The sequence below is a fragment of the Colletotrichum orchidophilum genome (genome assembly GCF_001831195.1).
Source record: "Colletotrichum orchidophilum strain IMI 309357 chromosome Unknown Scaffold_7.1, whole genome shotgun sequence".
NCBI classification, from domain to species: domain Eukaryota; kingdom Fungi; phylum Ascomycota; class Sordariomycetes; order Glomerellales; family Glomerellaceae; genus Colletotrichum; species Colletotrichum orchidophilum.
Window position 1 is genome coordinate 237418 of NW_019172963.1, and position 284441 is coordinate 521858.

The 284441-nt window shown below is 42.4% G+C and overlaps 52 protein-coding genes across 52 annotated transcripts, besides 1 other annotated feature; 29 read left to right on the forward strand and 23 right to left on the reverse strand.

Moving 5' to 3' along the window:
* Positions 1 to 245: 245 nt before the first annotated feature.
* Positions 246 to 1521, reverse strand: CORC01_01373 (uncharacterized protein; the record flags this gene model as incomplete). Its single annotated transcript, XM_022613029.1, has 2 exons — positions 246 to 944; positions 1009 to 1521. The coding sequence occupies 2 exons, from the start codon at positions 1519 to 1521 to the stop codon at positions 246 to 248; spliced, it is 1212 nt and encodes a 403-aa protein (XP_022480457.1).
* Positions 1522 to 11220: 9699 nt separating this feature from the next.
* On the reverse strand, positions 11221 to 11523 carry CORC01_01374 (uncharacterized protein; the record flags this gene model as incomplete). The annotated part of the gene is made up of 1 exon (XM_022613030.1): positions 11221 to 11523. One exon carries the CDS (start codon positions 11521 to 11523, stop codon positions 11221 to 11223), a length of 303 nt encoding a protein of 100 aa, XP_022480458.1.
* Positions 11524 to 20266: 8743 nt separating this feature from the next.
* CORC01_01375 (uncharacterized protein) lies at positions 20267 to 20491 on the reverse strand (the record flags this gene model as incomplete). The annotated part of the gene is made up of 1 exon (XM_022613031.1): positions 20267 to 20491. The coding sequence occupies one exon, from the start codon at positions 20489 to 20491 to the stop codon at positions 20267 to 20269; it is 225 nt and encodes a 74-aa protein (XP_022480459.1).
* Positions 20492 to 20898: 407 nt separating this feature from the next.
* Positions 20899 to 21225, reverse strand: CORC01_01376 (uncharacterized protein; the record flags this gene model as incomplete). Its single annotated transcript, XM_022613032.1, has 1 exon — positions 20899 to 21225. The coding sequence occupies one exon, from the start codon at positions 21223 to 21225 to the stop codon at positions 20899 to 20901; it is 327 nt and encodes a 108-aa protein (XP_022480460.1).
* A 2875-nt stretch (positions 21226 to 24100) lies between these two features.
* Positions 24101 to 26713, forward strand: CORC01_01377 (methyltransferase domain-containing protein; the record flags this gene model as incomplete). Its single annotated transcript, XM_022613033.1, has 4 exons — positions 24101 to 24144; positions 24529 to 24751; positions 25188 to 25274; positions 26192 to 26713. 4 exons carry the CDS (start codon positions 24101 to 24103, stop codon positions 26711 to 26713), a joined length of 876 nt encoding a protein of 291 aa, XP_022480461.1.
* A 138-nt stretch (positions 26714 to 26851) lies between these two features.
* CORC01_01378 (phosphoglycerate mutase) lies at positions 26852 to 28032 on the reverse strand (the record flags this gene model as incomplete). The annotated part of the gene is made up of 4 exons (XM_022613034.1): positions 26852 to 26930; positions 26982 to 27200; positions 27426 to 27689; positions 27854 to 28032. The coding sequence occupies 4 exons, from the start codon at positions 28030 to 28032 to the stop codon at positions 26852 to 26854; spliced, it is 741 nt and encodes a 246-aa protein (XP_022480462.1).
* Positions 28033 to 29467: 1435 nt separating this feature from the next.
* CORC01_01379 (uncharacterized protein) lies at positions 29468 to 30462 on the forward strand (the record flags this gene model as incomplete). The annotated part of the gene is made up of 3 exons (XM_022613035.1): positions 29468 to 29999; positions 30159 to 30235; positions 30304 to 30462. The coding sequence occupies 3 exons, from the start codon at positions 29468 to 29470 to the stop codon at positions 30460 to 30462; spliced, it is 768 nt and encodes a 255-aa protein (XP_022480463.1).
* Positions 30463 to 30904: 442 nt separating this feature from the next.
* Positions 30905 to 32658, reverse strand: CORC01_01380 (ubiquitin carboxyl-terminal hydrolase; the record flags this gene model as incomplete). The annotated part of the gene is made up of 2 exons (XM_022613036.1): positions 30905 to 32589; positions 32643 to 32658. 2 exons carry the CDS (start codon positions 32656 to 32658, stop codon positions 30905 to 30907), a joined length of 1701 nt encoding a protein of 566 aa, XP_022480464.1.
* A 762-nt stretch (positions 32659 to 33420) lies between these two features.
* CORC01_01381 (ARP2/3 complex 20 kDa subunit) lies at positions 33421 to 34197 on the forward strand (the record flags this gene model as incomplete). Its single annotated transcript, XM_022613037.1, has 5 exons — positions 33421 to 33423; positions 33480 to 33806; positions 33911 to 34036; positions 34089 to 34133; positions 34189 to 34197. The coding sequence occupies 5 exons, from the start codon at positions 33421 to 33423 to the stop codon at positions 34195 to 34197; spliced, it is 510 nt and encodes a 169-aa protein (XP_022480465.1).
* Positions 34198 to 36307: 2110 nt separating this feature from the next.
* Positions 36308 to 39006, forward strand: CORC01_01382 (uncharacterized protein; the record flags this gene model as incomplete). Its single annotated transcript, XM_022613038.1, has 5 exons — positions 36308 to 36604; positions 36670 to 37758; positions 37814 to 38230; positions 38285 to 38671; positions 38761 to 39006. 5 exons carry the CDS (start codon positions 36308 to 36310, stop codon positions 39004 to 39006), a joined length of 2436 nt encoding a protein of 811 aa, XP_022480466.1.
* A 2746-nt stretch (positions 39007 to 41752) lies between these two features.
* On the forward strand, positions 41753 to 43162 carry CORC01_01383 (phosphatidylinositol transfer protein sfh5; the record flags this gene model as incomplete). The annotated part of the gene is made up of 2 exons (XM_022613039.1): positions 41753 to 42348; positions 42421 to 43162. The coding sequence occupies 2 exons, from the start codon at positions 41753 to 41755 to the stop codon at positions 43160 to 43162; spliced, it is 1338 nt and encodes a 445-aa protein (XP_022480467.1).
* Positions 43163 to 47161: 3999 nt separating this feature from the next.
* Positions 47162 to 49756, forward strand: CORC01_01384 (SET domain-containing protein; the record flags this gene model as incomplete). The annotated part of the gene is made up of 3 exons (XM_022613040.1): positions 47162 to 48338; positions 48389 to 48768; positions 48824 to 49756. The coding sequence occupies 3 exons, from the start codon at positions 47162 to 47164 to the stop codon at positions 49754 to 49756; spliced, it is 2490 nt and encodes an 829-aa protein (XP_022480468.1).
* A 2778-nt stretch (positions 49757 to 52534) lies between these two features.
* CORC01_01385 (uncharacterized protein) lies at positions 52535 to 52752 on the reverse strand (the record flags this gene model as incomplete). The annotated part of the gene is made up of 2 exons (XM_022613041.1): positions 52535 to 52651; positions 52711 to 52752. The coding sequence occupies 2 exons, from the start codon at positions 52750 to 52752 to the stop codon at positions 52535 to 52537; spliced, it is 159 nt and encodes a 52-aa protein (XP_022480469.1).
* A 1044-nt stretch (positions 52753 to 53796) lies between these two features.
* CORC01_01386 (uncharacterized protein) lies at positions 53797 to 54116 on the reverse strand (the record flags this gene model as incomplete). Its single annotated transcript, XM_022613042.1, has 2 exons — positions 53797 to 53919; positions 53991 to 54116. The coding sequence occupies 2 exons, from the start codon at positions 54114 to 54116 to the stop codon at positions 53797 to 53799; spliced, it is 249 nt and encodes an 82-aa protein (XP_022480470.1).
* Positions 54117 to 56513: 2397 nt separating this feature from the next.
* Positions 56514 to 56597: a sequence feature (Short protein (CORC01_01387, OHF03334.1) was converted to a misc_feature.).
* A 3926-nt stretch (positions 56598 to 60523) lies between these two features.
* CORC01_01388 (DHHC zinc finger protein) lies at positions 60524 to 62060 on the forward strand (the record flags this gene model as incomplete). Its single annotated transcript, XM_022613043.1, has 3 exons — positions 60524 to 60857; positions 60910 to 61350; positions 61405 to 62060. Coding segments are annotated over 3 exons (1431 nt in total), but the record flags the coding sequence as incomplete, so codon positions are not given.
* Positions 62061 to 62775: 715 nt separating this feature from the next.
* Positions 62776 to 62919, reverse strand: CORC01_01389 (uncharacterized protein; the record flags this gene model as incomplete). The annotated part of the gene is made up of 1 exon (XM_022613044.1): positions 62776 to 62919. The coding sequence occupies one exon, from the start codon at positions 62917 to 62919 to the stop codon at positions 62776 to 62778; it is 144 nt and encodes a 47-aa protein (XP_022480472.1).
* A 3442-nt stretch (positions 62920 to 66361) lies between these two features.
* CORC01_01390 (impB/mucB/samB family protein) lies at positions 66362 to 68379 on the forward strand (the record flags this gene model as incomplete). The annotated part of the gene is made up of 2 exons (XM_022613045.1): positions 66362 to 66579; positions 66627 to 68379. 2 exons carry the CDS (start codon positions 66362 to 66364, stop codon positions 68377 to 68379), a joined length of 1971 nt encoding a protein of 656 aa, XP_022480473.1.
* An 822-nt stretch (positions 68380 to 69201) lies between these two features.
* On the forward strand, positions 69202 to 69870 carry CORC01_01391 (uncharacterized protein; the record flags this gene model as incomplete). Its single annotated transcript, XM_022613046.1, has 1 exon — positions 69202 to 69870. The coding sequence occupies one exon, from the start codon at positions 69202 to 69204 to the stop codon at positions 69868 to 69870; it is 669 nt and encodes a 222-aa protein (XP_022480474.1).
* A 2653-nt stretch (positions 69871 to 72523) lies between these two features.
* CORC01_01392 (transcription factor RfeG) lies at positions 72524 to 73762 on the forward strand (the record flags this gene model as incomplete). The annotated part of the gene is made up of 4 exons (XM_022613047.1): positions 72524 to 72754; positions 72820 to 72901; positions 72965 to 73498; positions 73566 to 73762. 4 exons carry the CDS (start codon positions 72524 to 72526, stop codon positions 73760 to 73762), a joined length of 1044 nt encoding a protein of 347 aa, XP_022480475.1.
* A 5933-nt stretch (positions 73763 to 79695) lies between these two features.
* CORC01_01393 (importin-beta domain-containing protein) lies at positions 79696 to 83986 on the forward strand (the record flags this gene model as incomplete). The annotated part of the gene is made up of 7 exons (XM_022613048.1): positions 79696 to 79778; positions 80036 to 80318; positions 80649 to 80727; positions 80823 to 81289; positions 81349 to 81533; positions 81591 to 83761; positions 83814 to 83986. The coding sequence occupies 7 exons, from the start codon at positions 79696 to 79698 to the stop codon at positions 83984 to 83986; spliced, it is 3441 nt and encodes a 1146-aa protein (XP_022480476.1).
* A 3335-nt stretch (positions 83987 to 87321) lies between these two features.
* Positions 87322 to 87948, forward strand: CORC01_01394 (uncharacterized protein; the record flags this gene model as incomplete). The annotated part of the gene is made up of 1 exon (XM_022613049.1): positions 87322 to 87948. The coding sequence occupies one exon, from the start codon at positions 87322 to 87324 to the stop codon at positions 87946 to 87948; it is 627 nt and encodes a 208-aa protein (XP_022480477.1).
* A 36-nt stretch (positions 87949 to 87984) lies between these two features.
* On the forward strand, positions 87985 to 88200 carry CORC01_01395 (uncharacterized protein; the record flags this gene model as incomplete). Its single annotated transcript, XM_022613050.1, has 1 exon — positions 87985 to 88200. The coding sequence occupies one exon, from the start codon at positions 87985 to 87987 to the stop codon at positions 88198 to 88200; it is 216 nt and encodes a 71-aa protein (XP_022480478.1).
* A 1052-nt stretch (positions 88201 to 89252) lies between these two features.
* CORC01_01396 (uncharacterized protein) lies at positions 89253 to 92027 on the reverse strand (the record flags this gene model as incomplete). Its single annotated transcript, XM_022613051.1, has 1 exon — positions 89253 to 92027. The coding sequence occupies one exon, from the start codon at positions 92025 to 92027 to the stop codon at positions 89253 to 89255; it is 2775 nt and encodes a 924-aa protein (XP_022480479.1).
* A 2557-nt stretch (positions 92028 to 94584) lies between these two features.
* On the reverse strand, positions 94585 to 96694 carry CORC01_01397 (sulfate adenylyltransferase; the record flags this gene model as incomplete). Its single annotated transcript, XM_022613052.1, has 5 exons — positions 94585 to 95780; positions 95859 to 96007; positions 96068 to 96250; positions 96315 to 96342; positions 96526 to 96694. 5 exons carry the CDS (start codon positions 96692 to 96694, stop codon positions 94585 to 94587), a joined length of 1725 nt encoding a protein of 574 aa, XP_022480480.1.
* A 6172-nt stretch (positions 96695 to 102866) lies between these two features.
* On the forward strand, positions 102867 to 105877 carry CORC01_01398 (transient receptor potential ion channel; the record flags this gene model as incomplete). The annotated part of the gene is made up of 4 exons (XM_022613053.1): positions 102867 to 103167; positions 103218 to 103238; positions 103304 to 103358; positions 103408 to 105877. The coding sequence occupies 4 exons, from the start codon at positions 102867 to 102869 to the stop codon at positions 105875 to 105877; spliced, it is 2847 nt and encodes a 948-aa protein (XP_022480481.1).
* A 1822-nt stretch (positions 105878 to 107699) lies between these two features.
* CORC01_01399 (uncharacterized protein) lies at positions 107700 to 108215 on the forward strand (the record flags this gene model as incomplete). Its single annotated transcript, XM_022613054.1, has 1 exon — positions 107700 to 108215. The coding sequence occupies one exon, from the start codon at positions 107700 to 107702 to the stop codon at positions 108213 to 108215; it is 516 nt and encodes a 171-aa protein (XP_022480482.1).
* Positions 108216 to 108544: 329 nt separating this feature from the next.
* Positions 108545 to 118144, reverse strand: CORC01_01400 (uncharacterized protein; the record flags this gene model as incomplete). The annotated part of the gene is made up of 3 exons (XM_022613055.1): positions 108545 to 114319; positions 114669 to 117978; positions 118089 to 118144. 3 exons carry the CDS (start codon positions 118142 to 118144, stop codon positions 108545 to 108547), a joined length of 9141 nt encoding a protein of 3046 aa, XP_022480483.1.
* A 2097-nt stretch (positions 118145 to 120241) lies between these two features.
* Positions 120242 to 121606, forward strand: CORC01_01401 (SNARE domain-containing protein; the record flags this gene model as incomplete). The annotated part of the gene is made up of 7 exons (XM_022613056.1): positions 120242 to 120479; positions 120550 to 120824; positions 120887 to 121120; positions 121179 to 121284; positions 121353 to 121402; positions 121491 to 121522; positions 121582 to 121606. 7 exons carry the CDS (start codon positions 120242 to 120244, stop codon positions 121604 to 121606), a joined length of 960 nt encoding a protein of 319 aa, XP_022480484.1.
* A 1187-nt stretch (positions 121607 to 122793) lies between these two features.
* Positions 122794 to 123995, forward strand: CORC01_01402 (aldo/keto reductase; the record flags this gene model as incomplete). Its single annotated transcript, XM_022613057.1, has 3 exons — positions 122794 to 122983; positions 123051 to 123325; positions 123390 to 123995. The coding sequence occupies 3 exons, from the start codon at positions 122794 to 122796 to the stop codon at positions 123993 to 123995; spliced, it is 1071 nt and encodes a 356-aa protein (XP_022480485.1).
* Positions 123996 to 124302: 307 nt separating this feature from the next.
* CORC01_01403 (alcohol dehydrogenase GroES-like domain-containing protein) lies at positions 124303 to 125642 on the reverse strand (the record flags this gene model as incomplete). Its single annotated transcript, XM_022613058.1, has 4 exons — positions 124303 to 124605; positions 124672 to 125077; positions 125153 to 125523; positions 125586 to 125642. The coding sequence occupies 4 exons, from the start codon at positions 125640 to 125642 to the stop codon at positions 124303 to 124305; spliced, it is 1137 nt and encodes a 378-aa protein (XP_022480486.1).
* Positions 125643 to 127909: 2267 nt separating this feature from the next.
* CORC01_01404 (2-deoxy-D-gluconate 3-dehydrogenase) lies at positions 127910 to 128776 on the forward strand (the record flags this gene model as incomplete). The annotated part of the gene is made up of 2 exons (XM_022613059.1): positions 127910 to 128245; positions 128330 to 128776. 2 exons carry the CDS (start codon positions 127910 to 127912, stop codon positions 128774 to 128776), a joined length of 783 nt encoding a protein of 260 aa, XP_022480487.1.
* Positions 128777 to 128965: 189 nt separating this feature from the next.
* CORC01_01405 (uncharacterized protein) lies at positions 128966 to 130440 on the reverse strand (the record flags this gene model as incomplete). The annotated part of the gene is made up of 5 exons (XM_022613060.1): positions 128966 to 129130; positions 129186 to 129318; positions 129374 to 130122; positions 130176 to 130250; positions 130312 to 130440. The coding sequence occupies 5 exons, from the start codon at positions 130438 to 130440 to the stop codon at positions 128966 to 128968; spliced, it is 1251 nt and encodes a 416-aa protein (XP_022480488.1).
* An 11-nt stretch (positions 130441 to 130451) lies between these two features.
* On the reverse strand, positions 130452 to 130768 carry CORC01_01406 (uncharacterized protein; the record flags this gene model as incomplete). The annotated part of the gene is made up of 2 exons (XM_022613061.1): positions 130452 to 130581; positions 130710 to 130768. 2 exons carry the CDS (start codon positions 130766 to 130768, stop codon positions 130452 to 130454), a joined length of 189 nt encoding a protein of 62 aa, XP_022480489.1.
* A 1442-nt stretch (positions 130769 to 132210) lies between these two features.
* CORC01_01407 (acetyltransferase) lies at positions 132211 to 132950 on the reverse strand (the record flags this gene model as incomplete). Its single annotated transcript, XM_022613062.1, has 2 exons — positions 132211 to 132454; positions 132526 to 132950. Coding segments are annotated over 2 exons (669 nt in total), but the record flags the coding sequence as incomplete, so codon positions are not given.
* Positions 132951 to 136266: 3316 nt separating this feature from the next.
* Positions 136267 to 139746, forward strand: CORC01_01408 (lipase; the record flags this gene model as incomplete). Its single annotated transcript, XM_022613063.1, has 1 exon — positions 136267 to 139746. One exon carries the CDS (start codon positions 136267 to 136269, stop codon positions 139744 to 139746), a length of 3480 nt encoding a protein of 1159 aa, XP_022480491.1.
* A 404-nt stretch (positions 139747 to 140150) lies between these two features.
* Positions 140151 to 141134, reverse strand: CORC01_01409 (glycosyl hydrolase family 43; the record flags this gene model as incomplete). The annotated part of the gene is made up of 1 exon (XM_022613064.1): positions 140151 to 141134. One exon carries the CDS (start codon positions 141132 to 141134, stop codon positions 140151 to 140153), a length of 984 nt encoding a protein of 327 aa, XP_022480492.1.
* Positions 141135 to 141794: 660 nt separating this feature from the next.
* Positions 141795 to 142527, reverse strand: CORC01_01410 (coiled-coil domain-containing protein; the record flags this gene model as incomplete). Its single annotated transcript, XM_022613065.1, has 2 exons — positions 141795 to 142237; positions 142353 to 142527. 2 exons carry the CDS (start codon positions 142525 to 142527, stop codon positions 141795 to 141797), a joined length of 618 nt encoding a protein of 205 aa, XP_022480493.1.
* Positions 142528 to 144415: 1888 nt separating this feature from the next.
* Positions 144416 to 147279, forward strand: CORC01_01411 (response regulator receiver domain-containing protein; the record flags this gene model as incomplete). The annotated part of the gene is made up of 2 exons (XM_022613066.1): positions 144416 to 147028; positions 147088 to 147279. 2 exons carry the CDS (start codon positions 144416 to 144418, stop codon positions 147277 to 147279), a joined length of 2805 nt encoding a protein of 934 aa, XP_022480494.1.
* Positions 147280 to 148088: 809 nt separating this feature from the next.
* CORC01_01412 (uncharacterized protein) lies at positions 148089 to 149291 on the forward strand (the record flags this gene model as incomplete). Its single annotated transcript, XM_022613067.1, has 2 exons — positions 148089 to 148529; positions 148716 to 149291. The coding sequence occupies 2 exons, from the start codon at positions 148089 to 148091 to the stop codon at positions 149289 to 149291; spliced, it is 1017 nt and encodes a 338-aa protein (XP_022480495.1).
* Positions 149292 to 149574: 283 nt separating this feature from the next.
* Positions 149575 to 150676, reverse strand: CORC01_01413 (tyrosine phosphatase; the record flags this gene model as incomplete). Its single annotated transcript, XM_022613068.1, has 3 exons — positions 149575 to 149761; positions 149836 to 150164; positions 150290 to 150676. The coding sequence occupies 3 exons, from the start codon at positions 150674 to 150676 to the stop codon at positions 149575 to 149577; spliced, it is 903 nt and encodes a 300-aa protein (XP_022480496.1).
* A 2101-nt stretch (positions 150677 to 152777) lies between these two features.
* Positions 152778 to 153407, forward strand: CORC01_01414 (uncharacterized protein; the record flags this gene model as incomplete). Its single annotated transcript, XM_022613069.1, has 3 exons — positions 152778 to 152924; positions 153002 to 153145; positions 153234 to 153407. 3 exons carry the CDS (start codon positions 152778 to 152780, stop codon positions 153405 to 153407), a joined length of 465 nt encoding a protein of 154 aa, XP_022480497.1.
* A 4352-nt stretch (positions 153408 to 157759) lies between these two features.
* CORC01_01415 (uncharacterized protein) lies at positions 157760 to 158209 on the forward strand (the record flags this gene model as incomplete). The annotated part of the gene is made up of 2 exons (XM_022613070.1): positions 157760 to 157934; positions 158064 to 158209. 2 exons carry the CDS (start codon positions 157760 to 157762, stop codon positions 158207 to 158209), a joined length of 321 nt encoding a protein of 106 aa, XP_022480498.1.
* Positions 158210 to 159500: 1291 nt separating this feature from the next.
* CORC01_01416 (uncharacterized protein) lies at positions 159501 to 160485 on the forward strand (the record flags this gene model as incomplete). The annotated part of the gene is made up of 2 exons (XM_022613071.1): positions 159501 to 159568; positions 159687 to 160485. Coding segments are annotated over 2 exons (867 nt in total), but the record flags the coding sequence as incomplete, so codon positions are not given.
* A 624-nt stretch (positions 160486 to 161109) lies between these two features.
* Positions 161110 to 162683, reverse strand: CORC01_01417 (SH3 domain-containing protein; the record flags this gene model as incomplete). Its single annotated transcript, XM_022613072.1, has 3 exons — positions 161110 to 161988; positions 162045 to 162476; positions 162570 to 162683. 3 exons carry the CDS (start codon positions 162681 to 162683, stop codon positions 161110 to 161112), a joined length of 1425 nt encoding a protein of 474 aa, XP_022480500.1.
* A 2310-nt stretch (positions 162684 to 164993) lies between these two features.
* CORC01_01418 (uncharacterized protein) lies at positions 164994 to 167255 on the forward strand (the record flags this gene model as incomplete). Its single annotated transcript, XM_022613073.1, has 1 exon — positions 164994 to 167255. The coding sequence occupies one exon, from the start codon at positions 164994 to 164996 to the stop codon at positions 167253 to 167255; it is 2262 nt and encodes a 753-aa protein (XP_022480501.1).
* A 3785-nt stretch (positions 167256 to 171040) lies between these two features.
* CORC01_01419 (uncharacterized protein) lies at positions 171041 to 173392 on the forward strand (the record flags this gene model as incomplete). The annotated part of the gene is made up of 2 exons (XM_022613074.1): positions 171041 to 172468; positions 172529 to 173392. The coding sequence occupies 2 exons, from the start codon at positions 171041 to 171043 to the stop codon at positions 173390 to 173392; spliced, it is 2292 nt and encodes a 763-aa protein (XP_022480502.1).
* Positions 173393 to 174880: 1488 nt separating this feature from the next.
* Positions 174881 to 176473, forward strand: CORC01_01420 (tRNA-specific adenosine deaminase subunit TAD2; the record flags this gene model as incomplete). The annotated part of the gene is made up of 3 exons (XM_022613075.1): positions 174881 to 175438; positions 175504 to 176230; positions 176289 to 176473. The coding sequence occupies 3 exons, from the start codon at positions 174881 to 174883 to the stop codon at positions 176471 to 176473; spliced, it is 1470 nt and encodes a 489-aa protein (XP_022480503.1).
* A 265-nt stretch (positions 176474 to 176738) lies between these two features.
* CORC01_01421 (permease) lies at positions 176739 to 178598 on the reverse strand (the record flags this gene model as incomplete). Its single annotated transcript, XM_022613076.1, has 2 exons — positions 176739 to 178394; positions 178518 to 178598. The coding sequence occupies 2 exons, from the start codon at positions 178596 to 178598 to the stop codon at positions 176739 to 176741; spliced, it is 1737 nt and encodes a 578-aa protein (XP_022480504.1).
* Positions 178599 to 184624: 6026 nt separating this feature from the next.
* On the forward strand, positions 184625 to 185133 carry CORC01_01422 (uncharacterized protein; the record flags this gene model as incomplete). Its single annotated transcript, XM_022613077.1, has 2 exons — positions 184625 to 184785; positions 185085 to 185133. The coding sequence occupies 2 exons, from the start codon at positions 184625 to 184627 to the stop codon at positions 185131 to 185133; spliced, it is 210 nt and encodes a 69-aa protein (XP_022480505.1).
* A 1959-nt stretch (positions 185134 to 187092) lies between these two features.
* CORC01_01423 (uncharacterized protein) lies at positions 187093 to 188352 on the forward strand (the record flags this gene model as incomplete). The annotated part of the gene is made up of 1 exon (XM_022613078.1): positions 187093 to 188352. The coding sequence occupies one exon, from the start codon at positions 187093 to 187095 to the stop codon at positions 188350 to 188352; it is 1260 nt and encodes a 419-aa protein (XP_022480506.1).
* Positions 188353 to 189028: 676 nt separating this feature from the next.
* CORC01_01424 (sodium/hydrogen exchanger family protein) lies at positions 189029 to 191915 on the reverse strand (the record flags this gene model as incomplete). Its single annotated transcript, XM_022613079.1, has 4 exons — positions 189029 to 191037; positions 191093 to 191192; positions 191263 to 191679; positions 191757 to 191915. The coding sequence occupies 4 exons, from the start codon at positions 191913 to 191915 to the stop codon at positions 189029 to 189031; spliced, it is 2685 nt and encodes an 894-aa protein (XP_022480507.1).
* Positions 191916 to 218789: 26874 nt separating this feature from the next.
* Positions 218790 to 218957, reverse strand: CORC01_01425 (transposase; the record flags this gene model as incomplete). Its single annotated transcript, XM_022613080.1, has 1 exon — positions 218790 to 218957. A coding segment is annotated over one exon (168 nt), but the record flags the coding sequence as incomplete, so codon positions are not given.
* Positions 218958 to 284441: the final 65484 nt, after the last annotated feature.

Genomic DNA, 284441 nt, shown 5'->3' on the forward strand with positions numbered 1-284441 from the left:
CAGCCCGAATCAAATCATATTTATTCCTTGCCGCTGCTGCCTGCGAAAGCGGCAGCGCTCGCAATGATCGAGGTAAAAGCGCAGTTTCCGAGGTGGTTGTCAAGAGAATTTCCAAGGCGAAGAGAGTACCTGGCCAGCAGATCCATTCCTATTTGCGCCGGACTGAGGCGGTCGATATCCGTGGAAAAAATTAGGGTCCTCCAGAGCAAATGACGACGCTCTTTCCCTTCCATGCGTCACTTCTTTTACTTCCTCACCGGTGGACGATTCAATCTTCCCAGCATGTTCCTATCGATGTCGTTGGGAGTCGTATCCACCAAGTTGTTCAGGCTCATTACCGAGCTTGAAGATGCTGCCGGGGTGGAGGAATTGCTTTGCCGCTGGGTCGCTGCCGCGGCTCGCTCGTCTCCCGTCTGCGGGTGAGGTACCGCCGCCGGCTGTCCAGGACTATGTCTGGCCGGGGGCGCTCTTGGGTCATATCCGGGGTGACCACCTTGCGGGTAGCCCATGTAACCTCCCGGACTGCTGTGGTTCGAGCTCGAGGCTGGTGAACGACGTCGAGGATCATCTGCAGAGTTCGGATCAGGAGGCGGAGGCCGAAGCTCGTCCACTTCATCGTCCCTCGGTCGCCGCCTTCCACGCTGCGCATCGTATGGCGAGTAGCCGCCAGTCGGGGACGGGAGAGGCTGTTGGTAGTAACCGCCGTTGCCAGGCTGAGGTGGGTAACCCTGGGGCGGTGGCGCAGGCAGCGAGCCTGGGGGGAGAGGCTGCCCATAAGCTCCATAGAGCGGCGTTCCCGGTGGAACTCCTCCCTGGATGGCCGAAACGGGTACGAACGCAGTTGAGCTAGATGACGAGACGGGCTGGAATATACATTCCTGATTCATTCTGCTGCAGTTCACGCATTTGCCGCCAGGGGCACTTTGATAGCCGCTGCATCGAATCTGAAGCGTTCCAAATTAGTCTCAAAAGCACCTTTGTCGAATCGCTTCTCGATAGGCGACCTACCTTTCTCTTTCTACAGTATCTGCAAGCAATGGAGGTCCGCTGTCTCGGGGCGGCTTGCTGCATGGGAGGGCCTCCTTGACCGTAGTCGTATCTCGGTGGTGCGCCTGGTGGGTAGTCATATCGTGGGCCGCCCGGGCCGGGAGGAGGGTAATCCGGGTAGCGGCCCGGGGGGGGCGGGCCTTGACGGTTGTGATAGTCCTGGTAGTAAGGGTCGCCATACTGCTGCTGAGGCTGGCGGTTTCTGTAGTAATCGTCCCTCGCATCTGGCGGAGGAGGATAAGTGGGAGATCTTGGGTCTCCTGGAGGTTGCAACGGTGGCAGTTGCGGCGGGTGGCCACCCGGTTGCGGTGGCGGGTAGCCGTTCACGGAATTCGGGGAGGCGCTGTAGTTACTGGCGCGCGGATCGGCGCGCGGGTCACCTCGTGGATCACCAGGGTATGACCTCGCGTAGGCGGGTTGGCCATAGGCGCCGTGGGGATCCTGGATGGATGGAAGGGTGACTGGTGCGGCCATGTTGGATCTATGATGTCTTTCTTCGTGGTATCTTTGGTCTTCGGGTGCTCCCACGGGGGGAAGTTGGTGACGAGCTTCGTCTTCTCGGTGGTGGATGGACAGGTCTTCTCTATGTATAGAAGGCGGCCCTCGTCCTTGCTCCTCTGCCATGCTCTGGTTGCGGCGAGTCCACCCGGATGCCGCGACTGAACCTGCACTCTCGTCGCCGCGCGATACTATCGTGTTGGCGAGCAGCTGGTGTCGTGGTGCGGTGTTTGTAGTTGTCGGTGTAGTTGAAAGGGGCCCTTGGGGCGAGATGCGATGATGCCCTGCGTCTAAAGTAGGCTATCCGTCGAACCCTGATAACGAAAAATTCCGGCCAGGCACGGGAAGGGCAAGAATCATGACCAAGTGGGCTGTGGCGGAGAGAGGCGGGTGCGGTCAGCCAAGTCGGTTGACACTGAGGTGAGAAACGCAGGCGCGCACAGCGTGTGGTGGTGGTGGTGGTGGTGGGAGGGGTTTAGAGTTGAATAGTGGGTGTCGTATAAGCCGTCGGAGAGCGCGGGCGCAAGAGTAAGCAGCGACAGTACGGCGCGCAAAACGCAGTGCGGTGAAATTCGACAACGGGTGGTACGGATGGGAGGACCGCGTGGCTGGAATGATTAATTTTAAAAGTGGCGGATTTGGCAATGATCCGACTCCCGCAATGATGACAGCCTAGCAAACGTGGGTGAATGCGTCCTTTCGCGATGTCGCTGCTGTCGAGGAATGGAAGTGAGATCAGGTCGGGATCACCAAACCGAGTAAGTACGGTAGGAGGTCAACCCGGTGTGTCGGGAACGTGTTCTGACCCGATCAAAGACAGCGGCAGCAGTTGTTCGTACAGGGCCTAAGATGATGGTGTTGATGGTGACGAGGATGATGTTGTGATCCTTTATTTCCCTCTCGTTTTTATGGCTTCTTTCTTCCTGTTCCGTTCAGTTCCACCCTTCCTTGCGACGGCATCAAACCCCGAGCGGGAGGGGGTTGCGATGCTGGATGCGAAGGAAGTACGAGGTTTGTGCGCGAGGCCGATCGGCAGGTGGGAAAAGCAGAGCCAAGGCAGGGCAAAGAGCGACGCGCGCAGCTCGAGGTGAAGGATTGTGAAGGAAAGAGAGGTAGAAGAGGTAAGGCAGGCGAGGCAGAGCAGGCGCAAGGCGGGTAAAGTAATGTAAAAAGGGTAGGTATGCCCAGGTTTAGCAGTGGAGTAGCAGGCGAGGGATTGTGCCAAAGATGTAAGAAACCAAGAGAAGAACGAGGCGCTACTGCGCGAGGTAGAAGTATCCGTAGACGAGTGCCCCGTACCTACCTCTCTACCTTGGGACCAGCATCCGTACTTTGGGACCTTGGGACTTGGGGACTTGGATGGGCATGGAGCGGTGCGGTGCGGTCGGTACGGGGGGTCAGGGTAGGGAAGGGAAGGGAAGGGAAGGGAGGGAAAAGGGACTAGGTATGGGAGGTACCGCAGTACGGTGCCCTTATCCACTTTCTGGGACGAAAATGCCAGGGAAGGTGCGGTACAGGTACCCATGTCCATGTCCCAAGGATCTCAAGGATCCCAAGGTCCCAAGGTCCCAAGGTCGCAAGCCAGGGAAAAAGGCGTGCGCTGAAGTGTGGGAACTAGAGGCAACGGAGGTACGTACTGTGTACATGGGTCGCCAGCCTCGAGTATCCCCAGATACGTACCGAAGGTACTCTCACCTTTGCGTCTGAGGTGTGGCTCTCTTCCCCTTCCCCCTTCCCCCTCCTCCTCACCCCCCGGCCCAGGGGTGTGTGGTGGGCCATGGATGGATGAAGAGCATGGGAACAGGATGGCGGGAGGGCATCCAACAGCAGCAACAGAGGCAGAAACACAAGCAGGGCAGATATGCGGACACTCACACACAAACTCACACTGTCACTCTGTCTCTTTCTCTCTCGCTCCCTCTTTCTCCATCACACACACACTCTCTCACCCCGTCTCTCTGCTTACTCTTCTCACTCGCTCTCACACACATACATTTCACACCTCATAATCACTTACTCTTAAGTTAGAGTGAAGCCAGTTACGCCAGGTAGCATGGCAAAATATATACAAAAAACAGGCACGCATTCATTTCAAAAGCCTACACGCCAGATGCGCCATAGGGCCCTGGCGGGTGATGAAGTGTGATGAGGCAGAGGCAGTGTGAGGTAAGGAAGCGTGTCGTACCGTAACGTCCTCGACAGTCCCGTTGCCGCTGTGCAAGAGATGGCCAATCCCGGAGGGGCGTGTAATAATAATATTATTTTTGAACCCTTATTTCCTTTAACCAAAGATATTGCCAGTTAATTAGGCTGCTGATTGATCATGAAGGGGAACGGCTGCGCGCACTCGACTCGTTTTCTGTTGTGACTGATATGCTACCCAGTACCTTACCTTGGGTAACCTGAATAGTAAGTAGGGGGAAGGCGGAGAGGGAAGGACGGAGGACTGACCGCCAAGGGCCCCGTACAAGGTTGCAGCCTTGTCGCCGGTCGCTTGTTGTCTATTCTAGATTTAGTTGCTGTGTCCCTTGCCCTGTTCTCGTGTCTCGATACGATGTGCAAGCTTTTATATATACATATATATATAAGGGACGGGCGGGTTGTATGCGGGATGGAGGTAAAAGAGCAGCCGTTCCTTAATGATCGTGCTGAGTGCTACATTGGCCACCCGACCTGGAGAATTTGCCTTTACATAGTAATGTCGGCGCGCTGCAGGAGATGGGATGAGATGATATTGGTAGGGAATAAATAGTACGGCTGAGTGACGGCAAAAAGTTGGAGAAGGAGGAATCCCGAGGCGACCTATCTCAAACAACAGGCGCGCGCTGCCTGAGCAGGGCACTGTGCGCGCAGGGTAGAAGATGTAGGTCCGGGTCCGGGTCCGGGCCCTACAGGTAAGAGGCAAACAGGGTGCCAAACCTCGGGTACCTTGGAAGACGGCAGGGTGTGGTGCGGGTGCGGATAGTTGGTTGGATGATGGGATCTGGATAGAAGGGAAGGGTTGGTAACGGGCATGGGGTAGACAAAGTCTGAAGAACACCCGATGATGATGATGATGATGATGATGATGATGGTGCCGATGATACCTAGTCCTGCTGATGATGGGGGAGGGGGAGGAAGACAACAGCCAAAAAAAAAAAGAAAAAAGAGAGGGAGGGGGCAAGTGGGGGCAGCGCGGGGGGGGGGGGGGGGGGAGGGAACGGGGGAGGGCGGTGGGGGGGACGAGCAATACGAGGCGTGGTGAGGGGGGGGGGGGGGGAGGAAAAAAAAAAAAAAAAAAAAAAAAAAAAAAAAAAGGTATTGGCCTACCGGGAATTAATCCAAGAGTGAGCGTCTGCGGCAAAACAGACAGCGCGCGACAGGTGGTCACCATTCCTTGCCCATTGGCACGAGGGAAATGCAATGCACGAAACGATCGAGGACAAACTCACAACTAACACGACAGCCTCCAGTTGCTTCTTACCTATGTGCCTCTCCTGCCTTCTTTCTGCTGGTCCTACCCTACGACTACAGCACCTGCACCAGATGGGAATGGGATGGGAATCTGCTTTCCATCTTACCACACACCCCACAGACAGACACTTACGCCCCTCCCCCTTGGCATTCGCTCTCTGTCTCTCTTTCTCTCTCATCATCTCTCTGCCCCCGCCCCCCTCCTCCTCCTCCTCCCCCTTTCACCCATAGCCTCTTGCTCGCTGCGTGAGCTCCAAGTCCTGGTACACACCCCCTCCTCCCACCACCTTCTCGCATCAGAGGGTGGATGGCGCAAAGTGGAGCCGAGCGGGAATGGCAGAGCGGACGGATCATGTCGTACCGCCCAATGGGTGACTTTATCGTGGGCGGGAGTATCCCCTCCCTTCCCCCTAGGTCCCCTTGGTCTACCTAGGGGCCGTGGTCTTGCTCCAACACCGGCGCCTCCTCCAGCTGGGAACTGCCTGCCTTTAGCTCCCCGTTGCCAGGTACGTACTGCGTAGTATCGACAGTAAAGTGGTCGACTTGGTAGACCACCTCATACTGAGTATACGTAGGTACGGATACCCTACCATCATCCACCGCCTTGGAGGGCCCACACCATGCCGTACGTCTGCAGAGAATAATAAAGAGAGAAAGAAAGAGAGAGGAGGGAGAGCGAGAAGGATGGAAAAGCACGCAAAGGCCCGAGGACAACTGGAGGGTAAAACTGAGCTGCTGGACCACCTCCCCCCTCTTCTCCCAAAGTCAAAAAGTCAAGACACCAAAAGCCAAGACAAGACGACAGGTACCGCCGGCGGGGTGGAAAGGAAACGGCCGGGCATTAGGCCCTTTTTTCCTCCCTTCTCGCCTGCCGACAACAAGCCAGCCCATCGAGGTAACGTCAGCTACACAACGTCGTCTTGACTCGACACTAGTGCGCCCAGCTAAGTATCTAGACTTGGACCAGTCCAGCTGCCCCCTTCGGAGTTGCCCAACCAAATCAAGATTTCGATACTCGGCTCCTGTACTTCATTCTGCGCTCTTTGCTCGCTTCTCCTGCATACGTTTCAGCATCTCTTCCGCCCAAGGAAAAAAAACAACCACTTTCCCAGATGTACGACGGCACGTTGCGACGCGGGAGGCAAACAAAACGGCCCGAGAAGAGAATTTCTTGGTTCCTTCTGAACCCGGCTGCAGTGTCCCAAGGGATGGATGCCCTGGCCCAAACACAACACCTCAGCGTTAGGTACCATGTCACCCCAGATCGACAATGCCCATGCAAAGCCAACAAAAAACCTCCAAAGCCGTGCAATGGCAAACACCGAGGCGAGTCCTGCAACAGGCACGTATCCGATTCTGGGTGGCTCCCCATCCTGACAGCTTACCTGTCTTCGTCCTTCTCCTTTGTGGTATGCTACCATGTTAGTCCTCTTCGGCCTTGCCTCACAAGTTGTCGTATCCTTAGAGATGCAGAATCGGCTAAACTGCCCGGTAAACCAAGCACTAGCATAACCACACGAAGACCTCGACAATTGCGTACGGGGTCAAGAAGGGCATGGATTGTTTGAACAGAGAGATACGGTGAGACGAAGAGGAAATACCAGAAGAGAAGCGGTAAGAAGGCAGAGACAAACAAGACCGAGTGATACAAGTTCGTGACTGCGCGTCTTGACATGACGTTGACAAAACTTGTTGGTTCTGGTCGACGGAGGCTCTCATTTACCCCACTTGCTTCTGTTGTTGAGTTATTCAGCTTGCTTCCTTTTTGCAGCTCTCATGACGTGCGAAAGACACTCACAGCTCTCATTTGTCTTTCCCAGTGCATGGTCACTGTGTTTGCCTGCTGGTGGTAGGAACTGTGGCTTTGATTGCGTTTGGTGCGGGTCCTCGCCGCCGTCGGTGCTGTCACTTGAGCACCCGAGGGAACAACGGATGGCGCTCCGCCCCCCGCCCCCGCCCCTCTTCTCCCTACTTCGTCATAGCATGTCTCCGGCTCGCGCCGGCTCGTTGGATTCGGAAGGCCTTGTGACAAAGAAGAACCGCAATCTGGGGTTACGGCAGCAGCGTAGGAATAGAAACAGAACAAAGAATCGCTTCGTACCGTACCTGCGGCCGGCGGCTGGTACTAGTTGCAGGCCCAGGTCCTTCGTGGCTTGGAAGATTAGCACAAGATTGGCATCGGCAAGTCGAATTGACCGCTGGTTAGTGATGCAAACTCGGCGCCGTGAGTCTGTCATGACTGCGTTCCAAGGTAATGCTCCGTCGCCCAGGCTTCGAAGGAGCGAAAGAGACCGAAATATTCGGGTCTTGTCCGAGTTAGACCGTGTGCACCAAAGGGATGGGTATACAATGAGAGGGTGATTAGAATGGGTAAGTCTTCTAGTGAGGATTGAAGAAAATGAAAGGTGAGCATGCAAGCGTGCAGCGTTGAACTCCGGCTGAGTAGATGAAATGGTAAATCGCTGATAAATTGTCGCATGCTCGGGTTCTACCGTGTTGCTTGAGGCCTCTCCCGGTGGCTAGTAGTGGTACAACAAGCTGTGCCTCGTCTTGGCCACTGTTGGTGCACACTGCGGGGTGGAAACGGTTTTCGTCATATCGCGACCAAGAAACCATAGCCCTCGATGACACCGATCAAACGGTGCGGTTGCCGTGAGCGTACCAGGTGTCTTCTCCTTGAGAACAACACATGGAGCGACCATATTCAAGTGTCGCGACTCCATTCGTTCATTCGTCTGCCCCTTACTTCCTCTAGCTCAACTGTGGTTCGACTCATACGGCCCTCCTCCCTGGATAGCCCACCCCCCTGGTTCTGGTTCTGCCCTATTGGCGGCTGGCAGGACAGGGTATCTTAGGTACGGGCCTCGCCGGTGTTGTCTGTGGGCGGGCGACGTGGAAGAAAGTGGTGGAAGATGTGGAGTGCCGCACCAAACAGGAAAAACGTGCGCCTTGGCTGGACTGGCCGCGCCTGATCCCGTGTCTGAACCCACCAGCCCGGGCGGCGGTCGCAGACCTGGCCGCAGGCAAGGCGAGCAGTGTGTGTGTGTACATACGTATGCGTGCGTTGGCTTGCTGTTAGGAGAGCAGCCACTACGCACGGCACAGCAGCACGTCGGATACCGAACCTGGCCGACGAAGCTACCACAAATGAGTTGAGCTGCTGTTCGCCGTTGTCTGACACCTGTTGTGTCTCCGCCACCCCTAACCTGCTTGAACCTGGGAGTCAGCGTCGTCCGAGAGTGCCTCATTCGTACCTCTATCTTGCTTCAGATGAAATGCGAATGCTGTGTTTCACGCCATCAAATTCGAGCAAAAGGGCGTACATGCAGTGCGAAGCTGTGTTGTCTCATTCGACATAACATGATGCGACGAAAACTTCTGTGTGACAATTGATCCAGGTTGTTGTTCTGCGGAGATGGCACAAGTGCTGGAATGCCAGTCAACGTATCCGATCTGTCGCCTTGATGAAGTCTCTTCTCCTACCTTGCAAATTAGATCCCGGTGTCTTGTATTCCATGGCGGTGTCTCAGCGCGGGACGCCCCTTTCGCCTCGTCCTAGTCCTTGTGATGCTCGATCTCTGTGCGCCATGCAGTACAGACGTCTGATACAACAGTCTGGACCTGGCTGATGGTTTATTTTCGCCTGCTGGTTTACTGCCTGTAGACGCTACATGAATCCCTCGCTTGGGCTCGATACTAGGCCATAATGGCCAGGTAATCTGCTCTGTCGTGGACCGAAGGCACAGCAAGCGAGACGGGTCCGAGCTAGAGCATTCGGATAGCCGTCGCCAGGGGCTGAGCCGGCCAGGCCAAGTGGAAAAGTCAGGCTAAATCAGTCCGGACACAAAGCAGAACAGCTGCCCAACTGTCATGGGATTCGCGGGAAGACCGCGGCTCACGCGCGGGCGGGCAAACCTTAGGACGCCCGCGTTTCTCCGTGCTACGGTTCTTGCCGTGGAACGCCGACGGAGACGAGCTTCTGGGTGCCGTCAGGGTGCCGTAGCCGGCGTCTCGTTGGCTCAAAGGCCGTGAACTCCGTCGCCGTTCACAGAAGAGGGGATGGGTAGCGGCGATGCGGAGGTAGAGCCATAAGGACCCAGAGGAGCACATATTTTGTGCAATCAAAGAAGAACCCCAGTCCATTGCCAACAACTCGACTGGGAAGCCTGACTTCGGATACGAACGCGTTGAGTCGTGTCTCAGGGCACGGCCCAGCTAATAATGAAAGACCATCTAGTGGGATAAGCATCGAGGGCGTGGGTCGCGACAAGGCAGTCGGGGGACCGGATGGCAACGATAATAGAGGTTGGTTGAGATGTGAACATGCAGACGTGACGGCCATAAGAACTGTGCACTTGCACTATCCGCGGCTGATCGGGGTCGGTACGTATCGACATGAGTCTCACAGCCTGCCACGCCGAGTACTGAGTACCATCGCAGCAGCAGCAAACCCCTGCCTTGCTCCCAGTTGCGTCACAGCGCTCCGTGGTCCTGTGATGTCTTCTCCCTGCGCCTCGCCGCTCCTCGCTTGTTTGCGGGCAGTAACAGAATAGATCAACCAACGGGTCTCGATCGGAACAAGCCCCCGTCCACTCAGGTGGGCTGAGACGTTGAGGAATCCATGTGTAAGGTAGAATGGTGCGCGTCTTGGGCTTCTCCTGCCAAACGAATGACAGCAGGTGCTCTGCGACAGCGACCATGATGAAATGCCAGGCCCCCGAAACCCCAAAGCCGCTCGATTCATCAAGCCCTGGTTGGCGTCATCAACTCCACAGCATCCCGGGCGGGAATCTGCGATGATCGGGTTTCAGAAAGTCCAGACGGTGTATTTTGTCGACTCCTTTGACGATGACTGGAAATTGAACCAGCCTACCAGGAGGGTTTCGATTTTGTGCGACGAGGCTGGTCGGGATCCCAGGATGACCCCACGGTGCCCAAAGTCCTAACGTTCTCATGTGGCTGGGCAGTAGTGTATGAATAGTCGAGCCCAGGGGCTGAACTCTCTGTGTCAATTTGCATTGTCACACCGGCAACTGGCTGAGGCCTACCTCATCTCCCAGCAGGTCGCGCGCGATGGGCCACGTTCGGCCGTAGGAGCCAAACGGAAACCGTTGCATTCGATCCGTTCCTTTCCCGTACTCTTTTGTATGGCTCCTCATGAACAGAGAAAAAAAAAAAAAAAAAAAAGAAGCAAGCTTCAATTGGCCCAGGTGTGGTGTCTGACTTAATGCACGAGGTCCCCAAGCCGAGCCGAAACAAGAAATTTCTGGCAAAAGACGCCAGGGCAGGAACGAGAATAGCCGGACCTCGATATTGTTCAGAGGGAGGAATATGTAAAATATCGCGCCATTGAAGGCTCTCTAGTCATTGCTTAGAGTCAGCCGACACAGCGAGGATGCGAATCTCTAATGTCCCTGAGTCTGGTCCGAGATAGCCAATTTGCGACTGTTGTAAGATTCTCTAAAGGTGTGGGCCTCAATTTGCGTGCGCCTGTTGGCGCTTAATCCAAGGCGTAAGCTTGATTATTGTGCAACTTGTCATAGTTGAGAAGGAAGCTGCCCACTCGAATGCAATCGAATGTCGTATTTAAAGTGGTGCTGTGTTTTCGGTCTCAAGAAGACGCCTTTTTTTTTTTTTTTTTTTTTTTTTTTTTTTTTTTTTTACTTTTTCTTCTTTTTGTTTTTTTTTTTTTTTTGTTTGTTTTTGGGGGTTGGTTGTGGTTTTTTTGTTTTTTTTTGGCTTCTGCCTCCGTCGCTTATTTGTATGATGGGGATACTGATAGAGCCATCGGGTGTTAGAAATTGCTGCTGAGAACTGTTCGTGAGAGGAGTGGTGAACATGGGTGGCCCCCCTCTTCCCATCGCGCGAGCTGTTGGCTAGCTTCAACTCGCCTTCAGCGGGTCCTGTTCGCAGCAGCAGATCAAGTCCCTAGGAGGATCCTCTTCGGCATTTTCTCTTCGTTGGCCGACACTGTCATTGTGATGCGCGTTTGCCATTGACCCTGTCCTCAGCTCTCGGCTGTCTCTTTTTCTTTGGTCTGATCATGCCCGTTTGGCCCACTACTCTGCACGCTTCCGGCGAATATCATGGCAAAGGATGATTGATGGGCCGGTCAGCAGGCTCGCTCTTCAGTAAGCCCAGGGGGGTAATCGGCCAGGGCTTCATTCCTGTGCCACTAAGATGCGTGGATGCCACTCGGGTACCCTCTCCTGGGTCTTGACCTCATGTCTGGGCCCACGTTGCTTCCAGGCCGCGTGCGGATGGAGCCATGTCCCCCCATGATGCCTGCCTCCCCCCCTCCCCCCGACTCCGCCTACCCTGACTGGTTTGCCCGCACTCGTGGTTGCTCTTCAGGCGTGGTCGGTGACCCAGAACTGGGACAGGAACTGACGGTAATCTGACAGTGACAAGTAAAGCCGCTCCTCCCCCGAAGCTCCTGTGGGGCAGCAATAGAGTGGGTGGAGCCGTGCGGCCGACGTGGAATGGCCCGAAGGCTACCAGGATAACGGGCTCTTGGAAACACATGCGCCACTGGAATGGGACTGACTTCCAAGTCGTCTCCGTACCCGTAGTACCTCAATTGTTGTCCAGTTGTGTTGAAGTTTGGTTGGTGCATGGCTCGCAGTCGCTGCCGTTGGGCGACAATGATTGCTGCGCTGTCCAATACAGTATCACAGTATGTCAGTAAAATTATTTCATGCGCAGGGCCTCGGCTTGATGGTAGATGGACCTACGGCGATGAGATGCCCGTTTCCGTCCATAAATGAAGCGTCTGGTTGAGGAGGAAACTCAAAACAAGGGTGTCGCCATGAACGCCGGGCGGTCTCGTCACAGTTCTCGACTCTGGGCTCACCGACTGAGGTAGATGTCTTGCTCGCCCGAGATTTCCAGTTGGCCTTGGGTCCTGCCGAAAACGAGCAAATGATGGGCGTTACCAGGATGGAAACAGGCTAAATCTAGAGCATGTGCACGCCGCGGAAAGGTCGAATGTGGCCCTGGCGCTCGCCGACTGCATCATCCCGCTGCTGTTCACCACCTGATTTTCCCAAGCGTCGAGAAATAGCAGTCCCATCTGCGTATCATTCTACACATGGCTAAGATGTCCGTTCGAGTGACTGAAGCCTGAGTTGGTCCGATAAATAGGTACTGGATCGGAGAGGGACAGCATCCCGTCTGGCGGAACTATTGGGTAGGGCGTTGCGACGAAGGTCCTTTGAAAGTGGTTTTTTTATCTCCTGCTCACCTGTTCTGTTGTGCTTGACGGCAAGTCGCGAGATACATAGCAAAGGTGGATATGTCGAGCGCGGACAAGGTTGAAGAAGACGGCGATTCGCGATAGCTATGGCTCGATGTTCCCCGAAGGTATAATGCCGCGCCTCGTTGCTGCGTATAGTAGGATTGGATGTTTGGGGGCTAGCGAGCAAGTCCGACAGTGTCCCGTCCCATCACATCCGAGCCAACCCACAGGAGATCCCCTGCTGTTCCGTCACAGTCGGTGTGGTCGCCGAGGTGAAGTCGACGGCGGTCGGGATACCCTGTCTGTCTGACCATGTGTCTAAACAGATGAAATCGATGCGACGCTAAAGTGTGTAAAGTGTGTGACGGTGTGCCCTGGTGCATGATACACAGCGGGGTTGAAGCCTTGAAGGGGCAATACGTGAAGCAGATGGGACGGGCGGGAGCTCCCACAGCAATGCCATGTGCTTGTGGTCAGCCATACACCATGTCGGCCGAGAGCGCGTTAACGGTTTTAGCACTTGGCTTTCGAATGCAAGGATATGCCTGGTCCATCGGGCCCTGCTGACTTGCGAGGTTTTGACGATATCGCGGCTATGGTGGAGGGTGGGGCCTGTTGCCAGTGCGCGAGCGGATTTGCTTCCTTGCCAAGCAGTGAGGCAAGAGGCAACTCGACAGTACTGAAGTGAAAGGAATGTTTGTGATCGGATCTCGACCTTGTAGGAGAATAGCATATATTGACAGAGGAAAATTAAAGCGAGGCAAGTGTTCTGTTAATGAAAAAGATTACGTTAGACGTGAGAGCACGTCGGTCGGTGCGTTGTTCCTTCCCAGGCAGATTCGTTGCCAGAAAATGAGCGTGGCAGACACGGCCTTGCCTTGAGAGAAAGTAACAGAAAAACCTCGGAAGGTGCTTGCTTGCCTTGCTCGAAGGTAGAGACCGACAGCAACCTGAGAGCTGCCTTCGTATCTGCTTACCCAGGTAGGTAAGTACTTTGCGTGCCTGCCTTCGAGATCTCACATACGTCGGGAAGGGACCACGCGAGTTAGTGCATGCCCAAGGTGCCTCTTGCCTGCCTGTAGACAAACACCTCCGGAACTCGCTGCCTTCAAGTTCGGGTCATCCTGGGAAAAGATTAAGATACTTCATCATCAAGTCAATCAGCGCGGGCGCAAGGCCAGTCGGGGGGGGGGAGTTCCGTGCCTGAATACTTTATGGCAAGATGACTTAAATGGCAATTACCTCAAGGCAAGGTACATGCATCTTTGGCGCGAGGCTCGCGATTGTCTACCTTACGTTACACAGCACCCGCGTCGTGAGTCTAGCCAGTCAATCATTCATTCATTGCACGACGGGAGGTAAAGGTAAGGTAGGTAGGCACGTAGGGTACCTTCCCACGGGACTGGATGAAGACGGGACTGTCGCGTCGATCGGTCCTTCTGTCCGTCTTCTTCGGAGCTGGCCCCGTCTTACCAGCGAATTAGGTAGGCGACTGGGCAGTGGTGGGCTCTGCCTAAGGTAAGGTACGGATCCTGGTTTCCCAGGTAGGTTTCTTTTTTCCCCCTCCACGCTTGGTGAGAATCCTTTCTCCTCAACCTCCTCCACATCGCAATGCTTTAACTTTCTCAGCTTCTCCTCCAGCCCTCCCATCCTCATCGCCGCCCGTTGTCTCCGGTCCCTGTCTCAAGCGTTGTTCCAGCCATCCGGGGAATCCCCCTGTGTTGCATCTGGGTCGTTGGGCATCGGGCTTCTTTTTCCCCTCTACCATCTCTTTGGCACACAGCTGCACCATCCCTCCGATCCCCTCCACACTTAGGACAACCTCATGGCCAGCCAGACGACGCTTCTTCACGCCCCTCATTTCCTCTCTCACTCCGCCCCTCTGCCCCTCCAACAAACGCAAAACTACCACGCGGCTGCGATGCCCCAATTCTGGGCCGGCCGAAGCAGCCACGGTACTGCCGATGATTGGGTCTTGTCATGTTACCCTGTCTGGAGCTCGGCTGCGACCCATCGACGAGTTATTTGAATGCGAAGCCGACATCCTGATCCTACACGACTGCCACAGGGCCTGCACCCTCACTTCCGCGGGCTTGCGGGACCAAATCGGCGCACGTTCTTCCAATCCTCACTCACCGTCCATCTCTGTCCTGTCACCTCGACCTGCCCGCAGTACCAGCCGCATCAGAAATGACCTCGTGCTCCGTACTGGCGGCAATACTCAGCCAGTGCGTGCGCACCATTCGCTGATCATTCGACACTCCCGTCTACCGACCCTGCCATGCCAGGCCAATGCCATGTCTTGCACTCATTCCGCCGCCATGATTGTGGCGCAACTGTTCGAACTATCGCCTCCGGCCTCATTCTCTTGACGCGAACCGAGCTGATGGAACGCCGACTATCCGTCCGCCAACTACCGGCTAGCTAGTAGACCCGCCAAATACGGTCTGATGTTGAAAAGCCTTCACTGGCATGACGGGCGAGCGAGACGATGCCATTCAGCGGACCGAAGCTGCAGCCCCACACACTGCCTCGCCTACGTATTCATCCCATCTGCACGCAACCAAGCACACTCCTAGACAAACACCAGCAGGCACTAAGCCGGGTGTCTTCTACCAACCTAGGTACCAACAGATTTACGATGATCAGACGCGGACAAAGTACTGGTCGATGGGTTTAAGCATACCCTGCAGCGCGCCAGTGCGAAACCCGCCCGTGCCGGTCCTCTCCCCCTCACGATGAGAGGCTTTCACAGATGACGATGACGGAATCGAAGCCGCGGCGCCATCTCCTTGCAGTGGAAACATCGTTGCCGTCCATCTCTACCAGTATGCGACGTGAGAATGGTGCGACTGCGTTTCCAGTGCCGCTACAAGGAAGCGACGCACCGCGTCAATTCGACAAATATTGGTGAAGAGCCTGCCTTTGTTCTCCCGCTACCCACCCACACCTACGGGTGATCACTTGACTGATCAACTTGTCCGATGTGCGCCCTGTCGGCTGCCCCAGAGACACAAGGCGATAACGCGACGCCCGCCAAGAAGGGGGGGAAAAAAACCCCCATCCCCACCGGTAGCATGATGGATTCGGTCCAGTCCCAGAGGCTTGTGCTGACAGCGCCGTCGTCGGGCCATGGGCGACTAAGGCAGACCCAATCGCCTGTCAGACTTTCTTTTTCCGTTCTTAGCGGTCCATTCTGGCGGGAGGGGCTACCCCCTACCCCCTCACCCCCTCCCCCTACCCCTACCCCCTACCCCCAGTTCCACCGGGCTCATGGATTCTTCTTGGGGGTTTGCCGGTTCCCATAATTTTCGTGTACCCGGTACATCTAGATACTTCGTACCGACTTCATGGGTCGGGCAGAGACAGCCCCGCCCCCCTTTGTCTTGCGCAGCTCTCGACGCACCTTAGATCAAGTAGCGTTGATGAATCGCGCCCGTCAGATCTTTCTACCCGTTGCATCGAGTACTCCGGTTTCGAATCTTTTCCCGAAGGACGGACAGGCTGGAGGGACGGTTCCGACGACGTGACGGCAGGGAATCCTCAAGGTCAACGAGTGGACGAGATTGGGGTTCACTTGGTCCTACCCCTAGTCACGCTAAGGCAAAGGGAACCGGGGGCTTGCGCAAGGACCGGGGGCTGCCGACCATGCAACGCCGCGCCGCCCGCTTCCTAAAGGATACTCCCGTTTCTGCCGTTTCGTCGTACATATCCCGCATATCCATCACTTTTGCCAATACGGATGGCCCTACAGCAATCTATCTCACCGCGAGACCAACACCTTCATGTCTGTGCACAACTTTTGGGGCAGAGCCACGATGGGAGGTCTGCTCGATGCAGTAGTACGTCTTTTGTTGTGATGCACTTGCATCTACTCCTAACCCAGTTCGATATCAGCTGCAGCGTTATATCATTTCAATGTGGTACGAGACCAGGTATCTCCCCAACGCGCATGATACAATCCTCAGCTTGCCTGTTCAGCCAGGTAGCCCGCTTACTACCGATATTCCATGAATCTATTCTGCGTTGCTCGACTTTTGCTTCCAGCGCGTGGCAATATGACAGCGCTTTCGGCCTGCCAGGTCTGATGACTGTTGTGAGCGTCACCGTTGTACAGGATGGCAGGGGTCTTGCGTCGCCACACGCATTGTGCATCCCAGTGAGTCCCAACAAAGGCGATCCAATCACCAGCCCGCGACGAAGGTGTGCCGCTGTATTTTCTAGTCACCAGATTTTAGGGCAAGATGAATGGCTTGCTCGAGGACAATTGAGGATAACCTGCTTACCGCTTCCTTCAATTGGAGGGTTGCGGGCGAAAAGCCACGTCTAGACATCTCCGCAGACCAGGATTGGTCAGGCTCCACTCAGTACACTGTATCACATCAACATTCCTCAGCCTACTTCACGCCTGTAAACCTTATTACTGTCACAACAATGTAAAAAAAGGGTCACAGAAAAGGTGTTGCAAGGAGAGTCTGGGCAGCGCTGAAATCACTGACTTCCTTCGCCAGTGGCAAGCACTCTTTTTACTCCATGGCCTTCATGATAAGCTCGCTCGAATTGAATAGCGTGGCGTTTGGTCGAACCCGGCATGAAAACGGAGAGACAAGCTCGAGGCAAAGCTACATTCCACACTGTCGCCGCTTTGGTATAAAATCCGCAAAGACTCGAGACCCAATTTAACAAGGAGAACGCAACACGGCGTGGTGACATCGTTCATGTTACACAAACAAGAGCAATATCATCAAGGGGATTGGTAGTACCTGGAACTGAACAAATGTAATCGATCAACTACTCGGATTATTGCATACCAGTGCGTTGGAGTCTCTCTATCACTGGTGAATGCGCTGCTTCCAACCAAGTCTGCTTTCTTCCTCGTAGGTATCCCGGCCATGGCAGGGAATGAGTGTTGCTTGCTCACCCGGTCAACGGCCCCAGTGGTGGAAATTTTGACGGTGTGAGCCAAATGTTGGACGGCGACAGGGGCGTGCCGCCCAGATTTCGCCAGCCATGTTGACGATCAAAGACAGAGCTCTACACGGTCAAAGGTAGCAAGACTTGGCTTCCCTTTCTCAAGACTGCGACCTCATCCGAGCTCCTGGTAGAGGAACGATGCTAGATGCTTTTCCGGGTCTGATGTTTCTCTCTCTTATCTGTGCTTGTAGTTCATTTTTGGCTTATCTAGGTAAGTCCCCAAACATTCTTTTACGGCCCCCTCACGTCCGACCAAAGTTTCGATCATTTCTCGCATCCGACTATTGCAAGGAGCAATGATACTTTTGAGAACGGCCTTGTCGTCGCTCTTTCTTCGGCTTTTCTCGGTCTCACAGAGCGAGGCAATGCTCGGGCGGCAAGGAAACAACTTTGACTGGTTGGCCTTACTTTTTGGTTACATGAAGAATTGAAGGCAAACTGTTGAAAATCTGCGCCGGCAATCTAGCAGTCTCAAACGCTTCTGCTTGGTCCCCAAGGAACAAAATCATGACAATAGAAAAGAAGTGATGATGAGGTATTATCTCCAGACACCGGCATATTTTACGACCGACTATCGCTGTGCAGTTTCTGCCGCAGAAACAGCAGTCGTGACTGGTGACCTGGGTCCCATCCCAGCAACGAACGGGTTTTGATAGCTCATTGTGGTAGAGCCAGTCCGCGCCATGGTGAAGCATTCGAGTGGGACGAAAAGCACCATTTTGAGAGGCGGGCCGGGCCTCGTGGAGCCGTGTCACCGAACTAACAGTGATGGGGAAGATGATGGCAGCTCGAAGATAGCGGAGCAGTCTGCACGCCCTGAGGTTCGCACAAAAGCAACAGTGCGGCAAAAGATATCGGGATAGGAAGCCATGTTACAATGGTACGTGATCAGCCACCAGCCACCAGCCACCAGCCGACTTCGTCGACGTTGGTACCAGACAAGGTGAGGGAGGCGTGCTGCTAGTTTGCCAGTCCGGTCGTCTCGACAGCCTGCTACATTGGACTAGGTAGCCCATACGTCCTGCATGTCAGCCATCTGCACGCTTGCCGCCGGCTGGTCCGCGCTCACTGAATGAGTCTATTTCTTTCCACTGGGTCGGGCGGCTTGCCTTCGTGGTTGGCTGGGTTTACAGGAAGTGATGTTCACGATACGTGCCTGCAACCTTGTCCTGGCTGGGGCCAGCTGGAGGCATCGGGCGAAAAGAGTTCGTGCACAATCCGGCAGTACTCTGTCCATTCCAATATTCAAAGCCTATTGAGGGTTGTCACAGCCTGACGATGAATAAAATGACACGGCACATTTTGCCAACGGACCAAAGGACCAACCGGGCCAGTTAGGTAACCAACCAATCAACCGGAGCACCGACCTTGCGAACCTCTGGGCTCTCACGTTCTCTGTACCCTGCCGTGCCTGCCTACCTACCTGGCTTCTGGTACCGGTACTTAATTGGCGAGGAGCGCATCCAAGCGACTGGGCCGCTATCAACAAGCAATCGTCCTGTGGTAGCGCTGGGGTGTTCTCTGATTGTCAAAGGCCATTGGACAGATCGGGGGACATTGGGTTTAGGGACATCACGTGATCGAACGCGCATGCATGCAGCCGTCGTTCCCGCGAGGTTCCCCATTTTTTACCTTCGATTCCCTTGCTCTCCACGGCCCGCCACGACAACCACTTCCCACTCGCGCACTCTTCAAGACCTGACCAAACCTCACCTCACCTCCCCCTCTGCCACTGCCTCTGCCTCTCCTCTTCATTACGTGTGGAACTTCCACCCCTATGGCGCACTCTCAACTATTTCGATACACGCACACAAAGCCCTGTCTCTTCACTATTCCTACGACCTTGACCTACCCCTTCATTCCGTCTGAAAAGAAAACTTTAGACACGCCCGCCTAGCCAATCGAGCCTTGCCACTTACTCTGGCATCACGGACCTCTTCGGTACATGCAAACTTGCCATCCTGGTCCGCCTGACCTCCTGGACCTTGACAGCGTCTCTGAGTACCCGGTCCCTGCCCCCGCTTGCCCAGCTTGACTTTGGGCACATCAACGATTATTAGCTGCGCAACAACGGGGGCCATTGTGACCACCTTTTACCCCCCTCTCTCTCTCCGTTGTTTCCAGCAAATGCCGAGTCTTGGACCCTCCTCGGAGGGTGTGGTGGCAAGTTACCAAGTCGAAGACCAAGGGTGGGATTTGAAGCAAGGGATTTCTGTCCCTGTGCTCTGTCCGCCCCAAGATTATTCCAAGACATTTCCCATCAAGCGGCAAAAGCATATCAGACACTCAAACTAGTGCCCACGATTGACGCGGCGACAACGACAACAAGGACGATGACGTGTCATTTCCTCCTACCTCAGCATTTGAGTGAATTTTGATGGCGTGCGGGGCACAACCCGATCAGCTCTTCTACCGAGACAAGCCGCCCGTTCTTGTTCACGTCCAGTGGAGATGGGCGACCAGGAACAATAGCACCAAGACCATGTACAATTTTCGCTTTGCACTGGGAGACCAATCTGAGAGAAGAAGTGACTTCTATACACAGTGCGTGCAAATACTGCTGCACACGCTGTGACGCTACCGCAATCTGCCAGCCGGGCAAACCTGGCAAACCACGCCAAATCGAATAAGCAGGGAGATTTGACCTAGTCGATTCAAGGCCAAGGGTGGAAATTGGACTGTTGCAAAGAGCATGGCTCCAATCGATGAATATCAGACGAAAGACGAGGGAAGAGCCATGGGTGAGGGCTGAACGGCAGAATGCGGTGGAAGCTTCATGATCGAGACACGTCGACGACGAATGAGCCTGAGTATTGAGCAGGGCTGTCGCTGGCAGGATTCTTGCATTTAACTCGCCGCCGTCGGAAGCTTTCCGTGGCGACTTACCTCGCCGGAGCGCTTCCCCCTGAGTGCCGCCGGTGCTCGTCGCACGGTTTGCCATATTGCCAGTTCAAACGGCCACACGAGAGACGTGCCAGTGACGCCACTGATGGATGGATGTCTCAGGGTCAGTCTACTTGGGCCGACAGGAGCTGCGACGTCCAGAATTACTTACCATCAAGCCATGCAGATAGATGCATGGCTTGCTGGTTTCGGGTTCCTAGCCACATCAACTGTCTCCCACGGGACATCGGCCACATGCAGGCTGAACGGGCGGACGGTGGAGAGGGAGACACCCGCCACAAGGACCAGGAGACAAGGCAGCCGAAAGACGAGACCACAGGCTAGGATCCATGCCGGATGGACGATTGACGGTTGCTCAACAGACTTCCCGCTGCGCATGTAGTCTGTCCCCAACCCTTCCTTGTACCGTCGTTCGGTACGTAGGCGAATTTGGCAGAATGGGCCAGCTCCACGTCCAACGGCGATTGGCAATTACTATGTATGCTGCGGCACACCATGGCTGAGGTACAGGACGCGCCGCACTAAGGTAGTGCAAAACTGCAAGCCGGCCAGCCCAGCAGCGGGACGTGTGTCGAATGGACTGCAATCAGCTTCGGCCCTCCAACGATCCGAATGAATGCCTTCTTAATCTTCCCCAGGGTATGATCCTTCCCTGGTTCCATGCCATTTTGTCAGATTGAACAAATTGGCAGGTAACAAGGTCTGTTTGAGAGAGTCGAATCCTTCCGATGGTGGATTGAATATACTGAAGGTTGGGCACTTGGTCAAGAGATGCGGCAGCTTCTCTAGCACGCTACTGCACAAGACTCTCTTTGCCCACTGAGGGGTTCCCTTGAGCGTGCTGAGTGAGCGGCACTCCTGGCACATGAGATGGTGGGGAGCGAGGTATGGGGTCCTCGAGCACGCGCGAAGGCAACGAGGATGGGCTGGCTCGTAGGAGACGGCATGGGATGGATGGTTGGGGCAGCAGAGGCACACTGCACGACGGCGGCAAAGCAGCGGTGAGCAGAATATCTGACGTCCTCGTCCTGGTTTTGGCACCGAGTACTGGGCAGCTCGGGTCCGTTCATCCCGTACTCGACACGGCCGTTGTCTTTCGCCATCACGTCCATGTGTCGATATTCAGCCGAGTTTCGGATCGGAGAAAAACGAGAGTATTGGCTTTGCCCCTCTCACCTGACCTTTTTCCTCGATGGAATGAATTCCACTCGACGACGAGGTGCAGCTCATGGGCTCAGGCGACGATTCTGTCATGCGATACAATGGCTGTTGTTGGTCGACAAACGAAGCGGAGATGACCTGTCAGATCTGACAGCTGTGTCGTCGCAAGCCACGCGGCGGCAGCGGCGACGGCCGGTGGTACAATTGACTACGGATGCTATGGGAAGAGGAGCACGTTTTAACCAACAACCCATGCGGATACCGAGCACGATACCAGGATGCACACATTTTGGGGCCTTGGGCGGCTTCTTTCTAGGGGTCCCTGACTCTTCAAGGTGCGCAATCCATCTCAGCAAGGCAGCCGAAACGGTAAAAAGAAAGCGCTGGACGAGGAGATTTGAGGATTTCTTTCGTTGTCTGAGTGCCTGATTGGAGTCGCTGTGAGGGGTTGCTTCTTTTTGGGCCCCTTTTTCCCTTTTTCCCTTTTTTTGTTTCCCTTCTTTCCTTTTTTTCCCTCTCCCCGTTTCATTCCCTACTATGTATACCTACCTACCGACTCCTCAACCACCATCTCGTCCGCCGTCTCCCCGCTTGCCTACCAACCATCGCCGAAGAAATCTGTCCCCCCCTCTACCCCCGCTTCGCGTCCGTGGCTGCCGATACCTTGCAGCAAATTTGCAGACCAACAAGAAAACTACACCCCATCCCATCTGCGTTAGCAGTCTATTGGCGATGCATCATGTACAGTACTTTGGTTCGTTTTGGGCTCCCCTCGTCACCCATCGGCGCCCACCCCCAGGCAGCCGGGCATGCACCCGTCGTCCACGTCGTCCACGCCTTCTAAGACTGGGACGCTCAACTTCTGAAGACGGACTGTGGCTCCTAATTGCGCTCTTTCGGGCCAGCTGCATGACAAGTAGCATCCAAGGGGGTGGGCTCGAACCACTAAGACGGCTTCCGAAGCTATTCGTGCGACCTTTGCTGCTGCTGCTGCTGCTGCTGCATGGCCGCTTGGGCCCGTCACCGCCCGCATGGTGCTGCAGTCACAAGCTGCGGACCGATGCGGCCTGCAGCAGGATCGGCGTCGATCCGCTTGTTTTTTCACCACCAGAAATCCTGTCCGCGGCACCTGTGTTGCCTTACGCCCGGCGGTCCTCCCCCGTCAGCCCCGGTCGGTCACACACCGTCAAGTCAACCCCGTGTTGTCCTCCCCCGGTATTTGTCTCTCGGGCTTCATTCAGACTTTGTCTTTGCTTTTTCTATCCTTGCTCGGTGGCTGGAAACCTTTGGCGCTGCTGTATGTACTGTGGTATGGCAGCTCCTCAGTGCAAGGGAACACAGACCTCGTCAGGCATGCTTACGGCCGATTCTGGCTTGTCAACGCGACTGCGTTGCTCGCAGTGCCGCCATGTAGGTACCTGCTTGTATGACTCGACGGCGGCGGGTAACGCCGCCCGGTGAAGCGATGTGTGTGTGTGTGTGTGTGTGTGTGTGCGTACGGAGTACAGAAGAGGCAAATGCTTCCAGGTTCTGTCGTCCAACCTGTCACGCTTGCAGTGGGTATTTCGGACGGGCATCCCATCCCAGCCCCTCCCTTCCTTGCCGGGCCCGCGGCTGTAACCTGATTTGGGGCCCGAGTGCGTCTTCGCATCCCGCCCGAGGTCGCTTCGGTGGGCTACGAAAGCGCGCCGCAAAACGTCGGCCCCAGGGTTCGGCCAAAATCTTTGGTGGATGGATGCTCATGGCTGCGAGCGCTGGGAAGGGGAAAAAAAAAAGGAGGCAGCCGCAGGATGACGGGCTCTTACTCTTCTAACTCCTCTACCTCCTCAACTCAGGTATTTGTATGGGAGGCCAAATGGAAGAAGGCCAACAACCAACCCCCCTCCCGTGCCCCCAAAGAATTGGGCAGGCGACTTTTACGAGAAGCGGTGCAGCATCAGGTACTGTTCAGTTGGCTAGGAAGGCAAGGCCGGGTCGGGGTGGGAGGGGGGAAACGGGACAGATCTCTAGTTCGCCGTTTCCCCCTTCCGCCTTGGATTCAGGCACTTCGACTGAACTCCTGCCAGAACCGGACGGGAGAATCCACAATACTGATCGTGCCCCGGAAGTCCTTGCCCCGTGCCATCCCAGTCTCATACACGTCAAGTCACGTGATACGGCAAGTGCTGCTTAGTTGTTGTATGAAGACGCTTCAGGTGTTACTTTCCCTCGCTACCCGCCCGTGTCCCGTCTCTCGAGTCTCTTGCCAACGGTGCCTCCACAGTTTTTTCGTTCCCCGCTCCGGTACTCTTTTCGTTCCCCCATTATTCCAGTCGGGAACCACCTCCGGGAGGGTCCATTGGGTTTATGCGGACTGGAGACTTTTTTTTCCACTCGCCGAGTTTCCAAACCTATCAACCCCCCCCCCCCTCCCCGGCCGGATCTTTTCCGCGGACCTTACCGGACACTATGAAGTGACCGAAAACTCTCCGCGCAAAAAGGAATAAAAGCAACGTCATTTGGTGGTTGGGCACGCATCGGTCATTAGGCCGTTGAAGATCAACAACTCTGACATATTGGTTCTTTTTTCTTCTGGCATCTGAGTACCTGGAGACGGGAATCCTTGCCCAGCGAGCCGGGGTGGTTTTTTTTTCCTTTTGGACCTTTCTTCTTCTTTTTTTATCCTCCAATCAGAAGACGGATAACATTGAGGAGGGGAAAAGAAACGAATTCCCGAACCAGATTTCGATAACCCTGGATAGACGGACGGACAGGCCGGAACACAGGAATCTTTGCCGGAAAAACAAGCGCCCACTTCTAGTTACCGAATATCTCCCCATCGACATTATGGCTGAGAATGACACTGCCAGCGCCAATAAGGCTTACTTCAAGTGCGTATACAAAACCTACAAATACACACAAATACACATACACACAGACCCCCCTCCCGGTCTCTTTGTCGTCGTCCTTTCAGGGCGATGGAGGAAGGGACGGGGCCAGGACAGGATAACTCGAGTAACATCCGATTTGTCCGCATTCACTTCCCCGGGTCCCTGCAGATATGCAACACGACACAACACCCTGCCTCTCATTTTAACTCGCAATATACGACTGCTTTAAACCCCCATTTCTAGGAAATGTTCAATGTGTATGAAAAAAGTTGTTCAAATGCCTTTTCCTTGCTTGGACATTGTGTCCCCCCCCTCCCACCATTTCCCAGCAAATGAGAAAGATCGAAAGCACCCAAATTGGCTAACACCACCGACCGTGAGTAGTAAGCTAGCAGCAGAGTACGACGCAAAGTACGAAAAGACCATTTTGCAGCTCGAAAAGGAGGTCCGCATACGCAAGGACTTTATTGGTGCGGATTGGGTTAGTGAAGATGATGATGATGACGAGGAGGACGATGATGAGGGCGCTGTAACACAGCCCACGGCGGCAAACAGCCGGCCGGTGAGACTTCTCGACTACGCTTGTGGAACGGGTTTGATATCGAGGGTGAGTCCTTTGTTTTCTAATTTTCTTTGGGGGGGGGGGGGTGGAGGGCGCGCTGCCAGCGGGCGCCGTGGCGCGGGCGAGCGTGGGGTGGGGTGGTGTCGCTCTCGTTGTTGGTCGGGTGGGGTGCGGGGGGGCTGTTTTTTGGTTTGTTTGTGTCGGTGGGGGGGGGGGGGGGGGGGTAACAGTTATTTCCTGTAACCTTTACTACTGTTTGTGAGTGGGAGTTCATTCTCTCGAATACTCCCCGATTTGTGTTCTGTTCGTAACGCAATTTTGTCTGCTCTGTTTCAAATGTTGTGTATTTCTTATCGTGTAACATGCCACCCGTTTTATATATGATGCTTCTTTTTCTTATTCTCAAGTGTACAGCATACTTTGCGTGCAGAAACGATGTTTGAGTGTAGTTGGACTTGTCGCTAATTTGAAATGACGGCAGGCCCTCGCGAGGTTCACGACGCATTGTGTCGGCATAGATATTTCCGAAAACATGGTGGCAGCTTACAACACCCGGGCCGAGAACCAGGTAAGTTGAAGTTGATATGAGTTGAACAAGGCGAGAGAGAGAGAGAGAGAGAGAGAGCCAAAATGGCTCGATTTTCCATTTCCAGTCATTGTCTCTGCGTATACATCACCACCCTCCCCCCTTTCCCCCCTTCTATCGTTCTATGTATTTCAATCTGCCCACGATCAGTGTCTGTCAAGGTGGAGAGGGAGAGGGAGAGGTAGCGGTTTGAAAAAGGTCTACACCAGACCAAAAAGACCAGACCATGGGGCCGCAAAAGACACAGAGAACAGACCGGATCGTTCGCCTCACACGGATACTCACGGACTCGTTTCGGCAAAAAGCACAGACAATCTTCTGGGGAATTGAGAAATGGCTGTGTGTTGTGTGCGGCGAAGGAAAAGTCAAACCCCCCCGTCTGAGCGCCGTGCCGTCGTCCATGATGATGAAGGTGGTGACCCCGTCCGTCCTCCTTTTCTCACACCTCATGTTGGTCTCATCTAAGCCCTGCTGACCACGAACCCCGCCATGACATGACGCGGACACCACGAAATCTCACTTTCTTTTGGTTTCTCATTCTGAACGCCCCCTCCCCCCCGACCTCTGTCTCTCACCCTACCCACCCCCCTCCCCTCCCTAAATCTCCCTAAATCTCATCTCATCCCATCTTTTCGACAGAGTTGCCGTCTCGGGCGAAGCTCCCGGCATACATACCCCTTCCTTACCCCCTCTCCTCTCTCAAATTCAGCCGTGGACCGAACAAGCCTGTGCGGTTGTGCGGGCGGCGGCGCACGGGAGATATTGCGTGACCAACCCTGCGCAAGTGCTGCAAAAAGTATACGAGACTTGGAGAAAACAGAGAGAAAGAAGAAAGGGAAAAAAAAGTGAAAAAAGCTCAGCTGACTAGATGACTGACATGTACTCCCCGCGACTAACAGGGTCTGAGCATCGACGAAATGCACGCCTATCAAGGCAACCTCACGGACCCGTCCGATCCGTCCCCGACAGCATTTGCCGACGAAGACGGTGACGGCGGCAACGGCGGCCGATTCCGCGACTTTGACGTCGCCGGCGTCGGCCTCGGCTTCCACCACTTTGTGGACCCGGAGCTTTCAGCCCGCCGCCTCGTCGAGAGGCTGCGGCCCGGCGGCGTCTTTCTCATTCTCGATTTTTTGCCGCATGGGGAGATTGACACGGCGCTGCCGGCCGCGCAAACCGTTATGCATCACGGCTTCTCGGAGGAGAGGATGCGGTTCATTTTTGAGCAAGCTGGTGCGGGTAAAGATTTTGCAATGGAGGAGCTTGGGAGAGGTGTCGTTTTTGGAGGGCATGGACACGGGCATGGACATGATCATGGACATGGACATAGCCACGGGGAGGAAAAGGGGCATGATCATGGCCACAGTTCAGGGCAGGGGATGAAGAGACGGGTGTTTCTGGCGCGGGGAACCAAGGCTTAGATGTTGATGGGCTCACGTGGTCATGAATTTCAAAAGTGAACTTTGGCTTGTACCACTACTCCAGACGCAGCCGACCGGGACCACACTTGTGAATGTCGTGCCGCCCACTGTGTTCAACAGCTATATGGCCTATGCCTGCTACTCTTTATCACTGACATCAACAGCAAAGGCACCTCCAAGCAGAATAGCAGGCTCTTCAATGCTGTGATGCTCGTAGCTGTTTCCTGATCAGTCTGGCTCACGTCAACCAAGATGCTTCGCGACTCACCTCAAAGTACCGACACCGCCGGCCTCGAGCAAGAACGCCGGTCCGTCCTGCAGCGTCTTGCCGGCCCAGCGCATGGCAAAGGCACGGAGGATGTGGCCGTGGGCAATGATGAGCACGTCTCCGTTGGCTGCGTTCTTGTTGCCAATGACGGGACTATGCCACCTGTCGCGAATGTCCTTGATCAGGCGGTCCAGACGTTCCGTCACATCCTGAGGGCTCCTGCGGGGTGTTAGCGAGGCAACCCAAGGTTGAAATCCCCGTTGGCCGTACACGGGACTTCTCATCACGTGGATGATCCAGATGTAAAGTTTTGAAGCAGCACTCAAGTCGACAATTTTTCCCCACTTTGATGGCTAGCTAATTGACGACGCCGTCTCGGGGAAACACCACGAGCTAACCGGTATGGATGGAGAGAGCACATCAGGGGAAGGAGAAGAGACTTACTCGCCGCCCGGGCAGCCATCGCGCCAGATGTCCCAGGTCTCAGACAGACCCTGCTCCTTTCGGATGCGGCGGATCTCCGGCGACGTGATACCCTCGTAGTCGCCGTAGTCCCATTCGCGAATGTCCTCGGTGACCTCGACGCAAGCATTGCAGTGCGGGCCGTTGCCCTCGACCTCCCCGTGGTTCTTCCAGGGGAGGCTGTCGTCGATGCCAAGATTCAGGAGCTCAAAGGTGCGTTGGGCGCGCTTGCGAGGGGAGACGTAGCTGACTTGGAGTTTAGCAGGAGCTCATACTGAAATGGAATGATGCTGAGGTTGATCGGGAGTGCAAGGTGACGTCACTTGATGTAGACCGCCAGACATGTGTTTGAGTAGGACTCCAGGCCAAAGAAGTGAGTGTGCTCTTGGTGAGGCTCATTGGATACATACATGTGAGAGATCCTTTTGGGCACGATGAGGCGGTCACTCCCCACCAGGGCGCGGCCGGTGGCTCGCACACGCTTCTCACCGTTGGCAGTGAGTGGGATGTCGGTGCTACCGGTATGCCGGCCGTTGAGAGACCACTCCGTCTCGCCGTGACGGATGACGAAGGCGCGGGGAGTTGTCATGGCGGCGGTGCAACAAAATTTTCGCAAAGCCGAATCAACAGCGGGTGTAAGTAACCTCGAATGGGTGAGTGGGAATATTATGCGATCTCTACCGATGCCAAAGTTTTTCGGAGTCTAGTGGATGACGGCGCAGGGACGCCCAAGTCAGCATGGTCCTGTCGCAGCAGCGAGATCTTTACGTGTGTATGTGTATGTGCTTGTGACGTTTTACGCATGAAAAAAAAGGCCCAGAATCTGAAATGGAATGGTGGGTTGTGGATGAGAGCAAGTTGAGACGGACGGGCTCGACATAACGTTTCTGCTTTTGCAGATTTTGGCTCAGCCGTTCCGCCCTTCCCGCCTTCGCACCCCATCTCAGCTCAGTTCAGAGCATTTCTGAGACTTCACGGAAGCAGAGAGGACGTTGGCCATGGCACACCTCATCGGGGGGTTGTTTCCTGCAAGTGCCAACTCTGGCGGATAAGTCCATGGTCCATGGCCAATATCCAACAATATCAGCCAACTTGGGCTCAGGCCATGCGGGGGTGGCAGTGATGGATCCCTTCTCAACCGCTTTTTCGTGTCGCGTGTCTGATGTTTCTTCTCGTGTCTCCGATCCTGACAACTGAGAAGACGAGTCTTTCCCAACCCTCTTACTGGCCCTTGTAACATCTCTCCATGCTCCAGCATCGATACGGTGGCAGTCCGCGCTTCTCGCGTGCACTTGCCGCAGAATGCGTCCCATCTCCCCGTCGTCATCCGGCTTTGTGACATGTGTCTGGTTTTATGCAGCCCAGGGTAGGTCGGGATGGCCATGGGGGGGAAATGTGAGAGTGCCTTTTGGGCTTGTAGCAAACGGAGATCCTCTGTAGTTTCAGCAAGGGCTGTAACGAGCAGGGGTCGCACCAGAACCCCACACGGAAGAGAAGTACCTGGACGTAATCACTGCTCCAAGGGAAAGATGCGACGACTTGTCTTTGCTTGACGGAAGGAAATAGACGAGAAAGACCTGGGGGATGATGATGGTATGGCGAATGTGAGATTTGAAGACTCAAGGAAGGGAAGATGGACGCTGCAAGGGCGTAGGGATGAATGGTGAGAGGGAAGGAATAAGGAGGGAGAGGAGATGCTCTCACGAAGTTTGTTTCAACGCACCAGCAAGAAGTGGGAATGAATAAGCCCGTTTGAGGATGCCCTGGGCAGCGAAAAAAAACGCGGATGGGGTCCTGACGGTGGTTCTTACTCGGCTTCTCTTATCTCTAAATCCTTTCGCTCGCTTCAGGGTCGTAATGGCGCAATCGACAAAAAGCTCAAGGTCTCCCACACTCTCTAGTTGTTCGACAGTGTTTTTTTCCCCGGGTGTATTGTAGCTCCTTCGTCCAGGACGTTGCACGGGATCACTTCTTATGAGCCTTTTCCCCCCCCCCTCTCAACTAGATTATCCGCAACATCAGTAATGACCCGAAGCGACGACGTCACGCCAACCCCGGCACTGACAGGACGATTACTAAGAGCGCTGGGGCTCCCTTCGTCTTCTCTCTCTCGGCGCCAACGTCTGCAGCGGGGCCTCTGCCACGGCGTTTCTACCACCGTCTGGGCTGCGACCGAGACTACCTGGACTACCGACACAACAGACGCGAACGCGCTGGAGCTCATTGCTTGGCCGTACTCTACGCCCGCCCCCGCTACAGACCCGTCGACGCCGACTTGGACGACGACGACCGATTGCTGTTCCCCTAGCCGCGATTGCGCACACGACCCACTTGAAACAACGACCCGACGGCGGCATTCTCAACAACCACTCGACAGACCGCAGGGCCACAGGCGAGCTAATTCTCTCGATTCGACGACTACCGATCTTTCGACCGATTCTTCCTCTTCAACATCTTCGTCAGTCTCCTCACGATCTCGTTGGAACTTGTTCTCTTCAGCGACCAACGAATTGACGGCCTCAAACCGACGGTCCAACGGCGTGGATGACACGAGGAGTAAAAAATCGAGAGAAGTCTGGAGAGATTACTGGTAAAGCACCGACGCAAATCGAGAAGCAAAAAACCCAGCTTGAGAAGCCGAGAGGGGGGAGAGCTTCAAGCATAAAGACTGTGAAGATATGAGCGGCTTCACAAAATTTCGCGCTGGTCTCACAGCCGCCGGCTGCGCCGCCATCATCTTCACAGGTGCCACCTATGGCGCTGGCTTGAAGACGCAGAAGGAATGGAAAGAGGTGAGCGGAATAAAAGACTTTCTTTTGCGCAATAGCACCGTATGTACTAATGGACTCTTCCTCGTTAGGAACGGCAAAGCTTCTGGGGGTCTCCGTACGATGAGCAGATCTCCCTCCTGCAGGGCCAGCGTGGCCGGCTAGTCTCGGAGCGCCGGAATTGGGAGAGAAAGCTCGAGTATCTGGATGAGAGGATAAAAGAAAGAGAGGAGAAGAAGCCAGAAAGTTGACTGTCACCGACGTCGTAAAAAGTCTGATTTAGGGATATTCTGCAAAAGCCGACGAGATTTCGGCCTCGAGCAGTGACCACATTCACCGGGGATGGAATAGGTGTTGCTTCAACAGGACGCGCGCATATTGAGGCACAAGACGACGATCAGAGCCTGCGCAGAAGCGACCAGCCCACGCTCAGGGCCTTGGCGGGCGCCAAGGTAATTTTGTATAATCAGGTCCACCGACCATCCGCAAGCTGCACACAGGAGTAAAACATAATTGTAGCGATCACCATCTGTGTAATGAACAGCATCCATTACATTTATCCATCCGTCTGTCTATGCCCTAGAAGTGCTTTATCCCTTTGTCACCGGCTCGTTTTGCATGCCTCCCATATCCTCGTTATCGCTCGAAAACGCCAAGTTGATGCCCCCAAGAGCTCTGAGCAGCTGAATGTTCCTACTCGGTCTTGCCTTCATTGTCAATCGTCGGAAGAGGGATGGCCCGGTAGAGGCAGATGAGAGCAGAGTGTGACTCGCCACCACCCGCCAAGGCATCGATTTTGTCAGGCGTCACCTCAGACACCTTGTCGTCGTTGAACCACCACCAGTTTCCATCCTCCTCACCCTTCTTACCGGTCTTGGGATCGACAGGAGCAGTCTTCTTCACATAGGCGGTATAATGACCGCTGTCGGCACTCGCCCCCTGGTGAGTGACAACGCCGCGCAGCTCGTAGATTCCGGACTGGTTGGCGCCTTCATCCTTGGCCAGATCCTGGTTGACCAGAGCATAGAGCTCCTTCTTGGCAACAGTGAGAGCCGCGTCCTTCTCGGCTTCGACCTCAGCGTCGGTCTTGAAAGTCTCAGCCATTTCTGTGTCGCCATCAGAAGTGGTAGCAACGGGCTTTCCGGCTCTCTCGGCCTTCTTATCATTGGCCTTTTCCAGAGCCGTCTTGCCGTCGGGACCACCAGAAGCCCCGGCAACGTCGCCTCTGTCAGTAGGGTTGATCTTGCGTCTCTTGCGAGCCCGTTCAATGTCCTCTTCGTCCTTGCGAATCTCGCGAACCTTGTCGCGCACAGGAATGAGAGCCTTCTTCAGCTCATCGGTGCAGAACTCAACAACGTCAAGTTCGTGGGGGAAGGTGACCTTGCGCATGATCTTGGCTTTCTTCTGGACTTCCCGCTTCCAGAAGAATCGCACAAAGTGTACCGTGAGATACTTGGGCAGCCGTGAGATCTGCGACTTCTTGGTGTAAGTCGTGTCTCGATCCAGCACCGAAGACTTCTTCTCCAACTTCTCGGTCAAAGCAGCCATGATACCGTCGCGAAGGTGGTTGACAGTGGCGTCAATGTGGCAGTTGAGCTTGAGGAAAGATTCGGTTGACCTGACAGGCTCCTCTCCACCATCTCTGGCAGCCTGCTCGTCGACCTCGAGGGTTGACTGGAGTTCTCCAGCCATATAGCTGTCGATAAACGAGGAACCCTCAGACTCTGAGAGCTTCTGCTTCAATTGGGAAATGATCTGGGACCAGGCCTCCTCGGCATCCTGCTGAGCATAACCAGCTCCGGTCTTGGACTTCTCCGCGAACTGAGGGTATACCATGCGAAGTGTACTCAGGAAAGTCAACGGGGGAATCGCACCCTGTGTTTCCGACATGTTCTTATAGAGATCGGTAAGCTGAGTGGCGATGTCGGTCGAAGTTAGGCCAAAGCTACTGCTGGCACCACCGCTACCCGACTTGTGCGTGGTCAGGGCCGTCTGGAGCTCGGGGATCGATCGGAGGGTCTGGAGAGTTGAGTTGAGGTAGCAGGTGTTGCCCAGGTTGGTAAGGCCGGCGGGGGTCGCTCCTTCCTGTTGAGCTGCTTCGGCTTCGGTCATGTCCTCGACAAACTTGACTGCTTCCTTGGGTCGAGCGAGATCTGCGTTCTCTCCGGATGGCTTACCCATCATCATCAGTGTAGCGCCGGCCTTAAGGCCAAACTTGGCCATATCATCATCGTCCTTGACCTGCTTGCCCTTGACGAGAATCTTTTGTCGCTCGGGCTCAACGCCGGTCAGGCTGTAGAGCTGGTACTTGAAGGTTTCGCCATTGGAGGAGGTGTCGATCTCGACCTGGTACTTGGTGCCTTGGTGGCTAACAGTGACTGTTTGGAAAGTTAAACACCAGCGGATGCATTGTTGGAGCGATGGTGCTTACCAGGTATTGATGCCATCGTTTCCTTGTGATTCAGGTCGGCCTTGCTGCAAAGTTGAGGAATAGCTTTTGCAGTGTGTTGGGGGCAGAACCTCTTTGCTAAATGTGTTGCCGAAGGACAAGTTGGTTGAAGGCACCAGGTGGGTTGCGTCAACACCTACCAAGAATGGAACCTTGAGGTGGGCGAGCTTAAGGGAGGCAAGGTAGTACAAAGGACCACACGACAAGATAGCGGGGAAGCGGTGTACCTGCAGGGTCCGTTTCAGCTGCCGATTCGTTTATGTTAATATGCCCTTGCACCTGTCTCCTCTGTATGCGTTCGACGGTCTTCCAGCATCTTCGGGAGCAAGTACTCTTTGGAGGGTCTTTGAACTCCATGGCAAAGTATGCTTCTACTTCAATGAGAATATAATATGTGTAAATTACTCAAGTCTATCATGGAGCACAAGGCGTAACTAATGCAGTCCGTATTGCTCCTAGAAATTGAGCTTCCATTTCTGAATGCTTAAGTGTATATGCGGTATTATGCATGTAAAAGCCACAAGCGGGGGATCGCCACTACCTAACAAAGGAGCTTGATGATCACGTGAATCAGCCTTTGGCTGAATCAGCGAAGTGCGGTGACAGCTATGCGTAATGTGGAGCTAAGGTACGGCGATGCTACCAGCCCCACTACGAAACGTCAGGCTTCCGGCTGAGCCAACCTCACGAGCCCCGCGGTCAACATATAACTCCAACCTCTCCCATCACCAAAGGTTGGACGCGGCCACGTCTCGTCATCATGGTTAGTTGACGCTTGCAATTGGATGAGCATGACCTGTACTAACAGTTCTGCCATAGTCTCAATCCCTGCGACCCTACCTCCAGGCCGTCAGGAGCAGTCTGACGGCCGCCCTGACGCTCTCCAACTTCGCTTCCCAAACCGCCGAACGTCACAATGTCCCGGAGATCGAGGCTCAAACGTCTCCTGAAGTCCTTCTGACGCCTTTAACGATTGCTCGAAACGAAAACGAGCGAGTTCTGATCGAGCCGAGTATCAACTCTGTGCGGATATCCATCAAGATCAAGCAGGCAGACGAGATCGAGCATATCCTCGTCCACAAGTTCACTCGCTTCCTGACACAGAGAGCCGAGTCATTTTTCATACTGAGAAGGAAGCCCATTAAGGTACGAGGCACATTATGAAAGCGGCTAGCGGAGCTCCTCGGAGAGTCAATGCTACGTGGCTAGCAACATCCATTTGAAAAGATCGCACTGACATGATGTACTAGGGATACGATATTTCATTCCTGATTACGAATTTCCACACCGAGGAGATGCTGAAGCACAAGCTGGTCGACTTTATTATCCAATTCATGGAGGAGGTTGATAAGGAGATTTCGGAAATGAAGCTCTTCGTACGTTTCTTCAACCAATTCTTACACTATGGCAGTTTCTGACATTATACAGTTGAATGCGAGAGCCAGATTCGTTGCCGAATCTTTCCTGACTCCCGTAAGTCATTTTCAACGTTACAGCATTATCATGACACAACTGACAGTCTCCTTAGTTCGATTAAAATACCCTACATCACGCGTTGTACATGCCAGAAGGTCGAATTCAAACCTTGAGAGGCCAGCATCGTATCAATCAAACGAAAATCTCGGCCATGCTGCAGTCATGGACCGGAACTATGAGTTGGAGTTGGATGTTGGCTCGAGCGCTCCCGGAATGCCGGGATCCACAATGGTTCCAACCTTGATTTTGGTCCGCAAATCCGGGGCCGAGTGGGAATAGCGACATGGGACCTCTATTTTGATACACAATTACAATTATGACCACAACCCTCTCCGGACCAATCAATGCATTTATCAGTGCTGCGTGTTCTGATGTATTTCGTTTGGCTTGCTCATGAACACAATCGAGGAAGTCTGAATGTCCATGGGGGGTATTACGGGATGTGATCTCAAATGTTCGGAAACGACAACTACATAATTGGACTCAAAGCGGCCAAGCTAACCTCTTCTTGAAGCGACAAGACATTTTCCAATTGAACCTCATCTTTGAATAGTATCTTGCCGTCACGAAGGAGATGACTTCACACAGACTCATCAAAGTGTCATGTCGATGGCTTGCCCGACGTTAAGGCCCCAATGTAATTGAGGAGCTACAGGTTGCTATGTGCAGATGGAATTGGCCTTTCTCTTCCCCAGGAGGACGGTATGGCGCCCAATCCCTTTACTGGGTAACAATTGTGCGCCTTTGTTCAACCCAATCCTGCCACTGTTGTCGTCTATCCTCGTCGTCTTGTCCCGTCCTGCAACCACTGTCTATATATTCACCTCGAGCCCACAAGATGGGCTATGACGGAATACGCAATCACTGATCCAGCTGCTGCATTGATTTACTTCTAGTCCCCAAATCAGAAGCCTCTCTTTCCTTCACATCTCTTCCCTCTACTCCCACTCTTTTCCCCTTCACCACCCCACCTCAACCTTCTTCCCACTTCTCCTTCCCATCTCACACAATAAATCAGCAATTCCCTTTTGCGTCATCAAAACAATCAACGATCAGGTCTTAGGTACAATCCTGTACTCAAAGCATCAATTCCACAGCCTTCGGGGCCTACTGATCTTACTGGCCATCGTAGCCTACACAACTGAAAATATCCTCAGTGTTCGCCTCTGCCTCGTTCCGCTTGCTTGCTTCTCACGAGCCGGTTCAGCCGTTGGTAAGCTTTTTATCAATTTATTTTTCACCATAAACTTCTACGGTCTCTGTTTTAGGAAGCAGCAATCGGTTGGCATCAAGCTCCTTTCACCCTGCTTTCCCTGTTCATCGTCCCACCTTCCCCTCTCCTTCCTTCCTTCCTTTCCTCCAAGCTTTACTTGATGGTGAGCTTGTGCACTCTTTTTCCGCCCCCACCACTCCGTCATAATTTTATCCCTTTTGCCTTTCTACATCTTTCTTTCTCATACCTTTCCATCAGCGGGTTTTTGCGAGAGCATCCTCCGATCACTGTAGGGTGATTTCTACGTGCTTTCTTGGGCTAGCCTGCTGTTCCAGCAGCGAGAGTGAGTTGAGACCTTCACTACACATCCACCTTGTTCTATCATCCGACAAATCTTCATCGCACCTCTTGCTTAGCGATGAGAATCTTCCCTGCTTCTTCCGTCTGTTCCCTCGTTATCAATTGACCACAGAGAAGCGACGAAAGCTTCCTTGGACGAAACAGAATCACGCTACCTGAGCAATCTCTGCGAGGAGTTGGTGAAGGCGACCGCTGTGGAGAGTCACTCAACTGGCCCCCTCCATTTTTTGTTCAGACTACCAAATTCACCAAATTTCGTCTTTCCTGCGTGTGTCACCTTGGGTTCGTCACCTCGAGCTCTTCGCCTTGCGTGCTCCCGCTTGTTCTGGCATTTTCTGCTCCCGCCTCTTCACTCCCTTTGCTCTCGCATTGTCCTTGTCCCTCGAGGGGCACCCTCACCCCTTTTTCAAACTTACTCTTGCCCAGCATTGGTTTTCAAAATTCTTCACCTTGGCTGCTTAATCACTAACCTCATACTCCTAGAGCACTTACTGTCACCACACACATCCATCACATCTACTGCCACAAGCATAGCTTATCAACATCATTCTTGTTCTCCTTGTTCAAGAACCAGGATTACGCCTGAGTATTGCTCATCATGGTCTACTCTAAGGTATCTGGCATGAACCAGAAGATGGATCACCAGCAGATGCGGCAGCAATTGCGCAACCATGTCCGTCAGCATGGAATGAAGCCTAGCGACCTGCCGGAGTTTGTCATTGAGAATGGAGACTACGACAGTGAGCCTGGCGGCGCTCGCCTCGATGTTGACCCTTTCGGTCATAACCTGAACAATCACCAGGCTCAGAATTATATCTTGGCCAGCTCCAACCTGAACCCCTCGTCCTCGCCTTGGATGCCCAATACTTCTCCAGCTCAACAGACCATCAGCAAGGTAGATATTCCCAACATCTCGATACTCTCTTCTCAGCAACATTCCACCCTAACACCCACCTTCAGATTGATCAGCCCGAGATTGCTGAGCTTGACGGTACTCCTAAGTATCCCAGCACCAACGGCAAATTTCAGAGCCGTCCATCGATTCCCACTCAGACCTTCGGATCTGGCTCGAACGGTGCTGCCTCCTACTTTGGCGGACCAGTTGGAAACGGTTACCGCGTTGCTCTTCCCAAGATGACCAGCTCCCACTTCGACTCTAACGCCCCCGGCCAGGCAAACTATGGCCAGCTCACCGGCAGCGCCTCCATGGGAAATTTGGGTATTCAGACCCCTGTCCGCCAGAACGACGGTGGCTTTCTCTACAGCCAGGGCGGCATAGAAGCCACTGATCACACTGCTGATGTTGTCAGTCCCGGCAGCGACACCCCCAAGGCTGTTGGCAACAGTGGTCTCATGACGGAGCCGCGCAACTTCGCTCCGCGAACCATGAGCCACCTTGGAGCGCCTCCCAAGTTCAACTTGAACAAGGGAAGTAATGGTGTCAACACTCCTGCTTCGGACACGCAAGATCCCTTCGTGTCTTCCGCTTCGCAGAGTAGCGCTGCTCAGCCGCCGGTGTTTGGATCGCAGATCGACACCACCCACTTGCTCGCAACTGGCCAGCTTCCTTTCCCTGCCGCTACAGGCGATACTTTGCACTTTGACAGTCTTCCTCGCGATGACTCTGAGGCATCCGCCCCGAACAGCACTACCACTCAGGTCCACCAGCTCAACTCCGAAAATGGAGGACGTGCTATCGACGTCCAGAACATGCCTGCCCAGCAGTTGGGATCTTACCAGGCCCAGCTCCAGACTCTGCCTCTTGCTGGAAACAATGTGGCAATCGTTCCTTACCACGTCCCTTACCAGGTCCCTTACCAGTCATCTTACCACGGCGGCTACCAGCTCCAGAATGATGCTGCGAACTACGATGCCACGGTCCCCGACTACATCCGCGCTCAGAGATCGATGCAGCTGAACCGCCTCACCGCTGGTCCTACCGGCCGACCTAGCGCTAACGAGGCCATGCATCAAATGAACTTCCCGTTCGTTGAGCCTATCAACCGCGCAACCAACTTCCTGGTCCGTGGAGTCATCAAGATTGGAAACGTTTGTTCCCCTGGGGCCTTACTTGTCGTTATCATAGACACTAACACGTGACTAGATTCCTTTCGTTACCAACCGCTCCGAGATCATTGCAATCCTGGGTCGTAACTCTCGTATGCTCAATGACAGTGATGAGCCGGTCCACATCATTATGGAACGTGTCACTGGCAAAACCACTGACGCATACGTCGAGTTCCACACCCTTGAGGATGCTTCGAAGGCCGTTGAGAAGCATCATCAGAACCTCAACCGTGGCCGAGTCACTCGAATCGGCCAGCGTCCTGTTGAGATCGAGCTCTCCAGCCAGGCTGCCCTCATGAAGGATCTGTTCCCCTCCGCCAAGGGTGTGTTCTGGGCTGGTCTTAACCCTCACATCCTTCCCAACAATGACGAGGAGCCTTGGGACAACTTCAAGGGTTTCGTGTCCAATGAGGAGATGACGATGCTCGTGAAGCACGTCGAGGTCCCCCACCGTGTAAGTTTCTCCAGCTTGGGAGCTTATGAGCCAATGACTGATCTCATTTTGTAGTCTCCCTTTTCGAAGGAGTGCCCTCAACGTCCTTTCGAGTGCCTCATCAGCACCCTTACCAAGTTCCCTTGGCAGATGAAGTCGAACGTCACTGTTCAGCAGCGTCACGCCATCCATAAGGCTACCTGCGATCTTCTGCGCATTCTCGTGGGTGGTATTCGCGATAAGCGTGATGAGGTCAACCTTACTCATCGTCTGTGTAAGCGAGTCGTGTCCGCGGCGATGCGCTGCGAGGGCTTCTCGGTGACCCAGAAGGACGGCATTGCGTACATTGTCGACATGAGTGAGATGGAGCAGCGTTCCTATGGCCAGCCGCGGTTCGCGGAGAGTTGGCGTCACCTCTACGTGCTGGTCCCCAAGACCGGTATTCCCTTGGATGTCATCGAGGTAAGTCATGCTCGAATCAGCTCGTCCTTCAATTTGGTATGATGGGATGTGGAAATCAAGAGTTTGAGTTAACCAGTCGTCTTTCGCAGTGGTACATTGCCGTCATCCGCGAGGAGACCACTCGTTTCCTGGAGATGCAGTCGTTCCAGGAGAAGTGCCAGACGTGCACCATCGGCGACACCACCGACGGTTACCTTGGCTTCTTTTGGCGCGAGCTGAACCACCGTGTGGGACCTGAGTTCGACCGCATGACTCTTGCGCAGCTTGCAATGCACGAGTACCAGACGATCGAGACGATTATCCGTCGCGCACTGGCTCCTGCCATCGGCCACTAATGTCGATTACAACAAACCTGGAAACAACACAAAGCAGACTAGGTGCTGAGATGGCTTTGCCTAATGAAGATTGCACACTGCTTCGAATTCTCCCTTGGCTCTGCTTATCTGCAAATCTGCTTTTGTGGCACTTAGCTTGGGGGTGGGCACTTCTCGTGATTTTGCACCGTAAGGTTGGTTGTTTCTTGAGCTCTATCTTTGGGGGTTGAAGGAGTCAAGGACTGGATTGAGGACTCGGAATCAGGATGGAATGAGTTGATTTGTCGCATGCTGGCATCTGGAAACGTGGAGGTTTCTGGGTTTCTTTCACAGGTGGGGGATGGGCTTCTGAGATTACCTTAATGAGATAGGGGTTCGAGTGGTTAGTTCTCTATACCCGATCAATAAGACCTCTAGAGCAGTTCTCTACATCTTCTGGTACCGACCGTTGCCCCCTGATTTCTTTGTTCTGGACGGGTTGAAACATTTCCGACAACGGTCGTTGGCAGCGCATGTCAGGTAGGCTGGCGCAGCTTTTGCGTGGCGTAAAGCCGGCGTTGAAGGGCTGACCGGGTGATGAGTGGGTTCGATTCCTAACGGCGTCACAAAAAGTAGGCCGTTTGACTAAAACACCAGTTGACGCCGATAGGGATCGAACCCAACTTACCTACCGTACTCAAGTTACCTCCGCTTTTCTAATGGAAACATCCCATCATGCGGTTGAGGTTGAAGTTGGCGAGTAGAATGCCTTAGTCAGCTGACACTAGACGCGGGACTCTCAGCTGGTGGACCAGTCAGAATGCCGCGAAGGAGTGGAGAAGGAGTACTAAAAGCTGCAGGTACCGCCTCGACCTGGAGCGGCATCGCCCGGTATAGTGCGGCAGCTGGTCCATTGGTCCTGCAAGCGGCAGGCGCAACCTGCCCTAGGAGTCGGTAGGACGACCCTCAGTGGGCATCTGGCAGCGGGCTTGCTGGGCGCTCTGCCGACCCGCTGCAATGGTCTCCCTGTTGTTGGCGGGAAGCACCTACCTCTGGCACGGGCCAACGGGGCGGGGCCCTTCCCCCTCGCCCTCCCCCTTCCTCGACTTCTTTTCTTAGATAGTACCTAATTAAGGAGTAAAGTATGAAAGGGTCGCTTGGGAGATCGCCGGGCTCGGAGGTGTAGGTATTCGTACTCTCTGGCACGACGCTTGTACTCACCTGGAAGTCGAGTCAATAGTCTGTGGCAGGAACAAGAAGGAAAAAGCCCCTGAAACATTTGATGGCGTGGATGGACGACTTGCTAGCGGCATTCGGCGGCGACTGCTGATTATGGCGGGGCCCATTGGCACTGCACATCCGGAAGTTGGAAGATCGGGGGCTGGGACTTCGAAGGGCTTGATGAGATTTCTGTTCTGCTGGAGAGTTGATCACTGGTGCTGCCTTAACTCACCATTTTGTGGTCCAGGTATTGCGCTCCCTCTGCCGTATACATCATACTGAACCACCACACACTGTGAGATTACATCGACCATCGACCGCTGATTAATCGAGTGACTCGAATAACTTGCGGTAAGGCTCAGTAGGGATGAAGGCTTATCAAGGCAATGGTCCTTGCTTGATTTTCCAATCCGACGAAGAAAATCGGTAACAAATAACAAAATCAACAAGTGGCCTTAATTTATGAAGCATGTTGGACGAGACAAGGAAAAAAGTAGGAAACAACTAATAGGAACAAGGAAGTCCTGGACAAGGAGTTACATGTCAGGACTGTGACTCCATCGAAGCTCTGTCGAAACAGAAGGCGCAAATCATCTGGAAAAAGAGGGTCCATCTCCACTCCACTCTCCCGTCTGCACAGGCCAGGATGAAGCCCAAGGCAGCCCAGCTGAGATTGCTTTTTAGAATTGGATGCGAGATGGATATGGTAGGTCGTGCAGTGGCAGCAGCAGCAGCAGCATCAATAATATTACGGACTGGATGATTTCATACCTCAAGTTTCCCCGAAAGTAATGCACGGAGGGGAGCACTCGAGACGGGAGCAAGGCAACGACCTGGAATCATGACAGGTACTTTACCTTACTTTGAGGTACCTTGGGTGCTTGGCTAAGGTACTTATGAGAGTATGGATAGCCTAATGATGAGAATAAGGGTGAAGAAAGTAAGGTAGGAAGGTAGGTACCTACCTCCCTTGGGATAGGACCCTTGGACTGGGTGACTAGGTTCAGTTTTGGGTTCCATTGCTCTTTCCCGTTGCTGTTGCTGCCACAACTCCTCGTTGCCGCTCTTGTGGTCTGTTTGTTGCTGCCACTTTCCGTCTCCCATCAGATCCAAATACTTTAGTACACCAGCGTACCTCGTACCTTTGGAAATTCCGACCTTTTCAACTCCCATCCTCTCTCACTCATTGTATCTTACTGGCCTGCCTGCCTCCTCGCCCAACACGCTCACTACTTTGAAAAGAATAATAATAAGTCACCCCAATAGACCAGGACAGATACCACACACGCACACACTCGCACGCTACCTTACACACACTCACACACACCTGAGGCAACTGGACGCGACTTTGCAGCAAGAGGGGCTGGGGCACAAAAACCAGCCTGAACTTTTTTTTTCTTATCATCTTATTTTTCCGAACGAAAAGACGCAGAAGCTGTCACTCAGAAATTCCAACCTCAGTTTCCCGCACTCATTCCTTGAGACACACACACACACACACACACACACTCTCTCTCTCTCTCACTCACCAAGACTCATCTCACTCACGGATTTTTCTGATTCCATCATGTCAGCTCAGACCACCGACACGCCCGTCGCGGCACCTGCGCCAGCTGTTGCTGCTGAGTCTCAGCCCACCGCCGCCGCACTTGCCGCTGAGCCGACTTCGGCTGACGCTCCCGCGGCCGCCGCAATTGCTGCCCCTGAGGCCCAGCAGGAGCAGAAGACTGAGCAGCCCGCCCCTGCTGCTCAGAAGCCAGAGGAGAAAGCCGATGAGAAGGCTGATGAGAAGGCCCAGACTCCCCTGTCTTCGCTCTTTGAGAAGCTGCCCACAATCTTGGGCGAGGCCAAGCACAACGAGATGTGGAGTGTGCAGCTCTCCGACGACACCCACGTTCCCACCACCGTTGTCCTGCAGAAGTTCCTCCGCGCCAACGACGACGATGTCTCCAAGGCTGCTGACCAGCTTCAGAAGGCTCTGATCTGGCGCCGTGACACCAACCCCCGCAAGCTTCTTGATGAGGTCTCGTTCGATGGAAAGAAATTTGGCGATCTCGGCTATATCACCACCCACAAGGACGCCCAGGGTAAGGAGATGGTTATCACCTGGAATATCTACGGAGCCGTCAAGGATAAGAAGGCCACCTTTGGCAACGTCGACGAGTGAGTAACAACCCAAGAGGATGGGGAATCTCGGCCTCGCATAAATGGCATCCGACTTACACATCTGAATAGGTTCATCAAGTGGCGCGCTGCCCTTATGGAGCTCAGCGTCCGAAAGCTGAACCTTGACAAGGTCCAGACCCCCATCCCCGATGGCGGCGAGGACCCCTACCAGATGATCCAGGTCCACGACTACCTCAACGTCAGCTTCCTCCGCATGGATCCCGCCGTTAAGGCCGCCTCCTCGGAGACGATCAGAGTCTTCGCCATGGCCTACCCGGAGCTCCTCGTTCACAAGTACTTCGTCAACATCCCCGCTCTCATGGGCTGGGTCTTCAAGGCGATGAAGGTCTTCCTCGCCCCCAAGACCGTCGCCAAGTTCCACCCGCTCGGCTATGGTAGCGAGTTGGGCGGAGAGCTCCCGGCCTACAAGGACTCGCTCCCCAAGGAGTACGGCGGAAACGGCGAGAGCATCGAGACCACTGGCCAGACCGTCAAGCTCACGGGGGCTGCGGCTCCTGTCGAGAAGCCCGCGGCTGATGTCGCGGCTGATGCTACCCCTGTCGCCGCCGCGCCTGCGGTGACTGAGACCCAGCCTGCCGCTGAGACTCCCACGGCTGCTGCCACCGAGACCAAGACCGCTGAGACTGCCAACCCCGCGGCTGTTGTCGGCGAGCCCGTCGTCGTTTCTGAGCCCGAGAAGGCTGCCCCTGCGGCCGCTGAAACTGAGAAGACCGAGGTTCCGTCCGTCGCCGACTTGAGCATCAATGACAAGATCGAGGCCAAGGAGGAGGCCAAGCCCACTGCCGCATAAAGTTTGACTTCACAGCTTGCGAGGTTTGTTTTTCTACTCAAAGCTTTTCTATTTGTCCCTTGACTTTGACACTGTGGGGGTGGACTTGGGTGACTTTCGCGGAAACATGGAGAGGGAATGAAGTTGTCGCAGAGAACTGAGTCCATCGGTTTTCCAAACATTCGGGATTCAGTTCGCCCGTTCTTGAAAGACAGAGTGAAAGAGAGGGGTGTGGCGGGATTTGGACTTGTTTGCCCACTGTGTTTTCTCCTTGCGTTCATGCCATAATACCCTTCTTGTGTGTGTTTGTGGCGTTGTTAATTCGAATCCAAATTGTCGATCGAAGTCAGAGAGGAAAGAACGATCAGAACAGAGAGACTGGCAAGAAAGTATGGGAAAGTCTCCTTTTTAATACCTAGGTTAGGAAGAAAATAAAAACAAATTTGACAATTCAAAACCGCTGGAAGCTTTGTGAGTCTCTCATAATGTGTGAATGTCGGCGACTGACTCGATGAGATGAGCGCCCTATCCAGAGTGAAACCACATAGCCTTTCCCCGGTTTCTTCTTGCTCTTCTTCGACCATATTTGGCGGTCTGCCGGCCGAGTGTGCATGAACACCCTCGAAGGGAGAAGCAGAGGTGCGATGCGTGGTGACTGCGCTGCCGGTTGGTTTGCGCACCCACCCACCCACCTGCCTTGTTCGACCCGCATCCCGGGGTAAGCAGCACCAGCCCACTCATATATTTCCGCGATCGAGCATCACGAAGAACTACGGTCCCTCCGCGTCGTTGTGCGCTGTCGTTGTTAATGCCACGATTTTGAGACATTGCGCAGTCCAATGGGATTTTCATCTTTCTCCAGGACAGTGGATGCTGAGTTGCACCCAGTTCATCACCGCAACGATTGCTTTCATTTCGATCGAGATAACTGAAAGCTGGACAACTCGCCCAATGCTGCTCTCTGATGCATCGGGAAGGTCGTGATCGAGCTCAAAAAGTTCACCATGATTCAGAATATGATTTTACAACTGCTCATGTCTGTATATTGTTAACGTTGTTATACATTTATGTGTTTCAACATTTGGCGCATTTGCGGTGAGGTAATGGCCACAACTCGCTATCCTGAAGGAAATGTCAGAGGCTTTAATGAGGAGAAGCATGATGAATGCTTCTTTTGCCAGTGGTTATCACAGATGGCCGGCTGCGATGAACAGCTGCATAGTCACGCAAAATAATATCTCTAATTCTGTCACTGTAGACCGCTCGCATGTGCAATAGTGTCCTCTCTGGCCAGGTTCGTTTTATGGTTTAGCATCGTCGTCGCAGGCATAGTTATCTCCATGCATGTTTCTAGTAGGCTGTCGATGAGCGCAACACCGCCAGGCTGAGTCTCACATCGGAGCGAAGCAAGTAAGCCACTTTCCCGACAGACCAGTATACCATGCCTGGGTCTCATCTTTCTCGCTGTCAGTGAGCGATATCAATTCAGATGTCGTTTTCTCGTGGACCAAGCGCGGATATTTCGAGGCTCATCAGCGCCTCGACGTTGGAATGACGGAAGAACTTACCTTCTTTGAAGAAACGGCAACCGAGGAGTATGCGATCACTCGATATTCCTCTCCTTGGTCGTCTGGATAGCTCTCGATTCGATTTGGGCAATGATCACAGACAGATCAGTCCCAGGTGCGACATGATTCGGGAATCCCATCGTACCTACCTCACCATAAGAGCTTGCCACTCATATTCCAGGGTGAACTTCAACCGAATGCCAGGCAAACTCATAGCCTCATCCTTGAAACTTGCCATGAATGGAAACCGCAACCCAGAAGGATATTTTGTCAGTAAGTTAGATGACACCTCCCTGGATAACTAGAGCCGGAGATGGTACTGGGAGCTGTTTGCTTGCGGATCTCAACCATGTCGAATCCACACGGATTACCCAACATGGCGAGTGGTCGAGACGAAGCAAAATGATGCAGGTAAGGAGTGGTGTTGCTGCTCATCATGCCTGTATCGGGGCGAGGCTCAGCGCAGCAGTACGGCGGTGGCGCCGGCGGTTGAGGCAAAAAGCAGGAGGTGTTCCGAGAAGATACAAGCAACGCAACCAGATGACACTTGGACCTTAGATTTTCAACGACACAAGGGTCTTCAGGGACCTGAAGTCTGTAAAAGCATAAATCGATAGACTGGTCGCGAGAGGCCGTAGGATTGCGATGAAGCTGATTTTGGTCTTTCGGCTTATCCGACCATGTAGTTGGCTAGGGCGGAAGTCAGCAGGATAAAGGATCCAATGTTCAAGGAGTATGTACAAGTGGAGGAGAGGCAAAAGACGAGAGAGAAAAGGACGGGATAGATGGAGGAGAAGAGAGGACACACACAGTCCCGCGTACGCATACGCAACACAACACGGACCAGGGTTCTGTTTACCTTTGGAGGTTCCCAGCCGAAAACGAAGACCCGAAGAGAGGCCAGGCCACATTCAACCACGTCCAAGGTCCGAATCTCCATGTTCTCTCTCTCTTTCTCATCCCCCCTCGTCGAACTCAACTCTCTCCCTCATTCCCTCGGTGTGTGTGTGTATGTGCACGTGTCCCTGACGCACTCTCCGATATTCCCATTTACAAACCCACGCAAGTCCCAGCGCCAGGCGAGACCGGCCAAAGTCAGACAAGGACACTTAACCTAAGCAAAAGTGAAGAGCGCGGCGTACGCTGGCCCAAAACACCAGGCAAGCCTTCCCGCCCTGGTTCTTTCACAAGGGGGGGGTACAAAGGTCAGCAAGGCCCGTTCCTCACCTCAGCATTCTCATTTACCCAGAAGCACCTCTCTTGCGTCTGGCTCCCATCTTTTCCGTCTCTATCTTCTTCTCTCTTGTCTCCTCTTGCGTGCTTAGACGCTCAACCGCGTCTTTTCCGACTCCTCGCCTGGAACATCCGGCTCGAGTGCTTTTTCTTTCCTGGGTTGACTCTTGCAGTTCAGTCCTATTGCCTTCTGTCTCCGCAAACGGGTGCAGAGGAGAGCAGTCAAAGCCGAAACCTAACGGACCTACTCAAGGTAGGTGGGCAAGGCAAGGCAAGTCAAGCAAAAGTCAGCAGCCAGACCGATAGAGCAAGCAGCAAATCCATCAATCAACGACCACGGTCAAACACCTCGATCCATCCTTCAAATCCATCAAATTCAGTCGCGTCCCCACTCCCCGCGTTCTGTCCTCAACACGACACTGGGTAACCTGACGGAACGGAACCTCCCTCATAGCCATCTTTCCCAACTCATCCCATCCCGCCATCCGCACCAGTCCCTCTTCTTGCCTACCTACCCAAGGCACCCTACCTTAGACTCCGTGTCTCTGTCTCATCCCTCCATCTTACCCTAACTCAGCTCACCTCACTTCACTCCACTAAACCTCTCACTCTCGGGCTTATCACGACTCAACCTTTAACGCTACCAGTTATCACGCGCACTAGGTATTACCAGAAATTGAGCTGCGCTTGTTCACAGCAACACCAAAATCACGGATTTTTCAGCAAACCACAGTCGGCCAGTTGTCCATTGCGGATTTCGAACCCAGGGTCAATATTTTTGACTTTACAATTTTCCTTGGTTTCCCTTGTTTCCTCCTCATCTTCCCCCTTTTCAAACTCCCTCGGCCTGCTACTAAGCTGGGGCGCTTTGGTTTGCTGCAGCACAGAGTACCTCGTCTGCCAAATACACTCGGAGACTACCTTTACCTTATTGCCACTCAATGCCCGGCCGGTAAGGTGAGCTAAGAGGCAGCGAACGAGCCAATTCTGCGTGCCTGGGGGACGGTTTCCGTGCACACCCCGGTCTAATCCCTCTCCTGGCCTTTTTCGTGTCTGGAACTTCTCTGGACCTCCCACGCCCCCCAACTTTCTTTCCACCTCGCAACACACGCACACTCTATTTTGGATCGCGTCGCATCTCGCCTCTGCCGACCTCCAAACACGAAATAAACGACGCAAAAGCTCAAAATCGCGTCGAGACTGGGTATATTCGCCCAATATGTCTCTCCTAACTAGCGAAAGCGGCTTGCTGTCCGCTCTCGCTACTGATTCCTCCTCCAACATCGCGTCTTCGAGCTCCACGCCTCCCACCAGTATATCCGACGTTGCCAGCCAGGCCTCCGACGGCCCCAAACTAGACGACATCCCCGTCATCCTCGAAACCGAAACCCTCATCGAGACCGAAATCGAGGCTCAGATCGAAATCCCCGCGGCCACAATTCCAGCTGCCGATCCTGCACCCGAAACACCCTCGGAACCCCAGTCCGCAGCGCGCCCACGTCGGTCTTGCTCCGGAAAAGGCGTATACAATCTCTCAAAACTCAGCGGCACGGCGAACCGCGGTCACCGCCGCGCCAAAGGCGACATCGTCGCCGCTGACCGACGCAGGACCATTTCTAGCGACACACTTGTCGATGGCGAAGCCAATGTGGATGAAGTGGCGCGTGTCGCTGGCAATCTTGTCCGTGACGGCATTGACGCGTTGAACCTCCAATGGTCTGTCGGAGCTCTCAAGACACCACGTGTGAAGAAGATCACTGCGGAAAAGGCAAAGACGTCGCGAATTACCCGCCATACGGCGCGTCTTATCGGCACCCCTGTCGAAACTCTTGCGACCAAGGTCTCCAACCTCGGCAAACGGAGTCGCAAAACCTTTGAGAAGAACATGTCTAAAATCCCCCGCGAATTGCGCCGCCTTCAGGACACCAAAGAATTCTCCGGTATCGACGAGAAGCCCGTCATCAGAACGGTCTGGTCCAACGGAAAGCTCGTTATCTTGGACGAAAATGGCAACATTCCCGCACCCCCGGCCAAGAGGGCCAAGTCGGAGCCGCTCGAGACCAAGAAGGAAGAGGCAGAAGAGAAAACCGAGAAGGCCGACGAAGCCCAATTTAAGAAAACTAAGCGGTACAAGAAATATCTCGATCGCGGACTGTATGCTGGTCAATCGACTTTGTCTGATCTGACCAAGGGCTTGTCGATAGCCGAGCAAAGGAAGCTTGCGCAAACTCAAGAGCTCAAGGACTATGGCCGCCCCAACAAGGCTCTTCCATTGCCCATGTTTAATGGACTGCGCCTGCTGCTCAGCGGTCGCGATTTTAAGCTCCCCTTTGACGTCTGCAACCCTCTGCCGCCTGGCCAGCCGAAGCCCGACGATTTCCGCAAGATGACAAAGAGTTAGATTCCCATCGTTGCTCGTTGCTTCCCCTCGCTGACCTTGTTACAGATCGATTTGTTGGTGATTCTCTGAGTCTATGGAAGAAGACACCGCACTTCATCGACCAATCCAAGTGCGTCTGCAAACCTGAAGATGGATGCAGTGAGGACTGCCAGAACCGAATCATGCTGTACGAGTGCGACGACAAGAACTGCAACGTCGGCAGGGAATATTGTACAAACCGCGCCTTTGCCGACCTTCAAGAGAGAAAAGCAGGTGGCGGCAAGTATCGCGTCGGTGTCGAGGTCATCAAGACGTCTGACCGTGGCTATGGCATCCGCGCGAACAGATGCTTCGAGCCGAACCAGATTGTCATGGAGTACACCGGCGAGATCATCACCGACGAGGAATGCAACAATCGCATGGAAACCAAGTATAAGGATAATAAGGTGTGTGAAGACCTCGCCAACTGTACCGCCCAGCAAAGCTAACGCGCGTCGCCAGTGTTACTATCTCATGAGCTTTGACCAGAACATGATTATTGACGCCACGACTGGTAGCATCGCTCGTTTCGTCAACCACTCGTGTGCTCCCAACTGCCGCATGATCAAGTGGATTGTGTCTGGCCAACCTAGAATGGCATTATTCGCGGGGGACAAGCCCATCATGACGGGCGAGGAACTCACCTATGACTACAACTTCAGTCCGTTCAGCGACGAGAACGTTCAGAAATGTCTATGTGGCGCGGCGAACTGTCGAGGGATCTTAGGGCCTAAGCCTCAGGAAGTCAAACAGCCCAAGCCTCCCAAGTCGACTATCAAGGCCGTCGTCAAGAGCGCCGTCAAGGCGAGCAAGAGGAAACTCGAGACGATGATCGGCGACGAGGAAGATGGCGGCTCCGCTAAGAAGCGCAAGATCAAGGCCACGAAAGGCGTGAGACGATCGCTATCTTCGAGCGGCCTGTTGACCAAGGCTGCGTCCAAGGGCGCGGCCACGGTGAAGAGGCGTGTCTCGGCCATGGCAATTCTCGGCAGCACCAGCAAGACGAGCACCCCGGCAAAGACGGCCAAGGCCGCAAAGTCGACCCTGGCGAAGATGACCGTCAAAAAGGCAACTCCGAAGAAGTACACGGCTCCCAACCCCGCACGCAAAGCTACCGCAGTCCGTAAGTCGGGCTCCGGGAAGATGCTCAAGACGTATGGAAAGGTTTCGCCTAAGAAGCTGAGCAGCCGTGCGCCAAGCATGACGATTGTGGCCGCGGGAGCGGAGAACGAAGAGGAACTCACACCGGAGAAGAGCAAAGCCCCGAAGCTTCACCGAAGTCTTAGCAAGGCTTCTCGGAACGCGCTGGAAGAGCTGTCACGTGGTTCCACCATCCGTCTTGTGAGTCCCGACCTTGTGAGCCCGGGAGCCACGATCACGGCCCGGCAAGATTAGGGGTCGGAGGAGAGTTCTGGACCATTACTGCATGAGGCATTGATCGTGCCTAATTCATATTGAATCTTGACGTCGACAAACGAGGGCGGTCCGGGTGAGTTTGGCGTTGGCAGGGTGTTTTCGGTCATTCAACAGGCGAAACGGAGGCTAGGCATTGTACATTACGGGAATCGAGGGAAGGAAGACATCGTACCGGGGAGAGACGAACGAAGAAGTGACAAGGGGGGGAGGCAATGAGAGACGAGACGAGACGTCAAAGCTGTCTTGGACGGACGTCAATTCTCTCCTGGAAAGTTGGGCATTCTCTTCTGCAAAAATCTGGCTGCATACGTTTATCGGAACTGGGGGACTTATTGCCAGTTGCAGGGAGGGTCTAATCATTTTTTTCGCTTTTTTCTTTCACTTCTTCTTTTTCGAAACGACGGTCGGCAGCAGCAGCTCGAGGCATATTTTAGTTCAAGTGGCATGTTCCAAAGTTTCCGATAGTGGCAGGGTCTGTCTTGCCATCGCTCCGAATACAAGAAAGACGCATGTTTAATGATGACGTGCGGTGTTTCTGTTAAGGACAACCACAGGTTTCCTTCCCTCCAGTCATTTTGTGCCTAGCGTGAGGTTGATTACGTTCACCGACCTTTAGTTCGTCAGGCGGCACGCGCTGGATGAGGTCAGAGGGAGGTGACGGACGAGAGGCGAGCGAGCAGTCCATCCAGGTTTGAACTCCAAGTGCGGTGCGGTGAGGCGGTGGTTTGGGCGCTGTTGAGGATGCCCTGGTGGCCAATGGGCAGACCGAGTTGGCTCGAAGGCCTCTCCAATCATGCATGGACCTTTTACACACCCAGTGTCCACCGCCCTCCGCTCTTCCTTCGCCTCAGGCCCTATCCGTGTGTCTGTCCATGTGCCTACGCCATTGACAAAGAATCATGGCTTTTCTTGCAGAGATTCTAGAAGCCTGCCAAGGGTGAATGAAGATGCAAGCTCGGGCGTATGGCGTGGCGTAAGGCGCAGAAACCCGTTTGATGCGGTTGCGGTAACGCGGGTTGCGGTTGGTGCTCCAATTTCGCGACGAGGTGTTCCAGGATACAGTTTCCTACTTTTCTTTCTTTTTTCACGTCGTTAGTCTCTTCTCTTCAGCTGGGGGATGATGAACACAGCCCTAGGGGAGCCTAGCAAAGTGGAAGATTAGTCGAGGGAGTTTTTTTTTTTTTTTTTTTCCCTTTCCTTTTTTTTTGTGCCTTGTCGGGCAGCCAGCCAGCGCCTCCTGGATGCGAAACCTGTCTCTCTTGGTTTGTGTTTCTCTTGTTCTCTAGAAAGTCAAGCTGGCCAAGGTTACACTATTGGCAGGCAGGCGTGGCAGGGCTGTCGCTCATTGCGCGACAAAAGCGTGGCGGAAAACCCTACGGATCTCACTCCGACGGCAACGGGGCCTGAACACTTAACTGTGGCTGGTGTACATAGTAAAGGTGAGAGAGGCAGCTGGGGGGCCCCCTAAAGGTATGACGGGAGAGACTGAGACTGAGACTTTAGGACGTGTATCGGGCGAGGTGGATTTCGTCCATCAAGCCTCATGGGGTGGGCCCCGGGAGGATACCTGAATGCCGGTGAGGGATGCTGATGACTGACTTTAACCGTTCTTTGCGAACTTCTTCCCACCCCACCTAAACAGCATAGGTACTACGGATACGCACGCTCCCCATACCATCCCTAGCTGTTGGCCACTGATTCGCCGTAAAATTGCAAGAGCCTCAACTCTTCAAATTGAGGGGTGTAACGCGTGCTGCCATTATTATCCAATGAAACCAAACATGTAGGTATAGGCCTCGCCGGTCTTACGGATAGGAACCTACCTAATGCACAGCCACCTTGAGTCCCGTGAGCTATGAATGCGAAGTACGTAACTTTTTGAGCCGCAACTAACGTCCCCTCCTCACGTCTGTCTCAATCGCCTACCCACCTTAGGCAGACTTCGTCTTTTTCCACAACGGGGAGCCCACGCTACGTTTGGCGGGATCGACTTCGCGCCTGCGTAATTTCGAATGTGCGCAGCGGCGCGAAGAGTACCTTTTAGTACCCGCTAACAACCTAAGGCAACAGCTCACCGGTGACCGAGGAGCGAGGTCGCTCTATCCAAGTGGAGCCGCCATCATCCCGTCGAGCTTCACCTCCCGTCTCCCGCCCCCGGCCAAAAACATACCGCAACTCAGATCACGAAAGACGAGGCGACCCGCGCTAGATGGCACTAGCCACTACCGTTGCTCACTTTTCTGTCTTCCTCACTGGACGACATGGTTTACACTTCCAAGTTGTCACAAAAGCTAAAAGAAAAAATCTGATCTATTCCCTACGCCTGAGTGCTGGCCCTGAGGCTAAGTCTATCTATCCTATCCTACACTGTCCCGATGCCGGAGGGGAAGGGGGTGTTTCTTGTGTGCTTCGTTTACGTTGCTGGGTATTGACTGGTGTTCATGATCCGTGGCTGAGCCCGCCGGCGGCTGCCTTCGTCCCTCTCCTTCCACTTTTGTTCATCCTTGTGGCTGTCCCCCCGTTCCCTTCTGTCGTTTGGATGCTGTTGGCAGTCGAGGCCCAGGACGCCAGTGCGACTGGTGATGGCGGCAAAGTTGGAAGGACGAGATGTCCCGGGCGCCACCTATGGGTGCGACCCTCCATGTCAGGCAGGCCATAACATGGCGGGTGCTATCAAGGAATGCGTTCGTCATCTACGATATCACCGGTTAGTCTCGAGCAACCTCTTGGAGCTAAACTTTTCATGTTGGGACTCACTCATCGACCAGCCCGGGTTGTGATCTGCTTGATCGTGCAGCTGTGGCATCTCTGATGGTAACAGTATGCACAGTATGCGTCAATTGTGTAGTTGAGCGGTCCCTTGGCGCAGTTGTGCTGAAGGAGCTGGTTAGCCAAGGGCATCGGAGGAATGGAAGATGTGTTGCTGGACTCACGCAGTACCACACGTTGGTCCTGACGGTAGTGGGCTGGGGCATGATGGGCTTGGGAAAGCTAAGAAAGTTTTCAACCTTTCTCGAAGTTGTCTGCTGCGATGTGTGGAAGAGGGCGTTGATGCTGATGCCGGTGCGGCTGCGGTTGCGTCTGACCTGATGAGGTTCTTCTATTCTCTTCAAAGGTAAAGGAATCGGGTTGATTTTATAATTCTTTCATGTGGAATTGGAACGCCCAACGGCGAGCAGATGCGCGAGTGCGCAGTGTTTCGTTCATGGTTAGCAAACTCGGTGAAGGTCAAGCATGTCTTTGGTTTGTACGCTTCCTCGTAGAAAGTTTCTATGGAGCTGGCTTGGGGCTGTGATCTTTCGGCATCGCCTCCCCCGTCTGCTCGGTGACAATTTCACTTCACCTTCCACTCCACTCTACTCCAATCATCTCTCAAGCCGGCCTCATTACTGGAGGGGGAAAACGCCCATCTTGTTTTCCCTTCGGTCAAGTTGCTAGGTGCGCGCTGCCTTTTTCCATTACACTACATTACACTACATTACACTCTACTGCGCCACCGAGTCTGGTCTCGTCGGTATGGGAACTTGACCGAACTTCGGTTGTCTACGAATGCTACCCACTCGAGCTACGCAGACTCGAACAACCCTGTCTAACAGACTTGGGACTATCATTCCTGATGGGTCCCTCGGCGCCTCGTTTTGGGATGTTATCGAGCGCCCATGACTGGTTATGGAGAACACACAACCAGGTGAAATCGGCACGTCATACTCGCAGCATCGCCCGGTCAAGCGCAGAGTGCTGCGCAAGGAATGTTTTAGTTTATGACGTCAAATTTCTACACGAGGTGGCGGCTGGTCTGGCACATCACCGCAAGCCACGCTACAATCGCAAAGATTTCGTCTTCAAAAGTCCGTTTACAAATTCATTGCTGGGCCGGTCACAGCTTCAGCTGTGATCGTTCTAATTCTAACTGTCTCGAGGATATCACATTGTTCCCCCATTCTAGCCTCTCGCTCTGTGTCTTCTGCAGTTGGGGGATACCGATGCAGGCTTTCTTATCCAAACCCAATCACACCCGCTCAGTGATCGGCGCGCTGGGTGACCACGGAGGTCTGGCAAGTGTGGCAGCGCCGGTGTCCACAGTTGTAGTTGGTGCAGTGTGTGTCAGTTTGAGTGTTCAATGGTCCATTGTGACAGAAGTCCTAGAAGCAAAGCATGTTAGTCGGAGGATGCTATGGAAACCTAAGACGAGCTGGGATGGGCCGTCACTGACACAGTACCAGACCTCGAAAGAAACATATTGCTTCTTGCCGCCAGAACTGCCACCAGAACTGCCACCGTGGGACTTTCCATGAGAGCTCCCGTGGCCCTTGGAGCTCGAGCTCTTGTGGTGGGCCATTGCTTGTATTGATGTGTATTGTGTAGTCGATACAGGTGGGTTAAAGTCTGTAGCGGGATAAGAGTGTTGCGTGCGCTGTTCTCTCAAGTGAGTAACTGTACTGGCCGTTTCTGATGTCGAGTTCTGGCTTCTCCTTTCTCTCAAGTGAGAGCAGGCCAGCTGCTTTTTAAATTATTGAATTCATCCTCCGTCTCTGCGACTTTTACAATCTCTTGCGCAGCTGCGCAGTTTCCTCTTGAAATCCCTTGGTCTGGAGTCCTAGTCGCAAGCGAGCAAGTGCTCAATTTCGATGATTCTTGTGGGGCTTGGCCGTGCATCGCCACTTTCTCCGGTAACAATTACATGTTTTTCCTCTTCTTCAATACCAATCGTTAAGAGAGGAGCTTCACCACTAGAGCGCCTGACGGTTCCCTCACAAGTTTCTCATTTTCTCGGTGTTTAATTTGCGTTTGCCAACACCGAGTCCTCGCAAGACATTTGGCCTCAAGTTTCATGAAAGAAAATAAGCAGTATGCAGTTGGTACTGCTGGTCTTATGGCACTTAGTAACGGGGCGTACGGGACGGGCTCGGCCGCCCGTGGCGTTGCTGCCGCCTCTTTCGCCCTTCCCGAGCTCCCGGTCACCGGACAATTTTCATCCCTGGAGTGGTTGTAGCATAAGTATGTTGTGCATGATGGTCTGCAAGCGGACCGCACCACAACAACTCCCGAGGCCGCGGGAGGGGAGGCCGTGCAAGCGCGAGGCATGCGGTCGCCACGAGGCACCTGGCGCTGAGCGAACGTGGCAGCTTATCCCCATGGAGGGACTTTTTGCCTATTGATGAGAGCCTAACTCAGATCGCACCCCATTCCATCGTCAGCCGTGCGCGCACCTCACACGAGGCAGGCCGCTGCCGAGGCCACGGCCGCATCTGCCCACCACCTTATTCCGCTTTCCATCCCCCCCTCTATCTTCCCATAAAGCCGGTAGCCCCGGAGTTGTGTGAACCAATGATTGGTACGGGGCTTTCATGGGTCTTCCTGGCCGCATGCAGGTCATTCATGTGATTAAAGTGCAATACTATGAGGTTGATATGACGACCTGCCTCGACAAGACCTCATCTCCTTCATCGACCGAAGACGAATCATGTCGTTAGGGTCTTGAGCTTTCCGGACATTGGCTGATTTATAAGAGTGCCTTGAGGTTGACCTTGAGGGTTGTGGTGGCTCATCGGATGCTGGGATTGGTATTTGCTAGGAAGCCATGAGGCATGCATACATCCCAATGACCGAGGGAGACGAAAGCATTTGGTATTGTACTTCCATTGGCTCAGTGAATAGACCGGTGGCAATCATTCTTTCTCCCCAGGAAGCCTTGAGTGGCTTTCCAGTCTCTAGGACAAATCAGGTCAGTTTGTAACTGTAGCACTTGGGGTGTGCAGTAGACTAGATGATATATAATTCCAGCAATCAAAATGGCTTGTCTGTTGTAGGCAACTCATGTGGGATTTGAAAGTTTTATGCGCAGCTCCAGAAGAGACTGGCTTTTAGTGAAGAGCAACATTGCTCAATGGTCAGAATGGCTCTGCGTGGACTGCGTCGCCTCACAACCTGGTCTCATCCGTGAGTGTGTGTCATTTGGAGTGCCTGAAATGCTAAGGGTATAGGTGCCAAAGTCATTTTGCCTTGTAATTACCTGAGGTCTTGCAGGTTTGCTCTTGTCTGCGACTCGTAACTGTGATGAAGTTGTGTGGAGTCGGGCTTCGCCATACACCCCACCCGGGAAGGTGTACTTCTTGTCTGGCAACTCAATTCCATAAGGTCTTCAGAAAGTTGAGTCAGAGTAATGTTGCCAACGAAAACAAGGTGAGTCCATTGAGGAGATGTCATGAAACTTCTAGTCTATCTAGCAAATGACCTGTAGTCATGGCCCCTCTAATGCACAGGAAACAACCCAATTAAAGATAGTGGTGAGTGAGAAAAAGAAACTCGTGGCCACTGAGGATCTCCAGACTCTTCAAACAAGGAAAAGAAACCAAAGAGAGAAGCTCCAATCATGTACCCAACCCCCTGGCTCCTAGTCGGAGTTGCATGCGTGCCAGGTGACTCAGGTAGGAGACCAAAAAGGACCGAGCAGTAAATCTAGCCAATCAGAGAGAACAAATGAAAATCAAGCAAGTAAGATCAAATCGAAACCTCCAAGCCAACTTCTTACACCCTAAACACAACTCTGCATGGCGGAACTGTATACCACCCGGGGGAAATCCTTGTCGCTACCCGTATCGTGCCGTGTGCTTGGCTTGGGGGTGTTGTAACCGAAGTACTTTCGAAAGACCGAATGCGCTCTATGCAGGATCTTGGATGGTCGCTGCGGTCGTTTCGATGGTACAGAACAACGATGAGACATCGTCCATGGCGGCTATCGCACTCTGGTGGTCTTAACGGGACATTGACTGCAACGTCTATATCCGCAACTAGGGCAGCCATCAATTCTCGTGGTCATTCCCGAGTCACCACACTGGCACTGTTGAATGTTAAACATTACTCTCGAGTACTAGTGAGGAATCAATATTAACTTACACATGTCCAAGTGGTTACAAGGGTCTTCGATGACTTAGATGATCCCATTTTGACGGATTCGGCGTTCTTTGAAAAGATGACAGGAAAGAGTAGTAGATTCTTGGATGAATATATCTATCAGATGCTCGAAAGGAGGCTGGAGACGTTGATGAGGCAAAATGAGAAGAGAGGTGATCCTCAGGAGTCCATCTTATATATGTGAAGTCTTCAAGACCAAGTTCCAAGTCCTTTTGGGCGAATCGTCCGTATCGTCCCACTGTCATTACAGCCGACGGCAATGTCCTAAAAGCCTGGTGAGGCAACAGAAATGTTGACCAACGAGATTCCAAGCCACGAAACAATAGTCACTAGACATTTGTTCACAGGAAGCCTAAGACGGGGATACCGACGACGTGATTGAGTCCTCTTGTGGGGTCTCCCACTGTCCACCCGGTGCGCATCGTGGCTGTTCCAGAAGGCATCCCGCTTGCCTCGGTGGAAGTTGGCGCAGTAACAATTCCACCGTCCATATCGCAACGTCAAACAATACTACTGCGCCTTCCGGATCAGGCGCCTCAGGGCCGATCATTGGTATGTGACGTCTGCCCTAGTCGGTCCCCTCCACGCGGTTCGAGATCCGGAGCTGTGGTGCGCGCGATTTTACGGTATGTTCAGGCAGATATGAGTATGGCGGGTGGTCTGGGACAAGTTAGCCCAGACATCTCTCAAGCGAATATCCACCAGCGGTGAGGGGAAGAGGAGGATATGACTCCTTGTCTCGCGCCGAAAGTACGGAGAAGGTCGGCAGAGGAATGCCATGGGTCAGAAAACGATATGGCAAGTCACCTGGATCACAAAAACGAAGCTGGCGTGCGGCTCTGCTGTGACAGGGAGGGATGGTGATCCGAGGAGGCTCTGCGGCTCTGCGGCTTCCACCGGTACTGCTTATGGACTTAGTTGACTGGGATGGACCCGAAGACTGCTCTAAGCATGTGTGTTCCACAGAGGACAAGGGGACGCCCTGATACTTGCCATTCTCACCGAATAATCAGGCAACCACCGCCCCCGCCTGAAACTCGATGCAGGCTAGAGGGCAGATTCAGAGCGAGCAGAGCCGCATGAGTCCAAGATGGGCCCTGGGTTCGATTCGTCCAGCTTCGATTTGGCCTCGAAGTTGCTCGTTTTCGAGTCATACAGTCGTTCCTGTTGTAGGTATACTCTCCATTGACCCAAGTAATGGACGCAGGCTTGGCCCCCGCAGGTGCACATTTGCGGTGTGTATGCGGCCAAGATGAAAGTAAGAAGCAATGCGTGGACACATCAAGGGAGACCTGTCCGTCGGGCTTGGAATGGAGTGGCGGCCGGCTCCGAAGTAGGGTGCGGACCGCTCGCAGGCAGCAATCCGTGTTGAAAGAGAATTAGGAAAACGCATCAGTTTGGATCCTAAAGTGAGGTGGACAAAGTGAGGGGAGCAACGGCAGGTCTCATGCATACCTAGGTAATTGCGTAAGCATGCGGGAGTCTTATGGACATGCAGGCTCGATCGAGACAGAACGTGTCACGTGATTCTTTGGATGTCTGCCGTTGGTCGAAACCATCTGAGAGAAGAATGAGTGCAGGTTGAGGAGCAATTGAAGATGGATTCAGAATACCTGGTCATAACATATTGCTGTCGAGAATCTAACTCCAAGTCAACCCCTTCACTAGGGCTACGTTGGCGGTACTGGAAGGGAGAGAAGAAAGCCAGGAACAATTGGTCGTACAGCAGCGGCTTGTGTCTACTGTTGTCGAATGATAGGCATAATACAGGTGTAGGAAAGCTCCGACCTATCAGCTGAGTGTACTACACTCTAGGAATCTCTTTTTGCTTAGTTGCATTATAGATAGCGTCGGTGGTCAAGATGTAGTCTCCTTTCCATGCCTTTCATTCGCCAAAGACACTCGTTTTTCCTCTGACTGGTGCGATCGAATCGCGGGGACCGAAGTAGCGGAGACGTCTTCAAATCGAATCGTGCCAATGGGGATCTTTACACGGGTGGTGTATGTGGCGGTTCGTGCAGCGGTTGTCGCCGCGGCTCTCAAGAGACCCATTAGGTTGGGAAAGACGGAGGACAGAGGTGAATGAAGGGCGGGGAAAGTCGAAGCTCTTATGTACTCATAGCCATGCGGCTCTTCTGGCCTGCTGACCACGTGAGTGATACATTTCCAGATCCTCAGGCTGGTATTGCGGGTATCTTGACAGTCGAAGCCCGGGCAGAGTCACAACCTTCTAATCCTCTTGGATAGGGCATCCGTCTGTGAGTAGCTGTCAATGCATGTGCCGCACAGCCTTGAGAATCTGACCATCTGAATGAAAGTAGAGAAAAGAGATGCATGGATGTCGAGGCAGGTATCGATGTGGCTAGCTGTTAGACCAAGGTAGGAATAGTCTGGTGGGTTCCGAGGTTGATGTCGATGTCGATGGGGGCGATGTGTGAGAGAGGCTGAGTGAATAAGAAGGTCTCGAGCATAGTCATAACTAATATGCGTTGAGACTTGATGTAAGATATGTACCAAGCAGCAACAAGGCCGATTCCTCCGAGACTGATTCCCATAGCAACGCTATAGAGGGATATTCTCGGGACAGTCGCAAGGTCTTCACAGCCTGCTCGTCTAGGATGTCGATCACCGTGAGTCGGAGAGTAGTTGACACTGGGCTGTCGTATTGAAAGTGCGAGAGCCTGCTTTCTTCCGTGTTACTTGTGGAGAGAAGTATTTTGTAATTATCCTCAGGAAGAAACTCGCCCGCGCCGGTGTGGGTTACGTGCAGTTTGCCTCGCATTTGGTGGTTGGTGGTGGCTTTGGAGCTTGCGGACTGAACTCGCATCTCTGGCACTTGGGAGCCAACTGATCATGAGCTAAATCACTTCGACTTTGGCGAGTTGATATCGATTCTCGAAGTTTCTCGTTATCGGGCGTAGCAGCCTAGCATGTCGGGCGTAAGGGGCTAGCGTTTTCCCCTCCACGCTTGGCTGAAGATCTGATCCATTGGATCCATGGTTATGAAAAGGCTCACAAGAGAAGAGAGAAAAGCACAAAAATGGTTTGAAACGCAAAAGAGGTCTCTTTGTGTCGCCGCAGCTGTGACATGTAGTTCTTGATGGCTGCCAACGAATCGTTAGCTGATGGAACGAGTCGCGCCACCAGCTGAACACCTGAAGGCCAAAAAGCCACGTTACCGCGTAATGACGAATCAAGCAGAGGCCGTTGACGGTTCCTGATACGCGGTGAAGTTGATGAACACAGGTCTCACGTCGCTTCATCGGGGTTTACCGTTTGGCAGATGTGGTCTCACAGGCAAAACCAGCATGCCCACACACACGTCTGGGGGGTTCATCATGTTCATCGAACCGGAATGAAACAAGATGAAGGCGCAGTAGAGAACGGAGACGGACGAACGGACGAACCAAGGACCGCGGTTTACTTTGCATGAGCTTTCCGCGGGAAACTAGATGCATGCAGTGCCTCGCCTCGCAGCTGAGAGGGCATCCATTGGATGCCAACGAAGTGTAGGAGGTTCCAAAATTGCAGTGAAGAAAGAATACGGCGAAGGGGAACCCGCAACGAGTGGAATCCAACACTGGGCTGGGGCAAGGAACCTAGGTGCCAATGCTGTAGGGCTGAAGGCCACTGTTCCCGTTACCTTATTGATCCACTTCACCCGGCAGCACAATGCACTCTATTGTTGTTCTGCGCATGTTCTGCAGCGCGTCTCTCCCGCCCCTGTCTCCCCTGTACCCGCTTTTACTCGGCCCTGTGTAAATTATCTACGCAGTAGGTACCTAAGGTAAGGTAAGGTGGACCGTGACATTTGATTGCAGGTATCCCAGGCACGCACCTCCGAGGCGCCTAGAACTCGCCCGTCGTCCCGGCACCAATTTCCGGAAAGGACGACGACTATTTCCAATCCTACGCATCTACACATCGTCGCATGGTTTGACGCGGCTCTACAGCCCGTCGCTCGCATTTTCTGCGCTCTCCTTTGGACGCCAGCTTATTTCATTTGTCCAGTTCCTTTTTCCATGTGCCGGAAATGACTGCGCCGTTGCCATGTCGCAAGCCACCAGCACGAAATGTGCCTCGCGATGGGTGACGCGCATCATCCCCATCATCATCACTGGCACAAGCGGCTATGCAACCTACGTGATCGTGGCCTACCTAGGTGGTGAGTAGCCTTGTCCGTATGAACACTTTCAACGGCTGATCTTTGACCGCAGTCGACTACCTATATAGAACCAGGGGTGAGGTAGGCGCCGCAATTTCGACAATCACCATCTACCTCTTCTTCTACCTCCTCACGATCGCCGCCTACCTGCGAACATTCCTCAAGATCAAAACGGACCCAGGCTTGGTACCGCTCGGCCCGCAGGCTCAGCATCCATCTAGAGAGTCGAATAAGAAGAGCAGGCGGAGAAAAGTGGGAGACTTGGAAAGCCAGCCATACTTCACCGGCCCCGACCAGGACCCGGACAGCCCCGGCTTAGAGGGGTTCTACAGCAAGGACGTATTCGTTTGCGAAAGTGACGGACGTCCTAAATGGTGCTCCGAGTGCCGCAATTGGAAACCTGATCGGGCCCATCACTCGAGTGAGGTTGGAAGATGCGTGCGAAAGATGGACCATTATTGCCCCTGGGTTGGCGGCATGGTGTCAGAGACCTGTGAGTTGACGCAATCTGCGGCATAGGCTCAAAAACTATACTAACAAAACGTAGCCTTCAAGTTTTTTGCCCAATTCACTTTCTATTGCACCTTATACTGCACGGTTGCACTGGGCCAGGCAGCCTACTGTCTGGCTTTACAGGTGCGCGATGGGACCGTCGACGGGAGAACGATCTCCGGCGTTGCCATCGCCGGTTTTTTTGGACTCTTCACTTTTCTTATGACCGCAACTTCTTGGCGGTTTATTTTACTCAATATAACTAACATTGATGCCCTTCGCAAGTCATGGGTCCATCAGCTAGCAATCAGGGTGCCCAACGGCACCCGTCCTGGAAATAATTACGGCACGATCACCTATCCTTTACCAAAGTACCCCCAAGGGATACATGCTTCCTCAGACGCCACTGTCGACAGCGAGACCCCTCGCGACCGACTGGCTACACGCACGTTTGCTATTATCAGGACTGAGTCAGACGAAAACCCGTGGGATCTCGGGTATGCCGGAAACTGGACGTCCATTATGGGACACTCCCTGATCGACTGGCTTTTGCCTATACGCGGGTCACCATGCGCCAATCACGATAGCATGGAAAGTGACTACGAAATGGGCGCGTTGATACAGACACTCAGAGAACGACATGGTCTACCTGACCCCAACCATTCATCCGGCGGAGTGGAGATGCGGGAGCTGAGAAACCGTGATCGTTGACCGAGGCCCAAAGACAGCCAATGTCCTTGCATATTTAGGCGTTCATAGGGGCCAAGCAACTCAAGGGGCCCAGCGATTGATTTTGGTTTATATGCAAATATGCACGCGCACGCGCACACACATACACGTACCTAGTGTTAAGCCTTCTTATGTAGTAATTAATTCAGTATATGGAAAGGCGGCCAGATCAGCTCATTCGCATTATTGGAAAGTATCTAACAGGTCATTTTGGTTAGCTCAAGTGCAAGGCAGGTTCAGTAGGGGCATCCAGACGCCTAATTTTGCAGCATCTAGGGTATCTGATTCCGGGTGAGGGTGTCAATCACTCGCACCGACCGACCTAGAAGATCCACCGGGCCGAAGGCATGTCCTCCGAACGGCGGCGGAAGCAGTGGTGGGATGTGCTCGATGTCTGGTGGGTCCCCTATGCATTCCTGGCCGGATTGCTGAAAGCTGGAGGGACATACAATTGGGAATAGGGAGCAATAGTCAAGGAGTCATTCGCTATCTTGGATGGCTTTCGTTGGTGAAGAGTGATGAAAGTGAACTAGCTCTGGTTCGTTTGATATGGCATGTCCGCTCCACACTATGTAGACCCAATGCTATAGGCTGCCTGCCAATCGCGAAAGCTTCTATGCTGTTGCAGTTACTGTTTTCCTACACCAGCTCGGGAGTCAGATCACCGTATCCTTGGCCCGATATGCGAGGTCAGGATTCAATCTGGCTCTGTGCAGTCGTCGCACTTTGTGTGACTACAGGGCGCCACGCTACACTTCATGTTGTCGTTCTCGTCCGTCCCGCACAACTCGCTGTTGTTGTTCTCGCTGCACTCACAGCACTTCCAAGACCCCTCGGGCATCGACTTGGTACTGTTGGGAGGTAGCTCGGAAGTGTCGGATTCGTTGCCGTCGTCTGACCTAGGAAAAGTTGATGAGTGGACGAGCGAAAAGTAGAACTAATTCGCCGACTTACATGTTGTATAAGTCAAGATCTGAAGGATCTGAAAGCCCAAAAACACTTGAAAATGTATAGAGAATTCCGGATACAGCCCAACTGAAGTACGGAACGCTGAATTACTGTGTATCGCCGGATACAACTTGATATGGAGGGATGATGTAAGTGTTTAGGGGCAAAGAGGGTGGGAGAAGTATGACGGGCATAGACGATGATTTGTTTTGGTAGCTTCTTCGGTCCATGATAATAGACCTTCAGACTTATATGAGTTTCCCTCTACCATATCCAGAGAGCATTGTAGGCGGACATTTGCCTTCCGCATCTTCGGGACGAGTACTCCAGTTTCAGATCAGAGTATCGGTTTAAATCGCTTTGTGCAGGTCTACCCATGACCAAGCTCCTCGGACATGGCTCGAATTGGTAATGATACATGTTTCCCTCATACAAACGTTTCTGGAAGAAGCGTCTTGGCCCGGCTCGTATTCCAGCGTCCCATGGGTGTGCTGGATCTTGCGTCAGTCGTCTCGACTAGTACAGCATGGCTCCGAGACTCAGCCACCCAACCCGCAAAGCCAGGAGAAGCCATCTAAGCCCCGAGAGGTTTCCAATAGGACCTATCAAAGGGTGGTTCCTGACTGGTCGTACGAGGTAAACATGGACAACATTGCTGGGCTGACGCCGGTGATGCGGTACGCCCCCTACTCGCCGAATATCTGGAGCCGCAGCGGGATGACCGAGCTCTTGGAACTAGTAGATGGGGGCCGATCCTGCGGCGGCGGGATAGAAAGTTTGTGCAAGGTGATTTCGAATTCCTTGCCGTTAGTTTCGAACCAGTCAGCTATGCCGTGATACCGCAGGCAGGGGACGAGATCGGGAGCCGACCCCAAAGATGACGGACAAGGCAACTTGGACGAGGCAACGCTAAGAGGCAGCCTTATGGCTCACCTCGAAGTTAGAGCTCAACGGGTAAGTCCTGCTGTTCTGTTTGGTTGAGTACCGAAGACACCTCGGCCTGCTTCCGGGCAGCTTTTGATGACTTCCACTGCTCCCCTCACCAAGAGCGAATGAGGTGGGTTCTTGTGTTTGTCGCGCTTGACCCGGTTGTCTGTCATGATCGAGATTGGGGACAGCCATCTCGTAAACATAGGGCCAAGGCGGGGTTGATTGTGAATTGGCAAGACCGATTGTTGGCAACGATGACTCGTTCTGAGACCCCCTTGGTCCAAATTGACTAGTGTTGCGAAAGACGTAAGTACTGCTCGAACCCCAGAAAAGCCACTCCGTGAATTTTGCAGTGAACGGGGACTCCAACATTCCAACCGACTGGTGGACCGCAGAAGGTGAGTTTCAGGTTGACTGGTTGCCTGACGGTACCAGCAAGGCTCGCCGGAAGAGGGCCTGGTATCATATCGAGGGTTCCTGTGCAATCAACATCCTTCAAACTGCAGTGGCCAATGGACTTACGGGAATATAAGCTACGAGGAACCTCCGATTGGAACTGATAGATAAATAGAAACCTAGCTGATTCGTACGGAGGGTGGTAACCGTCATAGCATTACGTAGAGCGTGGGGTTGCATTAGAAATCGAGTTTGTGTCTTATCCTCTGCTAGTCGTCGTGCCCCATGGCCAGCAACAACGAGACTCCACGACCGGCACAGTGTGATAATTGGAGTCAAATTCATGCGCGAGGAAATCTGCAGCCTGCTCTTCCTCTTCCCATCGGATTGGTCGATTAAACGCTAGGGCAGCAAACGCGGCATGCAGTCTGCGAATCGGAGTACAAGTCTCTGAGTCCTGGAGTCTGCTAGGTCAGCGAGAAGAGATGACGTCTTAAGGAGAGAGAGGCATGGCGTGAAGCTTAATGCAAGGAAAAGCGAAGCGGGGAAAGAAGATTGGACATCCCCAAATTTGGCTGGACCGACCCTTGTGTTCCGTACCACCTGCTTCTTTGGAGACCAAAGTGCGAAATACAAGTCGTAGCCTGCTGCCGATAACATTGGGGGTGGTAAGAGAGCCATGTAAGGTAGACGCGGCAGGCTCGTTGAAGTCCGCAGCTCAAGGGCTTTTGGCGACCGTAAAACAGGAACGGAATCTTGCCGGCTCGGGAGAATGAGACGGTATATCAAGGTACAAGAGAATACGATTCACTCAGTAATTCAGCCGGAGGATAAATGAGATAGTTCGAAGCTAGGTGCTCACTTCGTGATCCTGATGTCTCATATCGCCTTGACGACTGTTGCCTGGTGGGTGCCTTTCTCATAAACTTATGAGGCGCTGAAAAGGTGGGCAAGATAGGTTAGAGATGTCTTGTAATGCATCTTAATTCTTGGCAAGGTCGAGGCTGCGTCTATCAAGAGCTGACATACGACACACCATAATGATGGTTGCAGTCGTGTAACCAGACCACTGGGAATCGGCCTAAATGCTGGAAGAGGACGAAGATGATGTTCACATGTGAAGATTTGATTCGGTAAGTCCGGGACTATAGGCGACATACATTGCGTCTTCGAAGAAGGATTCAGAGACGATTCTTATAGGAAACCAACAAGTCGTGGACTCCTCGGCCGTTTATCCGAGGGCTTGAGCCTGATAATCATGGCCAACGGGCATATAAGAACTGACGGATGACGCAGTATGGCGGCGTAGCAGGTTCGTCGATGGGGCGAGGGAGAAAGAGGGATGTTGCAAGAGGCACCCGGTACACTTGCGCAGGTTGAGCGGTTGTTCTCAAAGAATCAGCGACGAAGAGAATGTGATGTTAAATATTGATGGATTCAGATTAAATTATAGCCTGAGAGTCCTTGGCCGAGAAAATCAAGATACGATAAGGCCTTCCCTCACTGAACGAAGACAATACTTGCCATTATGAATGCGCGACCTGAGCGTGCCAAGAAGGCAAGCCAACCGACGACGTCTGCGGGTCATTGTTGGCTAAAAAGTGGATCCGGAAAGCGGTACCAACCACTTAGGTTCGCGGCAAATCCTTGCCGCTGTTTCTTCGGTAGAACACTCAATGGCAGGCGCGTTCCGAGGCGCGTTTGCCTCAACTACCTACGTAACTGCTGACCTTTGCAAGCGTGAGGTATAATAATTATCCATGGAGCAACACAGTAACCATCTCCTCCAGACATACTCCGTACGACTACACCAAACTTGGCTTATATAACGATCTGAGAAGAAAACCACACTAGACAAAAAGAGTAATAAATTCTTTTCATCGGCCTTGCAGTCAAAAATTCCATGTCGATCCAAAGAATACGCCGTTGAGATTCCGCTGAGCGAGCAGGGGGGCCTCACGACGCCGCCACGACGCCGACCGGCACTTCGGCGCAACTCAACCGAAACCATGTCATCCTCTCAGCCCTTCCGGGACTCCTCCCCTATAGCCGGCATTGATAGACGCAAATCTCAGTTCACCTTCAAGCATTTGTCCCAGCTAGCGACTTACAATACATCGTGCCCCTTGCGAGTCATAGCTCACATTGACCTAGATGCCTTCTATGCACAATGTGAGATGGTTCGTTTGGGCGTGCCCAAGGACCAGCCTCTGGCCGTCCAGCAATGGTACGTGGTCTTTCCGTTTCATCGTGTCGTCAACTAACGCTCCCAAGGCAAGGACTGATTGCTGTCAACTACCCAGCACGTGAGCACGGCATTGGTCGTCATTGCACTTTGACGGATGCGAAGAAGCTGTGTCCTACCCTGGTCGCTCAGCATGTAGCCACTTGGCGAGAAGGTGACGACAAATGGGCTTATCGCGATGATGCTGCTGCCAACATCCAGAGCGACAAAGTCTCGCTCGACCCGTACCGTCTTCAATGCAGAAAGATTCTGGCAGTCATCAAGGAAAGCTTGCCTATGGGTCAGCAAAAGGTTGAAAAGGCTAGCATCGATGAGGTTTTCCTTGATCTCTCCGCACAGGTCCATGCCGTTCTCCTGGAACGCTTCCCCGAGCTGAGAAACCCACCACCTTACGACGATCCGACGGAGAATCTTCCCGCCCCATCCGTAGCAGCTCTGGACTGGCAAGCGGATGCACTCGTCGATTTGAATGAGGAGGAGGAATCCGTGGATCCAGACTGGGACGACGTGGCGATCCTCATTGGTTCTGAGATTGTCCGCGATGTCCGAAGACAGATCCTGGAGAAGTTACACTACACATGCTCCGGAGGTATTGCCAAAAATAAGTTGTTGAGCAAGTTGGGCTCCGGCCACAAGAAGCCCAACCAACAGACCGTCATTCGAAACCGAGCAGTCGCCCAATTCCTGTCAGGCTTCAAGTTCACCAAGATACGCAATCTCGGGGGGAAGCTTGGCGAAAACGTGGTCTCAACTTTCAACACTGAGGTCGTTGACGAGCTTTTAGCTATTTCTCTAGACCAGATGAAAGCGAAGCTAGGCCATGACACCGGAACCTGGGTTTTCAATACTATTCGTGGCATCGACACTAGTGATGTCAACTCCCGCACGCAAATCAAGTCGATGCTATCTGCGAAATCGTTTCGGCCTTACATCACCACCCCGGAACAGGCCCATCGGTGGCTGAGGATCTTCACTGCCGACATCTTCGCCCGCTTGGTTGAAGAGGGGGTTTTGGAGAACAGGCGCAGACCGAGAACAATTAACTTGCACCACCGGCATGGCGGTCAGATGAAATCACGCCAAGGTCCAATTCCCCAAGGCAAGACACTAGATGAGCAAGCGTTGTTCGAGCTTGCAAAGAACCTCTTGAACCAAATAATAGGGGAAGGCAACGTTTGGCCCTGCGCCACCCTCAGCTTGAGTGTGGGTGGCTTCGAAGACGGCGTCACAGGCAACATGGGCATCGGCGCTTTCTTGCTGAAAGGAGAAGAAGCTCAGGCACTAAGGCAGGGCGGCCGCGAGGCAAATGATTTGTCCAATCCTGAAGAACAGCCGCCAAAGAAACGTCGGACGGACGGAGGGGCGATACATCGCTTCTTCACACGCAACGTTTCCGCAGGCGAAGAACTGCCGTTCGACGGTACATTTGTGAAGAACGATGTCAAGCCCCGAGACCAGACTTCGTCAGGTGAGCCATCCACAGCTGCTCCAGGTATGAGTATGGCGCACGAGGACGGCAACGGCGGCTTCCACCAGGTGCCAATCACGGCCTTCGTGTGCTCACGGTGCAACACAAGGTTTGAAACGCCAGAAGAGCACCAAAGCCATGAGGATTGGCACTTTGCCAAAGATCTACAAGACGAAGAACGTGGCAAGCCCATACTTGCCCAACACTCGTCTGCCACCCGCGGCTCCGGCCCAAAGACTTCAGGTGCATCGGCCAAGCGGGGCGGCCGCGGCGGCAAGCTAGAGCAGGGACAGAGTAGATTGAAGTTTGGATGATATGCCCGTTGTTACCAGCATCACGCCAAAAGTTTGTGGAGCGGGTCCTGCCGCCTGATACGCGACGAGACTTGGAAGTTGGTAAACTTTCACGCCCGGAGACCAGGTCCAAGGGTCGCCACAGAACAGCAGATTGACGGCGAAGCCCCCGACGAACCTGAGGAATGATCAATGATGATCGCTCCTTTTCCGAATTCCCAGCTTTACCGAGCGAAATATGAGGCGGATCCTACACAAGGGTATCCACAGAGCAAGGAGGACATGACTTCAGGGCCTGGTCTGGCTGTCTGTTGTCGCCAAGTTGGGCATTCGGTAGAGGAACTTGGAAGGCAATCCTGTTTGACAGTGCTCTGTAGACACAGTCGCTGACCTGGAAGGTGCTTCCGGCCTTGCGCCGGGTTGCAGTCTATCGGAGGACGTGGTTATATGAGACAGGACGGATCAACTTGGCGAACCACAACGGCCTGACGGGACAGGGACAGACATGCGGTTGAGCGTCTCCGCAGGCGCAAGCGACGAGTTGGATGGCTACATGTGGATCGAAACTACCCGCAAGTGTCGTCATCTCAATTCCAGCCTGCAGCATTCCGCGACACCTCCGAATCCTCACGGCCCATGGGTTGGATCAATATTGTGAGCGTCAGGGGCAACGATGCCGGCGAGTAAGGTTTCGGACACACGATTCACGATTCACGAACAAGAATATGGCCTCTTGAATAAGAAAGCGAGATTCAGTACGGCTGTGCCCTGGCATCCTGGATGGTAGAGACCGGTGCACGATTTATCCCTGGTTGAGGCCGGTTCCGTGATACTGTTGGATGGATGTTCACGCGTCGTTTTGGTTGCGTCTGGATCGCAATGCGGATGACGTCTGCAAGTGATTGGTTGCTAATAATTAGGCATCTTTGGGCCAAGGCGGGTTGGGCCACATTTTTGGCGCGAGGCATTGATACCCAACGTTGCCAACCACCACCTGGCACCGACGCACCGATACCAAATTCCCGACTAATAACCAGTAACCACACAAATCAGCGTTCGCAAAAGAAAAAAAAAAGCGCACGCACAACCTCGCCTTGTCTTGTGCGGTGGCCCCATCACAGACAGATGGGAGACTGGGAGAAGGAAGAGACGGGGCATTCCCGGCAGTCGGAAGCGACAGGTCACCGTTCACAGAGACGCAAAGGGAGCCACATCGCCGACCCCGAGTGGGTTCTAAGCAGCGGCGAAGTCAATTCTTGCCAAGGGCACCGCCAGCAACCGCCGGACGATCAACAGACAGGGCTAGCAAACGGGGAGCTGCGCTGTCAAGTTGCGAAATGGCCGGCAGTGGAGGGCAAGGGTCCCAGGAACGAACTTCCGTCGTTCCACGCTCCACAACCACGGGGATTTGATAGAAGACAGCCGGGGAGCGGATGTAAGGACGTGCGTGCTTCGAATGGTTTTTGCGCCCTCAAAAGCCCGCCGGATGGGCGCCGTTCGAGGCTGGGATAACCCCTCCTAGTAGGGTACCAACAGCTCGGTCAGCCAGGCTTGATAAAATTAGAAGGGCGAGAGAGAAAGTAAAAGACCTAGTTTGGCATCATGTCACCATCTCACCTCTAGCAAACCGACAAAGGTAAAAAAGGTCACCAGAGGCTGGCGGTTGGCAAATGAAGTCAGCAAGGAAATGCAACTTTCGGCGGCTGCTCACACGCTTCGGAGTCAGGCGCGAAGACCATCCATGAACTTCGTGACATGCATATGTCGTTTTTTCTTTCCAGAAGGATTAAGCTTCTTCGGTCTATTTACTCAACTTATCTGACGGGAAAAGAAAAGAATTACGAAGTCCAAATCGCCTCCCTCAGCATCCTATCCGGCTTTCCAAACTTGTACAGAGAGACGTGGGTGGGTGTACGGATACATAGGTAATAGTATGTAGTCCTCCATTAGCCTCGGCAATCATCAGACTGCCGCTCCAGCCATTAGCCTAGCGGGTGTTGAAAAACGCCACTACGCCAAAGTAGTCGAACGTCTTCTCGACACGTCCTTGACACGGACGGCCCAAAACGCCATGGAACGACGGTCTAGAAGGGACTACTCACGAGCCACTTCTCCAAACTACTTCGTCCCAATCCGATGAATGCACTTCAGCCTCAGCTACTTTCTCAAACAAGAGCACTTGGAGAGGAAAGTCTGGATCCTTTTCGAACGCCCTTTTGAGGTATGCAACACCACCGGACTTGACGATACCCGGTCCAGGAAGAGACGTTGGATTCAATCGCGGACAACGGTGCCCCCCCCGTGCGACAGGATTCGAGCCTGTTGTAACATGGAGGAAAAACCTTCGCATTGGATCACACTATAGCTCGCTATCAAGCCGTCTGTCTCATCCCTACCCTTTTGGAGTTTGGCACAACATTGGGCCACGTAATTATATCGAGCGTTTGGCTGCTGCATCTTTCTGGCTGGGTACCTTGAATCAATTACTGATCAGCTCGAGAGCACGCACCGAGCTGGCCCGCCTGGGTTGCCTTTGGTTCGCCTTACGTGCGCTTAGGTATTTGTAGGGATACAGCAACGTCAACAGATGCAGGCCTCAGGTATTCCAACAAGTATCCGTACTCTGTCTATGGATGAATATGTGAGTGCGTGTGTGCGCCAACAGCCCTCTCATGTTTACTTCTTCTGTCCGCGCACGTCACCGTGGATGTCGGCTCGACGCTGTCCTGGTCATCGGAGCCACCCAAGTGGTGGTCGTGCTGCGCGCTACGCACTAAAATGGAGCATCGAAAGCCCCGGACAGGACGACGTTTCCAGAGGCTTCCTGAGCCCTGACGCCCGTGAGTGAGATTTTGTTGTTACATAGTATTAGTGCGCGCACGACGCAGGGAAATTCCCTCGGTATCCCTTTTGGGCTGCGTGACAGGTCAACCCAACCTCCCAACCTCTCAAGCTGCACCTCATCCCGTCTTCATCCACTCAGAGCGGCCGCCACCCATTCTTCCCTGCTGCCGCCCAACCGTGGTCGCAGCACCTGTACGGACCTAACCAGGTTTCTACTTCTTGCTTCCGTCCCGCCAAGTGGCTTTTACCGCATCTGCTGGATGATTAGGATTTCGCTGCGTATCCGTATCTTGACAGGGCATGGGAGGTACACCTTGGGATGTACAACTGGACACCTCTCTTCGTCCCGCCGTCCGTCCTCCTCTCGGGGGCTAGGCGCAAGCTGGGCTTACCACGCACGGCAGGCTCTCATCGCTTGGCTAGGCTCGCTCGACTTGGGCCACACCAGCGACGCAACACAATCCACCCCCTAGCCCCCCTTCCTCGCGTACGCTAAGGGGATCCAGTGGCATATTGGCTGGGTTGCCAGGGTTTGCTTAGAGCGCGAGGGACAATCCGCACGGGACTGTCAGCCAACAATGTGGTACCAGCAAGCCCTGTTGTTTCCTGGTCTGGTCGGTCCCGAGGCGCCTTGACTAGAAGGACGGAGGAGACTGAGAAGGCCTCCATCCTCCCTCATCGTCCCACGGGGGTGCAGGCAGAGAGGAGGAGAGACAGAGAGAGAGAGAGCCACGGAGACAGAGGGTGTGTGGGTGTCGTGTGAGTGCAGCCCATAAGGTAAGGTAGGCTTACTCGAATCACCTACCTGAGGCTACCTCCGGGTTGCTGCCACTTACAGTACAAGGGCAGTCAGTACCGAGTACACACCTCAACCGTTCGGAATCGCAGTAAAAAAGTGCGGACGAGGGGTGTTGGTGACCAGTCAGAGGCTGGCCTTACTGGCCACACTGGTCACTGGACGTAGAGCCCAGTGGTTGACTGGTCCACGTTGGTGACTTCACTTACCGCTGCCCGCTGGGTCCCGGTTTTTCCTACCAAAGCCCCACCCCAAGAGAAGAGCCAGACTCTGGCCTGTTCCTTTTCTTTGCCCACCACCCACTCCCTGCCCGCTTTTGCCTTCCCATTCTTCCTCTTTTTCTTCCCGCCATCTCGACAATCCCATTTCTTGCTCACCTTCCCCTACTCTCCCTTCTTCTCTTTCCTCCCTCTTCCTATTTTCTCATCTCACGTCGCCTCGCCTCGCTTCGACCTCTCTCTCTCTCTCTCGACCATTACCCTCTCCCTCCTCCTACTCAAACCACCCCCGCTTCTAACCTTCAACATGTCGAGATCCTCCCGCGGTCCCCCTCCGTCGGCCTCGGCTGTACCTCAGAGCGGCCGCTCTAACGAGTACTTCGTCCCGAGAGATGGAATTGATCGCGAGGTCATCACCGCCGATATCTGCCGCTACCTCGGCAACGATGCCCTTGTGCGACCGGGCCACTACGAGAACCCTCAGACCGGACAAGTCTCCCAGGGCTACTACATCACCGCTTATCGAAACCTAACAACAGTGAGTCGCTCGGTTCGCTGTAGCGATGTCTCGACGACCTTCATACTGATGCAACGCGTCCGTAGGCCATGATCGACGACTTGAAGGCCGATTCTGCGCGATGGGAGAACGAGAGGCGGCAGCAGGCCGCCCGGAACAGTTCAGGAGGTACATTTGCCTCGAGAGACGCGGCGACGACTCTTTTGTCGAGACGTTCTAACTCCCCTACAGCAGGGTACCGCCAGTCGGAGACTCACTCCGCCCGCCAACACTATGGTCCCACGGATTCCACTGGCTACCCGGACGTAGGACGTGATTCCTATGAAAGCGCACCTAGGTATCCCGGATCTCAAGCCCCAGGATACTCGGGGAACTCTTCTCAGGGATACTCGGGATCTACCCCTTCCTATCAGCCGCAGCCTTCTTCTTCTTACTCAAGTGGTGGGTATCCGTACTCTGGCCAGCCAGACACAAGAGCAGACCCCAGATACACAGGATCGAGTCAAATGGGACAAGGAGGTTACGGTGAATCCCCCTACATTGCCACTGCCGCGAACTTGGCGGCTCGAAGCAACTACCCCGCCGATGCCTACGGCGCAGGACAGCCCTCTCGGACTCCTACATCGATGGCACCCCCGCAAGGAGGACAGGCTTACCCTCCCGGATCACAGGTCCCGGCAGGATATCCCTCAGGCTACTACCCGCCTTCGACATCGGCCTCGTACGGCTCCACGCCGGTGGCTTCCGATCCGTTGTACGGACGCGGTGCGTATACAACTTTGTACCCCACCCCCAACCTTTTCGACATGATCTAATTATGTAGCGTCCCCAGCAGGTGGTGTTGCTCACCCGTCTCTCTCTGCCCAAGGAGGATCACAGTATGATAAGCCCCCTGCACCCCGTGGTTCTGCTCCTCCTTCGAGTTCCAAAGCTCAGACGACAAGTAGTGGACCATCACACTCCCGCCGCAGCGAAAGGGATTCCGACAGGCATCACCAATCCGACCGCCATCGCCCCCCGCGTCGCTAATACGTTACCTTGACTGGAATTTACTGTAGCCACTCTGACTGCACAGGACACCCGTCCTGTGAGTCGCTGTCATGAACTTGATCCTAATGATTTCGGGTCTTGGACCCGTTTCCGGCGTCGGCTTCCTTATCATCTGTTTCTCCCGAATAGACCCTCTTCCTGAGACTCGAGGTGTGGAATCCACCTCGTGCGTTGCAAGTATGCATCTCACTCCGTTATCTGGCTTTGCTGGCGTTTTGGCTCTGCACGGCCCCGGAGCTCCCCTGGCTCTACATACACCCCTGGACGGTTACGTCTCAAGTTCTCTAACATCTTGCCCGGATCTCACCTGGACTTGCCTTGGATTTCACTAAGAATGGATTCTGCCGCGCATTCCTCTGGACGTTTTACGACTGCATATATGGATGGGGTTTACGATTTTTACTGTTCGATCAACCTTTTCTTTTCAGCAAGTATGACTTGCTACCACGTGTTTATGGCCCGGAACCAAGGAACGGAAAAGGACGCACTTTCTTGAACCGAGTCGACTTTGACGACTCACATGGACCGGACCACCTTGCTGTCTGGAACCGTCTCGGCGGTGGATGTAATGTCATTTTACTCTCTTCTCCTGGTCCGGGTTTCATTCTTCCTACCTGGGCTTTCGGGTTCTGGGTCATGGTGTTTCCCTGTAGAATGGGGGACGACGACACCAGGACAGCAAGGTGAGTTGGCGGACTGGCCGCATATTTGAAAATATCGAAAGGATACTCTTGCGACTATGTCCCTCATGAGGATTTGGGATGTTCATGTTCGAGGACTCTCTGATTTACATAACGTCAGTCATCTAACCGGACTTGTTGCAACGGAAATCTCCGACCGGAAAATATCCCTGGCCTCCTGGAAACTCGGACTTGCTCCTAAGCCCTCGCACCGCATCAAGGACTTCATTTATACTCTTTGGAGACTGCTTAAAAGCTGCATGGACCAACCCGTGGCAGTACCACCCATCAGACAGCGGCCGTGGACAAGAGAGGCTTTGATCCCTACAGCTGAGACTCTCAAACCCTTTTGGATCTCAAGTCGGCTCATTGAGCTCAAACAAGAAATTACCTTGGGAGGAGACTAGTCTCCAACGTGGGTGAGTTGTTCATGGCCTGGCCTCCCAACCATCTCAACACAATGGTCAAGACGTTCCATCGACCATGAAAGGCCTTTACCGGTCAACACATATCTGGACACCAGACAACATCCGTTGTTGATTGGATGCCTGTTGCGATCATCAATTCAGCCTGCCATGGGACACAAGTCTGGCGGTTGTCATGGTACCCTACCTGCCATGACCTGAAAACGAGGCATGGCTGAGGTCTACTAGCGCCAGGCTAGGCAAATGATTCAACCAACCCAAACCCTACTCTCCTGGACTTCCTTCCCTGGACTACGGCTGTCCAGCCTTGCGGAACATTTTCATGGATCTCGTGGAGCCTTCCTGGCAGCTCTTCCGGAATAGCTCGTTAGTCACCACTGTTTCTATTCTGTGTTTTCTTCGCATCGTGGAACCTTTCCTACCCGAGCCGGGAGATCGAACGCGGGAACTAACACGCTCGTTGCAGGCCATGTCACAGGGAATAACTTCATAGAGGAAAGGCTGAGAGGGGTTAGTGGCCCAAAGGAGCTGACTTGATTACATTGCATATGCTGGCGAGAGGTTATGTGTATGGACCCGGACTTTTGGAGAGTTTTGGAGTTGAGGTGGCATCTGTCGGGTTTATCTTATGCTTTTCATTGATGTATTTGGCGTTTGGGCGTACGATAACCAGCGGTTATTGGCTACTGGACGATGACTAAGCTTCTGTAATGAATTGAACGTTTCTGGTTTTTCTCTTGCATGTCATCGATCTCCCTGCGCCACCTTGATCGTTCCTTATTCCCATTGTTTGTCACCTCGTCGACGCGTCTTGAGACTTTGCAGGTCGCATCTGGCCTACCTGGCCTAGCATCACCCCAGTCATATATATGTGATGTCACCCTGACCTCCCTTTCAGCGATGGAAGGTTCAGTGTCACTGATTATGAGGTGTGCTGCTCGTGCCATATGCGTGTCTGAAGCTTATGTGTCAGGCAACGGCCCTATTGGGACCGATCTCTCTTCACGTCGGGACAAAAGGGACTGGCCAGAAGTATGACGCTCTGCTGATATAGTTTCGGCCGCGGATGGGGTGACCCAGGGAGATGGGTGGATATGTGTACGCTGACGGGAGGGTCCCAACACGTAGTAGGTAACCATTCAATGAGGTAGGGGTAATGGCCTGGGAAGTGACCCGGGGGCTGCTTTATGGACACCTGGCGGTTATTTTTGTATTTCTATCGCTACCTTCAAAGTCAAGGTACTCCATGGTAGATGCTGTAACCGTATCATCGATGGACATGCAATATTCGAGCATTTGGCCCTCTGCAATAGCCGAATGTTGGACCAGAGACACGGAAAGGGTGGTTCGTATGATGTGAGTGATGTAGGTATATATTGGGTATCGAAAACGAAGGCAAAAGCAGATGCATTATCTGTCCCCAGGAATTTTGGACGTGGGAGGATCCGTTTCATTGTCCTACTTAGCCCAATCGGATCGAACTTGATATTTTTGCCACGCCCTTCCACATTCATTGTTGAATTTTGTACGCTTTCAAAGTTTAGTTTTTTTTTTTTTTTGCTCTGGGGTGTATTTCTTCATGCTGTTTGCCACGACGTAGCATTTCCCCATACCGCTTTCCCGAGGATGGTTGTGGCGGAGGTTACCCCTTTCTCAATGGGTGTTTGATGGGAGCGTAGCATGGGATGAATGCACGGATAAATTAGGGACGACAGATAGTAGCCAGGATTTGGGGTCATGATTTGGGATTCACATGGAGTGTACGTCGACCTGTACATCAACCCCAGGGATCTACTGAGATGCTGCTGGTAACGTCATCTAGGATGCGGCAAGGAGAAGGCAAATCGGTGACCGATTCATGCTTATTGGCGAGTTGGAGGCTCTGGAGTCTTGAATTTTTGGGAACACTACGATGAACCTTGTTTCTGGCCGCTCAGAAGAAAGGGGGGGGACTCGTGAACGCTTTCAACCTCTCAGGACGACGAGCCAAAGATACAGGGAAGCTCATATCCACACCTTGTGATTCTCATGGTAGAATTCAGACCATGAACCCATGGACCAGTGCATGGGAACTTTTTGGATACAGGAGTAAAGGACCATTATGGTAAAGAAATCTCGGCGCGAGAGCGCAGCGAGGGACGGAGGACGGAGTGACCGGAGCTGCAGTTGCTCCAGATGCAACGGAGGAGACCAATGCAGTTATCGGCGTCAATTATGGTCCTGGATCCTCATCTGAAGAAGCCCCTGAATGTGGCAAGGACGTCCAAAAAGTCCCAATGATCGTCAAGCCTGTCCCTTTGACAACCGGGCAACGTACAGCTGCCTAGGTTGCGCATCAGCAGTGCGTCAATGCGTTGGAGCGTGTAGTCTACGGGAAGAAGAAGAAGAAGAAGAAGACTTGGACACTGTTCGATCGGATTCTCGAGAGATAGCCTGATGAGGGCATCGATCCGTCAGTTGACCTTCGCGATCTTGTGCGACGTTGCAACCAATGGAGCGTTACTAGAGGGAAGAGTCAGTCGAGGTATCTAAACTTGCGGACCAGCACCCCGAGACTCCGGAGTTTTGCGGGGCGCCTGCCAAAAAGACGGGTCGGGGCCTTTTATCTCTACGAGATGCGGTTGACGCGGATAAGCCGTGTCTTTTCAGCAATTCTTGCCTGTGCTCACGGTCAGCATCAAATGGACAAGAAAAAATACTGACCATGAAGGATTCTTACCAGCAGTGGACAGTAGATAGGGGCTCGCTGGGCCCCTGAACACGGAACGGACTCCAGCGATCATGGCAGTGGCGACGTGTGAGTCCCGTACGTTGATACGGAGCTCCCGGCGAATGGCCTCCGGTGGGTGGGACTCGACCCACCCCGAGGACGGGGGTGACCAGGCCAGTTGACACGGTGACGATATGGAGGGGTCAAAAAGCCCCCCCCCCCCCCGGGGAAAATTTTCTGTCAATCGAAGCTCAAAATTTGGAGATGAAGGGGTACATGGGGGCATTAAGAACCTAAGCCTGAATATGTGAGGCATGTTAGACAGCGCTTGACACTTTTCGAGATGCCAACTGATAGGTGTGACGAATTGAATTTGGGTTGGCGGGAGTGATGCTGAGCTGGCAGGCTGCCCTGGGATGGGATGGACAAATGGAGGGGGAGGGGGAGGGGCCCGGGGGACGGCGAGGGGTCTGGAAGGCGCCGACCTACCTTGCCTTACCTACCTTAGCCTCTGGGTGACAGGCACTGGGACGGGCGGTGAAGAGAAAACCAGAGGACGGGTCCCGATATTGGCCGGGCGAAGATGACCAATGAGAATGTCGCATTGACGCCTCGGGCTGCCCTGATGCCATACCGCTTTCAGGGCGAGTGGAGGCGGTGGGCGGCGCACTTTTGCGTTTGCTGCCTTTGGCTGCCTTTTCTGCCGACAAAAAATAAACATCTGCGGACCTTGTCGGTCGTACATTGGGTAATTACGTTAAGTTGAGTAGCTCGAGGGCGACGGAACGCACTCCTTGACTGCTGCGTCTCTGCTCTCGTGGGGACTCCGTGGTACCTGGTAATATCCAGCTGCGACAACCAGGAACGAAGCAAACATTATCTAGCGAGGCATTGATGTAGGTGTATTTGTTTGTGCCTTGGCTAGTGTAAAGATACGAATAAGGTGGCAAGGTGGGTGGGAGGAGGGCAGTGTAGCATCGACCAATTCCGTGGATTTCGTGTTAGCAGCCAGTCCCCTGCTTGCTTGGACTTGCAAAGACGGTATTCCCACACAGACACACACCTTTCTGCCGCTCCCTATTTCCCTGAGACGCGGTTGCATCCGCGAATCTGTCCAAAGAGGAAATGGGCAACCAAAACAAGCACAGCACGTATCGTGACACACACAAAAGGTAACCTTTATTCGTCTTGGGATGATGGGCATCGTCTCATCCAACCCCGAAGTCTCTCGTCGTGATAAGAAGATACCAGGTGGCATGGTCTTGCGAATACGCACAACACAACAGTCGGTTGAGCTAGTCGTTCATGACTCTTCCAGCAGACTCCAAAACGGATATTGTGATACAACGTCGAGTGCCTCTGCGACCGCTATAGAGACGAGAGGAGCGCATTGCGCACTCGGCGGCCTGAGACTGAATCCCGAATCCGTCGCAACCATGAAAATAAATGTCCACGGTCCACGGTCCACGGTCCACGGTCCACGGTCCGCCGCATTCCAGCCCAGCCACGACTGTCATTGCCGTCTGCCACCCGTCTGCGAGAGGCGACAGAAAGTAAGGGTCGGAATTGCTTTTTGGAAATAGCATAGTAGACGATAAAATGAACAGGCAGGAAACCTGGCATGTCTAACAAGCTATCCACTTCTCGCTCTCACTCTTTTCCTCTCGTCTCCTTTTTTGAAGTTCTCAACGATTTTAGCATTACAGAGTTGGAGACACTATAGCAAGGAGGCATTGTTCATTGTTGTCATCTTTCAGAGCTGGAGAAACCCGCTGGCCACCAATCATCTGCAGCGTTTACACCACCTTGGATGTGCCTTCGAAGCCGCGCCGTCTCATCATACACGTACATCAGACACACACGCACACACACACAGACATTTCTTTCTTCCCAAGACAGACAGACAGACAGACAGACAGACAGGAAGGCAGAGACAGCCACCAGCTAGGTACCGCTGCCTACAACCTCCCTAAATACGGTTCCCTTTCCTCTGCCGGCCTTACGTTAGTGAAGCAAGGTAGCCCGCCGCCCAAGGCCACCCGACGCCTCGCATCAACAACCAGCTACACGTCAGGCCTGAACAGGTAAGCTCATTCAATGCCTTGGCAACTTGGAAGCATCCAGCAGTACCTGGCCTTGCCGCGGAATCCCGGTGCGACACGGGGTACCCTGCCTAGCCGGTAACTCTGGTTCCTGTCCCCTTCCTTTCCCTTTTCTTAGGTACTAGACCCTTCATACCCGCCCCTCCCCCCTACTACCTACACCTTTCAGCCAACTTTCCTTACCATCCAGTCAGTCAGTCATTCAGCAGTCAGTCGACCCTTGCTTTTGGCTTCCGTAGTTCCTTGACCTGACAGGGCCTTCATTCACAGCACCAGCACCAGCACCAGCCCAGCAACAACAGAAGCCCAGCGCATACGCAGCACACAGCACGTAGCACGCCCACACCCGCACACACGCACGCACACTTACGCCCACACACACACACCGTACCGCCGTGGCATGCCCCGCCATTTCGAGGCAACACAGTCGACCCGCCCAAAATTTTGTCTTCACCACCCGCACCGCTTTCCTTCCTCTCAACTCCTATCCCGCCTTCGCCTCGACATCACCCCGTCAATTCACCCAAGATGGACACCACGGCGATTCGAGGCCTGCTCGCGGCCAGTTTGGACCCCGATGCCGACACGAGACGGCGGGCTGAGATTCAGCTGAAGCAGGTATGAACAGTCATTTCTCTTTTGCCTTTCCCCCTCCTCCTTTCCCGCTCGCTTGCTGCTGCCCCCTTCTCGTCTTGAGATCCCACCCCCTCCCCCACGAATGGCCCCTCCATTACTGCGCCAGGGACGATCCGCACTACATCGCACCGCACGCACATATACAGACGTATACAACACGGACGAGATGCATACCTATTTGCAACACGTCTTGCACCGATACGAGCCCCGTTGCCCGCTTCAGATGGCCGGCCCCGGGTCGTACGGAGGATAGGCACGGAGTGGCCGTTAGTGTTGGATCTGCTGGCTGACCCATTTCCTCATGGCATGTAGATCGAAGAGCACCCGGGGTTTATGGACGTTCTCCTCGAGGTCCTTCAGAACGAGCAAGACAACAGTGTGCGACTATCAAGTACGTGGACGACCCTCGAAACCCGTCCCCCCCTACCTTGCTCTCGTATTGCTTCGCCCAGCCAAGCAGACATACTAAACGGACCCTCCTCCTAGCCGTTATTTATATCAAGAACCGCGTAAATCGCGGATGGGAAAAGTCGGACCACAACCCGAACGACACACAAATCGCCGAAGATGAGAAGGCGCGCTTCCGCGACCGCCTGCTGCCCATCATGGCCGCCTCTCAGGGGCTGGTCCGGCAACAGCTGATCCCCGTCCTCCAGCGCATCCTGCACTTCGATTTCCCCGAGAAATGGCCCAATTTTATGGATTACACCATGCAGCTCCTGAACACGAACGATGCCGCCTCCGTTCTGGCTGGTCTGCAATGTCTTCTCGCCATCTGCCGCGCCTACCGATTCAAGTCGTCAGACGGCGACAACAGAGTCCATTTTGACAAGATTATCGAGGCCAGCTTCCCCAGACTGCTAGCTATTTGCAACGAGCTCATCGCGCAAGAGAGCGATGAGGCCGGCGAGATGCTTCACTTGGCACTCAAGGCTTACAAGCACGCGACCTGGGTATATACAAAGCCTCTTCCTGTGCCTGGCTTGGTATTGTTTAGCTGACACTGTCCTAGCTCGAGCTCTCCGCTTTCCTTCGCGCCCAGCAAACCAACTTTGGCTGGTGCACTGTCTTCCTCCAGACCGTTTCCAAGACTATTCCCGCCAGTGCCATGGCCGATGATTCATACGAGCGTGAAAAGCACCACTGGTGGAAGGCCAAGAAGTGGGCATACTTCAACTTGAACAGACTGTTCATCAGGTAAAACTAGGACAAGAATCATTTGGCGCTTTTGTGGGCTGGCTAACGCTGTATCAGACACGGCAACCCCCAATCTGTCACCAACACAAAGGACGAAGACGCTGCTCGTTTCGCCAAGGAGTTTTCAGCTACGATTGCGCCTGAGATTCTCAAGCACTACCTGGCCGAGATCGAGAAATGGGTTGCGAAGACGGCCTGGCTCAGCAGACCCTGTCTATCATACACCCTGGTTTTCCTCGACGAGTCGGTACGCCCCAAGGAGATGTGGAACCACCTGAAGCCTCACCTCCAGAACCTGGTGATGCACTTCGTGTTCCCCGTCCTTTGCCTGTCCGAGGAGGATATTGAAAAATTCGAGGATGAGCCGGATGAATACCTACACAGGAAGCTCAACTTTTACGAAGAGGCCTCGGCTCCTGATGTTGCGGCCACCAACTTCCTCGTCGGCCTGACGAAGAACCGAAGAAAGCAGACCTTTGAGATCCTCAAGTTTGTCAACGCGGTGGTCAACGAGTACGAGCAGGCGCCGGAGGACAAGAAGAACCACATCGCCAAGGAGGGTGCTCTGAGAATGATTGGCACGTTGGCGCCGGTTATCCTGGGCAAGAAGAGTCCCATCGCCGACCAGGTCGAATACTTCCTCGTCCGTTACGTTTTCCCCGAATTCACGAGCCAGCAGGGGTACCTCCGCGCGCGGGCTTGCGACACCATCGAGAAGTTCGAGCAGCTCAACTTCCAGGACCAGAACAACCTCCTTACCATCTACCGTCACATCCTCGACTGCATGGCAGACGTTGCGCTGCCTGTGCGTGTCACTGCCGCCCTTGCCCTGCAGCCTCTCATCAGACATGACATCATTCGCACCAGCATGCAACAGAGCATCCCTACCATTATGCAGCAGCTGCTTAAGCTTGCCAACGAGGCCGATATTGATGCTCTCGCCAACGTTATGGAGGATTTCGTTGAGGTCTTCGCCACCGAGCTGACGCCATTCGCGGTCGCTCTCAGCGAGCAGCTGAGAGACACCTACCTCCGCATTGTCCGCGAAGTTCTGGACAAGAACAAGGATAATGGCGAGGATGAGTTTGGCGACTACCTTGATGAGAAGAGCATCACTGCTCTCGGTGTTCTTCAAACCATTGGAACTCTCATCCTCACCCTTGAGAGCACTCCCGATGTCTTGCTTCACATCGAGGCTGTTCTCATGCCTGTTATCCAGGTGACTCTTGAGAACAAGCTGTACGACTTGTATAATGAAGTCTTCGAAATCATTGACAGCTGCACATTTGCTGCCAAGGGCATCTCTCCCACCATGTGGCAGGCTTTCGAGCTCATTCACGCCACCTTCAAGGCTGGTGCCGAGCTCTACCTGGAGGACATGCTCCCCGCCCTGGACAACTTTGTCCAGTACGGAGCTGGTCAGCTGGTGCAGAAGCCCGAGTACATCGAGGCTCTCTTCTCCATGATCTCCGATATGTTCAACGACAACAAGGTTGGAGGCGTTGATAGAATCTGCGCTTGCAAGTTGGCTGAGGCTATGATGTTGAACCTTCGCGGCAACATTGACAACTATGTTTTGCGCTTCATCGAGTTCGCCATGACCGTCCTCACTGCCCAGGATGTGAAGGTCAAGGCTTACAAGATCCACCTCATGGAGCTAGTCATTAACTCTATCCATTACAACCCTATTCTTACTCTCCACATTCTCGAGACAAAGGGCTGGACTAACCGGTTCTTCAGCTTGTGGTTCGGTAGCATGTCCAACTTCACCAGAGTGCACGACAAGAAGCTATGCATCGTCGCCATCGCGGCTCTGCTCAGCCTTAAGGCGGACCAGGTTCCTCAGAGCATTGCCGTCGGATGGCCTCGCTTGCTGCAGGGTGTTACTGAGTTGTTCAAGACGTTGCCTGCTGCTATGAAGAACCGCGAGGAGGCACTTCGGGATGATTACCACCTCGACGCTGGCACCTACGACTATGGTGAAGAGGACGAGTGGGCTGAAGACGAAGCCAACTGGAACGTCGAGGACGAGCCCGAGGAGGAGGAGACCAACGAAGGTCGTGATGAGAGCACTGCGTACCTGGAGTTTTTGAACGAGGAGGCCCAAAAGTTCAGCCGGGGTGTTGATGACATTGAGTCCGAGGACGACCTTGGAGAGGATAGCGTTCTGCTTGAGTCTCCTCTGGACAAGGTGGACCCCTACCAACTTTTCAGTGCGACTTTGATGAGTAAGTTCCAGGCAGTACTGGCTTGTATGAATAGAGGCTAATTCCTGAGCAGAGATGGAAGAGGAGCAACCTCAATTCTACCAGTCTCTGGCGTCACACCTCACCGCCGAGGACCAGGCTGCCCTGCAGGGCGTCATGCAGAAGGCAACCGAGAATGCCCAGGCTGCCCAACTGGCTCTTGCTCAGCAACAAGGTGCCGCCCCTGTCAACGGTGGTGCTAGCTAAGAGCCCTACCGGAGATTTCATCGATGACCGAGCCGGGCCTCTCATCCCGCTGTGAGGATCGTGTCAAGACTTTAGTGTTTTCTGACCGCCCCAGCTCAGAACTTATGAGGGAGACGCGAGATGATCCGAAGAGCCACTGCCGCAATGCAAAGCCGGCGGACAAGGCTCAAAGCTGCCAACTGTCGATGTGGACGAGCGGCTGCAGGAAAGACTGACGAGGCAAAGATTTACGATTACCCCATTCCTAAAAGATTACAAGAGGTCCAAAAGGAAGAAGATCTTCAAGAGCATTAGAGCGTGCAAACGATGGCCGGAAGCCAGCTGGATATGGGAGCAGATGTATGGAAAGACTGAGTGGTCCCCAAAAAGAAAATACAGCCTCCCCTGTCGTCGGCAGTTGTAGAGGGGAGCAGGCGGGGGGGGAGATGGGACTTGTTGTTGTTCTTGCTCGGATTTTCCATGGGCGCCACAGAGGATGTTCCGATTGTCGTCGTCATAGCCGTCTTTTTTTTTTACCGGCGGCAGGCATAGCATCGTACGGGAGGCCCGCGTGTTGTGTGGATGTATAGCTCATGATGCGCCCAAGGTCGTAAGCAGTTAAAATTCCCCCAAATCCTCGAACAATTCAAAAATCATTTCAACGGACCTTGGTCTCGTTGTCCTTTACATGTTGAGGGGATCCTTTGAAGGGATATGGATGTACAAACGATCACACAACCAGCGTTCCAATTCCTTTCTTTCAATGCGGTTCCATTCCATCAAGGGTATGGTCCGGTGGTGATAATATCGTATGAGGTGTTCATAACTTTAGAAGGGGCCATAATAAGGCGATGGGATGATTGCTTACTCACTCGTCATGACCGACACGTATTGTGCCTTCGCGTTAAGGTTGAATATATGACTACTTTTACACCTCGTCTCTATGCAAACATTGCTTGGTATACAAGGTAGTCTAGACGCTGCCGTATGCACGAACATCGTATGATTACCAAAAAGGGTAGTCAGAGGAGGGTGGAGGAGGTGATACGCGAATAGACAGACCATCCGCGCACTTTGGACTGTAGAGAAAACAACACAGACACAGACATCATCCAGGCAAGCAAGGTTGTGCAAAATGTGCAAAAAGGATACATGCAACACCAGGCATTCGCCAGTCGTCACCGACCTGACTACTACTCTGGCCCTCACTGGCTTGTCTATGGGAGAGCGGACGGGATCCCGAATTTTCCAGTGGGTGTGGTCGCATGTGTTGGAGATAGTGGTTGGGGACGCTGATGATGGGAGAGATGCGCGTGAGGGAGCGGCTTGGGAACGTTCTTACACCAACTATGGATACCTATCTTTGTCGTTGGTTTCGTAGCAGACCATATGTCGGGATTCTCGAGGAAGGAAATGGATTCCAGGCTGGTGAGTGATTGACTGACCTCGGGGACGATCGGCGAAGGCGCGAATGCTCAGACATTCGATGTTGTCTAGCTATTCAAATAGCCCGAGCAGAAACCGGACTCGCATGACTACCGGGTACGTAAAAACCACGGCATTGATACAGATGTGTCCCAGTTTCACGTTCCATGAGTTAGGTAAGGTAGGAAGCGCATAATGGCTTTGGATACAACTTTGCAAAGCAACTGGATGTTAAGCGAAGCCTATTCAAGTCACCAGGCTGGGGTGTTCATGAATGTAACACAGCTTTTGAGATGGACAACACAGACTGTGATGGTACTTACAATGTTCCGCAGGCCTTCTAGTTCTACTTCATGAAAAGATGAGAGGCATGTGAAGCGACTGCTTGGGGTAGAAAACATCTGAGGTCTGACGGACTCACCTTTCGTTCATCAAGTTCCAATAGGCCAACTTGCTCGTATACCTCTATGCGTCCTGGATATACCTCGCTCCTCGCTCAAATATATAGCAACGCCATCATATTAAGCCCATTCCCTCCGTCTTTTTTCTCTTGTGAACATCGCCTTCGATCTCTTGAGTCATTATCTTTTAAGGAGACAAAATCCGACACAAGTCGACGAAAGGGAAGGGACCTTTTCAGGAAACACGACAGAATCGGCCACCTTCCCTCAAAAGACTCCTCTCGCGGAAGGTATGGGCAAAACTGGAAATAAATCTCGGATCATTCTCACCCACTGAACACACCTGCTCCCTTCCACACCAATAAATGCGACAGAGCTTGGGCATCTACCTGGCCATTCCTCGTGCATCTTTCGCTCTTGATTGTCCCACAGGACAAGAAGAATAGTCTCTAGCGCAAAAAGAACAAGATTCACCACTTGGCTATCCGCGGCTCACTCGTCCCCGGTCAGACTCCGTTCCTGTGTCATCAGAAATCCTGCGAAATGTCTACAGGCTGAAGCTTCCTCCGGAGCCTACCAAAATTCTTGCAGTCCCGAGAAAGGAAGCTTCAAAATGCTATGATTCCGAGCCGGTTTTACCAAAGAGGCTGCAGAAGGCAGGCTCAGCTGGAAACCGTTCCTTCTTTCTCGGGCCCTGGCTCTCTTCCTTCTGCCTTTTCCCAAGCTCCCACCTTTCCATCTTCATTTCTCGGACGTAGTCCGCTTCAAGCAATCTCGTCATTGGAGCCCGCTAGACAGGAACTGCCGCAGTCGATTGTACTTTCCCAATCCGCTTCTGTTGGCCAAATGACAGCCAAACCAAAACCAACTTCCTCCAACAGGCTCATCACCACCGACTCGCCACGGACAACGACAGCCTCACTTCAGCATCGTACGACACAGTTTTCTGCTCAGAAAGAAGTGGCCTCTCCGTCAAAGTCCGCCCTGATGCCGGCGAGCGTGATCCGCAGGCCATATAGCGGTCGAAAACTCAATGGCTGTGAGAGATGGGCCAAGCGCCACAAGGATCCCATTTGCAGCAGCTGCCCAGCCTGAAATAAGGCTATCAAGAATGAACTTGCCGCCTTCCTGTGGGATTAGGTTCAGAAGAAGCCAATCGCCCTCAATGGGCAGTAGATTTATCATCATTTCATGGAATACCTTACTGGGAGACACCCAAGAATGGGCAACGGGCTCATCCAGCGCCAATGATAGAGTTGATCCGACGCTCTAATGGTCTCACTCTGCCGCAGGAGATCGTCACCGAGCTAGAAACGGCAGGTTGGGACGCGGAAAAGTGCTGTAATCCAACATTGCCACCCCATAAGAAGAAGTTTACCAGAGTATCACCTAAGCTGAAGCGTGACTCTGGGGACCTGGAATCCGAGTCAGAAGACAACTTGGAAGAGATTCTGGCTCAAGGACAGAAGCAACAGAGGGCAACGACTATCAGCAACGCAATTCCGTTGATTAAAGATCCAGCAGACAAGGATGTCCAGCCTTCCGGCCAACCTTGTCGGCAGGCTTCACCTTCTGCGGAAGCTGGAACAACCAGAGTGGAGGGAGGGGACGTCATTGCCGTCACTCAATTCTCAGTCCATAAAGCTCCCCATGACGACTGGCAGTCAGGAGGGCGAGTCGGAAGCTGAGGCATCAGCCAGTCAATATCACCGAGCCATGCCCGATGCTGGAGTTGAACGCTCTCCGAGTACCGATGCCGTCGTCACGTCTATAGAACAATCGGAAGATGACCCTAGGTCACCCATATTGATCCAACACAACGTGCCCTCCTTGCCCAACAGTCCCCAGGGTAATAACTCATCCTCCTCGAAGAAAAAGGAGCGAATTTCCACGGAGGAGCTCAAGCGAGCCCTGCGCAAGGGCAAGAAGCTGGCTACTCTCTCAGGTAATTCCACTTCTCAACTCCAAGACCAAGGTGGTCGGCTTCTCGACCACACACAGAGACTCGGCAAGCTCATGAGCTTCGTTGATGAACTGGCCGAAGAGATATCTGCACACACCATCGAACTAGAGGCGCATTCCTCTCTACTTGAGAAACAAAGCCTCGCCCTGGCCCAGCTCCGCAACGACAACCAGACCCTTCGAGCGCGCCTCTAGGACGTGATTCTCCCCCTCGACCAGGCCTTCAATGCTATGCACAAGTCGAGCAAGGCCGACAAGAGAGCCCTCAAGTCGAACGCCAAGAGGGTCAGAAAGGAGCTGAAGGCGTTTGAGTCTGCAGGCAAGAACGCCAAGGCTCTGAAGCGAGGCACGCGTCATATCGGCCAGATCTTCACGGCTTCCATAGGCGACAGATTGGACCGAGGTGGCTACGAGCTTGGAGAAACTGGGGGAAGTAGATTCGTGTGAAGGGAAAGAGATTTGCGCTGAGCCATGGTTCATGTCATCAGCGTAAAGAAGAAAAGCACAGAGCCAATTTGGAGAGTGCCTACTACGCACGGCGATCTATCGATGTCATCGCTTTGGTCCATCAACAGGATCTGACTGAAAGCAACTTCAGGTGACAGTGGTTGAGCGTAAACCACGAGATAGATAGGTAGACAGACACGGGTGCATAAACTTTTTCGTTAATTCAAATACGGCGATTTCATACCTCATATCCTCGCCTGTTTCCTTGGGATAATAAGTCGATAGAGTGACCAAGAAGGACGACGGCGAGGACGAGGATCGGTCCATCTCGGCGGGGGTAAACCTGCTTCACAAGTGTCACACAGAGATGAGAGCATCTGCCTCACGAGATGCATTAACCGCGAACGAGCAGAGTCAAACACGTCAACAAGACAAAAACCATGGCCTAGAAACGTTTGAATTTGAGTAAGAAAGTGACATCATCGCCCCATGACGGGATGAAATACCCAAGACTCCATGACAATGCAACCGAAAAAGATTCGAGTCAAGCTTTAAAAGAGGGCAAAGGAGCGCATGACAATCTTGCAATGGGCAGCTTGTGAGCCTCCCATGACCAAATGAGAAGGATCACGACTTTCAGCAGACCTCTGACGCTCACGAGGATGATCTTGCGTCGACGTCCTGCCCGTACCTTGATCCATCCGTTGAAATAAGCAACAACCTTCCCTCCGTACACTTTCCACTCCTCAGACGACTGCATCAAGGCGTTACGATCCAAGTTTCTCCAGCTGGCCCCTGTTTGCCAAGCTCTCACGAACCATTGGCCATCGCATCAACATCCATCCCAACCTTCAGTGACAGCGAACAGGAAGCTTTCATCGCATAATTCCACTTTGGTATTCCAAACAACCAAAACTTTCGTGACTCTGACATCATTTCGTTTCATCTTTTAGACCCCTTTCGTAAACAGCTTTGCTCACTCTTACAGAGAGAGTCTTCATAGAGCAAAAGAATCAAAAACGCATTTCATTATTTTTCCTTTATCGTAGAGTTCAGTTTTCCTCGTCATCTTCCTCAATGGGCGCCGGTGTCCGTCGCTCTGTACGTCTCTTGGGTCGTCGGTGGCGGGAACTGCTAATGTTACTCGCCGAATCATCGGGGGCCAGCTCGAAGTCGTCGCCTCCCCACTCGCTGTCGCTGTTGGCGTCGTAATCGCCTTGAGCCCAGCTGGGCCGCTCGTAGCCTGATGACTGCGAGTTGCCGGAGCCCGGATTAGGCAGGACATCAATCCGCCGCCGGCTTTGAAGGCTGTGCATCAATCCTGCTCCGCGGTTGCGCAACCCCGTCCGGACGACTTCGGCCCTGAGGTGAAGGGCTTCAAATGCGTCCTCCAACGCCTCCATGCCCTGGTAGATTTCTCGCTCTACTTCTGCCAAGACGGCCATCTCCATCTCCTCGTCTCGGGATACTGCTTGCTTGTTGGCCGCCGCGGATGATGCATTACTCACAAATGACGCAGGGGTAGCGCCGCGAGAGTAGGCGGAGAATGGTGTAGTGTTGCGAGATGCTGAGAAGCCTGGCGTTCCTCGCACACTGGGGCTCATGGTCCCCGGCCGAGAGGGGTAATAATTGCTCGCAGGGGTGGCGCCGCGCGAATCGGCTGTGGGCGTATCATCGCCATCAGCTCCAGACCAGAGGAAGCCATCGAATCTGCCCGAAGTCAAAATCTCCCACTCTTGCGTGTTGATATCGGACATAGTGACAAGGAGGTCGTGGGTGTGGGGGTTCTTGACGAGGTACATGGCAACCTCTGCATCTCGGGGTACTTGTTGCAATCGATAAAGACGTTGCAGGGCCAAGCCAGCTCTGACAAGAAGATCCGGGCGGGGACGGTGTAATGGTGTAGGAGCTCTTGTTGCCGGCTTAGGGTGGTTGGAGCCAGCCAAGATTGCGTTAAAATACGGCTGGTCTTCAGGATCCATGTTCGTGAGAATTGCAAATGTGAGCGTCTCGTCGTCTACATCTTGGGGTGGGGGCGCGGTGGTCTCTCCGCAGGTGTTGAGCCACTTGTCCACGGCTCCCCTGACTTTCTTCGACTGTCTGAGGTAGTGCTCACGGAACTCTTCGGCAATATCAGGATCGATCTTGACTGGTGAATCGGGCCGCGGTGGCAGCTCTGCCGATACTTCGGCGGCATTGGATCCCAAGCTTGCCAGGTCAAACGGCGGCCACTGCGGAAGATCGATGCGGCCACTAACCCATTCAAGAACTTCGCCCCAGCCCAGGCCGCGATGCTGAATGTCAGGGCCCCTCTCGCAAACTACACAAGTGCATCCATGCTCAGGAAGCTCTCTGGAAAAGACGTTTTCAAGGCGGTCTAGAAGACGACGAGCTACTGATCGATGACCAGTGGCAACTGCTACTGAGCCGTTACGGCCGAGAACCGAGTTATATTGGTCCAGTAGGTTGAAAAAAGGGGCGAATAAAGTTTGCGGGCCGACAAGGGGTGGGTTCGATGGCCGGGCGCCATTCTGGCGAGGCAGAACAGAAAGAAAGGTTTTGGGGATTGGTTGAATAAGTCCGCCATTCTGTAAAAGGTAGTCGACCCGTGGCGCTTCCTGTACATCCAGCGCCGGAGGTGGTGGTGGCGGAGGAGGGGGTCCCGTAGGAGGAGGCATATCAGTCATTGGAGTGGCCGATGGTGTAATGTCGTTTTCGGGATAAACCTGAGGAGGGGGCCCTAGAGGCTTGTCACTCATAGCGAAGGGTGGCGGGAACGGCGGCGCTTGTGTAGGGGTCCTGGGAGACGAGTCCTGCAGACTCTCGGGGGATGAATCACCATCGTGATACTCTGACCGCCGACTTTTCTTGCTCGACGAGCTCCGCTTTGAGGACGACCTGGAAGTGCTCGGCTTGATGTTCAGGCTTTCTTGAACACCAGGTGGGAATGCTGGCGACTTTACGTACGTCGCCTGACTGCTAGTCTTTGACTTGAAGCTCACTCGGGACTTGTCGTCGGCTCTAGAGCCAGATCTCGAGAGACCACTGAGACGCGAGCTCGGCCTGTCGTCCCGATCTCTCTTGGATGTCTCACCACTGAGTCTCGAGCTCGAGCGCTCCTCGCGCATCTTCTTTGACGACTCCTCAGGGGTGGCCGATCGTCTCTTGCCCGACAGGTCGGTCTCGGGCGGACTAGGCGGCCTCGACTCCTTCTTGGACGAACTTGTGCGCTGCTTCTCGGAGTGATCGACGCTCTGGGATCGCTTGAGCTCGCTATCACCCAGATCCGTGGCCTCGGGAGTGAATGGATCGGCCCTCCTCGTGACACCTACGCCGGATCCTGACACATCCTCGCGACTATTGCGGACGGCTTCTTTGCTGTGTGCCTTGCTGAAGGACGGGTAGGGAAGCGAGATACGGTCAGTCGAAGCCGGACCAGTCAATGAGGTCCGAGACATTTCGGGAATCAGGTCGGTCATGGACGAGGAGCGATCGTGAGCGCGATCTCTCTCTCGGTCGCGGTCTCGTTCTTCACGGGTGCGGTGACGGCGGTGGGAGTAGGAATGCGTATCACTGCCGAGGCCGCTGCCGTCTGCTATTTTCGATTTGGAGGAGCGGGAGCTCACGCGGTGGGGTCTGTGTTCCCTATCTCCCTTCTCTCTGTCGGTCCTGCTGCTGCGCTCTGATTTGCTTCGGGAGGCCTTCTTCTCGCTCTTGTCACTCTTCTGGGCCTCCTTGCGCGGGCGCATGTCCCCAAAGTCGGGGAGGGGGATTACTCGGCCATCAGCGTCGACATCGACCTCGATGTCACGATCTTGGGAGGACATGGCGGAGCATGGATGCGTAGCCCGAAAGCTAGCCGAATGCTGTGGGGTTTCGAGTCGGAGCAAGAGGTTGATGGGGTCGAAATACTGTCGGCACACCGAGTTAAAGGTAAGAAACGACCGACAGTGAGTTGCGAACGAGGGTGGGTAAGAAAGTTATGGGAGCCAAATGCAAAGCGGACCGTCGTTCGAGTTTAGGGTTGGATGGTTCAAGTGTTTGGGTGTCGAGAAAGCTGCGGAAAGGAAAAGGAAGCAGGCAGGACCTGGTCCGGGGTTTTGCTCACCGACCCAAAGTCGTCGAAAGCAAGCCGGGAGTTGTCACAAAACTGGGGAATTTCTGGAAAAATGCGCACCCCTGACTTGGACCGAACGGTAGGTGGCGGGGGAAGAATCCGTTTGGCCCGTCGTTTGCTGCGTCTTATGTTTGAGCGTTAGGAATGCGGTTAAACTTTCAAGGTCGTCGTCGGGTCGTGGTAATGGAAATGATGCATGAAGCAAAAGAAGGACGAGACGGGATATGCCCCAACCGAGCAACTGAATGAGTGCGAAGTCATGGGCAGACCAGGCGGAAGGGAGAGAGTGGGAGGTGGAAAGACGGGCGGTTGCACGCAGTTGACGAGCAACGCAGCCGAATGTGATTCGATCAGAGGAGCCCCCCCGTCGGACGTTGGAGGGAGCTGGGCGGGTTGGTTGGTACTTCGGGTACAGGTAGGCTGGGCGGGTCCACAGTTGAGAGTTGAGAGGCAGGTCCCTTACCTGGAGGTACTCTAGGTAAGGTTAGGTACCTAGGTACTACGTACTTTTCCTTGCGTGCCTCACAGAGGAGCAAGAGCGAAGGGGGTGGAGAAGAATAACGGGGAGATGGATGTCAAGGGAAGGCAGGTGAAGAGAGATTTAGAGCAGGCGGTGACACATGTCCCCTCTGCTGCACACTCAGTACTTTGGTGCCAGTAAGTGAGTGATTTGGTGAGAGGGAAGGAGGTACCGATAGACCTGAGGCCAGAACCTGACGTGGCACCGGGCTGAGTTGCGCCTGGATGCAATAGGACTGTGGGAGGTCCCTTGGGATCCACAACGGGCACTGCCAGAAGCTCGGGCCACGAAGATTCCATCACCCAGTGTCCCGCCATCAAACATGGTCTCTGCACACGGCTCACAGCTAGCTGGCGATGCGGTAGGAGGACCGTGCCGAAATTGTTGAAAGCTCGATATCGTACGGTGTGACATCTTCACAACCACCAGCTCCCAATGATTTAAACATTAGACACGCTCTGTCTATGTAGACTAACGTGTTCCTTGAGGAGTTGGCGCCGCACTTGACGGCGACGTGCAACCAAGCCATTCGACTTGATGAGACTTGTATCCAAACATGTGACTTTTGCACCTAAAGCGCTAAAGTAAGATAAGCACATAAGGTACCTGAGCTGGACCTGGTCCGAAGGCGGTTGCACTGTCTCGGGCCAAGCAATGCTTGAATGGTCCAACCACTGGTTGATTCCTTCTACCTATGCACCAAGAAAAGGTAAATAATTATGAGTCTCGGATATCACAAAGCCATAATGCTCAAAACGGGAAACAACCGAGTGTTCGAGGCAATTCTCTATGCATTCGTCGTACCTCGTACTCTTATCCGTACTGTCTCTCATTTCGAAAGCAAACGAACAAGACCATAAAAAAATACTGGTCACAGTGTTCTGTAACGAGACATTGCTGCCTCATGTTAAAATGCACATGTCTCACGTACCTGACTAAGGTACTGTAGACTCGCTGGCTGCATGTACCTACTTCCCATCGCCTCCAAGAACATCCTTCCTTCCTGTAATCGAACACTTACAATAAGGTACCCAGTATCCGTAAGGTATGCTTCCCAAAATAACCATCCTGGCCCAACCTACCCCTCCTCCCATCCCCATCCCCATCCCCGAACCCCGACCTTCCAATCCACGTCGACCTGTGTCGATACCCCCTTCCCTCCTGCAAAGAATGCGCGTGAACCCGTCCATCGGGCACCAACAACGAGCGTCTCGCCCAATCACCCGCTCTGAGCTAAGCGCCCGAGTTCGTCCCAGCGCTGCATCTCTTACTTCTTTCGCACCACCACCATCATCTCAATCCGCTCGCCTCCGCATTTATGCCATTAAGTGAAAGTGTCTGAGGTAGCTACTTGATCTCGACGACTTCAGTGACTGTTGGCATGTCCTTTCCGTTGCCGTCACGTTGGTTGCTTGTTTAATTCATCAACTCATCGCCACATCATTCAGTTCCGACCAGTTATCAGCATGTCAATCAAATGTAGTTCCATTCCAATATCCAGCCATGCGGGGGAAAAGTGCTTTCCAAAACATCATTCCCCAACCCTAGCGACTATATGATGCTTTATACCATCTGTGTAAATAAATACTCATAAAAATCATCAACAACTTTTGTTGTCCCAGTTTGTCTTCAAGTCTCAACTCCGATATAATATATCCAACCATTTTGCGCTTGAGAGTCTACGCGCATCGCTCTACGCCGTAAAAATCACACACTTTGTCGTTCTTTGCCGCTCTCTGAACAACATTTACAAACGGTCCAGGAGGCCCTGGCTCTCGAGAAGCAGGACAATCTGGTGGACAATGGAGCGGACGGTCTGCTGCTCGAGGTTGACGACGAGGTCAGCCTTGGCGGGCGCCTCGTAGGGGTCGTCGACGCCGGTGAAGCCCTTGATATCGCCGTTGCGGGCCTTCTTGTAGATGCCGCGCTTGTCCGTCTTCTCAGCGTACTCGAGAGGGGTGGCGACGTGGACGAGGAAGAAGGGGCCGGCCTTCTCGATCAAATCGCGGGCCTTTTGGCGGGCGTCGTCAAACGGCGCGATCGGGGCGGCGATGACGGCGGCGCCGGCGCGGGTGAGCTCCGAGGCGACAAAGGCGATGCGGCCGACGTTCTTGTCGCGGTCCTCGCGGCTGAAGCCGAGCTCGGAGGACAGCTCGTGGCGGACCGTCTCGCCGAGGAGGAGCGAGACGGAGCGTCCGCCGCCCTGGTTGAGGGTGACCTGGAGGGCCTTTGCGATCTGGTCCTTTCCGCTGTTGAGCAGGCCGGTGAGGAAGATGGTGAAGCCCTTCTGGGCGGGGAGGGGGTTCTGCTCGCGCAGGACCTTGACGACCTCGGGGTAGGAGAACCAGGCGGGGATCTCCTTGCCGGTCTTGAGGCGGTTGCGGAGCTCGGTGCCCGAGATGTTGGCGGTGTGGGTGCCGGGAGCGATCTCGTTAGCGGGCTGGTACTCGTCGCGGTCGGGGATGTAGATCATCTCCTGGAACTCGACCATGGTGATGCCGAGCTCGTCAGAGTACTTCTGGACGGCGACCTGAGCGTCGTAGGGACCGTAGTGGTCCTTGCCGTTCTTGTTCTTGCCGGGGCCGGCGTGGTCGCGACCGACGATGAAGTGCGTGGCGCCGTGGTTCTTGCGAATGATGGCGTGCCAGATGGCCTCGCGGGGACCACCCATACGCATGGCCAGGGGTAGCAGAGCCAGGGCGGCCATGCCGTTGGGGTATCTGGGGAGAAGGGCCTTGTAGACACGGACGCGGGTGAAGTGGTCAATATCACCAGGCTTCGTCATGCCGACGACGGGATGGATGAGGACGTTAGCTTGTTGCGAACGGGCGGCGCGGACAGTGAGCTCTCTGTGGGCGCGGTGCATGGGGTTGCGAGTCTGGAAAGCGACGACCTTGTTCCAGCCGAGCTTCTCAAAGTGCTGCCTCAACTCCGCGGGAGTGACTAAATATTTTTTACACCCATCAGCCTCGATGTTCCGGCGGGACACGTTGGTGTGGTTGGAGATCGGGGTAAACTTACATCTAAGGTCGAGGAAGTCGTAGTGAGCAAGACGCTGGATAGCCTCGAGCTTACCACCGACGTAGAAGTCGTTGGTGTTAGTGAAAAGGTGCTTCACACCGGGGTGGGTGTCGTCGTCGCTGCCGAAGACCTCAATGGCCTCGACGGTTCTAGAGGGACATGTCAGCCAGAGCCAATCAATGCCTCCCAAAACAGATTGATAGACCTACCTGTCCGGCTTGTAGACATCCTCAACAGTGAGGATGGCCAGGTTGCGGTCGTCTCTGAGGTCGCGAAGGGTGATGCGCGCACCAGGCTTGATGGAGAGGGTGTCGATTTGCTGCTGGGAAACATCGAGGGTGATGGGCATGGAGAAGAGGTTGCCATCAGCGAGACGGTTATCCTTGACAACGCTGCACCAAGCATGTCAGTAATCAAAATCTCCATGGGGATATTTTGTTCGTGTCTTTAACGTACCCGTTGTAGTCCTTCTCGGTCATGAAACCTACAGAGATGCACCACAGTCAGTCCCGCTGTTCTTGGGCAAGCAACGTAATCGTGGGGATTTTTGCCCCTCCAAAAAAATCATGGCGGGGTCGCTTCCGCATCGCAACCCCACCACCGTCGTCGCGCAACGACGCAAAGGGGGGCCCTAGCAGCAGCAGCCCGAGCAGTAAACACGACGTACCTTCAAGGGGAGAGAAACCACCGTTGAGGATGAGCTCGAGATCACAGAGGTGGCGCTCGGTCAACAGGAGGGAAGGGAGCTTGTCAGCCTCGGCAAGCAATTCAGACTGGCGCGGCGCATCGCGGGCGAAAAGATCCTTGAGGACACCGCCGTGGGGAGAGTTGGCCATTGTGTGTATTGGAGGACGCGCGCAGCTTTAGAACAGGGCGCAGGTATTTGGGATCGTCGAGAGACACGCTCCAAACAATGTTCAGAGGGGAGAGAGAAAACACACAACGAATTGAGCCTGTAGCTTCTCGTCTTTGGGGAATATGGGTATAAAAAGGTAGGTGGGAGGGGATTCACGAATGGGTAGAAGAAACAGAAGGGCAAGCGGAGGAGGGAATCTGGCTAGGAGACGGGCGAGGGCAAAGGTGTCTTTTATTTTCCTCAGACAATGCGCAGATGCGGGCTCGGGCTCGACACGGAGAGAGACAAAGTCAGAAAGTGAGAGAATTGTCGCTCGTTTCCGGCGTCAAATCGGCCTTGCGTTGTCGCTGCTGGTGTACGGATACCCCGTTGCGCAAGGTAAAAATTGGAGGCTGTTTAGTTCAAATGACGTGATCGCTACCTTGCACATGTACCCTCCTTGGCGGCATGCCATGTACTCTTAATTACCAATGTTGGCTCTTTGTAGCCTTCGACCAGCCACGACTAAGTCATGTTCGCCACGATAAGTTACCGTAAGGCCCATCCCATCCCATCCCAATGGAGACTTGGTCGCGGTGCGTAGCCGCGGAAAAAGTCTGCTTTCTCCATGCTGTTGCATGTCTGACCCGGAGACTGACCCATGGGAGATCCATGAAGCCGTGGGGTCGCTGGATTGCAACGTCGCGGCTCGGTCTTCCGGCATCTTTTTGCGTCGGGACGGGTATTGGTAATAGTGTGATAGAACGCCAACATCCAGCCTGACCACTACAGCGTTGCGTCAGGGAGGAAGCAGAATCTCCATGAAACAGCGCGAGAACCCGCGATATCAGCATAACAAGCTCCTCACCAAGGCTCCTGGTCGATGGTTTGGCGGAACGAGGAATGCTACTACAAAATACCCCGCCAAATGTGGCTTGATAACCCCGATATCAACCATGAAGGAACCTGCGCCACGTTCTACCCTCATCCCAACTCCCGAGAACGCGCCATTGCAGGACAAATCGTGCCAGAAGCTGCAGAAACGTTGTCAAAGTTGCAATTCCGGCCTCATCTGGCGTGCTGGCGCCCAGACTCTTGGCTGCGAGCTAGATAACCATAACCTCAACTTGGAGAGCTCACCCAAGGGGTAGCTGAAAATACCAAGCGGATTCCGCCCTTGGCCGCCCTTGGCGCTCTGGTCATATCCAAAAATCATAGGATACCTGTAATTTATATCCTGAGAGACCGTGATGACATCTTGCGCGCCAACCCGGTGGTCCACGACAGCGATATGCCGTTCCTCGCTGAACTTCCAGTGTATAACTTGGGGCAGATCGTCTTAGACCTGAGGTCATTGCACGTGTTACAGAGTGTAACATTGACCAGTTCAACGTGGACCCGGTCCTTTGGATAGGCTTTTGACAGCAGCCTATCTAAAAGCTTGCGGATCGCGTCCACGAATCTCGTGTCTTGAGTCTGGCCATTTCTATCTCGTTGCTACGAAGTGGAATCGGTCAGCTCGGTGAGGGTGGTGGGGTCGCCCCGACGTCCGCGTCGATCGGCTGCGCGGTTGTCGGTAATCGGCCGCCGGCTGCCGGCTGCCGGCTGCGGGGTTAGCCCGATGTCGCTTGACACACCGAGATCCCTCGCTCCAGTTCTTTTCTCTATGCCGTGAACATTGATGACATTCCGTGTCCACTACTTGGCCACCGTTCTCCACCACCAGCCAAGTTCCCGAAGATCTTTAGCTGCGTAACTTTATTGGCCATTCGCTGCAGATGGTACTCTTCTTCGCGGGATCTTGTCCCCATGGATTTTCCCCCATCCGATTCCACACAAATGGGTATGGATCATCGAGAAGTGAAAATTTGGATGCCCTACACGCCAGACGCAAAGACCAAGACTGGATTCTCATAGCAGGGCTGCACTTTTTCGCGGTCTGGATTCGTGCGCGGTCTTGTGTTACTCTCTTACAATTCTGTGTTTGGGGGTGACTTTGCTCAAACTTATTTTCGTGAAAGTTGCCCGACGGGGATCTTTGGTTGTCGAACAACCGAGATAACAAGGAATCGTGCCGTTTGCTATTCCTTGACCTACATAGGTGTCTGTACTAAGAAAATTGGCATCCTGGTTTGCATTTGTATGCGTTGCCGTGTTCTTGAAACCGAGCAACGCACTCGCGTCCAAAGACAGCCAGGTATTGCAGCTTCAGTGAAATTCGACAATTTCCGAGCTCGTGAGCTTCTTCCGATTTCCAGGTTTCGCCGCCCGCCTTTTCATGAAGCCCTAGTCCATTCTACGATTCATCGACCAGATAGCGCCAGGTCATGTCTCATAGCACGCGGGCTCCTGACGGCAGTCAGCCGCATCTTGGAAGCGGTTCCCCCTTCACTTACGCGAAAATATCTGCCATCGAAGCGAGGGGAGCAAGGCAACTAGGCAACTAGCCACGTTCGCGGCTCTGCCTGATTCCACTTGAAGAATATTGATAGGGCCGCTGGATCCAACGAGTTCTACCCGTGCTAGTGATGGACGCAATATGGCCGTAGAACAAGATCTCTTTCTCGTTCAGATTCACAAGCCGTAAAGCTGCAAACTTGGCTTGAGCCAGCGATTGCAGGAAGGAAAAATAGGCCGTACCCCGTCCTATTCCTGTGAGTGGGAAAGAGAAAGAGAAGCATTGCGCAGAAGAACAAACGCTGGGCGACTCGATCATGTAGTGATATTCGACGCTCGCCCAAGCACTCTACAGCCATATTTGACAGCCGGCTTAGCGAATAATCATTTTCTTTATGTGGCATGCATGCTGTTGCAAAGTGGTGATGTCAGAGTTCCGCGCCTTCTCTACGCGGAGTCGGGGTGCCTGTGTGTTGAAGCCAACGCCAGACTAACGGAAAGTTGCTAAGCAAGGGTCTTGGGGACGGAAAACTCAGCTGGTGCCAGCATATCTTAACCGCAAATCTCTAGGCCACGTTCTTTGCCATCGACAGAGTTCGTGGCAGAAACGGTGAATCGGCTGGAACTGTCCAATTTTTGTTTTCAGCGACTATCGTCGCTGCCCCTCTGCCCCTGCTCCTGAGGGCCAACTACTCCATATTGCGTCTCCTAAAAGCTAGTACATAATTTTGAGTATCTTGCCTCGATTTGAGGCGGCTCTAGGGCACGCCGCCCCGAAACTTTACATCTCCCAGGCGCTCCAGAATGTAGCCAGACCTCGTGGCAGAAGTGCTTCTGGCCAATGGTGATGGACTAAGAGGGAGAGGGAGTCGAGTTGCAGACCACTGGACGGGAGATGGACACGCAGATCTGCGGTGAGTGGTAGCTTAAAACGTTTGGCCGCAGGGGGAATAGGGTACCCCGGCTCGTTTGGGAGAGGAAAGGATTGGATTGGGTGCGCATCGCTGGCAGGCTTTCCTGGTGGCTGGGGATGGACCTCGAGTGGAATGGGTTTCCCGCCGTGGTGGAGCAAGATTGGGGTTTGTTTCTCGAATGGCGAACGCAACGGTTGAGGAGGATTCGGGAGACGCTGCTCCCGCCCAATGGTACTGGTGTCTATCTCTTCGAGCGGTCGACGACTCGGAACGGATGTTAGGACGCAACGGAGCGGGCAACTGTGAGTAATGCTCAAGACGGCGTGCCTAATGTGCACGTGTAACGCCTGGCACTCCGGGAGAAGGCGGCAATACGGGTATGGGTTGTCTTGGGCGCCGAGACTTTTGGCGCCGCAAGCTGCATCTAAACTGGTAGCGTTCTGGCTCGGCGGCGATCAGTAGCTCGCCATTGACGATCCGGGTGGCTGGTTTCAGCCCGGCTAAAGCCTAAGAGTGCTTGGGACAAAGTTGGACTATTTGCATATATATCCAAATAGGTAAGTGACGGATTAACTCCGATGTGCCCGAGTTGATGATGGATGCATTTTGACAAAGTCAGCTCAGGGCCAACTAGAGTTTCTGAGTAGGAATGAAGGATTAGGATATTGGCGACCCAGAGAGAGACGGTAAGTTATGAGCAGGGCGGACGGGAGGAGTCCTCTCAAACGAGGAGAAATACGGAGCAAGAAGAGAGTTCGATACAGGCTCGGCCATTCGATGATTGATGGCTAGACGAGGGAGGCGAGACAAGATCGCGGTGCCGCCGAAGCCTGGGCCAACGGCCAGGTAAGAGCTCTTCCCTTTACGGCAGCCCGGTACGTGCATCGCCCAGAACAGCAAGCTGCCTTATCCGCAACCTACCTCTCTATCTTAGGTAAGCTTAAAGTGGACAAGCTAGGATAGAGTTGGTTAGCGAGTGGTAGTAATTAATGGAAATCCCATTGGATCGATTCTTTTTTGCGGTCCGACTGATCCGAAGACACTTTACCACAGGGCACACATTCCGACTTTCCAAGAATTGTTCTCAATAAGCCTGAACGTGAGGGTTGCACCAGGTATTCTGGCCTGATCATCACGCCCAAACGTCTACCCACCCAAAACAAGGGCGACCTAGTCACACCTGATCTCCGATGGCGCTGGTGAATAGGAATCGTGGAGGGGTGCAGCAAGGCATGTAGATAACACGCAGCCACCTGGTGGGAATTGGTATGTGGTTGCAGGTTGTTCCGTTGTTTGTGCGTAGAGTGACATGTGTCACTAGGGAATTGTGCTTTCAAGCTTGTTTTTCTGTCCGAGTGCTGCAGCAACTAAGTACGGATATTGCCGCCGTCGTCTCCTCGGGTCCGTTTTACTTGCACACGTTTTCTTTGTGTGCCCGACTAGTAAGGTAGCTTGAGATGGTTGGCTTGAAATGCCTTACAGGTCCCAATCGTTCGCAACTCTTCAGAGTGGTGAGAAGAGGCATTCGTACAGCTAAGCAGCAGTGAGCGCGGTGCTAATGCCATCCCAGCGCGATAACCCCTGCCCCCCCGTATCCCGGTTTCGACCAGTTTCGGGCAGGTCGACCTGCCAAGGAAACGCACTCGCACTCCAGCTGCCCATGTCCGTCGACGGTTTGCCGGTTCCAGGCCAGGGCCCACGACATGGCATTCCAAACCAGACATCTCAGGGTAGTCATCCGTAGCTAAGGTGGGTAAGGTGGTAAGGTACTCCGTATTCGTAGGTACATACCTCTGTTGCCGCCCGCCAGACAGGTACCACCACTGTAGAATCGTCATATGAATACGAGATAACCCTTCCTCAGAATTCTCCCCATCCACACTCGTCCATCCATTCATCCATGTTTACGGCCTGCCTGTGCCTCTCCTGTTCACTCCCCTCCTCTATCCTCTGCTCCTGCTTCTGCCTCTCCTCCTCTCCCTTCCAGCTCGCCTGCCAGCTTCTTCCCCAGACTATTCGTCTCTGATTCAGGACCCTGACCTGATCCCGCCTGGTCCGTCTGCGCAGCACCCGACCCGCCGTCTGCAACTGTCCGCTGTCCCGCCAGATTCACCGCTGCAGAGTGCAGAGTGCCAACAGACTGCAGCTTGCTCCCCTGTCTGAGAATCCAGAATCACGCCAGCGCCCTGCCAGTCCGGCCATCCTTACCGTCGGTTCTGTCGCCGGTTTGGGGACAATCTTGAATATCAAAGACAAAACCCCTGCAAGTCGAGTATTATCTTGCACCTGCCTCCCGCCGCTACGGACCCTTTTCGCCCCTACCTTACGGATACCTTGCCTCTCTTCTTCTGAGGCTTTTTCCAACGTGCGCCGTCAAACTACAATATTCCAACAACAACTACTTCTCCGCCAATCTTCACGACGACTTGGCTCGATTACCCATTGTGCCGTTCGTCGCCCCGGCAGAATATTGCTTCGACCTCGCGCAGAAACGTACTAGTCGCTCAAGATCCCAGTCGAGGCAACTCAAACAGCTCCATCTCGTCTCGGATAGGACCCTGAGCTCTCCACCATTCATCAAGGCACTTTCCGCTGCTTCGGGAAGCCCACCTACGATCTTCCGTGTCCTCCGAACCACGACCAAACTTCGCCCCAGCCAAGGCATGCGACAGCGTTGAATACCTACATGTCTCTTGCCATTGCTACCCGGCACTTCGTTCGATTCTCTCCAGACATCACCGCTCCAGCCACAACATAACCTGCCTTCGCTGTCTCGGTCTGCACACCCCTCAGCGTCCTTCGGGCATATTGGCCCAGGAGTTCTCGAATCGCCTGGTCGCTCCTTTGCGCCAACCGCCCACAATGGCCCGATTCGAAGGCTCGGCCTCACTCGCCACGGCCCTGCTCGTCCTATTCAGTTTCCTCGCTACGGCTTTGGCGGCCACAGAGACTGTCTATATCACTGGCTCAGACAAAGATGGCAATACCAAACAGCTCGCGGTCAATCGCAATCCCGGCCTCTACACTGGCGACTTTGGCGACTGTCTTGGAGGACAAAGTTTGTTCAATATCACAAAATTCGATGCCTCATACTACGCCGACAACATGACCGTACAGTTCCATCTGGACGGTACCACCAATATCAAGAACGAATCATTGATGAGTATGTTCAACCGGATCTGAACTGCCACACATGTACTAATTGTGCTGCAGTGCATATCAACGTCGAAGCTTGTAAGCTGAATCCAAAACTAGGGACGAACCTATACGCAAAGATGGGGTATGCTGACTTGAGGTAGACGGCGAGACAAGATTCGATATGAGCTTTGACCCCTGCATGACCAACATCGCTAGGTGCGTCCGAGTCTCTCCGGCTTTCAATGCGGTTTGCTAACCGTACCAGTCTATGCCCTCTGAACGCCAGCGTACCCATCGCTGCATTTGCAAGTTTCAGACTTACGCCCGCGCAGATTGACGGCATTCCATCGATCGCCCTCGATATTCCCGATTTCGAAGGTACCGCACGCATTCAGATCTTCGCAAACTCGAGTCGAACCCAGATAGGATGTTTCCAAGCCGTCATGCGGAACGGCAACAGCTTCTCCCATCCGGCAGCAATATCGTCGATACTGGGTGTCTTCACACTCGCCGCTATCCTGGCTTCTGCGGCGACCGCGATGTATGGTGTCAGCATACCTCATGTTAGGACACACTACGCTCATTCCCTTTCAGTCCTGGTGATCTTTGAGACCTACCAGACCGTCTTCTTCTCGGGCGCCTTGTCCGTCGACTGGCCCAGTGTCCTACCCGCTTGGTGGAGCAACTTCGGATGGGCTGCCGGCATGATATATAGCGAGAAAGTAATCAATTCGATCGACGGTTTCGCAGGCGTGACTGGTAATGCCAGCCAAGTAGGCGGTGCAGGATCGACTGTCATCAACACTGGCGGTGGCCTCATCCAGCAAATCTACGGGCGCTCGCTTGAGACTCTTTCTACCTCTTCTAGCAATGGCGCGTCCGTTCCGAATCTCGTGCAACGAGCAGCTAGGGTTTACAACACGAGCAATCCATACGAATACTACTGGGCAGGCGATCCCGTCGCTCCGGGCATGCCTACGCCTGGCAAATGGATTGGGTTCGCCGGAGACCTATCTGCCCTCGGCATCCCGGCCGCCGATGCTTTCACCCTTGGACTGATCTGGTGGTTGGTAGCCATTGGACTGGTTGCCGTCTCCATCATTGCGTTCAAGTTCATGCTCGACATGCTTGTTCAAGTAAAGCTGATCAACCAGGATCGATTCTTGTACTTCCGCAATCATCTGGGCGGATACCTTGCAGTCGGAGTTTTGCGCACCCTGCTCGTTTCGTTCTTTTCGTTGATGACACTGGCGCTGCTTCAGTTCAATATTCGCGCGCCAGCCGGGCCGACAGCTGTCGCGGCTATCATATTTATCTTCTTGCTCATCGGCGTTGGTGGCCTTGTAGCCTACGCTTGTTTTTTCCGCCTCCGGCTTGGCAAGTATGAAATGGGCCCCGACACAATCATATTTGAACAGGGCAAGCTCTTTGGCTCGATACCAGCGGTTGCAACAACGCGTGCCAGCGACATTGGCGAAAAGGAAACTACTGCAAAACGCTATGGATCGATACCTTTCTTCAAGATCCGATTCATTGACGACGACCCAAATCGGACGACGGTGCACCAAGACGAGGTTTACATCAAGCGGTTTGGCTGGCTCTCGGCTCGTTATCGTCGGACCAGGTGGTGGTTCTTCGCCTGTTGGCTAACTTACCAATTTATTCGGGCCTGCTTCATTGGCGGGGGAGCGCGAAGCCCCCTTGCTCAAGTATACGGATTATTCGTTTTTGAGATCATCGCATTCGTCGTTTTTGTTAAACTAAACCCTTTCGAGAGCCAGAGGAACACGTCGTTGGCGATCTGGATGCTGGGCATTACGAAAATCGTCACCGCAGGTTTCTCCATTGCCTTCTTACCCGCATTCGCTATTGGAGGCATACTCTCGACGGTTTTCGGCATCATCATCATCGTCGTCCAAGGGTTCCTTGTTGTTGCGGTCCTGATTCTCGTGATCCTGTGTGTTGTATCATCATGGATGTCACTTTATCGAAATCGCGAACAGTTTCCAGAAGCATTGGATGGGGTTCGCATCAAGTACTACGAACACATTCAAGCCAGAGCTACCGACCTCCCGCCACCACCGAAGCCAGAGCCGACGATACAAGAGCCTCAAGAGCCACCACAGCCATATTTTTCTGTCAATAGCGTTCGCCGGAATCGCAAGATTGAAGATGATGACGAGGGAGACCAGATTGGAGACATCATTCGGCCGCACAATGCTTCAGTAGTTCAGTTTGCGCCAGGGACTACCACCCGACGAATCCGGACAAACAGTGTCAGCTCGCGCTACTCAGTTGGTAGCTTGCCGCGCCGCGCAAGACCCCATCGCACCTCGTGGAGCTCAGCTGATTTTGCTGAATGGGATGCCAACAATAATACGGATCGGCCCGCATCGTCGCTTGCACACCGTAGCAGTTTCGGTCATCAGCGTAATGGCTCATTGAGACAGATGTCACACTCTGAGTCGCAGCCTGATCTTGCACGCTCAATCAACAACTCGCCGGCGCCTGCAAGATCCGTATCGATGTCGAACAACGAGCTACGTCGTCTCATGACTCCAACCGAAGAGGTTCCAGAGGAGAATGTGATGACGCCCGGACACATGGCTGAGCCTGAGAAACCAAGCGCCGCTAAATCTAATGATACCGCCATCTCTCCTATTCACGAGAGGGACGAGCATGAGACCAAGGAGGGAGATGCCTCTCCTTTTGAGGAAAACTCCCCAAAGGCTTGAGCTGCCATCACGAACATCAAAAACGAAATGGTTCCATAACCATACTGCATCAGAACTCGACACTACAAGCGTCTCCATTTCGATACCACGTCGATATTGGTTTTATTATTCTGGCATTACACTGCATAGATGGTCAAGATATTTGGCCTTTACGAACTTTCATGAGAAATGATTACCGGGCGTTGGCGGGAATGCTCATTTGAAAAAAGGACCCATCTTTATAATGGCACTAATGTGTGGAGTACAGGCCAGCCGGCTGTTACTCACATTTGGAACGTGCACATATTTGTGCGGCCTCTGTATGAGCCGCAGTACATGGATACACAGTTCAGCATAGAAATTGAGTTGAAAGATAGATATAGAAAACAGTATAAAGTCTTCACTTGCCTTCAAGCATATTTCTTGATCAAGGCACAAGCTGCTGATTAGATATGGGCACAAAGGCACACGCTCAATCTTCTGACTACACAGACAAGTTAAGAATTCGCTTGTGTCACCCACTCTCAGCCACAAATGTAAAAGCTCCCGAGAGATCCCAGCCGAAAAGTAGTGCAAGAAAGCAAGAGACTGTATAGAGAGCACCGCCACTTGTCCTAGCTCGGCTCCGCCACAAGAAGAGGCCGGGCACTCAGGGTGGCAAGCAATTAAGCAACTGCGGCGATGAAAAAAGCTTCGCTCATGCTCTGCGATGTCATGCAAACATGGGACGGGTGTTATAGAGTTGCAATGGTAGCAAATGATTCGCGCTGGTGATGTGGCTGATATTTGCGGGTTAGATACTGGGAATCAGATGAATTGCAACTCTTTCCATTTGGACTGGGGGGGGGCATCAACCGAGAAAACTAGGCGCAGTTTCCTGCGCGTGCCCTTGCTAGGAAAGGCCATTACTTCGGCTATCTCTCATGTAGATGCCGCGCTCCCCAATCCGGAGGCGATGGGCGGAACGCACTTCTCTCCAGCAACACTTGTTTTCTTGAAGCGTCAACAGCGGAGGCTTTGACGATTCGGTTTGGACCCGGGCGACTGGTGCCAAACCTAGGGATGGGCTTTTCGGGGCCATATTGATGCTCCACTTTCACCCGTCATCGAGTGCGGAGGAGCAACCCCGAGCATGTGCCCCCGACGGCAACAGTGCCGGGACCATACCCCATTCGGACCATAGAAGCGACTACCTGATTAGGCGGAAGCGAGTGCGAGCTAGGATGGGGGCACCCTGGACGTCAGCAACGCCGCCACTTACACTCTGGCCGTTCTTGCCGCCGGGCAGGATGAGGCACTATGAAGACGACGCGGGCGTTGAGACGCAGTATTCAATCACAAGAAACCGAATGGTATGGACGAGGAGAAACCCGTCGTCATCCAGACGAATGGGGGCGGGGTGAAAATCTGTCCGACACTTACGCGGTCACAGAAACATCCTACAGAGGAGGCTTTCGCAGCCACGCTTTCGTCTGAAGTTGTCCGTCGGACACCCGACGCGCACTGCCATTGCCGTATTCGCTAGATTCCCTTCACGGCTGCCAACTCCCAGGGTCATTGCTCATGTCATTCAGTCCGCTCCCCCCAACCCCCAACCCCCAACCCCCAACCCGACTCGGCCCCTCTCTGAGAACAGTTGACAGGTTTATATTAAGCTTGTCTGCCCTGCTCCCTCATCTCGTGTAAGGTCTCATCAAAGCATAGACTTGCGCAAGGCAGCTTCTTACCAAGCATCATCAGCCAGACCCTCAGCACGACAACAAGAGAAATTATCTTTCCCACTCCATTGGCAACCGTAATTCACACCAAACTATAACTCCCACCCTTCTAGACAGAACCAATCATGTGCTGCCGAAGACGCCGTGCAGCCCGACAAGCCTGGCTCGAACAGCGGGCGCTAGGAGGACGCGGCTGCGGCAGCCGCCACAATGGACCCGGCCCCGGAGGCCCGCCCTTCCGTCCCCCTTGGGCAGGAGGCGGTGGTGGCCCCCGCTTCGGCCGATGGCGAGACGCCCCCCAAGACCCGTTCCAAGATCGACAAGTTACCACTCCTCCTCCTCCTCGCAATGAACCAGCCACCAGAGACATTGAGAAAGGTGCCGTCGAGCCGACATTCAAAGACGTCGAAAAGGGTACGCCTTCCGCTCCCGCTCCCGCTCCCGAGCCCGAATCCAAGAGGGTGTCGTTCATGTCTGGCCCTTTTGGACGTTGGAGAGATTCTGTGAGGAGGTCCTCTTCGAACGCCACGTTGCCCCCTAGGTACACGTCTGGGGTCACCGAGGCTCCATACTGGGACACTGAGCAGGCGGGGCACAGGCAGTCGATGCCGCCGAATTACGATGTGGCTATCAAGAATTGAAGGAGCTGTGTCACGCGAGATATTGAGTCGGTACATCAGGGCAGTGGGTTATCTTAGTCTGCAGATGGTACAGGTAGCAAGTCTGAACTGATTGGAAAGGGTGTGTACTTTTTATTACAAAATTATAGAGAATTATGCGGATTACGTTATTTACCGTTCAACTATGCGCACCGGGTATTTTGAGGTATGAATCCAAACAAAACCAGAAAGCAATACATCCAACTCCCTGCAACATCGCTCGAAATAGGAACAGTCAACTGTACCATATACCATGTGTGGCGAAGCTCAACAACGGTTCTACGGGTGCTCTTCCACACCGATCGCTCGGCTTATTCCCAGTCCTCATAACCCCCCGCTCCGTAGGGGTTCCATTCCTGGCCAGGATAGCTCGTCGCGCTCATCTGAGGCACATCCGCCGGCTCCTCTTCTTTCCTATACTTGACTCCTCCAGACTGCAACTCCTCGTAAGGGTCGACCAAGATCTTCTCCTCCTGGGCTTCACGTCGCATGGTCCTCTGACGTTCATCTTCCGTGTCCTCTAGCTCGGCTCTCGTGCTCTTGCCTCTCGCTAGTGTGGTTGAGGCCCCTTGGTTGGCATTGCCATTTGCGTGGCTGGCATTTCGAGGAGCTTCGTCGGCAGAGCTGTCGCTGACCATGCTGTGGCCTGTATTCGCAGCGATTATAAGCTGTGCCGACGGCTGGGACGGTTCAGACGGCAGTCGTGGTGTAGATTCGTAGATGTCGTTATCCTTGGGTTCCTGATTTACTTGCTGCACGTTGACGCTGAGGCGAGGTGCCGGAGGTGCCGTAGGTGCTGGCGCTGGCGGCTCAGACGACATGATACTCTCTACCACTCCTTGCGCGCCGTCTGAAACGCTGCGTGAGCTGTCTCCCGTCATACTTCCTGCATCGATCGCGAGCCCTTGTGTCGGCTTGGCGTGCTGGTGCTGGTGGGGAGATGAATGCATGTCAGGTGCGTTTCGGGCCACATTGTTGGCGAACGATTGCGCCTCAGGAAAGCTGTTCTCTGGCTCTCCCTGAATCGCTCCCTGAACTTCTCTGCTATGGCCTTGTTGTATCTGGGGAGGTGCTCCACCTAGTGCCGCCGTATCGACAAGGGAGAATGGTTGCTGTTGAGGCTGCTGCGTTGGCGGCAAAGTCTGCTGACCGAACTGCGGGCCCGAAGCCGCGACCTGGCTGTCATCATGACTCACTGACCGTATTCCTCTCGAGTCCTGTTGTGTCTGACGTTGCTGATTGGAAATTGGCATACCGCCTTGGGGGCCGGCGGGTGCCGCATGTGTGCTGTGGCTGGTGTGCGAGATATTGGACTGATGAGATGCCATGCTCACACGGCGGTCACCCTCAGGCCATGCAGCTGCCTGTGGGTGGCCCTGGAGCAGCTGCTGTCCTGGTGGCATGGGAGGGCTTGGGTGACTGTACAAAGAGATCTCAGAAGGATGTCTCTGGTAAACAGCAGGCTGGTCCCAATGTGGAACCTGCGGTGAATGGTAGGCGGGGTACCGCACCGGTGGCGATGTACGTGAGAGGCCGTACGGGGATGGGACTACACCCCCTTCGCCGTGGACGGCAGCATATCCTTGAGGAATAGGGACTTGATCGTACTGAGGCTCAACGTAGGGTTGGGCATTGGAGAAACTTCCAGTCGGCCCAGGCCTGTTGGGAACAGCTCGAGTCATGACAGGATCGAATGGCCGCTCTTCTTGGTTTGGAAATCTTGCATTGTTCTGCACCAGCTCGGAGCCCCTGCCAGCCAGATCGCGTTGTAGAGGATTCCTTTGGTCAAAGGGGCCCACAGATGAGGGGAAATGAGGCTGTCCTTGATACATGTGAGGGGGTCCTTGTGTTGGCAGGTGATTTCGCAGTGATAGCGGGACAGCTGGTGGCATTCTTTGCTGACCCTGGCTCTTTTGAGACTGCTGCGACTGCGGCTGTTCGTGTTGAACCTGGCTGAGGTGTGGCATCTGCTGTTGTGGTCGAGGTTCTGGTTGCTTGGATGATCGCTTGAACGCGCTGAAAATGGACTTGGTCGTCGACTCTTTTGAGGAGCCTTGATGAGGCCGAGGCTGTGGTTGTGTTGAGGTTCTGTTCTTGAACCACTTGGACACGGGATTTTGTTGACTCTCGACACTGAATTCCTGACCGCCAGACTGCAGGTCATGGTCTTGGGGGAAAGGTAACGAAGAACGTTGATTTGGTGGCGGAAGCGCTTGAGAGAATTGAGTTGGTCTGTTCTCAGCATCAAAAACCTGACGCTGATGCTGATGCTGCTGATGCTGCTGATGCTGCTGGTGCTGCTGGTGCTGCTGCTGAGGGTGTCCTGGAGAAGCGATTCCCGCCATTGGCTGACCCATTCGGTCAAGTTGCTGCATGTTAGCAGGCACACCGGGTTGTGGCCGCCCCTGGAACACGTCCTGTGGAGACATTTGACCTTCAGAGGCCAGAGGTGCATTCGGAGCCGGTATTTGAACGACGGCGGATGGTTTAGGAGAATTTGATATCGAGGAGCTTTGCGACATATCGGACCCGCCGATGACCCCATTTGGAAATGATGCCCTGACATTAGAGGGGGAAAGCAGCGACGCAGACTGCTCTGAAATTCGTCTAGCATGGCCAGACTTGTGGACGCCGAGGGCTTGGTTATTAACACCTTGCTCCTGGCCAGGAGGCGGTGTTTGGGGGCCCGGCGAGTTGTCACGTCCATAGCTGTGTCTTATCGAAGGTTCCGGTGTCGGCTCAGCTGAAAATCCTGGAGGAACCCAGTGGCTTTCAGTTTGATCGTCTGGTTGCTCAGGGTGCGAGAGTTGCTCCTCTGCCCGTAGGAATGAAAGAGAAGGCTGTCTTTGATCAGTGAGACGACGGCGTCCCGGTGGGTTATGTTCCGTCTGTGTCGGTGATGTTGGAGCGTCAAAAGCTTGCGGAGGGTGTGAATCGCCATGCAACAGCTGATAGGACTTTCTTCGCGAGATATTCTCATTGAGCAACTCGTGACTGGGCACGATAGGAGCTTCACGGCGTTCTTCCTGCGACTCAGACATCGGCTGTGCTCGCTGTTCTTCCAACGCGGGACTCTTTTGCTTGTCCGTCGCCACAGCGATTTGCTGTGATGGTTGAGGAGAAGGCAAGAAAGACCCACTAGACTTTCTCTGATGAAGATGAGGCCCCTGAGGCTGATGCTGAGACTGAAATCGTGCACCAGCTCCCGGATGCATAGAGAAGTCTTGGAAGCGAGATGACTCCTGCTGTTGCTGCTGCCCGAAACCCTGAGGCAGGCTTCGCGTGGGTCGCTGTCCTGCATCCTCGCGCCCTGATCCAAGGTTTGACGGCGGCATTTGATGACCGGAATGCTGCACTCTGAATTGTGCCGGAACACTTTCATTCTGGTCCTGTGCTTGAGAGAATGAATGCTGGGTCTCTGTCGTCTTATTGGCCGCGCGTTTGCCGAGAAGCCCAGAGAGAAATCCGCTTGCTGAACTTCTTCTCCCACGTTCGTCGCCTTCGACGTGACCCAAAGACTTGTTCACCAGTGTTTCCTGTGCAAAGAGTTGACTCGTGCCAGTGGTATTGCTCCTTTCCCTCCCATGAACAGCGAGGGGGCTAGGTTTGCCAGGTTGATTTCCTGGCGTGCTCGGAGGGCGACCAAGGGTGGCCGAAGTCGCAGAATGAGACGTGCCGGGCTTCTGTTGCACCTGCAAATCTTGCTGACTCGAACTACGAGGGAACACCTTGCTCGTAAAGCCAGAAAAGCGCTTCTTGGGAGGGCCCATTGCTCCGCCTGCTACTTCATATCCAGCAGTCGACGTTGACGAACGAGACAGATTGGGCATTGGGAGAATCGCCGATTGATCGGCACCTGGACCGAAGAATGAACGTTTTCTCTCCGCGGGCCCTGCCGGTTGCTGTACCTGGGAAGGGCCGCCCGGGTTCGGGCTCGCCTTTGATGACGATGTAATCACTTCACCATCGCGGCCTTGGGGTGCTCCAGCATCAGAAGGTTTGGAACCCCGCAAGTTGAGAAAGAAGCTTGACCGTCGTCTCTGGCGGTCTTGCAGTTCTCCAGTGGCAACACTCGCCTCAGATACTGTGTCACCTCGCACGTCTGGACCGGCCATAAAACTCGGCGCTCCACTCCCGGCCTTGGACGCTGGCCGTTCACGGGAAGTATGACGCGAGATGCGACCACCAATCTCTTTGAAGAAGCCAGAGCTTCGCCTACGGCCACGGTCTTCATCTATTGACGGATCGAAACCGCTAACTTCCGAATCACCCGTCTGTGTCCTGTACAGCGATGCAGAATCGCGGTTGTAGAAATGCTGACCCAGATCTTGGGAGTTCGTCGGTCCTGTGGGAGAGCCAGGGTTCGGATATCCCCCTTGCGAAGTAAATAGACCAGGATAACGTTGTGCTGATGATGGAGGCACTTCAGAGAACTTCTGCCGAGGGGGCAACTGCGTCTCGGGTCGTTGTGCCGCCGTTGAGGGCACGCCGGTCTCCTTATCAATCCCATAGGAGGTTTGCAGTTGGGGTGACAGAGATCCGCCCGACTGGCGACTTCTGCTGGTTGCCAGCGGCTCAGATAAGTGCGACTCCTCAAGCTTCCACGGGCCTTGCGGAGGAAGGTGATGGATTGGGTTGCCTCCGAAAGTCGGGGACATTATCCCTTGATGAGGGGGTCTGCCTGTACCATAGGGAGGACCGCTCGTACGTCCTTCACTCTGTTGCATCGCTGCTCTTGTGTCAATGGGCCCTGGTACACGGCCGGCACCCTTCATTGCTACTCCCGGCCCAAGAGGTCTCTTTTCATCGTCAATTCTCAGATCCTGACCAGTCATCCCACTGCTCTCGGTCGCCAGCGTGGCCGCTTGAGTTGAAGTCGCCGAGAGAACGTTGTGTGACATACTGCTGTCTTTGCGGAAACGCGGAGGCCCGGTATCGACTCGAATGGGTTGCGCAGACTGTGCAGACCAGCCAGGTTCCCCTTGCTGGAAGCGGGATGAAGAACTGCCATCATTGCCATACTGGTCAGCTGTCGCTGTAACCGGAGAGGCAACGAGGTCGATATCATCGCCCTCGTCCAAGGGGAAGCGTTTCTTCGCCCTCTTGGTCAGATTGATACCGAATGTAGAACTTCGCCTGATTGGTGGGAGGCCTACAAAGGATGATTGGCGTTGAGGAGAAGTCTGCTGTGATGGGAGTTGGGTAATAGTTTGTTGTTGTTGCTGCTGCTGGTGGATGGGCTGCTGAACCGGCTGCGACTGCTGGATCGACTGTATGTTGGGAAGAACCGTTGAACTGGCACCATGATTTACATCATGCTCCTCCTCGAGAATCTCCCTGCTTGATTCCGTAGGCTCGAATGACCGCGGCGCCTGTGGTGGTGACTGAGGGGACACCACGTGAATCTGGCCAGAAGGAGGCGACTGCGGCGACACAACGACCCAATCATCATATTGATCGTCGGCCGTGTTTCTTCTCGATACCGCGGCGGCGATGGTTTGTGTGACTTGAGGAACAGCATGCTCTACGTGAGGCGCAGGGGGGCTCGGATCCGTGGCCTGTCCCATCTCAAAACCCTCCTCCTCAACCAAGGGCGTGCCTGTGAAAGGGTCCCATGACGGCTGAGTTTTACTGATGGGTCTGGGGATCTGGAGGTCACCTCCAACGGGGAACTCGCCGGGCGTATCCTTCGCCGGGAATCGAGGAGTCGTCGCTATGGAGTGAGTATCCGAGACTGGGGACACGGGCTCCGAGTCGCTGTCCCCGGGAGATCCGGTGGACTGCTGAGGCGGCGTATGGGGCCGTGGTGGGGCCCAAGCCGAAGCTTGATCATCACTAGCCTGAGTCAAGGTATCAAATGAGGATATACGTGAGGTCTGGGGTAGTTGAGGCGGTGGAGTCGGAGAAGCCGGATGTTCCGGGATGGTCTGTGGAGTTGGGCCTGACACGGATCCCGAATGCGACCGTGAGTGGGCATGGCCGTAGCTTTCGGCACGAGACGACGACCGCGATCCGAGGCTTATGCCCCATGAAGTACGCCGCTCAGCTCTGGTCTTAGGTTGAGCCGGCGGGGGAGATGAGTCGCTCTGTCGAAGAAGACGCAATTAGAGATGATTCACCATATAAGATGCCATGTGGGACTTAAGAGTGTCCGAGATCACCACAGGGGTTACATGACGGTGCAGTAGTAGAAAAAAAAGTTTCGTATCATTCCTTAATCATACAGTCCCGTCATTCTGGCCAGAAAGGGAGACACATAACTCATAAGTGATTACCAAAGGGGAAGTGGGGAAGAAAAGTAAAGGGAAAAAAGATTGAAAAACGGGGTTGCTTGGGACAGATCAGACTGTCGATCCCTCCCAACAACCAGACTAGAAAAAATGCATGCCCTGTGTGATGTGATGATCCCAGTTGAGAGGAATGTTAAAGAAATACCTTGTCCCCAGTGCCACGGAGTTTGTTCTTTCCCTTGCTCAATAGACCTTTACCCGCCTTGCCAGCCGCAAGCAATAGTCCCTTGCCCTTCGCCCCAACTTGACCGCTCGAATGCTTAAAATCACTTGAAGGCGAATGAGACGAACCTGTGGGCGCACTTCCCGCGAGAGGCCGGCCTGAAGCTCCCGCCGCGAGGTTAGGGTTGCTTGCGTTGAGGTACTGCTGGTAATAAGGCTGCTGAGAAGCCGGCTGAGAGGTTGTCGGCGACGGCTGCGATTGACTAGGGCCAGCAGCGCCAATCCGAAATGATGCAGTTGCGTTGGCGTGCTCAGGATGCTGAGCCTTCAATGTTTCCAACCAATTGTTAAGTCCCGAATCCATCGACGCGAATTGTGAGCGCGTCTCATTGTACTTTTGAATCCTGTCTTTCGCATTGGAAAGATCCATGATATCTTTGAACGTTGTAATCTTGACAGGCTGCGTTGGCTGCTGTTGCTGAGCCGCTGGAGATGCAAGCAGCTGGCCGACCTCGGACGACTCGGCCTCTGGCTCTGGCTCAGGCTCAGGCTCAGGCTGAACCTGGGTCAGGGCAGGATGATCGCCGGGCGGAGGGCTGGGGGAGACGGGGTTTGACGAGACCCGAGCCATTGACTTTTCTTCCGCGAGCGACAACCGGCGGGTGGGTGCAGCCGATGCAGTGTTCTTAACGGCCGTGGCTGACACGGGTGACGGCGGTTCGATCACTTCGGAGTCCATGCGACCTCTCGGCGCCGAACTAACCTGCGACACTTGATGAGACATCGCGCCCGCGTCTTGCTGCACGCTAATATGCCCATCGTCCAACCCAGTAGCCGGCGGCGTACGTTCGGAGTCGCTGGCTACCTCTGATTGTGCAGCCTGCAGCTCGCGATGACTTTGTTTGGTATGCACGCTCTCTTCATCCGCATCCCCAGGTTGAGGATGAGGCTCGGCGAGGGGGTCTTTTTGAGCATCTGAGGCCTTTGGCGTAACCTGCTCCATTCCTGCTTCCCAAGAGAACCGCCGACCAAGCGCGGGAGGCTGGTCCATTGCGTCTTTGCGAGGGCTCAAAGGAGGAACGTCAGAAATGTCTCTGTTGGGGGAGAGCGCCGTCTCTTGCTCTGGCTGCTGTAACGGCAAGCCAGGCACATCAGGCTTTTCGTCGCCGGGAGTCCAGTAGTCGTCGTAGACGCCGTGTAGGTAGGTGCTTTCACGGGTACCACTGTCATCAACGGCCGGGCTCAGCGACTGGTGGTTACTGAAGTTGTTCAGATCATGACTTGTAGGGCGGACAGGACTCAGGCTGCGCATGATCTCTTCTCTCAACTTATCACTCTCCTTGACAGGGGATGGGTCGGCAATGGTGCTCATGGTGGACTCGCGCTGCAGCCTCTCTGGCGCCGCAAAATCCGATGACGAGCTACCTGATTCGCGAGGGTTCAAAGGAGCCGAAATCTCCAAGCCGGCACCCTGGTCGACACGGCCCTCCATCTGAGCGGCCCGTTCCGAAGTCTCCGGGATGGAAACAGGTATGGATACCGTATCCTTCACGGTAGCTACGCCGCTGTCGCCGAACTTGTCGCCTTCGTTGTCAGTGATGGGAGAAACTTCACCCTGATCCAAGCTGAGGATGGGCTTTCGGTCTGCGGTAGCGGCGGGTGTCGCAACAGCGGAAGCAGTCTGAGAATCGGCGATGGAGCGCGTTTCAGTGACCCAGCCTCCAGGAATAGACGGTCGGGAAGTTTGCGAAGGCAGGCGAGATCTGCTCGACTTCTCAATGGTTGGTGGTGTTTGGGATGGTGAACGCGACCTTTCCCTGCTAACTGGTTGAGATGCAGGCAATGATGAGTTGGTTGGCTGCGGAGTTGTGTTGAAGATGGGAATGGGAGTCGTCACATCACCGGGTGTCGCAGCAGCAGGAAATTTATCCACAGCAAGCGCATTCTCTGCCGTAGAAGCGGCTTCAGAATGTTGCTTCTTGGATGGCAAACTCGGCATCGGGGGCGCTTCGTGAGCGTATTTGTCTTGGTTAGAGAAGAAGTCGTCTCCGAAAAGTGACATGCGAGCCAGGTCGGGCAGTCGAGGGCTCGTAGAGTAACGGCGGTTCTGGTCAGATTCTTCTGCCGTAGGGCGCTGCAACTGCGGTTCCGGCACACCCAAGTTGCTTTCCTGCATGCCTCCTGGGGGGCTCAGTCGGCCTCGGTCTGCGCCTTGGGCCTGAGGTTGTGCAAGAAGACCATCGAATCCGTACTCGCTCCTTCTCTCTGCGACCGGTGCCAAAATAGGTTGCCGTGTGGCATTATCAACTGCGCCCGATGCTTGGCTTTTGTCCAAAGTTCCGCGCATCGCCTGCTGCTCACCAGCCTCGACCGCCGGAATCGTCGGGTTGGCGGCTAACACCGACGGGTCATTTCTAGAGCCAGAAGCACTGTCCATGCTTGGCTTTCCTGACTCCGACAAGCCCACCTCCTTTTCGTTATTGTCGTCCATCCGGCGATAAATATCCGACGGTCGAATCAAGTGCGCTGCTGTGGTATTGGATGGTGTGCCCGGCGATTTGACGTTGGAAGGGGACGCTGATCGTTGCTCTATCCACGGACGTTGCGTGGAGCTCGACCGAGAACCGGAAGTCTGGTGATCACGGTCTTGCTGTCCCATGCTGCTCTTACGAGGAGGAAAGCAGGCAGCTTGAGTTTGCGCCGGGGCCGGTGAAGTCCGTTGGCTTCCTACGGGAGGAGATGGGGTACCCTTGGGATATTCTGGGCGGCCAGCGAACGGTGTTGGGACCGGTGCTGGAACCGTCCGTGAAGGCAGGCCAGCGCTGGCGGGTTGCGGTGATACGAGCTGCTCATTGGGGCCCGTTTCCGGAGCCGTATCCAATGAGGCTGGCCCTAACACAGTCGGGGGCGATTTTACGTCGTCAAGAACAGGCTGCTGGGCGACGGGAGGCGTAGGTTTCGCCGAGTTCTGAATCTGCAGAGGCGGGAGTCCGGCAGTAGGCCGATGGCTAGAGGTCGGCCTGGCTTCATTACCCATCGGCTGCGACGGTCGTATTGAAGGCACAGATTCGGCCGGGTGGTGCGACGGTAGAGCTGCATTGGTTGACTGGCCAGCTTGACGGAAACCCGTCGGCTTCAGCGGCGGCACGGGAACGGGGTCATCGGCCTCGTCTTCAAAGTCGTTACCCCAGTCATCGCCGTCGTAGTTCTGAGTCTTGGCCTCGACCCATTTCTTGGTCTTCGTTCTCTTTACATTGGTCTTATAGGAGGCACTCGTCGGGGTATCTGGGCTTCTACAAGCAGAAGAATGCGGTCAGTACCATTCTACAGAGGAAGAAGGCCGAGTTGTGAGGTGTGTGGATGTAGAAGCTAGTTGAAGCTGACGACTAGAAAAACCACTTACAACGGCGAGTTTGTATGAGGGGCCCTGAAGCCGTAGTTATACGACGAGCCGTCCATAGCGTCGTCCAAGTGATGAGTTTAGGGCTCGACTCGTCTACTGCTTCATTGCTTGTATTCCCTGACTACGATTGAGGACGGTCCAAGCTTCACCGGCAACTTGGAACTGGGTATCGCGAGGCGCGCGGGTTGCGGTTGGTTCCCGATGGATCGGGTGGGCTGGCAAGAAACACTGCGACGCTGGCTCGAATCGCGGACTTTCGGATGGATATAACGAGCACGAGCGTACATTCCAAGTCGATAAAGACGACAGAGTGGAAGGGATACAGGCGCTTCCCAAAGGCCGAGGATTCCTAATGGTCTGGCACGGCACAGAGACAGGAACTGGGCTGATAATGATGAAGGTCGCCAGTCTGACCAGGGCCGACTCTTGCTGGAGACGGGGACGGGGAACCCAAAAGAAAGACGGGATGATAATTTGGGGGCTTGGGAACTCGGGGGACGTGGCTTGAGGCGACCACGCAAGGCCAGGTACATGTGTTGTGGTGGCGAGGAAGGCGAGGGCCGATGTACCTTGGCTGTGATGAGGTAGCAGCGCGAACTCAGCCCAGCCCGCGCGATGAGGAGCCATGGTGCCTGCCTCTGTTTTTTGTTTCTGCCTCCTGCCTTCTGTCTGCCTCTCACTTGTCCTCCACTTTCCACAGCTGCTGCGCGGCGGTGCGGGAACATCTCATCAGGTGGGCTGCACAGCTCGTGCCGGGCTATCCCAGCGCTGTTGCATTGGAATGTCAATCAACAGCAGAGCGAAGGCGGGCGACTACTTGACCACCTGTGCCACCCATGAGGGATAGACCCGTTGGACGTGCTGAAAAAGAGGGGAACGAGCTGGGGGTTTTTTCCAATGGAAGCTCGAGGATGTCGCCGGCTGGATCACGGAAGAACAGGGATGTTTCGTAAACGGCCGCCCAGTGTGGCTTGAAAGTCTGGCTTGTTTCTGTATGAAGTACCGTCCGACACTGTGTGTGTGCTGCATGCGTGGGAGATGGTCTCCTGCGTCTTGGATGTACTCGCATGCCTTGTGAGAGGGCAGGTTGTGCATGCAAGAGACTCGGGTTTCGACGCAAGGCAAGGTTTCCTCAACGTGACCTTTGTAAAATTGACGCGAGTGTTACGGATACAATTGCCTCAGTTGAAGGTGGCTGGTTCATTAAGTTACCTACCTTGGCGCACTCTTTTCTCTGTACATAGTAAGTTTACGGATACGGGCAAGGAGAAGACCCAGTTTGGTCAACCACAACCCTGCGTCTCGAGGAACGTGGAATTACCTGGGGTGCATCATACAGCAGCTGAAAGGCACACCGATATGATGAGAGTTTGCAATCTTCACATCATATATTCAGCAGGATGAGAACTCACAAAGGTACAGATACAACTGAGGTATATTCTGTGCGTCGAGGTATCTGGAATAAGGTACGGGCTTCCGATTCCTGTAAGGACACTAAAATGATGGAGGTAGGTACTTCAAGAAACCTCGCAGTGTTTGAGTAAGGTACCTTATCCGTATCCTGTGGCGGTGCATGCATTTTTCTACACCTGGCCACAAGCCACATTTTCACAACGAAGGCGCTTGCACAACGGTACAGTCCAGTGATCAAAGGGATGGGCGGAGGACAGGTTGAAGTCGCTTTGGTCAACGTATCGGACACCCTGGCCCCGTTACTCCGGCAGAGCCAGTGACTGCACCCATTGATCTGGACTTGGACTTGGACGCCCCGAGTTGGAACTCGGCCACGACGCTCGTTTGCCTCAACTAGAAACAATACAGCTCGACTTTTACATTACTCAATCATTTGCCATATTGAAGACATCAGCACCTGGACGCATCGATCGACTCCTCTCCCTGTCTCTACCCAACGATCGCGCGCATTGTATAGCAATATCCTTTCTCCTAAGCCGCAGTCACTGCCGCGCTCCCAAACGTACCGTCAATTTGACACAGCTCATTTCCCATCCCTGACCATCCACCTCTGCTGCCAAAACCAGCTCGACGACAACTCTACCGCCTTCGCAGAACCCCTCAACAGTCCCGAACGCGCTGGCCGCCAAGCCTCGATATCTACATTGCCAGGTCGCACCCAGCTTATACGCTCTTCCACGATGGCGGTCGCATCGATACAGGACCGAACCGCCGAGTTCAAATCGGTTCTCGCTCAAGCGCAACGTCGCCAGGCTTCCAGCAAGGTCGGCGCTCAACGACGATCACTCCTTACAGATTCCCAGAAAGCCGCCAGCGATGGCGACTCGCGACCGCGGCGTTCCGAGTTTGCGCGCCAGGCAGCGCAAATTGGGAGAGGAATCTCGGGCACAATGGCCAAGTTGGAAAAGTTGGCAACATGTATGCGTTTGGATGCTGAAGGATGCCCTACAATGAACACGGCCTGGCGCTGACCAGACTCTCTACACAGTGGCGCGGCGCAGAACCCTGTTTGACGATCGGCCCGTCGAAATCAACGAGCTCACATACATCATCAAGCAAGATTTGAGCGCACTGAACCAGCAGATTGGAGGCCTGCAGGTCCTAACAAAGCAGCAGCATCCAAAGGCCGATCAAGAGGGAGAACATAACAAGAATGTTGTCTTCATGCTGCAAGGCAAGCTGACCGACGTGTCAGCCAACTTTAAGGATGTCCTGGAGGAGAGAACTAAGAATATCCAAGCCTCAAGGTCTAGGACAGATAACGTTCGCTCCAGTCCTGATACCCGACCAAATGTACATATGCTGATATGGATATGTGTTTGCAGTTCATCTCCAGTGTTTCTCAACACACGCAACCGCCACTTCAACAATCAGCATCGCCGCTGTACGGAACACCCCAACGAGGGACGCCGTCACCAGGCGCAGATCTTCTGTCGCTAAACCCGCCAGGAGACCAGCAGCTTCTCATGATGGAAGAGGCGCAACCGCAAAACACGTATATTCAGGAAAGAGGTGCGGCTATCGAAAGCATCGAGTCAACCATTGCGGAACTGGGATCTGTTAGTTTTTTTGGTATGATCGTGTTTTGGGATGGCCTGGGCTCACAGGAGGGAACAGATCTTTGGTCAGCTGGCAACTATGGTTTCGGAACAGAGCGAAATGATCCAGCGCATCGACGCAAACACGGAAGACGTTGTCGACAACGTGCAAGGAGCGCAAAGAGGTGAGTTCCAAAGGCTGCGTGCTATAGTGACACAGGCGACCGCATGGTTTCTAACTCTCTGGTCGCAGAACTGCTCAAGTACTGGGGCCGCGTCTCCAGCAACAGATGGCTCATCGCTGTATGTTGTACCCCTCGTCGTCGCTCATGGACGCTCCCCAATGATCGTGCCGACAAAAGAGGCTCACGTTTACTGACAAAATGGATAGAAAATGTTCGGTGTTCTCATGATTTTCTTTCTGTACGTCATATGGCACCCTCGCCCCAAGATCGGGAATTCGTTACTGACTAATTTTGCAGACTTTGGGTTCTCATTGCCGGTTAGCAGTGTGCGATGATGACGAGGATGAGGAACGGCGGTTTGGAGAGTCGGGACGGAACTCAAACTGTGCATTCAAAAGGAGATGGATGGCGTTGAGTTGTGTAACATCAGTACCCTTCAGTTGTACCATGACATTAACGCTGGGACGCGGACGCGGACGCAGACGTTGCGAAGTTTAAGAGCTTCTTCCTTGCATACATCTAAATTTATTAATCACAAAATAGGTTAACTTCGGTGAAGTATTTGCGGCCAGGTCCCACGAAGTTGGTTTGGTTAAGCTGCCTAAGTAATAGCGTGTGGATGAACGTAGGGGTTAGATTTCCGTTGGAGGAGGAGCAAGCAGAAGTACAGCATACCAAGGAATAGGTTGGCTTGATTATATGCCAACTAACGAATGTTAGGCAGGAACCCTGGCTTGAAGTACCTCAGTATTGGGGGAGGACGGGTCAGAGCAATGCGGCCAAGCGCGCGGACCTCGGGCTTGGTTCCGGGAATTTTGCCCGTGTTGGAACCGTCCACCCCCCCCCAGGCAATCTCAGGTCCCGCCGCAAACCGGCCGCCTTCAAAGTAGGACCGTAAAAACAACTCCCCACGCTTCTCACTAACACGGGCCAAACTGCTCGAGCACTGTTGATGGCTCGGCCCAACAAAACCCGAGAGCTGCTCCGATGGCCCAGAGAATTATCCATAATTGGTTACACAAGGCCCACCAATGGGAGAGGGTCCGTACCATCCTCTACCCCGTATCGTACTTCACAGGGTTTCTAGCAGTGACTTGACAAACCGGGGAAATCCACACGAAAGAGTCCCTAGCCGGACAAGCTTGCGTGGGGAGCTGAGGCCGAAGACGAAGCTTTACAGGTGACAGGGAAATCGAGATCCACCCGATATCGTTAGTTTGGTATCTTTCCTGGCCTGGCTGGCTGGTGAAAGAGGAGGTGGAGGATTGGAAAGTGTGCAAAGTGGCATGGATTCGCGACCATTGTCGAGCATTTACCCGGCCATTGATCGCTACACATCACCCTGGCAGCCTTTTTCCCCCCCCTTCTACTTCCTTGGCTGGGTCTTCTGTCGTCGATATATATACCGAGATTACACACCACCTTCTTCCGTCCCTTTCTTATCCCGTGTGATAGTCCCCTTTTTATTCCATTGATCTTTTTTTGTTTCTGCTCCTGAGTAAGAGTTGTATGCTTGCTCTACTCTCCAGGACACCTTCCCACTTCAAATTACCCCGCCCCCGCATTCCAATCCAGGAGGCCTCGCAAAGATATCGCCAACCCCTCACCGCGTGTCACATTCACTCCAAAACTAGTTTCAAGATGGCTTCACAGACTTTCAAGTTGAACTCGGGATACGAGATCCCCGCCGTCGCCCTCGGTGTGTAGCTGTTCAACACAACGTAGGCATCTACCATGAACCTCCAACTAACATCATTATCCACCAGGCACCTGGCAGTCCGCCCCGGGTGAAGTCACCAAGGCCGTCTCCTATTCCCTCTCAGTCGGCTACAAGGCCATCGACGGCGCCTACTGCTACGCCAACGAGGATGAGGTTGGCGCCGGCCTCAAGGAGGCTTTTGCCAACGGCATCAAGCGCGAGGACATCTTTGTTGTTACGAAGCTGTGGGCCACCTACACCATTGGCGACGACAAGGTCAAGGAGGGCCTGGAGAAGAGCCTGAAGAGCCTGGGCCTCGACTACGTCGACCTGTTCCTCGTCGTACGTTTCCTAGGACCCCAACTTCGCAATCGTCGTGACCAGCAGAAAGCTTACAATCTAACAGCACTGGCCCGTCGCCATGAACCCCAACGGCAACCACGATAGGTTCCCCACCAAGCCCGACGGAAGCCGCGACATAATCCACAGCCACTCCCACGTCGACACCTGGAAGTCGGTCGAGAAGCTCCTCGACACGGGCAAGGTCCGCTCCCTCGGCGTCTGCAACTACAGCGTCAAATACCTCGAGGAGCTCCTCCCCCAAGCAAAGGTCGTGCCCGCCGTCAACCAGATCGAGAACCACCCTAGCCTGCCCCAGCAGGAAATCGTCGACTACTGCAAGGAAAAGGGCATCCACATCATGGCCTACAGCCCCCTCGGTTCCACGGGCGGTCCCCTCCTGACCGCGGCGCCGGTGATCAAGATTGCAGAAAAGCGCGGCGTCAGCGCCGGCACCGTCCTGCTGAGCTACCACGTCGCCCGCGGCAGCACCGTCATTGCCAAGTCCGTTACCGAGTCGCGCATCAAGTCCAACCTGGAAATTGTCAAGCTCGACGACGAGGACCTCAAGGAGCTCCGCGCCTACTCGGATGACCTGACGGCCAAGAAGGAGCTGAAGCGCTACGTTTACCCGCCGTTTGGTATTGACTTTGGTTTCCCGGACAAGTCGTAGGGTTTAGTCGTTTGTGTGCCATATAAATAGAGCGAAGAAATAGATGATTTGAAGCGCATTCGGTTCCTCAAGAGAGCGCGGCAATTGACCATTGTGCAAGGAGTTAAAAGGTTCGAATGCTTGCGTTGTACTGCACATCTTTGAGCCATATACAGCAGTTTTCACCCCCAGGCCGTTCTGTACGTTCCAGCTACGTAGTTAGAATTGTACAAAGGTTCTTGGTGCAAAGCAGCAGTCATCATTGAGGATGAGGACAGGACCCTGCCAAATTGCTCTAAAATCACATCTTTACTTTTGGACCGCTTTTCTAATTCGATGTATCTACAAGAACCTTCAATACCAAATTCCCGCTCTCGTCCTTCACCTTGGCGGCCATGTCAAACGCGTCCTTGATCGTGCTCAACCCCTTGTACCGGTGCGTAAACAGCTTCTCGAGCGCCGGCAGGCCCTTCGGCTTGGTGGCGATCAGGTTGATGGCTTTGGGGTATGTGTTTGCGTATCGGAAGACGCCGATAAAGTCGACTTCGCGTAGTGCCGCGGCGGAGATGGGGAGCGTTTGGATCGGGGTGCCCATGCCGATAATGAGGATTTTGCCGCCTGGGCGGGTAGACTGTACGAAATGTAGTGAGTACGTGTTTTCCACTCTGTTGGGTAAGTGTCTCTGGGACAAACTTACAAAGATGGCCGTTTGCATGCAAGTCTCGACACCGGTGCACTCATACGTCGCATTCACCTCGCCAACCTCCTCGCCTCCAATCTTAGCCTGCTTCACCAGCTCCGCGACATCCTTTGCGTACGCCAGCTTATCCTCAATCGTCTGCGGGCGCTGCGCGGGGACAATGACGCCGGCGTCGGCGAAACCGTTCTCGAGGGCGAATTTAACCCGGTCCTCCTGGATGTCGGCGATGACGACCCGCTGCTGGTCGGCCTTACTGACGGCGGCGCACAGCAGGCCCACGGCGCCGGCGCCGAAAACGAGGACGGTCGAGCTGCTGGGCAAGTTGCCTCGGTCTCTGGCGTGCATGGCGACTGAGAGGGGTTCGGCAAGGGCGCCGAACTCGAGGGAGACGGCCTCGGGAAGCCTTGGTTTTGGATGTCAGTGTCAGTACACCTTGCACAAATCAGGTTGGAAGCTTTGGGAGCTTGCGCGAGCTTACTTGTGACACCACTTGGCTGGGTGGTTTACCAGCTCCTGGAGAGTGCCCTGCGCATGGGGGAAGGCCTTTGCCGAGCTGCGGAACTTCATGTCTTTGCAGATGTTGTAGCGGCCCACGGCGCAAAGCTCGCAAGCCTCGCACGGCTGGCCGACCTCGAGGGCGACGTGGTCCCCGACGGCGAGGTCAGAGACATCAGAGGCGACGGCGGTGACGACGCCACTGGACTCATGGCCCAGGGTGAGGGGCTCCCTCACCAAGATGTCGCCGTTGCGGAAGTGGTTGTAGTAGTGCAGATCGGAGCCGCAGAGACCGGTGGCCTTGACTGCGACTTGGACTTCGCCCGGCGCGAGCGCGGGGAGCTGTCTTTGTTCCTGCGCTTGTTAGATATTTTCATGTTCTCCATTTGGAGCTTCTGAGAATGGCGGAGCCTAACGATCTTGAGGTCCCTCGCGCCATGGAGGACGGAGGTCTGGACTTGAACACCTGACATGTTGGCTATGAACTCGTTTACCGGGCACGGTCCAGAGGTGCTTCGGGGAGAAAGAAGAGTTGCGAAGATGTTATGAAGGGGTATGTAAGTTACGAGAGTGGTTCCAATTGTGAAGAAGATACGAGGAAGTGGGCAGCCAATTCAGGTGTGATTATCCTAACTTTCTTGGTCAAGAGCAGGTACGTAAGGCTAAATACAAGTCCGATATCGACACATCGGGAAACGCGAAGGAAGTCGAGCTACTGGGGTCAGTTGGAGCGAAGACGCGAATCGGCGGAGTGGGTGATGCAAAACGGAAATGCGGGCTATGAGAGACTGGTCGGTGGGGGGAACGCAGGACCGACAAGCTGCTAATTGTAGCCAAGTACGGAATTCTCAAACCGACTCGAGTACAAGTACGCCGAAAAGTCCATCTCAGCCCCGAACTCAGCTAGCTTCAAGGTTGACAAGACGGGTTGGCAGCAAGTGGGAGAAGCTACGGAACCTAAAGAATAGCCCACGAGGTTCCAGGCACTGGCGGTGGCAGTCAGTCAACTCAGTATATCGGGTACCTCGTACGAGATGAGATGACGATACTTGCGACAGCTGGACAGTGCTGAAAAGAGCGGGGAGACTCAGGAGAGAAAGAAAAGTTGGACATGGTTCGTGTGGAGTTGTGGAGATTGGACAACATGACTAGGTAACTTGCACGATTAGGTTGAGACGGACGCGGCATTCTTTCCGAGCAAGTAAAAGACGAGGCGCATCGTAGATTGATGCAATGGTGGGTGTTGCGGGATGAGTTTGATGGTGGATGAGGGGCCGGGTGGAAAGAGGGGGAGGGGTATCCAAGTCATGTCCAGCCTCTCTTCCTATGATATTCGCCGGTTAGTAACCGGCGGTTACTGACCAGACTGACCCCCATCGAATCCAGGTAATACCCGCCACAAGTCAGGTCGCGATTGGAGAAAACGGCCGTGGAGGCTAAATACGGCAATGCCTATGTAAGGCGAGGACCTGGCTTGGCGGGGTACGCTACGTATAGGATGTTCCAGTCTCAACGTAAAGCCAAGAAAAGAGACAAACACTTGGGCAATATCCCGTCGAGTAAGGCAGCCCGAGAGCAATCAAGAATTGACAATTACAGCTTCGGTGATTCTCAGAAGACTCGGGTTCTCCTGTTCGTATACATCAATTCGGACGAAAGGTTTCTCGTCTCTTTCTCTTCCTCATTCTCTTCTTCTCTTCCCCACCTAACATGACTTTTCTCGTTGTTCTCCGATGTGCGGGGGGGAGATCAGCTACTAACCCCACCTTACCGTCACCTGGCGGTTCTTACGTGGGGGCACCGGCCCGAGTCTGTTGCTAGGCACGCTGGTCCTCTACACTTTCGCCCCCAAGTTATTCTTATCTATCAGACGCTCTGCAATCTTTTCAATTTCATAGAAATCCCATGAAGTACTGCCAGATCTTAGTTTCCCCTGTGGCATTGACAAGGTTGAGGAAGAAAGGAACGTTGAGAAAAGAGAGAAAAGATACGCAGAATTCAATGTCCCAGGCACAAAAACGACGTCAGAAGGTCACGGTTAGAGATGCCCTGAATAAACCCTTACAATGAGGGGTAAAAAAGTCAGGTACCTAAGGTAGAAAGTGTATCAGGTACCAAGGTACAACGAGGAAATGCCCCGCACCTCTTTCAGCTTAGGTTGATTCGTGAGACTCCGCCGCGAATTGCCCCGCGTTGTTGACCTCTCTCTTTTTTTTTTTTTTTCTTCACTCATTACCCGTCTCGTGTCCATGCGTTACTTGGGTGGGTAATGCTGTGTCCTAGATCAGGTTCAAGCAGTATTATGCTGTCACACAAAGTCATTGGCTCGGGGAGAGTCGGCGGCCAAATCGGCGGCGGTTTCGAACCAGGGATGATGCGGTGACTGGAGAACGAGGTAGCTTGCGCCTGTAATACCTGGGTATTCTAAAGCTTGTCCGTTTCGCCGGCAGAAGAGGACCTTACCTTCACAAGCATGAGGATGTTTTATCCGTTGGTTCACTAGTTGCTGAATGCAAGTCGACTTTGCTCCGAGGTCGCCCAATCAAGTCCCACGCGAAACTGCTCTCCTCTATATTCATATAGACAGACCATCTCCTCCAAATTTCCTCTGTCGCGATTCCCCCTTATACCTAATGATAACCCCCCCTCCCCCCCCCCCGAACTCACCACCTCATACTCACATTCATACTCACACTTTCACACTCATACACACACACACTCTCTCTCTCTCTTTCCCAAAATGGCCTCACAATTCTTCTCCCTCGAGGGCCAAACCGCCCTCGTAACAGGCTCCACGCGCGGCATCGGCGCCGCCGTAGCCGTAGGCCTCGCCGAGGCCGGCGCCGACATCCTCCTTGTCCAACGCGACGAGTCCAACACATCCACGAAGCAGGCCATTGAGAAGCTCGGCCGCAAGGCCCAGATTTACACGGCCGATCTCAGTTCCCAGGAGAGCGTCGCCGGACTCGTGCCAAAGGTGCTCAACGACGGTCACGAGATCCGCATTCTCGTCAACTGCGCCGGCGTCCAGAAGCGGCACCCCTGCGAGAAGTTTCCCGACGAGGATTTCGCTGCTGTAAGTTGCTGATCCCACAACTGCATAGCGTCTAATTTGAGATTGGATATGGTGAATCGGTCACTGCTGATATCTTGCAAACAGGTCATGCAAGTCAACCTCAACTCCGTCTTCACCATAACCCGCGACGTAGGAGCCCACATGCTCGCCCTATCCCCACACCCCGTAACAGGCCGCAAGGGAAGCGTGATAAACTACGCCTCCCTCCTCACTTTCCAAGGAGGCTTCACTGTCCCGGCCTACGCGGCCTCCAAGGGTGCCGTAGGCCAGCTGACAAAGTCGTTTGCAAACGAGTGGACCTCAAGAGGCATCACCGTCAACGCCATCGCGCCGGGCTACATCGAGACCGAGATGAATACGGCGTTGCTCAATGACAAGGATCGCCTCGCGAGCATCAGCGCAAGGATCCCCGCGGGTCGATGGGGTACCCCCGAAGACTTCAAGGGAACGTCTGTTTATTTAGCGAGCAAGGCGAGTGGGTATGTGAGCGGGCACGTTTTGGTTGTTGATGGTGGTTGGATGGGTCGGTAAGGAATTCTGGGAGACACCCAGGAATCAGATGCTTCACCGTCATAAGGCCAAAATGAAAATAACGAAGAACCATTACCATTCAAGGCGGCTTCCACGGACATTACCACACATGCCAAACTTTCCAAGCCTCATGGTCGATCCTGCGCATTACCGCAGCTAACACAGAGCTTCTAATTACATTTAGTAGGCCTAGATCTTGCTAGACATAACGCTCTCCATCCAAGGGTAAACCGACCCGTTGGCCATGGGGTATCCCATATGCAACGCTCCCGAGAAAAACCTGGCCTCTTTGGGCGTACCGTACTCGAACAGCATCATGGAGTCTTCTATAGGCATCAATCCATCTAGGGTACCCTGGATCGGCGTCAGCCATGTAGCATTCCACGAGAGAAAGGGTGCTTGGACTTACGTTGATCAATAGCAGACGCGTCGAGGGCTGTTCAATGACGCCAGTCTCCAGCAAGGAAAACTTCTTTTGCACGCCCGACTTATATTCTTCCACGGACTGGTATCCATGCTTCATGGCCATCGCCGGCGTCAAACTAAGCATCCGTCAGCGACCCAATCCGGAACTCATCTCCACCAGGCTTCACTTACAGGAACGGATACTCGTGACCGTCGGCTTTCTCCAGCCACTCAGGGTCAAAGAAGTAATGGCATCCAGCGCCCTGCGCAATCGACCCGATCAGACGATCGCGGTGGGTGTGCGCGATGCGGATGGCATAGTATCCTCCCGAGCTGAGACCCCAAACCATGACCTTGTTCGAGTCAAACCGGCCATCGGCGGCAATCCAGTCGAGCACACTGCTCCACAGCCGGTCAGGGCTCTCCGGATCGGCCGAATCGGCGGGGCAGTCGGCGGTTCCGGGAATCTCGACGATGACGCTTCCCCATCCGCGCTCCAGAAACTCGTCAGAGCGAACGGTGTTGTCGGGGCGGTATCCGTCGAGGCCCGTCATGAGGATAACTACCGGACTGGGGTTGCTTTCGGATGCCCCATGCGGCGCTCTCACGTATGCCGGGATGGATTTCCAGTCCCCGCCCTTGGCATGGATATGCGGGATGTCGATCTCGTCGATGGGACAGTCCCAGGATTGAGCCGCCTTCATGTACGCACGTTTCTGGGCTTCCCACGCCTTCCACTTAACCTGGCAACTGATCTCGGGGTATGCCGTGATGTAGGGGAATCGGGCAATCCGATACACTGTGCAGGCTCTGAGGTACAAGTCGCTCGCTTCCTTCTTGTTACCCGTCATAATCGCCTCATCGCCCTTGGAGGTCAGGGACTCGGCAATGGGGAAGAAGGCCTCCGTGTAAGCAGTGGAGTTTCCGTCATTGATGTTGTTCTTGCAAGTTGTTAGTCACATTATCCACCAACAATGCCTCATAAACAGCTTACCTTGATCAAGTGTTCGAAAATGGGCTCAAAGTCTTCATGTTGCCCATCGTGAAAAGGATAAACGCTCTTGGTGCACTATACCGGGCCGGTTAGCATGTGGTTCCCGTCCGTAACTGTTTGATTCCGGGCCGCATACCGGAAATTTCCACTTGGTCTCCCAAAGAGCCTTGATACCCTGGTGATGAGGCATGGTCCTCTCAAAGGCCTCGGTTCCCATCACCCACTGCCGCTTGCCATCCTGCTCCGGGAGCTTGTGTGGCGACATGATGTAGACGGTCAGGAAACAACGCGAACAGTTCTCTGCTTCGTGAACAGTGGCAATCGGCCCTTGGCTACGTGAATCGGCTTCACTTTGCTGCTGCTTCGGCGACGAACAACCTCTCGGCTAGAGGTTTTACTAAGGACTCTGGGGGTAAGGATCAGTACATTGTCACTCAGCAAACCAATTCGACGCAAGAAAAGCGAAATATTCTTGCAACCCAGTTCCAACTGGAGCACGATCGTGAAATGGTGGTATTGTGAATCGTGACTTACTCTGACTGAAGTGAAGCGATTCGCACGCGAACAATGGCAGAATGCAAGTCCTCTATCATGGTGGGAGACAGAGTGTAACGGTGCAGAAGCTAATTTATATATAAAGAAGTACCTTGGATCTGCAGACGCCGAATGGATCCAATGACGATGCGCGCTCGGAGTTTTAAGGGATGGACTTGCAGACTTATGATATAGTGCCGTAGTGCTTTTTTCGGACTCTGACAGTTGGGGATATCCGTTGTCCGATCGTGAGACGCTTGCGACTGCAAGCGAGAAAAAGGGGAACATGGTGGCCGGCCGTCTTATACGACAGCGCCATGGTCAGCTCCGGTCAGCCATTTGCGACGAGAGAGGCGCTTTGGCCACGCATGTGAAGGATCTGTGAGGCACCCAAAGCCCTGACTCTGACGTTTGCCCGAGCTGCCTCACATTGCGGATTGGGGGAAGCTCCGAAGAAGAGCGGAAGAGGCGAGGCAGGCCTCCGTGTGTGCGGTCTCGCCGCAACGATGACGGAGATGACCGGAGGTTGTACGGCGTGGTTCCTTCCTCGATCCGGTCTCAGTCTTTTCAATTCCCATAATCCTTTGTCAACTTCCGCGCCACTGCAGACTAAACAAAGCACCCGTGGTAGGAGCAGCAACAAAAGCAGGTTCAACAGCCACGCTGTCACGTACTGTTTGAGATTGAAAATGCGAGTGATAAGGCATCGGAGAAACCAAGCCGATCCAGCCAAAGCATGTGAAACGCGGGGGACAGCTTCTCGACGAACCGCGACTCATTGGCGGACGATCCGACAGGCCTGCCGCGGGCAAGACGGCTAGACCCTTTCAATGCCGTAAGCTTCTTGCGCAGCGGACAGGCCCCCCCTTCCCCCTTTGGTAGCGCCATGGGAAAGGCCAAAGTATGCTACGGGTGCCAGCTACTCGGATGCGCTTACAGGTCAGCAATGATCCGAATGTGGCCAGAGTCGACGACGCAGCGGTGCAGTGCAACCTTCTTTGCAGGACCAGAAATTGTTGGCCAGACGACGGAACACCGGAGAAATAGCTCCAAGCCAAAGAAGTGACTGCGGCGTGTGCGAGAAGCGAACGGACAGCCGTCCAAATTTGAGACACGGATCGGGATTGGCTGACGTGGCCGCAAATGTCGAATTTCGAGGTTGGTCAAACAGTACTAGACAAGCTTTAAATGGCTAGAAATGCCTTAAGTAAAAGGTCTGGTATGAAATAAGGATGCAGATGTTTGATGGGTTTCTATTCTTCATTATGTCGTTCATCTTGTTTCTTCGGAAGCGAGCTTGGCGCTCGTCTGAGCCAGCATCTGATATCTAAGGTAGCATCTAGAGCTTCAGTCCTAGTACTCAACATCAGCAGCTCACTGATGCAATTCGAGCCTGTGGTACGAAAACGAACGTTGTCAAACCCGGACCCGGACAGACGTGACCGCCTGATATGGCACGGGATGACAGCTGTGGGACAGTCTTGAGGCGGAAAACAAAAGGCTACTGGGCCTTACTCTTGTCTCCCTCATAGTAGTGGGCCATCTCGAGGCCGGCTCTCCTGAAGCCGCACTTGACGTAGAAGCCCTCGTTGGCTTCGCTACAGTCAAGAATGCTCTTGTAACAGCCGACCTTGGCGGCGATGAAGTCTAGGGCCTGAATGATGCGCAAGCCGAGCTTCTTGCCCTGCTGGTCCTTTGCGACGGCAATGTCTTCGATGTGGCCGACGAGACCAAGGTTGTGAATACTGCCCAGAGGAGCAAAGGTCAGCAGGGCTAGGTGGGAGGAGATATGCGATTAGGAGGGGCAAAGACTGACAATTTGCGCTCGACTATCAAGGCACCGGTTCCGACTATGGTCTTGGTACTTGTGTCCTCAACGACGAGGACAAAGTATCCGTCACTTCTGGAAAGCCAGTGGTAGCGTTCTGCGAATTGAGCCTCGCTAATCTCACCAACAGTGGTCAAAACACGCAGGCAGTCGAGGAAACCGGTGTTGTAGTCGGATTGGCGAAGGGCACGCACGATATAGCCCTCGGGGAGAGCAGCGGCGACGGTGGGGGACACGAGGTCGTCGGTGAAGAGGCCTGCTTCAGCCATTGCGACTGCGACTAGGATGCGATTGCAATCACGATATTGGAGCTTTTCGGTCGGGATGGAGCTATGGGAGCCTCTTAGCCGACGGAGGAGCGACCGAGATTGGGTCGAATGGTTGGGCAAGGGTCGAATTGACCTGTCCTGTGGCTACGAAGGAACGGGAGACAAAGTTGCTCGAGTCGATTGGCTGGCGAAGCTTTCGTTGGGGGAAAGCTGCAGAGGATGCGATGCGTTGAGTTGGCGAAATGGACGGCGAAGCGGTGAAGATGATGGAGGAGGGAGGGGGGCGATGGAGAAAAGAGAGACAGCGTCAGCGGCAGAGAGCAAGAGACACCGAGCAAGGTGGCGGAGGCGACCTTATTGTTGATGTTGCCCTGGGCGGTATTAATGGACGCGGCGATGTTTGCAGAGTCGCCCTTCCTTATCCGTCGGGTTGGAGTGGGCAACGTGCTGCAAGTCAACACCCTACGTCGCCTAGGTAGGTAAGGTACGCCGCAGTGAGGGAACACGACTGCGTCAACCAGGGCAGGGTGTCAGGGTGACAGGATGCCAGGATGCCAGGGTGCCAGGGTGCCAGGGCAGTGAGGTGGTAGCAAGGCATCGCAGATCTCCATCGTTCTGATGGATACCCATCATAGGGGGCCCTCATGCCTGTACGGATACGGATACAGAGAGCCCAGGTGAGGTAGACTCCAGAGATGGTGTCCACTCTCAGCCGCTTCCCGGCATCAAAATGACCCTGTTCTCGCTCTTCAACGGCAATGCGGCTTGCCCGCCGTCTTCAGGATGGAGGATGCTCTGAAAGCAGCCCGGATCTGGCAGCCAATTCCATCAAAATATGCCAATTCATTGGTCCTTGGGGAAGAAAAGAGCTGGTCCAAGGTAATCAAGGTAAGGTACTCCGTAAGCTGGCGCACGTGCGGTTCCCAGACCCGTATCCGCCTACACGGGTCCATCTGGAGGCTTTTCTGCGCGTAGCTATTCATAGTGCACCCGCCGCCGCCTTCGTGCCGTGGACCGTCTGTTGGTGCAGAGAAGTCCTGGAAGACAAATCTTTGAGAACCTCGAGGCCACCATAACCCGACTCGTCCGGGATACCTACATGTCATCACCGCACATCTTCCCGCCCACGGGCCTGTCGATCGCCGAAGCAGCAAGGTACTTGGCGCATGTCCATCCCAAGCATGAGGGCCGGCCGAGGAGGAACGAGGTCAAGCTGCACTCTGCGGCTCTGCATCTTCCATGAATAGCACATATGCCGCACGGTAGAAGGAAGTGATAAAGGGGCAAGCCACCGAGATACATGTTGTGCAATGAAATGGCAAGGTTTCTAGAATAGCAAAAGGGGGGAGGCCGTTCGCACTGGCGATAATTGAAAGGATGCGCCTCAACCGCCTCGCAGGGAAACGGAGGCAACATTGACCCTCTTACATAAGGTAAGGCGAGGGGGTACCTACGTGATACACCGTCACCTCAGCATTCCTTCCGTCCTTCCGTGCTTCAGTGCTCCGGTATGGAATGCCATAGTCTCAGCTGGTATCCGTACGGATACGCAGTACCTTATTCTACATGGCAACTGCATGTGCAAATTTGGCAGTACCCCAAGACAGGGCATTCTGGACCACTCACGCCAGGTTGGAGTTGGATGACGGGCAACTTCGCATCTGTAGGCTTATCGGTTGGATGCCAAGCGAGAGTGAGACGCTAAGGCACCTTGCAGGTGAGACGTGCGCCTGCTGATAACGAACCTGGTGGCAGCCTTTACCTTGAAGAAGATGCTTACTACCTAGGTACGGATGCCTAGCTTACCTTACCTTACGGATACTCGCCATTCATTCGACGTGAAAAACACCAAATACAGGACGGATAGACTGTTGTTGATCTGTCGTATAATTGTGCTAGAGGGTGATGAGACACGAGCTGGAGGTACGCTTCAGTACGTAGCCTGGAAGCAATGAATCCATACACGCGATGTCTATGAGAAACACTTTTTGATATTTACTTGTTCAATTAGTTACTCACTCTTGTCTTCACGTCCAAAATAAACACACCAGTGGGTTGTTTCCAGCTATGTAACTTATTATAGCCATGAGTACACATCGAGGCAGTCTGAAGCACCCATCGGCATGCTAAGTTGGTAGGCATGACCGATTCGAATCACCATGCACGCTACCCTCTTAGCTGTGTGTAGCCCCGAACACTAAGGTAGCCTTGTCTCTCATCGGGTCGGGCAAATCCCCCATTTTCATCTCCATCCCCATCATCTCATCTCACCCCGTCTTGCCCGTCGCCCGTCTCATCCCATCCCACCCCAGACGCTACCGAGTAGCGCCATACCAGTCAACCACACACGATGGTATGTTTTTCCTTCACACAAGCACTTTTGCCTCCTCTACCCGAGAGGCACACGCGCCGGCGAGTCTGGAGTCTGGAGTCTGGAGTCTGGAGACACACACCCACAGAAACCAGGGCCTCGCCATGCCATCCCGTCCCATCCTACCTGACGCCGTCGCCGTCGCCGTCGCGCGCATGAACATCCCCCACAAATTGCTACGGAATCACATGCTGCCCTGCCGCCATGCCTCATGCTCAACGTCCCACTTACTCTCCTATTGGAGCCCTGGCACAGCGGCTCAACACGTCAACCCGGTCACCTTTGCCTGAGCTTTACATTGGGCTAGAGCACCCCAACTGATTTCATTCCACCGCGCACCCCAAAAACCACCTTACGCGGTACCCCCTCGTATTAGTACTCCGTAGCAAACAAAGTGCCTCCTAGAAACGCGGATTCTTGCCTCTCTCCAGAGTTCCCTTCTCACGAACCTCGTCCAAGACCCCGTCATCAGCACAACACAATAAAACACAGCATCGCCACTCCCGCTGCATCCGGGACGGGCCCATCGAAATATGATAGATGTTGGCAGGCCAGCCTGAATCACTACCTACACTGAAGCTTGTCGTCTGCCAGATTTACTCTGTTCCGGTCGTTCCACAACTCTACACGTCTCTCTGTACCTCTACGCTGCCCTGATCTTCCTCTGGCTGAAGGTGCTTGAATGTTGCCACCACTGGTAGCCCGCCTATTCGCCCCCTTTTCTTCACCACCTCATCTCATTCCGCTCTTTTACCATTGCTACTAGTTGTGCTTCTTCTCTTCTCCTGTCTTCTACGCAAGCTTGCGCCTTCTCTACATCTCTGGACGCCGCATTATTTGCCTTCGTTTCTCTTCCCCAGTCCCCAGTCCCCCTGACCGTGTGCTCGACATTCCCTGTCTGAACCAAGCTCGGTCAAGGTCTCGAGTATAACATGGTCTCTGTACATCCCGCATCACAGCAAGTCTAACGTTCGGAACCTTATCCCAACTCCACGTTGTCTGTCACTCGATGACCCGTGCCTCCTGCGTATGCGAGCGCCCACTTCCCGACCCTCACTGGCATCTGCCCCGGCACACGCATCAGAGACCATGGATACCGACGACGAGTGGGACGGGGACGGAGACGAACACTCCCAAGATTTGATCCATGTCCCTCTTGACTCTCACCAAGGACGAACTGTGCTACCGAGCCCCATAGCAAAGGCCGTCAGTCTTGCCACTCGCTCAACATGTCTAGCAATTCGCGTTGGTACCCTCATCAGCTCTTACGGCTTTGATGCTGCCAAGTTCACCACTCTTTCCAGTCTGGAGCTGAGCAGGGGTATACTCGAGGGGATCCTAAGCAGATCCGGGAGAGATATGCTCGTACGCTCCAACAGTGATCTGGGTAGAGAAGACGCCGAGACTGTCCTGGAGAGGAGTCTGGAGCACCTACATAGTGCCATGTCCCAAATCGTTTTTTGGACTACAACCGGCTTCCAGATGACGAGTACAACCATCTCCGTCGCTTCAGAAATATCTCAGCTTCTTCTCTCGTCTCTCGACCAGTTCTTCGGCTCAACCGACTCTTCACGGGCCATCGCGAGCATCATTACCCTAATTCGCCGCGAGTTCCAGAATCCTGCCACTGGTGTAGAGGGCGAGCGCGTGGGTGTTGTGGATCTGGTCATGGGCTTGTGCGCATTGGCCTACCTGCAGCGCAAATGTCGACGCTTCCTCGACGAAGAGACAAGACGACTTGGCCACGATGAGATCGTTTGGGACGTTGTCGTTCTTAACGACGGGGAGCGGGTCGATATCCACGAGAACAGCCTCTACGGGGTACACAAAGGCCGTTACAAGAGCAAGGGTCCTGATATTTTGGTTTCTATCCCAGGAGACCAACCTAGTCCTGGTATACTAGCCACCATCGAACGGCATGGTGAGCGAGAAACCAGTGAAGACGAAGACGACAACGACCTGCCAGAAATTCGCCTCAAAAATCAAATTATGCGGTCCATGCCCGCAGACACGAGCGTCTCCATCTCGACAACGACCTTGACGAGGAAGATGATAACGGTAGACTTTACTGGACCTGAACCCCCGACTTTGACACCGCCTCCAGGCGTCGAAGTTGTCGAACGGGAAGTTTTGCCGTCGACAGAGGGTCCGAAGGAGCAATTGGTGCGGCATCAGGCCGTTGCTGATGTCCCGACCTATCGGGTCGTTTACAGAGTCGACAAGAGCAAACATCGGAACACAACAATCCAGGGCTTCGAGGAGGCGAAAGAGAACTCTCGAAAGGTGGAATCACTGGACGATACCGAAGATTCGGATGGTTATGGTCGAAATGATGAAAAGGACGAGCCGCCACCCGTTCCCCCAAAGAAGGCGCTGACCTCGGCCCCAGCCAGTATTTTGAGGCCAGATGTGACCTCTAACCCGACCCCTCGCCGAACAAAGGTTGGCCCTAGTTTTCCCTCAAGTTCACCCAGCAACCGAATCTCTCAAATCCCGACACCCAAACAGAGTCCTGAGAACGCGCCGAACCAAAAGCGACAGCGCGCGCCCCTAGGGCCCTTGCCAGTGCGGGCACGCCAGGAGAGTGCAGTCCCGCCCTCGCACCCCGAAGTCAACAAGCCCAAGAGAAATAAGGGCGAGCCCCTTTCCAGTGGCAAACCGTCAGAGAAGCCCACCACTGAGAAGAAGGGAGGTATCAGACAAGCTTTGAAAAGGGGCACCAGCTCAACCAGCTCAAATATTTCCAACCTTTTCCACCGAGACGGAAGCGGCACGGGCAGTTCGCAAACCACGGGGAAACCGAAGCAGGCGGCCAAGCCTGGCCCAACGCGTACCTCTGCCCAGCCGGGGCGTCCGTCTCAGACTCGGGCCATGGGCCCGACTGCTGCCTCTAGCTCGCGGGGCCGCAGCTACGAGAACCCCTCGCCCGTCCCTCGCAGCTCTTCACGAGCCAGTTACATATCCGTACATGAGCGACGCCGAGACTCCATTGTGTCACAGACGGAAACCTACTCCTTCCACGCCGTTGACGGATATCGACCCCAGTCTCCCGGGTATGCCCGCCGTGACGGCGTAGGCCAGCCCAGTATTCCCAAGTCGCGGTCAGAGAAGGACATGAATGACCAGAAACCATCATCGCCGATGAAGTCCAGAAGGGCACGTTCCCACGTCAACACGCCAAGCCTCTACAGTATTGCCAATACTGGTTCTCAGACATCTCTGGTCCTATCATCGTACTATCAGAAGAGTGCATACACAGACTCGGAGGCGATCGACACCTTGAGGCGGGCAGGCACAGTGGACGGGGTTTTCCCGGCATTTCATCTCCTCCGGAACATCACTCGATATATGAGATTCTCTTCGGCGTCATATGGTTCCAACTTTCTCAAGTTCATGGGTATATCAAAGGAAATGCCCCTGATTAAAGCACTGGACGACACGCACCACGAGATCAGATCCTTTGCACACCACACAGAATCCGAATCCACCAGCATCCTCCTTGCTTCTTTCGTCGACGCTCAGGGAGGATCCGACACCACCGGCTCAACAGGCACCGGAGTCCCCTTGGTCCACTACATCTCCCTAGACCACGAATCAAAGGCCGTCGTCCTCGCGTGCCGCGGCACACTCGGCTTCGAGGACGTCTTGGCCGACATGGCCTGCGACTACGACAACCTGTACTGGCGAGGCAAATCCTACAAGGTTCACAAGGGCATCCACGCGTCCGCCCGTCGCCTGCTCTACGGCGGCGACGGACGTGTTCTGTACACGCTCAAAGAGGCTCTGGATGAATTCAGCGACTACGGACTCGTCTTGTGCGGCCACTCGCTCGGCGGCGGGGTCACGGCACTGTTGGGCACAATGCTGGCCGAGCCCTCGTCTTCGGGGACGGGATTCGTGACGACTTCAGACCCACATCGCCGACTCCTCGGGGACGGGCGCCTACTGGATGCCGATACAACGCACGTGTGTCTCCCCTCAGGTCGACCCATCCACGTCTACGCGTACGGACCGCCTGGGACAATGTCTCCAGCCCTCCGTAAAGCCACGCGAGGTCTCGTAACCAGCGTCGTCCACGGCTGCGATCTGGTCCCCTTCCTGTCTCTGGGTGTTCTGCACGATTTCCAAGCCGTGGCCCTCGCCTTCAAGAGCGACAACCACGAAGCGAAAGTCGAGGTCAGACAAAGGATATGGCAGGCCTTCCAGTCCGGCCTGGCGGAGAAGTGGTACACAAACAGCAGTAGCAGCCGCTCGATGGCCGCCGACGAGGATAAGTGGAGCATCTCGGCGTTGACGACGCTGCGGTCCAGCATGATGAGCCTCAAGCTACTGCCGCCCGGCGAGGTGTTTATTGTAGAGAGCCAGCGGGTCCTGAGGCGCGACGCGTTCCTCGTGTCAGACGAGGAGTCCATCGGCCGACCTGCGCAGCGGATCGTGCTCAAATATGTCAGGGACGTTGAGTCACGGTTCAGAGAGGTCCGGTTCGGCACCAGCATGTTGATTGATCACAGCCCGGCCAAGTATGAAGAGGCGTTGAACAAACTGCGTTTCGGAGTTGTCGAAAGTTGAGGCAGAATTACAGAATTACAGTCTGGCTGGAGAAATTACAACACAAACACCCTTTTTATTTTCCTTTGTTATTGCGGACGCAAGTTCCGATCTATCACCATATACCCCCCCCCCCGCCCCCACTCCCGAGTGCGAAATAATTCTATGCACTATTCAACGTTGAGTTACAACTTTTAGCCTGGTCATGTAAGGACATTATATAAGTTTGGGACGGGAAGTTCTGGGTAATCAGGGAAGAACCCTAGATTGCAAAGAGATGAGTTGCATGTAGACGTGAAATCAACTAGGAATTTCCTACGCGTGCCATGCTTAATTGTTGGCGTTGCAAGAAAGTCTCTGAAGTAAACCAGTTAAAGGTATCCCCGAAAGCTTTCTTCACTATTCTTATAATTTTACTCTACCACCTACAGTGGCTTTTCCGTCACAATCTTACCGACGTTATCATAAAAGATTTCCTTCACCTTGACGGACCGAAGGTGATCCACGCCTTTGCTCAGCTCGCAATCGTGGTGAAACAGCCACCACTGGCCCTTAAACTCGACAATGGAATGGTGCGTCGTCCAACCCAGGACCGGCTCGAGGATTCGTCCCCCATATGTAAACGGGCCCAGCGGGCTCTCGCTGGTGGCGTAGCAAAGGTAGTGGGTGTCGCCGGTCGAGTAAGAGAAGTAGTACAGGCCGTCCCTCTTGTGCAGCCAGGCGGCCTCGAAGAAACGGCGGTCGTGGTCGTCGGCCAGGATAGGCTTGTTGGTTTCTGGGTCGAGAATCTGTACCTCCTCGATCTCGCCGTCGAATTGGTGCATGTCGCCCGTCAGCTTGGCTACACGAGGGCCGAGTGCGTAGACGCCCTCGCCGCTGGGTTCCTGGGGGCCCAACCACTGCTTCTCAAACACGTCGTTGCCCTCCTGGTAGCACTGTAGCTGTCCGCCCCATAGACCTCCGAAGTAGAGGTAGCCCTGCCCGTCATCGTCGACGAAGCTGGCCGGGTCGATGCTGTAGCTGCCCTTGATGGGTTCCGGGTCCGGGGTGAAGGGACCCTCGGGCTTGTCGGAGACGGCAACGCCGATGCGGAAAATGTCCTCCTTGTCGCGGGCAGGGAAGTAAAGGTAGTACTTCCCGTTCTTGTAAGCGGCGTCGGGAGCCCAGAGCTGCTTCGAGACCCAGGGTACATCCTCAGTCTTCAGGACAACGCCGTGGTCGACGACGGGCTCGAGAGGGTCGAGCGATGATGTGCTGAAGACATGGTAGTCGGCCATGTCATATTGGTCGCCATTGTCGTTGAATTTGATGTCGGTCTCGCGGTCATGGGATGGGTATATGTAGACTTTGCCATTGAAGACGTGGGCCGATGGGTCGGCCGTGTAGAGGTGATTGATGAGGGGCGCCATTGTAGCAGACGAACTGTGCGCGGGATGGGGGAGAGACTGGGAGTGCGGGGGAGAGAATGCGGGGGTGAAGTGTAAGTCGTAGAATTGGGGTCAAATGGGGAAATCCAGCGTACCACCTTGGGTATGCTGGGGGAAGATGAACCTGCTAAAAATGCCGATTTGCAACGAGAAAAGATGGCCAAAGATATCATGCAAAGGTCGATGGGCTCGAAGGAAGCCTTGGGAAGCCATCGCTTATATGCCCAAAAGTCACAACCAGGAATTCTCCACCACCAAAAGGGTTCAGGCGTGTGGATGAATATGAATGTGGTGATGTTGGCCCGGAAGAGTGGAACACGGGACGACTAGCCAGCGGCCTTTGAATTTACCCAGCGCATTTTCCCGGTTTACCCCATCCTGGGCACACCCCCACCCACGCGCACGACGAGTTGGAGGGCGGAACCTAGACGGTGTTGCAAAGGGGCAGGATGCCAGGGTGGTCCAACGTAGACTTCTTGGGGTCCAGCCCGTCGAAGAAGGCGTACAAAAGCAGAGTTGCCAAAGATGAACGTGCGCATTGGCTCGCCATCCAAAGTTCTAATTCTCTCATAGCCCCTTCGTTGATACGCAGGCAGTTGGTGGCACCGATCGGGTTTTGCTAGCCTTGCTGTATGTAGCTGGTCAAAAGTCCTGAATGCCGGTTTGCCCCCGTGTGGTTTCGACTCCCTCATTCGCATCACTGGCCCATCCGGGGTCTTCTTGATCGAACCACGCTTCCTCGGCATCACGTCTCTCCATGACATCGTACTCTTCGTTGTGGTCGATCAGACTGTAATCAAAATCCTCATCATGGCCACGGACAAAACGTTCTGTGAGAAACTCGTGCCATCTCTTGAGGCCTTCTTCCTTGGTCTTCGTCTTTGAAAGATCGGCCTCGGTGGTGAAATCTCTAGCGGGCTCCGGCGATACATTGTCGTCGGTTGATGACTTCAAGTCAGCAAGACGAGCCTCGCCTCTAAGCAGAGAGCTTTCTAAAACCCCCGAGTAGCCCTTGGCCTTGCCTTCGACCTCACGCTCGGCTGGTGTCTGAAACTTGCGAACCAAGCTGTCGTAGAGTAGAGGGTCTGCAAGAAATCTTAGCATTTGGATTGAAGAATAAATGGCTCTGAATCTAGAAAAGAGCATTCGGCACTGGGCCGCTTCAATATAATAGGGAGAAGGGGACGCGAAGAGACGGACCGGCGAGCTCGTGTTCAGCGTCATCAAAGTATTTGGGATTTCTCTCGAGGTATTCTCGGCGACGGTTGCAAGACCGAATGTTGTTCGCTATGGTTGGCGACTTGGGCGGACGTGGTGTCGGTTTCTCAAAGCGCATACTCTGCGGCTGAGCCTCGAATCCGGTGAGGGAGGGCATCTTGAAGCGGTCGGTACCAGACCAGACCGCGTCAGGTCGAGGGCTTTCAAGTGTTGAAACACTCGTTTGCCGATGATATCACAGCCGTGGTATGAGAAACTCTGCCGCTAGTTGTTAGACGAGGTCCGTGTAAGAAGGCATCGGAGAGTGGGTTGGATGGGATTGGAGGTGTTCATGTCTTGGTAGGTACGGTCCGTACGGATAGGTAGGTAAGCAATTAAAAGATGTCACTGTTTAAAATGTGGGTCGGCACCAAGTGTCCAAGTACCTATACTAGGTAAAGTACTAAAAGTCCCTGAGGTACCTTATGCAGAGTTGCAGACACGAGAGCCTCCAGTGTATCCGTATTTTTCGGCTCTTACCTACATGACTGACAAGCTGAAGAACCCCACGAGACTCTCCACAACTTGCAGAGTACCTTAACATGCCGGGGATCGGCATTTTGCCTCTCAGCGGGCCAGCCAATTGATCCTTGGTTTCGGGCCAGACGGGTGCAAGATCTCGATGAAAGGGCACGGCAGGGAGCCGAGTCCGTGGCTGATGAACGTAGGAACCCTTGGGCTCTGGTCCTTGCACGACAAGGCGTGCTAGATTGCTAGGTAATTTCTTGAGGTGCCTTACGGAATCGTCCGCTTCTTCAGATGTACCGGGCTATTTCTAGACGGGAGAGTCGGGTTACCATGAACAAACCTATTGGTTGGTTATTGGGGAGGTGGGGCGGAAGCACATCGACGTGGCCCGGCAAGGAGGGCAACACGGCCAATTAATAGGGGGGAAAATGAGAAAAGCCGTTGGATGTCAACGGGAAATGAGATAGAGAGGAGAAGGACAAGCAGGATTTGGACCGGACATTGAGGCCGGTTAGGTAACCGTACCTTGGAGGCTTCCTATGTAGGGACGGTCCACGGATCCATTCGCGTGGGTTTGCACTTTGCAAGGCATGGCAGCCGCATGGGTATCCCACGCGTCGTTTGCTTCTCTCTCTCTTTCTCTACGAATACCTCGGCGAATTGGTGCTGGGCTTTCGAGGCATCTTGAAGTTCAGTTAGGTTGTCAGCAATTCTGTACCTCTCCCTCCACAAGTTCCAAACCAGCGCAACCTTGGAGTACCTTACTATGACAGCCAGCCCATCGGATCGGCGCTTGACTGGACTTGACGTGGTGGTTTACATCCATCTCGTCTAGCAGTATCTCGACTTACTGGACGGGAAAGCGAGGCATCTTGTACCATTTCTATTTGGCCTCTCTTGCTTCTTCTTTTCTTTTACCGTCTGGTCTCTGCTTCTTGTCTCTGAGCAGGGTATATCAAGTTCTCAACTCTATTACCCTCTCATTCCTCTCTTTCTGGTACCTCTCCTGGTGGTCCTTGGATTTCCTAGGGCCCAACTCACTCATTCGTCACATTTTCTCTCTTGTCCTGCCTTTCCTCTCTCAACTCCCCAGGTGCCCGTCATCCCCCTTTAATACTTCTGTACTCGCACTTACACATTCCACTTTTGTCAACTCGCCTCACCGTATCATACCGTATTTCACCGTGTCCCATCTACTTTGGAAGCATCGCCCTTTCCCCTCCTCCTTTCCCTCCTCCTCCTCCTCGTCGCCGTAGCCAGGGAGGCACCTGATACCACTTATTCATCCACCTCTCATGCCGCCCGTCCCATCCGTTCCTCTTACTCTCGGCGTGTCTCAGCCTCTGTCCACTTGACCCAAAGAGACGACCCGCCAGAACCAAATTCATCAGCAGACGGCCGCGATCACGACCACGCCAACGGCGGCGAAGACGCGACAGGACGCGCACGATACGATACCACGCCGAACTTCAGTTACTCATACCATCCGAGAGTCGCCCTCACTCGCGCGCTGAATGTGACCCCCTCCCCCCATCTCCATGGGTACTGCTGGGGATATCAGAGCCCGTCTTCGGGCAAAGTTCTCACGGAGGAATTCGGCTGCCCCGTCTCTGGCTTCCAACAAGAGCACCGGCGATGCTCACAACTCTCAGGCAACTGATGGGACGAGTCTCACGCGGCAATCCTCGGCCGCTGCATCCGCTTCGGTTCCCAGGTCCAGAGCAAGCTCACAGCACCCGGAGCACACGCCAGTCTCGCCCTTGCCCTCGCGCTCGCCGACTCCACACCAGCCACACCACCAGCTGGAGATGCACCTGCAGGCACAGCCACAGCCCACCACAGTACAACCCCCCAGCAGCGCAGGCGACCACTTGGTGCAGCCGAGATTGAAGGCAATTACGGCTGGGGCTGCCGCTGCTGGGGCGGCTGCAGAGGCACAGGGTGAAGCAGATAGCGAGGACGGGCAGCTGCCGCCACAATCGTCGTCGCCGTCCAGGTCCCCCCATTCAATGGACCACCAACAAAGACAACAACACCATGAGCACCAGATTAAACGTGACAGTAATGGTGATGATGAAAATAAAGGTCATGATGCCTCTCACAACAGCGGCCAGATTTTGGTAGTACAACACCACACCATTGCCACGACTAATATTGCCGACCCAACGCCCGACAACCAACAAAGACCCGCCAGCAGCGCCAGCAATAAGGTCGGAGACGCTTCGACTGGGTACGAGGAGGACGCTCACAAGCCACACCCCGATATCGACTCGCTGGCTCCAATGCCGCGCGCCGCGTCTGAAGGACGCTTGGCTAGTGAACCGACAGCCAGCAGCGATCTGCGCCCGTCCGCAACAACCACAACCACTGCTTCTGGCGCTACCCTCACTGCCATCAGCAGTCTCCCAAGCATTCACGAGGATCAAACCCCACCCGGATTCGACGACAAAAAGCAGACACTCCATCTGCCGCAGTCGTACCAGCCATTGCCGCCAAAACTAGGCGCGGCTCCCACCGTCACCCTCAAAGCGGTCTCTGCTGAGGACCTCAACGACGATCAACACGATCCCCTCAGCCATGCCCTCGGTACCCCGACGCCTCTTGCAACCGCCATCCTACCGAACTCGCCCTTGTCATCCCGCCCAGAAGCGCCTCCCCGCCGACAGAGCCTTCTACCCAATCGGCAAACCACTTTGATTCGAAACCTGCTCGAAGGACGTGCCGAAAACGAAGCTGGACCAGCCAGCGCCGATTCTTTGATCCCCAACATTGCAAACATGGTCACCCGCAAGGTCTGGGTTAGGCGTCCCGGTGCTTCTGCCACACTCATCACCGTCAACGAGGACGACCTGGTCGATGACGTGCGCGACATGATTCTGAGAAAGTACGCCAACTCGTTGGGCAGGCATTTCGATTCTCCCGACCTCACTCTACGGATATGCCCACGGGAACAGAGACAGGATCGTCTACTGGGGCCGGAAGAGCCCGTGGGCCGTACCCTCGATGCCTACTTCCCCGGTGGCCAGAACGTCGACGAAGCCCTCGTTATCGATATTCCAGCCCGGCGTACGCCTAGACCATCACCGCGCGCTCCGACGCATGCTACAACCATCTACTATAATGACGAAGGCCGGCCTTCCGAGGCAGGCGAGGGGTATTTCCCGCCCGTTGCAAACGCTGCTGCTGCTCTTCCGTCGCCAAACCTTCCCATCCCCGTCGTCGCTCCAGTCACTGTCCCTGCAACGCATCCTGCACATCCTGCCCATCCAGTTCACCCGGCTCATCCCCTTACTGCACACACTCAACACTCGATTGCAATCCTCGGAACGGGTCAAGTGCCGCCGATACCCTCACCCGGGGGCACAAGGTCTCGTGCCTACAGGGAACGCCCGGAACGTCCTCGCCTTGGGAGAACCCATACCTCCTCACCTACGATACTGAATCAAGTAAATACTCAATCCATGGCGGCCGCAGCAGTCACTGCTGCACATCCCACCCACTCGTTCCACCCACGCCTCCCACCTTCCAGAACGCAGTCGAACACATCGGAGCAATCCAACGCCCAGCCGGCTGCCCCGCCGCTTCCAACATCACCCGCTCCGGAGGTACAGCCTGCAAGAGTTGCTACCCCGCCACCGAGGATTGCTTCTCCTCGCCCAGCAAGTTCTCGGCCTAAAAAGAAGAAAACAGTAGACCATCCAACTTTGCCGGCTGGCATATTGAATGGCGGCGTGCCACCTATCAACGTGTTGATCGTAGAGGACAACCCGATCAACCTCAAGCTGCTCGAGGCTTTCGTCAAACGTCTAAAGGTGAGGTGGAAAACGGCAGTCAATGGCCGAGATGCTGTCACCATGTGGAGGACCGGCGGTTTCCATCTCGTTCTGATGGACATCCAACTTCCCATCATGAGCGGACTGGAAGCGACCCGAGAGATCCGTAGATTGGAGAGAGTCAATTCGATCGGCGTCTTCTCTTCGTCGGCAGGAAGCGCGCCTGAAGCCCCCAATGGCGAGCCAGAGGAAAAGGACAAGTTGACCAACATGGAGCTCTTCAAAAGCCCAGTGATTATCGTGGCCCTAACTGCCAGCTCCCTCCAGAGCGATAGGCACGAGGCCTTGGCGGCCGGTTGCAACGATTTCCTTACAAAGGTTGGTACTCACCTACCTTCTATACCGACTGATCCACTGTGCTAACATGACAATTTCAGCCTGTAAACTTTGTCTGGCTAGAGAGGAAGGTTATGGAATGGGGATGCATGCAAGCGCTCATTGACTTTGATGGCTGGAGGAGATGGAAGGACTTCTCTCAGCAGAATGACGAAGCCGAAGCAAAGAAGTCGGCCGCGTTGAAGACGAAGGCAAAGAAAAATCGCTTGTCGATGACTTCGGTGCCAGCTTAAAACCACAACAACGCCGACAAGCATGAGCAAAGGAATTATGGCCATGCGACATTGGCGTTCGTTACGTTTGGGCAGAAGGCTACAGCATTGCTAGTGCCGCAAACCTTCGGCAGGGCGGAGTCCTTTCTTGCAGCGGTCCTTATGGGACTTTGCTTTACCAGCATACGAGAGCAAAATACTCACACTCTTCTAAGCAATGATTGGGCAGGCATGGTGCTCATCCCTATTGCAAAGGACCGGTATTTTGTTTATGGCTACTCATCATTTGGTTGCATGGATACATCGGTTCGGATCAAAGGAATGTCTCGCATGGAATATACGAATAGGGATGCGCAGAATGATACCATACAGCGTGTATGCACGAGATATTAATCATAATAGATTCAGCAACACATCCCACAGATCTTTCGCCGAGACAAAACACCTTGTCCCGTGACTGAGTGCATTGCCAATTTTGTGTACATTATTTACGTACCTCAGTTGCAAATCTAGGAATTCGTTTGCGCGGTAGCTTGACGAGATGAGGCCCCGGAAGAGTGATGCAGAAGCGGCCGGGTGGTGGAGACCGGACCTTGGGAAAGAAAGGTGTCACAGTTTTGACCTCAGGCACTTGGCCAATTGACTGAGGCAATTTATCTGTGGGGTGGTCCGTGCACCAGCTCCTAAGAAAACGAAGAAAAAATTAGTAGCTGATGGGGACTTCCCTTCTTCACAACACCACATCACGTTTTACCCAAGCTCCCAATGGTCGCTTAGCCGTAATTCGGTGAACTCAGGCGCGATTCTGCGTCCAGACAACACTGATCGCAATGTCGTCGCGAGCGGGCTCGTCATTGTCGCCATTGGTTCTCGGGGCCAAATTGTGCGATGCTTACGCTGGTAAGGCATCGCGGTCTCGGCCGGCCGCAAAGATTGCTTGCGCCTTTTCAACAACGCCCCTCCAGTCCAGAAGGACCAAGGACCAGCATGAGATGCACGACTGGCTCAGGTTTGGCAAGGGTTCCCAATTCCGGGATGCTCCTAGGCAGGGCCCAATGTACTTGACCTTGAACGAGGATCAGCCGTTCCCGATGAACCCGTTCTTCAGGAGTCAACCCGTGCTGAGCGAAGAGTTGAGGGAAGAAGTCTTCACAAGGGTCAAAAACAAGAAGGAGTCGCTGAAGCTTGTTTCGGCTGAGCTTGGTATCGATGTTCGCCGCGTCGCTGCCGTAGTGCGGATGAAGGAGATCGAAAAGCAGTGGGAAGCCGAGGTAAGCCTGCATCGTTTTCCTTTTATCTCATTTCCTCGATTCCCCCAGCATCATGATGATCAACTTTCCAAAATTCGATTAGTCTTGAAGACGCAACATATGGTTACACCTTGGCACTGCGAGCCTCTCTGATTTGCATCTCTACAATTTTTTTTATATCACATCGCACATCATTTTAGACTACAGTCTGCTGACTTGAGCATAATTCCTCAGCGCAAACCATTTGCTCGACCTTACGCAAAAGCCATCATGGCCATGCTTCCCCAGACTCATTTGTCGAAGGATCCGCGAGGCATTCAGAAGCCTCACGAGCCTGTAAATGAGATCCATGTCCACAAGCTTACGATGCAACAACTTTTCGTACCCGTGTCAGAGTCTCGACAATTCAATAGAGAAGATGCTGCAAAGGCCTTCCATAGAAACATGCTTTCGATTGACGAACGCTCACCACACAAGGAGCTCATTAACATGCGAAAGGCAGCTGCCAATGGCGGCGACAGAGCAGAGCTGACCAAGAAGTTCCGCGCAGAGACTAGGGCGCAAGAGGACAGGCTGATTGAGAGAGAGCGCAAGCGCCTGGAAAAGGCCGAAGAGGAGACGACACGTGTTGATACCGGTCGTTTCGAGTTCAGATTCAAAGAGATGAATGTGGAAAGCGTCGGCAAAGACGGCCGTAGCAGGAGGGGAGTCGGCTGGAGATACGGCGTCCCCTTCTATGATCGTAGGAAGGGCGAGACGAAGATTCCCACGGTGGTACCTTGAACGTGTCCCCACATCATCTTGTCCATTGCCGAGTACATCACGCATAACGACGGCCAACTTGAGGAGGGACCCACGACAGCCACCTAATCCAATCGAAAGACGAAACTGATGTCACGTTGGCTCAGTTTTCGTGTGGGCGTTTATCCTCGTGCAGGATAAGCGCCTGTGTCTACCAAGTGTAACTATATACATGTAACCTATATGACGACGGACTCAGCGGAGGGACGCTTCAGGAAAGAAGCACAAGCCCAGCAAGAAATTATTTATTCTTCCAAGGAAGCCTTTAGAGCAAATATTTTGTGTTTGAGACCCAGTCAACTACTTGACGTCCATTGTCAACATCGACTACTAGGTTTGACCGGATACGGCTGATGTCTTCTGAGGACAGACGACATCTATTCTGCACGTAAGCCTCAACTGACCCGTACTCCTCGCGGAGCTTGTCCAGGGTCGCAAGCATGTTTTCTTTCCTGAGCATGACGCGGCCGGGTTAGCGCAGTGACAATGGCATGTACCTAGTAAGAGTGAGAAGTTGAGCACGTACCGTGAACCAACCATGCGCCTGGCGCCCTCCGGATTTCCCTTCATCGCCTCGGTGGCTAGGAGATGTTTGATAATCTCTTCCCTCCGATCTTGGAGACCAATGTCCGTCAGGCTGTACTCATGGGCCACGATCTCGTCCGAGACGCCGCACAGGCTAAGGATGAGAGCACAGATGATACCGGTCCTGTCCTTGCCGGCGGTGCAGTGGATGAGCAGCGGCGTCGGGGGTTCGGGAGAGGCCAGGTGAGAGAGGATGGTGTGGAAGGGGTCGTTGGGATGATCCGCCTCCGAGGCGGCGCGGAGGATATCGGTGTAGGCCTTGGTGAAGCCCTACGGAAAAACCATTCAGAATTTCAACATGACAATACCGGGAAGAGGGCGGGGTAAGTGAGATGATGAGAGTTTTACGAGGCGGTCCTGGTCACCAAGCGGGAAAGGGGGCAGCAGAAACTCACCTCAGCCCCGTTACTGGAGTAGTTGCTGTACCGCAGAGCAATGGCCTCGGGGCCGTAGTCCTGGTCCCGGAAGACGGGGACGAAGATGCGGGTGGCGCCGGGCCACTCGCGGACGTCGCAGCTCGTGCCGGCTTGGGCGAGGCGCTCGAGCTCGATGGTGGAGCGGAGGTCGTAGACGTGGGTGATGCCCAGGTTCTGAAGGCGGGCGACGCCGACGTCGGTGAGGCGGGAGGGCTCCGCGGAGCGAAAGAGGATGCCCGGCTTGAGGATGCGGCCGGGTTGGGCGTCGATGGGATAACCACCGGCATCGCGGAAGTTAGGGAGGCCCGGGATGAGGTGAAAGGGCGGCTTGGGTAGCTCGACCTTAGGGCGTGGCTGTTCCGTCATTATTGTTTTCCCTTGCGATACGAGTGTTTTGCGTAGCTGTCTCGCGTAGCTCTATGAGTCGAAGAGCAATAGACGCGCGGAGGTCCATGTATCAGTTGTAGAAAGTGCTTGTGGTTTTGGTGGGGTGTAGATGCGCGCACAGCGGCAGTGGGCATCGTCGGATGTGGCTTTTGCGGGGGGGGGTTTGCGGCATCCGAGGCATGTCGTTGGATAAGGTAGGCTCGGCCCTGCCCCCCTTGGGCGAACATGCGCCTTCGGGCGCAGATGGAAGCAGCATCAATCAAGTCAAGGTCACTAATAGGGGGGCTCCTTCACCGAGAACTGACTAACACTTGTGTCCTTAGGTAAGGTAGTGGGTAGATATGGTAGACCGAAGCAAGAAGATGAAAATAAAACAGTAGAAAAGCGCCTCCAGGGTGGATTATTGAGATGGCGGGTCTGCTTCTCGATTACCATGTCTGAGCGAACAATGTGCGACTCGCTCGAATCTAGGGACCGGACCCATCGAAACAATTCAGCCAGTCTTGCGCGCGGTCTTCACCAGCACGTCGGAGACTGAATCAAAGTCAGCATCATGATGAACGTGAAAGATGATAGATGCCAGCGTGGGGCACAGGTGCCGTCCGAGGTTTGTTTCCACCACTGCCAGCTTCGGCCCGTCTACATTCAATGAGAAGGACGACAGCGGGAAAGGGTCAAGGTAGCGCAAGGACGTGCTTGTGTTCCAGCTCGATTTCGAGTTATGACACATCATCCGTGCTTGCAGTCAATCAGTGTTAGGGAAGCGCCATTCTACACCTCCACCGGGGTTTCATACGTTAGCGCAGTGAATTGACAGGGAGGTTCCACTATAAGTACTAATTCTATCTTCTTCGCCTAATTTCTATGGCCAATCCAGAAATAGTACTTCCGATTCTAAAAGCTGATATTTTTTTCCGATCACCGAACCTTTTACTCACGTATATTTCACTATTTTCCCCGCTAGCTTTATAATAATTAGAATAAGTGAAATATTATTATAAAGTAAAAGAAGGTATCGATCCTTATTTTACTACATATTTTATATATAAGTATAAGTATCGTGACTTTGCAGGGCTGCTACCGATTTTGGTAAAGTCTGCTGGTAAGTATTGCGCTAACGTATGAAACCCCGGTGGAGGTGTACCACGACCAACTGGCTGGCTGGCCCGCTGGACTAGTTGAAGTGAGACCTGGCAATTTGCTCAGGTGCTGCTGCTGCTGCAGCAGATGACGACGATGATGATGATGTTGTTCTTGAGTGCTGTCCGGCTCTGTTAACCCGAGTCACCTTGTGGTTGAGTAGCATGAGTAGTAAGCGGTAATGAAAGACTGATTCACTTGAGCCCTGCAACGTGATCCGAGTTCATCCTTCTCGGTGAGGTACTCGTACCTGGTCTGACGTCCTCGATGCGCCTTCCCCGGACGCATGCCAGCAGCAATGTGCAGATTTTCCAAGCCGCAGCACCCTGACTGGCAACTGCCCGTCCAGAGCCATACACCTTGAGAAGCGGATGACAGCAATGACAGCAACCCCTGTTCCAGCTACGCGAACCCCCTAGCCTCGTTTTTGTTTGGCTCGTCGTTCACGCTAGCGCTTTCGTGCTGCGTCATAGGGGACCAACTACTTCAGAATGTGGACATCTGCCCATTTTCCCTGGTTTTTTTGGTTTTTTTAAAGGAGAGAATCGGCCGGAGTGAGACAACAAGATGGCGATCAACCTGTTTATCTTTCCCCTAGCGCCCTCGTGTTGTGATTAGATCACTGCACTGCTACCCTTCTACCTAAGGTACCTTGGTCTGGCTCGTCGCTACCTTACCTTAGCTTGCTTCACCACCACCACCTCTACCACCTTTTCCAACTTCGTTCACAGCTTCAATAGAAAAACCCCTCAGCCTCCGTTCCCCTGTGACCCAACTGCCGTTCCTCCCATCTTCTCCTGACCATCGTCAACGACAGCTATAATTCACCAAACAGGCAAAGTCCAACAGAGTCCAGACCTTCAATAGTGGTCCATCTGCGTCTTTTGCCAACTTACCAGCTTTCCAGGTCCAGCTCAGCCCACCCGGAAACGTAGTCGAGATGGGCCTCTTTGGCATGGCAGCGAGTTACCTCGCCTTCTCCGTCTTGCACTTCTTCCAGTTGGTCCTGGCCGTCACCGTATGCGGCCTCTACGCCGTCGACCTCAACCGTGCTAGAAGCGAAGGGAGCTACACCGACGGGAAATGGGTGAGTTTATTCTGATCGACGACTTAGAGTTGACATTCGGGGGCACGGTTTCAGACGAAACTAACAATCAGCAACAGGTCTTTGCCGTCGTGGTCGGCGCACTCTCCGCCGTAACGGCTCTGCTCTACTTTATCCCCTTCATCTTGCGGTTTGCCATCGTCTGGATCTGGGATGTCATTCTCTTCATCCTTTGGATCGCCCTTTTCGGACTCTTTGGTAATGTACGTACCAACCTTTCCTGCCCCATCCCAGATACCGCCACATACGATCGCATCGTGTTAGAACCACCCTTATTGACTCCATTGCCAGATGTACATCAAGGAGAACGCAGAGGGCGACAGCGGTATTCAGCGTATGAAGAATGCCGTCTGGGTCGACTTGGCCAACGCTCTTCTCTGGCTAATCAGCGCATTGGCTACCGCCGGCTACTGGTGGAGACATCGCGAACGCCGCACTCGCTTCACTGGCCGTGGAAAAGTCTAAACGTATCATCCAAAGGTGGTGATGCAAGACCAAGAGACGGATAGAGCTCGACTGCTGGCAAGTCTGGAGTGGCTGCGTGTGCTCATACACACGTATACCACAGATTGGGGGTGAACGCTCCGTGTTCTGTGATGATGCTGTTACGAGGCCGGTGTTTGGGAGTCTTCATTCTGCCGCAAATACGATACCAAAACCCCGGCGAGGTTTATTATGTATTTTTGCTTTCTCTCTGATTTTACCCTACGAGAGACCCTAGAGCGAGTCGTCGTCTTCGGGCAATGCGGCTTCCGAATCGACTGTGATATTATTTCGCAAAATGCCCTTTGGCTACCCCTGGCTGCTTACCTATCCAGTGGAGGCATTACAATGTCATCACGTCCCTTGCAACTATGTTCCAGACTTATCCATGTGAGATACTAAGAAGATCACATCGGCGACTAGACACACATTCAGGGATTCAAGTTGCGAATAGATTAGTCACAAAAAAACTCAACTTAAAACCCGTCCGTCTAGGCCGGGCCCGGTACCGGCACAGGGACCGTGGGTATCCCGAGGCCCTGAAGACTGGATTATACCTGCCGCGCCGTCATCGGCGCCGGTGCTGCTGTCGTTGCCGGAGGTGAGCGGCCCCGCGTTTCTGCATTTCTTAGAGTTTCGGAGGTGCCTCCAAGATTGTCTGTCTCCTGGGGTAATCTGGAAGACGGCTGCGCCTCCACCCCATTCATCCATCCTATCATGGACGACCCCATAAACTCTCGGGGAACCCTTGAGCTGAGTGCCATACCGTGCGGCGGGTGCATGAAAACGCTCTCCCCATATCGCAATGCACAGCCCGGAGGTGTTCCTCCTGAATCTATTAGAGCCGCTCTGCCGCTCGTCAGGCCAAGTGTGTTCATTGCACTGTTTGACTGCGTGGCTGCCAGGCCTGGCACCTTTGAAGTCCTAAACAGGGAAAGCAAGGGGTCCAGGGTCATGTTTTCCCCGCAGACACCAAGAACGTCGTGTCTCCCCTGCGCTGTGACGTAGTGTCTGTGGCGACCCTGACTGTCCGCTCTTCGCTGATTATTTCTTCGAAATATTGACGAGGGTGGCGCGCTTCAAAGAAATTCGAACAAACACTTCTGGGCATCCCGGTACCCCTTAGAGATCTTCACGTCTCTTCGCTTCAAAACATGGACACTCGGGCCGTGAATGCTAGCAGAATGAATCCGTGTCTCGTTGTTGGATTGAGAACCAACTTGGCTTGGCGTCTGTTGGCGGAAATCATCGAGGTGCCATATTCATCCCACCTTCAGAGAGCCGCAAACGGGATGTGAGCAACGGAAGAACCGGGAGTCGGGGCGCTCTGACATTCCCTATTATAAACTCAGACCGAGCGACGACAGTGAAGGTGTTAGTCAGCAGAGTGAGACTTTGGTATTGAACAAAGGCGGGAAACCAAGTGCATGGAGTAAACCGACAGGAATCGCCGTTTCGCGGCGTCCAGCGTCCGTTGTATCCGTCTACGTCTTCGTTGGGCAAAAGTCGACCCATAAAAACGCACCTGCGGCTGTTGAAAATTGAGAGGACAAGGGCGATCGGCGGCAAGATCAGCAATGTCTTTTCTGCTTCCGATTCAAAGCCCCAAAGGTCAAGCCCCTGGCTTGCATTGGGTGATTGGATCATGGATAAATCCAGTGGGCATCCCAAGACCCTCTTCCAATAGCGTCATGTACTCTACCACGAGAGCCTCCGCTCTCTGCCTGTCTCAACATGGGCCCTTGCCTGTCGTACCGGCGGTACAGAGTACGTAAAGAGTCATTAACACCCGACGATGCGGAGGTTTCATCGGCTGGGACCGAAAGCCTGACGGCGGGTGAGGTATTCGGAAGGACAGGTAGCTCGGGAAGTGGAGGAGAAAAGCATGAGGGGTAAAAGAGACAACTGCTAAACGCTCTGGACGACGGTCGTCCCTGTCCCGCATACTCGAGCTAGCCAGTCCAGGAGTGTTGAACCGAACGTCAAACGTCTCTCCGTCACGGCGTGGTTTAGCGCTAGAGGTGCCTCAAGTGGCACAGTCGAATCCTGTCCGAGGAAGTTTCTTGCGCCAGAGAAGTACTTTGAAGATATGGAACGTGTTGGTGATAGCGATCGTTTCTCAGATACTGTAGCACGTGCGTAGGTAGCCAAGGACAAATGGTAGATGGGAACAGTATGAATCAGCAGTCACCGTAACAGCAAAACAAGACAATACTCTCACCCCTATGGCAAACAAGCATGATATTGCCGCTCGCCGCACAGCCACGAGCCGCAAGCCATGGAAATTGGCAACGATAAGAACGACCTTTGTCTTCTCCCCCTTGTATAATCTGTGGGTCGACGTCAGCGGTTGGTGCCCCATGGCTGTGTCGTTGATGTGACGGTATTCACAGGCGAATAGAAGAGTCTCAAAGTGCAGCTGAGCAATACGTTGCGCGAACATCTGGATCGAACATTGTTGGCCACGGATTGACCGGCATAGGACAGACAGGGTGGCAGTCTAAGCTGGCCGTGCGTATGCCTGATGGCCTATTTGACTGGCTGTCCAGTGTCCAGGTGGTTCTGATGGGCACATGGTGTGCTTGTCGGGCGTGGACAACCACCGCTGATCGACATGAAAGATAGACGACAGCAGTTCTATATTGATGCTTTGGCTCTTGCAATAAGTGAGGATGGCGTATATAGATGTTGATAAGGGTCAAGTTCTCATGAAGTTGGCGGCTCAGCTTGGGCGTTTGCCGACACATTGCGAATCCGCCTTCTGGAGTCTGGATAGAACGTCACAAGCCTAGTTCGTGTCTTCGCAGTACTGCTGTGGGAAACGCGAGACCGTTAATTGCAGGTAGAAATTAACGTCATGTACACACTTGTGATAACTTCTCCATGGAAGGAGCCACCACATGAATCTTATCCGTTGCATCGTTGTTGCCAAGCAAGAACAATCCCGCACAGATAGTGACCTAAGGTTCCTAAGGTAATACGCACCGTGACAGGCGGTAATGTCGCTCTGCCTTATCTATTAACCGAGAGCTATGTGCGAAGACGGTGCCTGCCTGACTTTGGACAGAAGGAGAGAGCTACACAGGATTTCGTATAGGTACACTTGAGGTACCTTAGCTAATCCGCTATGGCCAAGGCACCTTGGCAGGTACGTACAGGTTTTGCGGCACTAGGATCGGAAGGTACTGGGCCCCTGGGTCCAATACGGTCAACGGCCAGGGCAAGATAAAGTGCCTGGATCAACGGCCAACGGCCAACGACCTCAATAAGCTAGCTACGGAAGACCTTTGAAACCGTTTTGCCCATGCCTCCTCGTTCCGTTTGGTCGGTCTCCGCCTCCCGCACCATCCCACCCACCATTCTGAATAATGGTGAGATGCACATGCACCCAGACATCCTTCTTCGTTGATCCTCGATACCATCCGTTTCTCCTGACCCTTTGCAGAAAGATCATCTTTCCTGTATTCAAATACAAAGGACCCTGCAGTCTTCCCTACCCGAGTCCCAGCCGGGTTCTGAAAGTCCGCCCCGAAGGAGCAAAGCATTGCACTCTACTAGTAGCGGCTGCCTTTGAATCCGTTGCAGCCTTCGCGCCATTAGTAACACCACCGCAACTACTGCTGCGCCGACTGACCCAGACCACTTACATGCGAAACGACTCAAGACCAGCTACGGCCACCGCCCTTTACCCGTCGATTACAATCGCGGGTAAAAAAGAGCCACCAGAGGCATAAGACCAGGCACAGTCATTTGTTACGCTACCGCCAGAGGGCCCCTGTCTGGTCCAAGTCCGTCACCTGCAACACAGGGAGGGAGGGGACGAGAGCCTACAGTCTCCCTCACCGCACACATATGCCCTTGCTCTTACATGATATCCACCTCCACGCAGGCTTCACATACCCACCAAATTACCGGCTTTCTCTGGTCTGATCCTGCACCCGTCTGGCGACGTGCAGTTAAAGAGAGAGCCTTGGAAGCCCGGAAATCTGCCAGCAAAGAATCCCAACTGAGGAAGACGGGCTAAGAAAACAACCGCACGTATATCCCATCCTGGACGAAAGACGAAGACGAGGACGTCGGCACCCTCAAGAACCACAGATTTGTCTACTCAGGCCTTGCCAAGCTCCCATTTCCCTTCCACATTTCGTTATCAACAGTATCTGCCACAAGTACCTTCCTCACACGGCAAGTGATACGACACGGCACATGGCATCAACAACAATTGTCACAGGCACCAAGAATCACCAGGCATTGTGAAGGAGGAATCGACCATGGCGAGCTTAGGTCGTTCGTTTAAACCACCAGCGTACTTGCGTGCGCGATCCCGACCTGCGATGACTGGAAGAACCTTGTCCAACTCTTCCGACATCTCGGTGGTCTCGACAGGATCTCGCTCCGACGCCGACGACCTGCTCATGTCCGGGCTCAACACACCAGCGTACGAAAAGCCGAAGCCAGGACCGGATGGGTTCAAGATGTCAACGGCCCCCGAGTTGTGCTCTCCCAAAGGTATGTACTAACTGTTTCGTTGTAGGTCGGGTTTTTGTTCTCTTTGGCCCTTTCCCCGCATATTCCATGCTCTTTCGGTTTACAATCGCAGACTTGCGCTCTGTTTCTGTTGTTTCTCTGCCTTTTGAGGGTCGCACCTGGGACTGCGCTTCATTGTGGTCAATCCATGCGTCGTCAATCTCGTTTGTGCCATCGACCTCTGTTTTCCGTCATGCACTCCGGTGCCCGCACCCGGCTGTCTATGCCACCGCAACGTCGGCGCCGACAAGGACTGACGTTGGCGCCCATTGCCCAATGCTTCAGAGAGCTGAACCAGTAATGAGGTTCCCAGACTTGCGAGAGCGAGTCAGGCGGGCTAAGGATCAGGTGATGAAGGTGTAGTGCACCATGGCTCGCAGCTGGTTCTTGAGACTTCTCTTATGTTTCCTAAATGTTCTATCGTCCTGGAGTTGCCGCAGCTGCCGAGAAGATGGAGGCAGCCTCGAACACTTGGCCAGAGTCAAAAGCCAAATTTACCCTGGGCATGTCCAGAGAAAGACAGAGAATAGCATAAGGCCTCTCGAATGCGCGGGCGGGATGGACTCCGATGAGCATTGAGTGGCCAATGCCCCTCATCTGCGCCCTCAGCGAGCGTCGCACACCACAGCCAAAGACCGCTCACCACTCACTGTAGTGTGACTAGAGCCTGCATCTTTTTACCCAGCAGCTGTTACTGGATCACCACCTCACAAGTTACCTGATCCAGCACGAGCCAATCCGTCTGGGAGACCAGAAGCACGCTGAGGTTCCACTGCCCGCATCACAAGGTCCGAAGACTATGGCATTGTGTGCAAAGACCCCAGGCCTTCCGTGCCTGACGTTTCCATACCTTGGGTTTTGCACTGCTGGAATCAGGTGATGTTCTTGGGGCATTGGGGGGGTGGAGGTGGCACGCCACCGCGCTGTCTCCTGGACGCACCAAACGCTCCGTCGGTGTCAGCACGAGGTCCCTTCACTGCGTTCGGTCTGGTCCGCGCTTCTTCCGATGGGAGCGAGACTGACGCGGTGAAGTAATGGGGTCCTTCCAGGCTGAGGTGGTGTGGAGGGGCTGAGTTGCCGTTTGGGGACTGGACTGGCAGGCGGAGGCCTTGGTTGACTCGGCCGGGACGGACCCTGCCCGCCAGATGGCAGACCATCGTCATAATTCACTCCTATTCTGCCAACGACGGGGTCACCCCCGGCCCTAAGCCCTTTTCTTACCTCTCCCAGAGAGTTCGCTCCTGTCTCGCATGGCCACCAAAGACCCTTACCATACCGTTGCGTCATGCCCATGGTGTATATCCGTTACTCTTTCTTTTTCTTTTTCCCTTTCCTTTTCTTTACAGAAGACTTTTAATCGGAACTTCACACATCCATGTTCCTTGCCTTCTCATGAGGAGACCTCGAGACTAATCTGCCCTTGGGTTCTTCTTAATAGGCGAATCATCCGCACCATGCCTTCTCGACCTATCTTCTCTTCAATCCGCCCGCTACAATCGAACTCGCTCAATTCCCACTGACCTGTCTCCCACAACTACTCTTCGAAAGATAAACTCGGCTCCTGCCTGCACGCCTACGCCTCCGGATCCTTCGTCAGCCCGTGGTGACACCCTTTGGTATGTGATGGGTTTCCTTCCTCCCGCCGCCACCAACCCCCACCCAACATCGTTCTCACAACGAGCCAAGATTTTGGTTGTGGGAATTTCAGAGTAATGTGCTGACATTGACTCACAGTGGTTACTTTCCATTCCACGAAGATTCCAAGGGTTCTGTCCATCGTTCCCAACCAAACAAAGCCGAAAGCGGTCTGCCTAATCACAAAACCGCTTCTCTCGCCATCGACTCCTCCTTTCAAGCGGACTCCCGCGGCGCTTCTCGGTCTGCAGCCATGGCACCATCAATCCACCTCTCCCCCGCGAGCGCTGTCGATCCTGCGGGACAATCCAGCGTCAATACGCCTGTAACGTCTTACCTGCCTAGCGGCGTTCACGATACGTCATTACCCATGGGCAAATACTATCCTTCGAACTACGAGCGAAATAGCAGTCAAGATGGTCGCATAGGGTCTTCCGGGCCCCCGAGCCGTGTATCTTCGACGAGGTCAGAGGGGCATGTTTCAACGCGTGAGGCTTTCAGGTCATCCGCACGACAAGACTCGGAAGTTCGTCGCAAATTACAACAATACCAACGAGACATGATTGCTCAGGCGAGACTGGCGGCTAGCGAAGTGCTCGGTAGTTCACCCAGTCAGGTTGCTGCGGTTCCTAGCTCCACAATTGCCTTGAATGGGGTACCCTTGACGAGCCTACACCATATCGGAAGCACCGGCGTGCACAAACCCATCTCACCAAGACTTTTGCCACTGGGAAGTCCAGGGCCCGTGACGCCGATGGATCTGGAAGGAGGGCAGGGCGGATACCTTGATCGGGGTCGCAATGATGAGATTGCCCGAGTATTACGGGCCGAGGAAGACCGCATCCGCCGGGAAGGGGCAACTTCGCCGGCGGTTGAAACGGGTCCGCAAGTTTTCTAAGTTATAGGTGCCAATGGTGTCGACGATCGAGACAGCGGTGGCCCAGAGCCACATCATCTCAATATGACGACAGTAGGGGCGGGAAAAAAGACAAAAGAAAGGCAATAGAGTCGGCAAGGTCAAGACGATCGTTTATGGTTATGATACCCTCTGGTTGTTGCGGCGGTACTTGATTTTTTAGGATGGGAAAAACACAGTTTGGTCTACGGTTGATGACATTTCTGAAGCAGAATCAACCATCTGTGACGCATGGTTTGCGGCGTTATCACACTCATGTCACATTCGTTGAGTTAGCAGATTTGAGCGACCTATCTTCGCATCGGCGTTGTTCTCTTTACTCTCTTTCTGCTTCCACCCTTGAAAATTGTCGGAAGTACGGCGGTTGGAAACTAGGAGGGAGAGGCAAACTAAACAAGATATTACTCCCACTTTGATGCTGTCCTGACCCCACTCCTGTCACGAAACCTTCTATGACGGTCCAGTATGTGAACATTTGAGTTCGCTCAAGTTACGTGGCAAACAAGCACGAACGAGTCGCCAACGATCCTGATGCTAGGAGCGCGAAAGGCTCTCTGGTTATAGTGTTTGAACTCGACGTTGCCGATCCTCACCCCACCTTGAGCCTTAAGCTGCTTTGCAATAGTTAGCAGGAAAACTGCCCTGTACGCCGCCTAATTCTCCTACCCACCAATCCTGATCCGTATCCGTCTTTTTTACAATTTTTATCATATCTCCCTCATTGAAGCTCAGATCCCCATCACCCCCTGAAAAGTCATACTGAGCGATAACAAATTCTTCAGGCACTTTGAAGCGCTTGGCTGGCGGCGGCGGTGGTGGTTTCTTCTTTGCTGCCAGATTCCCCTGCCCCGAGACAAGCCCAGATTGGTGACCAAAATATTCGGATTGGGATCGTGTGTAGGACGGCGATATGTTGGGGGAACCCTTGGTCTGCCCAAGAGATGTGGCCGTGGTGAAGTCGGTCGGTAATCCGAGCTGAGACCGCGAGACGCTCGTACTACTTGATTGCGGGCTGGGATGAGGTGAAGGGTCCCGAGCCACAGATGGTCGGCTGGCCGCGTTGGTTGAGGGTATTCGCATGGCCCGGGGGGTCGTTGCTGTGCCTTCGTTCATGCCAGAAGGGGTCCGCGTGAAGCCATTGCGTGACGACGCTGATGGTACCGATGATTTTCGACCCTGCCCGTCGTCACCTACCCTGACAGGTTGCCTCCAATTCTTGCCATGCGCTATGCAGCTAATAGCCTCAACCTCTTTTTGAATCGGTACAAACGATGCTGCCCAAGTTGATATTACGTTTTCCATAGGAGGTGGAGGAGAAGGGAAGTCGTGGTCTTCACAATAGTTGTGAAGTACGGTATAATACAGCCCGAGAAGTCTGTTCTGGATAGTCACATGAGAGGCTAGAATATGAGGAATCAATGTGAAGATAGCCTCGATGATCGGAGGCAGAGCTTCCCTGATGTGACCGTCGGCAACTTGGAACTCCTACGACCAAAGTTCGTCAAATGCAGGAACATAGACCCCGTCCAAGAAGTACTCACCTCAGATGCGCAAGTCATTTCGAACTCGGCCTTTGACAGCGCAGCATCTTCCTTGGGGGTCTTGCCGGTCTTCTTCTGGAGTTTCTTGACCTTTTCTTGGGCCTTTTCAAAGTCCAATCTTTTGTTCTCGCGCTGCTTGATAGTCTTGCGAAGGGGTTGGATATATTCATGGGCCTCGGTGGCAGGGCGAATGACCCGCTTGTCAATGGCCGTCACTTCTTCGGTCAGCTCGTCCTTGAGGTCGGAGTAGGCGCCGCTAAGCTTGAAGGTGCGATCAAGCTGCAGCTGGGGAGTTGTAACGCCTGGGCGGCCATGTCCCTCTGAAGCACCAACAATTGGATCGTACAAGCCCTCGTACTCCTTCACCATAGACCACTGGCTAGTTGCCATGGTGACCCATGCCTCACGGAGAGTCTTGGTATTCTCGATAATCTAGCACCGCGAAGCCAATGAGTTAAAATTCACACATTCAAAGACCTGGTTTGGTTGAGGGTGGGTGGGGGGGGGGGTGGTATGGCAGGCTACCTTGACCAACAGTTTGTCTGCATCTTCGTAGTCGTGTAAGACGGCAGCAATTTTGGCATTATCACCAGGGCCCTTATTCATGAGCTTGCCGAATTGTCTCTGCATAGACTGCATCTTGAGGATGGGCAGCTCGCAGGCAGCAACTATCCTGGTCTCGGGGATAAGTGACAGTGCGGTGCTACACTCAGCGAGTCGCAAGTGAAGCGACGGGCAGGCGGATGTTACGTTCGTAGACCAAGTGAAGAATGGCAATGAGGGATTGGCCGGGGCCTGGTGGTGTTGTTTGACGAGGGTATGTCGTAGTGCTGGTCGGAAAATGGAGGAGGGGTGAAAATGTTGAGGCGAGTGAAGCAGGAGAGCGGCGGTGGGCAGAAGACCAGCGACGGCTCAAGCCTGCCGACTAGCCGTGTTTACGGGATGTTCCTGCCTACCTATGCGAGGTAGGTAAGTAGGTAGGTATTCAGGTGAAGAACGTCGAAGAAGGCCACGTCTGGGTACCTAATGAGGTAAGCTAAGGTAGCGGTTGTGTGAAGGCGGGAGGTGGAGGGTTACCTTTGGGACATGGCGCTGTACAGGCAAGACCTGACGTTGGACGGGAGGGCGAAGAAGCGGAGACGGGTACGAATATACGAAAGAATAGTTTTCGTTACTTTGAGGAGGGGGAACCGAGCAATTTGGGGGACTGAATTATTACGACACCAATCTTTTTGGGACAAACGGGCAGCCCAGCCAACCGGGTCAGCATCTGGAAGAGCCCTGGATGCACAAGACGCAACTCGGTCATTGTGGAGTGGACAGATAATTATCATGCTGCTGTTCGTATCCATGGATTCTTTACCTTCGCTATGTGTCATTGCCGGGTACTCTGTACAGCACTCACTGCTGCCTTACCGCAAAATCAGCCTCCTGTCCGGGGACTGAAACAAGCAACAAGACTGAAGACCTGACAGAGCACGCCGAGCCGAATAACATCAAGTCACTGCCAACCCGGCTGGGGTTGGCTGAGGTTGATTGTGGCGTGCCTTGCCGCGATTGCCTTGGAAGAGATTAGAAGTCTCTCATCCTTTTGGTTGATTGAACAAACCACAGGTAGAGATGGCCTGGCCTCTGCACCGTGGAACATGCTGCTGGGGCAGATGAGAATAGACACCGAGGTCCACCACACGCACGCACGCAGGAGAGGCATTGGATGTAAACTCGGGCGGTCATGATGTATCCATGGCTCGAGGCAGCAGGCAACCAACCCCTAGGCGGTGAGTAAGGTATTTGAAGGTCGGTGCTCTGTGCCTTGAGGTGGCCAAGGTACATCAAGGTACTGAAGCTATGACCGGCTGCCGGCACTGGTCCAGCCCACTTGGATTCTACACAACGAGACAGCCAAGCTCACGTCTAAGTCACCCTGACCGCTTGGCGTTCAGACGGGACTTGACGGTACCTACTTGATCTGCCCCGCCATTGAGAGAGTGGCTACCTGGCTAGGTAAGGTAGGTTTCTCACGTCATACCTACTTCAAAGGTAGACGACAGGAGGAATGCACAAGGCAAGGACCTCAGTACCCGATCAAGAGGGGAATTATACATGTGAATTCTCGTGGCTTGGTTTTCCTGTCCGGTAGACTTGCAGAAGTTTTCGGCCAAAATTCTCACTCCATGCGGCTAGCGATGACGTCGGGAAATGTGCCGCGTCGGGTGAATTGTCTTGGCCCTTCATTCAATGTTCACGCGTGCTGAACGCGTCGCTAGCATCCTCGTAAACTGTCCTCACTTCTCAGTAGCTCTGCCAGGAAGATCCCACTAAAAGTACCCCGAAAACTGAATAGGGAAGCCGCGGGCACCGTCTGAACCTACCACGCCCGCACACCGAGTCCCTGTTAACAAACACACAGTTCATTTTTATTCGAGGCCTCTTTCTGCCACACAACTTTTGCTCCCAACACCTTCTTCATACCTTGTTTGCGGTATCGGGTGGGCTCCATCACGCACTTCTTACCCGGTACCTGGGGTACCTTAGGAACTCAGAATGCCACCGCAACTCCACCTCACGCTGCACCGTATGCTTTAAGGCACCTACTTCAGCAACTCAGCAACTCAGATACCTGGAAGGTCTAGAAGGATGGTACCTTACCTCGCCTTGGTGTTGGTGCCTCCTACCTTAGATGCAATTAGGCCCTGATGCAATAGGGCGGGGTGGCTGGACCAAAATGGAGGGGAACCATCATGTGACCTGGCGTCCCACCCCGGTCCCTCAGGCGCGCCCAACTTGGTCGCGTCCGCCGGGCTTCACCTCTGCCTACCTACCTGCCTACCTAAGGGGTACGACATTAGAGGCATGAGGGCACATCGTCAACTTACAGTTTCCAATTTGCCGTTCCAATAGGCAGCATGCGGCTCGTCACCTTTGGCCACGGCTATCGTCTTGACCACAATGCCTCTCGCCAGCCGTAACAGCAACCACAACAGCCAGGCGGGTTGTGGTCTGCCGATTGCCGCTCCCGTCTTGGAACACCTGTGCCTTTTCACTCACGATTTAAAACGAAAACAGAAGCGATGGCAAGATGGCCGCCTCAGATTCCATACATTCAACAAACGCATCATGGTCTATGATGAGAGGGGAAATTTCATCGGCGATATGCACTGGCGCGAGGACTTTGACTTCGGTGAGGGCGAAGAATTTAGCTTGGAGCGTGGAGCCGTCATAGTTCAAGTCGCCGAGTGTATCGGTAGCAAAGACCAAGACTTGACCGAGCTCCTCGATAAGAGAGCCAAAGAGGTTGAACAGAGATATTCTCGCTCTGCTGCCACCGCTGCAAACCAACCACATCCACCAAACCGGCCTTCAGTCCAGAACCCTCAAGCCCAATACCGGCAACGCCATCTGTCTGAAGTCTTCACTACTCCTCGCGGGCCACAGGGAAGGGCTGTCATACCGACAACGTCACCATATGAAGATCGACTCACAGCTCAACAGCCCTCGAGTCCCCATGACGAAGCTCAAAGGCCAGCTAAGAGGAGGAAGAGAGATGTGTCGCCGCCCAGCAAATCAGGCTATGCTCAGAATCTTTTTGGAGCAACCCTGAATCTATCATCTTGGTCGGCCAGCACCCCAGTACGAAGTCAGACTACACAAACACCCAAGAGCATTGCTCCCTCTGGAGAGGCATCGCATCGCCCGGTCGCTCTAAGCAGAAGTACCAACCCCTGTCGGCCAAAGTCTTCTACACTTGTTGATCTGACGGAAGATGCCGGAGTACCGGTGAGCAATACCACAGCCTCGGAAACATGTGGGTGGGAAATTCTGGCCACGAGTAAAACTAGTGCGCCAGCCAAGCAAGTCTCGTTAGGTCAAAGGCCCTTCAAGAGACCAGGCACGCATGTCCACAGAGACAAATCAGTCAAGAGGGACGTCGAAATCATTGCAGGGCCTACCGAGAAGCCGAGCCCTAGCTGTCGCCGATCTGATAATCACCTCGAAGCCTCAAAGCAAGTGGATGGAAGAAAAGGCACCAAGAGGTCGCAGGATGTCATACGAAAAGTAGCCACTCAGAAAATAGATCCTCGATCTAATGACGATGCGCTGCGCAAAGCTGCGCGATCCCACGCTCCAACCTCGGCAAAGAGGAAGGTGTCAGGAATCTACGGACACCACCCAGAGAATGAGAGTAGCTCAGCAGTGCCAGCAGTGCCTGTTACGGAGGGGCCTTCGGTACGAAATGAAGAGGCTGTAAATGCAGAAGAACCGAAGACCAGACTCCGCATCAAGACCAGAGAAAAGCGCGGTCTGATGGTGGCGAAGAACGTCACCGCGAAGAATAAAGAAAGACAACCGGATTCACTTACAGCTGGGCCGACCCGGTCGAAAGGACAGCTCAGGACGGATGTCATTATTTCGGAGACTAGTCTTGCCACATTACCTGTGTTGCCCGTCGAAAATTCACGAGGGCTTCTGACGGATGGCAGTTGCATGGAGCCCATGCCAGAGTCTAAACCGGCAGAGATTGGTGTTGATATAGCGAAAGGCCACGGTCGACCCGGCCAATTAGCCGATAGTCTCGTCCAGCTGGAGACTCTCGACAAGGAAGCTTATCAGTCATCCGGAGAGTCTTTGCAGCCAGTGCGGACAATGCGGACACGAAACTCTCGACTCCGCTCAGAACCGCAACACGACATGGAAGAGAAGGACACCAACCCTGGCCCACGGTTGGCGTCTCTTGGTCGAAGGACTGTGAAAAGTAAGGAAATCATTGGCTCTTTTGATAGAAGACATCTTCGCCCAACCCTCGAAATCTCAGTCGAGACTGTAGATCCCCAGAGAGAACCCCCGGATCCTGCTGGTAGTCGTTTTGAAGCCAACTCATCGCCTTGCGAAACGTCCGACGGTGTTCGGCAAGCCAGCTTAGGGCCTGCCAGGGCGAGTCGACTGGAGAACCCGGCGACGAGGGGGCGGAAAGCGGCACAGAAGTCAGATGCTAGTGGTGCTGCCCCGCAACCTGTCTTGCCAGCTGATCTAGATTCCTCTTATGGTAGGAACTTTAGCAGAAGGAGCAACAGATCAGAAGCCAGGCTTGGCGCTGAAACTGACGTGGCGTCGGGTGAAGTTGAAAAGAAGCTTCCGGGTTTTCAGAGGGCAAACGGAGGTCCCTGGAGCAAAGAGGCGTATGATTTGATGGGATGCACAAGGCCGGGGTGACATGGCCTTCCACATGGCATGACGTGCCACTCCTACAAGCACAAAGGCAAGCAGGCGACACCACGGAACCCGATCCAAGTCCTTGGGGTGTACTTTAGACTTCGCATTCCGAGGAGGCGGGTCTCGAATATCTCACACTCGCCGAGCTCCTCGTACCTAAAATGAGGATGTCATTTGGGTTGGCGCATTGCCAACAGTTGACCGTAGAGTGCTGCGCAAATACAGCACGGTCGAATGCCACACATTTTACATTGGTCCGAAATATTGCAGAACACTTCGAACTAACTATTTACGGTGTCAGTTCTCGGGGTTCACATCGACGGAACCCGCACCTCGTGGCTGCTGCCTCGTTTGACACCTTAGATGGCGATGAGGTAGATGCGCATCAGAAACTCTTGGGATCCGGGACTTGAACCGGAGCAGAGTCGAGCAGGTACTTCTCCCTTCGGGAACTCAGATGAACGGCTGCACACATAGTCAAACAGAGTGTAGCTTGGGCAGATCCTTTGATTTGAACGGAAGGGAATTCTATCACCCGCCACCAAGGTCTAATCCACTCACTGGTTATCACAGTAGATCCCTTCGTCTCTACTATTTATTGGCCTTGCGCGGCGTACGTTTTCTCATGAACAGCAGAAGCCATGTTGACTTTCCAGTGCCACTCGAATTCAAGAGCGAACCGTCGTTGATTTGCCTCATCGAGTGGCGCAAGACACCTGTTACTACCTCCCTATAACTTCGAACCCTGGCCACTGATGCAATGACCGCCTCTCGGACCAGCCTACATGCCGAGTCCAGCGGCCGAGCTCCCAACATCATCATTGAGCCGTACCATCGTCAGCTAATGAAGCTCGCAGATGTCTTAGTACACAAGGACCTATGAACAGCTTCATAGAAACCAGGACCCCTCCTATAAGGAATCTTAAGTCGTCCATGAACTTTTGCAACATAAAGGTGACAATTTGCAAAACCTCAACCTCTTTTGTAATGACGAGATACTGCCTCTTATTGACCATACCGGACCCCTCCGTAGACATCACAGCACCGGCCCTTTTGATTCGGATTGCAAAAGCCAACTATGGTAAAGAGACGTCCAGCAATGACCAAGTTCGCTCAAATTTCCGCCGCTCCTCTCCACTCCATCTCTTGCCGGTAGTATCGTCGTCACAACGACCAGCTCGGAAATGCTTCAGCTGTGGCAACGCGGGCAGGTCGGACGGTTCCGAAATATGGCTTTAATATCTGTTACCATGACAGCATCTAGGAGAGCCAATTTTATGCCAAGCCTCCCCTCTCCAGAGGATATGGTTCGCCATCATAAACCATCACAAACCAATCAGCCAGTGGCCAGGGACGGAAGCATTATGCCAGCACGCTCGCCTGTGCGTCAGGCTTCCACTGGAACGGCGGCAATGGTGAAGGCCATTTCTGCTCCATATCCATTTCATGAACAATGATGATGGTACGAGGCATACACTTTCCGATCAGAAGGTCGAAGCACGAAATATATGTTGCGCATGAATAGTTTTGAACTGTGCAAGCTGAAGCTCGAGGAGCTGTCTTTCGGACGGTGTCCGCCCTTTTCGAGTATTAGGTCGAGGGTGGTTTGGACAAGAACCAGCTTGTTGTGCACAACCGGCTTGGGCACGCAGCTGGTTAAGCCCTGAGAGATCTGCTTGCCAGGGAAAGTGGTAACTCCGGCTGGTTCGGCGAGTTCTTAAGCCTTTGGCATGTTAGGACACCTTTAGGCCATTCACAGAATAAGAATACGACGGTGCTGATACAGCATCTGTATGCAAACAGAAGCGACGATTGAGAGCAGACGCGCAGGCTTAGGCAGAAGAATGCGAAGCCTCCGCAATCGCTTCCATCCTGACTAGCCGGCATTGGGCGAAGCTCGGGATCGAGTTCTGTCTGAGACTCTACCCAGATGAATATTCAGCACCGGTAAGAAAGAAAGTAGAGACAAGTGACGAGAGGTGTATGTCGTCAATTATATCTTTACTACCTGTACCTCGTTCCTTTCCACTTGACAAAACTGGTAGACTAGTTGGGTATTGAATGCCTTTACAAGCTGGACGGCTCAAGCCCGAGGGAGCGGAAGGATTCCCCTGAATCCGAAGAAGCAGACTAGCGTCAAAACGGCATGCCCATAATGCGACAAAAGTACCATGCTTGGTCCATTTGCATATGACTGACCGTTGTGTTCGTACCTGGACTTGATGACACCCTGGTTGACTTGCACCAGTACGGCCGGGTCAGCCACGCACTCGTGTGCCACCCGGCAGGTCCTGCTGTCTGCGTGGTGGCATTGACAGGTCAGAGAGGAAACGGGGATGTGCATAGCCTCGCGAGGTGCCTAAGTAGCTAGACACCGACGAGCTTAACCCAGAGAATTTCCGGCACGATGCGGAACTTGGAAGGCCAAATAAAACTTATGCACTGTACCTTGGTCTTCTCCAGTCTGACCGTCCTAAACTTCACGTACCCGTCGTAACTTGGTACTCTTGGCTCTTGTCAGTCCAAGCTGACTAATCCCCTGCATGTGGGGCTCGTCGCCCCGCGTACAAGTAAGGTACCTTGGGCAGTGTGACATCGATTGATATCCTCCCGCCCTCCCAACTGAAGACACTACGTTGTGCTGCGTCTGGGGGACCTTTGGCATCATCTCTACGCCTTCCGCCGGGGTCATGGTGCATAAAACAGGTGTGTATCGGATACCTCTCGGTACCTCGTTGCCTGCGACGAGAGCTTGTGGGTGAAGGTACAGCGAAACTCCAGGCGGGTTGTGACTGGTTATCTGAAGCCTCGAGCGGCCGCCATTGGGTACAGGTTGACTCACTTGAGCCACGTGACCTTGGCTTCGCAGTTCGCATCCAATCAGAGACAAGAATGCTCGCCGAAAACCCAGCGTCCGGCTCGCAGTTTGTGGGGCTTCTACGCCAATAAGATACTTCCAAGTGGGCCCTCAACCCCTCATATGCACCCTTGATTGGCCTCGTCCCCAGACACCGTCAGCGCCGCGCTAAGCCGTATTCATCTCGCCGACGAGCTCAATCAAAACCACCGGCTGCGCCTTGCTGGGGTACCGATGTGCTCCCAGCCGCGGCCTCAGCACTGAAATACCATCCATGACTCCGGCCTGACCAGCTCATTTATTTCTCTCTCGTTTCTCTCTTTTCAATCTTTCAAACTGAAAAGCCAGAAACGTCGATTAGTAGACTCGAGTGAAGCCACTCCGAAGCTGGAGAACATTCCTTGTCCCGTCTCTTATCCGCAATTTTTCTACCCATCAATACTCCATCAGTCAACAGGAATCCAAGTTGCTGACAAACTGTCTGCCCTCTGCAAGCTTCGCCCTCAGAGAGACAACTCCCCATCGGAATCGATCGCCTCGAAAGAGAGCTTCCTGTCAAGGTGAGCTTCATTCCTATCTGATTTAGAATCCCCACCGGTATACCCAAGGCAGTATGTAGTGTCTCAGTAGAGGCCTGAGGAGTTAGACACTTCACCCGCACGATGTACCTTGTACCACTCTCATGTAAACGCAATGAAACCTCCCTCCCTCTCTCCCTTCGCCTTACCTTTGCTCGATGTACAAAATATTCAGGCAGCTTAACACATCCTATTGCGCCGGTCCAAACAGTTACTTATCCACCTTCACTAGTAAGCAATCAACCAACGTCGGAAACCATTCAGTCTTCGCTACTGTAGGGATCCAATCCCCCCTCACTATATCTTCCACATTTCGCCGCATACCTTCAGTTGCCAACACTATCAACGCAATGTCCGGCGTGATACGAAATCATTCGACCGTTACCTTCCAAGGGTTTTCCATCTCACAGCCTTTCCTCGGCGCGTCTTTGCAGTTCTACCCTGAGATGGGTACTCAGGAACTTGACGACCTCATCAACGCCTACCTCCCCGGCTCTGTCTCCATCCAAGAGAAGCGTGCTACCGTCTCCATGGACTTCTTCGCATTCTCTCAGCTTACCGGAGAGACATTCAAGTACTATTCTGTTGTCAGCGAATCCTGCAGCTCCGCGACCTCATCTGCTGGATCTAGCCCCAAGCAAAACTCTAGCAGCAGCTCCAACTTCGTCTCCCCGGTCATTTCCGACTGGGCCTGGTCTCAGTCTACGCCTAGCTCAGCCTCAGTATCTACTCCCTCGTCCGCCACCCAGGAAATTATATCCTCCAAGACATCCAAGAGGACGACACCGTCGGCAACAAAGTCCCAGGCCAACGACTTTTCCCACCTCCCTGGAATGAAGATCATGACAAAAGATGGTCGCGACGTCACAAACTCTGCTTCCCGCGGATGCAAAACCAAGGAACAGCGTGATCATGCGCATCTGATGCGCATCATTAAGGCATGCGATGCCTGCAAGAAGAAGAAGGTTAGGTGCGACCCCAGCCACAAGAAGCGCACCACCACACAGGCTCAGGGCACCACTGCCACCCCAGCGCGGTTGGCAAAGAAGGCCAAGACGTCCAACACGAATTCGCGTGCGGCTATTGAAAGATCACCACAACCGAGTAGCACATCATCTCCATCACCAGCGTTGTTTACAGAACCATCATACACGGGTCTCGAGATTCTCGATATGCCAGCCAGCCTCTCACAATCCTGGGAGTCATTTTTCCAGTTTGACGATGAGCCCGCCAATGTCACTCCTTTCGAATACGACTTCTTCTTCGACCCGGCGGGCCACCTCACCCCTGAGTCTAGCCAGTCTCCCACTACTCCCTCGATGGTATTCAGCCAGCCGCGGGACAGCTGCGACGGCCTGCAAAATACGGTCGCCAGCAAGCCATTCCCCGATGAGCTCGACGCTCGGCCTCCGACCCTTCCGTACTTGGACTCTTCCCCGCGTGCCAGCAACTACGTCGACTTCAACCTATACTCGCCCGAGCCGAGCTTCTTGGATGACGATGTTGCACTGCTCAATGACATTGGCACTACCACTACTAGGGACCAGAACACACTTGCTCAACGCCGCGGCTCGTCTCAAAGCGGCCAGTCGTCGATTCGGCAACAAGTGCACCTTGGTCGTTCCCCAACGGCGTCAGACGACTATTTGGCAGACGATAGCATAGTAGCGTCATTCTGGGCTACACTGGGAGGATCCAGCATCGTAGATCGCCGTCACCGTCGCCGTCCATCATCAGTGACAGCACGTTCTGGAGTATCACAGCCGGGCGTTTCAATGGTGCGTTTTCATTACACGGTACAGCCTACCCTTGTTCTGACTATTCTGACAATCAAGCAGAGTGAGCCTACGTCTCAATCGTGCCTCTCCGACGTCATTTCTCGCACTGTGAGCTCACAGCAATTGGCGGACGCCCTGCCAACCAGCTCGCCACAGCTACTACCACAGCCACATGCTTCATCACGCTCTGCCGACGGTCTTTCTGGACTATCTGCTACTCCACTTGTCGGGGTAGGGGTACTGCAGGTAGTAGGCGGCCAAGCGCAAACTTCTGCAACCAGTGTTTCTTCACGCTCACAAGCCATGATTGAGGAGGCCCCGTACTCCATGCACACCACGAGGGCAACTAATGGCCCCAATTATCACGGAGCATCCGACAGCAGAGTTTACAGCAACTCTTCGAATGCCCAACTCCAGGTCACCAGGCTCAATTCGTCAGAAAGTCGTCACATCACCGCACAACACGTTCCCCAGTCCTCCACCGGCGTCTTTGGACTAAGCGGAGCACACTCCCTGATGGCGGCGGTGGCGGGTGGCAGTCTGACATCCAAGCGTCGCTCCCTTGTCGACTGGTTATCCATCTCGCAGTGTCTAACCTACATAGCACTGCTTGCGACGGTGTTCAGCGCGATCGCGGAAGTACTCCAGGCACAGGCGTTTGTCAGCCGACTCACTCAACTCGCTGTTGGCCTAGCGATATATAAGGTCTACCACTCTTACTCAAGTCTCTATGACTCGAGACCGGAACAGAGCCATCTTAGTACCTCTACGCCAAAGCCGCAGGGCTTGAGCGACGGCGCGAGGCTTCTCTCCTGTGTCAGCACGAGACTACGACGTTCCTGTCGACAGAACCAAAACGCACGATCCCCGATCAAACGAGCGGGGATAGCTTGGGTTCTGGGCCTCGCGCAAGAGTTCTCATGAATTATTGCGTCGATCTGCGGCTTGGGCTAATGGTCCTAGCTTGCGTGGATAGGAATAGTTATCGTAGTGTTTTTGTTGCTGGCTACTGGGAGCGTTGGTTTCTGAGATACCCCTCTGTTTTTTTGATGAGACGCGCATTCCCTGACGATGGGATGCGTGTCAGCTATATCATCGGGCAAGGTGGGGTTGTATTGTAACAAGCTGGAACCAGTATACTGGACACTCGGCAGCTGCATACGAACTGCTTCATAGTCTAGTCGGATTTGGTCGTAGCGTTGTGCGATACAATATAACCGCCTTGCTCACAACTGTGCGTCTTCACTTTGGCTCAACATGTGCCTGTAGATGGACTCGGCCAAAGCAAGTGTATAGAATGTCGCACCAGGGACGTGTTTAGTCAAGCTGAATGCTTGCGACGTTCGGTACCTTACTTCAACGGGGCCAGTGGTCAGTGCCACCGTTAGACAGTGGCGTCACGTGATTTTAAGTGTTCCCACCTAATGCAAACTTCATCAGTCATGTTAGATAGGGTAGAGAGGTATTGCTATGGCTGATTCAACCATCGCTCCTTAGAAGTTGGCAGGAGAAACGTGACTTACAACCTAACCTCCCATCACAGTGAGTAGCAGACCACCAAATATGTCTACTGACTCTGACTTTCTAGAGTGACGTGTGCTGACCACGGGTAGACTGAGTCATCCTTGTTTGTAGGTTCAGCCACTGTCACTCCACCTGCCATTTACCACAAAAAGGGCCTTAGCCAGGTCATTTCCCAATACAGGTACCAATAATTGTATACGGATTCATTTCAAGCGTTCGTTCCGCCTTGACATCAAATTGCAACAGAGAACGTTTGGCTAGAACGTCTTGCCCTGGGCTTCTACTGCAGCTGTGGAAAGAGGCCGCAGAGTCAGACAAGGAAACCGATGGCATCAGAGTTCTGTGACACTTTTCTGAAAACTTGGTTCTTTGCTTCCTTGGAACTTCCCCATTCAAGAGCCAAACAGCAGCCCTTGGCAATTTTGGTTCTTGCTTAATAGGAAGAACGTCAACAAAGAAACCTCTGGCAAGAGACGCAACCTCATCACAGTCTTAACCTACCTTGCCTCGGGTGTCTGTCTACCTGACCTGACAGGCTCTAGGCAATCCGGCACGTCTTCGCACACGAGAGCTTGTATCAATCTACCTTGTTCGGTCTCATAATACGCTATATCCTGCGTTGTGCCTGAACCTCTCGATTTCTTGCCACTTGCTGAGACCACTGTGCCTTAGTTCGTTGCTACAAACTTGGACGGCACCGGATTACCTAGGTACACAAAGCAGGTAGCCTCCATCCTCAACTCTCCGAGAAGGTGACCAAAGTCTGCATTACAGGAGTCATCTGGTGTTTCTTGCACCCTGGTGCTCATTGTACTTGGTGGATTGAACTTGTGAGGGTATAAGTTAGAAAGGCAGGCACCGAGGTAGTTCCTTCCCAAACCGACCAACATGAACGCTCCTACCGCCTCAGACGCATCCTCGGGCGGGTCTGGTTCTGGGCCTGAATCTGGTTCAGGAACTCAGGACAGAGATAAAGGCAAGCGCGCTTCATCGACAAGCAAGTTTCTGCAAAACATCCTCTGCCGCCTCAAAACCTCGCTTACCCCCAACCCCAAGTCACCGTCCCCGTTTCCTTCCTCGCCCACTTTATCCCCCTCCTCCAAGCTACCATCAACGATCACCGCCCAAATACAGTCAAGCCGGGCAGAGCAAACGTCAATGGAAGAAGACTCAAGGATGGCTGGCGTCATTACTCAACACAGTCGGCCGACTGTACCAGTGCTGCCTCTGCATTCCTCCAGCAAGGCTTCGATTCCCGCTTCGGATCATGACAAGGAGAACCGCCCCAGCGCTCCAGTGGTCCCCATCCCAGCTGCGGCCCTGAGCCGCCTCAGTCTTGAATCCATCGGTCGGCCGCGATCATCAGCCTCCATTCCTCAGAGTACGCTCACGCCTCCCGGCGAGAGACCTATGCACCAGATGCTCATGGACCAGGCATTGGATATGGTAAGAGGCTATAATGACCAGCAAGCCCCTACATCTCAATAAATTATTTCTAACTTGGTAATCAGGCTCGACTAGCACTGAGAACAAATGAGACACCCGTTGGCTGTGTCCTCGTCCACAACGGATCGGTCATTGCGAGAGGCATGAATGCCACGAACGTGACTCGGAATGGTACCCGCCATGCTGAGTTCATGGCATTGTCTGCACTGCTGTCCTACCGACCCAACAATAGTGAAGAAGCCGTCGATGCTCAGCTTCGCCAACAAGCTAGCGAACGTTCCAAAGCGGATGTTCCTGACGATGAATCGGACTTGTTTCCTGATGACGACGAGTATGTCAGGAAAGGCCACCTTTACCCATACGGCCAGAAGCTTCATCCCGCTCCTCGGGTCGACCGTTCCATCGTTAGGGAGTGCACTCTTTACGTCACAGTCGAACCCTGTGTCATGTGTGCCGGTCTACTGAGACAACTTGGTATCAATGAAGTCTACTTCGGCGCTGTCAACGACAAGTTTGGCGGAACCGGTGGCGTCTTCAGCATCCACAAGAACTCTACAGATACTCGCAAAGACCCTAACCCAGTCACCGTTCTCAGACCGCTCCAGATTAACGCCTCCAACGTGCCAAGGCCGGTCAGTTCTGCCTCTGGAACGAGTCTGAACATTAATCGTCCAGCGAGTCGGGGCGGTGATGGCGGAAATGTTGAGCCGGGCTTTGAGGCAGAAGGCGGCTGGGGCCGCGACGAAGCTGTCGGTCTTTTGCGGAGATTCTACGTGCAAGAGAATGGCAGAGGTAAGCTACTACTGGGGGGACATTACCATTGAGAAGTTGTAAGCTAAGACTTCTCTAGCACCGGTGCCGCGCAAGAAGGAAGGTCGCGCCGCTAGGCTGGCGGCCATGGAGCAAGCTGGAGGAGAAGCCGGAACACCTGTGCCATCCGAGGCTTTCGATGGCGCTGCCGGCGAAGACCAAGATGTCGCTGATAATGATACTGTTGCTGTCTCTAGCGGAAGTGATGACACGGACGAAGCTTGAGTGTGCGGTTGAGCAATCTCGACGGGACAGACGTATCACATACCACGGGACTTGATCATTAGATGGGGTTATCAACAATGGCAGGAATATCCACCATTCATCTTACATTGCCTCTATTGTATTTTTAACGAAGGGCAATGACTGGTGGACGAAAACGTATCAACGTTCGGGTATCCGATCCAACCCCCTATTATGGTACTTAGATGACTGAAATTCTGCGAAACTCCTTGAAAATGATTCATTTTACTCCGACCTTGAGGATCTGTCACCGTGGGGTGGTGATGGTCTCTCCGATTTCCTTGTTTTTGCCGGTGACAGAGCCGCCCTGCTCGGAGCTGATAGTCTTCTCCAAGGCCTGAGGCTCGGCAGCAGCAGTCTTGTGCTCGTCAGAGCGCCAGAAGTCCTTCTTTCCCTTGAAGACGCGGCGGACCCAAGGGGGCAGGATGCCGCCAGGAATGCGCCAGGTCCAGGGGTCTTTCTCGTGCTTGTTGTGGGGAACAATGCGGCCGCCGGATGCCTTCTCGATGACCCAGACAAGGGAGTTGATGATGATGTAACTGCAGACGCCGCCGATCAGGCCGTCAGCAATGGAGTATGTGAAGGGCATGAGGGCGAGAGTAATGAAGGCGGGAACCGCATCGCCCATGTATCTCCAATTGATCTCAGTGACGGCCCGGACCATCATGGACCCCACAAGGATCAACACGCAACCAGTGGCCCACGAGGGAATGGAAGCAAAGATGGGAGCAAAGAAGATGGAAATGAAAAAGCAGAGACCCGTGACAATGGCAGTCAAACCAGTCTTGCCTCCCTCGGAAATACCTGCACCGGACTCAACAAAGGCCGTTACAGGAGGAGTACCGAGGACGGCACCCACGGAGATGCTCAGCGCATCAACCATGTAGGCCACGGACGAGCCCTCAAAATCCTGGGTCTCCTCATCAATGAGGTTGGCAAAGCGAGCCATGGAGTAGAGGGTACCGGTGCAGTCGAGAATATCGACGTACAAGAAGGTGATGAGTGCGAGACCAAAGGCACCGCTGTATCCTACGACATTCCACTCTTGGACATGGAGGGTCCTCTGGATCGGGTGGAAGTCGACAACCTTTTTGAAGAAGTCAAAGTTGGAATCACCAACGGCGGTGTCAGGGAAGTAGGTGACAGCGGTTCCGCGGGGCCAGGAGATGATGCTGACAAGTATAATTCCAGCGAGGATGGCGCCCTTGAAGCGATACATCATGAGCATGACGGTGAAGATACCACCACAGAAGATGCCGATCCACATGGAAGGGTTGCGCATCTTGGTAGAGGAGGGGCAGAGGCCATCACGCTGCTCACTCTGAATGCAACCGGCCAACTCGAGGGGGGTGGAGGTCGCGCCGACAATCAGACCAATGCCCTCGCTGTAGGTGAGACCGATGAGGGTGAGGAAAAGACCGATACCAACACCGGTGGCGAGCTTGATGGAACGCGGGATGGCGCGAGCGAGCCATTGGCGCAAACCGAGCAGGGCGAGGCCGAAGAAGATGAAGCCCTCGATGAAGATGGCGGTAAGGGCGACCTGGTAGGGAACGGCACCAGTTCCGTGGTAACCGACGACGGAGTAGGCGAAGTAGGCGTTCAAACCCATACCCGGGGCACAACCAACGGGCATGTTGGCGAGAAGACCCATGAAGAAGGTGGCCAGGGACGAGATGGCAGCTGTGGCGGTGACGATATCGCGCTTGACCTCTGCCACACATAGCATGTAGTCCTGGTCCTTGTCGCAAGTAAAATCAGCCTCGGTACGTGGGCAGACGCAGGTACCGCCGGAATCGGCGACGATGGATGAGTTGACGGCGATGATGTAGGCCATGGCGAAGAAGGCGACGAGGCCGGCACGCATCTCGGTGAAGAAGAGTGATCCCTTGCGCTCACGGGGCTTTTGAGGTTGAATGTCATGTCAGCGTGTTGTTGCACATTGTTGCATGGAACGTACACCTGGCGCGCTTTGCGCGAGGTCGCGTGAGGCTATCTGGAGAGAGAGACGGGAATTGGGACTTACATGACCGGAGCCCTCGAGCTGGAACCACCGACCGACCGGGCCGGCGGCGATCTTGGCGTTCCACGTTTGGACGAACCCCATTTTGGCACACGAAATTTTCAGTCCTTTCTTTGTTTCCCGATCCCTTTGGGCTGGTACTGGAATGGCGATAAGGAATGTGTCGTAGTCTTCCCAAAAATATGAAACACTATCGGCAAGTAATAGATAAAAGAAATGTGCCCCGAGATCTGCTCAATGCTGGCAAGTCAGAGTGAGATTGTGGTGGCACTGTCAAATGGCAGGAAAGATGCCCAAGATCGAGCTGCAAAATAAAGCAAGACAAGCCGAAGCCGGTCTACTACTAGTTTTTCTTGACAAATGCGGGAGAGCAGATGACCCAATGGGATGAGATGAGATGTGCCTCCGATGGGAAAGCTGGCGGCGACGGGGGGGTGGGAGACAAGCCTTGAAAGATACAACATCAACAACCAAGAGGGCGGAACGGTCGATGGTTTTATCAATGGCCAGGACTGGCACGGGCAGTACTCATATCAGGATAGAGGCAACGTACCGCAGCCCTCCCCTCGTGGACGAACGACAACGGCCAGTCGCGTTATCAAAGAAAATCTCGAGCCATTATTTATTAGTGTGAAGGATTATCATTTGCTGCATCACCGGAGGGGTGGGTGGGCAGCATGGCAAGGGCCCAGGCGTGGTGGATCAAAAAAATTGTGTACTTTGTCCGGATAGCTGAGGTCGCCAAGACCAAGATGGCAACTAATTAGGAGCTGGGAGGGGCATGGGAAAGAGTGAGATGGAAGACTGACTGGGGGTTTGTTGAGACTTGAGAGTCACTGTGGTATCCGTACGGATAGAGTGATGCGATGGACGAAGGCGAGGCCAAGCCAAGAGTCGAGGCCACCCCCCCCCCTCCCCTCAAAGGACTAGCGCAACGCCTTTATCCTTGTCCCGATTCTTTTTTTTTTTTTTGCATGCAATCGCATGAAGTCTCATCGAGCTCACCGAGTTCTTGTCTCAGTATCCCCGCCGCGCAAAAGCTGCATACACAGCATCATGGCGCGGCGTAGCATACCGGGGCGGACCGGCCTCGAAGCGCGAAGCCGTGTGCCGAGAGAAGACCAACTCAGCAACCTAGACTGAGCCAATTTTGGGCACAGCCTTCTTGCTGCTTGTCTCCTTTGGAATGGGGTCTGAATACTTAATGTGAGCTTGTCCATGTGGGTGTGTAACGTGGAAATGTGGATGCGCCGAGAAGACACATGCGCGGGATGGCGGCGGCGCGGCATGTCATCCAATGGCACAGGCAAAGCCGCAATAGAGAGGTATCGGGCCAGAGCGATGAGAAAAATGACAGGCCAAAAGCAGCGTCCCAGCTATCTGGGCCGTGGACAGGCTGTCTATCGCATCCTCCCATTCCGTAGCCACCAAGCTATCCAAAGAGTCCCGTAAAGTAGAGTCGTCTCAGAAGCTCAGACACAACGATGACCATGTGGTAAGTTGCGACTTCCTAACCCCAGATGGCATCAGGTGAGGGAAATAATGGAGGAGACGCTTCGGACCGTCGGCTTGGTGGCTTCTTTGGTGATTGGAACCGTCTGTTCGTTATGGTCCTCACGCCTGAGAGGCCGCTATGCTTTGCCAAGCCGCATCGATAATGCGCCGTGTCAGACGCCATGGAGAGGGCATGCAAGGACAGCAGCATGGCATGTTGTTGTGAGATTGTGGAGTACAAAGAGATGGCGCTTAAGCAAGATGTAGGTATGTAGGCAGCGGGGCCGACAGACGCGTCAAGGTAGCTGAGGGCGAGGCAAGCCAGTTCAGGCTGCAGATACTCCGTTCTGCATGGGGAGATGGCCGGCTGGTTCGAAATCTGGATGGATTCCATTCGCAATCAATTTGTAGTCGTAGTGTATTCGTAGTGGTTGCCCAGAGTGAGATGCTGGGCAAGCATGGTTCATGATGCGTCAGTGACAAGCGGAAGTGGAAAATCCGATCACGTATAAATCGAGTGCGGGGCCGAAAATGAGCATCGCAACAAAAGTGCGTGCAGCTCGGGTGAGAGACGGGTCCCCCTACCCTAAGATCCCCAGAGGAAAGAGTTGCGCAACGCGACCGGGCCAATCACCAACAAGAAGGGTCGGACAGGATTCAGGAGAAAGAGCATAAAGAGACGGCAGTGCTGCGCTACCTTACCTCAGAAGAGGCTAAGGCCGTGTAAGTGTACCATAGTAAGTGAATTGCGGATACACTCCGCCTGCTTCAACAGGAGGAAACTGCGGAGCTAAGGCAAGGAATTGGGTATCGCAAGCCTGTATTTTTTTGGTCGGTGAGCCGCCCTCCAGTGCCTCCACTGGATCCCACCGGTTGTGGAACCTGCTCGTGCCTACCTACCTACCTATCTTATTGAAGGTATGTGTACACTGCAGTACCTTAAACTGTGACAAGTTGCAAGTCGCAAGTCGCAACAGGATCAACATGGAAGGAACTCAATGGAACCAGGAAACTCGCGCCTTACCCATCCTTGCCTCAGCTAGCTGGCTTAGGTCCCGACTGCATATCCGAGCAGCGTGTTTCGGTGCTACTGCACCCAGGCATGGGCGGAAGCCGCTCAACGTTACAGGTTCCTTTCTTATTCAATCTCAGCTAGCTGCCTTGGTACCTGCTCTGTGCTGTAGGTACCTTGCCACGCTTGCCTTACCTTAACTTGTGTGCTGTGTGTGTCCAATACTGTCGCCGCTGCCATCCTTCGCCCGTTCCCTTCCCGCTGTTCCTTCCTTCCTTATTTCTCCTTTTTCTATCCTTTGTGCAGAGAAACGCGGGATCGGGCGCCTCGATCACGACGTACAGGAGGTCCCATTGTTTCCCCGGCAAGTGCCGGGTGCCTATGATCGAATACTTCGTACATGCTCTGCTCCTTTGCTCTTCTTCTGCAGCACAAGATTGCCTTGGGTTTCCTCCATCATCTTGGCGATACTCCAACATGGCGTTTACGGAGGCCTAGAAGGCAGAAAAACCATTAAAAATCATTAAAAAAAAAAAAAAAAAGGTCCGTCTCTCACTCAATTCGACCAGATTGCCCAAACCGGCTCTCTGACTGTCAGTTTCGGAAGCGGTTCTCTTGCTGGATCCGAGGCCATTGGCCGTGGCGGCACCCCACATCCGAAGCTAGTCCCTTCTAGGACCGAGCGGCCATACCTCAGCCGAGCGGGACCGTATCTAACTTCTCCGATAATGATGCTGACCCTCTTGAGCCAGGCTGGTCGGGTCGGGTCGTCTCTGGCATTTGTCAAGTTGTCAACTGGCCTCTGAGTTCTAATTAAGCTCTGGCAGCCTTATCAGCTCCACGGACACTAAATTCGAAGCTAGTTCCTCGTTTCCGATGCCCCAGACGCAATATTTCTTGGACTGTCGATGGCCTGCATCTGCTGCGTATTGAGCTATTGCCACGTGCAACTGCTCACCACGAGCGCGACTTTACAAAGTTCACGTCTTTGCTCGACTTTACTGATAAGAATCTTAGACATTATGCCACGGCCGAATCCTGCCCAGCCAGCTCTCGCCTTTACCGTATTATCTTGAATGTCTCGCTTTAGGTATTTCCGATCCCTACCCCCATGTTGAATGTACTTGTCTTGCCCAAGCAACCAATGTCAGCTGTAAGCCGTCATGTGATCTTCAATCTGTGGTTTGCGCAACCGGCCGCCGCCCAGTTCGGAAAGCGGCGCATCTGCCCACCAATACCAGGTTTCTCAAGCCCGAGCATTCCACACGGTACACTATTGACCCGATAACTCAAATACAACTACACGTTGTGGCGGTCTACTCCATTGATCGGTCAGATACGTGCACTCAGCTCCAACGGACAGCCCATCTGGCGTCTCCCATTCGTCTGAGCCGCTGGGCGATAGGAAACCCCCGGCTCCTGTTTCCCCGGTCTTTCACCGAATAATACGACTCGTCTACTTCTGTGAGTCCTATCAACACTGCCCGCCCAATCCGCTCTGGCCCACCCCCACGGATCGAGACAGGGACAACAATGGCACTAGTGCACCACCGCCATCTGACAGACTGACGAAACCCTCCTGTCCAGCATCTCCACAAAAAGGCGGAATGCCAAAGATGGCATTTTGACTCGCGTTACTTCAAAGACTGGCAATTGGCTCTCATTGGCTCCCAGCTCGCCTCTGTCCATACTACGTACATGGCTGGCCGCTGGGCTCGAGGGTTTAGAAGCTGTGGCGGTAGTGTTCAACCCAGCAAAGCCAAAAGCAACGTCTTACAGCTCGACCACGACCACCTACGCAGCATTTGTCCATATTAATCGCGCGTCTATCAAACCATCTACGCCGTGTCGTACGAGTCTACTATCAGGGCAACCATCGAGCTCGGAGGTCGGTCGTCTGATTTGGAAATAGTATAGCAGAGCACAGGTGCGTTGCTGCCTTGAGCTTGTGGTCACAAGCTCTCAAATGGGGGAATCATCTCAGCTCCCGACAGTCCTGGTGACTTCTGCACCGCTGTGTGCCATGTCCGCACGGCCCCTTGTAACCCAAGGGAAATCATCGTCGAGCAGTATTTTCAGAGAAAAGTGCTATCTTGGAACGACGTTGACGCATCGCAACCTCTCTGCCATCTTTCGTGCGCCTCGTAGTCGGGCGGTGGCTGCTATCCACAACTCCGCGTCACCCTAAGCCAAGCAGATGGGTCAATCGAAGAATAGACGCGACATCGCACCCGGAGAGCTGGGCGAACACGATGGGGCAAAATGAATGGATATGAGGCACACTACCCATGTCCCAGGGGGACTTTTTCTTATCTGCCAGGCCCAGTTTTCATGTACGGAGATTGCTGAAGATACTACACTAGGTACCGCAATCAGTTACAACTTCCCGCCATGGTCGGGTGGGTTTCTCTCCACCTTTCTTTCCAAGGCCGAATGCCGGGTATTCGAGATCATGGATACAATCCGAAACCGCGGTTTTGACGACCCTATCAAGCCCAGGAATTAAGCAGTAAGGCATGAGGCGAATTCTTTGGTATGGCAAGCCACCCGGGTATACTGATCCAGGCGTGCTTCTGACTGTGCCTTGTCTCCCTGACGCACACAGGTACAACACCGGTGTAGCTTTATACAAGGGGCCTCCTGCCCGTCCACGGTCCAAGCTGTCTTCTCACAATCACTGGCACCACCTTCATCATCTACTTCCTCCGACGAGTTGTGGCGACTCACTGCTTCTGCTTCCATGGCTCCGTGACGACGGAGGCAATTGCGGCAGCTTGATTTTTGAGTCAATCCCGGGACGTTGGTACAGGTACCACGTTATGAGCTACCGATCGCGGGAGAAGTGGAGTTCCCCTCTGCTCTCAGCCTCTCTCGAAGCCGGGTGGGGCCGGGCCGACAACGTGCCGACGATGGGGCAACCCCGCATCTCGCCGGGCGGGCCTTGATGAGTGGTCTGGCGGCTGAGATGGAGTTGGTGGCGAGTGAAAGCAAGTCCACGGGCGCTAGAGCCCTCGTTGAGGCAAGGTTCGGGGTAGATGGGACGTCTTGTCACCTAGGCTCGCGCCTAGTGCTGCTTGGTAGTGCTGCGTGAGGCAATCAGTCGACAGGGTGCCAACGTACCTGAGGACCAAGGATGCGCGACACCCTGCCACTTAGTATCGGCCGTGTCGAGATATAGCCGGCAGACCCATGCGAGCAGTTGCCAGGAACGCAAGCAATGTGCCTGATGCTTCCTCCTGGTTGGGTAAAGCATCTATGTCTGCGATTGACACGAGGCAACAACGCACCCACAAACTCGTCGGACGGCATCCGACCTCCGCAATCCCTGGTAACAGCACCAGGACCGGTGTGGGGAAACGACAGAACTTTAATCTTGTCTCTGACTCTCGTCAACCCCGAGCGAGACCAACGTGATTCTGAGCAGCCAGGGTGACCGACGTCGCGGCTCGTCAGACTTTGGCCTCCTTTCGCAGGACACAAAGGGAATTGGCTCTCTCGCTGAGGGTCATCGAGACGGGCAAGACAATCCACATTTAGGGAGCGGTGCTGGTGCCGTGCGGTCGCTGGGTCACATTCGATTCGCATCGCGACGTCACCGATCACTATGTGCCTCAATGAAAACCCAATCCCGCGCCGACACGGAGACAGCAACAAGGTTAGGGAGCATATCATGCATCGCAGACTCCTCTCCTCTTTTCGCGGGCTGGGTCACAGCGCTGACCACCAAGATCTGCTCTCAACAACTCAAACGCCCCTCTGTGATTTGTGAGCGTAAGCCGACGGCGGTCAAGCCATGTACTGCAGCGCCAGCGAGTAGGCAATGAGGTGAGCTACTCAACGGTCAACCGTCCTGCCATGAGTCGATGTGACGATATTCTCACGATGTAACGGCGAAAGCGCCACCCGCCGGAGAATTTGGCACCCTGCCGCGTCTTCTCGTCGATCTTTAGGGATGTTGGGTCATGAAAATCGTGACGGGTGGCCTCCTCATTCTACAGCCTGCTTCGCCTCGACCCAACACTCTGTGCGCTAACCACAGAGAGTTTTGTGTTTTTTTTAGGCAAGGATCATGGCGCAACTAGAGCGTTAGAAGGATGGCAAGGCGAACAGTAGCGCCATGACGACAATATCCGTGCAAACCCGACGTCAGCCGGCAGGGTGTTTGTCCTGGACCGGGCTACCGCCCGATGATACTCAAGCTGGTTCAAGGGGAGAAGCGCCAGACAGTGTTCCCCTCAGTTGGTTCAGATATAGTGACAAGTTGACCTTGGTGACAGTACTGTTGCAACCCGGCTGCTGTCGTCTGGAGGCTTCTCCAAACCTTTGTCAAGTGAGCATCAGCGTCTTACACACTCACCTGATGATGCGGCCAAGGTGCGTACATCATCGGTCAAGCAGGCGTTGGTGGCACCAGTCCCAGTGCCGGAACAAGCTGGGGTTGGAAAGCCCGACCAATTGGAAGTGGTAAAGCACCTCGAGGTGGAATGGCCGTGGAAGATTCAAGTCGTTAGGGATGATTTCGGACAGGGGCGAGGCGGCCAACGACATGGCAATGCCATAGGGACAATGGAGCCATGTCGTGACTGTACCTAGTCTGCTGCATGCAAGGTGCGTTGCGAATCAGCTCTGCGATGCAGCACTGCCGGGTGCGCTGCTGCTGGTGATTGTTGCACAGGGTTACGGACGCAGTGGCTTCGGAGGGCAAAGCGAGGAAGCGAGGTAACGAGGACGGGGATTCGTTTGCAAGACGTAAGAGTCGGTCGTGGACTCGTGCTGCAGGTTGACCTCATCTGACGTCACCGGGGCTGGACCCTGCATATCGCCCCAAGGTGTGAAGCGACAAGTGCAAGGTTTGTCATTGGCCGCTTAGATGACTCTCCACTGCACCGCCGGCAGCGCTCTTCTCCGCTGAGGTGCGCTGCAGTCCCCCGTCCTCGCCTGGGAGCGGTATGTGAGGTGCCCGCCCGGTGCAGTCCGCTTCGCATCCCGGGCCGGGTGAATTCTTCAACACAAGACAAGGTCCCCTTCTCTTCCTTAGCACCGTTGTATACCTCAGCTGCTAAGGTAAATCTATTTCATCGTACCCGTATAATACCAAGACAGTGGATAATTCCCGCGGTGTGTGGCAGATCCGTTCAACGGTCGACTGACTGGTCCAGCCCAGGGCAGGGGTTCATTGCATTTCTTCCATTGTCATTTCCTGCAACAAGGGCAATGTTGGTTCGCCGTTAGATTGTTAGTCATGGCCAAACCGCCATCCCCATGCACTATTTCGACTCGAGTCCTCATGCGCTCCTCAAGCCACCCTATCTGTATTCTACCCACCTAAGGACTCCCTTACTCGGGCTGTTCGTGCCACGTACTTAACCTGCCTACCTTGCCTTACCTCACTGTCCACCTCCGCGTGCTCCTGACTTCTCTCCTAGTGACTGGACGGAGGCTGGCACCTCCCGGTGAGGGAAAGACGCCCCCCCTCCTGCATCCAGTTCCAACTCCCCTCAGTGGACGATGCACAACGCACGCGACTGGACCGGTCCCAACTCAGCGCCAGCAGTAGCCCCCCCGCAAAACTCCAGCGGTCAGCCGATCGCTCTGGCGTGTGACGCTATCCTCCAGACTCCCTCCCGTCTCGTCTCGTCTCGTCTCGAGGCCTGCGTGCCTGTCCCTTCGTTGTGGTTCGTTCCTTTCGTCTATGGTTTTTCATCACGCTTGTCTTTGCTCTGCTCTGCCCTGCCCAGCCCTGCTCTTTCACCAGGTAGGCAATTAACTACCTACCCACACGCTTGACAATCACATATCCTTCCCCCGCCCTGCGCCTCGACCCATCATGGCCACCTTTGTGACCAGACCATTATATACACCATCAGAACTCCCCTTCCCTCACCCTCGGCACTGCTCTTCTACTCATTCCTGACATAGATCAGCGCCGGCATTGATATCTACCCACCTTGTTCTACTGGCTTTGTAGCAGAATCCATACATTCTCCCGCCACACCTCCATATCCTCAAATCCTCACATCCTCGCACATATTCTACTCCTTCCGGCCTGCCACGCGACTATCCCGAACAATAATGGGACGCTCTCGTCGCAGAGGCCCTGATGACGACCTGGACCCTTACGAGTCCTACGGCCGCCCTTACGACACTGCTGCCGACCCTTACGCCCAAAACCCTTCTCGTGGACGCAGTCCTGGCCCTCGTCGCCGCAACAAATCAGAACCCGCCGCCGCTCCGGCTGTCTATGATGACTATCAACGCGATCCCGAGTCTAGGGAACAACCGCGGAATTACCGTGAGAGTCGAAAGTACAGCAGGGACATCGTCCCGGAATCCCACGCCCCACAATCAGACCAGAGGGAAGATCGCAAGAGTCGCAAGAACCGCTACTACGACCAAGACACCTATCAACCACGTGCACGGAGCCACGGCCGCTCCGCCCGGGAAGCCCCCGTTACCGCTCATCATCGTGCCGATGAAGATGCCTTCGACGCATTTGCCCCTGCATCTCGCCGCGGCCGGGAGCGCCAACATGCATACCACCCGCCCCGAACAAGCGACACGAGGCGCTCCAAGTATGCTGACTTTGACGCCGAGCCCCGTTACTCTGAAAGGAGACGCTCCCGTTATGCCGACTACGACGAAGCCGATCCCTACAATGCTGAGTTGCGCCGCTCCAGGAATGATGAACCACGCGAGAGTGACAGGCGGCGTTCGCGCTACCCTGAATATGAGGGCGTCCCCCGCGGCGGTAGTGAATCAAATCGCGGTCGTCATCTAGATTCCGAGGTTGATCCCCGCTCCAACCCGAGAGGATATGCCGGCCACGGCCAGGGTGGTCGCGGTCGGTACATGAATGACTCGCCCGAGCGGTATGTCCAACCAGGCGGCGGCGGCCAGCAGCGCTCTGCCAGAGGCCGGTCCATGCCCAGAAAAGGTGCAGCAGGCGGTGCCTCCGGTGCAGCTCGGCCTCGAGCCAAATCAGCCGTTGGCTACGCCGCATTGGGTGAAGCCGCCCAGACAGCCTTCAGAGTTGGAAGTCAGGCAGCCCTCCAGATGAAGAGTGAACCCGGTCCGTGGATAGGTGAGAAGGGTACGCGGGTGGCTACTGCTGCCCTGGGCGCCGCCCTCGTCGATACGTTCGTTGGTCACAAGGCCACCGGCATCAAGGGCGGCATGCGCCACCAAGCTTTGCGCCAAGCATGTGAGATGGGCATTCGCAATTTTGTCGTCCAACCTACTGTAAATACGGCGACCCGACGCAGTGGGAGTTGGGGCGGCCATGGTGGCGGCAGCGGAGGAGGTCAGGGCAGCAGTGGTAGAAGACGGCAGTAACACTTCGGACTATCCAAATTATGCGAGACGCTACTTTGTAGTCGGGTCTTACAGTGTGTACCCATCCTCCCCCCTCATTCTTCTATGTCTCCCCTACCCTTCGCTTCCTGAGCATACCAATCCACCATCTTTTCCCTTTTCTTTGTGGCTAGCTACGGTTTTACCGAGCGCGTTGCAGGATATGGTGCCGGCTGGAATGCTCCTTAATCTGGGAACCATGTGAGAGCATATAGACGGTGAACGAGTCTCGAGGGATTGGGTGGGTTGGAATGCACAAGCATCCAGAGCAACGGCTGACAGGAGGCACGCCCCCCTCCTCTGTAATAAATGGGTCTGCAGCCAACATTTGATCACAGGCAAAGGATTTAACTGAGCATAGAGAAAGGGGATGCAGTGCGACAGCTTCGCCGTTCTCGCCACTTGTAAGTAGGAGAAACATGACCATAAAGACAAAAGTTTACTTCAGTGTAGCACCGTGCCTATGCGTCGCATCAAAGCAACCCCTGTGTAGGCACCGTAGCGTACATTGCAATTTGGCAAGCCTTCCTTAGTTAGCTACGGCCGTCTAGAAACTTAGTTGTAAAATCGAAGTCAAGCTTGCGTGGTAATAATGTAACCTGAACTCATATATGAAGATTGGTACTATTAGATCAGTAAGCAGAATAGTAGGCTTCAACTAGGTACTGGACGTTTTAGCTTGCACAACGAGCAGATCCGCCTTTACCCCAGCCGTGATGAAAACACCCGCAGCCAGACCCAAACAGTCCTGGATATCTTCTGAGACCCTAACAGACGCCTTGCCTTCAGTCGCTTTTATAGCGCTGCGCCGACCGAGAATGACCAGGTTGTGCCAGGTGACTTCTCGCGTATCCGCTCTGACACCTGACGCCGCATAGCTTGAGGCAGCCTCCAAGACATTGGCAGAAGAAGAAGTCTCAAACTTGATGCGTGAGACCACACTAGCAGGTGTGTGCGTCGACACGAAGCCGAAGTAGTCGCTCTCATGAGACTGAGATTCTCCCTCAGCCGTCCCAGTGAAGTGCACCACGGTGGCCTGTGCATTGTGCTTCTCACACAGTTGAAGCACCAACTTGAGAGCAAGCTTGTCATCGTTGCCGCCAAAGTACGGCATGAAAACCTGGTGAGACTTGTTCGTAACGGGAATTGTCGGGATATCGTGATGGATGTCACTGAATGAGTATGCTCGCGAGAGCTTGTTGCGATCGCTACTGAGGTCCGAAGCAGGTTGGGGTACACTGCCTTTGGGGAAGAAGATGCCAATATTGTGCTCCGGGGAGTCGAGGATGGACTTGGCAAAACCTGTATATGTTGATCCAAGCTTGTTAATGCTGTCGGCCGACAAGACTTGTGTGTCCACCAGGCTACCACTTGCGCTCCAGGGGACGAGGAGAAGGTCGGACGAGATATCCGAAGACTTCGAAAGGAGAGCTTCAGCAAAGCGAGTCTCGGGCATGATCGACACCTCGCCAGAAACGGCAACCTTGACAAATTGTCCAACGGTCCGGAAGATGTTGACCACAGGGTCATTCCGACTGAAATCGTCGACCTGAGACACAGTCATGACGGAAGAGTCACGATCGGTGAGATGAAGTAAGCGGAAGCCATGAGCCCGCACAGCCCTGATGCCGTTGGAAGAGCCCAAAGCGACTGTGTCTGACTTCACCCCAGCCTTCTCGTCATTTTGGGTGTAGTGGTCTCCTGAATCGGACTGTTTTCCAAACAGAGAGACTAAGTTGAGTAGGGCCGGCATATTGTCCAATCGGAGGTATACTAGCAGGCGCTGGACTCGGTCATTGGTCGGCTTGGCAAATTCGTAGTCGTCGGTCGATCCACTGTGACTCGCGATGGGTTCACCGGTGTCCCAGTCAATCTCACCACGCTTCCAAGCCTCAAGCTTCTTCTGATACCAGCGAGGATATAGAAACGATGTCAGAGGAGTGGTTGCGAAGGTGGTCAGCAAAGCCATGACGACGAAAATGGTGAAAGTTCTGGTGCTCAGGATCCGAGCCTGGAGGCCAATGTTCTGTGCTTCAATTAGCTTCCATCTCCGAATCCATCTCGTCATTGAGCTCTCCTCCGATAAGACGCCGAGGGTACTTACGAGGACAATCAGCTCGACGAGGCCCTTGCAACTCATTAGAGCCCCAATGGAGAAGGACTCTCTCCAGACCAGGCCGTTCAATCGAGCAGCGAGACTGGCACCAATGACTTTGGTCAAGAAGGCGGTGAATGTAACGGCAATAACGTATCCCCAGGTAATACCACTGTCAAGGAGTCCCAGATTGGTGTTGAGTCCGGAAAGAGTGAAATACAAGGGCAAGAATAGAGCACCAATCAAGTCTTCTAGCTTTTCAGTAACCTTAATGGCAAAGCCGTTCTCACGAGGCAGGATAAGGCCAACCATGAATCCTCCGAAGATTGCGTGGACGCCAATTATACCAGTAAAGAAAGCCGAGGTCAGGGCGATCAAAAGGATGAGTGCAATCATGCTCTGCGAAGGTCCGTTCTCGATGTTGCCCGTTCGTCGTAGCAGCCAGAGCAAAGCTGGTCTAACAAGGTATAACAGGAATAACATGTAGCCGACACACGCGAGAAGGATCCAAAGAGCCGAAAGACCCGTTCCAGCGTTGGCGAGTGCAACACAGAGGGCGAGGAGGATCCAGCCTGGGGCGTATTAATATTGTCTGATGCAGCCAACATGTGACGAAGCATAACTCACCGACAACGTCATTCGCGACACCAGCTGAAAGCACAATGACACCGACAGAGGTATCAAGGAGCTTCAATTCAGTCAGAATACGGCAAAGAACTGGGAATGCCTAGAGGCGATGTATTAGTCGGATGTCGATGGAAATACGACGGTGTAGAGCTTCTCTCAGAGCTTCTTACCGTGATTGCAATAGCAACACCGATGAATAGCATGTAGATAGGAAAGTCAATGTGCGTTACGCCCTCGTCACTAGAAAACTGGTTGTAGAGACCCCATGCAAGAGCGCAACCGAACGCAAAGGGGAGAGCCAAGCCGGCGAATGCAACTGAAGTTGCAACTCGCCAATTGCTGACGAGGAAGCGAACATCTGTCTCAAGACCTATGAGGAAAAGATAGAGAACAAGACCAAGATTGGCTACCAACGTCAAGTTGGGGATCGACTCTGTGGGGAAAATAGCAGCACGAAAGCCGGGGATTCGACCCAGTACCGAGGGTCCCAGAACAATGCCGCCAATGACTTCGGCTATCACCCGAGGTTGCCGAATCTTGGACAATGGCCAGTGGAGGAGGTGACAGACTATAATGATGAGTCCGGCCTAGATTTGGCAAGTAGCATGGATTAGCGTTTGTTGGAGAGAGCCGAAAATGGATCGTAAGATAGAAAGTCACGAACTTGGATGATAAACATGGTGATGGGATCCTTTGGATTATAATGCGAGGGGTTCGCGCCTTCTATAACGCCACCCTGTGAGGGAACTCTATTTCCGCCGGTACTGGCCGGCGCAGCTGAAGACGTTGCCGTCGCCGACAGCATTGCCGTGATGGATGACATGCTGACTGATGGCCCTTGACTTCTTGTTCTTGGCGGTTACTGGGCTGCTATTGAGGCACAGGATGACTACGCGACTGAGGGCGTGTGGAAGCGCGGGACTGCGCTCCCAAAGTCGAAAGGAGTTGACTGTGTGTGATAAGACCGAGCGAAAGGTGATACGGGAGAGACCGCTTCTTATATGGAGTTGCCAAGTGAGTACTAGCTATGGGTGGAAGGGGTGGGGGGGGGGGGGGGGGGGCGGGGAGGGGAGGGTGAGAGAGGGGGGGGGGAGGGTGGTGGGGGGGGGGGGGGGGGGGGGGGTGTGTGGGGGGGGGGGGTGGGGTGTGGAGTGGGGGGGTGAGTGGGGGGGGGGGGGGGGGGGGGGGGGGGGGGGGGGGGGGGGCAGGCTATTGTGGCCAAAGCATTCAGTCCCGTGGTATTGGTACCCTCCGCATGCACTAATCTGACATGTCGAGCGTGCTGTTCCGCGTACGCTGCTTCTCTCTGGCTGCAGCTGCCACCAACATTAGAGATGCCGGTACCTAGTTGAACAATATGGTTGGGTGTGAGTGAGTGAGCGAGAAAGTTGGTGGTATTGAAGCAAGTTGAAGGTTTTGGTCACTTGCCTTCCTGGCGGATTTAGTTCGCGACACGTGAAGATGTTTTGGAGGGGATGTGGAGGGCGGGGAGGGCGAGTGAGCAACGGTTTGTGGAGATGGGCACGAAGAGTGGGAGACTGTCTTACCTAGGTAAGGTAGGTAGCGGTACATAGAGTTATAGTGGACCCTGCAAGCATGGGGATTGAGTGATTGGTTTACGTATCCCAATATGAAAGGAACGCAAACAAGAACAAAATTGAAGCCAAGCCCAAAGGGTGTGGGCTGTCACTATCAGTCGTCGACTGATGCGACGGTAAGGTCAAACACCCAGGGCACCACCAGGCAAGGTGTATGCCTGGTTGCAACTTACTCCAAGGATTAAGAAGAAAAGAAAAAATTCGTTCCTGCTCTACAACTTTCCTGGAAGTCGCCCATGACACCGCATTTCATAAAAGGTAATTAAGATTCGTAGTGAGAAGGAATACGTATCTGTACACACCATAGGTTTTGCGTGATGCGCTAGCCAGGGGCATGCGAGTCATCTCATCGCCTCCTACTCGTCCCATACCGCACCTAGTCAATAACCAGATGAAGAATGGCTTCAGAGCAACATCTCATTGTTTTTTTCTGATATCCATCCGAATGCTGAGCTGGTCCCTTTTAATAGCCGTCTGTGCCACTTGACGGATCAATTGGGTTGCGGCTGGTAGTTCCAAAGACCTGACTTGACGTTACCCGGACCGCCCACAATGCGTTGTGGATCGTGCAGAGAATCAATGCTCCAACCAGGGTCGATGCCTGGCCTTATCTCTCCACCTCCTTGGAGGCCAGCCTACAGGCCGCCTCTACATGACGGATATGGATATATCGTACCGCTGCTTGCTGAGTGTTGACCGCTAGTCTAAAAGTAATCAATAGCAAACAGAGGACATACTCCGCCTACCTAGGAATGGGGGGAAACGCCCCAGATGAAAGCAGGTCTGCAAGGACTAAGTTGTAGCGATACGTAGATTTGGAGAAAGTGGACAGCGCGGGGAACAAGTAACCTTCGGATTGATTGGTGACCAGGGTCAGGCAATCCCGGTAGGCTGGGCTGAGCCACCACCGGCACCCTGCGTCAAAGTTTAGAGCGGATACCAGCGGCAACCAGAATTGATCCACTGGCCTGTGTTCCACCTGAAAGAGGCATCCGCCCTCGACATTTTCCCAATTATCGACTCTGCGTTCCATGAATCTTCATCGTCAATGGTCCAGGGCCCGTTGCGTGGAACACACTAATCTAGTTGGTTTCGCCGGCTCGCTCCGTCGCCTCCTGCTTCTCAAATTCCATTGTGCCACAATTAAAGTCATGCGTACGAAATCGCGGAAGAACCTAAAGCCGCGGGCAACGGTGGTGGTTCACGATGCAGTGCCTTGTGATCAGCCTTGTGGTCAGCTACCGTAGTGTAACTTCCCGGCTTGGTTACCTTAGCTGCGCCAAGAATAAGCGCAGATACCGCCGAAAACTAAGAGCCAACATACGTACTCTCTACTCACTACAACTAAACATTACCTTCTATTCAAAAAGTGTCACAAGATGTCCAGCGCACAACTATTACGGCCAGTTCGTCGGCAATAAGGGTTTATATTAAAAAAAAAGTCAAGGTTACAAAACGAATAATAAAAATTATTATTTATTTTTTATAAAATTAAAATTTTAAAATTTTAAAATTTATAAGTTTATTTAGTTTTAAATTAATATATATATATATAGCGAGCCGGTAATTATTATTATATATACGTTTTTATATATATAAAGTTTTATACATATATAAATAAATAATATTTAGCTAAGCGTATTCTTTTTTAATTTAATTAATTAAAAAATATTATTTTAAAATATAATAAATAATAATATAACTTAGCTTTATTTTAATTTATTATAAAAAAAGTTATTTTATAATAATATAGCTGTTGGTTTACGTAATCACAAGGTGATTTATTCGATCGAACCGTAGTAACGAAGGGTCAATTACTCTTATATTAATCTCTACGTAAAGTAAAAAAGAGAGGTTCTAACCGTTAGTTAAATCGCCGGTTAAACGCTAATATAAAGACCCTTAGATAGCCCTTGCGCTAGCGCTAACTTAAGGTCGAATTAGGCTTCTAATCCGATACTAACTATCTCTTTTTTATTATTAAATTTATACAATTAAAAAAGCAATTTAATAATCTTACAATAACATATAATACGCTAATAAAAATAATATTTATAATTCCTTTTTTATTTTTTTTTAAGCCTTTTTTATATAACTTATTTTTTTATACGTACTGTAATCGTTTTATTATTAATAAATTATTTTAAGCCTAGGTTTAAGTTCTATTTAATAAAAATATTTATTAAATTATTTTCGTTATTAATTTAATAGATTTTAAAAATCTTACGTTACTTATACGATTATTATAAGGCTATAATATTTATTATTAACCTCTTTTTTTTAATAATACTTAACTTAATAAAATATTTATATAATAAATAGGAATCCGTATAAACAATTATTAGTATTATAAATAAGGTTAATTAATCCGTAATCTATTTAAGCGTAATAAAGATTGCATAGGCGAGGTCGACGCCGTTAACTATTTTATAAACTTTAAAAGTTAAAACGCTTTTAATTATTTTTTTATTTTTAATTAATAAATAATAAATAATATTACTATAGATTATAAATTAGTCGTTTTTTATAGCCTTATTTATTAAGATAATGATATATTTAAGTTAAGAGGTTAGATCTATATTATTTACGAACGATTTATTAATAAAGACGTAGAGCTTAGTAAAGGCTAAATTTAATAGATAATAAGTTAGCCCGCGATTTAGGTTTATTATTTACTAACTTAGCCGTTTATTTAACGTGGTAATATTTTTTTTAATTAAATTTATAGTTTACGTTACTTTTATAGTATTAAACATTACTTTTAATTAGTAGATATTAATAATATATAATCTTTTTATTTATTTTATTTAATATATTTTTTATTAATTACGTAATATAAAGCTAACGAGGGTAATCTTTTTTTTTTACTTTTTTTAATAAAAAATAATAATATCGCTTTTAATCATAAAGATCCCGCTATTAAACGTTAATAAGTAATTAATAATAAAGATCTTTTTTAGTTTAATAGTAAATCCGGCCTTTTTAAACTTTTTATCTTTTTTTTATATAAATTTAATATTAAATACGCTTAGCGTATTATCGGTTTATACATTAACGATTTTATAGGGTCCCTTTAAATAATTAAAGATTAATAAGTATAAATCGTAAGTTAATATAATTATACTTAGCTATTTAATATAGAAATTGTGGTAAGTTGCTTACTAATAGGTTCTTAATTTTATTAGTTTATATAATAGCTTAAGTATTTTAATAATCGTGCCCTTTAGATATTTATTAGTTATCTTTTTTAAGAAGTAAATAAGGATCTTTTATATTAAACTAATAACGGATTACGTATACGCTTACGTAATATCCCTACTCTATATATAATATCTATTTTTAATAAAAGAAAAGATTAAAGCTAATATTAACCGTTAGCTACTCTTTTAAACCGTTAGTAATTACGTAAATAATTCTACTTTTTTAACGTTATTATATCCTTAAATTATATAATAAGATTTCTTATACGGTACGTTAGTTCTTTTGTTTTTGATCTCTTAAACTATATATAACTTAAAAATTTATAAATTAGTATATTTATTTAGATTATATAAAATAAAGCGATATACGCCTCGATTTTATAAAGTTTTTATTTTAACAATATTTAAAGCCTTATAAGGCTTGCCCTTTATAATAATAATCCTTTTTTTTTATAGTTTAAAAGCTAGTTCAAAATCTATTTTCTTTTTAACTAAATAGAAAATATCGACATAATCGTTAATTAATCCGTTATAATTAAAAAGCTATAGAATTAGGTTTTTCTAAGGCCGACCTTGCCGCCGTTATAGCGGATCTAATAGTTAATTATCCGATTTATTAACTATAACGATCTTATTAAAAACGATCTTTAATTAATTAATTTAGTCTTCGCCCTCTTAAATAAGAGGTAACTATTTAACTTTCTTTAGTTTTTCTTTTTTTTCCTTATAAATTATCTTTTTATTTACCTAGTTATATAGTCGGATCGCTATTATTATAATTTTAAATAGTTAGTCTTAATCTTTTATAATTATATAAAAGCGCTCATTAATAGAGATTAGTTTATATAATCCGGTTTATTTATTTACGGTATTTCTCTAAACTTATATATTTAAGTTTAATAAGATATTAAGATTTTATAATATATTAAGCCCGTTATATACTGTTAGGGCTTTATTAACCTACCTTCTCGCCCCTAGGTCCTATAGAGCTTATATTACCTTCTCGATCGCTTATACCTTTTAAATAATATTAAACGACAACGGTAACAAAATAATAGTTTTAAAATACGATTTAAATATTAATAATATTAGAATTAGACCTTATAATCCGGTAATATTATTATAATATTTTAGCATTATTTATAAATAGTCGTCTTTTATAAGATCTAGGCTTTTATTTTTAATAATTTTAAACGCTTTTTTTAACTATTAATAGGCTTATTTGATCTTATCGATACTATAATAGGCCTTAATTAGCATTACTTTTAATTTAATCCTATATAATTTAGCGTTTTTTTTTAAATTCGATAGATTTAAAACTAGTTCCGGTATTAATTTATATATCGTTAGGTAGGCCTTAGTATATATCGATTTATTATATTTTTAACGCTACCTAAACCGTTTTTATTTAAAAATCGGTAAAAAACTACTTTATTTAAAAAAAATAGTTAAATTGATTATATAAAGAATTAGTTTATTATTTAAATAGAAAACGTTTATTATTATTTTTTAATTAAAATTAAGTTTATTATAGATTTTAAATTTAAATCACTGCGGGCTTTACGTGTTTATTTAATATTAATAATAGAATTTAGTTAAATATTTTATTGCCGTGATTTTAATATCGTTGCTTAATTACTTAAGTAAAATATAGAGCTTTTAAACCGATAAGTGACCGAACTTCTGATAGAGGCGCTATAGTTCGGTCTTTATAAGGTAATAAATTGATAAAATACCGGTCTCGAGCTTTATAAAAGCGTAGCCTTATTGTTATTTAATAATTTTAAATACTTTACCGTTAATAATCTTATTCGTAAGGTTTTTAAATATAATACTAAAGCGATTTATATTTATTAAATATAAAAGAAAGGGCGTATTAATAGGTAATATATAAAAGGTTATAATACCGAATTAGGTCTAGATATTAATTATTTTAATTTTAACGATTTATTTATTTAGTTTGAACGTAATTTTAATAATACTGACCTTAGCGGTATTAAGTTCGGTTAAATAGATCTTTTTTAAAGTTTAGAACTGCTTTTCTCCTTCTGTTAATTATTTTAAAACTCTTGTATTTAGGATAATCTTTTAAAAGGTTTTTAATTTATATTAATTATTAATAAAATAGGTTTACGCGATCCCTTTTGTTTAGTTAATTAGATTATATAAAAAAGGTCTTAGCGCTACTATTAAATTTTTTTTTTTTAAGATTATTTCCTTTTTTATTTATTTAAAGTTAAAAGTGAGAGGTTTTTACTTTAGAGTGGACTAAGGAGTCTCGAGGTTAAGTAATTTCTTTATTAATAAATCGTAATTAACCGTAAAGGAAAGCCTACTTATTTAAAGCTTCTACGGCTTACTTTTTATTAAATATTAAATAGTTAATTGCCGATAAAGTAAAATAGAGCTATTAGGTCTTATTTAAAACGTTTAGATCCTTATTATTATTAATTAAGTAAGTAGTTAAATCTTTTATATTTTTAAACCTTATAATAAGGTTTATAATTTTAAGCGATCTACTTTTATAATTAATAAAAAATTAATTATATTTAACTAAGTTAGTTTTATTAGCGGTTCTTTTTACTTTTTTATATCGCTTATATACTTCGGTTCTTTTTTTTTTTAAATAATTACTAGACTAATAGCCTTTTTTTTAATATATATAGCATTTTTAAGGTCCGTAGAACCCTATTATAAAAGGCTTTTAAGGGCCGTCCGGAGCTATTTTTTTATTTTAGCCTTGCGATCGGGCGTTATATTTAACTTCTTTTCTTTTATTATTATAAATACGGTTAATTTAATATTATTAATACGGTTTTTTATTAATTTAAAACTATTATTATTTAAGTATCCTAGTTTTAATATTAAACCCGGTTTTAAATTAAGTATAAAGCGCTTTATAATCGCTAGGTTAGCTTTATAAAGTAAATCTTATTTTATTAACTTATTAAACTATAGTTAATAAATAATCGACCTTTTATTTATCGGTTCCCTTTATTAGTAAGGTTTTATTAATCTTATCGATCTATAAAATAAGTTTTTTAAAGATCTTTATCCTCGGTTTACTTTCTATTTTTTTTATTATTAATCCGAACGATAAGGCTTTAAGTTTAATAAAAAGCCTTTTTTTTTAATTGTCAGTTTTAAAGCGGGTTCGAAAGGCGTTAATAATTATAATAAAATCGTTTTAATTAACTATTATATATATAATTCAATAATAATATTTTTTAGCTTTTTTAATAAAAACGATAATAATTATTAAAAAATATTAATAGTTTTAAATCTTAGTTTTTTTATAATTAGCATAAAATATAGTTAAAGTTTTTTATAGAACTTTATATTTTCTTTTTAAGTATTTCTTTTTTTTAAAGAAGATTTTATATAAGTCGGTTGGCTATTATATATTAGCCGCTTTTAGGTTTAGATCTTTACGGCCTATTTAAAAAAGGGGATTAAGGCCGTGTTAGCCGTAGTTAATTAATTGCGATTTAACGCTCGTATTTAGTTAAATAGGGCTAAGTAGCCTTGTTTTTATTAATAATCTGTTAGCCGTAATAAAGGTCTATAAGGGTAATAATAACCTTACTTCTAGTAATATCCCTTTAATTAATATAGATCTCAAAACCGAAATAGCTCCGTTTATAATTTTAAATAAGAATTCAGGCTTTTTAATTTACTAAATAAACTATTTAAATTAACTAATTGCCTAATTAACTTACGTTTTAAATTAAATTAAGAAATTAATTACCTAAACCGTTACTACAAAGGTCTCGTAGGGCTGCCTCGCTAGCGTTTAGTTTAATAAGACCTTATTATTATAAATAAATCCGTTAAATTCTTTAATAATCCGTTTATTTACGAATTTAAATTAATCGTTAAGCCAGTGGCCTAGGTTATTAATTATATAATAAAATAAGGTTCGCTTGGCTAAGTTCTATTTATAATATATCTTAATTATAAATAATAGCGCCGTATTAATTTAATCGTTATTAAAATTATCTATATCGTTATATAGCTACTTTTTTTAATACGCCTAGATATTAGTAATAATTTATTAATTTAAAATAAGCACTTTTATATTACGATCAGCTAGTCGTAATGAGGTTTATATTAATAAAAGTCGGGGCTACGATATTTATAAATAATAATCGTCGTAAAATTAGCTTTAAAGAAGCTATTATTTATAAGTCGTAAAATAAATAAGGTTTTAATAATTAATCGTAGTCTTATTAATAAGTTCTTAATAAAAATAACTAAAAATAATCGTAAAATTTAATACGAAATTAATTATTAAAAAAGCTATAAAAATTTATTTTTAAACTTAACTTAGGCTATCTTATATATAAATCCTAATTATAAATATATCTTTTATAATATTTTATTTATTATTATTTAATCGTTTATTAAACGGTCGTCCGTTTTATATTTTTATAATCGTTCGTTTTATTTATTTACGGGCGTTCGTTTTTTATTTTATTATACGATTATAATTATATAACTTATTTATAATTTTTTTATTTTAAAAAAGGCCGTTTAAATTTTTATTATTATATATATAATATAATAGCCGCCGTAGGTTTCATAAAGTAAAGCTTTAATTTAATAATATATATTAAATCGTAATATTAACTCTTTTTTTTAAAAATCTAATCCTTAAGTTTATAAATAAATTATTTATTTTTAAATTAAAGAATCGTTAAGTATTTTTATTAAAATATATTAACATTATATTAAATCGAATTAAAAAATCGAAATCGTAAATAATTACGTCTCGTCGCCGTTTATTATATATTATTTATTTCTTTAATAAAAATAAAAAAATAATACCGTATTTAAATTATCGTTTTTAAAATGTTTATTATTTAATTTTTCTTAATTTTAATATTTATAAAATATACTATTATTTAAATATTTTATATAATATTTTTATTAATATTATTTATATTTATAAATTTTTTACGGATAATTTTTTATAAGTCCCGATTAATAAATATAATAAATCGTTTAATAATAAAGTCCGATCGTTTTAATTATAAAAAATAAATAAAAAAGTCGTGGTTTTAAAAAAAGATTATAAAATTATAAAAAAAAGCTAAGGCTTATTAAAAAGCTTAAATTAAATTAAATAAATCGTTATTTAAGTTAAAACGTTTTTATTTTTAAAAACGAATAGTATTTAAAAAGAGTCGTATTGTATTAAAAGAATTTCTTAAGGATATTAAAAGTATTTCCTTAGTAATACGGGAAGCGTAAGCTAATAATACTTTTAACGTTATTAATTAAAACGCCGTAATAATTAAAAGTTCTAAGTTTAAATTTAATTTTAATACTTTTTAAAAAACTATTAAGAGTTTTAAAAGTTCGTAACGGGTTCTTATATATTATCTTTATATCTATAATTTTTCTATTTAATAAAATATTATTCCTATCCTTTTTTAATTTAGTAATCGATAATTCGCTTAACTTCGTATTTTAGTTCGTTAGGTTTAATAATAATACGATTTTTAATATATAAGCTTTTAAATATTAGCTTTAAAAATAAAATAAAAAAAACTAAATAATATCGTATTATATTTAAAAGTCTTAATTTAAAATTAATTAATAAAACTTTTTTAATAATTTCGAAAGGTCTAAGTTTTTTATAATTTAACTTATCGCTTAATCGCTTCGTTTTAATATTATAATAAAAAAAATATATATTATCTCCTTTTTTTAAAATTAATCTATTAGTTTTTAATCTATCGGTATATTTTTTTATATACTATTATATAAACTTAAAATCTAAAAAGGCTTTTTTTTAAATCTTTTTAAATTTATTTACGTCTACTACGGCTTTTATAACTTATAATCCTTTACGTACTTCTCTATATATAATTAATTAAAATCCGTAATTAAAATAAAAAAGGGATTTTTTTGTACTTTTATTAACTATGCTATTATATATAAACTAAACTATTAATAATAGTTCTACCTAATTATTTTAATCGTAATTTATATAGTAACGAAAATATATTAAAAAAATTTAATTAATTTTTTCCGTTTATCTATCGGTTTATAAGTAAAAGAAAGGTCGATAATTTATAATTTATACTAAATTATAAAATTAAAAATCTCTAAAACTTAGCGATAAATAATTTATTTTTATTAAAAACTATTTCTTTAAGTAAACCGTAATTAATAATAATTATTTTAAAAAAAGTATATATTAATTCCTTAATATTACTTATTTCTTTATATAATATAAAATAAATAAACTTAATAAATCGGTCGACGATAATTAAAATACTATCGTACTATATATTCGTAAATAGTTTTTTAGACTTTAATAGTTTAATAATAAAATCCTAAGAGATTAAATATTATATTTTTAATAATACTAATAGTAATTATAGCTCTTTATAAAGTTTATAAGGGCTGTTTTTATTTTTTTTATAGACGTCGTAATTTTTAATAATTTTAATAACTTCTGTTTTTATAACGGATTTATCGTAATATTAACAAATCCGTTTTTATATTTTTATAACTTTTTAATAACTATATACTTAAATATTATAGACTTTTATAATAAATTTAGGAATTATTTTTTTAAACGGGCTAATATTAACTTTTTTAATTATTATAAAGAGTTTTATAATAAGTATAAAATTACCATTATCGTCGTATTTAAGGATTATTTATATTTCCTTAAGGACCGTGACTTCGTAATTAAGTCGTTTATTAAAAACGTTTATTTTACCGTTTTCTAAACCTTTTTAATAAATAATTTAGAAATTAAACTTAAATAAGAATTCGCTTTATCTAATTTATTATTTATTTAAATTCTTATTTATTGTAAAATTCGTAAAGTTTTTATAGTCTATATAGATAGTAACTTCGTATTTAATATTTAAGAGCTATAGTTTTTATTTTTTAAAAACTTTGATTATAGCTATTAATTTTTTATTATAAATTTATTAATTTAGCTCTACTTTATAAAATATTTTAAAATAAAATATATAAAGGTAAAATACTTTTTATTAGTTTCGTTATTTTAAAATAGCTTTTATATATTACGGCTAGCTAGTCGTAGTGAGGTTTATGTTAATAAAAGTCGGGGCTGCGATATTCGTAAATAGTAGTCGTCGTAGGAATAGCTTTAGTGAATCTATTATTTATAAGTCGTGAGATAAGTAAGGCTTTAGTAATTAATCATAATTTTATTAAATAAGTTTTTAATAAAAATAATTAAAAGCGATCGTTAGATTTAATATAAGAATTAATTATTAAAAAAGCTATAGAAGTCTATCCTCGAGTTTAGCTTAGGCTATCTTATATATAAATCTTAATCGTAAATATATTTTTTATAATATTTTATTTATTATTATTCGACCGTTTACCGAACGGTTATCCGTTTTATATTTTTATAATCGTTTATTTTATTTATTTATAAGCGTCCGTTTTTTATTTTATTATATAATCGTAATTATATAATTTATTTATAATTTTTTTATCTTAAAGGAAGCCGTTTAAGTTTTTATTATTATATATATAATATAATAGCCGCCGTAGGTCTTATAAAGTAAGGCCTTAGTTTAGTAATACGTATTAAATTATAATATTAACTCCTTTTTTTAAAAGTCTAGTTTTTAGGTTTATAAATAGGTTATTTATTCTTAAGTTAAGGAATCGTTAAATATTTTTTATCAAAATATATTAACGCTATATTAAATCGAATTAAAAAATCGAAATTATAAATAGTTATATTTCGTTACCGTTTATTATATATTATTCGTTTTTTTAATAAAAGTATAAAAATAATACCGTATTCGAATTATCGTTTTTAAGGTATTTATTATTTAGTTTTTTTTAATTTTAATATTTACGGAATATATTATCGTTTAGGTATTTTATACGATGCTTTTATTAATATTATTTATATTTATGAGTTTCTTAAGGATTATTTTTTATAGGTCCCGATTAATAAGTATAGTAAATCGTTTAGTAATAGAGTCCGATCGTTTTAATTATAAAAAATAAATAAAAAAGTCGCGGTTTTAAAAGAGAGTTATAAAACTATAAAAAAAAGTTAAAGTTTATTAAAAAGCTTAAATTAAATTAAATAAGTCGTTATTTAAATTAAAATGCTTTTATTTTTAAAAACGAATAGTGTTTAAAAAGAGTCGTATTATATTAAAGGAATTTCTTAAGGATATTAAAAGTATTTTTTTAATAGTTTAAGAGGCGTAAGTTAATAGTACTTTTAGCGTTATTAATTAGGACGTTATAATAATTAAGAGTTTTAGGTTTAAGTTTAATTTTAGTACTCTTTAAGAAATTATTAAGAGTTTTAGAGGTTCGTAACGGGTTTTTATATATTATTTTTATATCCATAATTTTTTTATTTAATAAAGTATTTTTTACGTCTTTTTTTAGTTCGGTAGTCGATAACTCGTTCGACTTCGTATTTTAATTTATTAAGTTTAATAATAATACGATTTTTAATATATAAACCTTTAAATACCGGTTTTAAAAGTAAAATATAAAAAACCGGGTAGTATTATATCGTATTTAAGAGTTTTAATTTAAAATTAATTAATAAAACTTTCTTAATAATTTCGAAAGGTTTAAGTTTTTTATAATTTAATTTATCGTTTAGTCGCTTTGTTTTAATATTATAGTAAAAGAGATATACGTTATTTCCCTTTTTTAAAAGGGCTTTTTTAAAGTTAGTTTATTAATTTTTAATTTATTAACGTATTTTTTTATCCGCTATTATATAAATTCGAAGTTTAGGGAGGCTTTTTTTTAAATTTTTTTAAGTTTATTTATATTTATTACGGCTTTTATAGCTTATGGTCCTTTACGTACTTTTCTATATATAGTTAATTAGAATTCGTAGTTAAAATAAAAAGGGGATTTTTTTATATTTTCGTTAACTATATTATTATATATAAACTAAGCTATTAATAATAGCATTACTTAATTATCTTAATCATAATTTATATAGCAACGGAGGTATATTTCGAGAATTTAATTAATTTTTTTTATTTATTTATTAGTTTAGAAATAAAAGGAGGTCGATAATTTATAATTTATACCGAGCTATAAGATTAAAGATTTTTAAAACTTAATAATAAATAGTTTATTTTTATTAAAAACTATTTCCTTAGGCAAACCGTAATTAATAATAATTATTTTAAAAAAGGTATATACTAATTCTTTAGTATTACTTATTTTTTTATATAATATAAAATAAGTAAACTTAATAAGTCGGTCGACGATAATTAAGATATTATCGTATTATATATTTATAAATAATTCTTTAGATTTTAATAATTTAATAATAAAGTCCTAAGAGATTAAATACTATACTTTTAATAATATTAGTAGAGGTTATAGCTCTTTATAAGGCTTATAGGGGCTATTTTTATTTTTTTTATAAATATTATAATCTTTAATAGCCTTAGCGATTTTTATTTTTATAGCGGTTTTATTATAATATTAACGAATCCATTTCTATATTTTTATAATATTTTAATGACCGTATATTCAAGTATTATAAACTTTTATAATAAGTTTAAAAGTTATTTTTCTAGATAAGCTAGTATTAACTTTTTTAATTATTATAAGGAGTTTTATAATAAATATAAAATTATTATTGTTGTCGTGTTTAAGGATTATTTGTATTTCCTTAGGGACTATAATTTTATAATTAAATCGTTTATTAAAAGCGTTTATTTTGCCGTTTTTTAAACTTTTTTAGTAAATAATTCGGAAATTAAATTCCGATAAGAATTCGCTTTATTTAATTTATTATTTATTTAGATTTTTATTTATCGTAAAGTTTGTAAAGTTTTTATAGTTTATATAAATAGTAATTTTATATTTAGTTTTTAAAAGCTATAGTTTTTATTTTTTAAAAGCTTTAATTATAATTATTAATTTTTTATCGTAAATTTACTAATTTAGTTTTATTTTATAGAACGTTTTAGAATAGAATATATAAAAGTAAAATACTTTTTATTAATCTCGTTATTTTAAAATAGCTTTTATAGCGAAGTTCGAGGCGTTAGTTTTAATTTTAAACGGTTTTTTTAGGTCCGGAATTATAATTATTAATTCTAAAGTAATTAAGTCCTTAACTTTATTAAAGGCTTTTTTATATTTTTTATCTTAAATAAAGGTTATATTTTTCTTTATTAAGTTATTAAGAGGTTTAATAATATTAGCGTAGTTTTTAAGGAATCGCTAGTAGAAGTTAACGAATCTTAAGAATAATTATACGTTTTTAATATTAATAAATATAGGTTAGTCTTTAACTATTATTATTTTAAATATTTATATATAGATTTATCTTAGTGTAATTATATAATTAAAGAAATCTATTTTTTATATATAAAATTCGTATTTATTAGGCTTAGCGAAGAGCTTTACGTTTTAGAGTTTTTAGAATATTATATAAACGTATTTTTTATATATTTTAAAATTAAGGGAGAAGATAAGGATATCGTTAAGATAAATAATTATAAAAATATCGACGTATTCCCTAAATATATAATTAATTATTATTTAAAATATAGTGGGTATATTAATAAGTCCGAAAAGTATAACTAAGTATTTATAAAGTCCTTTATAGGTTTAGAATACCGTTTTTTATTTTTTTATTTTTTTAATTTTAATTTAGTTAAATACTTTTTTAAAGTTTATTATAGTAAACTATTAAGCTCCGTATAATATTTCCCTAAGTTTTACAATAAAGGGTAATAAATAGTAATTCTTTTTAGTAATTTTAATAAGTCTTTTATAATCGATTATAAATCTAAGCTTTTTTTTATTTTTTTAAATATAAAAAAGATTAATACTCTTATTAAAAAAGATAATAGTTTAATATAACCCTTTTTAAATCTATTATCGATATATTTGTTAAGTTCATCGCGTTTAAGTTAATTTATAAAGTATAATAAATAAAATTTAGGTTATTTTTTTTTAATTCGATTTTTATATTTTAACTATTATATTTTAATAGTCTTGTTTTTTTTTTTTAAAGCAAATAGTTTTATATAAATCCGGTATTTTTTAAATATAGTTTAAAATAGGTCCGATCTTTAATTATTTATACTAGGTACGAATATTTTAATAAGTTCTATTGTTTTAATAAAAGCGATATATTTAATTTATTTTCGTTCGTTAAGTATTACGTAAGATTTGTTTAAATTTTTTTTTTAAATCGTTTAGTAATTAAGTTTATTTAATAGAGTTAGCCGGTTTTTTAATCTATCCGTAGATTATATTTTCATAATTACAAGATTTTTAAAATAACGTCGGTATTTTTAATTTCTATAATATCGTATTTTAGTTATTTTAGTTAATTATTAATATATATTATAAAGTATATAGGTTCGTTTTCCGTACCTATAATAGTTTATATTTATTTATTATTCTTAATAAAATAAAAATTCTTTAAACGCCGCTATTAATAAAAGTATTTATATCGTATCCGTTTATTTAAAATTTAAGTTATAAATGTTCTTTATTAGGGAGTATTATAAAATATAAGAATTTATTTATTTTAGCCGTTTTTCGTTATTTTTTTGCGATTAGCGTATTTAGTTTTTTAATATTTTAAAAGTTAGTACTTATCTTTTTTTTATAAGCCGTTTGTAATTAGTTATTAAATCGGGACGCTTTTATTTTTTAATAAGTGAATATAATACGTTAATAATATTATAAATATTATTTATTTTTTTGTTAATAAGTTCTCTCTTCTTAAAAAATAATTTATAGTTTTTAAATATTTTAATATTAAATTATATGTTTAGAATATATTAGTTATATAGGTAGTTTTTTAAGTCCTTAATAAGCTAATTTAGTTTTTTTTAAAAGTTTATAAATTTTTATTATTTTAACTACCTATTTAAATCGGCTTTTTTTCTAATAATAAAATCGTTAATATTAAGTAATATCTTATAATCGATTTTTAATTAAATATATTATTAAATAACGTTGCGAGGTTCGTTTAAATTATAAAGCGATTATTAATTTATTAGCTATTCGTAATCCGATATATTAATATTATTTAAAAAGGGGTCGTAATTTAATCCCTTAGTATTAAATTCTATAAATATATTATTAATAGTTTTTTTATTTAAGTTATTTAATTTAGTATTTTTTTTAATATAGGAAAGTTTTATTTTAAGCGGAGTATATTATTTTTTATTATTATTTTAAATTATTTATATAATCGCTATTATAGAATAATAAGGATTGTTTTTATAATTAAATATTAAAGAATATAGGCGTTTATTATATAATAGGCCTTATTTAGTTCCTTAATGTGTTAATAGTGACGTTTTTTTAACGTCTAAGGTCTATATATTAAGTATATAATATTTATTTCTTTATCGATTTTGTATTTTAATTAAAAGAGGTCTTTTTTTATTTTAACTTTTAGTCGCTTTTAAAATCGTTATTAAAATAAAGCGAGTATTACTTTTATATTTAATCGCTTTTTTTTTAATAATCGGCCGGCTTTATAATAGCTAATTAAAATACGAATATAATCTTTATTATAATTTTTTATTATTAAAAGGCGTTATTCGTAATATTAAATTATTTTATTAAGTATTTATTATATTATATAAATAAATTTATTTAAAATCCGTATTTTACGAATTAGGATTTCGTTTTTTAGTTAAAATAAGTCGTTTTTATTTTTAGTTATTATTTTTTTTTTTAGTTTGCTTTTTATTATTATAAAAGTTTATGCTCGCTTAGGAAAGTTAATAAGTTATACTTTAACTACTTTATATATTATTAGTAATATTTAGATATACTTTTTATTATAGTTTTCGATAGTCTTGGGGCGTTAAACTATTTTTTATTTATTTATCATAATAAAGGTTTTACTAAAGGGTTTTTTAAAATATTATTTTAATTATTTTTTATTATCTCGATAAGTAAGGTAATTATCGTCGTAATATATAATTTAAAAGAGTAATTTATAAGGTATTTTTTTAGAAATAATATTAATTTATTTCTTAGGGATAGGTCGTTATTAAATTTATTTAGGTTATTTATAATCTTTAGTTATATATCTTAGTTTATTATAATTATAATATTTAAATTTTTTTTTTAATAGGATTAGTTTCGTTTCGCTATATTAAGGTTTATAAGTCCGCTATATTATTTATAAATAGTAGTTTATTAAGGGTTATTATTCCCATTATAATAATATTTTTAGTTAAAGTTATGTTAAGGTTGTTATTAATATTTACGTTTTAAATTAGGTTCTTATTATTATTTTTTCTTTTCTTTTTTTTTTTTTATAAAAGCGGTTATCGATTTTAATTATAAGTTTAGTATATTAAAAGAAATTATTTAGTTTATTAATCTTAATAAGTTCGTCCTTAATTTTATTTTTTAATTTTTAATAAAATATAAAAATCTTAATATTATTAATAAGATTAAATTAAATACTAAAGCGTTTAAACTCAACTAAATAGTCTTTTATTAATTTAGTTTATTAAAGTTATAATATATCGCGCTCGGCTTATCGTTTTTTATTTAGATTTTAAAAAAACGATTTAAAAACTTTTTTAAACTTATCGAAATTATAATAAATATTTTATATTTCGATAGAATATTTATTAAAAGTCTTTTTTTTAAAATACTTTTTTTAAAAAAGTTCGAACTATTTAAAAGCTCGTTTTTTAAAAAAGCTAATAGCGTATATAACCTTTTCGATTTCGTTATTAAAATCTTTTTAATAAAAATTCTAAAAGTTTTTAATTTAAATTAAGAATTTTTTTAAAATTCTAAAGGTCTTATTAAAAATAATAAGTACGTTAAGTTTAAGCTTTTATCGTTTTTTATTAAAAAGGGTAATAACGATATTAGCGATATTTTAGAGCGTATTTATTTAATCAGCAAGGTTTAAGGCTTTTTAGCGTTTACTTTTAAGTTTTTTAAATATAATATTAAATATTTTTTATATTTTAATAATATCGCGGTCGTTCTTAGCTTAAGCTTTTATTAATTAAACGGTATTAATATTAAAGAGTTTATTTAGTTTTTTATTATGTTTAACGTTTTTTTCGACGGCTTTACGTATCTAGGCGTATATTACTTAGTTAAGGACTACGTTTTTATCGGAGTCGAATTTAATATCGGGCATCTCCGAATCTCCTTTAGCTTAAGAAAGTTCGGTATTTAAAACCTAAGGCTATTTACTTTTATTAAAAAAAGATTAAGTAAATATCGTTTATATTATTTAACAAGTTTTTATAAAATCGATTTACTAAATAAAAATAATTAAAATATTACGGTTAATTAATTATAATAAAGTTTATATTAATAAAAGTCGGGGCTATGATATTTATAAATAATAATTGTTATAGGAATAGCTTTAATAAAGCTATTATTTATAAATCATAAAATAAGTAAGGTTTTAGTAATTAATCGTAGTCTTATTAAATAAGTTTTTAATAAAGATAGTTAAAAGCGATCGTTAGATCTAATATAAAAATTAATTATTAAAAAAATTATAAAAGTCTATCCTTAAGTTTAGCTTAGGCTATCCTATATATAAATCCTAATTATAAATATATTTTTTATAATATTTTATTTATTATTATTTAACCATTTACCGAGCGGTCGTCCGTCTTATATTTTTATAATCGCTTGTTTTATTTATTTATAGGCGTCTATTTTTTATCTTATTATATAATTATAATTATATAACTTATTTATAATTCTTTTATCTTAAGGGAGGCCGTTTGAGTTTTTATTATTATATATATAGTGTGGTAGCCGCCGTAGGTCCTGTAGGGCAGGGCCCTGGTCTGGCAATGCGTGTTAGGTCGTAATATTATAACGAAGTCTAAGGCGTCGGTCTCGACTTTAAATAGTTTCTTTAAGTCCGGGATTATAATTATTAATTTTAAAATAACTAAATCCTTAACTTTATTAAAAGCTTTTTTATATTTTTTATCTTAAATAAAAGTTATATTTTTCTTTATTAAATTATTAAAAAGTTTAATAATATTAGCGTAGTCTTTAAAGAATCGTCGGTAAAAGTTAATAAATCTTAAAAATAATTATACGTTTTTATTATTAATAAGTATAAATTAATCCTTAATTACCTTTATTTTAAATATTTATATATAAATTTATCTTAACGTAATTATATAACTAAGGAAATTTATTTTTTATATATAGAATTCGTATTTATTAAGCTTAAAAAAGAGCTTCGCGTTTTAAAATTTTTAAAATATTATATAAACATATTTTTTATACGTTTTAAAATTAAAAAAAAGATAAGGATATTGTTAAGATAAACGATTATGAAAATATCGATATACTTTTTAAATACGTAATTAATTATTATTTAAAATATAGTAAGTACGTTAATAAGTCCGAAAAGTATAATTAAATATTCGTAAAGTCTTTTACGTATTTAAAATACCGTCTTTTATTTGTTTTTTTTTTTTAATTTTAATTTAATTAAATACTTTTTTAAGGTTTATTATAGTAAACTATTAAGCTCCGTATAATATTTCTTTAAATTTTATAATAAGGGGTAATAAATAGTAATTTTTTTTAATAATTTCGTTAAGTTTTTTATAATTAATTATAAATTTAAGTTTCTTTTTACTTTTTTTAAGTACGAAAAAGATTAGTACTTTTATTAAAGAGGATAATAATTTTATATAACCTTTTTTAAGTTTATCGTTAATATATTTATTAAGTTCATCGCGTTTAAATTAATTTATAAAGTATAATAAATAAAACTTAAATTATATCCCTTTTTTTAATTCGATTTCTATATCTTAATTATTATATTTTAATAATCCTATTTCTTTTTTTAAAATGAATAATTTTATATAAATCTAATACTTTTTAAATATAGTCTAAAATAAGTCCGATCTTCGATCGTCCGTATTAAATACGAATATCTTAATAAATTTTATTATTTTAATAAAAACGATATATTTAATTTATTTTCGTTTATTAGGTATTATATAAAACTCGTTTAAACCCTTTTCTTTAAATCGTTTAATAACTAAGTCTATTTAATAAAATTAGCCGGTTCTTTAATTTATTTATAAATTATATTTTCATAACTATAAGATTTTTAAAATAACGTCGGTATTTCTGATTTCCGTAATATTATATTTTAGTTATTTTAATTAATTATTAATATATATCGTAAGGTATATAGTTTCCTAATTAATATATCCGTCGTTATAATTAATTTATTCTTTTTTTATTATTTATAAAATATATAAGTTCGTTTTTTATACCTATAATAATTTATATTTATTTACTATTTTTAATAAGATAAAGATTCCTTAAGCGCTATTATTAATAATAACGCTTATATTATATCTATTTATTTAAAATTTAAATTATAAATATCTTTTATCGAGGAGTATTATAAAATATAAAAATTTATTTATTTTAGCCGCTTTTCGTCGTTTTTTTATAATTAGCGTATTTAATTTTTTAATATTTTAAAAGTTAATACTTATCCTTTTTTTATAAATCGTTTATAATTAATTATTAAATTAAGACGCTTTTATTTTTTAATAAATAAATATAATACGTTAATAATATCGTAAATATTGTTTATTTTTTTATTAATAAGTTCTTTCCTTTTAAGAAATAATTTATAATTTCTAAATACTTTAATATTAAATTATATATTTAGAATATATTAATTATATAGGTAATCTTTTAAATCTTTAGTAAGCTAATTTAGTTCTTTTTAAAAGCTTATAAATTCTTATTATTTTAGCTGCCTATTTAAATCGGCTTCCTCTTTAATAATAAAATTATTAATATTAAGTAGTATTTTATAATCGATTTTTAACTAAGTACGTCGTTAAATAACGTTATAAAGTTTATTTAAATTATAAAGTAATTATTAATTTATTAACTATTTGTAATTTAATTTATTAATATTATTTAGGAAGGGGTTATAGTTTAGTCCCTTGGTATTAAATTTCGTAAATATATTATTAATAATTCTTTTATTTAAATCGTTTAGTTTAGTACTTTTTTTAAATATAAGGAAGTTTTATTTTAAATAAAATATATTATTTTTTATTATTATTTTAAATTATTTATATATTCGCTATTTTAAAATAATAAAAACTATTTTTATAATCGAATATTAAAAAATATAAATATTTATTATATAATAAGCCTCGTTTAGTTCCTTAATATGTTAATAATAACGTTTTTTTAACCTCTAAAGTCTATATATTAAATATATAATATCTATTTTTTTATTAATTTCGTATTTTAATTAAAAAAGGTTTTTTTTTATTTTAACCTTTAATCGTTTTTAAAATCGTTATTAAAATAAGGCGAGTATTATTTTTATATTTAATTACTTTTTTTTTAATAATCGGCTAATTTTATAATAACTAATTAATATATAAATATAATTTTCATTATAATTTTTTATTGTTAAAAAGCGATATTCGTAATATTAAATTATTTTATTAAATATTCGTTATATTATATAAATAAATTTATTTAAAATCCGTATTTTATAAGCTAAGATTTTATTTTCTAATTAAAATAAGTTATCTTTATTTTTAATTATTATCCTTTTCTTTAATTTATTTTTTATTATCGTAAAGGTTTACGCTCGGTTAAAAAAGTTAATAAGTTATATCCTAACTATTTTGTATATTATTAATAATATTTAAATATACTTTTTATTATAGTTTTTAATAATCTTAAAATATTAAACTACTTTTTATTTATTTATTATAATAAAGGTCTTATTAAAAGGTTTCTTAAGGTACTATCCTAATTATTTTTTACTATCTCGATAAATAAAATAGTTATTATTGTAATATACGGTCTAAAAAAGTAATTTATAAAATATTTTTTTAAAAATAATATTAATTTATTTTTCGAAAATAGGTTATTATTAAATTCGTTTAAGTTATTTATAGTCCTTAGTTATATATCCTAATTTATTATAATTATAGTATTTAAATTTTTTTTTTTAGCGGGATTAGTCTCGATTTACTATATTAAAATCTATAGGTCCGTTATATTATCCATAAGTAATAGTTTATTAAAAATTATTATTTTTATTATAACGGTTTTTTTAATTAAAATTATATTAACATTATTATTAATATTTACGTCCTAAGTTAAGTTTTTATTATTATTTTTTCTTTTTTTTTTTTTATAAAAGCGATTATCGATTTTAATTATGAGTTTAATATATTAAAAGAAATCTTTCAACTTATTAAATTTGACGATTTCGTTTTTAATTTCGTTTTTTAATTCTTAATAAAATATAAAAACCTTAATATTATTAATGAAATTAAGTTAAATACTAAGTTACCTAAACTTAGTTAAATAGTCTTTTATTAATTTAATTTATTAAAGTTATAATATATTACGCTCGGCTTATTATTTTTTATTTAAATTTTAAAAAAACGATTTAAAAACTTTTTTAAATTTTTTAAAATTATAATAAATATTTTATATTTTAATAAAATATTTATTAAAAGTTTCTTTTTTAAAATATTCTTTTTAAAAAAGTTTAAATTATTTAAAAGCTCGTTTTTTAAAAAAATTAATAACGTATATAACTTTTTCGATTTCGTTATTAAAATCTTTTTAATAAAAGTTTTAAAAGTTTTTAATTTAAATTAAGAATCCTTTTAAAATTCTAAAAGTATTATTAAAAGTAATAAGTACGTTAAGTTTAAGCTTTTATTGTCCTTTAGTAAAAAGGGTAGTAATAATATTAGCGGCGTTTTAAAACGTATTTATTTATTTAATAAGTTTTAAAGTCTTTTTATATTTAATATCGAGTTTTTTAAATATAACGTTAAGTAGTCTTTATATATAGGCGATATCGTAATCGTTCTTAGTTTAAGCTTCTATTAATTAAGTAATAATAGTATTAAAAAGGTTTATTAATTCTTTATTATATCAAATACTTTAATTAACGACGCAACGTATTTTAATATATATTATTTTATTAAAGACCGCGTCTTTATTAAAATTATATTTAATATCGGGTATTTTTACGTCTCCTTCGGCTTAAGCTAGCTCGGCGTCTAAAGCTTAAGGCTTTTTACCCTTATTAAAAGAGGATTCGATAAATATCGTTCGTACTATTTAATAAATTTTTTATAAAATCGACTTATTAAATAAAAATAATTAAAATATTATAATCGGTTAGTCGTAATAAGGTTTATATTAATAAAAGTTAGGGCTATAATATTTATAAATAATAATCGTTATAAAATTAATTTTAGGGAAGCTATCGTTTATAAATCGTAAAATAAGTAAAACTTTAATAATTAATCATAGTTTTATTAATAAGTTTTTAATAAAAATAGTTAAAAATAATCGTAAAATTTAATATGAAATTAATTATTAAAAAAGCTATAAAAGTCTATTTTTAAACCTAACTTAGGCTATCCTATATATAAATCCTAATTATAAATATATCCTTTATAATATCCTATTTATTATTATTTAATTATTTATTAAACGGTCGTTTATTTTATATTTTTATAATCGTTCGTTTTATTTATTTATAGGCGTTCGTTTTTTATTTTATTATATAATTATAATTATATAACTTATTTATAGTTTTTTTATCTTAAGGAGGGCCGTCTAGGTTTTTATTATTATATATATAGTATAGTAGCCGCCGTAGGTCCTATAGGGCAGGGCCCTAGTCTGGCAATACGTGTTGGGTCGTAACATCTTACCTACGCCCGGCTTAACTCGCTTAAGGTCGTATTATAGCCTATACTAAAACTTAAAGCGATCGTTATATTAGCTTTTAATATACTAAAATTTAAACCGTTTAAAAGTAACGGCGGCAGCCTCTTATCGTTACTTAATTCGTTATTAAGGGTTAAATCGGTTCCTACGCCTTAAGTTTGCCTTATAATATTTTTTATATTCATCTTTTATTTTATAAATAAGCTTTTAACGTCGTTTTTAACTATGATAAGCTCTTTTTATTTAATTTAAACAGTTTTGCTATATTTTATTAAAATAAATTACGGTTAATCTAATAACGTCTTAAATATATACATTTCTTTTTAAATAAACACCCGGGAGGCATATACGTTTATTAAACGAATTATTATTATTTAATAATCTATTTCTTTTTAAAAAGTATAAAAAGACCGTTTTAAATCCGGTTTTAATCTTCTTTTTTTTAAAATTATTTTAGCTTTAGCCTTTTTTTTTAGCGCCCGTTATTAAATTATAAGGATACTTATTACTTTCGTATAATAAGTGCTCGTAATAGGCCGGTTAAGCTTAGAAATCTTATAATAGCCTTGTTTTTATTTATAAAACGTTGTTAAGGCCGTATTTTGTTCGTTTATTTAAAAAGGTAGTAAAAGAGTTAAAAAAGAGGTTAACTTAGGTAAGATCTTGTAAAGTTTACTTTATATCTTCGATCTCTCCTTTAATTAAATCGTCGTATAGCTTAGGTTCGTTAAGGCTACCTCCTTTACTCTTACCTTTTTTAAAAAGCGTAAATACGATCTATTTAAAAGATCTTTTTAGTTCTCGATGGCGCGGCGTCTTAATATATTCTTATTAAGGGCTTATTCTTTACGGTTATAAAGTTAAATAGATTATATAATTTATTTTTTATATTTTTTTTTTATATTCGTATTTTATAAGCTATAAAATAAAGATAAATATTATGCGATCTAGTTATAATTAATATAAATATAAAATAAATAGATTCGTATATTTATTGCGAGAGGTAAATAAAAAAAATAAAAAAAAAAGTTTTTTAAAATTAAAAAAGGTATAAAAAGAAAAGATTCTTTTAATAATCGGTAGTTAATTTAAGCGGTTCCGTTAATAGACCGTTTAAAAGCGTTATTAACGTAATAAACGCCTTTTTTTTAATAAAAATTTAGAAAATCGGAAATCCTTTATTTTATACGACGTTAAAAAGTCGTTTTTTTTAGTTTTTATAAAAAGTTAAAATAACGCGATTCCTTTATCCTATACGGTATTAAAAGGTCGCCTTTTTTATTTTATAATAACTTTACTAATCTATAATAGTAATTAAACTATTAATTAATATTAGTTTACGTAATTATAAAGTGATTTGTTTAATCGAACCGTAGTAACGAAGGGTTAATTACTCTTATATTAATCTCTACGTGAAGTGGAAAAGAGAGGTTCTAACCGTTAGTTAGATCGCTGGTTAAACGCTGATATAGAGACCCTTAGATAGCCCCTGCGCTGGCGCTGACTCGAGGTCGAATTAGGCTTCTAATCCGACAATAGCTAAGTACTTAGACTAAAAGATATATAAAATTAAATATATTATAATTTTCAAACTTAAATTTAAAAATTTATAAAACTATTATTAGTTTTTTAAAATTTAATTTAATTTGATAAAATTAAAAACTCGCTAAGCTATCGCTATTTAAATATAAAATAATTAAATTAGTATAATATATAATAACGGTATTTTTATAATTACCTTTCTTTTTTAATTTTTAATTTTTAAAACGGAATATTATTAATATATATTTTCGTCAAGCGGCCGGCTAGGTTTTATTAAAAGCTTTATAATATTATAACTTTTAATAACTTATTAATATTAAAATATTACAACGGCTTTAATTTATTTATTATAATTATAATAATTTTTCTTATATTATTAATTTATAATAATTGTAATAATATTATTTTTAATTATATATTAACGTACTTTACTAATTAGCCGCGTATATTAATTAGCTATATACTTTTTTTAACTTTTTAAATATTTTATAAATTTATATAATTACGATATAAAATATTAATTAACTTTTATTAATATTTAAATTATTAAATAATTTTATATTTTTAAAATATATTTATATATTATAACTTATTTTATTATATATATTATAACGCTATTAAACCGACCGACTTTTTTTTAATAAACTTTTTTTTTTTTTTAAATATTAAACGTTTTTTTTTATTTTTTTTTAATATAACTTAAGATTTTTTTATATTAAATACTTTTTTATATTAAATACTTTTTTAAATTAAATACGTATTTTTTTTATTTTTTAACGTTTAATAAATATTTTATTAATATCTTAAAATATACGTATTTAATTTATTAAAATCGTAATTAAATACGTTATTATTTATATACTTTTTATTAATTAATTAACTGTTTTAATTATTAATATTAAAAAGGTTTTTTAATAAACTAAAATTTAAATTTTAATAAAATTAAATTATAAAAGCGTTTTATAATAATTAAAAAGTATTTATAATTATTAAATTAATAATATTAAAAAGTTAATCATAAAAAATATAAATATTTATATATATATATTAAGCTTTTTAATTATATAATTTAAGTTTTATAATAAAATTTTAATTTTATAAAAAATAAATTTAAAATTTTTATTAAAAAGATTTTATTATAAATTTTATAAAGAATAATAAAAAATTCGAGTTTTATAATATAATTAATAAAAGATTTAATAAATAAATTAATTAATTTTAGTTTTATATACGTATTTTAAAAATAAATAAAACGTAATATTTAATAACTAAAATAAATAAAATAAATATAAAAGTATATTAACAATTATAATATTATTTTATTTATAATATTTATTAAATTCGGCCGATAAATAGCTTTTATATTTATTAATTATAAATATTTAATAAATACTTTTTATATAAGTTTAAATATATTTATTAAAATACTTAATTTAATTTAAATTAGTTTTATTATCGGTCTATTTATTAATAATTAGTTTAATTATTTAATTATTTAAAAAAACCGGATTTTATTAATTAATTAATAAAATGATAAAATTTTTAAATAATTATAAAAAGTAGGATATATTACCCTTTTAAATTAATATATTTAATAATTATAACTTATTTACGGTTATTAAATTCAACGAATTTTGTTTTTTTATATTTATTAATATACGTAACGATTATTAACTCAGTAATAACGCTTATTATAAAGTTAATCTCGTTAAAGTTATATAGATCTTCGTTATTAATATTATATTTAATTATTATATTATTTAATAACGTAAACTATTTTAAAATAACCTTTAGATCTTTTTAAAAAGCCTTTTAATAATTATATAAACGATTAAATTTAGTTTTTAAAATCGGTTATAAATTAATAAACTTTTTAATTTAATATTTTTTAATAAGCGTTTTATTTTATATTTAAAATAAAAAATTTGATTATATTTTTTATATTAATAAATTATAAAGGAAATCTTTTAACATTTTATTTAATAATATATTAAAAAAGTATTTTTTGAATTAAATTAAGTTTATATTATTAAAACTAAATTTAATTACGGCATAATTAATTATTTATTTTATTATATAAAGTATTTTTAAGGATATTATATATATTTATAATACGTTATATATTAAATTTTTAACTTATAATGCGTATAATTTAGATCGTTTTAATAATAAAAATAATCTTATTTTTTTAAATATAAATTAGTATTATAATTATTAAGTTATTATATATTAAAAGTTTAAATAGTTAAGAATAAAGCGTATGATAAAAAAAGTACGCGGCTAAGTAATATATGCGGCTGATTAGTAAAGTACGTTATAAATTTTTATATTTTTTCTTTTAATATTATTATAATTATTTTATTATTATTATTTTATTATTATTATTTTTTTTAATAATAAGTTAACGGCGTATAATTATTATTATATAATAATAATTTATTTATTTTTATAATTTAATATTTTATTTTTTATTCGTTTTATTATTATGTTTTTTATTTTTAAATTTTATTAAAACTTTATAAAAGAAATTTTAAATATTTATTTATATAATTTTATATTTTAATTAATTCGTTTCATTATTATTATTATTATTATTATAAATATTATTTTATAAATTACTAAAATTATTAATGAAAATTACGATTTTAAAATTAGCTTTTTAGTTTTAATAATAATATTTTTAATTTTAACTATTTAATATTATTTTATTATAATATTAAAAAGTTTATATATATTTATAAAAAATATATAAAAATATATTTTTTATTCCGTTTAAAAAAAGATTATTTTATAATACGTTTATTTTAGCTTTTTATATATATATATTTATTAATTAATTTATTTAAATCCTTATTAAGCTTTATAACGCTGCTTAGGTAATTTAAAACCGATTTATAAAATTTTATAATTTTAAAATTAATAAGAAATTACTTTTTTAAACGTATTAATATATTATTTATACTTTTAAAGTTTTAAATTTAATATAAAATTTAATAAATATTTATATTAAAAATCATTTTCTTAGCGTAAATAAAATACGCTTTAAGTAAATTATAATTTAAAAAATAATATTTATTAAAAAATATTCAATAATTTAAATTTAAATATTTATAAATTTATTAAATAAGGTTTTTATATATATTTATTATTAACTAATACTTAAGTTAATATAATAATTAATTTTTAAAAAATTAATAATTAACTTATTTTTATATAACTAATTTATTTTTAAAATAATAATTATACTTCTGTTTTATATAAAAATATTAATTAGCTTATTATTTATAAACTTTATTTTTAAAACTTTAGGAATAAAAATATCTATTTATTATTATAATTTAAAATTTAAAATATTTTTTATATTATTATTATCGATTATTTTAATAATTTAATTTTAATTTATATTATAATGATTATTATTTTTATTTTTATTTTTTATAGTATTTACATTAAGACTTTTTGAAAATTTATAAAATATTAAATAAAGTCCGATTTTAATAATAATATCGTTATTACAAAGCTAGTACTTAAATATTAATATAAAACTTTTAATTTAAAATTATTTAATTAAATTATATTGAATAATAAAAATTTATTTAATAACGAATTATCTTTTATTAAATCCGGCGAATTGAGTTTTTATAATATTTTTATCGACCTTATTATTATTTTTCTTTTTAATTAAAATATTAGTAGCCTAGTATAATATAACTTTATTATTAATTTTAATAATAAGTTTTTATTAAACGTTCGCCGGTTTATTTTATAGTCTTTTTTTATTATTTTTAATAATTTTAATAAGATTTATAATAATAGTTTTAATATGTTTAATTTTTAATATAACGTATATGCATAGCGAGCGGGCCATTATAACGAGCGGGCCACTTCTATTACTATCTACACCTCTTCCTTTTATAATAACTTTCCTTTACGTATAATAATAGCTTCTTTTTTAAAAAAAAGCTATATTATCTTTTTATTTTAAACTATTAAAAAAAATTTAAAACTATTTATATAAAAAGCCGCTATTGTTTATAATATTTTAAAAATAATATTTTAATATCGACGCGTTAACTAATTATTATAAAAAAAAACGTGTACGAATTTAATAAAAATAATTTTTTTAAAAAAAATTATAATTCTTAAACGAGTTATTAATTTAATTAATTAAAGATTTCTATTATAATTTAATAATATATAAAATATAGCCGATTATTTTTTTAATAAACGCGACGCGACGTATATTAAATTACGATAAATAAAGAACTTTATATAATATTATTTATAATTAAAAACGCGTTTTTAATATAAAATTAATTATTAAAAGGTATTAATTAAAGATCTTATAATTATCTAAGCTTAGTTTATTTTTATACGAAATATAATTATAAAATACGGATCATATAATTATAATATTTATAATTTTAATAAAATAAGCTTTTTAATAAGAATACTTTTATATATAAAGGTTATTATAATTTTTAATTATTATAAAAAGCTTTATATAAAATAATTTAGTAATCGAAAGTAAGTTTTTATTATTTAAGATATATATATAGATAGCTAAGCGCTACTTTTATATATTATTATAAAAAGTAAATATTATTTCCTTTTATAATATATTAATAGTTAATTCCCTTTTAAATAGCATATTTATTTTAATAAAAATAGATAAACTATAAATAAAATCGGCCTAAATTAACTAAAGTATTTTAAAAAATATATAAAGTTTTATATAAAAAGTATTAAACAGCTCCTAATTTTTAATAACTATAATAGTTATAAATTAATTAAATTTAATAATTATTATAAAAAGTATAATATTATCGCTTTTTATATACCTCTTTATTTATTATACGAGCTTTAATTTTTTAATATTAATTATTTTAACTTATTAAAAACTTTATATAATAAAAAAATTTAAAAAATAATATAAATATAAATTACGTATATTATTAAAAACGATTTCTTTTTTATTTTTAAAATAGCTTTTTTTATTTTAATAAAGGAAAAAAACTGTTACGACCCAATATATATAATAGATTAGGGACTTACCCCGCTGCTCTACGGCGGCTATTTTGTTATATATATAATCGAATAATAGAATATATATATCACCCTAACGGATCGGAAGAACTATAAAGAAGTTATATAATAATAAAAAGGACCGACGGACGATAAGCGGTCTTTAAATATAGACCGATAGGATAAAAATCGGTCTACCCTTAAAGGACCGATTTTACGATATTAGTCCTAAATATAAAAAAACTATTTAATAATATATAGGACTTATATATAATATAGACTTAAACTAGGCTTACGTCCATAACTTCCATAGCTTTTTTAATAATTAACTTCGTATTAAATCTTACGATTATTTTTAGTTATCTTTATTAAGAACTTATTTGATAAGATTATAATTAATTACCGAAGCTTTATTTATTTTACGATTTATAAATAATAATTTTATTAAAAGCTATTTTTATAACGATTATTATTTATAAATATCGTAGCCCCGATTTTTATTAATATAAACTTTATTACGATTAACTAACCGTAATATTTTAATTACTTTTGTTTAGTAAGTCGACTTTACGAAAACTTATTAAATAGTACGAACGATATTTATCTAATCTTCTTTTAATAAAGGTAAGAAGCCCTAGGCTTTAAACGCCGAGCTAGCTTAAGCCGAAAAAAATATAAAAATACCCGACGTTAAGTATAATTTTAATAAGGACGCGGTCTTTAATAAGATAATATATATTTAAATACGCCGTATTATTAATTAAAGTATTTAATATAATAAAAAACTAACAGACCTCTTTAATACTATTATTATTTAATTAATAAAAGCTTAAATTAAGAACGACCGCGATATTGTTAAGATATAAAGAATATTTAACGTTATGTTTAAAAGATTTAAAAACAAATACTAAAAGGTTTTAAACCTTACTAATTAAATAAATACGCTCTAAAGTATTATTAATATCGTTACTACCCTTTTTAACAAAGGACGACAAAAGTTTAAATTTAACGTACTTATTACTTTTAACAAGACCCTTAGAATTTTAAAAGGATTCTTAATCTAAATTAAGAACTTTTAGAACTTTTATTAGAGAGATTTTAGTAACGAAATCGAGAAGGTTATATACGCCGTTAGCTTTTTTAAAGGATAAGCTTTTAAATAGTTTAAACCTTTTTAAAAAGAGTATTTTAAAAAGGAGACTTTTAACGAATATTTTATTAAAATACGAGATATTTATTATAATTTCGATGGGTTTAAAAAAGCTTTTAAATTACTTTTTTAAGATTTAAATAAAAAATAATAAGCTGAGCGCGATATATTATAATTTCGATAGATTAAATTAGTAAAAGATTATTTAGCCGAGTTTAGACGCTTTAATATTTAATTTAATTTTATTAACAATATTAAGATTTTTATATTTTATTGAGGATTAAAGGATAAGGTTAAGGACGAACTCATTAAGATCGACGAACTAAACGATTTCTTTTAATATATTAAACTCGTAATTAAGATCGATAACCGCTTTTATAAAAAAAAAAAGGAAAGGAAAAAATAATAATAAGAACTTAACTTAGGATATAAATATTAATAATAACCTTAACGTAACTTTAATTAAAAATACCGCTATAATAGGAATAATAACTTTTAATAAACTATTATTTATAAATAATATAATAAACTTATAGACCTTAATATAGCGAAACGAGACTAATCCTGTTAAAAAAAAGAATTTAAATATTATAATTATAATAAGTTAAGATATATAATTAAAGACTATAAATAGCTTAAACGAATTTAATAACGACTTATCTTTAAGAAATAAATTAATATTATTTTTAAAGAAGTATTTTATAAATTACTCTTTTAGACTATATATTACGACGATAACTACTTTACCTACCGAGATAGTAAGGAATAATTAGGATAATACTTTAAGAAACCTTTTAATAGAACCCTTGTTATAATAAATAAGTAAGAAATAATTTAACACCTTAAGACTATTAAAAACTATAATAAAGAGTATATTTAAATATTATTAATAATATACGAAGTAATTAAAATATAACTTATTAGCTTTCCTAAATAAGCGTAAACTTTTACGATAGTAAAAAGTAGATTAAAAAAAAGGATAATAGTTAAAAATAAAGACGACCTATTTTAGCTAAAAAACAAGATCCTAGCTCGTAAAATACGGATTCTAAATAAATCTATTTATATAATATAACGAATACTTAATAAAATAATTTAATATTACGAATAACGCCTTTTAATAATAAAGGATTATAATAAAGATTATATTCGTATTTTAATTAGCTATTATAAAGCCGGCCGATTATTAAAAAAAAAACGACTAAACGTAAAAGTAATATTCGCTTTATTTTAGTAACGACTCTAAAGACGATTAGAAGTTAAAATAAAAAAAGACCTTTTTTAATTAAAATACGAAATTAATAAAAAAATAGATGTTATATATTTAATGTACGGATTTTAAACGTTAAAAAAACGTTATTATTAACGTATTAAAGAACTAAGCGAGGCTTATTATATAGTAGATACTTATATTCCTTAATATTTAATTATAAAGATAGTCTTTACTATTTTATAATAGCGATTATATAAATAATTTAAAATAATAATAAAGGATAATATACTCCGTTTAAAATAAAACTTTCCTACGCTTAAAGAAAATATTAAGCTAAATAACTTAAATAAAGAAACTACCGACGATATATTTATAGAATTTAGTACTAAGGGACTAGACTACGACCCCTTTTTAAATAATATTAATATATCGGATTACGAATAGTTAATAAGTTAATAATCGTTTTATAATTCGGACGAACCTTACGACGTCGTTTAACGACGTACTTAGTTAGAAATTGATTATAAGATATTACCCGATATTAACGATTTTATTATTAGAGAGGAAGCCGATTTAAATAAATAATTAAAATAATAAGAATTTATAAGCTTTTAAGGAGAATTAGATTAGCTTATTAAGGACTTAAAAAACTATTTATATAACCAATATATTCTAAATATATAATCTAATATTAAAGCATTTAGAAATTATGAATTGTTTTTTAAAAGGAGAGAACTTATTAATAAAGAAATAAACGATATTTACGATATTATTAACGTACTATATTTATTTATTAAAGGATAAAGGCGTCCCGATTTAGTAATTAATTACGAACGGTTCGTAAAAAAAGGATAGGTATTAACCCTTAAGACATTAAAAAACTAAACACGTTAATCATAAAGGAATAACGAAAAGTAGCTAAAATAAATAAGTTCTTATATTTTATAATACTTTTTAATAAAGAATATTTATAAGTTAAATTTTAAATAAACGGACACGATATAAGTATTATTATCGATAGTAGCGCTTAAAGAATCTTTATTTTATTAAGAACGGTAAATAAGTATAACTTATTATAAATATAGAAATTAAACCCGTATATTTTACAAACGGTAAAAAGAAAATAAGTTAATTATAACGACGGATATATTAATCGGGAGACTATATACCTTACGATATATATTAATAATTAATTAAAATAATTAAAATACGATATTATAGAGATTAGAGATACCGACGTTATCTTAAGAATCTTATAGTTATGAAAATATAATCTACGGATAGATTAAAGAACCGGCTAATTTTATTAAATAGACTTAGTTATTAAACGACCTAAGGAAAAGGGTTTAAACAAGTCTTACGTAATACCTAACGAATAAAAATAAATTAAATATATCGCTTTTATTAAAACGATAGAACCTATTAAGATGTTCGTACCCGGTACGGACGATCGAGGATCGGACCTACTTTAGATTATACTTAAGGAGTACCGGATTTATACAAAACTATTCGCCTTAAAAGAAGAAACAGGACTATTAGAATATAGTAGCTAGGATATAAAGATCAAATTAAAAAAAAGAATATAATTTAAGTTTTATTTACTATACTTTATAAATTAATTTAAATGCGACGAATTTAACAAGTATATTAATAATAAATTTAAGAAGGGTTATATTAAACTATTATCCTCTCTAATAAAAGTACTAATCTTTTTCGTACTTAAAAAAAGTAAAAAAAAACTTAGACTTATAATCGATTATAAAAGATTTAACGAAATCATTAAAAAAAATTATTATTTATTACCCCTTATTATAGAACTTAAAGAAATATTATACGGAGCTTAATAATTTACCGTAATAGATTTTAAAAGAGTATTTAATTAAATTAGAATTAAAAAAAGAGACGAATAGAAAACGGTATTCCGAACCCGTAGAGGACTTTATAAATACTTAGTTATGCCTTTTGGACTTATTAACGTACCCACTATATTTTAAATAATAGTTAATTACGTATTTAAAAAGTATACCGATATTTTTGTAATTATTTATCTCGACGATATTCTTATTTTTTTTTTTTAATTTCGAGACGTATAAAAAATATATCTATATAGTATTTTAAAAACTTTAAAACGTAAAGCTCTTTACTAAGCCTAATAAGTGCGAATTTTATATATAAAAAATAGATTTTTTTAGTTATATAATTACGCTAAAATAAATCTATATATAGGTATTTAAGGTAATAGCAATTAAAGACTAGCCTATATTTATTAACGTTAAAGACGTATAATCATTTTTAAGATTTATTAACTTCTATCGATGATTCTTTAAAGACTATACTAATATTATTAGACCCTTTAATAACTTAATAAGGAAAGATATAACCTTTATTTAAGATAAAAAATATAAAAATATTTTTAATAAAATTAAGAATTTAGTTATTTTAGAATTAATAACTATGATCCCGGACCTAGAGAAACTATTCGAAGTCGAGACCGACGCCTCGGACTTCGCTATAGGAACTATTTTAAAATAACGAGATTAGTAAAGAGTATTTTATTTTTATATATTTTATTTTAAAATATTTTATAGAATAGAACTAAACTGGTAAATTTACGATAAAAAATTAATAGCTATAATCGAAGCTTTTAAAGAATAAAGACTATAGCTCTTAAGAACTAAATACGAAGTTATTATTTATATAGATTATAAGAACTTTACGAACTTTATAATAAATAATAATTTAAATAAATAATAATTTAAATAAATAATAATTTAAATAAATAATAATTTAAATAAATAATAAATTAGATAGAGCGAATTTTTATTAGAATTTAATTTTTAAATTATTTATTAGAAAGGTTTAAAGAACGGTAGAGTAGACGCTTTTAGTAAACGATTTAATTACGAAGTTAAGGTCCCTGAGGAAATATAGGTAATCTTTAAATACGATAATAATAATAATCTTATGCCTATTATAAAACTCTTTATAATAGCTAAAAGAGTTAATACTAGCCCGTTTAGAAAAATAACTCCTAAGCTTATTATAGAGGTTTATAATACTCGAGTATACGGTTATTAAGGTGTTATAAAGACATAGAAACGGATTCGCTAATATTACGATAAATCCGTTATAAAAGTAGAAGTCATTAAAATTATTAAAGATTACGATATCTATAAGAAAAATAAAAATAGCCTTTATAAACCTTATAAAAAGCTATAACTATTATTAATGCCACTAGAAATATAGTATTTAATCTCTTAGGATTTTATTATTAAACTATTAAAGTCTAAAGAACTATTTATAAATATATAGTACGATAGTATCTTAGTTATCGTCGACCGATTTACTAAGTTCGTTTATTTTATATTATATAAAGAAGTAAGTAATATTAAGGAATTAGTATATACCTTTTTTAAAATAGTTATTACTAACCACGGTTTGCTTAAAGAAATAGTTTCTAATAGAAATAAGCTGTTTACCGTTAAGTTTTAAAGATTTTTAATTTCGTAGCTCGGTATAGATTATAAACTATCGACCTTTTTCTACTTATAAACCGATAGATAAACGGAAAGAATTAATTAGATTCTTAAGATATACCTCCACTATTATATAAATTACGATTAAGATAATTAGGTATTATTATTATTAATGGCCTAGTTTGTATATAATAGCGTAGTTAGCGAAAGTATAAAAGAATCCTTTTTTTACTTTAACTACGGATTTTAATTAATTATATATAAAGAAGTATGCGAAGGATTATAAGCTATAAAAGCCGTGGTAAACGTAAATAAATTTAGGAAAATCTAAAGGGAAGCCTCCCTAGACCTTAAGTTTATACGGTAGCGTATAAAAAAATACGCCGATAGATTAAGGATTAGTAAATTAATTTTAGAAAAGGGAGATAACGTATATTTTCTTTGCCGTAATATTAAAACGAAGCGATTAACGATAAATTAAATTATAAAAAACTTAGACCTTTTGAAATTATTAAAAAAGTTTTATTAATTAATTTTAAATTAAAACTCTTAAATATAATACGATGCTATTTAGTTTTTTATATTTTACTTTTTATATTAATACTTAAAGGCTTATATACTAAAGATCGTATTATCGTCGAACTTAACGAACCGGAGTATAAGGTCGAATAAATTATCGATTACCGAATTTAAAAAAGATAATGAAAATATTTTATTAAATAAAAAGACTATGGATATGAAGATAATATATAAGAATTTGTTACGAACCTTTAGAACTCTTAGTAACTTTTTAAAGATTATTAAAAGACGGAATTAGCGGTTTTAAAGACGTAAACTCGTTATTAAGCCCGAAAAAGGACTAATCTATATTATTAAGAACCTATATAAATTATAATTCCTTAATTATTCTACGCTTATATATATTTAGTGTAGACTTTAAAGTATCGGATTTATTTATTTTTTATATCCTTTAAAGAAAAGTCTTAGCCTAACGATCCCGTATTAACTTTTAAGTTTTTTAAATATAAAATAAGCGATTAATAGTAGTCGTTATTAACGATTAAAAACGGGCTAACTCTTTATAAAATTTTAAAAGTTTTTTACCCGCTTTCTCTTCCTTTTTATCTTATTTTTTTTATTAAATATTAAATTTTTAAATTATAATTGTTAACGATTATGAATATAATAAGGAATAAAAAATCAGCTTATAAGTCGATATTATTAATACCCCGTCGTAAAGCTTTTTCGTTTTTATATAAATTTAATAATGGGAAGACCCTTTGCTAAACCGATACGTAACTTTAATACGAAAATAACGAGTATAAAGTATATTGGTATTAATTGGACGAGTTTTAATAAATTTTAAAAGTATTAAACGCTTACGATTTTTTATTTTTATTTTTTTAAATTTTGTTTTAACGCTCGATTTTTTTATACGACTTAATATAGTGTTAATATCGTAAAAAATAACAAATTAATAACTTAATAGGCCTTAACCTGGGCCACGGATATTTATTTATAAGTCTATAAGATTAGACTTTTAGAAAGGAGACTTAATGTTACGATTTAATATATATAATAAACTAGGGACTTGCTCCGCTGTTTTATGGCGGCTACTTCGTTATATATATAATTAAATAATAGAATATATATATTATTTTAACGGATCGGAAGAATTATAAAGAAGTTATATAATGATAAAAAGGACCGACGGACGATAAGCGGTCCTTAAATATAAACCGATAGGACAAAGATCGGTCCACCTTTAAAAGACCGATTTTATAATATCGATTTTAAATATAAAGGAACTGTTTAACGATATACGGGACTTATATATAATATAGACTTAAGCTAGGCTTACGTCTATAACTTTTATAACTTTTTTAATAATTAATTTTGTATTAAATCTTATGATTATTTTTAATTATTTTTATTAAGAACTTATTTAATAAGATTATAATTAATTACCGAAGCCTTACCCACCTTACGACTTATAGATAATAGTTTTATTAAAAGTTATTTTTATAACGATTATTGTTTATGAGTATCGTAGCCTTGACTTTTATTAATATAAACTTTATTACGACTAGCTGGCCGTAATAAAAACGTATAAACTAATTTTAAATAAGCTAAAATTATACTTTTTAATTTAAAAATAATTATTTTTTACCTAGATTTTAAATTAAAAACGCTAATATTATTTAACTTATATTTAAATAATTAAAGCTTTTAAAACTTAAAAATATTAATTATAATATATAACGCCGTATAAAGTTTTATTTTATTTAAAAAACGTATTTATAATTATTAATATAACTTATTAATATATTTATATAAAGTTATTAACTTATAAGCTAAAGGTATTAATAAGTTAATATATAAACTAGCTTTTATTAAAGTTAAGTACCGCGGGCTTTATATAACAAATAAAATATTAAGGGAATTAATATACCGGCGTCGCTCTTATACCGGTATCGCTATTCGACCTTCTAATTAGCTTAAAAAAATATTATTAATATAATCAAATTCTATTATATATTTATAAAATATCTTAACCTTTTTATTCTATTAATCCCTTTACTCTAAGGTTATATTATTAAGCTTTTAAGTTTAACTTATACTATTTACTTATAATAGCTTTTTTAATTAAAGTTAGAGATATTCTATAAGGCTAATCTCAAAATAATATTTATATTAATAAACCTCCCCCTTTATAAAAGCGACCCTTTTTATAAAAGCGACTATTAATTAATTACGGCCTTTTACTATTATCTAGCTAACCGTTATTATCTCCTTTTTTAAAAAATAACCGCCCGAGCGTTAATTAATTTTATAAAGTTAATAATCTTTAAAGGTAATATAACTTTATTATCGAGTTCTTAATTAATATATTATAAAATACGCGACCTTTTATAAACGATTATTTTAATATAGAGCTTATATTATATTTTATTTATTATTTTTTAAAAAAAATAATAAAAACTTAACGGACTATTTTTTTATAACTTTTTTTAAAGTATAGCCTTTTTCTTTTTAACGAATAGTCTTAATAACCTTTTTATTTTATAATAAAGTAGTTTAATAGTGCTTTTTAGCTTATTTTATAAGTTATTAGGACTAATTAATAATTAATAACGGCACTCTTTTAATAATAAGAATATGTCCGTTAATAGTAAGAAATATAAGGTCCTTAAGTTAACTTATTATTTTATTTATTTTTATACTAATCCTTTTTTTAAAACGAAGCGTTTTTTTAAATTATAACTTTTTATTATATTTTAAATAACCGATTGTTTTTTTTTTATAACCAAAATTCTAAACCTATCGATTCTTAGCAATTTAAAATAAACTTATAATGTTTTTTTTAATCGAGTTAATATTTTTATAAAAGTTAATAGATTTAATATTATAAAACGGAATAAATATAAAGTTTAAAGCTAAATTATTTAATATACTTTTTAATATAATCGGTTTAGTAAGCCTAGGCTTATATAAAATATTAATATTTAATAGCGTAAGTTTTGTAAATACGGTTATAAATAGTAAATTATTATCGAAGTTTAAAAAAAGGGTAAATAGTTTTTATATTATTATTTAAACCCTTAGTATAATTAATATAATTATAGCCTTAGTTTTAAAGCCTTTATATACTTTTTATATCGTAAGCTTATTTAAATAATTTAGGATGTTATTAAAATTATAAGCCGACGAGTTAGGATTTAGGCTTACGATATACGTACTATTATTTAAGAATAGTTTTTAAAATCTTTATTTATTTAATAAGATATTTATAATATTAAGGCTTGTATAAACTAAAAGAAATTAGCTAGATATTTATTAATTATAACGTTAATTAAGTTATTTAATAAACGAAATATTTTATACGTAGTAAAATAAGTAGACGACGAGCTAAACCGCTTTATTAGCCTTATCTAGACCTTTTTTTACTATTTCTAAATATAAAAGCGATTCCTTAAGGTAATTAGTTTTAATAATATTTATAATATTAATCGTTTTAAACTCCCTCTTTTCTAAATTATTAGGTAGATTTATTTTAAATCTATTTATAATGCTGCGTTTAGCTTTATAAATAACGAGAGATTAAAGGGTTTTTAGTTTCTTTTAATAAGTATCCGTTAATTTATAGATTAATACTTAGTCCGTTACCTTATTATTATTATTATAAATTACGATAAATAGATAAAAGCTATATTAAATAAATAGTTTTTAAACGTTTAATAATAATTTTATATCTATTATAATAATTCTAATATTATATTTAGGGCTAAATAGAAGTAAGTTAAAGAACGTAGTTACAATAGTAATAATAATAGGTCTGATGACGAGGGATATTAATTATTAATATAAATAATAGCTACGTTAAGTGATAAAGATAAAATTTATATTAATATACTTATTAATAAGCCCCCCCCTTATACGTATCATAGGGTCTTTATAATATAAAAGCTTATTATTTTTATTAAAATTAAGTACGCTTTTAAAAAAGCCTAGATTAAGCTTTATAAAGAGTTTAATAATTAATATTTAATCTTTTAATATTTTTATATAATATACTTATTTTTAAAAATATAGTAGGCCCGCTATTTTATCCGAAAATATTAAAACTTTAATATTCGCGTTACTTTTAATATTAAATTAAATAATAATAATATTAAGAATTATTTTTTAAACGGTTTTAATTATTTATATCGATTTATTAATATTATATAGGATATAATTAGTAATTAAGAGATACGTTTTAAATAAGCTTATATTAAAGATAAAGTGCTTATAGGCCGGGAGTATATAAGTACTCGTTTTAAGTACTTAGGCGAACTTTTAACAATACTTTTTTTAAAATGTTTTACGTTAATTAAGAAGTAATATTAGTTAATAAAGAAGGTAATACCGTTTAATAAAAGGCTATTCTTAGCCCTTTTTAAAGACTATAGTCTAGACTATATTATTTTAATTAAATTAAGTATTTTATATTATTATAAAATCTATTTTAAAATAGTAGATTTAATTATTTTTAATAAATAAGAGGTATATTCTCGGTAGTGTCTTTGAGAAACGTTTTTTTTAGATCTATACTAGCGGATTTTTAATTTTAAAATTATTATATCCCTCCGTAATAGGCTAAAAAATATAGCGTAGCCTATTTTATTATAATTAGCCTTATTTAAAAAAGGTTAATTAGTTAGTTAAGCCCGTATTATTTATAATAACTAAGGTATAAATAATAAATAACGAGGTCGCTTATTTAAAAATAAAAATAAGTTAACGTTAGCTAGGCTTATATAAAAAATAAATTAATTAAATTAAAACTAAATATTAAATTTATCTTAACGATAAATAAGGAGCTAGTTTAACGTTTTTAATAAGGGGAGGATAATAAGGAATTATATAAATAGACGGCTAATATAGCTTAGTATTTAAAAAAAACGGAGTTAATAAGAAATAGTTTATAATAATAATAAATCTTTATAAATACGTTATAAAAAGTAATTAAGTAATAAGCTTTTCTAAAGGTTATATAGTCCTTATTTAAAATTTATAAAATTATAATAAAAGTAGGCTATAATACGTATTTTTAAAAATTTTAAATAAAAGCTTAGGTTAAAAAAGAAGGTAAGAATAGCTATATTAATATAGTTACTTTTACTACTTTTATAGGGAAGTATTTTTTTTTAAATTAATTAAAAGGTTAAATAGCGACGTTAATATAAGAGCGACGCCGGTATATTAATTTGCGACGCCGGTATATTAATTCCTAATATTAAATAAGCGTTAAAAGGTTAAAAAAATATAATTGTGTTTTAAAAGCTTATTTAATACTATTAAGGCCGAGGTAATTTGAATAGAGAAGGGGGTTATTAATATTAAAAGCGAAAATATATATTAAGAGGATATTTATATAAAGGGGGTTAAATCGTGCGGGCAGTAATATAGTAATTACGGAAAAACTAGATATAATATATAAATATATTAAATAATTTAAAAGACTTTTAAAGAAGAGGTTAATAAATAGTTTTAATTGATTTCGTACGATATGGCTTAATTAACTTATATAAATAGTAGGAGGGTATTTAGAAGTAGGCGACTCGCTATGATGGGCGATTTGCTATATATATATATTAATTATAATATTTATAATTTTAATAAAACGGGCTTTTTAATAAAAATACTTTTATATATAAAAATTATTATAACTTTTAATTATTATAAAAAGCTTTATATAAAATAATCTAATAATTAAAAATAGGTTTTTATTATTTAAAATATATATATAAATAATGAAATATTATTTTTATATATTATTATAAAAAATAAATATTATTTTTTTTATAATATATTAATAGCTAATTTCTTTTTAAATAGCGAATTTCTTTTAACGAAAATAAATAAATTATAAATAAGATTAGTTTAGATTAATTAAAATATTTTAAAAAATATATAAAGTTTTATATAAAAAGTATTAAACGGTTTTTAATCCTCGATAGCTATAATAACTATAAATCGACTAAATTTAATAATTATTATAAAAAGCGTAATATTATCGCTTTTTATATAGGAATTAATATACCGGCGTCGTAAATTAATATACCAGCGTCGCTCTTATACCGGCGTCGCTATTCGACTTTTTAATTAATTTAAAAAAAAATACCTCCTTATAAAGGCGGTGAAGGTAATTATATTAATATAACTATTCTTACCCTCTTTTTTAACCTAAACTCTCATTTAAGATTTCTAAAAATATATATTATAACCTATTTTTATTATAATTTTATAAATTTTAAATAAGGACTATATAATTTTTAAAAAGGCTTATTATTTAATTACTTTTTATAACGTACTTATAAAGATTTATTGTTATTATAAACTATTTCTTATTAATTCCGTTTTCTTTAAATATTAAGTTATATTAGCCGTTTATTTATATAATTCCCTATTATCCTCCCCCTATTAAGAACGCTAAATTAGCTCTTTATTTATTATTAAGATAAGTTTAATATTTAGTTTTAACTTAGCTAACTTATTTTTTATATAAGCTTAGTTAATGTCGATTTATTTTTATTTTTAAATAGGCGACTTCGCTGCTTATTATTTACGCTTTAATTATTATAAGTAGTATAAGCTTAATTAGTTAATTAGCCTTTTTTAAATAAGGTTAATTATAATAAGATAGGCTATGTTATATTTTTTAGCTTACCGTAGAGGAATATAATAATCTTAAGGTTAAGGATCCGTTAATATAAATTTAAGAAAGACGTTTTTTAAAAACGCTACTAAAAGTATACCTTTTATTTATTAAAAATAGCTAAATCTATTATTTTAAAATAGATTTTATAATAGTATAGGATACTTAACTTAATTAAAATAGTATAGTTTAGATTATAGTTTTTAAAAAGGGCTAAAAATAGCTTTTTATTAAACGGTATTGTTTTCTTTATTAACCAATATTATTTTTTAATTAACGTAAGACATTTTAAAAAAAGTATTATTAAAAGTTTGCTTAAGTATTTAAAATAAGTATTTATATACTCCCGGCCCGTAAGCATTTTATTTTTAATATAAGCTTATTTAAAACGTATCTTTTAATTATTAATTATATTTTATATAATATTAATAAATCGATATAGGTAATTAAGACCGTTTAAAAGATAATTTTTAATATTATTATTATTTAATTTAATATTAGAGGTAATGCGAATATTAAAGTTTTAATATTTTTAGATAAAGTAGTGGGCCTATTATATTTTTAAAAGTAGGTATATTATATAGAAGTATTAGAAGATTAGGCGTTAGTTGTTAAACTCTTTATAGAGCTTAGTCTAGGCTTTTTTAAAAGCGTATTTAGTTTTAATAAAAATAATAAATTTTTATATTATAAGGACCCTACGATATATATAAAGGGGGGGCTTATTAATAAGTATATTAATATAGGCCTTATCTTTATTATTTAACATAGCTATTATTTATATTAGTAGTTAATATCTTTTATTATTAGACTTATTATTATTATTATTATAGTTACGTTCTTTAACTTATTTTTATTTAGCTTTAAGTATAATATTAGAATTAATATAGTGGATATAGAGTTATTATTAAACGTTTAGGAACTATTTATTTAGTATAACTTTTATTTATTTATCGTAATTTATAATAATAATAGTAAAGTAACGGATTAAATATTAGTTTATAAGTTAGCGGATGCTTATTAAAAGAAACTAAAAACCTTTTAATCTCTCGTTATTTATAAGGCTAAACGTAGCGTTATAAATAAATTTAAAGTAGGTCTGTTTAGTAGCTTAGAAAAAAGGGAGTTTAAAGCGATTAGTATTATAAGTATTATTAAAACTAATTATTTTAAGAAATCGCTTTTATATTTAGAGATAATAAAGAAAGGTCTAGATAAGGTTAATAAGGCGGTTTAGCTCGTCGTTTACTTATTTTATTATATATAAGATATTTCGCTTATTAAATAATTTAATTAACGTTATAGTTAACGAATATTTAGTTAGTTTTTTTCGGTTTATATAAGCCTTAGCGTTATAAATATTTCGTTAGGTAAATAAGGACTTTAAAAACTGCTTTTAAATAATAATACATATATCGTAAGCCCGAATCTTAACTCGTCGGTTTATAATTTTAATAATATTTTAAACTATTTAAGTAAGCTTACGATGTAAAAGGTGTATAGAGGCTTTAAGGCTAGGGTTATAATTATATTAATTATACTAAGGGTCTAGATAATAACGTAAGAGCTATTTACCTTTTTTTTAAACTTCGGTAATAATTTATTATTTATAACCGTATTTATAAGATTTATGCTATCGAATATTAATATTTTATATAGGCCTAGGCTTATTAAACCGATCATATTAAAAGGTATATTAAATAATTCGGTTTTAAATTTTATATTTATTTCGCTTTATAATATTAAATTTATTAACTTTTATAAAAATATTAACTCGGTCGAAAAGGGTATTATAAGTTTATTTTAGATTATTAAGAATCGGTAGGTTTAGGATTTTAGTTATAAAAAAAGAAAAGGATCGGTTATTTAGAATATAATAAAAGGCTATAGTTTAGAAAAACGCTTTATTTTAAAAAGAGGATTAGCGTAAGGGTAAATAGGGTAGTAGGTTAATTTAAAGATCTTATATTTTTTATTATTAACGAATATATTTTTATTATCAAAAGAGTGCCGTTATTAGTTATTAATTAGTCTTAATAACCTATAAAATAAGCTAAAAAATATTATTAAACTGTTTTATTATAAAATAAAAAGGTTACTAAGACTATTCGTTAAGGGGAGAAGGGTATATTTTAAAAAAAGTTATAAAAAAATAATCCATTAGGTTTTCGTTATTCCTTTTAAGAAATAGTAGGTAAAATATAATATAAGTTTTATATTAAAATAATCGTTTATAAAAGGTCGCGTGTTTTATAATATACCGGCTAGGAGCTTAATAATAAAGTTATATTATTTTTAAAGATTACTAACTTTATAAAATTAATTAATATTTAAGTAATTATTTTTTAAAGAGGGAGATAATAGCGGTTAGCTAGATAATAATAAGAGGCCGTAATTAATTAATAGTCGTTCTTATAAAAAGGGTTACTCTCGTAAAAGGGGAGGTTTATTAATATAGGTATTATTTTAAGATTAGCCTTATAAAATATTTTTAACTTTAGTTAAAAAAGCTATTATAAATAAATAATATAAGTTAGACTTAGAGGCTTAATAATATAACTTTAAAGCAAAGGGATTAATAAAATAAAAGGGTTAAAATATTTTGTAGGTATATAGCAGAATTTGATTATATTAATAATATTTTTTTAAATTAATTAGAAGGTCGAATAGCGACGCCGGTGTAAAAGCAACGCCGGTATATTAATTTACGACGCCGGTATATTAATTCCTTTTTATATACCTCCCTATTTATTATACGAGCTTTAGCTTTTTAATATTAATTATTTTAGCCTACTAAAAGCTTTATATAATTAAAAAATCGAAAAGATAATACAAATATAAATTACGTATATTACTAAAAACGACTTTTTTTTTATTTTTAAAATAACTTTTTTTATTTTAATAAGTAAAAAAAACGTATAAATTAGTTTTAAATAGGCTAAAATTATATTTTTTAATTTAAAAATAGTTATTTCCTATTTAAATTTTAAATTAAAAACGTTAATATTATTTAATTTATATTTAAATAATTAAGGCTTTTAAAACTTAAAAATATTAATTATAATATATAACGCCGTACGAAGTTTTATTTTATTTAAGAAACGGATTTATAATTATTAATATAGCTTATTAATATATTTATATAAAATTATTAATTTATAAATTAAAAATATTAATAAATTAATATATAAATTAACTTTTATTAAAGCTAAATACCGCGGGTTTTATATAGTAAATAAGATATTAAATAAGTGCTAAAAAGCTAAAAAAATATAATTACGTTTTAAAAGCTTATTTAATATTACTAAGGCTAAAGTAATTTGAATAAAAAAAGGGGTTATTAATATTAAAAACGAAAATATATATTAAAAGGATATTTATATAAAGGGGGTTAAATCGCGCGGGCGGTAATATAATAATTATAAAAAGATTAAATATAATATATCAATATATTAAGTAGTTTAGGAGACCTCTAAAGAAGAGGCTAATAAGTAATTCTAATTAATTTCGTACGATATAGTTTAATTAATTTATATAAATAGTAGGAGGGTATTTAGAAATAGGCGACTTATTATAATAGGCGACTCGCTATGTATATACGTTAGTAATTATAAAAAGACTAAATATAATATATAAATATATTAAATAATTTAAAACATTTTTAAAAAAAAGGTTAATAAGTAGTTTTAATTAATTTTATATAATATAGCTTAATTAATTTATATAAATAGTAAGAGGGTATTTAGAAATAAGCGACTCGTTATAATAAGCGGCTCGTTATATATATACGTTATTTATATTATATAAATATTTAAAATATATAGTTTTATTAATGATATATTATTAGCCACTTAGAAATCGAATATATAGTTATAAAAAATATATTAATAGACGGTTTTATAAAAAACTTAATTAAAGAAAAGTTCTTAAGTTTTAAAATTTATTTAAATTTAATAAACGTATAAAAAATAATTCCGAAAAAGATATAAGCTTAGGAAATTAATAATTTAATTTTAGCCCGAACCCTAAAGGGCGCCTACTAGAAAATAATTTACCTTATAAGCCTATATTAAAAAAAAATAAAAGAAAATAAAAACGATAGCCCCGAAGGGCGTACTTAACTATTATTATTAACGGCGGTATAAATAAAAGATCTCCTCTTTAATAGTATTAAAAATATAACGGCCCTTAATAATAAAGTTAAAAAAATACATAAAAACGTTATTATTATTACCTTATTAAAAAAAACTGCTCATAATAATAAGCTTAGCCTTTCTTTTAACTTTTTTAAAAATAAAAAAAGATTTAAAGCTTTTAACCTTACGGATAATAAAATAAATATAATTAAATATTTAATATTATTAATTAAAAGTTTATGAAACGGATTCTTAGAGATTTAAATAGGAGTTAACGGGGGATTTATTAATTAAAAAACTTATTAAACGAATTATAAAAAAACGGATATTAAATAAAATAATAATATAAATACGACCGTTTTAAAAATACTTAGCGTACTTAGTTTTAATATAAAAGGCCTCTTTTATAATAATAAAATAAATATAATACGCTTCGATACTTTTACTAAACTTCGCTAAGGTAAAATAAAAAATATAAAAAATAGGATTTAAAATATTAAACTCCTTTTTTATACTCTCTTTTATTATAATAATTTTATTTTTAATTTTATTTTTAAATATAATAATTATAAATAAGGCTATACCGATTTTAAATTTAACTAAAAATTTAGCTATTTTAATAAAAGTAATATAAATATTAATACCTTTTTTTTCTTGATAAACTATTTAAATTTATTAAAAATAACGTTTTAAAAAGCTTAAAAAAAGAAAATTTATAAACCTTAGCGACGGCTTTTTTAAAAGTATTATTAAAAACGGCCTTACGGCTCGCTTTTTTAACTTATTATTTAAACTCTTAATATAAAAGCTTTTTTTTTTAAAAATCGATAGGGTAAAGATTATTAAAATTCTTTAATTTTTTTTTCTTTTATTTCCTTTTTAAGGTCTTTAGGGCTTTTATTAATAAACTTATTAATTTTTTTTTTAGTAGCGGCTTTAGCGGCGGCGTCGATAGCTTTTTTAATAATAGTAATATTAACGATATATTTAAGAGCGACGGCGGCGCAGGTAATAATAGCCTTCTCGGCCTTAGCGGCGTAAACGGCCTAGGCGCGCTCGGCGGCGGCCTGTTTAATAAGGGTAGTACCGGTTATTATATATATATATATATATATATATTTAATTATTATATTATAATCTATTAGTATTAAAAAAGGGTTACATAAAGCTAAAAATTAACTTAAAAGATTTATAAAAACGGTTTATAAAAAAGTTAAAAAAAAAAGATTTAATAAAAAAGTAAGTAATAAAAAAAAAGTATTTTTATTATTTATTAGTTTACTTAAATAATAGCTTAATAACCGACCTTACGATAATTTATTTACTAATAAATATATATAATAATAATAATAACGCGTTTATATAAGTATATTATAACGCTATTATTTATAAAGTAATATAAAATTATTATTTTTAATAAATTCTTTTTATTAAATTCTTTTTTTATTAATTATTTTTATATTTATTTTAAAAAAAATATAAAGAGGATTTATATGCGCGATTTAATTACGAATAGCTTTATAATTAAAAGGGTATATTGTAAAAGGTCTAGCGTATAACTACGTATAGCTAAGGTAATACCTACTTAAATACGCCTATTAACCTACTTCCTAAGCGCCCTTAAACGGTATATTTACCTAATTAGTCTATAGAATATCCTCTAAAAAGAAAGCATTTTAGGCTATAAGAACTATATTTCTACGCTCTTAGCCTGCTATAATAATAATATACTTATTAATAAGTATATATAATAATAATAATAAGGCGTTTATATAAATATATTATAATACTTTTAGTTATAAAACAATATAAAATCATTATTTTTAATACTTTCTTTTTATTAAACTTATTTTCTTTTATTAATTATATTTATATTTATTTAAAAGAAATATTAGAAAGATTTATATATATAATTTAATTATAAATAACTTTATAATTAAAAAGTAGATTAAAAAAGTTTAATATATAGTTATATATAACTAAGGTAATACTCGTTTAAATATATTTATTAACTTATTTCTTAAATATTTTTAATTAATATATTTATATAATTAGTTTATCAAATGTTTTTAAAAGAAATAAATATTTTAAATTATAAAAACTATATTTTTATACTTTTTATTAACTAACGTATATATATAGCGAGTCGCCTATCATAACGAGTCGCCTATTTCTAAATACCCTCTTATTATTTATATAAATTAATTAAGCTATATCGTACGAAATTAATTAAAATTACTTATTAGCTTTTTCTTTAAAAGTTTTTTAAACTATTTAATATATTTATATATTATATTTAGTCTTTTTATAATTATTATATTATTATTCGTACGATTTAACCCCTTTTATATAAACACCTTTTTAATATATATTTTCGTTTTTAATATTAATAACCCCCTTTTTTATTTAAATTATTTTAATTTTAATAATATTAAATAAGCTTTTAAAATATAGTTATATTTTTTTAATTTATTAGCGCTTATTTAATATTTTATTTATTATATAAAACCCGCGGTACTTAGTTTTAATAAAAACTAATTTATATATTAATTTATTAATACTTTTAGTTTATAAATTAATAACTTTATATAAATATATCAATAAATTATATTAATAATTATAAGTTTATTTTTTAAATAAAATAAAATTTTATATAGCGTTATATATTATAATTAATATTTTTAAATTTTAAAAGCCTTAATTATTTAAATATAAATTAAATAATATTAACGTTTTTAATTTAAAATTTAAGTAAAAAATAATTATTTTTAAATTAAAAAGTATAATTTTAATTTATTTAAAACTAATTTATATATTATTTTTATTTATTAAAATAAAAAAGGCTATTTTAAAAATAAAAAAAAAGTCGTTTTTGATAATATATATAATTTATATTTATATTATTTTTTTAATTTTTTTATTATATAAAGCTTTTAATAAATTAAAATAATTAACATTAAAAAACTAAAATTGGTATGATAAATAAAGAGGTATATAAAAAATAATAATATTACGTTTTTTATAATAATTATTAAATTTAATTAATTTATAACTATTATAATTATTAAGGATTAAAAGCCGTTTAATACCTTTTATATAAAATTTTATATATTTTTTAAAATATTTTAACTAATTTAAATCGATTTTATTTATAATTTATTTATTTTTATTAAAATAAATATGTTATTTAGGGGGGAATTAATTATCAATATATTATAAAAAAAAGGTAATATTTATTTTTTATAATAATATACGGAAATAATATTTAACTATTTATATATATATTTTAAATAATAAAAACCTATTTTTAATTATTAAATTACTTTATATAAAGCTTTTTATAATAATTAAAAGTTATAATAACTTTTATATACGAAAATATTCTTATTAAAAAGCCCGTTTTATTAAAATTATAAATATTATAATTATATATTTCGTATTTTATAATCGTATTTTATATAAAAATAAATTAAATTTAGATAATTATAAAATCCTTAATTAATACTTTTTAATCATCGATTTTATATAGAAAACGCGTTTTTAATTATAATTAACGTTATATAAAGTTCTTTATTTATTATAATCCGATATATATTATATTATATTTATTAAAAAAATAATCGGTTATATTTTATATATTATTAAATTACGATAAAAATCTTTAATTAATTGAGTTAATAATTTATTTAAAAATTATAGTTTTTTCTAAAAAAGTTATTTTTTTTTAAATTTAAACGAATTTTATATCGAAGTAATAAGTTAATACGTTAATTATAAAGTATTATTTTTCAAATATTATAAATAAAAGCTATTTTTTATATAAATAAATTTAAATTTTTTTTAATAATTTAAAATATAAAAATAATATGATTTTTATTTAAAAAAGAATTTATAATTATATATAAAAAAAAATTTCTTAAAATAAAAAGTATAGAAAGAAAGGAAAATAAGCGACTTGTTATAATAAGCGACTCGCTATATATATACGTTATATATTATTATATTTATTTATTTATTAATAAATTATTACAAAATTTATTATTAAATGATTATTTAAATAGTTTTATAAATAATAAAAAGACTTTTCCTTTTATTATTTACTTTTTTAATAAATCTTTTTTTAATTTATTTATAAATCGTTTTTATAAATTTTTTAAATTAGTTATTAACTTTATATACCTTTTTTTCAATATTAATAGATTATAATATAATATATATATATATGTATAATACCCGTTTATAAGCTTACTTAGCCCGCTTAGCCCGCTTAGCTTATTTAAATTATTGTTATTTATATATTAACTGCTTACGTTATTAAAATTAAAAAAGCTGATATTTATATCGCTATTAATATTATATAGTAAGCTAGGAGCATAAAAACGTAGTTTTTATAATTTAAAATATTTACTTTTTTGAGAACATATTTTATAAACCGATTAAGTAAATAAATTAACTAAGGGCATTTAAAAAGTAAGTTAATAAGCGTATTTTAATAAGTATTATTTTAGTTCTATATAGTTATATACTAGACTTCTTATGATATACCCTTTTAATCATAAAACTATTTATAATTAGATTATATATATAAATCTTTTTTATATTCTTTTTAAATAGATATAAAAATAATTAATAAAAGAAAATAAGTTTAATAAAAAAGGGTTATTAAAAATAATAATCTTACGCTATTTTATAAATAATAGCGTTATAATATATTTATATAAGCGCGTTATTATTATTATTATATATATTTACTTATAAGTAAATTATTATAAAGTTAGTCGTTAGGCTATTACTTAAATAGGTTTATAAATAATAAAAATACTTTTTTTTATTATTTACTTTTCTATTAAAGTTTTTCTTTTTTTTAACTTTTTTATAAATCGTTTTTATAATTTTTTTAAGCTAGGTTTTAGCCTTACGTAACCCCTTAGGTAACCCTTTTTCAATATTAATAAATTATAATATAATAATTAAATATAATAAATAAATAAATATATATATATATATATATATATATATATAATAGCCGGCACCACCCCTATTAAAAAAGCCGCCGCCGAGCGCGCCCAAGCCGCCTACGCCGCTAAGGCTAAGAAGGCCGCTGTCTACACCGCCACCGCCACTAGACGTATTACTAACGCCGCCGCCGCTAAGAAGGCCGCTAAGGAGGAGGCTAATAAGCTCGTTAATAAGGGCCCTAAGGACTTTAAAAAAGAAAAAAAGAAAAAGAAAAGTTATAAAATTTCAATAATCCTTTTACTACCGTTTTTAAAAATAAAAAGCTTTTATATTAATAATTTAATAAATAAAAATTAAAAAGGTATATTATAAAACCGCTTTTAATAATATTATTAAAACGGTTATTATTAAGCTTAATAAAGTTTCTTTTTAATTTTTTAAAATATTATTTTTGAAATATTTAAATAGTTTATAAATAAAAAAAGTACTAATATTTATATTACTTTTATTAAAATAATTAAAATTTTAATTAAATTTAAGGTTAAAGCGGCTTTAGGAACAATTATATTTAAAATTAAAATTAAAAATAAAGCTATTATAATAAAAAAAAGTATAAAAAAAAGTTTAATATTTTAAATCCCGTTTTTTATATTTTTTTTTTCGTTTTAATCAAGTTTAATAAAAATACTAGACCGTATTATATATATTTCATTATTATAAAAAAAGCTTTTTATATTGAAAATAAATATATTAAGTATTTTTTATAATAGTATAGCTAAGTGCTTAAACTAAAAAAAATATAAAAACAGGCCTATCGTAATTATAAGACTTAAACTTAAGGATTTATAAAACTATCGTCGGTTTTTTAAATTTTAATTTAGTTTAGTAAGGCTAGAGATTTACTAAGCCGTCGCTATTTAAATATAAAATAACTAAATTAATATAATATATAATAATAATATTTTTATAATTTTTTTTTTAATTTTAATTTCTAAAATAAAATATTATCAATACGTATTTTTATTAAGCGGTCGGTTAGTTTTTAACGAGGGTTTTATAATATCGTAACTCCCGACGACTTATTGATATCGAAATATTATAACGGTTTTAATTTATTTATTATAATTATAATAATTTTCTTTTTATATTATTAATTTATAGCGGTTATAATAGTATTATTTTTAGTTATATATTATGAGTTTTTATATTACTTTTTTTAATATTATTATTATAAATTGTTTTATTATTATTTTTTTAATAGTAGGTCGGTAGTATATAATTATTATTATATAAGGGTAGTTTATTTATTTTTATAATTTAATATTCTATTTTTTATTCGTTTTATTATTTTCTTTTTTTTTCTTTCTTTATATTTAAATTTATTAAAGTTTTATAAACTTTTCTTTTAAACGCTCGTCCGTATAATTTTATATTTTAATTAATTAATTTTATTATTATTATTATTACGATAAGTATTGTTTTATAAATTATTAAAGTTATTAATTAAAATTACGATTTTAAGGTCGGTTTTGCCGGTTTTAATAATAATACTTTTTATTTTAATTATTTAACGTTATTTTATTATAATATCGAGAAGCTTATATACGTCTATAGAGATTATATAGAAAATAACGTACATGCATAGCGAGTCGCCTATTATAGCAAGTCGCCTATTTCTAAATACCCTCCTACTATTTATATAAATTAATTAAGTTATATTATACGAAATCAATTAGAATTATTTATTAACCTCTTATTTAGAGGTCTCTTAAACTACTTAATATATTTATATATTATATCTAATTTTTTTATAGTTACCGTATTACTACTTATGTAATTTAACCCCTTTTATATAAATATCCTTTTAATATATATTTTCGCTTTTAATATTAATAACCTTTTTTTTTACTTAGATTATTTTAGCCTTAGTAATATTAAGTAAGTTTTTAAAACGTAATTATATTTTTTTAACCCTCCGGCGCTTATTTAATATCTTATTTATTATATAAAGCCCGCGGTATTTAGTTTTAATAAAAGTTAATTTATATATTAACTTATTAATACTTTTAGTTTCTATATTAATAATTTCATATAAATATATTAATAAATTATATTAATAGTTATAAATCCGTTTTTTAAATAAAATAAAGCTTTATACGGCGTTATATACTATAATTAATATTTTTAGGTCCTAAAAGCCCTAGCTATTTAAGTATAAATTAAATAATATACTAGTTTTTAATTTAAAATCTAAATAAGAAATAACTATTTTTAAATTAAAAGGTATAATTTTAGCCTATTTAAAACTAGCTCGTATATTTTTTTTATTTATTAAAATAAAAAAAGCTATTTTAAAAATAGGAAAAAAATCGTTTTTAATAATATACGTAATCTATATTTATATTATCTTCTCGATTTTTTTACTATATAAAGCCTTTAATAGGCTAAAATAATTAATATTAAAAAATTAAAATTTATATAATAAATAAAAAAGTATATAAAAAGCGATAATATTATACTTTTTATAATAATTATCGAATTTAATTAATTTATAGTTATTATAACTATTAAAAATTAAAAGCCGTTTAATATTTTTCGTACGAGACTTTATATATTTTTTAAAATATTTTAATTAATTTAGGTCGATCTTATTTATAATCTATCTATTTTTATTAAAATAGATATATTATTCAGGAAGGAATTAGCTATTAATATATTATAAAAGAAAGTAATATTTACCTTTTATAATAATATATAAAAACAGCGCCTAACTATTTATATATATATTTTAAATAATAAAAACCTATTCTTAATTACTAAACTGCTTCGTATAAGGCCTTTTATAATAATTAAAAGTTATAATAACCTTTATATACGAAAGTATTTTTATTAAAAAGCCCGTTTTATTAAAATTATAAATATTATAATCTTATATTCTGTATTTTATAATTATATTTCGTATAAAGGTAAATTAAGCTTAGATAATTATAAAATCTTTAATTAATATTTTTTAATAATCGATTTTATATCGAAAACGCATCTTTAATTATAGTTAGCGTTATATAAAGTTCTTTATTTATTATAATCCGATACGCATTATATTACGTTTAATAAAAAGGTAATCGGCTATATTTTATACGTTATTAAATTACGATAGAAATCTTTAATTAATTAAGTTAATAACTTATTTAAAAATTACGGTTTTTTTTTAAAGAAGTTATTTTTTTTAAATTTATATAAATTTTATATTAAAATAATAAGTTAATACGTTAGTTATAAAGTATTATTCTTAAGATATTATAAATAAAAGCTGTTTTTTATATAAATAAATTTAGGTCTTTTTTAATAATTTAAAATATAAAAATAATACGATTTTTATTTAAAAAAGAATTTATAATCGTACGTAAAAAAAAATAATTATTAAAATAAAAGGTATAAAAGGAAAAGAAAGTAGGCGACTCGTTATAATAAGCGACTCGCTATGTATATATATTATATTATTTATTCCGTTTTAAAAAAAATATTTTATAATACGTTTATCTTTACTTTTCTTTTTTTATATATTTACTAATTAATTTATTTAGATTTTTATTAAACTTCACGACGCCGTTTAGGCGACTTAGAACCGGTTTATAAAGTTTTATAACCTTAAAGTTAATAAAAAACTACCCTTTTAAGTTCATTAACATATTATCAACGCTCTTAAGGCTCTAGGTTCGGCGTAAAGTTTAGTTAATATTTATATTAAACATCCTTTTCTTAAAATAAATATAGCGAGTTTTAATTAAATTATGATTTAAAAAGCGATATTATTAAAGAAATATTTAATATTTTGGATCTAAGTATTTATAAATTTATTTAATAAGCTTTTTATATATATTTATTATTAATTAGTATTTAGGCCGGTATAATAATTCATTTTTAAAAAATTAATAACCGGTTAATTTTTATATAGTTAACTTATTTTTAAAAGGATAATTATATTTCTATTTTACATAAAAATATTAACCGATTTATCGCTAGCGAGCTTTATTTTTAAAATTTTTAAAAAAAAAATATCCGTTCGCTACCGCGATTTAAAATTTAAATTATTTTTTATATTATTATTATTAATTATTTTAATAATTTAGTTCTGATTTACGTTATAATAATCATTAATTTTATTTTTATTTCTTATAATGTTTATATTTAAATATTTTAAAAATTTACGAAATATTAAACGGAGTCCGACTTTAATACTTATACCGTTATTAAAAAGCCGGCACTTAAGCGTTAATATAGGCCCTTTAGTTTAGGCTCGTTTAGTTAAACTATATTTAATAATAAAGATTTATTTAATAATAAATTATTTCTATTAAGTCCGGTAAATTAAGCTTTATAATACTTTTACCGACCTTATTATTAGTTTTTTTTCCAATTAAAACGTTAGTAATTTACCTTAATATAACCTTATTATTGGTTTTAATAATAATTTTTTATTAAGCGTTCATCGGTTTATTTTACGACTTTTTTTTATTATTTTTGATAATCTTAGTAAGATTTATAATAACGATTTTAATTTATTTATTTTTAACGTTACTATCCCTAACGCTATTATCTTTAATATTATTATTTTTAACGTTACTATCCCTAACGCTATTATCTTTAATATTATTATTTTTAATATTATTATTACGTCCTTTTTTTTAGAGAGTTTATATTTATATTTAATTCTGCCGAGCGTTTTATATTAATTATAAGGTTAATTAAAAGTATTATAGAGAGATGTAAAAAAAAAAGATCCCCTTACGCCCTATCCCCGTAGCCTTATTATTAAACCTTTTACTAAGCGCTGCCGTATTAGTTTTGCTAAGCCGCCTTTAAGCCTTAACCTTAATTATAATATTTTTTTTAATAAACTAGGTAAGACTGTTATAGCTTTTATTGTCTTCACATCGTTGAGTAGTCGCTTTAAGAGGTATTCGGTCGTTTCATATTTTTTTTAATATATTTAATACGTTCTTTATTATACCTATAGTTATAAACGCCTTCGTTTTATATATTTTTAATTAACTTTTTATATTTAGAGCATTTCTTTTCAATATATTCGAAAAAAAATTAATAATGATTATTATTTTATTAATTATTGCGCTTTTTTTAAAGAGTATTATGTTATTGTTAATAGTTATATTAATTATTTTTAATAAATCGCCGTAACATTTAAATAAGGTGGCGTAATTTGTTAAATATTTAATAATATACCGGCGCGGGCTTATTATATTACCGCCTTATACGTTAAGGTTAAGGCTAGCGTTGCTTATGAGTGTAAGCGTTATTATATTTTATTACTCAACTTAAATCGACCGGTTAATCAATAAAAGGAATTTTTATATTTTTAATATTATTAAGGGTTTTTTTTCCACTATAATACCGGCGTATATTTACTATTTTTATTATATCGTTATTTTTAATTACGCGTTATTTATTAATTATCCTATTTATTAACGTATATATATAGCGAGTCGCTTATTATAGCGAGTTACCTACTTTCTTTTCCTTCTATACTTTTTATTTTAATAACTATTTTTTTTTATATATAATTATAAATTCTTTTTTAAATAAAAATCGTATTATCTTTATATTTTAAATTATTAAAAAAGACCTAAATCTATTTATATAAAAAGAATTTTTTATTTATAATATTTTAAAAATAATATTTTATAATCGATATACTAACCTATTATTTTAATAAAAACTTTATATAAATTAAAAAAAAAATAACTTTTTTAAAAAAAACCGTAATTTTTAAATACGTTATTAATTTAATTAATTCAGGATTTTTATTATAATTTAATAATATATAAAATATAGCCGATTATTTTTTTAATAAATATAACATAATATATATTAAACTATAATAAATAAAGAATTTTATACGACGTTAATTATAATTAAAAACGCGTTTTTAATATAAAATTAATTATTAAAAAGTATTAATTAAAGATTTTATAATTATCTAAATTTAATTTATTTTTATATAAAATACGATTACGAAGTACGGAATATATAATTATAATATTTATAATTTTAATAAAACGGGCTTTTTAATAAGAATATTTTTATATATATAAGTTATTATAATTTCTAATCGTTATAAAAGGTTTTATATAAAGCAATTTAGTAATTAAGAATAGGTTTTTATTATTTAAAATATATATATAAATAACTAAGTATTGCTTTTATATATTATTATAAAAAATAAATATTACCTTTTTTTATAATATATTAATAACTAATTCCTTTTTAAATAGTATATTTACTTTAATAAAAATAAATAGATTATAAATAAAATCGGTTTAAAATAATTAAAATATTTTAAAAAATATATAAAATTTTATATAAAAAATATTAAACGGCTTTTAATTTTTGATAATTATAATAGTTATAAATCGATTAAATTTAATAATTATTATAAAGAGCGTAGTATTATTATTTTTTATATACTTTTTTATTTATTATATAAGCTTTAGCTTTTTAATATTAATTATTTTAACTTATTAAAATAAAAGCTTCGTATAATAAAAAAATTTAAAAAATAATACAAATATAAATTATATATATTATTAAAAACAACTTTTTTTTAATTTTTAAAACAGCTTTTTTTATTTTAATAAATAAAAAAAATATATAAATTAATTTTAAATAAACTAAAATTATACTTTTTAATTCAAAAATAGTTATTTTTTACCTAGATTTTAAATTAAAAACGTTAATATTATTTAATTTATATTTAAATAATTAGGGCTTTTAAGATTTAAAAATATTAATTATAGTATATAACGCCGTATAAAGCTTTATTTTATTTAAAAAACGGATTTATAATTATTAATATAATTTATTAATATATTTATATAAAGTTAATAATTTATAAACTAAAAGTATTAATAAATTAATATATAAATTAGCTTTTATTAAAATTAAATACTACGGGCTTTATATAATAAATAAATATTAAATAAACGCCGAAAAGTTAAAAAAATATAATTATATTTTAAAAACTTATTTAATATTACTAAGGCTAAAGTAATTTAAATAAAAAAAAGGGTTATTAATATTAAAAACGAAAATATATATTAAAAAAATACTTATATAAAAGGGGTTAAATCGCATAAATAGTAATATAATAATTATAAAAAAACTAAATATAATATATAAATATATGAAATAGTTTAAAAGACTTTTAAAAAAAAGGTTAATAAGTAATTTTAATTAATTTCGTACGATATAGCTTAATAAATTTATATAAATAGTAGGAGGGTATTTAGAAATAGGCGACTCGCTATGATGGGCGACTCGCTATATATATACGTTATAGGATTTATATATTTATTTTTTAAATTTTCGGACCTTTTTTATTATATTAATTAAATATAATAAAGGCTTTTATATATTATACTTTATTAGTTAACTTTTTTATTTAATTAAGTAGTGTATTTAGTTTTTATAACTTTATTTATTTATAAATTCTTTTATTTTTTATTTTTTTAAGTTGTTTTTTAATTCCGCTAGTTTTATATTACTACTACCGATACTTTAATAAGCGTTTAAGGTTCGATTAATATTATTAAAAAAACGTTATATATTTTTTAATATTATTTTGAAAAGTAAACTTAATAAACTTAAAAGCCGATTTTTTTAACGATTATAATCCGTATAAAATAGGGTATTAGTTTTTTTTTTTTTAAATTAAAAGGTTTTTATTAATAATTCGATAACTTATTCTTAGTAGTATTTTTAAATTTTATATTTTTAATTATACTTTTTTATTTATATTTTAATCGCTTTTTATTAATATTTTTACGCTTTATATTTTAAATCTATTATATAGTTTTTTTTTTTATATTTTAAGTTATAATTTTTAAAATTATAGGACGTATTTAATATATTTAAAGTCATATTTATATAGCGTTTTTATTAACGAGATTCTAGTTGTTAAATATCGGTTATTATTATATATAAATTCGGTTTTTGAGAGTTATACGGCCTATTTATTTAATAAACTTTTAATATAAATATATAAGTATTTTTTTAACGTTTAATAAGTTTTTTTTTATTTATTTATTTATTTAAAAAATAATAAATAATAAACAATCGGTAGCGTATCGCCCGCTTTTTTATAAATTCCTTTTAAAAACAACTAATAATAAGTTTATTTTTATTATTAATTAGTTTTTTAAACATACCAAATTTATATTTAATATTTTTATATAAATAATACGTTAATTAAGACGTTATAATATTTTTTTAAACTTTTAAAAATATCGCGAACTTTATTATTTTATATATTACAATAAAAATATTATAATACTCGGCGCTATTATTATAAATGCTCGGCGTAAATTTTATAATAAAGTCTAGACTAATTTTTTAAAACGGGTATATTAATATAAGTAATGATTAAAATTATTTATACGGTTTATATTATGGGATACGTATCCCTTAATATAGTTCGTAATTTATTATATATTTTTTAATATTTTAGAAGACGTTTAGTTAATAAAACTTTTTTATAATAAAATCTATAATCTTATTTATTTTTATATATTTTAACCTTAAGTTATTATAATAGTAATAAAAAATCCTTTTTTATAAAAAGACCTCTCTTAAGATAATTAATCTCCTTTTATAAAATAAAATACTTTTAACGTTTTAATAATAGCCCCTTTTTTATCGGCTAACTTATTAGTTTTTGTTAATTATATTTAGTAATTTTTATCTTTATTTTAAAAACTTTAGATTAAGTTTTTTAAAACGTTAAATAATTATTAAAAAAATACTATTTTTTATTTTATAAGTTCTTTTATAACTTTTTTAAAGATATATTATATTAAGATATTTATTTTAATTTTTAATAAGGTCTTATTTCTTATATACTATTATTAAAACTAATTTTTTATTATTTTATTTTTATTATAAATAGTTATTATTACAATATTTATAATATAAACGATTAGTTTAGAGGACGTTTATTAAATTATAAATATAAAGTTTATATTCTTAGTCGTTTATATTATAGAGATAAATACCCTTAATATTTTAAATTTCCTTTTTAATATTAAGATTTTTTATTATATTTTTAGTAATAGTTCGTTGATAAGGTTTAATTTATTAACGAAAGTTAAGAGTATATCCTTATAATTTATTTCCCCCTTTATATAATTTAGTTTTTTTAATAGCCTATCGGCCGGGTTCGTTATATTTAATTAGTGTTAAATATTAAAATTAAATATCGATAGTTTATATACTTATTTAACAAGCCTTCCACAAAGGTTTTATATTAATATATTAATTACACTTTTAAAAGCCTAATAATCCGTAAATATAATAAACTTTTTTAAAATACTTTATAAGTGATACGCTTAGTAATTTAAATCTTTTATAATAATAAGAAGCTTTTATTATCCCGTTATTTTATTTTATTTTATATTGGTAAACTTTTAGTTAAAATATATTATAAAACGCTATTACGCTTCTATTAATTACAATAAATATTTAATATAGCTTTTTATAACGTATTTATTTCGACTTTTGTTTTTTTTAATAAAGTCTTAATAACGTAATATAATTATTTAAAAAAACGATTTTTAATTTATTAAAAGCTTTTTATATAGTAATAAGCTATAAAAAGTTTTTGAACTTTTTCCTTAATTTATTTTTTTTAAAAGGATCGTTATAAATATTATAATCCCTAAGTATTTAAAAATAAATTTTTTATAAAAGTTATAAAACCTTAGAAATATTTTAATCTTTTTACATATAAAAAGCGGTTTTTATTTAGCGATAATTTGTATTTATTTTATTTATTAATATATTTTTTGAAGAGATTATATATTTAAAGAATTTTATTTTTTATGAATAAAAGCTATTTTTATTAAGCTTAGTATGTAAATAAAATTACTATAAACGTTAAAAGTTTTTTTTTAAAAATTACTTATATATTATTTTTTTTATTTTAAAGAAAATAAAGATATCGTTTATATATATAATATAATATATATTTCATAAGTCGGCGAGCGCTTAGTAAATATAAATTTAGAATAAGGTTAGTACGTTTATAAACCCGAATAGTATTATTATATATTTAAAATATTTATATTTAATACGGAACGCCGTTTTTTATTTATTTACCGATTTAATATTAATCCGATAGTATGTATTATAGATATTAATTTTAGAGATTTATTAAGTTTTTCGTAGTTTATTTAATAATTCGTTAATTGATAATAATAAGTAGCGGTTTTTAATTATAATATTATTTAACTTTTTATAATTTACGTATAGTTTTAAAATACTATCCTTTTTAAATACGAATATAATAAAGGCTCCCGTTTTATTTATAAACGGAACTATTTTATTGTTCGTTATGTTTTTAATAATATATTTATAAAGCTTATTAAGCTATTATTTATTTAAAAGGTATATTAAGCTGTAGAGTGGTTTTATATTTTTTTAAAAATTAATAATATATTCCGTTTTTTTTTAAAAAATAAGTAGGTTCGTCGTTACGTTTTTATTAAACGTTTTTCATTTATTTATAACTTTAATTAAAAGGTTAACTTTTAATAAGTCTTTTTGTTTCTAAAAATTTTATTAAAGCTTTTATATCCGTAATTAATTTATATATATAAAAGACGTATATTTTTTTTTATTTTTTATAATTTTTTATATAAACGCCATAGGTTTTATAATTAAAATATAGTTATAATATCACGTATAATTTTAATTTTAATTATTATATTTTTTAATTTTATCGATTATTATAATAAGAAAAAGTTATCCGCTTTTATAAACCGAAAAGTATTTACGAATAATTAGTATTTTTTTTTTTTTTTTTTTAGAATTTATTAAAAAAAACGTTAATTAGTATATGTATTTTTCTTTATTATTAAATCCGTATAAAAAAGGGCTTTTATATACGTTAGTTTAAGGCTTAGCCTCTTGATTAATTAAGTATTAATTAAGTTAATTTAAGAATAACTATTTATATTTATAATAACCTCCTCTTTGAAGAGGCTTTAGAATACGAGCGTACGGCCTTAGGCTATAGTTTTAATAAGTATCGATTTTATTTTCGATATAAATAGTATTAAAAACCGGCTTATATTTATTTATTTTCTAAGCTATTCTAATAAGTATATCGTAACTCTATTTAAATTACGTTTATTAAAACCTTAAGGACGTCTTATTATAAGCCGATTAGTATATTATTCGGAATACTAAAATAATTTAATATAATATACCTTTATTTCTTATATTTATAATAAATAATTAAGGTAGTCTATAGTATAGCCGTTTAGTTTATTAATTACTTAGCGGGATATTTTAAAAGACAATAGGTTTTATTAAAAATAATAAAGCGTTACAAAAATGATATTATAAAAATCGATTTTTAAAACAATATAAGTTTTTTTTAAAAACTCGACGTCTTTTTTAAATCTTTTTTTATTTTTATTTTATAATACGTTACTAAATTCATTAATATATTATATCGTCGCGTTTTTTTTTTAAAAAAGCGGTAATTATAATTAAAAAGTTTTTATATTTTTTATATTTTTTTTAATAAATTAAGTATTTATAATTTTAATAATCGATTTACAAAAATCTTTTTTTTTTAATATTATTATAAATTATAAGATAATAGTATTTTAGTTGATTACTTAGGTTTTTAATACGATATCGTTTTTTATATTGTTTTATTCAAACGACGATAAGGCGTTTTGTAGGGCGTATTTATTATTAAAGCTTTTAATATTATATCGGTATTAAACGATAAGGTTATTAATCAGATCTTTATTAGCTTTTAATAATTTTTTATTTATTAAATAAGGCGTCCTTTTAACTATCTTCTTATTAATAATATATTAATTTGAGCTTATAATAATAAATAATCTTTATAATTTATCGATATTCGTATTTATTTAATTGAAATATTTAAATATACTTTCGTTACTTTATCGGTTATTATATGTATCGTTTTTAAATTATATCGATATTTTTTTAGATGTTTTTTATTTTATATTAATTGTATTAATTTATAAAAACTTAAGAATTATAATAATATAATAAAATATTTAGATTAAGAAAGATATAAAAATAGGCCTATCGTAATTTTAAAATTTAAATTTAAAAATTATAAAGCTATCGTTAGTTTTTTAGAATTTAATTTAGTTCGGTAGGGCTAAAGATTCGCCGAGCCGTCGCTACTTAAGCTTAGGGTAGCTAAGTTAGTATAGCGCGCGGCAGCGGCATCTTTATATTTTTAAAACGGTTATATTTATATTATTACTTTATTTAATATCCGTTTTTTTATAATTTATTTAATAAGCTTTTTAGTTAATAACCCCTTTATTAGTTTTTATATAAATTTTTAAAAATCCGTTTTATAAGCTTTTAAATAATAATATTAAACTCTTATTTATACCCGCTCTACTATTTACAAAGCTAAAAATTTTAAATCTTTTCTTATTTTTAAAAAAGTTAAAAAGAAAAGCTAATTTTATTATTATAGATAGTTCTTTTTAATAAAATAATAATAATAATACTTTTATATACTTTATTAATTTTATTATTAAAACCCGTTATATTTTTAATAATATTAAAAAAAGATTTTTTATTTATATTATTATTAATAATAACGGTCAAATATATTTTTTAAAGCTATTGTTCTTATTTTTATTATTTTTATTTTTAATAAAGCTTTATAAAGTTATTAATTTTTATTTAATATAGCTTTATAAATAAATTATTTTCTAATAAGCTCTTTTTAAGTTTTAAATTATATTTAAATTATTAATTTCTTATATTTAAATCTTTTCCGTAACTATTTTTTATATAGTTATTAAATTTAAATAAGTTTTAAAATTTGAAAACTTTTTTTAATTAAGTTTTTTATAAAGCCGTTTATTAATATATTTTTTACAATTATATATTTAATTTTTAAACAGTTTATAATATATTTTAATAAAATTATATATTTTAAATATTTATATAATAAAAGTATATAAAAACCTTTTTTATATTTATTATTATTAATTTAGTTATTTACTTATTATTATAATAAATTATATAAAAAGTTTTTAAATTAAATACGAAGTTATAAAAAAGTCTTTATAACGTTATTATTTTTTTAATAGTTTTTTATAAATAAAAGAGTTTTATTTTAATTATAAAAGTCGTTATTATTAATTATTTAAACGCTTTTTATTAAATTAAGCTATTAAAAAATATTATAATATACTTTTATAACGACCTTTTTATATTTTTATTATTTATAAAAAAGATATTATTAATTATAAATAAAAATAAATTATAGTTAAGTTTTAAATTTATTTTTCTTTTTTATACGCTATAATAAATCGCTAAATAATATATTTCATATAAATATTTAATAACTTAATTTATTATATAAAAGTATTTAAGTTTTAAGTTTTTAAAATATTTAAATAGCGTTAAGATTATCTATTCATAGTTTAGACGTATTAATATTAAAATATAAAAAACCGAGTTTCTTTTTTAATATACTTTTATTTATATAAATATAGATTAGTTTTCGTTCATCTTTAAATTAGTAATAAATATAACGTTATTAAATAGATACTATTTATAAAGTTAAACTTCTCAACTATACTTTTTATATAAATATTATATATAAAATAAATTCTTTTATTTTTCTTATTTTAAATAATCCGAACTCTTAAATAGTATTTTATAACGTATATATATAGCGAGTCGCTTATTATAGCGAGTCGCCTATTTTTAAATATCTTTTTATTATTTATATAAATTAATTGAGCTATATCGTACGAAATTAATTAGAACTATTTATTAGCCTTTTTTTAGAGGTTTTTTAAACTATTTAATATATTTATATATTATATCTAGTTTTTCTATAGTTATTATATTACTACCCGCACAATTTAACCCCTTTTATATAAATATCTTTTTAACGTATATTTTTATTTTTAATATTAATAACCCTTTTTTTTATTCAGATTATTTTAGCCTTAATAATATTAAATAAGCTTTTAAAACGTAGTTATGTTTTTTTAACTTTTCGGTATTTATTTAATATTTTATTTACTATATAAAGCCCGCGATATTTAGTTTTAATAAAAGCTAATTTATATATTAACTTATTAATACTTTTAATTTATAAATTAATAATTTTATATAAATATATTAATAAGCTATATTAATAATTATAAATCCGTTTTTTAAATAAAATAAAGCTTTATACGGTATTATATATTATAATTAGTATTTTTAAATCCTAAGAGCCTTAGTTATTTAGGCATAAATTAAATAATATTAGCGTTTTTAATTTAAAATCTAGGTAAAAAATAACTATTTTTGAATTAAAAAGTATAATTTTAGCTTATTTAAAACTAGCTCGTACGTTTTTTTTACTTATTAAAATAAAAAAGGCTATTTTAAAGGTAAGAAAGAAGTCTTTTTTAATAGTATACGTAATTTATATTTATATTATCTTTTTAATTTTTTTATTATACGAAGCTTTTAATAGGTTAAAATAATTAATATTAAAAAGCTAAAGCTCGTATAATAAATAAAGAGGTATATAAAGAGCGATAATACTACGCTTTTTATAATAATTATTAAATTTAATTAATTTATAATTATTATAGTTATTAAAATTAAAAACCTTTTAATACCTTTTATATAAGATTTTATATATTTTTTAAAATGCTTTAATTAATTTAAATCGATTTTATTTATAATTTATTTATTTTCGTTAAAATAGATACGTTATTTAGGAGGGAATTAGCTATTAATATATTATAAAAAAAAGTAATATTTATTTTTTATAATAATATATAGAAGTAATATTTAGTTATTTATATATATATTTTAAATAATAAAAACCTATTTTTAATTATTAAACTACTTTATATAAGGCTTTTTATAACGATTAAAGGTTATAATAACTTTTATATATAAAAGTATTTTTATTAAAAAGCCCGTCTTATTAAAATTATAAATATTATAATTGTATATTCCGTATTTTATAATCGTATTTTGTATAAAGGTAAACTAAATTTAAATAATTATAAGATCTTTAGTTAATACTTTTTAATAATTAATTTTATATTAAAAACGCGTTTTTAATTATAATTAATGTTATATAAAGTTCTTTACTTATCGTAGTTCGATATATATTATATTATATTTAATAAAAAAATAATCGGTTATATTTTATATATTATTAAATCGTAATAGAAATCTTTAATTAATTAAATTAATAACTTATTTAAAAATTATAGTTCTTTTTAAAAAAATTATTTTTTTTAAATTTATATAAGTTTTATATTAAAATAATAAATTAATACGTCGATCGCGAAGTATTATTTTTAAAATATTATAAATAAAAGCTATTTTTTATATAAATAAATTTAAGTCTTTTTTAATAATTTAAAATATAAAGATAATACGATTTTTATTTAAAAAAGAATTTATAATTGTATATAAAAAAAAATAGTTATTAAAATAAAAAGTGTAAAAAGAAAAAAAAGTAAGCGACTCGCTATATATATACGTTATATAAAAAATAATTTTTAAATCTTTTTTAAAAAATTCAATTTTAAAATTATATTATTATATATTTTAAAAAAATTTTAAATTTTTAAAAATATTAAAAAGCTATTTTTAATTAGTTATAATTAAAAATAATATTTTAAAAACTTTTTATATTTTTTTAAAAAATAAATAAATAAATTTAATTTTTAAAATTATAAGAGTTTTTGAATTTTAAATACGCTATTAAAAAGGCTTAGTAATTTATAAAATCTATATAAATAATAAAAAAATAATAATTATTATACATAAAAAACCCCCGTTTTAAATATAAATAAAAAATAAAAGAATCGATTTTAAACTCCTTCCCGTTTATATAAAAAAATTAATAAAAAAGGATAAATATATATAAAAAAAAGATAATTAAAAATATTTAAATAAAGTTAATAATTATACTTTTTAAAAGCTTATAAAATAAATGTATATTAATAAAAATATTCCTTTATAATATCTTATTATGTTAAAATATAATTTAAAAATCGCTTAATTAAGAAACAAAAAGTAATTTAAATAGTATTTAAAATAATAAACCCCTAATCTTATTTATAAAATAATTTAAAACCTATATTTATATTAAAAAACCGTTTATATTAATAATTATAAAACTTATTTATTTTTAAAAGTTTATAAAAAAAAAGATATTATAAAATATTTTTATAAATATATATTAAATATTTTATTAAATACGTAATAAAAATTTATTATTTATATAAAATCTAGGGTTTATATTTAAATAAGTAATAATTATATGTAATATATATTCTAATAAGATTAGTTTTTATTTAAAAAAGGATATTACGGAAGTATTATTTATAAATATGGTTAACTTAATTATTAAAAATATTTAAAAGCTTTATAAATATTGCAAATATTATTTTTAAATTCCTAAGCGTTTTAAATATAAATAAAAATAAGTTTATTTAAAAAACTATTAAACTTAAAATATTTATTTAATTAATATAAACGATAGTCTTTATGCTAAAAAAACGTCGAAAGGTTTAAAATAGTTTTTAAAAAAGGAGGAGGATTAATAACTTTTAAATAAACCTTTAATACTAAAAATATATCCATAATTATAAATAAAAAACTATTATTATATTAGAATTTAAAAACTTAAAAACTATATTATAAAACGTATAAATAGTTAGTAATTTAAAAATAATATTTAATTAAAACAATAGAGCCGAGCACCTAATTTAATATTATAAAAAAGGCTAAGAGGATTAAAAATATAATTATTAACGTTATTTTAATAAATTATATTAAAAAAGAAATAAAGTAAAATAAAAATATATAAGCCGTTTATATATAAAAACGTACGGATTTAAAAAATAATAATAAATTTTATAATTCTATATAACTTCGCTAAGTAATTTAAAAATATAAAAAACGGATTTTTAAATAGCTGAAGTAAAGTTCTTTTATAAACTTACTTTTTTAATTAAAAAGTATAAGATTACGATTATACTCTTATATATTATATATTTTATAAAGTATTATAAACTATAATATAAAGTAATTAAATTAAACGTAATACGACTATTAATTAAAAAATAATATATATTAATAAATTTTTAAGAGTTTTAAGAAGTCAAAGGGAATTTTCTAAGCTTTTAAATTATTTATAATAGCTTTTTATTAAGATTGTTTATAAGGAAATAAAAAATTTAAAAATAAAAGAAATTTAAATAATTATTAACTATTTAAAAGCGCGTATAAAGCTATTTTATTTAAAATAAATATTTATATATAAACTTAATTAATATAATAAACTTAAATATTATAAAGCGCGGATTTATATTCATAACGATTTATAATTAGTTATAATATATATAATATATATAATAACGTTTACGGTTAAGATTTTTAAATTAATAATAATTTTAATAATATAGTTTAATTTAAAATTATTTTAATATAATATTATAACCGCTTTTTTAAATACGGAACTTAATAAATATAATAAACCGGTTATTTATAAGTTTTTAAAAAGATTTAAAATCGATATGAAATACGTTTAATTTAAAAAAGCTTTATACGGACCTCGCGACGCGTTTTATTTATATTATAAAGTATTTTTTAAATATATTTAAAAGCCTAGGCTTATTTTAAATAACTAAAAATCCTTTTATATATTAAAATCCAAACTATAAAATTATTATTATTTTTTATATAAAAAATATTCTTATACTTTTTCATAAAGATTATAAATAATACGCAGTTATTATTATTAATATTATAAAAATAATATAAGAATTATAAAATAAAAAACTTAACGTATATACATAGCGAGTCGCCTATTATAATAAATCGCTTACTTTCTTTTCCTTTTATACCTTTTATTTTAATAACTATTTTTCTTTACGTATAATTATAAATTCTTTTTTAAATAAAAGTCGTATTATCTTTATATTTTAAACTATTAAAAAAAATTTAAATTTATTTATACAAAAAGCAGCTTTTATTTATAATATTTTAAGAATAATACTTCGCGATTAACATATTAGCTTATTATTTTAATATAAAATTTATATGAATTTAAAAAAAATAACTTTTTTAGAAGAAATCGTAATTCTTAAATAAGTTATTAATTTAATTAATTAAAGATTTTTATTATAATTTAATAATATATGAAATATAATTAATTATCTTTTTATTAAACGCGATGCGATACGTATTAAATTGCGATAAGTAAAGAACTTTATACGATATTAATTATAATTAAAAACGTGTTTTTAATATAAAATTAATTATTAAAAAGTATTAATTAAGGATTTTATAATTATTTAAATCTAGTTTATTTTCGTATAAAATATAATTATAAAATACGGAATATATAATTATAATATTTATAATTTTAATAAGACGGGCTTTTTAATAAGAATATTTTTATATATAAAAGTTATTATAATTTTTAATCGTTATAAAAAGCCTTATATAAAGTAACTTAATAATTAAAAATAGGTTTTTATTATTTAAAATATATATACGGATAGCTAAGCGTTACTTTTATACGTTATTATAAAAAATAAATATTACCTCTTTTTATAATATATTAATAACTAATTCCTTTTTAAATAGCGTATTTATTTTAATAAAAATAAATAAATTATAAATAAGATTAATTTAAATTAACTAAAATATTTTGAAAAATATATAAAGTTTTATACAAAAAGTATTAAACGGCTTTTAATCTTTAATAATTATAATAATTATAAATTAATTAAATTCGATAATTATTATAAAAAGTATAGTATTATCGCTTTTTATATACCTTTTTATTTATTATATAAGTTTTAACTTCTTAATATTAATTATTTTAATTTATTAAAAGCTTTATATAGTCAAAAAATTAAGAAAATAATATAAATATAGATTATATATATTATTAAAAACGACCTTTTTTTTATTTTTAAAATAGCCTTTTTTATTTTAATAAGCGAAAAAAATATATAAATTAGTTTTAAATAGGCTAGAATTATATTTTTTAATTTAAAAATAGTTATTTCCCGCCTAGATTCTAAATTAAAAACGTTAATATTATTTAACTTATACCTAAGTAATTAAGGCTCTTAGGATTTAAAGATATTAATTATAATATATAATGCCGTATAAAGCTCTGTTTTATTTAAGAAACGGATTTATAACTATTAATATAGCTTATTAATATATTTATATAAAGTTATTAATTTATAAGTTAAAAAATTAATAAACTAATATATAAATTAGCTTTTATTAAAGTTAAATACTATGGGCTTTGTATAATAAATAAAATATTAAATAAGTACTAAAGGGTTAAAAAAATATAATTACGTTTTAGAAGCTTATTTAATATTATTAAAGCTAAGGTAATCCGAATAGAGAAGGGGGTTATTAATATTAAAAACGAAAATATACATTAAGAGGATGCTTATATAAAGGGGGTTAAATTACGTAGGCGGTAATATAATAATTATAAAAAAACTAGATATAATATATAAATATATTAAATAATTTAAAAGACTTTTAAAAAAGAGGCTAATAAGTAGTTTTAATTAATTTTATACGATATAGCTTAATTAACTTATATAAATAATAAGAGGGTATTTAGAAGTGAGCGACTCGTTATGATAGGCGACTCGCTATGTATGTACGTTATATATAAAAATATAGTATTTATATTTTATTTTTCATATTTATTTTTTAAACACTATAAATTAAATTTTAAAAAGCTTTTCGTTTCAAACAAGTAATTCGAAAATACTAAATTAATATATTATTTATTTTATTTATATAAATTATATTAAAATTAAGTTTCTATTATAATAAAATATTAAATTAAACCGTTATTATAAAATATAAAAAGCTTATTAATTTTTAAAAGCCGGTTATAAAATAATAAGAAATAGGTCTATATTAAAAAGTTTTTTTTTTAAATAGTTCAGCTATTATTATATTTATTTATATTTTTAATATATACAATTATATTAAGGCTATAATATTAAATTTTAGTTTTTAGTAAGCGCGTTTTAAAAATAATATTATTATAAATGCTTTTTATAATAGCGACGTTTTTTAAAATAAGGTTTTTAATATTAAAACTTTTTTTATTATAAAAAGCTTTTTTAAAGATTTTAATATTTATTTTTATAATAAAAATATAAATCGTACCTACTTTTTTAAATTCGCTTTTTAAATCAAGTTTGTAAAAAAGTTTTTTTAATAAGGCTTTATTATTAATTAAATAATATTTTTTATAATTATTATAAACTATATTATTTAATAAGACGTAGCGTTTTTTAAAAAATATTAAAAATATTAAAAAATTTATAAAACCGCTTTCTTAAAGTTTTTTATTATTATTAAAAATAATAACCGTTATGATGTTTTTAAAGTAGTTTTTTAAATAGATTTTTTTATCTTTTCCGTTTTTTTAATATACGCTTTTAATATTATTAATTAATTACTTTTTTTTTTATATTTAATTTAAAAGTAATTAAAAGTTATTAATATAATTTGATTTTTTATTTGATTTTTTATTTTAATTACTTTTCTATTTATAAGTTTCTTTATATATTTAAATATTTTTATAAAGGCTTTTTAGACCTTTTTATAATATTATAAAAATTAATAATAATATCTATTATATAAATAGGTTTTAAATATTATTTTTTAATTCTTAAATCTATTTAAATAGTTTTTAAAAATTATAAAAAAGCTAAAACTTTTATTATTATTTTTTAAAAGTTAGTCTTTTTAATAAATAATTTTAAAAATCTATTTATATTTTTAAAAAATTAAAATAAGGTATTTAAAATTTGTATTCGTAATAAGTTTATTAAATATTTACGTTATTTAGGTTAATATAAAGCGGGTTTTAATAGTTTTAAAAAAGTTTTTTATTATTAAAACTTTTTAAACTTTAGGTATATTATAAATTTAAAATCGCTTATATATTTTATATTAATTAAAATATTCAATAATTAAGGAGATATTATTTTAAAAAACATTAAAAAATATATTATTATATTTTTTATAAATTATTAAAAGAATTATAAATTTAAAAAGTATTAAATTACGTTTTAATATATATATAAGCTTTTAAAAATTAATGTTATCTTTATATAAAAGTTTTATTTAGGTATTTATAAGCTTTTATAAGTTAATTATTTAGAAAATAAAGAATTCGATCGTTCCGTAGTTTATTATAAGCGTTATTTATATTTAGTTTTGATTAATATAATTTTTAATAAATCGTTTAAATTCGTTTTTAATATTATCGAATCTAAAAAGACGTGGTTTTATAAATTTATTAATTAAAAAAATTTAAACTTAATTAATTTTATCGCGATTAGGCGTTTAGATTTTATTTCAATTATTATCGTTTTTTAAAATAATTAATTATTTATAATGATTATTTTTTAAGTTAATAATACGCTTAGTGATTAGCTTAATAAGACTTAATTTTTTTAATAATTATATATTATTCTCATTATTAATATTTTCAATATTTAGATTGATTAGATTTTAAATAAATACGTTTTATATATATATCTAAAAATTTATATATTGAGCTAAGTAATTCGTTTTTATATTAAAATATTAATTATTATTAAAGATAAAAAGTTAAGCGGTTATCAATATTATTAATATATGTTTTATACTTTTATAAATTTTAAAATTATAAAAATACCCGTCCGCTCTTATATTTTTAAAAAAAAGTTTATAAAAACTAAATTTATAATTATAATAAGGTAGGAATATAGAAACCTAATTTTCATAATTTAAAATATTTAACCTTTTTAAAAGACTTTTTATAAATTAATTAAGTAAATATATTAATTAAAGGCATTTAAGAAGTAGGTTAGTAGGCGCATTTAAGTAAGTACTATTTTAGCTATACGTGGCTGTGCGCTGGACCTTTTGCAATAATATAATATATTTTTACTTTTTATATTTATAATAAGTAATTAAAGTAATCCGCAGTACGGTTGTCCGGTTCGCCGGTCGCTTAGCGAAATATCCTTAGGTATAATAAGTTTTATTAAAAATAATAAAGCGTTATAAAAACGATATTATAAAAATTGATTTTAAGACGGTACGAATCTTTTTATAAACTTAACGTTTTTTTTAAGTCTTTTTTTATTTTTACTCCACGATATATTATTAAATTAATTTATATATAATGTATAAAAGTATTTTATTTTATAAGCAATTCGTTAAACTTTGTTAATAAGGATTTAATATTTAATTATTTTTTTTATGCTTTAAAAAGAAGTTTAAAAAAGTAATTATAGGCTTTTTTTTATTTATATCGACGTATATATTTACGTTATTATATATTATACTTTATTTAGTAAAGAATTAAAATAACGTATTCTTTTTATAGCATTTTTTAAATTTTTTTTTTATATTTTAAGGTCGATATACTTTTAGTAAATAAAAGCTAAAAATATTTTTTAAGTAGTTATTTTTAAGAGGCTTATTTAATAGTTTTTTAATTAAGTTTAGACTATTAAAGCAATTTTAAATAAAGCTTATTTAATTTTATATTTTATTGAAGTTTTAGGGTAAAGGTTATTTTTTCTTTTAATAATTTTTATTTAATTATTTTTTTTATCTTATTACTACGTTTTTATTAAAAAACGGTAATTATAATTGAAAGGTTTTTTTTCTTTTTATATTTATTTTTTGAAAAAATTGAATAGTTATAAGCTTAATAATCGATTTACGAATATCTTTATATTTCTTTTTTAACATTATTATAAATTATAAAATAACGGCGTTTTAATTTGTTATTTAAATTTTTAATATAATACTATTTTTTATATTACTTTATTAAGGCGACGATAAAGCGTTTTATAAAGCGTATTTATTATTAAGGTTTTGAATATTATATTAATATTAAGTAATAAAGTTATTAATTAATTTTTTTTTAGTTTTTAATATTTGTTTACTTATTAAATAAGGCGTTTTTTCGACCTTTTTTTTATTAACGATATATTAGCTTTAGCTTATTATCATAAATTATTTTTATAATTTGTCGATATTTATATTTATTTAATTAAAATATTTAAATATACTTTTATCGCTCCGTCGATCGTTTTATCTATCATTTTGAAATTATATTAATATTTTTATTTTTTATTTTATATTAATCGTATTAATTTATAAAAGTTTAAAAACTATAATAATATAGCTAAGTATTTAAATTAAGAAAAACATAAAAATACATATATTATAATTTTAAGACTTAAATTTAAGCTGTTATAAAATTATTATCGGTTTTTAAAATTTTAATTTAGTTTAGTAGGGTTCAAGATTCGCCGAGCCGTCGCTATTTAAGTATAAGGTAGCTAAGCTAGTGTAGCGCACGGCAATAATATTTATAATATTTTTATAGAAAACTCGTGGTATATAATTAAAAATGATATTATTATAACTATTATAAACTAATAATATAAAAAAAATCTTTATATTTATAATGAATAAATTAAAACTTTTATAACGTTTTAATATTAATAAGTCGTTAAGAGTTACGATATTATAAAGTTTTTAATAAAAGTTAATTAATTATTTAATAAAAATAAATATTAATAATATTCCGTTTTAAAAACTAAAGTTTTAAGAAAAAAGAAGTAATTATAAAAATACCGTTACTGTATATTATATTAATTTAATTATTTTGTATTTAAATACTAATAGCTTAGCGAATTTCTAATTTTATTAAACTAAATTAAATTTTAAAGAGTTAATAATAGCTTTATAAATCCTTAAAGTTAAATCTTAAAATTATAATATACTTACCTTTCTATTTTTCTTAATCTAAGTACTTAGCTATATTGTTATAACGATATAAAAACGTTTATTAATAAAGATTAGTTTATATAGTTTAGTTTATTTATTTACGGTATTTCCTTAGACCTATATATTTAAGTTTAATAAGTTATTAATATTCTACGATATATTAAACTTATTATATATCACTAAGGCTTTACTAATTTACTTTTTTATTTTTTAAATCTTATAAAGCTTATATTGTTCTTTTAATTATTTACGTTTTTTAAATAATTTTAAGCGATAATAGTAAAGAAACGGTTGTTTTAAAATACGCTTCAAATATTAAAAGCGTTAAAATGAAGCTTTATAATCTAGTAGTATTATTATAATATTTTAGTATTATTTATAAATAATCGTCGTTTATAAAATCAAGGCTTTTATCGCTCATAATTTAAAACGCTTTTTTAAACTATTAATAAGCTCGTTTAATGTTATTAATATCATAATAGGTTTTAATTAATATTACTTTTAATTCAATTTTATATAATTTAATATTTTTTTTAAATTTAATAGATTTGGAATTAGTTTTCATATCAGTTTATATATTATTAAGCGGGCCTTAATATATATCGATTTATCGCGTTTTTAATATTATTTAAATTATTTTTATTTAAAAATTAATAAATAATTATTGTATTTAAAAAGAAGTGGCTGAATTAATTATATAGAGAATTAATTAGCTATTTATCGCAGGAGGTCCAGCGCACAGCCACGTGTGGCTGAGGTGGTACCCGCTTAAGTGCGCCCACCAACCTACTTCCTAGGCGCCCTTAGACGGTATATCTACCCAATCGGTCTATAGAATATCCTCTCAGAAGGACAAGCACTTTAGACTATAAGAACTACGTTTCTACGCTCTTAGCCTGTATTACTATTTAAATAGAAAACGTTTATTATTATTTTTTAATTAAAATTAAGTTCGTTTCATTAATTTAAATCGCCGTAGGCTTTATATGTTTACTTAATATTAATAATAAAACTTAGTTAAATATTTTATTATTACGATTTTAATATTATTATTTAATTACTTAAATAAATTAAAAAGCTTTTAAATCAATAAGTAACCGAATTTTTAATAAAAGCGTTGTAATTTAGTTTTTATAAAGTAATGAATTAATAAGATATTAGTCTCGAGTTTCATTAAAATATAGTTTTATTATTGTTTAATAGTTTTAAATACTTTATTATTAATAGTTTTATTAATAAGGTTTTTAAATATAATACAGAGGCGATGTATATTCATTGAATATAAGAAAAGGGCGTATTAATAAGTAATTAATAAAAGGTTATAATACCGAACTAAGTTTATATAATAGGGAAAAGGTATATTAAGCGTTAATTACTACCGGCAATTTATAATAAACTTTTTATAGTAATTATAAACCCTTTATTTTCATAAATTAATATATATATATATTACAGGCCAGGAGCGTAAAAACGTAGTTCTTATAGTCTCAAGTGCTTATCCTTTTAAAAAAAAATATTCTATAAACCGATTAAGTAAATATACCGTCTAAGGGCGCTTAAAAAATAAATTAATAAACGTACTTAAGTAAGTACTACCTTAACTATACGTAGCTATACGCTAAACCTTTTATAATATACCCCTTTAATTATAAAGCTATTCGTAGCTAAATTATATATATAAATCCCTTTTATATCTTTTTTAAATAAATATAAAAATAATTAATAAAAAAAATAGGTTTAATAAAAAAAACTTATTAAAAATAATAATCTTATATTATTTTATAAATAATAGGGTTATAATATGCTTATATAAGCGCGTTATTATTATTATTATACGTATTTATTAATAAATAAGTTATTATAAGGTCGGTCGTTAAGCTATTATTTAAATAGGTTAATAAGTAATAAAAATGCTTTTTTTTTATTATTTATTTTTTTATTAAATCTTTTTTTTTTTTAAACTTTTTTATAAGTCGTTTTTATAAATCTTTTAAATTAATTTTTAGCCTTACGTAACCCCTTTTTAACGCTAATAGATTATAATATAATAATTAAATATATATATATATATATATAAATATATATATATATATATAAATATATATATAAATACATACATATTTATATATATAATAGCCGGCACCACCCTTACTAAGTAAGGCGCCGCCGAGCGCGCTAAGGCCGCTTACGCCGTTAAGGCCGAAAAGGCCGCTATTTACGCCGCCGCCGTTATTAAACGCGCCGTAAATATTACTACCGTTAAAAAAGCTATCGATACCGCCGCTAAAGCCGTTATTAAAAAAAAATTAATAAGCTCGTTAATAAAAACTTTAAAAACTTAAAAAAAAAAAAAAAAAAAAAAAAAAAAAAAAATAATTTTAAAAAAAAAAAAAAATTTTATTAAAAAAAAATAAAAAATTAAAAAAAAATTTAAAAAAAAAAAAAAAAAAAAAAAAAAAAAGTTATAAAATTTTAATAATTTTTATTTTACCGATTTAAAAAAAAAAAAGCTTTTATATTGAAAACTTAAATAATAAGTTAAAAAAATAAATTATAAAACCGTTTTTAATAACGTTATTAAAAAAGCCGTTATTAAAACCCGTAAATTTTCTTTTTTTTAAACTTTTTAAAACGTTATTTTTAATATATTTAAATAGTTTATAAAAAAAAAAGTATTAATATTTATATTATTTTTATTAAAATAATTAAATCTTTAGTTAAGTTTAAAATCGGTACGGCTTTATTTACGGTTATATTTAAAAATAAAATTAAAATAAAACTATTATAATAAAAAAAATATAAAAAAAGAGCTTAATATTTTAAATCTCGCTTTTTATATTTTTTATTTTATTTTAATAAAGTTTAATAAAAGTATTAAAGCGTATTATATATATTTTATTATCATAAAAAAGGCCTTTTATATTAAAAATAAATACGCTTAATATTTTTAAAATAATCGTATTTATATTATTATTTTATTTAATATCCGCTTTTTTATAGTTCGTTTAATAAACTTTTAAATTAATAACTCCCTTATTAATTTTTATATAAATTTTTAAAAATCCGCTTTATAAGCGTTTAATTAATAATATTAAACTCTTATTTACGTTTATTTTAGTATTTATAAAACTAAAAGTTTTAAATCCTTTTTTATTTTTTAAAAAGTTAAAAAAAAGGCTAAGTTTATTATTATAAATAATTCTTTTTAATAAAATAATAATAATAACGTTTTTATATATTTTATTAATTTTATTATTAAAAGCTATTATATTTTTAATATTATTAAAAAGAATTTTTATTTATATTATTATTAATAATAATAATTAAATATGCTTTTTAAAACTATTATTTTTATTTTTATTAATTTTATTTTTTAATATAATTTTATAAAATAATTAATTTTTATTTAATATAGGCTTATAAAGTAAATTATTTTTTTATAAGTACTTTTTAAAATTTAAGTTATAATTAAATTATTAGTTTTTTATATTTATATCTTTTTTATAATTATTTTTTATATATTTATTAAATTTAAATAAGTTTTAAAATTTAAAAACCTTTTTTTAATTAAGCTTTTTATAAAACCGTTTATTACTATATTTTTTATAATTATATATTTAATTTTTAAATAGTTAATAGCGTATTTTTAATAAAACTATATATTTTAAATATTTATATAATATAAACGTATAAAAACCTTTTTTATATTTATTATTACTAATTTAATTATCTATTTATTATTATAATAAACTATATAAAAGGCTTTTAAACTAAATATAAAATTATAAAAAAGTCTTCATAGCGTTATTATTTTTTTAATATTTTTTTATAAATAAAGGAGTTCTATTTTAGTTAATAAAATCGTTATTATTAATTATTTAAATACTTTTTATTAAATTAAGTTATTAAAAAATATTATAATATATTTTTATAACGACCTTTTTATAACTTTATTATTTATAAATAAGGTATTATTAATTATAAATAAAAATAAATTATAGTTAAGTTTTTAATTTATTTTACCTTTTTATATATTATAATAAATCGCTAAATAGCGTATTTTATATAAATATTTAATAATTTAGTTTATTATTTAAAAGTATTTAAAATTTAAGTTTTTAAAATATTTAAATAATATTAAAACTATTTATATATAATCCGGATATATTAATATTAAAATATTAAAAACTAATCTTATTTTCTTTTTATATACTTTTATTTATATAAATATAAATTAATTTCTATACGTTTTTAAATTATTTATAAATAATAATATAACCGGATAAATATTTTTTACAAAATCGAACCTTTTAATTATATTTTTTATATAAATATTATATACAAAATAAATTTTTTTATTTTTTTTATTTTATATAATTTAAATTTTTAAATAATACTTTATAAATCTTTTATTTTATAATTCGTATATTATTTTTATAATATTAATAATAATAGTTACGTATTATTTATAATCTTTATAAAAAAGTATAAAAATATTATTTATATAAAAAATAATAATAATCTTATAGTTTAAATCTTAATATATATAAAAATCTTTAGTTATTAAAAATAAACTTAAGCCCTTAAGTATATTTAAAAACGCTTTATATTATAAATAAAACGCGTCGTAAAGTTTATATAAAGCTCTTTTAAATTAAATACAACTTTTATTAATTTAAATCTATTTAAAAGCTTATAAATAATTAATTCGTCGTATTGATTAACTTCCGTATTTAAAAAAGCGTTTATAATATCGTATTAAAATAATTTTAAATTAAATTATATTATTAAAACTATTATTAATTTAAAAATCTTAACTATAAATATTATTACGTATATATTATAAATTATAATTAATTATAAATCGTTATAAACGTAAATCCGCGTTTTATAATATTTAAATTTATTATATCAATTAAGTTTATACGTAAATACCTATTTTAATAAAAATAGCTTCGTACGCGTTTTTAAATAATTAATAACTATTTAACTTTTTTTTTTTAATTTTATAATTTTTTACGAATTATTTTAATAAAAAGCTCCCGTAAATAATTTAAAAATTTAAAAAGTTCCTTTTAACTTTTTAAAACTTTTAAAAAATTATTAATATATATTACTTTTTTATTAATAAACGTATTATGTTTAATTTAATTATTTTATATTATAACTTATAATATTTTATAAAATATATAATATATAAGATTATAATCGTAATATCGTACTTTTAAATTAAAAAAGTAAGTTTATAAAAGATCTTAATTTAAATTAATTAAAACTCTATTCTTTACGCTTTATAATTACTTAGCGAAATTATATATAATTATAAAATTTATTATTATTTTTTAAATCCGTGCGCTTTTATTTATAAGCGGTTTATATATTTTTACTATCCTTTTTCGCCTCCTTTTTAACATAATCTATTAAAATAACGTTAATAATTACGCTTCTAATCCGCTTAGCTTTTTTTATAATATTAGGTCCGGGTGCTTAGTTTTGTCGTAATTATTAAATATTATTTCTAAATTATTAATTACTTAACGTATTTTATTAGTTAGCCGTGTATATTAGTTAGCCGCGCACTTTTTTTACGACGCGCTTTGTTCTTAGCTATTTAACCTTTTAACATATAATAATTTAATAATTATAATACTAATTTATATTTAAAAAGATAAGATTATTTTTACTATTAAAGCGATCTAAACTATATATATTATAGGTTAAAAATTTAGTATATAACGCCCTATAAAGATATATAATATCCTCAAAAATATTTTATATAATAAAATAAATAATTAATTACGCCGCGACCGAATCTAATTTTAATAATATAAACTCGATCTAATTAAAAAGAAAATATTTTTTTAATACGTTATTAAATAAGATTTTAAAGGATTTTTTTTACGATTTATTAATATAGAAAATATAGTTAATTTTTTATTTTAAATACGAAATAGGACGCCCGTTAAGAAGTATTAAATTAAGAGGTTTATTAACTTATAGCCGATTTCAAAAACTAAATTTAATCGTTTATATAATTATTAAAAGGCTTTTTAAAAGGATCTAAAGGTTATTTTGAAATAGTTTATATTATTAAGTAATATAATAATTAAATACGGTATTAATAATAAGGATCTATATAATTTTGACGAAATTAGCTTTATAATAGGCGTTATTATTAAGTTAATAGTCGTTACGCGTATTAATAGATATAGAAAAGCGAAATCCGTTTAGCTTAATAATTATAAATAGGTTATAGTTATTAAATATATTAATTTAAAAGGGTAATATATTTTATTTTTCGTAATCGTTCGAGGGTTTTATTATTTTATTAATTAGTTAACGGAATCCGGTTTTTTAAGCGATTAAGTAATTAAGCCGATTATTAATAAATAGACCGATAATAAAACTAGCCTAGATTAAATTAAATATTTTAATAAATATACTCGGGCCTATATAAAAAGTCTTTCTTAAATATTTATAATTAATAAATACGAGAGCTATTTATCGGCCGAATTTGATAAATATTATAAATAAAATAATATTATAACCGTTAATATACCCCCGTATTTATTTTATTTATTTTAATTATTAAATATTATATTTTATTTATTTTTAAAACGCGTATATAAAGATAAAATTAACTTATTTATTAAATTTTTTATTAATTAAATTATAAAATCCGAGTTTTTTATTATTTTTTATAAAGCTTATAATAAGATTTTTTTAAATAAAAATACTAAATTTATTTTCTATAAAATTAAAATTTTATTATAAAATTTAAACTATATAATTAAAAAGCTCGATATATATATAACGTATATATATAGCGAGTCGCCCATTATAACAAGTCGCCTACTTTTCTTTCCTTTTATACCTTTTATTTTAATAACTATTTTTCTTTATATATAATTATAAATTCTTTTTTAAATAAAAGTCGTATTATCTTTATACTTTAAGTTATTAAAAAAGACCTAAATTTATTTATATAAAAATAACCTTTATTTATAATATTTTAAAAATAATATTTTACGACCGATACGCTAGCTTATTATTTTAATATAAAACTTATATAAATTTAAAAAAAAATAACTTTTTTAAAAAAAACCGTAATTCTCGAACGAGTTATTAATTTAATTAATTAAAGATTTCTATTATAATTTAATAACGTATAAAATATAATTAATTATTTTTTTATTAAACGTAACGCGACGTATATCGGACCGCGATAAATAAAAAACTTTATATAACGTTAATTATAATTAAAAACGCGTTTTCGATATAGAATTAATTATTAAAAGGTATTAACTAAAGATTTTATAATTATTTAAGCCTAATTTACCTTCGTATGAAATACGATTATAAAGTATAAAATATATAATTATAATATTTATAATTTTAATAAGATGGGCTTTTTAATAAGAATATTTTTATATATAAAGGTTATTATAATTTTTAATCGTTATAAAAGGCTTCGTACGAAGTAATTTAATAATTAAAAACAGGTTTTTATTATTTAAAATATATATACGGATAGTTAAGCGCTGCTTTTATATATTATTATAAAAAGTAAATATTACCTCCTTTTATAATATATTAATAGCTAATTCCCTCTTAAATAACGTATCTATTTTAATAAAAATAAATAGATTATAAATAAAATCGGTTTAGATTAGCTAAAGCATTTTAAAAAATATATAAAATCTTATATAAAAAGTATTAAACGGCTCTTAATCTTTAATAGTTATAATAATTATAAATCGATTAAATTTAATAATTATTATAAAAAGCGTAGTATTATCGTTTTTTATATACCTCCCTATTTATTACACGAGCTTTAACCTCTTAATATTAATTATTTTAGCTTATTAAAAGCTTTATATAATAAAAAAATTAAGAAAATAATATAAATATAAATTACGTATATTATTAAAAACGACTTCTTTCCTACTTTTAAAATAGCCTTTTTTATTTTAATAAGTAAAAAAAACATATAAGTTAGTTTTAAATAAGCTAAAATTATACTTTTTAACCTAAAAGTAATTATTTCTTATTTAGATTTTAAATTAAAAACGCTAATACTATCTAACTTACGCCTAAATAGCTAAGGCTTTTAAGATTTAAAAACATTAACTATAGTATATAACGTCGTACGAAGCTTTATTTTATTTAAAAAACGGATTTATAATTATTAATATAATTTATTAATATATTTATATAAAGTTATTAACTTATAAACTAAAGGTATTAATAAGTTAATATATAAACTTACTCTTATTAAAACTAAATATTACGGGCTTTGTATAATAAATAAAATACTAAATAAGCGCCGGAGGGCTAAAAAAATATAATTACGTCTTAAAGGCTTATTTAATATTATTAAAGCCGAAGTAATCTAAATAAAAAAAAAGGTTATTAATATTAAAAGTAAAAATATATGTTAAAAAGATACCCTTACGAAAGGGGTTAAATTGCATAGGCAATAATATAATAATTATAAAAAGACTAAATATAATATATAAATATATTAAATAGTTTAAGAGATTTCCAAAAAAGAGGCTAATAAGTAGTTTTAATTAATTTCGTACGATATAACTTAATTAACTTATATAAATAGTAAGAGAATATTTAAAAATAGGCGACTCGTTATAATAGGCGACTCGCTATATATATACGTTATATAAACGCTTATATTTTTTATAACCGACTTTTTAACACTATTAATTTAATAATTATAAACGCTTTTTAATTATTATAAAGCGCTTTTATAATTTAATTTTATTAAAATTCGGATCTTAACTTATTAAAAAAGTTTTTTAATATTAATAATTAAAATAGTTAACCGGTTAATAAAAAGTATATAAGTAATAGCGTATTTAATTATGATTTTAATAAATTAAATATATATATTTTAAAATAATGATATAGCGCTTATTAAATACCGGAGAGCAAAAAAGATATATATTTAGTTTAAAAAAATACTTAATATAAAAGAATTTTAAGTTATATTAAAAAAAAAAAGTAAAAAAAAACGTTTAGCGTTTTAAAAAAGTAAAAAAAGGGGTTTATTAAAAAAAGGTCGGACGGTTTAATAGCGTTATAGTATATATAATAAAATAAGTTATAATACGTAAACGTATTTTAAAAATATAAAATCGTTTAATAATTTAAATATTAATAAGAATTAATTAATATTTTATATTATAGTTATATAAATTTATAAAATGTTTAAAAAGTTAAAAAAAAGTACGCGGCTGATTAGTAAAGTACGTTATATATTTTATAATATAGTTTTTAAATTTTTAAATTCCGTAATAATCGGTTCTTTATTTATAACTATCGGTATATTTTTAATATTAAAAGTTTATTTAAAAGTTATTAATCCTTTTCTTTTTTTAAAAGCTATTTTAAACGCTTCGACGTCTCTTAATATAGGGATTATAGTTTAAATTTTAGTAAATAAATATCTTAAGTTTAATAATTTTTTAAATAAACTCGCTTTTACTTACATTTAAAACGTTTAAAAATTTAAAAATAGTATTTATAATATCTATAAGCTTTTAAATATTATTAATAATTAATTTAGCTATAGTTACGAATAGTATTTTTATAATATCTTTTTTTAAATAAAAAGTAGTCTTATTAAAATATATATTATATATAATTATTATTTATTTAAATATAAGAACCTAAATCTTATATAAATTATAAATATTTATTATATATTTGATAAAATATCCGATATATATTTATAAAAATATTTTATAATATTTTTTTTAATTCCTTTTTTACAGTTTTTTAAAAATAAATAAGCTTTATAATTATAAATAGAAAAGCTTTTTTAATATAAACATAAATTTTAAATTATTTTATAAATAAATTTAGGCGTTTATTATTTAAAATACTATCCAAACTATTTTTTTTATTTAATTAAGCGATTTTTAAATTATATTTTAGCATAATAAAATATTATAAAGGAATATTTTTATTAATATATACTTATTTTATAGGCCTTTTAAAAGTTTAATTATTAATTTTATTTTAATATTTTTAATAATTACCTTTTTTTTATACGCTTATCTCTTTTTATTAATTTTTTTATATATATAAAAAAGAGTTTAAAATTAATTTTTTATCTTTTATTTTTATTTAAAATAAGGTTTTTTTATATATAATAATTATTATTTTTTTATTATTTATACGGATTTTATAAATTATTAAGCCTTTTTAATAACGTATTTAAAATTTAAAAACTTTTATAATTTTAAAAACTAATTCTATTTATTTATTTTTTAAAAAAAATTTAAAAAGTTTTATAAAGTATTTATTTTTAATTATAAATAATTAAAAATAGTTTTTAAAAATTTTTAAAAAGTTAAAAAAGTTTTAAAATATATAATAATATAGTTTTAAAACTCGATTTTTTAAAAAGGATTTAAAAATTATTTTATATATATATATAAGAGTATAATATTTATATTTTATTTTTAATAGCTTTTTTATATTTACTTTTTAAGCGTTATAAATTAGATTTTAAAAGGCTTTTGGTTTTAAATAATTAATTTAGAGGTATTAAATTATTACGTTATTTATTTTATTTATATAAGTTATATTAAAATCGGGTTTATAATATAATAAAATATTAAACTAAACCGTTATTATGAAATATAAAGAGCTTATTAGTATTAAAAGGTAGCTTATAAAATAATAAGTAATAGGCTTATATTAAAAAAGGGAATTAATATATGGGTATGAATAATTAATACACGGGCATAACTCTTACACGGGCATGATAGCTATATACTATTATTAGTTTAAAAAAGGTGTTGCTTTATCTTGATTCTACTAGTCCTACTTAAAGTATTTAAGAATTTCTTTAGTATATAATCGCGATACGTTGTTTATTTAATTAAAGCTTTATCGCTATATTATTTATATTAAGATCCTTTATATTTAAGTTCGCTCCTCTTTAATTAAAATATAACTTATTATATTAAATTAAAAGCTTAAGCTTAAGTAATAAGCTTAATTTAAAACGGTAACGTAATAAGTATTTTTTTACCTCGCGATATTTTATTATTAATAATTTAAATATAAATATTAGTAATTATTATAGCCTTAGCGATAATAATACGTTTAAGAATATTTTTATTTTTTATTTAAACCGGTTTTATTAAAATATTTAATTTTATAGTTTATATAGGAACGATACGGTATTTATTAAAATATAAAATGATTACGAAATTTCTTTTTATAAGATATTTTTAATAATAATTTTATTAAATTATTATATTAATATTTAGCCCGGAATACGGTTTATTTTTATTATATCTTATTTTTAAGTTTATTTTATAAGATAAGGAGTATTGACTTATATAAATTATTTTTATAAAAGAATTTAAATTTATATTACGTTTAGTTAAGGAAGTAGTAAAAGAAGGGTAATAGTTAATTATAAAAAATTTAATTTTTTTAAACGAGTTCGATAATAGCGATAAAGATAGAGTTATTTATTATATTTATTTAATATGTTTATTTTATTATTTTTATTTTTATATTCCTTTTTTCGCTATTCGAGGTATTCTTTTACTAATTCTTAAGTAAATTTAATAATTTCATTATTATAGGGTTTTTATTTTTTAAGTTAATACTTATTTTCGTTTTTACTTAATTTAATTTTAAATTTATAAATTCCCGGTAACTTAGAGTTTATAATCGACGCCTTATTCGATCGAGTTAATATATTTATTAAAAAAAATAAGTTTAGTATTATTCATTAATATAAATATATATATATAAAAGTAAGAAAATAAAATATGTATTTTAATATAATCGCTTTAATAAACCGTAGTTTGTTAAAAGTATAGGGTTATATTAATAAAAATTGCGAAAGTATAGTTATAAATAGATAATTATTATTAAAATAAAGGAAAAGGGTGCTTAGTTTTTATAATAATATATTAAAACCGAGTATATTTAATATAATTATGGGCTAAGCTTTAGTTTTTTAATATATCTTTTATATTAAAGGCTTATATTATTAATTAAGAGTATTATTAAAACTATTAGCCGCTGGGTTAGTATTAAAGCCTACGATGTTTGTATTATCGTTTAGGAATAACTCTGAGATTTTATATTTATTTAATAAGATATTTATAATATTAAAGCTTTTATAAATAGGGAGAAATTAGACGATTATTTATTAATAGTCGTTTTAATAAAGCTTTTTAATAAGCGAGAGGTGTTTTATATTATAAAGTAAGTTAATAACGAGCTTAATCGATTTATTAGTTTAGTAAAGATATTTTTATTTTATTTTTTAATATAAAGGCGTTTTTTAAAGGTAATTAGTTTTAATAATATATATAATACGAATTGTTTTAAGCTTTTGCTATTTTAAGCTATTAATTAAATATATATTAAATTTATGTTTAATATAGTATTCGGTTTTATTAATAACAAGAGATTAAAAGGGTTCCGGTTTTTTATAGAAAATATCTATTAATTAGTTAATTAATATTCGATTCGCTTATTAAATATTATTATTATTGATTATAATAAGTAAATAAAAGCCGTTTTAGTTTATAAGTCTGTTAACGTATAGTAATAGCTTTATATTTATTATATTAATTTTAATATTATATTTAAAGCTAAATAAAAATAAATAAAAAGAAAACGGCTAAAAGGTACCGGTAGTAGCTCGGATTATAAAGACGATATTAAGCTTTTAAGAATATTAGTAACGGAATTAAATAATAAGGACTAGGCGTATATTTATACGCTTATTAACAATTTAATTTTTTATATATATTACGGAGTCTTTATAATATAAAAGCTCGTTATTTTTATTAAGACCGAGGTTATTTTTAAAAAAATATAAAATAGTTTTTATAAAAAGTTTAATAATTAATAATTAATATTACGTTATTTTTACGGGATATACTTTTTTATTAAAATTTAGTAAGCTCGTTATTATATTTAAAAATATTAAAATTTTAATATTTATATTATTTTAAAGATTAAGTTTAATAATAATAATATTAAAAGCGATTTTTTTAATAACTTAAGTTATTTATATTAACTTGTTAATATTATATAAAATATAATTTAAAATTAAAAATTACGGTTTATATAGTCTTATATAAAAAATAAAGTATTAATTACTTATTAATATATTAAAATTAGTTCAGAATATTTAAATAAACTCCGAGGTATATTTTTTTTAAAATATTTAAGGTTAATTATAAAGTAATACTGGATAATAAAAATAATATTACCGATTAATAATTATTTACGGCCCCCTCTTATTAAAGATTATACAAACGACTATTTTATTTCAATATAATTAAGTATTTTTTATTATTATAAAATTTATATAAAGTTTATAACCGGGATATTTTTTATAAAATAAGACGTTTATTTTTATTAAAAATTAAGGGAAACGTTTTTAAAAGATTTATATTATCGGATTTTAGATTTTAAAATTATTATATCTTTTTATAATAAGCCGAGGAACTTAATATAGTTTATTTTTAATTAATTAATTATATAAAAGGATAATAATTTAGGAGCTTAATATAAAAAAACGTTATTAATAGTGTCGCAAGAGGTCCAGCGCACAGCCACGTGTGGCTGAGGTGGTACCCACTTAAATGCGCTTACTAACCTACTTCTTAAGCGCCCTTAACCAGTATATTTACTTAATCGGTTTATAAAATATCCTCTTAAAAGGACAAGCATTTTAAACTATAAGAACTACGTTTCTATGCTCTTAGCCTACTATAATTATAAGCTTAGTTTTTACGGACCTTTTTTTTAAAATATAAGAGTAGACGAATATTTTTATTATTCTAAAACTTATAAAAGCGTAAAACGCTTATTAATAATATTAGTAACCGCTTAACTTTTTATATTTAATAATAATTAACGTTTTAATATAAGAGCGGATTAATTAATTTAATATATTAGTTTTTAAATATACGTAAGAAACGTATTTATTTAAGATTTTATCGATTTAAATATAAAGGATATTAATAACGATAATATACGATTATTAAAAAAACTAAACTTTATTAAACTAATCGCCGAGCGTATTATTAAATTAGAAAATAATTATTATAAATAATTAACCGTTTAAAAAAACGGTAATAATAAAAACGAAATCTAAACGCTTAATAATAACGAAATTAATTAAATTTAAATTTTTTAATTAATAAGTTTATAAAACTACGTCTTATTAAATTTAACAATATTAAAAATAAATATAAACGACTTATTAAAAACTATATTAATCGAAACTAAATATAAGTAATAATTATAACGAACTATTAAATAATTAAATCTTTTATCTTTTAAATAATTAACTTATAAAAGCTTACGAACGCCTAAATAAAACTCTTATATAAAAATAAAACTAACTTTTAAAAGCTTATATATATATTAAAACGTAATTTAATACTTTTTAAATCTATAACTCTTTTAATAATTTATAAGAAGTATAATAATGTATTTTTTAAAGCTTTTTAAAATAACGTCTCCTTAATTATTTAATATTCCGATTAATATAAAATATATAAATAATCTCAGGCTTATAATATATTTAAGGTCTAAAAGGTTTTAATAATAAAAAGCTTTTTTAAAATTATTAAAACCCACCTTATACTGACCTCAGTAACGTAAGTACTTAATAAACTTATTACGAATAAAAATCTTAAACATTTTATTTTAATTTTAAAAAAATATAAACGGATTTTCAAAATCCTTTATTTAAAAAATTAATTTTTAAAAAGCGGTAATAAAAGCCTTAGCTTTTTTATTATTTTTAAAAAACGTTTAAATAAGCTTAATAATTAAAAAACGATATTTAAAACTTATTTATATGAAAAAGATTATTATTAATTTTTATAAAATTATAAAAAAGTTCGGAAAACTTTTATAAAAGCTTTTAAATATATAAAAAAGCTTATAAATAAAAAAGCGATTAAAATAAAAAACCGAATTATATTATTAACTTTTAATTATATTTAAATTAAATATAAAAAAAAAGTAATTAATTAATAATATTAAAAACGTATATTAAAAAAACTAAAATAATAATAAAACCCGTTTAAAAAATTATTTTAAAAACGTCGTAGCGGTTACTATTTTTAATAATAATAAAAAACCTTAAAAAAATAATTTTATAAGTTTTTTAATATTTTTAATACTTTTTAAAAAACGCTATGCTTTATTAAATAATACGGTTTATAATAATTATAAAGAATACTATTTAGTTAATAAAAAGGCCTTATTAAAAAAGGGTTTTTATAAACCCTATTTAAAAAACGAATTTATAAAAGCGGGCACTATTTGTATTTATATTATAAAAATAAATATTAAGGTCTTTAAAAAAACTTTTTATAATAAAAAAAGCTTTAATATTAAAAACTTCGTTTTAAAAAATATCGCTATTATAAAAAGCTTTTATATTAATATTATTTTTAAAACGCGCTTATTAAAAATAAGAATTTAATATTACGGCCTCGATACGACTTTATATTTTAAAAATATAAGTAAAAATATAATAATAATTTAATTATTTAAAAAAAATAATCTTATTTTTTTTTTAATATAAGCTTATTATTTATTACTTTATAGTCCGCTTTTTAATACTAATAAGCTTTTTATATTTTATAATAACGGTCTAATTTAATATTTTATTATATTATAAACCTAATTTTAATATTATTTATATAAATAAAATAAACGACGTAATAATTTAACATTTCTAAATTAATTATTTAAATTTAAAAGCCTTTTAAAATCTAATCTATAACGCTTAAAAAGTAAATATAAAAAGGCTATTAAAAATAAAATACGAATATTACGCTGTTATATATATATATAAAATAATTTTTAAATCCTTTTTAAAAAGTCGAGTTTTAAAATTATATTATTATATATTTTAAAATTTTTTTAACTTTTTAAAATCTTTTAAAAACTATTTTTAATTAATTATAATTAAAAATAAATATTTTATAAAACTTTTTAAATTCTTTTTAAAAAATAAATAAATAAAATTAATTTTTAAAATTATAAAAGTTTTTAAATTCTAAATACGCTATTAAAAGGGCTTAATAATTTATAAAATCTATATAAATAATAAAAAAATAATAATCGCTATATATAAAAAAACCCCGTTTTAAATA